Source organism: Gymnoscopelus braueri, assembly GCF_963280865.1.
Source record: "Gymnoscopelus braueri genome assembly, chromosome: 8".
NCBI classification, from domain to species: domain Eukaryota; kingdom Metazoa; phylum Chordata; class Actinopteri; order Myctophiformes; family Myctophidae; genus Gymnoscopelus; species Gymnoscopelus braueri.
In genome coordinates this window covers 4,239,450-4,527,807 of record NC_137609.1, presented here as the reverse complement: position 1 = coordinate 4,527,807, position 288,358 = coordinate 4,239,450, and the positions used below count along the sequence as shown (strand labels likewise).

General features: G+C 52.9%; 1 protein-coding gene and 1 long non-coding RNA gene across 2 annotated transcripts; one reads left to right on the top strand and one right to left on the bottom strand.

The window, feature by feature from the left end:
- Window positions 1-214,194: 214,194 nt before the first annotated feature.
- Window positions 214,195-218,806, bottom strand: LOC308090595 (uncharacterized protein). The gene is made up of 6 exons (XM_080435829.1): window positions 218,681-218,806; window positions 218,079-218,191; window positions 217,078-217,206; window positions 216,521-216,603; window positions 215,782-215,982; window positions 214,195-214,636 (listed from the first exon to the last, which is right to left on the bottom strand). The coding sequence occupies exons 3-5, from the start codon at window positions 217,145-217,147 to the stop codon at window positions 215,800-215,802; spliced, it is 336 nt and encodes a 111-aa protein (XP_080291955.1). The 5' UTR covers window positions 217,148-217,206; window positions 218,079-218,191; window positions 218,681-218,806; the 3' UTR covers window positions 214,195-214,636; window positions 215,782-215,799.
- A 43,624-nt stretch (window positions 218,807-262,430) lies between these two features.
- Window positions 262,431-264,044, top strand: LOC308089665. The gene is made up of 3 exons (XR_013933529.1): window positions 262,431-262,696; window positions 262,952-263,074; window positions 263,910-264,044. It is a non-coding gene; the product is annotated as an uncharacterized lncRNA (long non-coding RNA).
- Window positions 264,045-288,358: the final 24,314 nt, after the last annotated feature.

Genomic DNA, 288,358 nt, shown 5'->3' with positions numbered 1-288,358 from the left:
TGCAGTTTACAGACAACGGTGGACACTGGACCGGCGCCGGCGGACACTGCCGACACTTCTGACATACGCACGCGTGCGGGGACACCTCCCCTACAACGCCTAACTCTCGGATAAGCCCGAGAGATGTAAAAAAAAGTGTGGCGGACCGTCCAGTGAGGTCAGAGGTCAGAAAAGTGCAGTTTTCAGACAACGGTGGACACTGGACCGGCGCCGGCGGACACTGCCGACACTTCTGACATACGCACGCGTGCGGGGACACCTCCCCTACAACGCCACACTCTCGGATAAGCCCGAGAGGTGTAAAAAAAAGTGTGGCGGACCGTCCAGTGAGGTCAGAGGTCAGAAAAGTGCAGTTTTCAGACAACAGTGGACACTGGACCGGCGCCGGCGGTCTCTGCCGACACTTCTGACATACGCACGCGTGCGGGGTAACCTCCCCTACAACGCCAGACTCTCGGATAAGCCCGAGAGGTGTAAAGAAAAGTGTGGCGGACCGTCCAGTGAGGTCAGAGGTCAGAAAAGTGCAGTTTTCAGACAACGGTGGACACTGGACCGGCGCCGGCGGACACTGCCGACACTTCTGACATACGCACGCGTGCGGGGACACCTCCCCTACAACGCCACACTCTCGGATAAGCCCGAGAGGTGTAAAGAAAAGTGTGGCGGACCGTCCAGTGGTTTTCAGACAACGGTGGACACTGGACCGGCGCCGGCGGACACTGCCGACACTTCTGACATACGCACGCGTGCGGGGACACCTCCCCTACAACGCCAGACTCTCGGATAAGCCCGAGAGGTGTAAAGAAAAGTGTGGCGGACCGTCCAGTGAGGTCAGAGGTCAGAAAAGTGCAGTTTTCAGACAACGGTGGACACTGGACCGGCGCCGGCGGACACTGCCGACACTTCTGACATACGCACGCGTGCGGGGACACCACCCCTACAACGCCACACTCTCGGATAAGCCCGAGAGATGTAAAAAAAAGTGTGGCGGACCGTCCAGTGAGGTCAGAGGTCAGAAAAGTGCAGTTTTCAGACAACGGTGGACACTGGACCGGCGCCGGCGGACACTGCCGACACTTCTGACATACGCACGCGTGCGGGGACACCTCCCCTACAACGCCACACTCTCGGATAAGCCCGAGAGGTGTAAAAAAAAGTGTGGCGGACCGTCCAGTGAGGTCAGAGGTCAGAAAAGTGCCGTTTTCAGACAACAGTGGACACTGGACAGGCACCGGTGGACACTGCCGACACTTCTGACATACGCACGCGTGCGGGGACACCTCCCCTACAACGCCACACTCTCGGATAAGCCCGAGAGGTGTAAAGAAAAGTGTGGCGGACCGTCCAGTGAGGTCAGAGGTCAGAAAAGTGCAGTTTTCAGACAACGGTGGACACTGGACCGGCGCCGGCGGACACTGCCGACACTTCTGACATACGCACGCGTGCGGGGACACCTCCCCTACAACGCCAGACTCTCGGATAAGCCCGAGAGGTGTAAAGAAAAGTGTGGCGGACCGTCCAGTGAGGTCAGAGGTCAGAAAAGTGCAGTTTTCAGACAACGGTGGACACTGGACCGGCGCCGGCGGACACTGCCGACACTTCTGACATACGCACGCGTGCGGGGACACCTCCCCTACAACGCCACACTCTCGGATAAGCCTGAGAGATGTAAAAAAAAGTGTGGCGGACCGTCCAGTGAGGTCAGAGGTCAGAAAAGTGCAGTTTTCAGACAACGGTGGACACTGGACCGGCGCCGGCGGACACTGCCGACACTTCTGACATACGCACGCGTGCGGGGACACCTCCCCTACAACGCCACACTCTCGGATAAGCCTGAGAGATGTAAAAAAAAGTGTGGCGGACCGTCCAGTGAGGTCAGAGGTCAGAAAAGTGCAGTTTTCAGACAACGGTGGACACTGGACCGGCGCCGGCGGACACTGCCGACACTTCTGACATACGCACGCGTGCGGGGACACCTCCCCTACAACGCCAGACTCTCGGATAAGCCCGAGAGGTGTAAAGAAAAGTGTGGCGGACCGTCCAGTGAGGTCAGAGGTCAGAAAAGTGCAGTTTTCAGACAACGGTGGACACTGGACCGGCGTCGGCGGACACTGCCGACACTTCTGACATACGCACGCGTGCGGGGACACCTCCCCTACAACGCCACACTCTCGGATAAGCCCGAGAGATGTAAAAAAAAGTGTGGCGGACCGTCCAGTGAGGTCAGAGGTCAGAAAAGTGCAGTTTTCAGACAACGGTGGACACTGGACCGGCGCCGGCGGACACTGCCGACAATTTCTGACATACGCACGCGTGCGGGGACACCTCCCCTACAACGCCACACTCTCGGATAAGCCCGAGAGGTGTAAAGAAAAGTGTGGCGGACCGTCCAGTGAGGTCAGAGGTCAGAAAAGTGCAGTTTTCAGACAACGGTGGACACTGGACCGGCGCCGGCGGACACTGCCGACACTTCTGACATACGCACGCGTGCGGGGACACCTCCCCTACAACGCCACACTCTCGGATAAGCCCGAGAGGTGTAAAAAAAAGTGTGGCGGACCGTCGAGTGAGGTCAGAGGTCAGAAAAGTGCAGTTTTCAGACAACGGTGGACACTGGACCGGCGCCGGCGGACACTGCCGACACTTCTGACATACGCACGCGTGCGGGGACACCTCCCCTACAACGCCACACTCTCGGATAAGCCCGAGAGGTGTAAAGAAAAGTGTGGCGGACCGTCCAGTGAGGTCAGAGGTCAGAAAAGTGCAGTTTTCAGACAACGGTGGACACTGGACCGGCGCCGGCGGACTCTGCCGACACTTCTGACATACGCACGCGTGCGGGGACACCTCCCCTACAACGCCAGACTCTCGGATAAGCCCGAGAGGTGTAAAGAAAAGTGTGGCGGACCGTCCAGTGAGGTCAGAGGTCAGAAAAGTGCAGTTTTCAGACAACGGTGGACACTGGACCGGCGCCGGCGGACACTGCCGACACTTCTGACATACGCACGCGTGCGGGGACACCTCCCCTACAACGCCACACTCTCGGATAAGCCCGAGAGGTGTAAAGAAAAGTGTGGCGGACCGTCCAGTGAGGTCAGAGGTCAGAAAAGTGCAGTTTTCAGACAACGGTGGACACTGGACCGGCGCCGGCGGACACTGCCGACACTTCTGACATACGCACGCGTGCGGGGACACCTCCCCTACAACGCCAGACTCTCGGATAAGCCCGAGACGTGTAAAGAAAAGTGTGGCGGACCGTCCAGTGAGGTCAGAGGTCAGAAAAGTGCAGTTTACAGACAACGGTGGACACTGGACCGGCGCCGGCGGACACTGCCGACACTTCTGACATACGCACGCGTGCGGGGACACCTCCCCTACAACGCCACACTCTCGGATAAGCCCGAGAGATGTAAAAAAAAGTGTGGCGGACCGTCCAGTGAGGTCAGAGGTCAGAAAAGTGCAGTTTTCAGACAACGGTGGACACTGGACCGGCGCCGGCGGACACTGCCGACACTTCTGACATACGCACGCGTGCGGGGACACCTCCCCTACAACGCCACACTCTCGGATAAGCCCGAGAGGTGTAAAAAAAAGTGTGGCGGACCGTCCAGTGAGGTCAGAGGTCAGAAAAGTGCAGTTTTCAGACAACAGTGGACACTGGACCGGCGCCGGCGGTCTCTGCCGACACTTCTGACATACGCACGCGTGCGGGGTAACCTCCCCTACAACGCCAGACTCTCGGATAAGCCCGAGAGGTGTAAAGAAAAGTGTGGCGGACCGTCCAGTGAGGTCAGAGGTCAGAAAAGTGCAGTTTTCAGACAACGGTGGACACTGGACCGGCGCCGGCGGACACTGCCGACACTTCTGACATACGCACGCGTGCGGGGACACCTCCCCTACAACGCCACACTCTCGGATAAGCCCGAGAGGTGTAAAGAAAAGTGTGGCGGACCGTCCAGTGGTTTTCAGACAACGGTGGACACTGGACCGGCGCCGGCGGACACTGCCGACACTTCTGACATACGCACGCGTGCGGGGACACCTCCCCTACAACGCCAGACTCTCGGATAAGCCCGAGAGGTGTAAAGAAAAGTGTGGCGGACCGTCCAGTGAGGTCAGAGGTCAGAAAAGTGCAGTTTACAGACAACGGTGGACACTGGACCGGCGCCGGCGGACACTGCCGACACTTCTGACATACGCACGCGTGCGGGGACACCTCCCCTACAACGCCACACTCTCGGATAAGCCCGAGAGATGTAAAAAAAAGTGTGGCGGACCGTCCAGTGAGGTCAGAGGTCAGAAAAGTGCAGTTTTCAGACAACGGTGGACACTGGACCGGCGCCGGCGGACACTGCCGACACTTCTGACATACGCACGCGTGCGGGGACACCTCCCCTACAACGCCACACTCTCGGATAAGCCCGAGAGGTGTAAAAAAAAGTGTGGCGGACCGTCCAGTGAGGTCAGAGGTCAGAAAAGTGCAGTTTTCAGACAACAGTGGACACTGGACCGGCGCCGGCGGTCTCTGCCGACACTTCTGACATACGCACGCGTGCGGGGTAACCTCCCCTACAACGCCAGACTCTCGGATAAGCCCGAGAGGTGTAAAGAAAAGTGTGGCGGACCGTCCAGTGAGGTCAGAGGTCAGAAAAGTGCAGTTTTCAGACAACGGTGGACACTGGACCGGCGCCGGCGGACACTGCCGACACTTCTGACATACGCACGCGTGCGGGGACACCTCCCCTACAACGCCACACTCTCGGATAAGCCCGAGAGGTGTAAAGAAAAGTGTGGCGGACCGTCCAGTGGTTTTCAGACAACGGTGGACACTGGACCGGCGCCGGCGGACACTGCCGACACTTCTGACATACGCACGCGTGCGGGGACACCTCCCCTACAACGCCAGACTCTCGGATAAGCCCGAGAGGTGTAAAGAAAAGTGTGGCGGACCGTCCAGTGAGGTCAGAGGTCAGAAAAGTGCAGTTTTCAGACAACGGTGGACACTGGACCGGCGCCGGCGGACACTGCCGACACTTCTGACATACGCACGCGTGCGGGGACACCACCCCTACAACGCCACACTCTCGGATAAGCCCGAGAGATGTAAAAAAAAGTGTGGCGGACCGTCCAGTGAGGTCAGAGGTCAGAAAAGTGCAGTTTTCAGACAACGGTGGACACTGGACCGGCGCCGGCGGACACTGCCGACACTTCTGACATACGCACGCGTGCGGGGACACCTCCCCTACAACGCCACACTCTCGGATAAGCCCGAGAGGTGTAACAAAAAGTGTGGCGGACCGTCCAGTGAGGTCAGAGGTCAGAAAAGTGCCGTTTTCAGACAACAGTGGACACTGGACAGGCACCGGTGGACACTGCCGACACTTCTGACATACGCACGCGTGCGGGGACACCTCCCCTACAACGCCACACTCTCGGATAAGCCCGAGAGGTGTAAAGAAAAGTGTGGCGGACCGTCCAGTGAGGTCAGAGGTCAGAAAAGTGCAGTTTTCAGACAACGGTGGACACTGGACCGGCGCCGGCGGACACTGCCGACACTTCTGACATACGCACGCGTGCGGGGACACCTCCCCTACAACGCCACACTCTCGGATAAGCCCGAGAGGTGTAAAGAAAAGTGTGGCGGACCGTCCAGTGAGGTCAGAGGTCAGAAAAGTGCAGTTTTCAGACAACGGTGGACACTGGACCGGCGCCGGCGGACTCTGCCGACACTTCTGACATACGCACGCGTGCGGGGACACCTCCCCTACAACGCCAGACTCTCGGATAAGCCCGAGATGTGTAAAGAAAAGTGTGGCGGACCGTCCAGTGAGGTCAGAGGTCAGAAAAGTGCAGTTTTCAGACAACGGTGGACACTGGACCGGCGCCGGCGGACACTGCCGACACTTCTGACATACGCACGCATGCGGGGACACCTCCCCTACAACGCCACACTCTCGGATAAGCCCGAGAGATGTAAAAAAAAGTGTGGCGGACCGTCGAGTGAGGTCAGAGGTCAGAAAAGTGCAGTTTTCAGACAACGGTGGACACTGGACCGGCGCCGGCGGACACTGCCGACACTTCTGACATACGCACGCGTGCGGGGACACCTCCCCTACAACGCCACACTCTCGGATAAGCCCGAGAGGTGTAAAAAAAAGTGTGGCGGACCGTCCAGTGAGGTCAGAGGTCAGAAAAGTGCCGTTTTCAGACAACAGTGGACACTGGACAGGCACCGGTGGACACTGCCGACACTTCTGACATACGCACGCGTGCGGGGACACCTCCCCTACAACGCCACACTCTCGGATAAGCCCGAGAGGTGTAAAGAAAAGTGTGGCGGACCGTCCAGTGAGGTCAGAGGTCAGAAAAGTGCAGTTTTCAGACAACGGTGGACACTGGACAGGCGCCGGCGGACTCTGCCGACACTTCTGACATACGCACGCGTGCGGGGACACCTCCCCTACAACGCCAGACTCTCGGATAAGCCCGAGATGTGTAAAGAAAAGTGTGGCGGACCGTCCAGTGAGGTCAGAGGTCAGAAAAGTGCAGTTTTCAGACAACGGTGGACACTGGACCGGCGCCGGCGGACACTGCCGACACTTCTGACATACGCACGCATGCGGGGACACCTCCCCTACAACGCCACACTCTCGGATAAGCCCGAGAGATGTAAAAAAAAGTGTGGCGGACCGTCGAGTGAGGTCAGAGGTCAGAAAAGTGCAGTTTTCAGACAACGGTGGACACTGGACCGGCGCCGGCGGACACTGCCGACACTTCTGACATACGCACGCGTGCGGGGACACCTCCCCTACAACGCCAGACTCTCGGATAAGCCCGAGACGTGTAAAGAAAAGTGTGGCGGACCGTCCAGTGAGGTCAGAGGTCAGAAAAGTGCAGTTTACAGACAACGGTGGACACTGGACCGGCGCCGGCGGACACTGCCGACACTTCTGACATACGCACGCGTGCGGGGACACCTCCCCTACAACGCCACACTCTCGGATAAGCCCGAGAGATGTAAAAAAAAGTGTGGCGGACCGTCCAGTGAGGTCAGAGGTCAGAAAAGTGCAGTTTTCAGACAACGGTGGACACTGGACCGGCGCCGGCGGACACTGCCGACACTTCTGACATACGCACGCGTGCGGGGACACCTCCCCTACAACGCCACACTCTCGGATAAGCCCGAGAGGTGTAAAAAAAAGTGTGGCGGACCGTCCAGTGAGGTCAGAGGTCAGAAAAGTGCAGTTTTCAGACAACAGTGGACACTGGACCGGCGCCGGCGGTCTCTGCCGACACTTCTGACATACGCACGCGTGCGGGGTAACCTCCCCTACAACGCCAGACTCTCGGATAAGCCCGAGAGGTGTAAAGAAAAGTGTGGCGGACCGTCCAGTGAGGTCAGAGGTCAGAAAAGTGCAGTTTTCAGACAACGGTGGACACTGGACCGGCGCCGGCGGACACTGCCGACACTTCTGACATACGCACGCGTGCGGGGACACCTCCCCTACAACGCCACACTCTCGGATAAGCCCGAGAGGTGTAAAGAAAAGTGTGGCGGACCGTCCAGTGGTTTTCAGACAACGGTGGACACTGGACCGGCGCCGGCGGACACTGCCGACACTTCTGACATACGCACGCGTGCGGGGACACCTCCCCTACAACGCCAGACTCTCGGATAAGCCCGAGAGGTGTAAAGAAAAGTGTGGCGGACCGTCCAGTGAGGTCAGAGGTCAGAAAAGTGCAGTTTACAGACAACGGTGGACACTGGACCGGCGCCGGCGGACACTGCCGACACTTCTGACATACGCACGCGTGCGGGGACACCTCCCCTACAACGCCACACTCTCGGATAAGCCCGAGAGGTGTAAAGAAAAGTGTGGCGGACCGTCCAGTGGTTTTCAGACAACGGTGGACACTGGACCGGCGCCGGCGGACACTGCCGACACTTCTGACATACGCACGCGTGCGGGGACACCTCCCCTACAACGCCAGACTCTCGGATAAGCCCGAGAGGTGTAAAGAAAAGTGTGGCGGACCGTCCAGTGAGGTCAGAGGTCAGAAAAGTGCAGTTTTCAGACAACGGTGGACACTGGACCGGCGCCGGCGGACACTGCCGACACTTCTGACATACGCACGCGTGCGGGGACACCACCCCTACAACGCCACACTCTCGGATAAGCCCGAGAGATGTAAAAAAAAGTGTGGCGGACCGTCCAGTGAGGTCAGAGGTCAGAAAAGTGCAGTTTTCAGACAACGGTGGACACTGGACCGGCGCCGGCGGACACTGCCGACACTTCTGACATACGCACGCGTGCGGGGACACCTCCCCTACAACGCCACACTCTCGGATAAGCCCGAGAGGTGTAACAAAAAGTGTGGCGGACCGTCCAGTGAGGTCAGAGGTCAGAAAAGTGCCGTTTTCAGACAACAGTGGACACTGGACAGGCACCGGTGGACACTGCCGACACTTCTGACATACGCACGCGTGCGGGGACACCTCCCCTACAACGCCACACTCTCGGATAAGCCCGAGAGGTGTAAAGAAAAGTGTGGCGGACCGTCCAGTGAGGTCAGAGGTCAGAAAAGTGCAGTTTTCAGACAACGGTGGACACTGGACCGGCGCCGGCGGACACTGCCGACACTTCTGACATACGCACGCGTGCGGGGACACCTCCCCTACAACGCCACACTCTCGGATAAGCCCGAGAGGTGTAAAGAAAAGTGTGGCGGACCGTCCAGTGAGGTCAGAGGTCAGAAAAGTGCAGTTTTCAGACAACGGTGGACACTGGACCGGCGCCGGCGGACTCTGCCGACACTTCTGACATACGCACGCGTGCGGGGACACCTCCCCTACAACGCCAGACTCTCGGATAAGCCCGAGATGTGTAAAGAAAAGTGTGGCGGACCGTCCAGTGAGGTCAGAGGTCAGAAAAGTGCAGTTTTCAGACAACGGTGGACACTGGACCGGCGCCGGCGGACACTGCCGACACTTCTGACATACGCACGCATGCGGGGACACCTCCCCTACAACGCCACACTCTCGGATAAGCCCGAGAGATGTAAAAAAAAGTGTGGCGGACCGTCGAGTGAGGTCAGAGGTCAGAAAAGTGCAGTTTTCAGACAACGGTGGACACTGGACCGGCGCCGGCGGACACTGCCGACACTTCTGACATACGCACGCGTGCGGGGACACCTCCCCTACAACGCCACACTCTCGGATAAGCCCGAGAGGTGTAAAAAAAAGTGTGGCGGACCGTCCAGTGAGGTCAGAGGTCAGAAAAGTGCCGTTTTCAGACAACAGTGGACACTGGACAGGCACCGGTGGACACTGCCGACACTTCTGACATACGCACGCGTGCGGGGACACCTCCCCTACAACGCCACACTCTCGGATAAGCCCGAGAGGTGTAAAGAAAAGTGTGGCGGACCGTCCAGTGAGGTCAGAGGTCAGAAAAGTGCAGTTTTCAGACAACGGTGGACACTGGACAGGCGCCGGCGGACTCTGCCGACACTTCTGACATACGCACGCGTGCGGGGACACCTCCCCTACAACGCCAGACTCTCGGATAAGCCCGAGATGTGTAAAGAAAAGTGTGGCGGACCGTCCAGTGAGGTCAGAGGTCAGAAAAGTGCAGTTTTCAGACAACGGTGGACACTGGACCGGCGCCGGCGGACACTGCCGACACTTCTGACATACGCACGCATGCGGGGACACCTCCCCTACAACGCCACACTCTCGGATAAGCCCGAGAGATGTAAAAAAAAGTGTGGCGGACCGTCGAGTGAGGTCAGAGGTCAGAAAAGTGCAGTTTTCAGACAACGGTGGACACTGGACCGGCGCCGGCGGACACTGCCGACACTTCTGACATACGCACGCGTGCGGGGACACCTCCCCTACAACGCCACACTCTCGGATAAGCCCGAGAGGTGTAAAAAAAAGTGTGGCGGACCGTCCAGTGAGGTCAGAGGTCAGAAAAGTGCCGTTTTCAGACAACAGTGGACACTGGACAGGCACCGGTGGACACTGCCGACACTTCTGACATACGCACGCGTGCGGGGACACCTCCCCTACAACGCCACACTCTCGGATAAGCCCGAGAGGTGTAAAGAAAAGTGTGGCGGACCGTCCAGTGAGGTCAGAGGTCAGAAAAGTGCAGTTTTCAGACAACGGTGGACACTGGACCGGCGCCGGCGGACTCTGCCGACACTTCTGACATACGCACGCGTGCGGGGACACCTCCCCTACAACGCCAGACTCTCGGATAAGCCCGAGAGGTGTAAAGAAAAGTGTGGCGGACTGTCCAGTGAGGTCAGAGGTCAGAAAAGTGCAGTTTTCAGACAACGGTGGACACTGGACCGGCGCCGGTGGACACCGCCGACACTTCTGACAAACGCACGCGTGCGGGGACACCTCCCCTACAACGCCACACTCTCGGATAAGCCAGAGAGATGTAAAAAAAAGTGTGGCGGACCGTCCAGTGAGGTCAGAGGTCAGAAAAGTGCAGTTTTCAGACAACGGTGGACACTGGACCGGCGCCGGCGGACACTGCCGACACTTCTGACATACGCACGCGTGCGGGGACACCTCCCCTACAACGCCAGACTCTCGGATAAGCCCGAGAGGTGTAAAGAAAAGTGTGGCGGACCGTCCAGTGAGGTCAGAGGTCAGAAAAGTGCAGTTTTCAGACAACGGTGGACACTGGACCGGCGCCGGCGGACACTGCCGACACTTCTGACATACGCACGCGTGCGGGGACACCTCCCCTACAACGCCACACTCTCGGATAAGCCCGAGAGATGTAAAGGAAAGTGTGGCGGACCGTCCAGTGAGGTCAGAGGTCAGAAAAGTGCAGTTTTCAGACAACGGTGGACACTGGACCGGCGCCGGCGGACACTGCCGACACTTCTGACATACGCACGCGTGCGGGGACACCTCCCCTACAACGCCAAACTCTCGGATAAGCCCGAGAGGTGTAAAAAAAAGTGTGGCGGACCGTCCAGTGAGGTCAGAGGTCAGAAAAGTGCCGTTTTCAGACAACAGTGGACACTGGACAGGCACCGGTGGACACTGCCGACACTTCTGACATACGCACGCGTGCGGGGACACCTCCCCTACAACGCCACACTCTCGGATAAGCCCGAGAGGTGTAAATAAAAGTGTGGCGGACCGTCCAGTGAGGTCAGAGGTCAGAAAAGTGCAGTTTTCAGACAACGGTGGACACTGGACCGGCGCCGGCGGACACTGCCGACACTTCTGACATACGCACGCGTGCGGGGACACCTCCCCTACAACGCCACACTCTCGGATAAGCCCGATAGGTGTAAAAAAAAGTGTGGCGGACCGTCCAGTGAGGTCAGAGGTCAGAAAACTGCCGTTTTCAGACAACAGTGGACACTGGACAGGCACCGGTGGACACTGCCGACACTTCTGACATACGCACGCGTGCGGGGACACCTCCCCTACAACGCCACACTCTCGGATAAGCCCGAGAGGTGTAAAGAAAAGTGTGGCGGACCGTCCAGTGAGGTCAGAGGTCAGAAAAGTGCAGTTTTCAGACAACGGTGGACACTGGACCGGCGCCGGCGGACTCTGCCGACACTTCTGACATACGCACGCGTGCGGGGACACCTCCCCTACAACGCCAGACTCTCGGATAAGCCCGAGATGTGTAAAGAAAAGTGTGGCGGACCGTCCAGTGAGGTCAGAGGTCAGAAAAGTGCAGTTTTCAGACAACGGTGGACACTGGACCGGCGCCGGCGGACACTGCCGACACTTCTGACATACGCACGCATGCGGGGACACCTCCCCTACAACGCCACACTCTCGGATAAGCCCGAGAGATGTAAAAAAAAGTGTGGCGGACCGTCGAGTGAGGTCAGAGGTCAGAAAAGTGCAGTTTTCAGACAACGGTGGACACTGGACCGGCGCCGGCGGACACTGCCGACACTTCTGACATACGCACGCGTGCGGGGACACCTCCCCTACAACGCCACACTCTCGGATAAGCCCGAGAGGTGTAAAAAAAAGTGTGGCGGACCGTCCAGTGAGGTCAGAGGTCAGAAAAGTGCCGTTTTCAGACAACAGTGGACACTGGACAGGCACCGGTGGACACTGCCGACACTTCTGACATACGCACGCGTGCGGGGACACCTCCCCTACAACGCCACACTCTCGGATAAGCCCGAGAGGTGTAAAGAAAAGTGTGGCGGACCGTCCAGTGAGGTCAGAGGTCAGAAAAGTGCAGTTTTCAGACAACGGTGGACACTGGACCGGCGCCGGCGGACTCTGCCGACACTTCTGACATACGCACGCGTGCGGGGACACCTCCCCTACAACGCCAGACTCTCGGATAAGCCCGAGAGGTGTAAAGAAAAGTGTGGCGGACTGTCCAGTGAGGTCAGAGGTCAGAAAAGTGCAGTTTTCAGACAACGGTGGACACTGGACCGGCGCCGGTGGACACCGCCGACACTTCTGACAAACGCACGCGTGCGGGGACACCTCCCCTACAACGCCACACTCTCGGATAAGCCAGAGAGATGTAAAAAAAAGTGTGGCGGACCGTCCAGTGAGGTCAGAGGTCAGAAAAGTGCAGTTTTCAGACAACGGTGGACACTGGACCGGCGCCGGCGGACACTGCCGACACTTCTGACATACGCACGCGTGCGGGGACACCTCCCCTACAACGCCAGACTCTCGGATAAGCCCGAGAGGTGTAAAGAAAAGTGTGGCGGACCGTCCAGTGAGGTCAGAGGTCAGAAAAGTGCAGTTTTCAGACAACGGTGGACACTGGACCGGCGCCGGCGGACACTGCCGACACTTCTGACATACGCACGCGTGCGGGGACACCTCCCCTACAACGCCACACTCTCGGATAAGCCCGAGAGATGTAAAGGAAAGTGTGGCGGACCGTCCAGTGAGGTCAGAGGTCAGAAAAGTGCAGTTTTCAGACAACGGTGGACACTGGACCGGCGCCGGCGGACACTGCCGACACTTCTGACATACGCACGCGTGCGGGGACACCTCCCCTACAACGCCAAACTCTCGGATAAGCCCGAGAGGTGTAAAAAAAAGTGTGGCGGACCGTCCAGTGAGGTCAGAGGTCAGAAAAGTGCCGTTTTCAGACAACAGTGGACACTGGACAGGCACCGGTGGACACTGCCGACACTTCTGACATACGCACGCGTGCGGGGACACCTCCCCTACAACGCCACACTCTCGGATAAGCCCGAGAGGTGTAAATAAAAGTGTGGCGGACCGTCCAGTGAGGTCAGAGGTCAGAAAAGTGCAGTTTTCAGACAACGGTGGACACTGGACCGGCGCCGGCGGACACTGCCGACACTTCTGACATACGCACGCGTGCGGGGACACCTCCCCTACAACGCCAGACTCTCGGATAAGCCCGAGAGGTGTAAAGAAAAGTGTGGCGGACCGTCCAGTGAGGTCAGAGGTCAGAAAAGTGCAGTTTTCAGACAACGGTGGACACTGGACCGGCGTCGGCGGACACTGCCGACACTTCTGACATACGCACGCGTGCGGGGACACCTCCCCTACAACGCCACACTCTCGGATAAGCCCGAGAGATGTAAAAAAAAGTGTGGCGGACCGTCCAGTGAGGTCAGAGGTCAGAAAAGTGCAGTTTTCAGACAACGGTGGACACTGGACCGGCGCCGGCGGACACTGCCGACAATTTCTGACATACGCACGCGTGCGGGGACACCTCCCCTACAACGCCACACTCTCGGATAAGCCCGAGAGGTGTAAAGAAAAGTGTGGCGGACCGTCCAGTGAGGTCAGAGGTCAGAAAAGTGCAGTTTTCAGACAACGGTGGACACTGGACCGGCGCCGGCGGACACTGCCGACACTTCTGACATACGCACGCGTGCGGGGACACCTCCCCTACAACGCCACACTCTCGGATAAGCCTGAGAGATGTAAAAAAAAGTGTGGCGGACCGTCCAGTGAGGTCAGAGGTCAGAAAAGTGCAGTTTTCAGACAACGGTGGACACTGGACCGGCGCCGGCGGACACTGCCGACACTTCTGACATACGCACGCGTGCGGGGACACCTCCCCTACAACGCCACACTCTCGGATAAGCCCGATAGGTGTAAAAAAAAGTGTGGCGGACCGTCCAGTGAGGTCAGAGGTCAGAAAACTGCCGTTTTCAGACAACAGTGGACACTGGACAGGCACCGGTGGACACTGCCGACACTTCTGACATACGCACGCGTGCGGGGACACCTCCCCTACAACGCCACACTCTCGGATAAGCCCGAGAGGTGTAAAGAAAAGTGTGGCGGACCGTCCAGTGAGGTCAGAGGTCAGAAAAGTGCAGTTTTCAGACAACGGTGGACACTGGACCGGCGCCGGCGGACACTGCCGACACTTCTGACATACGCACGCGTGCGGGGACACCTCCCCTACAACGCCAAACTCTCGGATAAGCCCGAGAGGTGTAAAAAAAAGTGTGGCGGACCGTCCAGTGAGGTCAGAGGTCAGAAAAGTGCCGTTTTCAGACAACAGTGGACACTGGACAGGCACCGGTGGACACTGCCGACACTTCTGACATACGCACGCGTGCGGGGACACCTCCCCTACAACGCAAAACTCTCGGATAAGCCCGAGAGGTGTAAATAAAAGTGTGGCGGACCGTCCAGTGAGGTCAGAGGTCAGAAAAGTGCAGTTTTCAGACAACGGTGGACACTGGACCGGCGCCGGCGGACACTGCCGACACTTCTGACATACGCACGCGTGCGGGGACACCTCCCCTACAACGCCAGACTCTCGGATAAGCCCGAGAGGTGTAAAGAAAAGTGTGGCGGACCGTCCAGTGAGGTCAGAGGTCAGAAAAGTGCAGTTTTCAGACAACGGTGGACACTGGACCGGCGTCGGCGGACACTGCCGGCACTTCTGACATACGCACGCGTGCGGGGACACCTCCCCTACAACGCCACACTCTCGGATAAGCCCGAGAGATGTAAAAAAAAGTGTGGCGGACCGTCCAGTGAGGTCAGAGGTCAGAAAAGTGCAGTTTTCAGACAACGGTGGACACTGGACCGGCGCCGGCGGACACTGCCGACAATTTCTGACATACGCACGCGTGCGGGGACACCTCCCCTACAACGCCACACTCTCGGATAAGCCCGAGAGGTGTAAAGAAAAGTGTGGCGGACCGTCCAGTGAGGTCAGAGGTCAGAAAAGTGCAGTTTTCAGACAACGGTGGACACTGGACCGGCGCCGGCGGACACTGCCGACACTTCTGACATACGCACGCGTGCGGGGACACCTCCCCTACAACGCCACACTCTCGGATAAGCCTGAGAGATGTAAAAAAAAGTGTGGCGGACCGTCCAGTGAGGTCAGAGGTCAGAAAAGTGCAGTTTTCAGACAACGGTGGACACTGGACCGGCGCCGGCGGACACTGCCGACACTTCTGACATACGCACGCGTGCGGGGACACCTCCCCTACAACGCCAGACTCTCGGATAAGCCCGAGAGGTGTAAAGAAAAGTGTGGCGGACCGTCCAGTGAGGTCAGAGGTCAGAAAAGTGCAGTTTTCAGACAACGGTGGACACTGGACCGGCGTCGGCGGACACTGCCGACACTTCTGACATACGCACGCGTGCGGGGACACCTCCCCTACAACGCCACACTCTCGGATAAGCCCGAGAGGTGTAAAAAAAAGTGTGGCGGACCGTCCAGTGAGGTCAGAGGTCAGAAAAGTGCCGTTTTCAGACAACAGTGGACACTGGACAGGCACCGGTGGACACTGCCGACACTTCTGACATACGCACGCGTGCGGGGACACCTCCCCTACAACGCCACACTCTCGGATAAGCCCGAGAGGTGTAAAGAAAAGTGTGGCGGACCGTCCAGTGAGGTCAGAGGTCAGAAAAGTGCAGTTTTCAGACAACGGTGGACACTGGACCGGCGCCGGCGGACTCTGCCGACACTTCTGACATACGCACGCGTGCGGGGACACCTCCCCTACAACGCCAGACTCTCGGATAAGCCCGAGAGGTGTAAAGAAAAGTGTGGCGGACCGTCCAGTGAGGTCAGAGGTCAGAAAAGTGCAGTTTTCAGACAACGGTGGACACTGGACCGGCGCCGGCGGACACTGCCGACACTTCTGACATACGCACGCGTGCGGGGACACCTCCCCTACAACGCCACACTCTCGGATAAGCCCGAGAGGTGTAAAAAAAAGTGTGGCGGACCGTCGAGTGAGGTCAGAGGTCAGAAAAGTGCAGTTTTCAGACAACGGTGGACACTGGACCGGCGCCGGCGGACACTGCCGACACTTCTGACATACGCACGCGTGCGGGGACACCTCCCCTACAACGCCACACTCTCGGATAAGCCCGAGAGGTGTAAAAAAAAGTGTGGCGGACCGTCCAGTGAGGTCAGAGGTCAGAAAAGTGCCGTTTTCAGACAACAGTGGACACTGGACAGGCACCGGTGGACACTGCCGACACTTCTGACATACGCACGCGTGCGGGGACACCTCCCCTACAACGCCACACTCTCGGATAAGCCCGAGAGGTGTAAAGAAAAGTGTGGCGGACCGTCCAGTGAGGTCAGAGGTCAGAAAAGTGCAGTTTTCAGACAACGGTGGACACTGGACCGGCGCCGGCGGACTCTGCCGACACTTCTGACATACGCACGCGTGCGGGGACACCTCCCCTACAACGCCAGACTCTCGGATAAGCCCGAGAGGTGTAAAGAAAAGTGTGGCGGACCGTCCAGTGAGGTCAGAGGTCAGAAAAGTGCAGTTTTCAGACAACGGTGGACACTGGACCGGCGCCGGCGGACACTGCCGACACTTCTGACATACGCACGCGTGCGGGGACACCTCCCCTACAACGCCACACTCTCGGATAAGCCCGAGAGGTGTAAAGAAAAGTGTGGCGGACCGTCCAGTGAGGTCAGAGGTCAGAAAAGTGCAGTTTTCAGACAACGGTGGACACTGGACCGGCGCCGGCGGACACTGCCGACACTTCTGACATACGCACGCGTGCGGGGACACCTCCCCTACAACGCCAGACTCTCGGATAAGCCCGAGAGGTGTAAAGAAAAGTGTGGCGGACCGTCCAGTGAGGTCAGAGGTCAGAAAAGTGCAGTTTACAGACAACGGTGGACACTGGACCGGCGCCGGCGGACACTGCCGACACTTCTGACATACGCACGCGTGCGGGGACACCTCCCCTACAACGCCACACTCTCGGATAAGCCCGAGAGATGTAAAAAAAAGTGTGGCGGACCGTCCAGTGAGGTCAGAGGTCAGAAAAGTGCAGTTTTCAGACAACGGTGGACACTGGACCGGCGCCGGCGGACACTGCCGACACTTCTGACATACGCACGCGTGCGGGGACACCTCCCCTACAACGCCACACTCTCGGATAAGCCCGAGAGGTGTAAAAAAAAGTGTGGCGGACCGTCCAGTGAGGTCAGAGGTCAGAAAAGTGCAGTTTTCAGACAACAGTGGACACTGGACCGGCGCCGGCGGTCTCTGCCGACACTTCTGACATACGCACGCGTGCGGGGTAACCTCCCCTACAACGCCAGACTCTCGGATAAGCCCGAGAGGTGTAAAGAAAAGTGTGGCGGACCGTCCAGTGAGGTCAGAGGTCAGAAAAGTGCAGTTTTCAGACAACGGTGGACACTGGACCGGCGCCGGCGGACACTGCCGACACTTCTGACATACGCACGCGTGCGGGGACACCTCCCCTACAACGCCACACTCTCGGATAAGCCCGAGAGGTGTAAAGAAAAGTGTGGCGGACCGTCCAGTGGTTTTCAGACAACGGTGGACACTGGACCGGCGCCGGCGGACACTGCCGACACTTCTGACATACGCACGCGTGCGGGGACACCTCCCCTACAACGCCATACTCTCGGATAAGCCCGAGAGGTGTAAAGAAAAGTGTGGCGGACCGTCCAGTGAGGTCAGAGGTCAGAAAAGTGCAGTTTTCAGACAACGGTGGACACTGGACCGGCGCCGGCGGACACTGCCGACACTTCTGACATACGCACGCGTGCGGGGACACCTCCCCTACAACGCCAGACTCTCGGATAAGCCCGAGAGGTGTAAAGAAAAGTGTGGCGGACCGTCCAGTGAGGTCAGAGGTCAGAAAAGTGCAGTTTACAGACAACGGTGGACACTGGACCGGCGCCGGCGGACACTGCCGACACTTCTGACATACGCACGCGTGCGGGGACACCTCCCCTACAACGCCTAACTCTCGGATAAGCCCGAGAGATGTAAAAAAAAGTGTGGCGGACCGTCCAGTGAGGTCAGAGGTCAGAAAAGTGCAGTTTTCAGACAACGGTGGACACTGGACCGGCGCCGGCGGACACTGCCGACACTTCTGACATACGCACGCGTGCGGGGACACCTCCCCTACAACGCCACACTCTCGGATAAGCCCGAGAGGTGTAAAAAAAAGTGTGGCGGACCGTCCAGTGAGGTCAGAGGTCAGAAAAGTGCAGTTTTCAGACAACAGTGGACACTGGACCGGCGCCGGCGGTCTCTGCCGACACTTCTGACATACGCACGCGTGCGGGGTAACCTCCCCTACAACGCCAGACTCTCGGATAAGCCCGAGAGGTGTAAAGAAAAGTGTGGCGGACCGTCCAGTGAGGTCAGAGGTCAGAAAAGTGCAGTTTTCAGACAACGGTGGACACTGGACCGGCGCCGGCGGACACTGCCGACACTTCTGACATACGCACGCGTGCGGGGACACCTCCCCTACAACGCCATACTCTCGGATAAGCCCGAGAGGTGTAAAGAAAAGTGTGGCGGACCGTCCAGTGAGGTCAGAGGTCAGAAAAGTGCAGTTTTCAGACAACGGTGGACACTGGACCGGCGCCGGCGGACACTGCCGACACTTCTGACATACGCACGCGTGCGGGGACACCTCCCCTACAACGCCAGACTCTCGGATAAGCCCGAGAGGTGTAAAGAAAAGTGTGGCGGACCGTCCAGTGAGGTCAGAGGTCAGAAAAGTGCAGTTTACAGACAACGGTGGACACTGGACCGGCGCCGGCGGACACTGCCGACACTTCTGACATACGCACGCGTGCGGGGACACCTCCCCTACAACGCCTAACTCTCGGATAAGCCCGAGAGATGTAAAAAAAAGTGTGGCGGACCGTCCAGTGAGGTCAGAGGTCAGAAAAGTGCAGTTTTCAGACAACGGTGGACACTGGACCGGCGCCGGCGGACACTGCCGACACTTCTGACATACGCACGCGTGCGGGGACACCTCCCCTACAACGCCACACTCTCGGATAAGCCCGAGAGGTGTAAAAAAAAGTGTGGCGGACCGTCCAGTGAGGTCAGAGGTCAGAAAAGTGCAGTTTTCAGACAACAGTGGACACTGGACCGGCGCCGGCGGTCTCTGCCGACACTTCTGACATACGCACGCGTGCGGGGTAACCTCCCCTACAACGCCAGACTCTCGGATAAGCCCGAGAGGTGTAAAGAAAAGTGTGGCGGACCGTCCAGTGAGGTCAGAGGTCAGAAAAGTGCAGTTTTCAGACAACGGTGGACACTGGACCGGCGCCGGCGGACACTGCCGACACTTCTGACATACGCACGCGTGCGGGGACACCTCCCCTACAACGCCACACTCTCGGATAAGCCCGAGAGGTGTAAAGAAAAGTGTGGCGGACCGTCCAGTGGTTTTCAGACAACGGTGGACACTGGACCGGCGCCGGCGGACACTGCCGACACTTCTGACATACGCACGCGTGCGGGGACACCTCCCCTACAACGCCAGACTCTCGGATAAGCCCGAGAGGTGTAAAGAAAAGTGTGGCGGACCGTCCAGTGAGGTCAGAGGTCAGAAAAGTGCAGTTTTCAGACAACGGTGGACACTGGACCGGCGCCGGCGGACACTGCCGACACTTCTGACATACGCACGCGTGCGGGGACACCACCCCTACAACGCCACACTCTCGGATAAGCCCGAGAGATGTAAAAAAAAGTGTGGCGGACCGTCCAGTGAGGTCAGAGGTCAGAAAAGTGCAGTTTTCAGACAACGGTGGACACTGGACCGGCGCCGGCGGACACTGCCGACACTTCTGACATACGCACGCGTGCGGGGACACCTCCCCTACAACGCCACACTCTCGGATAAGCCCGAGAGGTGTAAAAAAAAGTGTGGCGGACCGTCCAGTGAGGTCAGAGGTCAGAAAAGTGCAGTTTTCAGACAACAGTGGACACTGGACAGGCACCGGTGGACACTGCCGACACTTCTGACATACGCACGCGTGCGGGGACACCTCCCCTACAACGCCACACTCTCGGATAAGCCCGAGAGGTGTAAAGAAAAGTGTGGCGGACCGTCCAGTGAGGTCAGAGGTCAGAAAAGTGCAGTTTTCAGACAACGGTGGACACTGGACCGGCGCCGGCGGACACTGCCGACACTTCTGACATACGCACGCGTGCGGGGACACCTCCCCTACAACGCCAGACTCTCGGATAAGCCCGAGAGGTGTAAAGAAAAGTGTGGCGGACCGTCCAGTGAGGTCAGAGGTCAGAAAAGTGCAGTTTACAGACAACGGTGGACACTGGACCGGCGCCGGCGGACACTGCCGACACTTCTGACATACGCACGCGTGCGGGGACACCTCCCCTACAACGCCTAACTCTCGGATAAGCCCGAGAGATGTAAAAAAAAGTGTGGCGGACCGTCCAGTGAGGTCAGAGGTCAGAAAAGTGCAGTTTTCAGACAACGGTGGACACTGGACCGGCGCCGGCGGACACTGCCGACACTTCTGACATACGCACGCGTGCGGGGACACCTCCCCTACAACGCCACACTCTCGGATAAGCCCGAGAGGTGTAAAAAAAAGTGTGGCGGACCGTCCAGTGAGGTCAGAGGTCAGAAAAGTGCAGTTTTCAGACAACAGTGGACACTGGACCGGCGCCGGCGGTCTCTGCCGACACTTCTGACATACGCACGCGTGCGGGGTAACCTCCCCTACAACGCCAGACTCTCGGATAAGCCCGAGAGGTGTAAAGAAAAGTGTGGCGGACCGTCCAGTGAGGTCAGAGGTCAGAAAAGTGCAGTTTTCAGACAACGGTGGACACTGGACCGGCGCCGGCGGACACTGCCGACACTTCTGACATACGCACGCGTGCGGGGACACCTCCCCTACAACGCCACACTCTCGGATAAGCCCGAGAGGTGTAAAGAAAAGTGTGGCGGACCGTCCAGTGGTTTTCAGACAACGGTGGACACTGGACCGGCGCCGGCGGACACTGCCGACACTTCTGACATACGCACGCGTGCGGGGACACCTCCCCTACAACGCCAGACTCTCGGATAAGCCCGAGAGGTGTAAAGAAAAGTGTGGCGGACCGTCCAGTGAGGTCAGAGGTCAGAAAAGTGCAGTTTTCAGACAACGGTGGACACTGGACCGGCGCCGGCGGACACTGCCGACACTTCTGACATACGCACGCGTGCGGGGACACCACCCCTACAACGCCACACTCTCGGATAAGCCCGAGAGATGTAAAAAAAAGTGTGGCGGACCGTCCAGTGAGGTCAGAGGTCAGAAAAGTGCAGTTTTCAGACAACGGTGGACACTGGACCGGCGCCGGCGGACACTGCCGACACTTCTGACATACGCACGCGTGCGGGGACACCTCCCCTACAACGCCACACTCTCGGATAAGCCCGAGAGGTGTAAAAAAAAGTGTGGCGGACCGTCCAGTGAGGTCAGAGGTCAGAAAAGTGCCGTTTTCAGACAACAGTGGACACTGGACAGGCACCGGTGGACACTGCCGACACTTCTGACATACGCACGCGTGCGGGGACACCTCCCCTACAACGCCACACTCTCGGATAAGCCCGAGAGGTGTAAAGAAAAGTGTGGCGGACCGTCCAGTGAGGTCAGAGGTCAGAAAAGTGCAGTTTTCAGACAACGGTGGACACTGGACCGGCGCCGGCGGACACTGCCGACACTTCTGACATACGCACGCGTGCGGGGACACCTCCCCTACAACGCCAGACTCTCGGATAAGCCCGAGAGGTGTAAAGAAAAGTGTGGCGGACCGTCCAGTGAGGTCAGAGGTCAGAAAAGTGCAGTTTTCAGACAACGGTGGACACTGGACCGGTGCCGGCGGACACTGCCGACACTTCTGACATACGCACGCGTGCGGGGACACCTCCCCTACAACGCCACACTCTCGGATAAGCCTGAGAGATGTAAAAAAAAGTGTGGCGGACCGTCCAGTGAGGTCAGAGGTCAGAAAAGTGCAGTTTTCAGACAACGGTGGACACTGGACCGGCGCCGGCGGACACTGCCGACACTTCTGACATACGCACGCGTGCGGGGACACCTCCCCTACAACGCCACACTCTCGGATAAGCCCGAGAGATGTAAAAAAAAGTGTGGCGGACCGTCCAGTGAGGTCAGAGGTCAGAAAAGTGCAGTTTTCAGACAACGGTGGACACTGGACCGGCGCCGGCGGACACTGCCGACACTTCTGACATACGCACGCGTGCGGGGACACCTCCCCTACAACGCCACACTCTCGGATAAGCCCGAGAGGTGTAAAAAAAAGTGTGGCGGACCGTCCAGTGAGGTCAGAGGTCAGAAAAGTGCCGTTTTCAGACAACAGTGGACACTGGACAGGCACCGGTGGACACTGCCGACACTTCTGACATACGCACGCGTGCGGGGACACCTCCCCTACAACGCCACACTCTCGGATAAGCCCGAGAGGTGTAAAGAAAAGTGTGGCGGACCGTCCAGTGAGGTCAGAGGTCAGAAAAGTGCAGTTTTCAGACAACGGTGGACACTGGACCGGCGCCGGCGGACACTGCCGACACTTCTGACATACGCACGCGTGCGGGGACACCTCCCCTACAACGCCAGACTCTCGGATAAGCCCGAGAGGTGTAAAGAAAAGTGTGGCGGACCGTCCAGTGAGGTCAGAGGTCAGAAAAGTGCAGTTTTCAGACAACGGTGGACACTGGACCGGCGCCGGCGGACACTGCCGACACTTCTGACATACGCACGCGTGCGGGGACACCTCCCCTACAACGCCACACTCTCGGATAAGCCTGAGAGATGTAAAAAAAAGTGTGGCGGACCGTCCAGTGAGGTCAGAGGTCAGAAAAGTGCAGTTTTCAGACAACGGTGGACACTGGACCGGCGCCGGCGGACACTGCCGACACTTCTGACATACGCACGCGTGCGGGGACACCTCCCCTACAACGCCACACTCTCGGATAAGCCTGAGAGATGTAAAAAAAAGTGTGGCGGACCGTCCAGTGAGGTCAGAGGTCAGAAAAGTGCAGTTTTCAGACAACGGTGGACACTGGACCGGCGCCGGCGGACACTGCCGACACTTCTGACATACGCACGCGTGCGGGGACACCTCCCCTACAACGCCAGACTCTCGGATAAGCCCGAGAGGTGTAAAGAAAAGTGTGGCGGACCGTCCAGTGAGGTCAGAGGTCAGAAAAGTGCAGTTTTCAGACAACGGTGGACACTGGACCGGCGTCGGCGGACACTGCCGACACTTCTGACATACGCACGCGTGCGGGGAGGGGACACCTCCCCTACAACGCCACACTCTCGGATAAGCCCGAGAGATGTAAAAAAAAGTGTGGCGGACCGTCCAGTGAGGTCAGAGGTCAGAAAAGTGCAGTTTTCAGACAACGGTGGACACTGGACCGGCGCCGGCGGACACTGCCGACAATTTCTGACATACGCACGCGTGCGGGGACACCTCCCCTACAACGCCACACTCTCGGATAAGCCCGAGAGGTGTAAAGAAAAGTGTGGCGGACCGTCCAGTGAGGTCAGAGGTCAGAAAAGTGCAGTTTTCAGACAACGGTGGACACTGGACCGGCGCCGGCGGACACTGCCGACACTTCTGACATACGCACGCGTGCGGGGACACCACCCCTACAACGCCACACTCTCGGATAAGCCCGAGAGATGTAAAAAAAAGTGTGGCGGACCGTCCAGTGAGGTCAGAGGTCAGAAAAGTGCAGTTTTCAGACAACGGTGGACACTGGACCGGCGCCGGCGGACACTGCCGACACTTCTGACATACGCACGCGTGCGGGGACACCTCCCCTACAACGCCACACTCTCGGATAAGCCCGAGAGGTGTAAAAAAAAGTGTGGCGGACCGTCCAGTGAGGTCAGAGGTCAGAAAAGTGCCGTTTTCAGACAACAGTGGACACTGGACAGGCACCGGTGGACACTGCCGACACTTCTGACATACGCACGCGTGCGGGGACACCTCCCCTACAACGCCACACTCTCGGATAAGCCCGAGAGGTGTAAAGAAAAGTGTGGCGGACCGTCCAGTGAGGTCAGAGGTCAGAAAAGTGCAGTTTTCAGACAACGGTGGACACTGGACCGGCGCCGGCGGACACTGCCGACACTTCTGACATACGCACGCGTGCGGGGACACCTCCCCTACAACGCCAGACTCTCGGATAAGCCCGAGAGGTGTAAAGAAAAGTGTGGCGGACCGTCCAGTGAGGTCAGAGGTCAGAAAAGTGCAGTTTTCAGACAACGGTGGACACTGGACCGGTGCCGGCGGACACTGCCGACACTTCTGACATACGCACGCGTGCGGGGACACCTCCCCTACAACGCCACACTCTCGGATAAGCCTGAGAGATGTAAAAAAAAGTGTGGCGGACCGTCCAGTGAGGTCAGAGGTCAGAAAAGTGCAGTTTTCAGACAACGGTGGACACTGGACCGGCGCCGGCGGACACTGCCGACACTTCTGACATACGCACGCGTGCGGGGACACCTCCCCTACAACGCCACACTCTCGGATAAGCCCGAGAGATGTAAAAAAAAGTGTGGCGGACCGTCCAGTGAGGTCAGAGGTCAGAAAAGTGCAGTTTTCAGACAACGGTGGACACTGGACCGGCGCCGGCGGACACTGCCGACACTTCTGACATACGCACGCGTGCGGGGACACCTCCCCTACAACGCCACACTCTCGGATAAGCCCGAGAGGTGTAAAAAAAAGTGTGGCGGACCGTCCAGTGAGGTCAGAGGTCAGAAAAGTGCAGTTTTCAGACAACGGTGGACACTGGACCGGCGCCGGCGGACACTGCCGACACTTCTGACATACGCACGCGTGCGGGGACACCTCCCCTACAACGCCAGACTCTCGGATAAGCCCGAGAGGTGTAAAGAAAAGTGTGGCGGACCGTCCAGTGAGGTCAGAGGTCAGAAAAGTGCAGTTTTCAGACAACGGTGGACACTGGACCGGCGCCGGCGGACACTGCCGACACTTCTGACATACGCACGCGTGCGGGGACACCTCCCCTACAACGCCACACTCTCGGATAAGCCTGAGAGATGTAAAAAAAAGTGTGGCGGACCGTCCAGTGAGGTCAGAGGTCAGAAAAGTGCAGTTTTCAGACAACGGTGGACACTGGACCGGCGCCGGCGGACACTGCCGACACTTCTGACATACGCACGCGTGCGGGGACACCTCCCCTACAACGCCACACTCTCGGATAAGCCTGAGAGATGTAAAAAAAAGTGTGGCGGACCGTCCAGTGAGGTCAGAGGTCAGAAAAGTGCAGTTTTCAGACAACGGTGGACACTGGACCGGCGCCGGCGGACACTGCCGACACTTCTGACATACGCACGCGTGCGGGGACACCTCCCCTACAACGCCAGACTCTCGGATAAGCCCGAGAGGTGTAAAGAAAAGTGTGGCGGACCGTCCAGTGAGGTCAGAGGTCAGAAAAGTGCAGTTTTCAGACAACGGTGGACACTGGACCGGCGTCGGCGGACACTGCCGACACTTCTGACATACGCACGCGTGCGGGGAGGGGACACCTCCCCTACAACGCCACACTCTCGGATAAGCCCGAGAGATGTAAAAAAAAGTGTGGCGGACCGTCCAGTGAGGTCAGAGGTCAGAAAAGTGCAGTTTTCAGACAACGGTGGACACTGGACCGGCGCCGGCGGACACTGCCGACAATTTCTGACATACGCACGCGTGCGGGGACACCTCCCCTACAACGCCACACTCTCGGATAAGCCCGAGAGGTGTAAAGAAAAGTGTGGCGGACCGTCCAGTGAGGTCAGAGGTCAGAAAAGTGCAGTTTTCAGACAACGGTGGACACTGGACCGGCGCCGGCGGACACTGCCGACACTTCTGACATACGCACGCGTGCGGGGACACCTCCCCTACAACGCCACACTCTCGGATAAGCCCGAGAGGTGTAAAAAAAAGTGTGGCGGACCGTCGAGTGAGGTCAGAGGTCAGAAAAGTGCAGTTTTCAGACAACGGTGGACACTGGACCGGCGCCGGCGGACACTGCCGACACTTCTGACATACGCACGCGTGCGGGGACACCTCCCCTACAACGCCAAACTCTCGGATAAGCCCGAGAGGTGTAAAAAAAAGTGTGGCGGACCGTCCAGTGAGGTCAGAGGTCAGAAAAGTGCCGTTTTCAGACAACAGTGGACACTGGACAGGCACCGGTGGACACTGCCGACACTTCTGACATACGCACGCGTGCGGGGACACCTCCCCTACAACGCCACACTCTCGGATAAGCCCGAGAGGTGTAAAGAAAAGTGTGGCGGACCGTCCAGTGAGGTCAGAGGTCAGAAAAGTGCAGTTTTCAGACAACGGTGGACACTGGACCGGCGCCGGCGGACTCTGCCGACACTTCTGACATACGCACGCGTGCGGGGACACCTCCCCTACAACGCCAGACTCTCGGATAAGCCCGAGAGGTGTAAAGAAAAGTGTGGCGGACCGTCCAGTGAGGTCAGAGGTCAGAAAAGTGCAGTTTTCAGACAACGGTGGACACTGGACCGGCGCCGGCGGACACTGCCGACACTTCTGACATACGCACGCGTGCGGGGACACCTCCCCTACAACGCCACACTCTCGGATAAGCCCGAGAGGTGTAAAGAAAAGTGTGGCGGACCGTCCAGTGAGGTCAGAGGTCAGAAAAGTGCAGTTTTCAGACAACGGTGGACACTGGACCGGCGCCGGCGGACACTGCCGACACTTCTGACATACGCACGCGTGCGGGGACACCTCCCCTACAACGCCAGACTCTCGGATAAGCCCGAGAGGTGTAAAGAAAAGTGTGGCGGACCGTCCAGTGAGGTCAGAGGTCAGAAAAGTGCAGTTTACAGACAACGGTGGACACTGGACCGGCGCCGGCGGACACTGCCGACACTTCTGACATACGCACGCGTGCGGGGACACCTCCCCTACAACGCCACACTCTCGGATAAGCCCGAGAGATGTAAAAAAAAGTGTGGCGGACCGTCCAGTGAGGTCAGAGGTCAGAAAAGTGCAGTTTTCAGACAACGGTGGACACTGGACCGGCGCCGGCGGACACTGCCGACACTTCTGACATACGCACGCGTGCGGGGACACCTCCCCTACAACGCCACACTCTCGGATAAGCCCGAGAGGTGTAAAAAAAAGTGTGGCGGACCGTCCAGTGAGGTCAGAGGTCAGAAAAGTGCAGTTTTCAGACAACAGTGGACACTGGACCGGCGCCGGCGGTCTCTGCCGACACTTCTGACATACGCACGCGTGCGGGGTAACCTCCCCTACAACGCCAGACTCTCGGATAAGCCCGAGAGGTGTAAAGAAAAGTGTGGCGGACCGTCCAGTGAGGTCAGAGGTCAGAAAAGTGCAGTTTTCAGACAACGGTGGACACTGGACCGGCGCCGGCGGACACTGACGACACTTCTGACATACGCACGCGTGCGGGGACACCTCCCCTACAACGCCACACTCTCGGATAAGCCCGAGAGGTGTAAAGAAAAGTGTGGCGGACCGTCCAGTGGTTTTCAGACAACGGTGGACACTGGACCGGCGCCGGCGGACACTGCCGACACTTCTGACATACGCACGCGTGCGGGGACACCTCCCCTACAACGCCAGACTCTCGGATAAGCCCGAGAGGTGTAAAGAAAAGTGTGGCGGACCGTCCAGTGAGGTCAGAGGTCAGAAAAGTGCAGTTTACAGACAACGGTGGACACTGGACCGGCGCCGGCGGACACTGCCGACACTTCTGACATACGCACGCGTGCGGGGACACCTCCCCTACAACGCCACACTCTCGGATAAGCCCGAGAGATGTAAAAAAAAGTGTGGCGGACCGTCCAGTGAGGTCAGAGGTCAGAAAAGTGCAGTTTTCAGACAACGGTGGACACTGGACCGGCGCCGGCGGACACTGCCGACACTTCTGACATACGCACGCGTGCGGGGACACCTCCCCTACAACGCCACACTCTCGGATAAGCCCGAGAGGTGTAAAAAAAAGTGTGGCGGACCGTCCAGTGAGGTCAGAGGTCAGAAAAGTGCAGTTTTCAGACAACAGTGGACACTGGACCGGCGCCGGCGGTCTCTGCCGACACTTCTGACATACGCACGCGTGCGGGGTAACCTCCCCTACAACGCCAGACTCTCGGATAAGCCCGAGAGGTGTAAAGAAAAGTGTGGCGGACCGTCCAGTGAGGTCAGAGGTCAGAAAAGTGCAGTTTTCAGACAACGGTGGACACTGGACCGGCGCCGGCGGACACTGCCGACACTTCTGACATACGCACGCGTGCGGGGACACCTCCCCTACAACGCCACACTCTCGGATAAGCCCGAGAGGTGTAAAGAAAAGTGTGGCGGACCGTCCAGTGGTTTTCAGACAACGGTGGACACTGGACCGGCGCCGGCGGACACTGCCGACACTTCTGACATACGCACGCGTGCGGGGACACCTCCCCTACAACGCCAGACTCTCGGATAAGCCCGAGAGGTGTAAAGAAAAGTGTGGCGGACCGTCCAGTGAGGTCAGAGGTCAGAAAAGTGCAGTTTTCAGACAACGGTGGACACTGGACCGGCGCCGGCGGACACTGCCGACACTTCTGACATACGCACGCGTGCGGGGACACCACCCCTACAACGCCACACTCTCGGATAAGCCCGAGAGATGTAAAAAAAAGTGTGGCGGACCGTCCAGTGAGGTCAGAGGTCAGAAAAGTGCAGTTTTCAGACAACGGTGGACACTGGACCGGCGCCGGCGGACACTGCCGACACTTCTGACATACGCACGCGTGCGGGGACACCTCCCCTACAACGCCACACTCTCGGATAAGCCCGAGAGGTGTAAAAAAAAGTGTGGCGGACCGTCCAGTGAGGTCAGAGGTCAGAAAAGTGCCGTTTTCAGACAACAGTGGACACTGGACAGGCACCGGTGGACACTGCCGACACTTCTGACATACGCACGCGTGCGGGGACACCTCCCCTACAACGCCACACTCTCGGATAAGCCCGAGAGGTGTAAAGAAAAGTGTGGCGGACCGTCCAGTGAGGTCAGAGGTCAGAAAAGTGCAGTTTTCAGACAACGGTGGACACTGGACCGGCGCCGGCGGACACTGCCGACACTTCTGACATACGCACGCGTGCGGGGACACCTCCCCTACAACGCCAGACTCTCGGATAAGCCCGAGAGGTGTAAAGAAAAGTGTGGCGGACCGTCCAGTGAGGTCAGAGGTCAGAAAAGTGCAGTTTTCAGACAACGGTGGACACTGGACCGGCGCCGGCGGACACTGCCGACACTTCTGACATACGCACGCGTGCGGGGACACCTCCCCTACAACGCCACACTCTCGGATAAGCCTGAGAGATGTAAAAAAAAGTGTGGCGGACCGTCCAGTGAGGTCAGAGGTCAGAAAAGTGCAGTTTTCAGACAACGGTGGACACTGGACCGGCGCCGGCGGACACTGCCGACACTTCTGACATACGCACGCGTGCGGGGACACCTCCCCTACAACGCCACACTCTCGGATAAGCCCGAGAGGTGTAAAAAAAAGTGTGGCGGACCGTCCAGTGAGGTCAGAGGTCAGAAAAGTGCCGTTTTCAGACAACAGTGGACATTGGACAGGCACCGGTGGACACTGCCGACACTTCTGACATACGCACGCGTGCGGGGACACCTCCCCTACAACGCCACACTCTCGGATAAGCCCGAGAGATGTAAAAAAAAGTGTGGCGGACCGTCCAGTGAGGTCAGAGGTCAGAAAAGTGCAGTTTTCAGACAACGGTGGACACTGGACCGGCGCCGGCGGACACTGCCGACAATTTCTGACATACGCACGCGTGCGGGGACACCTCCCCTACAACGCCACACTCTCGGATAAGCCCGAGAGGTGTAAAGAAAAGTGTGGCGGACCGTCCAGTGAGGTCAGAGGTCAGAAAAGTGCAGTTTTCAGACAACGGTGGACACTGGACCGGCGCCGGCGGACACTGCCGACACTTCTGACATACGCACGCGTGCGGGGACACCTCCCCTACAACGCCACACTCTCGGATAAGCCTGAGAGATGTAAAAAAAAGTGTGGCGGACCGTCCAGTGAGGTCAGAGGTCAGAAAAGTGCAGTTTTCAGACAACGGTGGACACTGGACCGGCGCCGGCGGACACTGCCGACACTTCTGACATACGCACGCGTGCGGGGACACCTCCCCTACAACGCCACACTCTCGGATAAGCCCGAGAGGTGTAAAGAAAAGTGTGGCGGACCGTCCAGTGAGGTCAGAGGTCAGAAAAGTGCAGTTTTCAGACAACGGTGGACACTGGACCGGCGCCGGCGGACACTGCCGACACTTCTGACATACGCACGCGTGCGGGGACACCTCCCCTACAACGCCACACTCTCGGATAAGCCCGAGAGATGTAAAAAAAAGTGTGGCGGACCGTCCAGTGAGGTCAGAGGTCAGAAAAGTGCAGTTTTCAGACAACGGTGGACACTGGACCGGCGCCGGCGGACACTGCCGACACTTCTGACATACGCACGCGTGCGGGGACACCTCCCCTACAACGCCACACTCTCGGATAAGCCCGATAGGTGTAAAAAAAAGTGTGGCGGACCGTCCAGTGAGGTCAGAGGTCAGAAAACTGCCGTTTTCAGACAACAGTGGACACTGGACAGGCACCGGTGGACACTGCCGACACTTCTGACATACGCACGCGTGCGGGGACACCTCCCCTACAACGCCACACTCTCGGATAAGCCCGAGAGGTGTAAAGAAAAGTGTGGCGGACCGTCCAGTGAGGTCAGAGGTCAGAAAAGTGCAGTTTTCAGACAACGGTGGACACTGGACCGGCGCCGGCGGACACTGCCGACACTTCTGACATACGCACGCGTGCGGGGACACCTCCCCTACAACGCCACACTCTCGGATAAGCCCGAGAGGTGTAAAGAAAAGTGTGGCGGACCGTCCAGTGAGGTCAGAGGTCAGAAAAGTGCAGTTTTCAGACAACGGTGGACACTGGACCGGCGCCGGCGGACTCTGCCGACACTTCTGACATACGCACGCGTGCGGGGACACCTCCCCTACAACGCCAGACTCTCGGATAAGCCCGAGATGTGTAAAGAAAAGTGTGGCGGACCGTCCAGTGAGGTCAGAGGTCAGAAAAGTGCAGTTTTCAGACAACGGTGGACACTGGACCGGCGCCGGCGGACACTGCCGACACTTCTGACATACGCACGCATGCGGGGACACCTCCCCTACAACGCCACACTCTCGGATAAGCCCGAGAGATGTAAAAAAAAGTGTGGCGGACCGTCGAGTGAGGTCAGAGGTCAGAAAAGTGCAGTTTTCAGACAACGGTGGACACTGGACCGGCGCCGGCGGACACTGCCGACACTTCTGACATACGCACGCGTGCGGGGACACCTCCCCTACAACGCCACACTCTCGGATAAGCCCGATAGGTGTAAAAAAAAGTGTGGCGGACCGTCCAGTGAGGTCAGAGGTCAGAAAACTGCCGTTTTCAGACAACAGTGGACACTGGACAGGCACCGGTGGACACTGCCGACACTTCTGACATACGCACGCGTGCGGGGACACCTCCCCTACAACGCCACACTCTCGGATAAGCCCGAGAGGTGTAAAGAAAAGTGTGGCGGACCGTCCAGTGAGGTCAGAGGTCAGAAAAGTGCAGTTTTCAGACAACGGTGGACACTGGACCGGCGCCGGCGGACACTGCCGACACTTCTGACATACGCACGCGTGCGGGGACACCTCCCCTACAACGCCACACTCTCGGATAAGCCCGAGAGGTGTAAAGAAAAGTGTGGCGGACCGTCCAGTGAGGTCAGAGGTCAGAAAAGTGCAGTTTTCAGACAACGGTGGACACTGGACCGGCGCCGGCGGACTCTGCCGACACTTCTGACATACGCACGCGTGCGGGGACACCTCCCCTACAACGCCAGACTCTCGGATAAGCCCGAGATGTGTAAAGAAAAGTGTGGCGGACCGTCCAGTGAGGTCAGAGGTCAGAAAAGTGCAGTTTTCAGACAACGGTGGACACTGGACCGGCGCCGGCGGACACTGCCGACACTTCTGACATACGCACGCGTGCGGGGACACCTCCCCTACAACGCCACACTCTCGGATAAGCCCGAGAGATGTAAAAAAAAGTGTGGCGGACCGTCGAGTGAGGTCAGAGGTCAGAAAAGTGCAGTTTTCAGACAACGGTGGACACTGGACCGGCGCCGGCGGACACTGCCGACACTTCTGACATACGCACGCGTGCGGGGACACCTCCCCTACAACGCCACACTCTCGGATAAGCCCGAGAGGTGTAAAAAAAAGTTGGCGGACCGTCCAGTGAGGTCAGAGGTCAGAAAAGTGCCGTTTTCAGACAACAGTGGACACTGGACAGGCACCGGTGGACACTGCCGACACTTCTGACATACGCACGCGTGCGGGGACACCTCCCCTACAACGCCACACTCTCGGATAAGCCCGAGAGGTGTAAAGAAAAGTGTGGCGGACCGTCCAGTGAGGTCAGAGGTCAGAAAAGTGCAGTTTTCAGACAACGGTGGACACTGGACCGGCGCCGGCGGACTCTGCCGACACTTCTGACATACGCACGCGTGCGGGGACACCTCCCCTACAACGCCAGACTCTCGGATAAGCCCGAGAGGTGTAAAGAAAAGTGTGGCGGACTGTCCAGTGAGGTCAGAGGTCAGAAAAGTGCAGTTTTCAGACAACGGTGGACACTGGACCGGCGCCGGTGGACACCGCCGACACTTCTGACAAACGCACGCGTGCGGGGACACCTCCCCTACAACGCCACACTCTCGGATAAGCCAGAGAGATGTAAAAAAAAGTGTGGCGGACCGTCCAGTGAGGTCAGAGGTCAGAAAAGTGCAGTTTTCAGACAACGGTGGACACTGGACCGGCGCCGGCGGACACTGCCGACACTTCTGACATACGCACGCGTGCGGGGACACCTCCCCTACAACGCCAGACTCTCGGATAAGCCCGAGAGGTGTAAAGAAAAGTGTGGCGGACCGTCCAGTGAGGTCAGAGGTCAGAAAAGTGCAGTTTTCAGACAACGGTGGACACTGGACCGGCGCCGGCGGACACTGCCGACACTTCTGACATACGCACGCGTGCGGGGACACCTCCCCTACCACGCCACACTCTCGGATAAGCCCGAGAGATGTAAAGGAAAGTGTGGCGGACCGTCCAGTGAGGTCAGAGGTCAGAAAAGTGCAGTTTTCAGACAACGGTGGACACTGGACCGGCGCCGGCGGACACTGCCGACACTTCTGACATACGCACGCGTGCGGGGACACCTCCCCTACAACGCCAAACTCTCGGATAAGCCCGAGAGGTGTAAAAAAAAGTGTGGCGGACCGTCCAGTGAGGTCAGAGGTCAGAAAAGTGCCGTTTTCAGACAACAGTGGACACTGGACAGGCACCGGTGGACACTGCCGACACTTCTGACATACGCACGCGTGCGGGGACACCTCCCCTACAACGCCACACTCTCGGATAAGCCCGAGAGGTGTAAATAAAAGTGTGGCGGACCGTCCAGTGAGGTCAGAGGTCAGAAAAGTGCAGTTTTCAGACAACGGTGGACACTGGACCGGCGCCGGCGGACACTGCCGACACTTCTGACATACGCACGCGTGCGGGGACACCTCCCCTACAACGCCAGACTCTCGGATAAGCCCGAGAGGTGTAAAGAAAAGTGTGGCGGACCGTCCAGTGAGGTCAGAGGTCAGAAAAGTGCAGTTTTCAGACAACGGTGGACACTGGACCGGCGTCGGCGGACACTGCCGACACTTCTGACATACGCACGCGTGCGGGGACACCTCCCCTACAACGCCACACTCTCGGATAAGCCCGAGAGATGTAAAAAAAAGTGTGGCGGACCGTCCAGTGAGGTCAGAGGTCAGAAAAGTGCAGTTTTCAGACAACGGTGGACACTGGACCGGCGCCGGCGGACACTGCCGACAATTTCTGACATACGCACGCGTGCGGGGACACCTCCCCTACAACGCCACACTCTCGGATAAGCCCGAGAGGTGTAAAGAAAAGTGTGGCGGACCGTCCAGTGAGGTCAGAGGTCAGAAAAGTGCAGTTTTCAGACAACGGAGGACACTGGACCGGCGCCGGCGCACTCTGCCGACACTTCTGACATACGCACGCGTGCGGGGACACCTCCCCTACAACGCCAGACTCTCGGATAAGCCCGAGATGTGTAAAGAAAAGTGTGGCGGACCGTCCAGTGAGGTCAGAGGTCAGAAAAGTGCAGTTTTCAGACAACGGTGGACACTGGACCGGCGCCGGCGGACACTGCCGACACTTCTGACATACGCACGCATGCGGGGACACCTTCCCTACAACGCCACACTCTCGGATAAGCCCGAGAGATGTAAAAAAAAGTGTGGCGGACCGTCGAGTGAGGTCAGAGGTCAGAAAAGTGCAGTTTTCAGACAACGGTGGACACTGGACCGGCGCCGGCGGACACTGCCGACACTTCTGACATACGCACGCGTGCGGGGACACCTCCCCTACAACGCCACACTCTCGGATAAGCCCGAGAGGTGTAAAAAAAAGTGTGGCGGACCGTCCAGTGAGGTCAGAGGTCAGAAAAGTGCCGTTTTCAGACAACAGTGGACACTGGACCGGCACCGGTGGACACTGCCGACACTTCTGACATACGCACGCGTGCGGGGACACCTCCCCTACAACGCCACACTCTCGGATAAGCCCGAGAGGTGTAAAGAAAAGTGTGGCGGACCGTCCAGTGAGGTCAGAGGTCAGAAAAGTGCAGTTTTCAGACAACGGTGGACACTGGACCGGCGCCGGCGGACTCTGCCAACACTTCTGACATACGCACGCGTGCGGGGACACCTCCCCTACAACGCCAGACTCTCGGATAAGCCCGAGAGGTGTAAAGAAAAGTGTGGCGGACCGTCCAGTGAGGTCAGAGGTCAGAAAAGTGCAGTTTTCAGACAACGGTGGACACTGGACCGGCGCCGGCGGACACTGCCGACACTTCTGACATACGCACGCGTGCGGGGACACCTCCCCTACAACGCCACACTCTCGGATAAGCCCGAGAGGTGTAAAAAAAAGTGTGGCGGACCGTCCAGTGAGGTCAGAGGTCAGAAAAGTGCAGTTTTCAGACAACAGTGGACACTGGACCGGCGCCGGCGGTCTCTGCCGACACTTCTGACATACGCACGCGTGCGGGGTAACCTCCCCTACAACGCCAGACTCTCGGATAAGCCCGAGAGGTGTAAAGAAAAGTGTGGCGGACCGTCCAGTGAGGTCAGAGGTCAGAAAAGTGCAGTTTTCAGACAACGGTGGACACTGGACCGGCGCCGGCGGACACTGCCGACACTTCTGACATACGCACGCGTGCGGGGACACCTCCCCTACAACGCCACACTCTCGGATAAGCCCGAGAGGTGTAACAAAAAGTGTGGCGGACCGTCCAGTGAGGTCAGAGGTCAGAAAAGTGCCGTTTTCAGACAACAGTGGACACTGGACAGGCACCGGTGGACACTGCCGACACTTCTGACATACGCACGCGTGCGGGGACACCTCCCCTACAACGCCACACTCTCGGATAAGCCCGAGAGGTGTAAAGAAAAGTGTGGCGGACCGTCCAGTGAGGTCAGAGGTCAGAAAAGTGCAGTTTTCAGACAACGGTGGACACTGGACCGGCGCCGGCGGACACTGCCGACACTTCTGACATACGCACGCGTGCGGGGACACCTCCCCTACAACGCCAGACTCTCGGATAAGCCCGAGAGGTGTAAAGAAAAGTGTGGCGGACCGTCCAGTGAGGTCAGAGGTCAGAAAAGTGCAGTTTTCAGACAACGGTGGACACTGGACCGGCGCCGGCGGACACTGCCGACACTTCTGACATACGCACGCGTGCGGGGACACCTCCCCTACAACGCCACACTCTCGGATAAGCCTGAGAGATGTAAAAAAAAGTGTGGCGGACCGTCCAGTGAGGTCAGAGGTCAGAAAAGTGCAGTTTTCAGACAACGGTGGACACTGGACCGGCGCCGGCGGACACTGCCGACACTTCTGACATACGCACGCGTGCGGGGACACCTCCCCTACAACGCCACACTCTCGGATAAGCCCGAGAGGTGTAAAAAAAAGTGTGGCGGACCGTCCAGTGAGGTCAGAGGTCAGAAAAGTGCCGTTTTCAGACAACAGTGGACATTGGACAGGCACCGGTGGACACTGCCGACACTTCTGACATACGCACGCGTGCGGGGACACCTCCCCTACAACGCCACACTCTCGGATAAGCCCGAGAGATGTAAAAAAAAGTGTGGCGGACCGTCCAGTGAGGTCAGAGGTCAGAAAAGTGCAGTTTTCAGACAACGGTGGACACTGGACCGGCGCCGGCGGACACTGCCGACAATTTCTGACATACGCACGCGTGCGGGGACACCTCCCCTACAACGCCACACTCTCGGATAAGCCCGAGAGGTGTAAAGAAAAGTGTGGCGGACCGTCCAGTGAGGTCAAAGGTCAGAAAAGTGCAGTTTTCAGACAACGGTGGACACTGGACCGGCGCCGGCGGACACTGCCGACACTTCTGACATACGCACGCGTGCGGGGACACCTCCCCTACAACGCCACACTCTCGGATAAGCCTGAGAGATGTAAAAAAAAGTGTGGCGGACCGTCCAGTGAGGTCAGAGGTCAGAAAAGTGCAGTTTTCAGACAACGGTGGACACTGGACCGGCGCCGGCGGACACTGCCGACACTTCTGACATACGCACGCGTGCGGGGACACCTCCCCTACAACGCCACACTCTCGGATAAGCCCGAGAGGTGTAAAGAAAAGTGTGGCGGACCGTCCAGTGAGGTCAGAGGTCAGAAAAGTGCAGTTTTCAGACAACGGTGGACACTGGACCGGCGCCGGCGGACACTGCCGACACTTCTGACATACGCACGCGTGCGGGGACACCTCCCCTACAACGCCACACTCTCGGATAAGCCTGAGAGATGTAAAAAAAAGTGTGGCGGACCGTCCAGTGAGGTCAGAGGTCAGAAAAGTGCAGTTTTCAGACAACGGTGGACACTGGACCGGCGCCGGCGGACACTGCCGACACTTCTGACATACGCACGCGTGCGGGGACACCTCCCCTACAACGCCACACTCTCGGATAAGCCCGATAGGTGTAAAAAAAAGTGTGGCGGACCGTCCAGTGAGGTCAGAGGTCAGAAAACTGCCGTTTTCAGACAACAGTGGACACTGGACAGGCACCGGTGGACACTGCCGACACTTCTGACATACGCACGCGTGCGGGGACACCTCCCCTACAACGCCACACTCTCGGATAAGCCCGAGAGGTGTAAAGAAAAGTGTGGCGGACCGTCCAGTGAGGTCAGAGGTCAGAAAAGTGCAGTTTTCAGACAACGGTGGACACTGGACCGGCGCCGGCGGACACTGCCGACACTTCTGACATACGCACGCGTGCGGGGACACCTCCCCTACAACGCCACACTCTCGGATAAGCCCGAGAGGTGTAAAGAAAAGTGTGGCGGACCGTCCAGTGAGGTCAGAGGTCAGAAAAGTGCAGTTTTCAGACAACGGTGGACACTGGACCGGCGCCGGCGGACTCTGCCGACACTTCTGACATACGCACGCGTGCGGGGACACCTCCCCTACAACGCCAGACTCTCGGATAAGCCCGAGATGTGTAAAGAAAAGTGTGGCGGACCGTCCAGTGAGGTCAGAGGTCAGAAAAGTGCAGTTTTCAGACAACGGTGGACACTGGACCGGCGCCGGCGGACACTGCCGACACTTCTGACATACGCACGCATGCGGGGACACCTCCCCTACAACGCCACACTCTCGGATAAGCCCGAGAGATGTAAAAAAAAGTGTGGCGGACCGTCGAGTGAGGTCAGAGGTCAGAAAAGTGCAGTTTTCAGACAACGGTGGACACTGGACCGGCGCCGGCGGACACTGCCGACACTTCTGACATACGCACGCGTGCGGGGACACCTCCCCTACAACGCCACACTCTCGGATAAGCCCGAGAGGTGTAAAAAAAAGTTGGCGGACCGTCCAGTGAGGTCAGAGGTCAGAAAAGTGCCGTTTTCAGACAACAGTGGACACTGGACAGGCACCGGTGGACACTGCCGACACTTCTGACATACGCACGCGTGCGGGGACACCTCCCCTACAACGCCACACTCTCGGATAAGCCCGAGAGGTGTAAAGAAAAGTGTGGCGGACCGTCCAGTGAGGTCAGAGGTCAGAAAAGTGCAGTTTTCAGACAACGGTGGACACTGGACCGGCGCCGGCGGACTCTGCCGACACTTCTGACATACGCACGCGTGCGGGGACACCTCCCCTACAACGCCAGACTCTCGGATAAGCCCGAGAGGTGTAAAGAAAAGTGTGGCGGACTGTCCAGTGAGGTCAGAGGTCAGAAAAGTGCAGTTTTCAGACAACGGTGGACACTGGACCGGCGCCGGTGGACACCGCCGACACTTCTGACAAACGCACGCGTGCGGGGACACCTCCCCTACAACGCCACACTCTCGGATAAGCCAGAGAGATGTAAAAAAAAGTGTGGCGGACCGTCCAGTGAGGTCAGAGGTCAGAAAAGTGCAGTTTTCAGACAACGGTGGACACTGGACCGGCGCCGGCGGACACTGCCGACACTTCTGACATACGCACGCGTGCGGGGACACCTCCCCTACAACGCCAGACTCTCGGATAAGCCCGAGAGGTGTAAAGAAAAGTGTGGCGGACCGTCCAGTGAGGTCAGAGGTCAGAAAAGTGCAGTTTTCAGACAACGGTGGACACTGGACCGGCGCCGGCGGACACTGCCGACACTTCTGACATACGCACGCGTGCGGGGACACCTCCCCTACAACGCCACACTCTCGGATAAGCCCGAGAGATGTAAAGGAAAGTGTGGCGGACCGTCCAGTGAGGTCAGAGGTCAGAAAAGTGCAGTTTTCAGACAACGGTGGACACTGGACCGGCGCCGGCGGACACTGCCGACACTTCTGACATACGCACGCGTGCGGGGACACCTCCCCTACAACGCCAAACTCTCGGATAAGCCCGAGAGGTGTAAAAAAAAGTGTGGCGGACCGTCCAGTGAGGTCAGAGGTCAGAAAAGTGCCGTTTTCAGACAACAGTGGACACTGGACAGGCACCGGTGGACACTGCCGACACTTCTGACATACGCACGCGTGCGGGGACACCTCCCCTACAACGCCACACTCTCGGATAAGCCCGAGAGGTGTAAATAAAAGTGTGGCGGACCGTCCAGTGAGGTCAGAGGTCAGAAAAGTGCAGTTTTCAGACAACGGTGGACACTGGACCGGCGCCGGCGGACACTGCCGACACTTCTGACATACGCACGCGTGCGGGGACACCTCCCCTACAACGCCAGACTCTCGGATAAGCCCGAGAGGTGTAAAGAAAAGTGTGGCGGACCGTCCAGTGAGGTCAGAGGTCAGAAAAGTGCAGTTTTCAGACAACGGTGGACACTGGACCGGCGTCGGCGGACACTGCCGACACTTCTGACATACGCACGCGTGCGGGGACACCTCCCCTACAACGCCACACTCTCGGATAAGCCCGAGAGATGTAAAAAAAAGTGTGGCGGACCGTCCAGTGAGGTCAGAGGTCAGAAAAGTGCAGTTTTCAGACAACGGTGGACACTGGACCGGCGCCGGCGGACACTGCCGACAATTTCTGACATACGCACGCGTGCGGGGACACCTCCCCTACAACGCCACACTCTCGGATAAGCCCGAGAGGTGTAAAGAAAAGTGTGGCGGACCGTCCAGTGAGGTCAGAGGTCAGAAAAGTGCAGTTTTCAGACAACGGAGGACACTGGACCGGCGCCGGCGCACTCTGCCGACACTTCTGACATACGCACGCGTGCGGGGACACCTCCCCTACAACGCCAGACTCTCGGATAAGCCCGAGATGTGTAAAGAAAAGTGTGGCGGACCGTCCAGTGAGGTCAGAGGTCAGAAAAGTGCAGTTTTCAGACAACGGTGGACACTGGACCGGCGCCGGCGGACACTGCCGACACTTCTGACATACGCACGCATGCGGGGACACCTTCCCTACAACGCCACACTCTCGGATAAGCCCGAGAGATGTAAAAAAAAGTGTGGCGGACCGTCGAGTGAGGTCAGAGGTCAGAAAAGTGCAGTTTTCAGACAACGGTGGACACTGGACCGGCGCCGGCGGACACTGCCGACACTTCTGACATACGCACGCGTGCGGGGACACCTCCCCTACAACGCCACACTCTCGGATAAGCCCGAGAGGTGTAAAAAAAAGTGTGGCGGACCGTCCAGTGAGGTCAGAGGTCAGAAAAGTGCCGTTTTCAGACAACAGTGGACACTGGACCGGCACCGGTGGACACTGCCGACACTTCTGACATACGCACGCGTGCGGGGACACCTCCCCTACAACGCCACACTCTCGGATAAGCCCGAGAGGTGTAAAGAAAAGTGTGGCGGACCGTCCAGTGAGGTCAGAGGTCAGAAAAGTGCAGTTTTCAGACAACGGTGGACACTGGACCGGCGCCGGCGGACTCTGCCAACACTTCTGACATACGCACGCGTGCGGGGACACCTCCCCTACAACGCCAGACTCTCGGATAAGCCCGAGAGGTGTAAAGAAAAGTGTGGCGGACCGTCCAGTGAGGTCAGAGGTCAGAAAAGTGCAGTTTTCAGACAACGGTGGACACTGGACCGGCGCCGGCGGACACTGCCGACACTTCTGACATACGCACGCGTGCGGGGACACCTCCCCTACAACGCCACACTCTCGGATAAGCCCGAGAGGTGTAAAGAAAAGTGTGGCGGACCGTCCAGTGAGGTCAGAGGTTAGAAAAGTGCAGTTTTCAGACAACGGTGGACACTGGACCGGCGCCGGCGGACACTGCCGACACTTCTGACATACGCACGCGTGCGGGGACACCTCCCCTACAACGCCAGACTCTCGGATAAGCCCGAGAGGTGTAAAGAAAAGTGTGGCGGACCGTCCAGTGAGGTCAGAGGTCAGAAAAGTGCAGTTTACAGACAACGGTGGACACTGGACCGGCGCCGGCGGACACTGCCGACACTTCTGACATACGCACGCGTGCGGGGACACCTCCCCTACAACGCCACACTCTCGGATAAGCCCGAGAGATATAAAAAAAAGTGTGGCGGACCGTCCAGTGAGGTCAGAGGTCAGAAAAGTGCAGTTTTCAGACAACGGTGGACACTGGACCGGCGCCGGCGGACACTGCCGACACTTCTGACATACGCACGCGTGCGGGGACACCTCCCCTACAACGCCACACTCTCGGATAAGCCCGAGAGGTGTAAAAAAAAGTGTGGCGGACCGTCCAGTGAGGTCAGAGGTCAGAAAAGTGCAGTTTTCAGACAACAGTGGACACTGGACCGGCGCCGGCGGTCTCTGCCGACACTTCTGACATACGCACGCGTGCGGGGTAACCTCCCCTACAACGCCAGACTCTCGGATAAGCCCGAGAGGTGTAAAGAAAAGTGTGGCGGACCGTCCAGTGAGGTCAGAGGTCAGAAAAGTGCAGTTTTCAGACAACGGTGGACACTGGACCGGCGCCGGCGGACACTGCCGACACTTCTGACATACGCACGCGTGCGGGGACACCTCCCCTACAACGCCACACTCTCGGATAAGCCCGAGAGGTGTAAAGAAAAGTGTGGCGGACCGTCCAGTGGTTTTCAGACAACGGTGGACACTGGACCGGCGCCGGCGGACACTGCCGACACTTCTGACATACGCACGCGTGCGGGGACACCTCCCCTACAACGCCAGACTCTCGGATAAGCCCGAGAGGTGTAAAGAAAAGTGTGGCGGACCGTCCAGTGAGGTCAGAGGTCAGAAAAGTGCAGTTTTCAGACAACGGTGGACACTGGACCGGCGCCGGCGGACACTGCCGACACTTCTGACATACGCACGCGTGCGGGGACACCACCCCTACAACGCCACACTCTCGGATAAGCCCGAGAGATGTAAAAAAAAGTGTGGCGGACCGTCCAGTGAGGTCAGAGGTCAGAAAAGTGCAGTTTTCAGACAACGGTGGACACTGGACCGGCGCCGGCGGACACTGCCGACACTTCTGACATACGCACGCGTGCGGGGACACCTCCCCTACAACGCCACACTCTCGGATAAGCCCGAGAGGTGTAACAAAAAGTGTGGCGGACCGTCCAGTGAGGTCAGAGGTCAGAAAAGTGCCGTTTTCAGACAACAGTGGACACTGGACAGGCACCGGTGGACACTGCCGACACTTCTGACATACGCACGCGTGCGGGGACACCTCCCCTACAACGCCACACTCTCGGATAAGCCCGAGAGGTGTAAAGAAAAGTGTGGCGGACCGTCCAGTGAGGTCAGAGGTCAGAAAAGTGCAGTTTTCAGACAACGGTGGACACTGGACCGGCGCCGGCGGACACTGCCGACACTTCTGACATACGCACGCGTGCGGGGACACCTCCCCTACAACGCCAGACTCTCGGATAAGCCCGAGAGGTGTAAAGAAAAGTGTGGCGGACCGTCCAGTGAGGTCAGAGGTCAGAAAAGTGCAGTTTTCAGACAACGGTGGACACTGGACCGGCGCCGGCGGACACTGCCGACACTTCTGACATACGCACGCGTGCGGGGACACCTCCCCTACAACGCCACACTCTCGGATAAGCCTGAGAGATGTAAAAAAAAGTGTGGCGGACCGTCCAGTGAGGTCAGAGGTCAGAAAAGTGCAGTTTTCAGACAACGGTGGACACTGGACCGGCGCCGGCGGACACTGCCGACACTTCTGACATACGCACGCGTGCGGGGACACCTCCCCTACAACGCCAGACTCTCGGATAAGCCCGAGAGGTGTAAAGAAAAGTGTGGCGGACCGTCCAGTGAGGTCAGAGGTCAGAAAAGTGCAGTTTACAGACAACGGTGGACACTGGACCGGCGCCGGCGGACACTGCCGACACTTCTGACATACGCACGCGTGCGGGGACACCTCCCCTACAACGCCACACTCTCGGATAAGCCCGAGAGATATAAAAAAAAGTGTGGCGGACCGTCCAGTGAGGTCAGAGGTCAGAAAAGTGCAGTTTTCAGACAACGGTGGACACTGGACCGGCGCCGGCGGACACTGCCGACACTTCTGACATACGCACGCGTGCGGGGACACCTCCCCTACAACGCCACACTCTCGGATAAGCCCGAGAGGTGTAAAAAAAAGTGTGGCGGACCGTCCAGTGAGGTCAGAGGTCAGAAAAGTGCAGTTTTCAGACAACAGTGGACACTGGACCGGCGCCGGCGGTCTCTGCCGACACTTCTGACATACGCACGCGTGCGGGGTAACCTCCCCTACAACGCCAGACTCTCGGATAAGCCCGAGAGGTGTAAAGAAAAGTGTGGCGGACCGTCCAGTGAGGTCAGAGGTCAGAAAAGTGCAGTTTTCAGACAACGGTGGACACTGGACCGGCGCCGGCGGACACTGCCGACACTTCTGACATACGCACGCGTGCGGGGACACCTCCCCTACAACGCCACACTCTCGGATAAGCCCGAGAGGTGTAAAGAAAAGTGTGGCGGACCGTCCAGTGGTTTTCAGACAACGGTGGACACTGGACCGGCGCCGGCGGACACTGCCGACACTTCTGACATACGCACGCGTGCGGGGACACCTCCCCTACAACGCCAGACTCTCGGATAAGCCCGAGAGGTGTAAAGAAAAGTGTGGCGGACCGTCCAGTGAGGTCAGAGGTCAGAAAAGTGCAGTTTTCAGACAACGGTGGACACTGGACCGGCGCCGGCGGACACTGCCGACACTTCTGACATACGCACGCGTGCGGGGACACCACCCCTACAACGCCACACTCTCGGATAAGCCCGAGAGATGTAAAAAAAAGTGTGGCGGACCGTCCAGTGAGGTCAGAGGTCAGAAAAGTGCAGTTTTCAGACAACGGTGGACACTGGACCGGCGCCGGCGGACACTGCCGACACTTCTGACATACGCACGCGTGCGGGGACACCTCCCCTACAACGCCACACTCTCGGATAAGCCCGAGAGGTGTAACAAAAAGTGTGGCGGACCGTCCAGTGAGGTCAGAGGTCAGAAAAGTGCCGTTTTCAGACAACAGTGGACACTGGACAGGCACCGGTGGACACTGCCGACACTTCTGACATACGCACGCGTGCGGGGACACCTCCCCTACAACGCCACACTCTCGGATAAGCCCGAGAGGTGTAAAGAAAAGTGTGGCGGACCGTCCAGTGAGGTCAGAGGTCAGAAAAGTGCAGTTTTCAGACAACGGTGGACACTGGACCGGCGCCGGCGGACACTGCCGACACTTCTGACATACGCACGCGTGCGGGGACACCTCCCCTACAACGCCAGACTCTCGGATAAGCCCGAGAGGTGTAAAGAAAAGTGTGGCGGACCGTCCAGTGAGGTCAGAGGTCAGAAAAGTGCAGTTTTCAGACAACGGTGGACACTGGACCGGCGCCGGCGGACACTGCCGACACTTCTGACATACGCACGCGTGCGGGGACACCTCCCCTACAACGCCACACTCTCGGATAAGCCTGAGAGATGTAAAAAAAAGTGTGGCGGACCGTCCAGTGAGGTCAGAGGTCAGAAAAGTGCAGTTTTCAGACAACGGTGGACACTGGACCGGCGCCGGCGGACACTGCCGACACTTCTGACATACGCACGCGTGCGGGGACACCTCCCCTACAACGCCAAACTCTCGGATAAGCCCGAGAGGTGTAAAAAAAAGTGTGGCGGACCGTCCAGTGAGGTCAGAGGTCAGAAAAGTGCCGTTTTCAGACAACAGTGGACATTGGACAGGCACCGGTGGACACTGCCGACACTTCTGACATACGCACGCGTGCGGGGACACCTCCCCTACAACGCCACACTCTCGGATAAGCCCGAGAGATGTAAAAAAAAGTGTGGCGGACCGTCCAGTGAGGTCAGAGGTCAGAAAAGTGCAGTTTTCAGACAACGGTGGACACTGGACCGGCGCCGGCGGACACTGCCGACACTTCTGACATACGCACGCGTGCGGGGACACCTCCCGTACAACGCCACACTCTCGGATAAGCCTGAGAGATGTAAAAAAAAGTGTGGCGGACCGTCCTGTGAGGTCAGAGGTCAGAAAAGTGCAGTTTTCAGACAACGGTGGACACTGGACCGGCGCCGGCGGACACTGCCGACACTTCTGACATACGCACGCGTGCGGGGACACCTCCCCTACAACGCCACACTCTCGGATAAGCCCGAGAGGTGTAAAAAAAAGTGTGGCGGACCGTCCAGTGAGGTCAGAGGTCAGAAAACTGCCGTTTTCAGACAACAGTGGACACTGGACAGGCACCGGTGGACACTGCCGACACTTCTGACATACGCACGCGTGCGGGGACACCTCCCCTACAACGCCACACTCTCGGATAAGCCCGAGAGGTGTAAAGAAAAGTGTGGCGGACCGTCCAGTGAGGTCAGAGGTCAGAAAAGTGCAGTTTTCAGACAACGGTGGACACTGGACCGGCGCCGGCGGACACTGCCGACACTTCTGACATACGCACGCGTGCGGGGACACCTCCCCTACAACGCCACACTCTCGGATAAGCCCGAGAGATGTAAAAAAAAGTGTGGCGGACCGTCCAGTGAGGTCAGAGGTCAGAAAAGTGCAGTTTTCAGACAACGGTGGACACTGGACCGGCGCCGGCGGACACTGCCGACACTTCTGACATACGCACGCGTGCGGGGACACCTCCCCTACAACGCCACACTCTCGGATAAGCCCGAGAGGTGTAAAAAAAAGTGTGGCGGACCGTCCAGTGAGGTCAGAGGTCAGAAAAGTGCCGTTTTCAGACAACAGTGGACACTGGACAGGCACCGGTGGACACTGCCGACACTTCTGACATACGCACGCGTGCGGGGACACCTCCCCTACAACGCCACACTCTCGGATAAGCCCGAGAGGTGTAAAGAAAAGTGTGGCGGACCGTCCAGTGAGGTCAGAGGTCAGAAAAGTGCAGTTTTCAGACAACGGTGGACACTGGACCGGCGCCGGTGGACTCTGCCGACACTTCTGACATACGCACGCGTGCGGGGACACCTCCCCTACAACGCCAGACTCTCGGATAAGCCCGAGATGTGTAAAGAAAAGTGTGGCGGACCGTCCAGTGAGGTCAGAGGTCAGAAAAGTGCAGTTTTCAGACAACGGTGGACACTGGACCGGCGCCGGCGGACACTGCCGACACTTCTGACATACGCACGCATGCGGGGACACCTTCCCTACAACGCCACACTCTCGGATAAGCCCGAGAGATGTAAAAAAAAGTGTGGCGGACCGTCGAGTGAGGTCAGAGGTCAGAAAAGTGCAGTTTTCAGACAACGGTGGACACTGGACCGGCGCCGGCGGACACTGCCGACACTTCTGACATACGCACGCGTGCGGGGACACCTCCCCTACAACGCCACACTCTCGGATAAGCCCGAGAGGTGTAAAAAAAAGTGTGGCGGACCGTCCAGTGAGGTCAGAGGTCAGAAAAGTGCCGTTTTCAGACAACAGTGGACACTGGACAGGCACCGGTGGACACTGCCGACACTTCTGACATACGCACGCGTGCGGGGACACCTCCCCTACAACGCCACACTCTCGGATAAGCCCGAGAGGTGTAAAGAAAAGTGTGGCGGACCGTCCAGTGAGGTCAGAGGTCAGAAAAGTGCAGTTTTCAGACAACGGTGGACACTGGACCGGCGCCGGCGGACTCTGCCGACACTTCTGACATACGCACGCGTGCGGGGACACCTCCCCTACAACGCCAGACTCTCGGATAAGCCCGAGAGGTGTAAAGAAAAATGTGGCGGACCGTCCAGTGAGGTCAGAGGTCAGAAAAGTGCAGTTTTCAGACAACGGCGGACACTGGACCGGCGCCGGCGGACACTGCCGACACTTCTGACATACGCACGCGTGCGGGGACACCTCCCCTACAACGCCACACTCTCGGATAAGCCCGAGAGGTGTAAAGAAAAGTGTGGCGGACCGTCCAGTGAGGTCAGAGGTCAGAAAAGTGCAGTTTTCAGACAACGGTGGACACTGGACCGGCGCCGGCGGACACTGCCGACACTTCTGACATACGCACGCGTGCGGGGACACCTCCCCTACAACGCCAGACTCTCGGATAAGCCCGAGAGGTGTAAAGAAAAGTGTGGCGGACCGTCCAGTGAGGTCAGAGGTCAGAAAAGTGCAGTTTACAGACAACGGTGGACACTGGACCGGCGCCGGCGGACACTGCCGACACTTCTGACATACGCACGCGTGCGGGGACACCTCCCCTACAACGCCACACTCTCGGATAAGCCCGAGAGATGTAAAAAAAAGTGTGGCGGACCGTCCAGTGAGGTCAGAGGTCAGAAAAGTGCAGTTTTCAGACAACGGTGGACACTGGACCGGCGCCGGCGGACACTGCCGACACTTCTGACATACGCACGCGTGCGGGGACACCTCCCCTACAACGCCACACTCTCGGATAAGCCCGAGAGGTGTAAAAAAAAGTGTGGCGGACCGTCCAGTGAGGTCAGAGGTCAGAAAAGTGCAGTTTTCAGACAACAGTGGACACTGGACCGGCGCCGGCGGTCTCTGCCGACACTTCTGACATACGCACGCGTGCGGGGTAACCTCCCCTACAACGCCAGACTCTCGGATAAGCCCGAGAGGTGTAAAGAAAAGTGTGGCGGACCGTCCAGTGAGGTCAGAGGTCAGAAAAGTGCAGTTTTCAGACAACGGTGGACACTGGACCGGCGCCGGCGGACACTGCCGACACTTCTGACATACGCACGCGTGCGGGGACACCTCCCCTACAACGCCACACTCTCGGATAAGCCCGAGAGGTGTAAAGAAAAGTGTGGCGGACCGTCCAGTGGTTTTCAGACAACGGTGGACACTGGACCGGCGCCGGCGGACACTGCCGACACTTCTGACATACGCACGCGTGCGGGGACACCTCCCCTACAACGCCAGACTCTCGGATAAGCCCGAGAGGTGTAAAGAAAAGTGTGGCGGACCGTCCAGTGAGGTCAGAGGTCAGAAAAGTGCAGTTTTCAGACAACGGTGGACACTGGACCGGCGCCGGCGGACACTGCCGACACTTCTGACATACGCACGCGTGCGGGGACACCACCCCTACAACGCCACACTCTCGGATAAGCCCGAGAGATGTAAAAAAAAGTGTGGCGGACCGTCCAGTGAGGTCAGAGGTCAGAAAAGTGCAGTTTTCAGACAACGGTGGACACTGGACCGGCGCCGGCGGACACTGCCGACACTTCTGACATACGCACGCGTGCGGGGACACCTCCCCTACAACGCCACACTCTCGGATAAGCCCGAGAGGTGTAACAAAAAGTGTGGCGGACCGTCCAGTGAGGTCAGAGGTCAGAAAACTGCCGTTTTCAGACAACAGTGGACACTGGACAGGCACCGGTGGACACTGCCGACACTTCTGACATACGCACGCGTGCGGGGACACCTCCCCTACAACGCCACACTCTCGGATAAGCCCGAGAGGTGTAAAGAAAAGTGTGGCGGACCGTCCAGTGAGGTCAGAGGTCAGAAAAGTGCAGTTTTCAGACAACGGTGGACACTGGACCGGCGCCGGCGGACACTGCCGACACTTCTGACATACGCACGCGTGCGGGGACACCTCCCCTACAACGCCAGACTCTCGGATAAGCCCGAAAGGTGTAAAGAAAAGTGTGGCGGACCGTCCAGTGAGGTCAGAGGTCAGAAAAGTGCAGTTTTCAGACAACGGTGGACACTGGACCGGCGCCGGCGGACACTGCCGACACTTCTGACATACGCACGCGTGCGGGGACACCTCCCCTACAACGCCACACTCTCGGATAAGCCTGAGAGATGTAAAAAAAAGTGTGGCGGACCGTCCAGTGAGGTCAGAGGTCAGAAAAGTGCAGTTTTCAGACAACGGTGGACACTGGACCGGCGCCGGCGGACACTGCCGACACTTCTGACATACGCACGCGTGCGGGGACACCTCCCCTACAACGCCACACTCTCGGATAAGCCCGAGAGGTGTAAAAAAAAGTGTGGCGGACCGTCCAGTGAGGTCAGAGGTCAGAAAAGTGCCGTTTTCAGACAACAGTGGACATTGGACAGGCACCGGTGGACACTGCCGACACTTCTGACATACGCACGCGTGCGGGGACACCTCCCCTACAACGCCACACTCTCGGATAAGCCCGAGAGGTGTAAAGAAAAGTGTGGCGGACCGTCCAGTGAGGTCAGAGGTCAGAAAAGTGCAGTTTTCAGACAACGGTGGACACTGGACCGGCGCCGGCGGACACTGCCGACACTTCTGACATACGCACGCGTGCGGGGACACCTCCCCTACAACGCCAGACTCTCGGATAAGCCCGAGAGGTGTAAAGAAAAGTGTGGCGGACCGTCCAGTGAGGTCAGAGGTCAGAAAAGTGCAGTTTACAGACAACGGTGGACACTGGACCGGCGCCGGCGGACACTGCCGACACTTCTGACATACGCACGCGTGCGGGGACACCTCCCCTACAACGCCACACTCTCGGATAAGCCCGAGAGATGTAAAAAAAAGTGTGGCGGACCGTCCAGTGAGGTCAGAGGTCAGAAAAGTGCAGTTTTCAGACAACGGTGGACACTGGACCGGCGCCGGCGGACACTGCCGACACTTCTGACATACGCACGCGTGCGGGGACACCTCCCCTACAACGCCACACTCTCGGATAAGCCCGAGAGATGTAAAAAAAAGTGTGGCGGACCGTCCAGTGAGGTCAGAGGTCAGAAAAGTGCAGTTTTCAGACAACGGTGGACACTGGACCGGCGCCGGCGGACACTGCCGACACTTCTGACATACGCACGCGTGCGGGGACACCTCCCCTACAACGCCAGACTCTCGGATAAGCCCGAGAGGTGTAAAGAAAAGTGTGGCGGACCGTCCAGTGAGGTCAGAGGTCAGAAAAGTGCAGTTTTCAGACAACGGTGGACACTGGACCGGCGCCGGCGGACACTGCCGACACTTCTGACATACGCACGCGTGCGGGGACACCTCCCCTACAACGCCACACTCTCGGATAAGCCCGAGAGGTGTAAAGAAAAGTGTGGCGGACCGTCCAGTGGTTTTCAGACAACGGTGGACACTGGACCGGCGCCGGCGGACACTGCCGACACTTCTGACATACGCACGCGTGCGGGGACACCTCCCCTACAACGCCACACTCTCGGATAAGCCCGAGAGGTGTAAAAAAAAGTGTGGCGGACCGTCCAGTGAGGTCAGAGGTCAGAAAAGTGCCGTTTTCAGACAACAGTGGACATTGGACAGGCACCGGTGGACACTGCCGACACTTCTGACATACGCACGCGTGCGGGGACACCTCCCCTACAACGCCACACTCTCGGATAAGCCCGAGAGATGTAAAAAAAAGTGTGGCGGACCGTCCAGTGAGGTCAGAGGTCAGAAAAGTGCAGTTTTCAGACAACGGTGGACACTGGACCGGCGCCGGCGGACACTGCCGACAATTTCTGACATACGCACGCGTGCGGGGACACCTCCCCTACAACGCCACACTCTCGGATAAGCCCGAGAGGTGTAAAGAAAAGTGTGGCGGACCGTCCAGTGAGGTCAGAGGTCAGAAAAGTGCAGTTTTCAGACAACGGTGGACACTGGACCGGCGCCGGCGGACACTGCCGACACTTCTGACATACGCACGCGTGCGGGGACACCTCCCCTACAACGCCACACTCTCGGATAAGCCTGAGAGATGTAAAAAAAAGTGTGGCGGACCGTCCAGTGAGGTCAGAGGTCAGAAAAGTGCAGTTTTCAGACAACGGTGGACACTGGACCGGCGCCGGCGGACACTGCCGACACTTCTGACATACGCACGCGTGCGGGGACACCTCCCCTACAACGCCAAACTCTCGGATAAGCCCGAGAGGTGTAAAGAAAAGTGTGGCGGACCGTCCAGTGAGGTCAGAGGTCAGAAAAGTGCAGTTTTCAGACAACGGTGGACACTGGACCGGCGCCGGCGGACACTGCCGACACTTCTGACATACGCACGCGTGCGGGGACACCTCCCCTACAACGCCACACTCTCGGATAAGCCTGAGAGATGTAAAAAAAAGTGTGGCGGACCGTCCAGTGAGGTCAGAGGTCAGAAAAGTGCAGTTTTCAGACAACGGTGGACACTGGACCGGCGCCGGCGGACACTGCCGACACTTCTGACATACGCACGCGTGCGGGGACACCTCCCCTACAACGCCACACTCTCGGATAAGCCCGAGAGGTGTAAAAAAAAGTGTGGCGGACCGTCCAGTGAGGTCAGAGGTCAGAAAAGTGCCGTTTTCAGACAACAGTGGACATTGGACAGGCACCGGTGGACACTGCCGACACTTCTGACATACGCACGCGTGCGGGGACACCTCCCCTACAACGCCACACTCTCGGATAAGCCCGAGAGATGTAAAAAAAAGTGTGGCGGACCGTCCAGTGAGGTCAGAGGTCAGAAAAGTGCAGTTTTCAGACAACGGTGGACACTGGACCGGCGCCGGCGGACACTGCCGACAATTTCTGACATACGCACGCGTGCGGGGACACCTCCCCTACAACGCCACACTCTCGGATAAGCCCGAGAGGTGTAAAGAAAATAGTGGCGGACCGTCCAGTGAGGTCAGAGGTCAGAAAAGTGCAGTTTTCAGACAACGGTGGACACTGGACCGGCGCCGGCGGACACTGCCGACACTTCTGACATACGCACGCGTGCGGGGACACCTCCCCTACAACGCCACACTCTCGGATAAGCCTGAGAGATGTAAAAAAAAGTGTGGCGGACCGTCCAGTGAGGTCAGAGGTCAGAAAAGTGCAGTTTTCAGACAACGGTGGACACTGGACCGGCGCCGGCGGACACTGCCGACACTTCTGACATACGCACGCGTGCGGGGACACCTCCCCTACAACGCCACACTCTCGGATAAGCCCGATAGGTGTAAAAAAAAGTGTGGCGGACCGTCCAGTGAGGTCAGAGGTCAGAAAACTGCCGTTTTCAGACAACAGTGGACACTGGACAGGCACCGGTGGACACTGCCGACACTTCTGACATACGCACGCGTGCGGGGACACCTTTCCTACAACGCCACACTCTCGGATAAGCCCGAGAGGTGTAAAGAAAAGTGTGGCGGACCGTCCAGTGAGGTCAGAGGTCAGAAAAGTGCAGTTTTCAGACAACGGTGGACACTGGACCGGCGCCGGCGGACACTGCCGACACTTCTGACATACGCACGCGTGCGGGGACACCTCCCCTACAACGCCACACTCTCGGATAAGCCCGAGAGATGTAAAAAAAAGTGTGGCGGACCGTCCAGTGAGGTCAGAGGTCAGAAAAGTGCAGTTTTCAGACAACGGTGGACACTGGACCGGCGCCGGCGGACACTGCCGACACTTCTGACATACGCACGCGTGCGGGGACACCTCCCCTACAACGCCACACTCTCGGATAAGCCCGAGAGGTGTAAAAAAAAGTGTGGCGGACCGTCCAGTGAGGTCAGAGGTCAGAAAAGTGCCGTTTTCAGACAACAGTGGACACTGGACAGGCACCGGTGGACACTGCCGACACTTCTGACATACGCACGCGTGCGGGGACACCTCCCCTACAACGCCACACTCTCGGATAAGCCCGAGAGGTGTAAAGAAAAGTGTGGCGGACCGTCCAGTGAGGTCAGAGGTCAGAAAAGTGCAGTTTTCAGACAACGGTGGACACTGGACCGGCGCCGGCGGACTCTGCCGACACTTCTGACATACGCACGCGTGCGGGGACACCTCCCCTACAACGCCAGACTCTCGGATAAGCCCGAGATGTGTAAAGAAAAGTGTGGCGGACCGTCCAGTGAGGTCAGAGGTCAGAAAAGTGCAGTTTTCAGACAACGGTGGACACTGGACCGGCGCCGGCGGACACTGCCGACACTTCTGACATACGCACGCATGCGGGGACACCTCCCCTACAACGCCACACTCTCGGATAAGCCCGAGAGATGTAAAAAAAAGTGTGGCGGACCGTCGAGTGAGGTCAGAGGTCAGAAAAGTGCAGTTTTCCGACAACGGTGGACACTGGACCGGCGCCGGCGGACACTGCCGACACTTCTGACATACGCACGCGTGCGGGGACACCTCCCCTACAACGCCACACTCTCGGATAAGCCTGAGAGATGTAAAAAAAAGTGTGGCGGACCGTCCAGTGAGGTCAGAGGTCAGAAAAGTGCAGTTTTCAGACAACGGTGGACACTGGACCGGCGCCGGCGGACACTGCCGACACTTCTGACATACGCACGCGTGCGGGGACACCTCCCCTACAACGCCACACTCTCGGATAAGCCCGAGAGGTGTAAAAAAAAGTGTGGCGGACCGTCCAGTGAGGTCAGAGGTCAGAAAAGTGCCGTTTTCAGACAACAGTGGACATTGGACAGGCACCGGTGGACACTGCCGACACTTCTGACATACGCACGCGTGCGGGGACACCTCCCCTACAACGCCACACTCTCGGATAAGCCCGAGAGATGTAAAAAAAAGTGTGGCGGACCGTCCAGTGAGGTCAGAGGTCAGAAAAGTGCAGTTTTCAGACAACGGTGGACACTGGACCGGCGCCGGCGGACACTGCCGACAATTTCTGACATACGCACGCGTGCGGGGACACCTCCCCTACAACGCCACACTCTCGGATAAGCCCGAGAGGTGTAAAGAAAAGTGTGGCGGACCGTCCAGTGAGGTCAGAGGTCAGAAAAGTGCAGTTTTCAGACAACGGTGGACACTGGACCGGCGCCGGCGGACACTGCCGACACTTCTGACATACGCACGCGTGCGGGGACACCTCCCCTACAACGCCACACTCTCGGATAAGCCTGAGAGATGTAAAAAAAAGTGTGGCGGACCGTCCAGTGAGGTCAGAGGTCAGAAAAGTGCAGTTTTCAGACAACGGTGGACACTGGACCGGCGCCGGCGGACACTGCCGACACTTCTGACATACGCACGCGTGCGGGGACACCTCCCCTACAACGCCACACTCTCGGATAAGCCCGATAGGTGTAAAAAAAAGTGTGGCGGACCGTCCAGTGAGGTCAGAGGTCAGAAAACTGCCGTTTTCAGACAACAGTGGACACTGGACAGGCACCGGTGGACACTGCCGACACTTCTGACATACGCACGCGTGCGGGGACACCTTTCCTACAACGCCACACTCTCGGATAAGCCCGAGAGGTGTAAAGAAAAGTGTGGCGGACCGTCCAGTGAGGTCAGAGGTCAGAAAAGTGCAGTTTTCAGACAACGGTGGACACTGGACCGGCGCCGGCGGACACTGCCGACACTTCTGACATACGCACGCGTGCGGGGACACCTCCCCTACAACGCCACACTCTCGGATAAGCCCGAGAGATGTAAAAAAAAGTGTGGCGGACCGTCCAGTGAGGTCAGAGGTCAGAAAAGTGCAGTTTTCAGACAACGGTGGACACTGGACCGGCGCCGGCGGACACTGCCGACACTTCTGACATACGCACGCGTGCGGGGACACCTCCCCTACAACGCCACACTCTCGGATAAGCCCGAGAGGTGTAAAAAAAAGTGTGGCGGACCGTCCAGTGAGGTCAGAGGTCAGAAAAGTGCCGTTTTCAGACAACAGTGGACATTGGACAGGCACCGGTGGACACTGCCGACACTTCTGACATACGCACGCGTGCGGGGACACCTCCCCTACAACGCCACACTCTCGGATAAGCCCGAGAGGTGTAAAGAAAAGTGTGGCGGACCGTCCAGTGAGGTCAGAGGTCAGAAAAGTGCAGTTTTCAGACAACGGTGGACACTGGACCGGCGCCGGCGGACACTGCCGACAATTTCTGACATACGCACGCGTGCGGGGACACCTCCCCTACAACGCCACACTCTCGGATAAGCCCGAGAGGTGTAAAGAAAAGTGTGGCGGACCGTCCAGTGAGGTCAGAGGTCAGAAAAGTGCAGTTTTCAGACAACGGTGGACACTGGACCGGCGCCGGCGGACACTGCCGACACTTCTGACATACGCACGCGTGCGGGGACACCTCCCCTACAACGCCACACTCTCGGATAAGCCTGAGAGATGTAAAAAAAAGTGTGGCGGACCGTCCAGTGAGGTCAGAGGTCAGAAAAGTGCAGTTTTCAGACAACGGTGGACACTGGACCGGCGCCGGCGGACACTGCCGACACTTCTGACATACGCACGCGTGCGGGGACACCTCCCCTACAACGCCACACTCTCGGATAAGCCCGAGAGGTGTAAAGAAAAGTGTGGCGGACCGTCCAGTGAGGTCAGAGGTCAGAAAAGTGCAGTTTTCAGACAACGGTGGACACTGGACCGGCGCCGGCGGACACTGCCGACACTTCTGACATACGCACGCGTGCGGGGACACCTCCCCTACAACGCCACACTCTCGGATAAGCCTGAGAGATGTAAAAAAAAGTGTGGCGGACCGTCCAGTGAGGTCAGAGGTCAGAAAAGTGCAGTTTTCAGACAACGGTGGACACTGGACCGGCGCCGGCGGACACTGCCGACACTTCTGACATACGCACGCGTGCGGGGACACCTCCCCTACAACGCCACACTCTCGGATAAGCCCGAGAGGTGTAAAAAAAAGTGTGGCGGACCGTCCAGTGAGGTCAGAGGTCAGAAAAGTGCCGTTTTCAGACAACAGTGGACATTGGACAGGCACCGGTGGACACTGCCGACACTTCTGACATACGCACGCGTGCGGGGACACCTCCCCTACAACGCCACACTCTCGGATAAGCCCGAGAGATGTAAAAAAAAGTGTGGCGGACCGTCCAGTGAGGTCAGAGGTCAGAAAAGTGCAGTTTTCAGACAACGGTGGACACTGGACCGGCGCCGGCGGACACTGCCGACAATTTCTGACATACGCACGCGTGCGGGGACACCTCCCCTACAACGCCACACTCTCGGATAAGCCCGAGAGGTGTAAAGAAAATAGTGGCGGACCGTCCAGTGAGGTCAGAGGTCAGAAAAGTGCAGTTTTCAGACAACGGTGGACACTGGACCGGCGCCGGCGGACACTGCCGACACTTCTGACATACGCACGCGTGCGGGGACACCTCCCCTACAACGCCACACTCTCGGATAAGCCTGAGAGATGTAAAAAAAAGTGTGGCGGACCGTCCAGTGAGGTCAGAGGTCAGAAAAGTGCAGTTTTCAGACAACGGTGGACACTGGACCGGCGCCGGCGGACACTGCCGACACTTCTGACATACGCACGCGTGCGGGGACACCTCCCCTACAACGCCACACTCTCGGATAAGCCCGATAGGTGTAAAAAAAAGTGTGGCGGACCGTCCAGTGAGGTCAGAGGTCAGAAAACTGCCGTTTTCAGACAACAGTGGACACTGGACAGGCACCGGTGGACACTGCCGACACTTCTGACATACGCACGCGTGCGGGGACACCTTTCCTACAACGCCACACTCTCGGATAAGCCCGAGAGGTGTAAAGAAAAGTGTGGCGGACCGTCCAGTGAGGTCAGAGGTCAGAAAAGTGCAGTTTTCAGACAACGGTGGACACTGGACCGGCGCCGGCGGACACTGCCGACACTTCTGACATACGCACGCGTGCGGGGACACCTCCCCTACAACGCCACACTCTCGGATAAGCCCGAGAGATGTAAAAAAAAGTGTGGCGGACCGTCCAGTGAGGTCAGAGGTCAGAAAAGTGCAGTTTTCAGACAACGGTGGACACTGGACCGGCGCCGGCGGACACTGCCGACACTTCTGACATACGCACGCGTGCGGGGACACCTCCCCTACAACGCCACACTCTCGGATAAGCCCGAGAGGTGTAAAAAAAAGTGTGGCGGACCGTCCAGTGAGGTCAGAGGTCAGAAAAGTGCCGTTTTCAGACAACAGTGGACACTGGACAGGCACCGGTGGACACTGCCGACACTTCTGACATACGCACGCGTGCGGGGACACCTCCCCTACAACGCCACACTCTCGGATAAGCCCGAGAGGTGTAAAGAAAAGTGTGGCGGACCGTCCAGTGAGGTCAGAGGTCAGAAAAGTGCAGTTTTCAGACAACGGTGGACACTGGACCGGCGCCGGCGGACTCTGCCGACACTTCTGACATACGCACGCGTGCGGGGACACCTCCCCTACAACGCCAGACTCTCGGATAAGCCCGAGATGTGTAAAGAAAAGTGTGGCGGACCGTCCAGTGAGGTCAGAGGTCAGAAAAGTGCAGTTTTCAGACAACGGTGGACACTGGACCGGCGCCGGCGGACACTGCCGACACTTCTGACATACGCACGCATGCGGGGACACCTCCCCTACAACGCCACACTCTCGGATAAGCCCGAGAGATGTAAAAAAAAGTGTGGCGGACCGTCGAGTGAGGTCAGAGGTCAGAAAAGTGCAGTTTTCAGACAACGGTGGACACTGGACCGGCGCCGGCGGACACTGCCGACACTTCTGACATACGCACGCGTGCGGGGACACCTCCCCTACAACGCCACACTCTCGGATAAGCCTGAGAGATGTAAAAAAAAGTGTGGCGGACCGTCCAGTGAGGTCAGAGGTCAGAAAAGTGCAGTTTTCAGACAACGGTGGACACTGGACCGGCGCCGGCGGACACTGCCGACACTTCTGACATACGCACGCGTGCGGGGACACCTCCCCTACAACGCCACACTCTCGGATAAGCCCGAGAGGTGTAAAAAAAAGTGTGGCGGACCGTCCAGTGAGGTCAGAGGTCAGAAAAGTGCCGTTTTCAGACAACAGTGGACATTGGACAGGCACCGGTGGACACTGCCGACACTTCTGACATACGCACGCGTGCGGGGACACCTCCCCTACAACGCCACACTCTCGGATAAGCCCGAGAGATGTAAAAAAAAGTGTGGCGGACCGTCCAGTGAGGTCAGAGGTCAGAAAAGTGCAGTTTTCAGACAACGGTGGACACTGGACCGGCGCCGGCGGACACTGCCGACAATTTCTGACATACGCACGCGTGCGGGGACACCTCCCCTACAACGCCACACTCTCGGATAAGCCCGAGAGGTGTAAAGAAAAGTGTGGCGGACCGTCCAGTGAGGTCAGAGGTCAGAAAAGTGCAGTTTTCAGACAACGGTGGACACTGGACCGGCGCCGGCGGACACTGCCGACACTTCTGACATACGCACGCGTGCGGGGACACCTCCCCTACAACGCCACACTCTCGGATAAGCCTGAGAGATGTAAAAAAAAGTGTGGCGGACCGTCCAGTGAGGTCAGAGGTCAGAAAAGTGCAGTTTTCAGACAACGGTGGACACTGGACCGGCGCCGGCGGACACTGCCGACACTTCTGACATACGCACGCGTGCGGGGACACCTCCCCTACAATGCCACACTCTCGGATAAGCCCGAGAGGTGTAAAGAAAAGTGTGGCGGACCGTCCAGTGAGGTCAGAGGTCAGAAAAGTGCAGTTTTCAGACAACGGTGGACACTGGACCGGCGCCGGCGGACACTGCCGACACTTCTGACATACGCACGCGTGCGGGGACACCTCCCCTACAACGCCACACTCTCGGATAAGCCTGAGAGATGTAAAAAAAAGTGTGGCGGACCGTCCAGTGAGGTCAGAGGTCAGAAAAGTGCAGTTTTCAGACAACGGTGGACACTGGACCGGCGCCGGCGGACACTGCCGACACTTCTGACATACGCACGCGTGCGGGGACACCTCCCCTACAACGCCACACTCTCGGATAAGCCCGAGAGGTGTAAAAAAAAGTGTGGCGGACCGTCCAGTGAGGTCAGAGGTCAGAAAAGTGCCGTTTTCAGACAACAGTGGACATTGGACAGGCACCGGTGGACACTGCCGACACTTCTGACATACGCACGCGTGCGGGGACACCTCCCCTACAACGCCACACTCTCGGATAAGCCCGAGAGATGTAAAAAAAAGTGTGGCGGACCGTCCAGTGAGGTCAGAGGTCAGAAAAGTGCAGTTTTCAGACAACGGTGGACACTGGACCGGCGCCGGCGGACACTGCCGACAATTTCTGACATACGCACGCGTGCGGGGACACCTCCCCTACAACGCCACACTCTCGGATAAGCCCGAGAGGTGTAAAGAAAATAGTGGCGGACCGTCCAGTGAGGTCAGAGGTCAGAAAAGTGCAGTTTTCAGACAACGGTGGACACTGGACCGGCGCCGGCGGACACTGCCGACACTTCTGACATACGCACGCGTGCGGGGACACCTCCCCTACAACGCCACACTCTCGGATAAGCCTGAGAGATGTAAAAAAAAGTGTGGCGGACCGTCCAGTGAGGTCAGAGGTCAGAAAAGTGCAGTTTTCAGACAACGGTGGACACTGGACCGGCGCCGGCGGACACTGCCGACACTTCTGACATACGCACGCGTGCGGGGACACCTCCCCTACAACGCCACACTCTCGGATAAGCCCGATAGGTGTAAAAAAAAGTGTGGCGGACCGTCCAGTGAGGTCAGAGGTCAGAAAACTGCCGTTTTCAGACAACAGTGGACACTGGACAGGCACCGGTGGACACTGCCGACACTTCTGACATACGCACGCGTGCGGGGACACCTTTCCTACAACGCCACACTCTCGGATAAGCCCGAGAGGTGTAAAGAAAAGTGTGGCGGACCGTCCAGTGAGGTCAGAGGTCAGAAAAGTGCAGTTTTCAGACAACGGTGGACACTGGACCGGCGCCGGCGGACACTGCCGACACTTCTGACATACGCACGCGTGCGGGGACACCTCCCCTACAACGCCACACTCTCGGATAAGCCCGAGAGATGTAAAAAAAAGTGTGGCGGACCGTCCAGTGAGGTCAGAGGTCAGAAAAGTGCAGTTTTCAGACAACGGTGGACACTGGACCGGCGCCGGCGGACACTGCCGACACTTCTGACATACGCACGCGTGCGGGGACACCTCCCCTACAACGCCACACTCTCGGATAAGCCCGAGAGGTGTAAAAAAAAGTGTGGCGGACCGTCCAGTGAGGTCAGAGGTCAGAAAAGTGCCGTTTTCAGACAACAGTGGACACTGGACAGGCACCGGTGGACACTGCCGACACTTCTGACATACGCACGCGTGCGGGGACACCTCCCCTACAACGCCACACTCTCGGATAAGCCCGAGAGGTGTAAAGAAAAGTGTGGCGGACCGTCCAGTGAGGTCAGAGGTCAGAAAAGTGCAGTTTTCAGACAACGGTGGACACTGGACCGGCGCCGGCGGACTCTGCCGACACTTCTGACATACGCACGCGTGCGGGGACACCTCCCCTACAACGCCAGACTCTCGGATAAGCCCGAGATGTGTAAAGAAAAGTGTGGCGGACCGTCCAGTGAGGTCAGAGGTCAGAAAAGTGCAGTTTTCAGACAACGGTGGACACTGGACCGGCGCCGGCGGACACTGCCGACACTTCTGACATACGCACGCATGCGGGGACACCTCCCCTACAACGCCACACTCTCGGATAAGCCCGAGAGATGTAAAAAAAAGTGTGGCGGACCGTCGAGTGAGGTCAGAGGTCAGAAAAGTGCAGTTTTCAGACAACGGTGGACACTGGACCGGCGCCGGCGGACACTGCCGACACTTCTGACATACGCACGCGTGCGGGGACACCTCCCCTACAACGCCACACTCTCGGATAAGCCTGAGAGATGTAAAAAAAAGTGTGGCGGACCGTCCAGTGAGGTCAGAGGTCAGAAAAGTGCAGTTTTCAGACAACGGTGGACACTGGACCGGCGCCGGCGGACACTGCCGACACTTCTGACATACGCACGCGTGCGGGGACACCTCCCCTACAACGCCACACTCTCGGATAAGCCCGAGAGGTGTAAAAAAAAGTGTGGCGGACCGTCCAGTGAGGTCAGAGGTCAGAAAAGTGCCGTTTTCAGACAACAGTGGACATTGGACAGGCACCGGTGGACACTGCCGACACTTCTGACATACGCACGCGTGCGGGGACACCTCCCCTACAACGCCACACTCTCGGATAAGCCCGAGAGATGTAAAAAAAAGTGTGGCGGACCGTCCAGTGAGGTCAGAGGTCAGAAAAGTGCAGTTTTCAGACAACGGTGGACACTGGACCGGCGCCGGCGGACACTGCCGACAATTTCTGACATACGCACGCGTGCGGGGACACCTCCCCTACAACGCCACACTCTCGGATAAGCCCGAGAGGTGTAAAGAAAAGTGTGGCGGACCGTCCAGTGAGGTCAGAGGTCAGAAAAGTGCAGTTTTCAGACAACGGTGGACACTGGACCGGCGCCGGCGGACACTGCCGACACTTCTGACATACGCACGCGTGCGGGGACACCTCCCCTACAACGCCACACTCTCGGATAAGCCTGAGAGATGTAAAAAAAAGTGTGGCGGACCGTCCAGTGAGGTCAGAGGTCAGAAAAGTGCAGTTTTCAGACAACGGTGGACACTGGACCGGCGCCGGCGGACACTGCCGACACTTCTGACATACGCACGCGTGCGGGGACACCTCCCCTACAACGCCACACTCTCGGATAAGCCCGATAGGTGTAAAAAAAAGTGTGGCGGACCGTCCAGTGAGGTCAGAGGTCAGAAAACTGCCGTTTTCAGACAACAGTGGACACTGGACAGGCACCGGTGGACACTGCCGACACTTCTGACATACGCACGCGTGCGGGGACACCTTTCCTACAACGCCACACTCTCGGATAAGCCCGAGAGGTGTAAAGAAAAGTGTGGCGGACCGTCCAGTGAGGTCAGAGGTCAGAAAAGTGCAGTTTTCAGACAACGGTGGACACTGGACCGGCGCCGGCGGACACTGCCGACACTTCTGACATACGCACGCGTGCGGGGACACCTCCCCTACAACGCCACACTCTCGGATAAGCCCGAGAGATGTAAAAAAAAGTGTGGCGGACCGTCCAGTGAGGTCAGAGGTCAGAAAAGTGCAGTTTTCAGACAACGGTGGACACTGGACCGGCGCCGGCGGACACTGCCGACACTTCTGACATACGCACGCGTGCGGGGACACCTCCCCTACAACGCCACACTCTCGGATAAGCCCGAGAGGTGTAAAAAAAAGTGTGGCGGACCGTCCAGTGAGGTCAGAGGTCAGAAAAGTGCCGTTTTCAGACAACAGTGGACACTGGACAGGCACCGGTGGACACTGCCGACACTTCTGACATACGCACGCGTGCGGGGACACCTCCCCTACAACGCCACACTCTCGGATAAGCCCGAGAGGTGTAAAGAAAAGTGTGGCGGACCGTCCAGTGAGGTCAGAGGTCAGAAAAGTGCAGTTTTCAGACAACGGTGGACACTGGACCGGCGCCGGCGGACTCTGCCGACACTTCTGACATACGCACGCGTGCGGGGACACCTCCCCTACAACGCCAGACTCTCGGATAAGCCCGAGATGTGTAAAGAAAAGTGTGGCGGACCGTCCAGTGAGGTCAGAGGTCAGAAAAGTGCAGTTTTCAGACAACGGTGGACACTGGACCGGCGCCGGCGGACACTGCCGACACTTCTGACATACGCACGCATGCGGGGACACCTCCCCTACAACGCCACACTCTCGGATAAGCCCGAGAGATGTAAAAAAAAGTGTGGCGGACCGTCGAGTGAGGTCAGAGGTCAGAAAAGTGCAGTTTTCAGACAACGGTGGACACTGGACCGGCGCCGGCGGACACTGCCGACACTTCTGACATACGCACGCGTGCGGGGACACCTCCCCTACAACGCCACACTCTCGGATAAGCCCGAGAGATGTAAAAAAAAGTGTGGCGGACCGTCCAGTGAGGTCAGAGGTCAGAAAAGTGCAGTTTTCAGACAACGGTGGACACTGGACCGGCTCCGGCGGACACTGCCGACACTTCTGACATACGCACGCGTGCGGGGACACCTCCCCTACAACGCCACACTCTCGGATAAGCCCGAGAGGTGTAAAAAAAAGTGTGGCGGACCGTCCAGTGAGGTCAGAGGTCAGAAAAGTGCCGTTTTCAGACAACAGTGGACATTGGACAGGCACCGGTGGACACTGCCGACACTTCTGACATACGCACGCGTGCGGGGACACCTCCCCTACAACGCCACACTCTCGGATAAGCCCGAGAGATGTAAAAAAAAGTGTGGCGGACCGTCCAGTGAGGTCAGAGGTCAGAAAAGTGCAGTTTTCAGACAACGGTGGACACTGGACCGGCGCCGGCGGACACTGCCGACAATTTCTGACATACGCACGCGTGCGGGGACACCTCCCCTACAACGCCACACTCTCGGATAAGCCCGAGAGGTGTAAAGAAAAGTGTGGCGGACCGTCCAGTGAGGTCAGAGGTCAGAAAAGTGCAGTTTTCAGACAACGGTGGACACTGGACCGGCGCCGGCGGACACTGCCGACACTTCTGACATACGCACGCGTGCGGGGACACCTCCCCTACAACGCCACACTCTCGGATAAGCCTGAGAGATGTAAAAAAAAGTGTGGCGGACCGTCCAGTGAGGTCAGAGGTCAGAAAAGTGCAGTTTTCAGACAACGGTGGACACTGGACCGGCGCCGGCGGACACTGCCGACACTTCTGACATACGCACGCGTGCGGGGACACCTCCCCTACAACGCCACACTCTCGGATAAGCCCGATAGGTGTAAAAAAAAGTGTGGCGGACCGTCCAGTGAGGTCAGAGGTCAGAAAACTGCCGTTTTCAGACAACAGTGGACACTGGACAGGCACCGGTGGACACTGCCGACACTTCTGACATACGCACGCGTGCGGGGACACCTTTCCTACAACGCCACACTCTCGGATAAGCCCGAGAGGTGTAAAGAAAAGTGTGGCGGACCGTCCAGTGAGGTCAGAGGTCAGAAAAGTGCAGTTTTCAGACAACGGTGGACACTGGACCGGCGCCGGCGGACACTGCCGACACTTCTGACATACGCACGCGTGCGGGGACACCTCCCCTACAATGCCACACTCTCGGATAAGCCCGAGAGATGTAAAGAAAAGTGTGGCGGACCGTCCAGTGAGGTCAGAGGTCAGAAAAGTGCAGTTTTCAGACAACGGTGGACACTGGACCGGCGCCGGCGGACACTGCCGACACTTCTGACATACGCACGCATGCGGGGACACCTCCCCTACAACGCCACACTCTCGGATAAGCCCGAGAGATGTAAAAAAAAGTGTGGCGGACCGTCGAGTGAGGTCAGAGGTCAGAAAAGTGCAGTTTTCAGACAACGGTGGACACTGGACCGGCGCCGGCGGACACTGCCGACACTTCTGACATACGCACGCGTGCGGGGACACCTCCCCTACAACGCCACACTCTCGGATAAGCCCGAGAGGTGTAAAAAAAAGTGTGGCGGACCGTCCAGTGAGGTCAGAGGTCAGAAAAGTGCCGTTTTCAGACAACAGTGGACACTGGACAGGCACCGGTGGACACTGCCGACACTTCTGACATACGCACGCGTGCGGGGACACCTCCCCTACAACGCCACACTCTCGGATAAGCCCGAGAGGTGTAAAGAAAAGTGTGGCGGACCGTCCAGTGAGGTCAGAGGTCAGAAAAGTGCAGTTTTCAGACAACGGTGGACACTGGACCGGCGCCGGCGGACTCTGCCGACACTTCTGACATACGCACGCGTGCGGGGACACCTCCCCTACAACGCCAGACTCTCGGATAAGCCCGAGAGGTGTAAAGAAAAGTGTGGCGGACCGTCCAGTGAGGTCAGAGGTCAGAAAAGTGCAGTTTTCAGACAACGGTGGACACTGGACCGGCGCCGGCGGACACTGCCGACACTTCTGACATACGCACGCGTGCGGGGACACCTCCCCTACAACGCCACACTCTCGGATAAGCCCGAGAGGTGTAAAGAAAAGTGTGGCGGACCGTCCAGTGAGGTCAGAGGTCAGAAAAGTGCAGTTTTCAGACAACGGTGGACACTGGACCGGCGCCGGCGGACACTGCCGACACTTCTGACATACGCACGCGTGCGGGGACACCTCCCCTACAACGCCACACTCTCGGATAAGCCCGAGAGGTGTAAAAAAAAGTGTGGCGGACCGTCCAGTGAGGTCAGAGGTCAGAAAAGTGCAGTTTTCAGACAACAGTGGACACTGGACCGGCGCCGGCGGTCTCTGCCGACACTTCTGACATACCCACGCGTGCGGGGTAACCTCCCCTACAACGCCAGACTCTCGGATAAGCCCGAGAGGTGTAAAGAAAAGTGTGGCGGACCGTCCAGTGAGGTCAGAGGTCAGAAAAGTGCAGTTTTCAGACAACGGTGGACACTGGACCGGCGCCGGCGGACACTGCCGACACTTCTGACATACGCACGCGTGCGGGGACACCTCCCCTACAACGCCACACTCTCGGATAAGCCCGAGAGGTGTAAAGAAAATTGTGGCGGACCGTCCAGTTGTTTTCAGACAACGGTGGACACTGGACCGGCGCCGGCGGACACTGCCGACACTTCTGACATACGCACGCGTGCGGGGACACCTCCCCTACAACGCCAGACTCTCGGATAAGCCCGAGAGGTGTAAAGAAAAGTGTGGCGGACCGTCCAGTGAGGTCAGAGGTCAGAAAAGTGCAGTTTTCAGACAACGGTGGACACTGGACCGGCGCCGGCGGACACTGCCGACACTTCTGACATACGCACGCGTGCGGGGACACCACCCCTACAACGCCACACTCTCGGATAAGCCCGAGAGATGTAAAAAAAAGTGTGGCGGACCGTCCAGTGAGGTCAGAGGTCAGAAAAGTGCAGTTTTCAGACAACGGTGGACACTGGACCGGCGCCGGCGGACACTGCCGACACTTCTGACATACGCACGCGTGCGGGGACACCTCCCCTACAACGCCACACTCTCGGATAAGCCCGAGAGGTGTAAAAAAAAGTGTGGCGGACCGTCCAGTGAGGTCAGAGGTCAGAAAAGTGCCGTTTTCAGACAACAGTGGACACTGGACAGGCACCGGTGGACACTGCCGACACTTCTGACATACGCACGCGTGCGGGGACACCTCCCCTACAACGCCACACTCTCGGATAAGCCCGAGAGGTGTAAAGAAAAGTGTGGCGGACCGTCCAGTGAGGTCAGAGGTCAGAAAAGTGCAGTTTTCAGACAACGGTGGACACTGGACCGGCGCCGGCGGACTCTGCCGACACTTCTGACATACGCACGCGTGCGGGGACACCTCCCCTACAACGCCAGACTCTCGGATAAGCCCGAGATGTGTAAAGAAAAGTGTGGCGGACCGTCCAGTGAGGTCAGAGGTCAGAAAAGTGCAGTTTTCAGACAACGGTGGACACTGGACCGGCGCCGGCGGACACTGCCGACACTTCTGACATACGCACGCATGCGGGGACACCTCCCCTACAACGCCACACTCTCGGATAAGCCCGAGAGATGTAAAAAAAAGTGTGGCGGACCGTCGAGTGAGGTCAGAGGTCAGAAAAGTGCAGTTTTCAGACAACGGTGGACACTGGACCGGCGCCGGCGGACACTGCCGACACTTCTGACATACGCACGCGTGCGGGGACACCTCCCCTACAACGCCACACTCTCGGATAAGCCCGAGAGGTGTAAAAAAAAGTGTGGCGGACCGTCCAGTGAGGTCAGAGGTCAGAAAAGTGCCGTTTTCAGACAACAGTGGACACTGGACAGGCACCGGTGGACACTGCCGACACTTCTGACATACGCACGCGTGCGGGGACACCTCCCCTACAACGCCACACTCTCGGATAAGCCCGAGAGGTGTAAAGAAAAGTGTGGCGGACCGTCCAGTGAGGTCAGAGGTCAGAAAAGTGCAGTTTTCAGACAACGGTGGACACTGGACCGGCGCCGGCGGACTCTGCCGACACTTCTGACATACGCACGCGTGCGGGGACACCTCCCCTACAACGCCAGACTCTCGGATAAGCCCGAGAGGTGTAAAGAAAAGTGTGGCGGACCGTCCAGTGAGGTCAGAGGTCAGAAAAGTGCAGTTTTCAGACAACGGTGGACACTGGACCGGCGCCGGCGGACACTGCCGACACTTCTGACATACGCACGCGTGCGGGGACACCTCCCCTACAACGCCACACTCTCGGATAAGCCCGAGAGGTGTAAAGAAAAGTGTGGCGGACCGTCCAGTGAGGTCAGAGGTCAGAAAAGTGCAGTTTTCAGACAACGGTGGACACTGGACCGGCGCCGGCGGACACTGCCGACACTTCTGACATACGCACGCGTGCGGGGACACCTCCCCTACAACGCCAGACTCTCGGATAAGCCCGAGAGGTGTAAAGAAAAGTGTGGCGGACCGTCCAGTGAGGTCAGAGGTCAGAAAAGTGCAGTTTACAGACAACGGTGGACACTGGACCGGCGCCGGCGGACACTGCCGACACTTCTGACATACGCACGCGTGCGGGGACACCTCCCCTACAACGCCAAACTCTCGGATAAGCCCGAGAGATGGAAAAAAAAGTGTGGCGGACCGTCCAGTGAGGTCAGAGGTCAGAAAAGTGCAGTTTTCAGACAACGGTGGACACTGGACCGGCGCCGGCGGACACTGCCGACACTTCTGACATACGCACGCGTGCGGGGACACCTCCCCTACAACGCCACACTCTCGGATAAGCCCGAGAGGTGTAAAAAAAAGTGTGGCGGACCGTCCAGTGAGGTCAGAGGTCAGAAAAGTGCAGTTTTCAGACAACAGTGGACACTGGACCGGCGCCGGCGGTCTCTGCCGACACTTCTGACATACCCACGCGTGCGGGGTAACCTCCCCTACAACGCCAGACTCTCGGATAAGCCCGAGAGGTGTAAAGAAAAGTGTGGCGGACCGTCCAGTGAGGTCAGAGGTCAGAAAAGTGCAGTTTTCAGACAACGGTGGACACTGGACCGGCGCCGGCGGACACTGCCGACACTTCTGACATACGCACGCGTGCGGGGACACCTCCCCTACAACGCCACACTCTCGGATAAGCCCGAGAGGTGTAAAGAAAATTGTGGCGGACCGTCCAGTTGTTTTCAGACAACGGTGGACACTGGACCGGCGCCGGCGGACACTGCCGACACTTCTGACATACGCACGCGTGCGGGGACACCTCCCCTACAACGCCAGACTCTCGGATAAGCCCGAGAGGTGTAAAGAAAAGTGTGGCGGACCGTCCAGTGAGGTCAGAGGTCAGAAAAGTGCAGTTTTCAGACAACGGTGGACACTGGACCGGCGCCGGCGGACACTGCCGACACTTCTGACATACGCACGCGTGCGGGGACACCACCCCTACAACGCCACACTCTCGGATAAGCCCGAGAGATGTAAAAAAAAGTGTGGCGGACCGTCCAGTGAGGTCAGAGGTCAGAAAAGTGCAGTTTTCAGACAACGGTGGACACTGGACCGGCGCCGGCGGACACTGCCGACACTTCTGACATACGCACGCGTGCGGGGACACCTCCCCTACAACGCCACACTCTCGGATAAGCCCGAGAGGTGTAAAAAAAAGTGTGGCGGACCGTCCAGTGAGGTCAGAGGTCAGAAAAGTGCCGTTTTCAGACAACAGTGGACACTGGACAGGCACCGGTGGACACTGCCGACACTTCTGACATACGCACGCGTGCGGGGACACCTCCCCTACAACGCCACACTCTCGGATAAGCCCGAGAGGTGTAAAGAAAAGTGTGGCGGACCGTCCAGTGAGGTCAGAGGTCAGAAAAGTGCAGTTTTCAGACAACGGTGGACACTGGACCGGCGCCGGCGGACACTGCCGACACTTCTGACATACGCACGCGTGCGGGGACACCTCCCCTACAACGCCACACTCTCGGATAAGCCCGAGAGGTGTAAAGAAAAGTGTGGCGGACCGTCCAGTGAGGTCAGAGGTCAGAAAAGTGCAGTTTTCAGACAACGGTGGACACTGGACCGGCGCCGGCGGACACTGCCGACACTTCTGACATACGCACGCGTGCGGGGACACCTCCCCTACAACGCCAGACTCTCGGATAAGCCCGAGAGGTGTAAAGAAAAGTGTGGCGGACCGTCCAGTGAGGTCAGAGGTCAGAAAAGTGCAGTTTACAGACAACGGTGGACACTGGACCGGCGCCGGCGGACACTGCCGACACTTCTGACATACGCACGCGTGCGGGGACACCTCCCCTACAACGCCAAACTCTCGGATAAGCCCGAGAGATGGAAAAAAAAGTGTGGCGGACCGTCCAGTGAGGTCAGAGGTCAGAAAAGTGCAGTTTTCAGACAACGGTGGACACTGGACCGGCGCCGGCGGACACTGCCGACACTTCTGACATACGCACGCGTGCGGGGACACCTCCCCTACAACGCCACACTCTCGGATAAGCCCGAGAGGTGTAAAAAAAAGTGTGGCGGACCGTCCAGTGAGGTCAGAGGTCAGAAAAGTGCAGTTTTCAGACAACAGTGGACACTGGACCGGCGCCGGCGGTCTCTGCCGACACTTCTGACATACCCACGCGTGCGGGGTAACCTCCCCTACAACGCCAGACTCTCGGATAAGCCCGAGAGGTGTAAAGAAAAGTGTGGCGGACCGTCCAGTGAGGTCAGAGGTCAGAAAAGTGCAGTTTTCAGACAACGGTGGACACTGGACCGGCGCCGGCGGACACTGCCGACACTTCTGACATACGCACGCGTGCGGGGACACCTCCCCTACAACGCCACACTCTCGGATAAGCCCGAGAGGTGTAAAGAAAATTGTGGCGGACCGTCCAGTTGTTTTCAGACAACGGTGGACACTGGACCGGCGCCGGCGGACACTGCCGACACTTCTGACATACGCACGCGTGCGGGGACACCTCCCCTACAACGCCAGACTCTCGGATAAGCCCGAGAGGTGTAAAGAAAAGTGTGGCGGACCGTCCAGTGAGGTCAGAGGTCAGAAAAGTGCAGTTTTCAGACAACGGTGGACACTGGACCGGCGCCGGCGGACACTGCCGACACTTCTGACATACGCACGCGTGCGGGGACACCACCCCTACAACGCCACACTCTCGATGTAAAAAAAAGTGTGGCGGACCGTCCAGTGAGGTCAGAGGTCAGAAAAGTGCAGTTTTCAGACAACGGTGGACACTGGACCGGCGCCGGCGGACACTGCCGACACTTCTGACATACGCACGCGTGCGGGGACACCTCCCCTACAACGCCACACTCTCGGATAAGCCCGAGAGGTGTAAAAAAAAGTGTGGCGGACCGTCCAGTGAGGTCAGAGGTCAGAAAAGTGCCGTTTTCAGACAACAGTGGACACTGGACAGGCACCGGTGGACACTGCCGACACTTCTGACATACGCACGCGTGCGGGGACACCTCCCCTACAACGCCACACTCTCGGATAAGCCCGAGAGGTGTAAAGAAAAGTGTGGCGGACCGTCCAGTGAGGTCAGAGGTCAGAAAAGTGCAGTTTTCAGACAACGGTGGACACTGGACCGGCGCCGGCGGACACTGCCGACACTTCTGACATACGCACGCGTGCGGGGACACCTCCCCTACAACGCCAGACTCTCGGATAAGCCCGAGAGGTGTAAAGAAAAGTGTGGCGGACCGTCCAGTGAGGTCAGAGGTCAGAAAAGTGCAGTTTTCAGACAACGGTGGACACTGGACCGGCGCCGGCGGACACTGCCGACACTTCTGACATACGCACGCGTGCGGGGACACCTCCCCTACAACGCCACACTCTCGGATAAGCCTGAGAGATGTAAAAAAAAGTGTGGCGGACCGTCCAGTGAGGTCAGAGGTCAGAAAAGTGCAGTTTTCAGACAACGGTGGACACTGGACCGGCGCCGGCGGACACTGCCGACACTTCTGACATACGCACGCGTGCGGGGACACCTCCCCTACAACGCCACACTCTCGGATAAGCCCGAGAGGTGTAAAAAAAAAGTGTGGCGGACCGTCCAGTGAGGTCAGAGGTCAGAAAAGTGCCGTTTTCAGACAACAGTGGACATTGGACAGGCACCGGTGGACACTGCCGACACTTCTGACATACGCACGCGTGAGGGGACACCTCCCCTACAACGCCACACTCTCGGATAAGCCCGAGAGGTGTAAAGAAAAGTGTGGCGGACCGTCCAGTGAGGTCAGAGGTCAGAAAAGTGCAGTTTTCAGACAACGGTGGACACTGGACCGGCGGCGGCGGACACTGCCGACACTTCTGACATACGCACGCGTGCGGGGACACCTCCCCTACAACGCCAGACTCTCGGATAAGCCCGAGAGGTGTAAAGAAAAGTGTGGCGGACCGTCCAGTGAGGTCAGAGGTCAGAAAAGTGCAGTTTTCAGACAACGGTGGACACTGGACCGGCGCCGGCGGACACTGCCGACACTTCTGACATACGCACGCGTGCGGGGACACCTCCCCTACAACGCCACACTCTTGGATAAGCCCGAGAGGTGTAAAGAAAAGTGTGGCGGACCGTCCAGTGAGGTCAGAGGTCAGAAAAGTGCAGTTTTCAGACGACGGTGGACACTGGACCGGCGCCGGCGGACACTGCCGACACTTCTGACATACGCACGCGTGCGGGGACACCTCCCCTACAACGCCACACTCTCGGATAAGCCCGAGAGATGTAAAAAAAAGTGTGGCGGACCGTCCAGTGAGGTCAGAGGTCAGAAAAGTGCAGTTTTCAGACAACGGTGGACACTGGACCGGCGCCGGCGGACACTGCCGACACTTCTGACATACGCACGCGTGCGGGGACACCTCCCCTACAACGCCACACTCTCGGATAAGCCCGAGAGGTGTAAAAAAAAGTGTGGCGGACCGTCCAGTGAGGTCAGAGGTCAGAAAAGTGCCGTTTTCAGACAACAGTGGACACTGGACAGGCACCGGTGGACACTGCCGACACTTCTGACATACGCACGCGTGCGGGGACACCTCCCCTACAACGCCACACTCTCGGATAAGCCCGAGAGGTGTAAAGAAAAGTGTGGCGGACCGTCCAGTGAGGTCAGAGGTCAGAAAAGTGCAGTTTTCAGACAACGGTGGACACTGGACCGGCGCCGGCGGACTCTGCCGACACTTCTGACATACGCACGCGTGCGGGGACACCTCCCCTACAACGCCAGACTCTCGGATAAGCCCGAGAGGTGTAAAGAAAAGTGTGGCGGACCGTCCAGTGAGGTCAGAGGTCAGAAAAGTGCAGTTTTCAGACAACGGTGGACACTGGACCGGCGCCGGCGGACACTGCCGACACTTCTGACATACGCACGCGTGCGGGGACACCTCCCCTACAACGCCACACTCTCGGATAAGCCCGAGAGGTGTAAAGAAAAGTGTGGCGGACCGTCCAGTGAGGTCAGAGGTCAGAAAAGTGCAGTTTTCAGACAACGGTGGACACTGGACCGGCGCCGGCGGACACTGCCGACACTTCTGACATACGCACGCGTGCGGGGACACCTCCCCTACAACGCCAGACTCTCGGATAAGCCCGAGAGGTGTAAAGAAAAGTGTGGCGGACCGTCCAGTGAGGTCAGAGGTCAGAAAAGTGCAGTTTACAGACAACGGTGGACACTGGACCGGCGCCGGCGGACACTGCCGACACTTCTGACATACGCACGCGTGCGGGGACACCTCCCCTACAACGCCAAACTCTCGGATAAGCCCGAGAGATGGAAAAAAAAGTGTGGCGGACCGTCCAGTGAGGTCAGAGGTCAGAAAAGTGCAGTTTTCAGACAACGGTGGACACTGGACCGGCGCCGGCGGACACTGCCGACACTTCTGACATACGCACGCGTGCGGGGACACCTCCCCTACAACGCCACACTCTCGGATAAGCCCGAGAGGTGTAAAAAAAAGTGTGGCGGACCGTCCAGTGAGGTCAGAGGTCAGAAAAGTGCAGTTTTCAGACAACAGTGGACACTGGACCGGCGCCGGCGGTCTCTGCCGACACTTCTGACATACCCACGCGTGCGGGGTAACCTCCCCTACAACGCCAGACTCTCGGATAAGCCCGAGAGGTGTAAAGAAAAGTGTGGCGGACCGTCCAGTGAGGTCAGAGGTCAGAAAAGTGCAGTTTTCAGACAACGGTGGACACTGGACCGGCGCCGGCGGACACTGCCGACACTTCTGACATACGCACGCGTGCGGGGACACCTCCCCTACAACGCCACACTCTCGGATAAGCCCGAGAGGTGTAAAGAAAATTGTGGCGGACCGTCCAGTTGTTTTCAGACAACGGTGGACACTGGACCGGCGCCGGCGGACACTGCCGACACTTCTGACATACGCACGCGTGCGGGGACACCTCCCCTACAACGCCAGACTCTCGGATAAGCCCGAGAGGTGTAAAGAAAAGTGTGGCGGACCGTCCAGTGAGGTCAGAGGTCAGAAAAGTGCAGTTTTCAGACAACGGTGGACACTGGACCGGCGCCGGCGGACACTGCCGACACTTCTGACATACGCACGCGTGCGGGGACACCACCCCTACAACGCCACACTCTCGGATAAGCCCGAGAGATGTAAAAAAAAGTGTGGCGGACCGTCCAGTGAGGTCAGAGGTCAGAAAAGTGCAGTTTTCAGACAACGGTGGACACTGGACCGGCGCCGGCGGACACTGCCGACACTTCTGACATACGCACGCGTGCGGGGACACCTCCCCTACAACGCCACACTCTCGGATAAGCCCGAGAGGTGTAAAAAAAAGTGTGGCGGACCGTCCAGTGAGGTCAGAGGTCAGAAAAGTGCCGTTTTCAGACAACAGTGGACACTGGACAGGCACCGGTGGACACTGCCGACACTTCTGACATACGCACGCGTGCGGGGACACCTCCCCTACAACGCCACACTCTCGGATAAGCCCGAGAGGTGTAAAGAAAAGTGTGGCGGACCGTCCAGTGAGGTCAGAGGTCAGAAAAGTGCAGTTTTCAGACAACGGTGGACACTGGACCGGCGCCGGCGGACACTGCCGACACTTCTGACATACGCACGCGTGCGGGGACACCTCCCCTACAACGCCACACTCTCGGATAAGCCCGAGAGGTGTAAAAAAAAGTGTGGCGGACCGTCCAGTGAGGTCAGAGGTCAGAAAAGTGCCGTTTTCAGACAACAGTGGACACTGGACAGGCACCGGTGGACACTGCCGACACTTCTGACATACGCACGCGTGCGGGGACACCTCCCCTACAACGCCACACTCTCGGATAAGCCCGAGAGGTGTAAAGAAAAGTGTGGCGGACCGTCCAGTGAGGTCAGAGGTCAGAAAAGTGCAGTTTTCAGACAACGGTGGACACTGGACCGGCGCCGGCGGACACTGCCGACACTTCTGACATACGCACGCGTGCGGGGACACCTCCCCTACAACGCCACACTCTCGGATAAGCCCGAGAGGTGTAAAGAAAAGTGTGGCGGACCGTCCAGTGAGGTCAGAGGTCAGAAAAGTGCAGTTTTCAGACAACGGTGGACACTGGACCGGCGCCGGCGGACACTGCCGACACTTCTGACATACGCACGCGTGCGGGGACACCTCCCCTACAACGCCAGACTCTCGGATAAGCCCGAGAGGTGTAAAGAAAAGTGTGGCGGACCGTCCAGTGAGGTCAGAGGTCAGAAAAGTGCAGTTTACAGACAACGGTGGACACTGGACCGGCGCCGGCGGACACTGCCGACACTTCTGACATACGCACGCGTGCGGGGACACCTCCCCTACAACGCCAAACTCTCGGATAAGCCCGAGAGATGGAAAAAAAAGTGTGGCGGACCGTCCAGTGAGGTCAGAGGTCAGAAAAGTGCAGTTTTCAGACAACGGTGGACACTGGACCGGCGCCGGCGGACACTGCCGACACTTCTGACATACGCACGCGTGCGGGGACACCTCCCCTACAACGCCACACTCTCGGATAAGCCCGAGAGGTGTAAAAAAAAGTGTGGCGGACCGTCCAGTGAGGTCAGAGGTCAGAAAAGTGCAGTTTTCAGACAACAGTGGACACTGGACCGGCGCCGGCGGTCTCTGCCGACACTTCTGACATACCCACGCGTGCGGGGTAACCTCCCCTACAACGCCAGACTCTCGGATAAGCCCGAGAGGTGTAAAGAAAAGTGTGGCGGACCGTCCAGTGAGGTCAGAGGTCAGAAAAGTGCAGTTTTCAGACAACGGTGGACACTGGACCGGCGCCGGCGGACACTGCCGACACTTCTGACATACGCACGCGTGCGGGGACACCTCCCCTACAACGCCACACTCTCGGATAAGCCCGAGAGGTGTAAAGAAAATTGTGGCGGACCGTCCAGTTGTTTTCAGACAACGGTGGACACTGGACCGGCGCCGGCGGACACTGCCGACACTTCTGACATACGCACGCGTGCGGGGACACCTCCCCTACAACGCCAGACTCTCGGATAAGCCCGAGAGGTGTAAAGAAAAGTGTGGCGGACCGTCCAGTGAGGTCAGAGGTCAGAAAAGTGCAGTTTTCAGACAACGGTGGACACTGGACCGGCGCCGGCGGACACTGCCGACACTTCTGACATACGCACGCGTGCGGGGACACCACCCCTACAACGCCACACTCTCGATGTAAAAAAAAGTGTGGCGGACCGTCCAGTGAGGTCAGAGGTCAGAAAAGTGCAGTTTTCAGACAACGGTGGACACTGGACCGGCGCCGGCGGACACTGCCGACACTTCTGACATACGCACGCGTGCGGGGACACCTCCCCTACAACGCCACACTCTCGGATAAGCCCGAGAGGTGTAAAAAAAAGTGTGGCGGACCGTCCAGTGAGGTCAGAGGTCAGAAAAGTGCCGTTTTCAGACAACAGTGGACACTGGACAGGCACCGGTGGACACTGCCGACACTTCTGACATACGCACGCGTGCGGGGACACCTCCCCTACAACGCCACACTCTCGGATAAGCCCGAGAGGTGTAAAGAAAAGTGTGGCGGACCGTCCAGTGAGGTCAGAGGTCAGAAAAGTGCAGTTTTCAGACAACGGTGGACACTGGACCGGCGCCGGCGGACACTGCCGACACTTCTGACATACGCACGCGTGCGGGGACACCTCCCCTACAACGCCAGACTCTCGGATAAGCCCGAGAGGTGTAAAGAAAAGTGTGGCGGACCGTCCAGTGAGGTCAGAGGTCAGAAAAGTGCAGTTTTCAGACAACGGTGGACACTGGACCGGCGCCGGCGGACACTGCCGACACTTCTGACATACGCACGCGTGCGGGGACACCTCCCCTACAACGCCACACTCTCGGATAAGCCTGAGAGATGTAAAAAAAAGTGTGGCGGACCGTCCAGTGAGGTCAGAGGTCAGAAAAGTGCAGTTTTCAGACAACGGTGGACACTGGACCGGCGCCGGCGGACACTGCCGACACTTCTGACATACGCACGCGTGCGGGGACACCTCCCCTACAACGCCACACTCTCGGATAAGCCCGAGAGGTGTAAAAAAAAGTGTGGCGGACCGTCCAGTGAGGTCAGAGGTCAGAAAAGTGCCGTTTTCAGACAACAGTGGACATTGGACAGGCACCGGTGGACACTGCCGACACTTCTGACATACGCACGCGTGAGGGGACACCTCCCCTACAACGCCACACTCTCGGATAAGCCCGAGAGGTGTAAAGAAAAGTGTGGCGGACCGTCCAGTGAGGTCAGAGGTCAGAAAAGTGCAGTTTTCAGACAACGGTGGACACTGGACCGGCGGCGGCGGACACTGCCGACACTTCTGACATACGCACGCGTGCGGGGACACCTCCCCTACAACGCCAGACTCTCGGATAAGCCCGAGAGGTGTAAAGAAAAGTGTGGCGGACCGTCCAGTGAGGTCAGAGGTCAGAAAAGTGCAGTTTTCAGACAACGGTGGACACTGGACCGGCGCCGGCGGACACTGCCGACACTTCTGACATACGCACGCGTGCGGGGACACCTCCCCTACAACGCCACACTCTTGGATAAGCCCGAGAGGTGTAAAGAAAAGTGTGGCGGACCGTCCAGTGAGGTCAGAGGTCAGAAAAGTGCAGTTTTCAGACGACGGTGGACACTGGACCGGCGCCGGCGGACACTGCCGACACTTCTGACATACGCACGCGTGCGGGGACACCTCCCCTACAACGCCACACTCTCGGATAAGCCCGAGAGATGTAAAAAAAAGTGTGGCGGACCGTCCAGTGAGGTCAGAGGTCAGAAAAGTGCAGTTTTCAGACAACGGTGGACACTGGACCGGCGCCGGCGGACACTGCCGACACTTCTGACATACGCACGCGTGCGGGGACACCTCCCCTACAACGCCACACTCTCGGATAAGCCCGAGAGGTGTAAAAAAAAGTGTGGCGGACCGTCCAGTGAGGTCAGAGGTCAGAAAAGTGCCGTTTTCAGACAACAGTGGACTCTGGACAGGCACCGGTGGACACTGCCGACACTTCTGACATACGCACGCGTGCGGGGACACCTCCCCTACAACGCCACACTCTCGGATAAGCCCGAGAGATGTAAAAAAAAGTGTGGCGGACCGTCCAGTGAGGTCAGAGGTCAGAAAAGTGCAGTTTTCAGACAACGGTGGACACTGGACCGGCGCCGGCGGACACTGCCGACACTTCTGACATACGCACGCGTGCGGGGACACCTCCCCTACAACGCCACACTCTCGGATAAGCCCGAGAGGTGTAAAGAAAATTGTGGCGGACCGTCCAGTTGTTTTCAGACAACGGTGGACACTGGACCGGCGCCGGCGGACACTGCCGACACTTCTGACATACGCACGCGTGCGGGGACACCTCCCCTACAACGCCAGACTCTCGGATAAGCCCGAGAGGTGTAAAGAAAAGTGTGGCGGACCGTCCAGTGAGGTCAGAGGTCAGAAAAGTGCAGTTTTCAGACAACGGTGGACACTGGACCGGCGCCGGCGGACACTGCCGACACTTCTGACATACGCACGCGTGCGGGGACACCACCCCTACAACGCCACACTCTCGATGTAAAAAAAAGTGTGGCGGACCGTCCAGTGAGGTCAGAGGTCAGAAAAGTGCAGTTTTCAGACAACGGTGGACACTGGACCGGCGCCGGCGGACACTGCCGACACTTCTGACATACGCACGCGTGCGGGGACACCTCCCCTACAACGCCACACTCTCGGATAAGCCCGAGAGGTGTAAAAAAAAGTGTGGCGGACCGTCCAGTGAGGTCAGAGGTCAGAAAAGTGCCGTTTTCAGACAACAGTGGACACTGGACAGGCACCGGTGGACACTGCCGACACTTCTGACATACGCACGCGTGCGGGGACACCTCCCCTACAACGCCACACTCTCGGATAAGCCCGAGAGGTGTAAAGAAAAGTGTGGCGGACCGTCCAGTGAGGTCAGAGGTCAGAAAAGTGCAGTTTTCAGACAACGGTGGACACTGGACCGGCGCCGGCGGACACTGCCGACACTTCTGACATACGCACGCGTGCGGGGACACCTCCCCTACAACGCCAGACTCTCGGATAAGCCCGAGAGGTGTAAAGAAAAGTGTGGCGGACCGTCCAGTGAGGTCAGAGGTCAGAAAAGTGCAGTTTTCAGACAACGGTGGACACTGGACCGGCGCCGGCGGACACTGCCGACACTTCTGACATACGCACGCGTGCGGGGACACCTCCCCTACAACGCCACACTCTCGGATAAGCCTGAGAGATGTAAAAAAAAGTGTGGCGGACCGTCCAGTGAGGTCAGAGGTCAGAAAAGTGCAGTTTTCAGACAACGGTGGACACTGGACCGGCGCCGGCGGACACTGCCGACACTTCTGACATACGCACGCGTGCGGGGACACCTCCCCTACAACGCCACACTCTCGGATAAGCCCGAGAGGTGTAAAAAAAAGTGTGGCGGACCGTCCAGTGAGGTCAGAGGTCAGAAAAGTGCCGTTTTCAGACAACAGTGGACATTGGACAGGCACCGGTGGACACTGCCGACACTTCTGACATACGCACGCGTGAGGGGACACCTCCCCTACAACGCCACACTCTCGGATAAGCCCGAGAGGTGTAAAGAAAAGTGTGGCGGACCGTCCAGTGAGGTCAGAGGTCAGAAAAGTGCAGTTTTCAGACAACGGTGGACACTGGACCGGCGCCGGCGGACACTGCCGACACTTCTGACATACGCACGCGTGCGGGGACACCTCCCCTACAACGCCACACTCTTGGATAAGCCCGAGAGGTGTAAAGAAAAGTGTGGCGGACCGTCCAGTGAGGTCAGAGGTCAGAAAAGTGCAGTTTTCAGACGACGGTGGACACTGGACCGGCGCCGGCGGACACTGCCGACACTTCTGACATACGCACGCGTGCGGGGACACCTCCCCTACAACGCCACACTCTCGGATAAGCCCGAGAGATGTAAAAAAAAGTGTGGCGGACCGTCCAGTGAGGTCAGAGGTCAGAAAAGTGCAGTTTTCAGACAACGGTGGACACTGGACCGGCGCCGGCGGACACTGCCGACACTTCTGACATACGCACGCGTGCGGGGACACCTCCCCTACAACGCCACACTCTCGGATAAGCCCGAGAGGTGTAAAAAAAAGTGTGGCGGACCGTCCAGTGAGGTCAGAGGTCAGAAAAGTGCCGTTTTCAGACAACAGTGGACTCTGGACAGGCACCGGTGGACACTGCCGACACTTCTGACATACGCACGCGTGCGGGGACACCTCCCCTACAACGCCACACTCTCGGATAAGCCCGAGAGATGTAAAAAAAAGTGTGGCGGACCGTCCAGTGAGGTCAGAGGTCAGAAAAGTGCAGTTTTCAGACAACGGTGGACACTGGACCGGCGCCGGCGGACACTGCCGACACTTCTGACATACGCACGCGTGCGGGGACACCTCCCCTACAACGCCAGACTCTCGGATAAGCGCGAGAGGTGTAAAGAAAAGTGTGGCGGACCGTCCAGTGAGGTCAGAGGTCAGAAAAGTGCAGTTTTCAGACAACGGTGGACACTGGACCGGCGCCGGCGGACACTGCCGACACTTCTGACATAAGCACGCGTGCGGGGACACCTCCCCTACAACGCCACACTCTCGGATAAGCCCGAGAGATGTAAAAAAAAGTGTGGCGGACCGTCCAGTGAGGTCAGAGGTCAGAAAAGTGCAGTTTTCAGACAACGGTGGACACTGGACCGGCGCCGGCGGACACTGCCGACACTTCTGACATACGCACGCGTGCGGGGACACCTCCCCTACAACGCCACACTCTCGGATAAGCCCGAGAGGTGTAAAAAAAAGTGTGGCGGACCGTCCAGTGAGGTCAGAGGTCAGAAAAGTGCAGTTTTCAGACAACGGTGGACACTGGACCGGCGCCGGCGGACACTGCCGACACTTCTGACATACGCACGCGTGCGGGGACACCTCCCCTACAACGCCACACTCTCGGATAAGCCCGAGAGGTGTAAAAAAAAGTGTGGCGGACCGTCCAGTGAGGTCAGAGGTCAGAAAAGTGCCGTTTTCAGACAACAGTGGACATTGGACAGGCACCGGTGGACACTGCCGACACTTCTGACATACGCACGCGTGCGGGGACACCTCCCCTACAACGCCACACTCTCGGATAAGCCCGAGAGGTGTAAAGAAAAGTGTGGCGGACCGTCCAGTGAGGTCAGAGGTCAGAAAAGTGCAGTTTTCAGACAACGGTGGACACTGGACCGGCGGCGGCGGACACTGCCGACACTTCTGACATACGCACGCGTGCGGGGACACCTCCCCTACAACGCCAGACTCTCGGATAAGCCCGAGAGGTGTAAAGAAAAGTGTGGCGGACCGTCCAGTGAGGTCAGAGGTCAGAAAAGTGCAGTTTTCAGACAACGGTGGACACTGGACCGGCGCCGGCGGACACTGCCGACACTTCTGACATACGCACGCGTGCGGGGACACCTCCCCTACAACGCCACACTCTCGGATAAGCCCGAGAGATGTAAAAAAAAGTGTGGCGGACCGTCCAGTGAGGTCAGAGGTCAGAAAAGTGCAGTTTTCAGACAACGGTGGACACTGGACCGGCGCCGGCGGACACTGCCGACACTTCTGACATACGCACGCGTGCGGGGACACCTCCCCTACAACGCCACACTCTCGGATAAGCCCGAGAGGTGTAAAAAAAAGTGTGGCGGACCGTCCAGTGAGGTCAGAGGTCAGAAAAGTGCCGTTTTCAGACAACGGTGGACACTGGACCGGCGCCGGCGGACACTGCCGACACTTCTGACATACGCACGCATGCGGGGACACCTCCCCTACAATGCCAGACTCTCGGATAAGCCCGAGAGGTGTAAAGAAAAGTGTGGCGGACCGTCCAGTGAGGTCAGAGGTCAGAAAAGTGCAGTTTTCAGACAACGGTGGACACTGGACCGGCGCCGGCGGACACTGCCGACACTTCTGACATACGCACGCATGCGGGGACACCTCCCCTACAATGCCAGACTCTCGGATAAGCCCGAGAGGTGTAAAGAAAAGTGTGGCGGACCGTCCAGTGAGGTCAGAGGTCAGAAAAGTGCAGTTTTCAGACAACGGTGGACACTGGACCGGCGCCGGCGGACACTGCCGACACTTCTGACATACGCACGCGTGCGGGGACACCTCCCCTACAACGCCACACTCTCGGATAAGCCCGAGAGATGTAAAAAAAAGTGTGGCGGACCGCCAGTGAGGTCAGAGGTCAGAAAAGTGCAGTTTTCAAACAACGGTGGACACTGGACCGGCGCCGGCGGACACTGCCGACACTTCTGACATACGCACGCGTGCAGGGACACCTCCCCTACAACGCCACACTCTCGGATAAGCCCGAGAGATGTAAAAAAAAGTGTGGCGGACCGTCCAGTGAGGTCAGAGGTCAGAAAAGTGCAGTTTTCAGACAACGGTGGACACTGGACCGGCGCCGGCGGACACTGCCGACACTTCTGACATACGCACGCGTGCGGGGACACCTCCCCTACAACGCCAGACTCTCGGATAAGCCCGAGAGGTGTAAAGAAAAGTGTGGCGGACCGTCCAGTGAGGTCAGAGGTCAGAAAAGTGCAGTTTTCAGACAACGGTGGACACTGGACCGGCGCCGGCGGACACTGCCGACACTTCTGACATACGCACGCGTGCGGGGACACCTCCCCTACAACGCCACACTCTCGGATAAGCCTGAGAGATGTAAAAAAAAGTGTGGCGGACCGTCCAGTGAGGTCAGAGGTCAGAAAAGTGCAGTTTTCAGACAACGGTGGACACTGGACCGGCGCCGGCGGACACTGCCGACACTTCTGACATACGCACGCGTGCGGGGACACCTCCCCTACAACGCCACACTCTCGGATAAGCCCGAGAGGTGTAAAGAAAAGTGTGGCGGACCGTCCAGTGAGGTCAGAGGTCAGAAAAGTGCAGTTTTCAGACAACGGTGGACACTGGACCGGCGCCGGCGGACACTGCCGACACTTCTGACATACGCACGCGTGCGGGGACACCTCCCCTACAACGCCAGACTCTCGGATAAGCCCGAGAGGTGTAAAGAAAAGTGTGGCGGACCGTCCAGTGAGGTCAGAGGTCAGAAAAGTGCAGTTTTCAGACAACGGTGGACACTGGACCGGCGCCGGCGGACACTGCCGACACTTCTGACATACGCACGCGTGCGGGGACACCTCCCCTACAACGCCACACTCTTGGATAAGCCCGAGAGGTGTAAAGAAAAGTGTGGCGGACCGTCCAGTGAGGTCAGAGGTCAGAAAAGTGCAGTTTTCAGACAACGGTGGACACTGGACCGGCGCCGGCGGACACTGCCGACACTTCTGACATACGCACGCGTGCGGGGACACCTCCCCTACAACGCCACACTCTCGGATAAGCCCGAGAGATGTAAAAAAAAGTGTGGCGGACCGTCCAGTGAGGTCAGAGGTCAGAAAAGTGCAGTTTTCAGACAACGGTGGACACTGGACCGGCGCCGGCGGACACTGCCGACACTTCTGACATACGCACGCGTGCGGGGACACCTCCCCTACAACGCCACACTCTCGGATAAGCCCGATAGGTGTAAAAAAAAGTGTGGCGGACTGTCCAGTGAGGTCAGAGGTCAGAAAACTGCCGTTTTCAGACAACAGTGGACACTGGACAGGCACCGGTGGACACTGCCGACACTTCTGACATACGCACGCGTGCGGGGACACCTCCCCTACAACGCCACACTCTCGGATAAGCCCGAGAGGTGTAAAGAAAAGTGTGGCGGACCGTCCAGTGAGGTCAGAGGTCAGAATAGTGCAGTTTTCAGACAACGGTGGACACTGGACCGGCGCCGGCGGACACTGCCGACACTTCTGACATACGCACGCGTGCGGGGACACCTCCCCTACAACGCCACACTCTCGGATAAGCCCGAGAGATGTAAAAAAAAGTGTGGCGGACCGTCCAGTGAGGTCAGAGGTCAGAAAAGTGCAGTTTTCAGACAACGGTGGACACTGGACCGGCGCCGGCGGACTCTGCCGACACTTCTGACATACGCACGCGTGCGGGGACACCTCCCCTACAACGCCAGACTCTCGGATAAGCCCGAGATGTGTAAAGAAAAGTGTGGCGGACCGTCCAGTGAGGTCAGAGGTCAGAAAAGTGCAGTTTTCAGACAACGGTGGACACTGGACCGGCGCCGGCGGACACTGCCGACACTTCTGACATACGCACGCATGCGGGGACACCTCCCCTACAACGCCACACTCTCGGATAAGCCCGAGAGATGTAAAAAAAAGTGTGGCGGACCGTCGAGTGAGGTCAGAGGTCAGAAAAGTGCAGTTTTCAGACAACGGTGGACACTGGACCGGCGCCGGCGGACACTGCCGACACTTCTGACATACGCACGCGTGCGGGGACACCTCCCCTACAACGCCACACTCTCGGATAAGCCCGAGAGGTGTAAAAAAAAGTGTGGCGGACCGTCCAGTGAGGTCAGAGGTCAGAAAAGTGCCGTTTTCAGACAACAGTGGACACTGGACAGGCACCGGTGGACACTGCCGACACTTCTGACATACGCACGCGTGCGGGGACACCTCCCCTACAACGCCACACTCTCGGATAAGCCCGAGAGGTGTAAAGAAAAGTGTGGCGGACCGTCCAGTGAGGTCAGAGGTCAGAAAAGTGCAGTTTTCAGACAACGGTGGACACTGGACCGGCGCCGGCGGACTCTGCCGACACTTCTGACATACGCACGCGTGCGGGGACACCTCCCCTACAACGCCAGACTCTCGGATAAGCCCGAGAGGTGTAAAGAAAAGTGTGGCGGACCGTCCAGTGAGGTCAGAGGTCAGAAAAGTGCAGTTTTCAGACAACGGTGGACACTGGACCGGCGCCGGCGGACACTGCCGACACTTCTGACATACGCACGCGTGCGGGGACACCTCCCCTACAACGCCACACTCTCGGATAAGCCCGAGAGGTGTAAAGAAAAGTGTGGCGGACCGTCCAGTGAGGTCAGAGGTCAGAAAAGTGCAGTTTTCAGACAACGGTGGACACTGGACCGGCGCCGGCGGACACTGCCGACACTTCTGACATACGCACGCGTGCGGGGACACCTCCCCTACAACGCCAGACTCTCGGATAAGCCCGAGAGGTGTAAAGAAAAGTGTGGCGGACCGTCCAGTGAGGTCAGAGGTCAGAAAAGTGCAGTTTACAGACAACGGTGGACACTGGACCGGCGCCGGCGGACACTGCCGACACTTCTGACATACGCACGCGTGCGGGGACACCTCCCCTACAACGCCACACTCTCGGATAAGCCCGAGAGATGTAAAAAAAAGTGTGGCGGACCGTCCAGTGAGGTCAGAGGTCAGAAAAGTGCAGTTTTCAGACAACGGTGGACACTGGACCGGCGCCGGCGGACACTGCCGACACTTCTGACATACGCACGCGTGCGGGGACACCTCCCCTACAACGCCACACTCTCGGATAAGCCCGAGAGGTGTAAAAAAAAGTGTGGCGGACCGTCCAGTGAGGTCAAAGGTCAGAAAAGTGCAGTTTTCAGACAACAGTGGACACTGGACCGGCGCCGGCGGTCTCTGCCGACACTTCTGACATACGCACGCGTGCGGGGTAACCTTCCCTACAACGCCAGACTCTCGGATAAGCCCGAGAGGTGTAAAGAAAAGTGTGGCGGACCGTCCAGTGAGGTCAGAGGTCAGAAAAGTGCAGTTTTCAGACAACGGTGGACACTGGACCGGCGCCGGCGGACACTGCCGACACTTCTGACATACGCACGCGTGCGGGGACACCTCCCCTACAACGCCACACTCTCGGATAAGCCCGAGAGGTGTAAAGAAAAGTGTGGCGGACCGTCCAGTGGTTTTCAGACAACGGTGGACACTGGACCGGCGCCGGCGGACACTGCCGACACTTCTGACATACGCACGCGTGCGGGGACACCTCCCCTACAACGCCACACTCTCGGATAAGCCCGAGAGGTGTAAAAAAAAGTGTGGCGGACCGTCCAGTGAGGTCAAAGGTCAGAAAAGTGCAGTTTTCAGACAACGGTGGACACTGGACCGGCGCCGGCGGACACTGCCGACACTTCTGACATACGCACGCGTGCGGGGACACCACCCCTACAACGCCACACTCTCGGATAAGCCCGAGAGATGTAAAAAAAAGTGTGGCGGACCGTCCAGTGAGGTCAGAGGTCAGAAAAGTGCAGTTTTCAGACAACGGTGGACACTGGACCGGCGCCGGCGGACACTGCCGACACTTCTGACATACGCACGCGTGCGGGGACACCTCCCCTACAACGCCACACTCTCGGATAAGCCCGAGAGGTGTAAAGAAAAGTGTGGCGGACCGTCCAGTGAGGTCAGAGGTCAGAAAAGTGCAGTTTTCAGACAACGGTGGACACTGGACCGGCGCCGGCGGACACTGCCGACACTTCTGACATACGCACGCGTGCGGGGACACCTCCCCTACAACGCCACACTCTCGGATAAGCCCGAGAGGTGTAAAAAAAAGTGTGGCGGACCGTCCAGTGAGGTCAGAGGTCAGAAAAGTGCCGTTTTCAGACAACAGTGGACACTGGACAGGCACCGGTGGACACTGCCGACACTTCTGACATACGCACGCGTGCGGGGACACCTCCCCTACAACGCCACACTCTCGGATAAGCCCGAGAGGTGTAAAGAAAAGTGTGGCGGACCGTCCAGTGAGGTCAGAGGTCAGAAAAGTGCAGTTTTCAGACAACGGTGGACACTGGACCGGCGCCGGCGGACACTGCCGACACTTCTGACATACGCACGCGTGCGGGGACACCTCCCCTACAACGCCACACTCTCGGATAAGCCCGAGAGATGTAAAAAAAAGTGTGGCGGACCGTCCAGTGAGGTCAGAGGTCAGAAAAGTGCAGTTTTCAGACAACGGTGGACACTGGACCGGCGCCGGCGGACACTGCCGACACTTCTGACATACGCACGCGTGCGGGGACACCTCCCCTACAACGCCACACTCTCGGATAAGCCCGAGAGGTGTAAAAAAAAGTGTGGCGGACCGTCCAGTGAGGTCAAAGGTCAGAAAAGTGCAGTTTTCAGACAACAGTGGACACTGGACCGGCGCCGGCGGTCTCTGCCGACACTTCTGACATACGCACGCGTGCGGGGTAACCTTCCCTACAACGCCAGACTCTCGGATAAGCCCGAGAGGTGTAAAGAAAAGTGTGGCGGACCGTCCAGTGAGGTCAGAGGTCAGAAAAGTGCAGTTTTCAGACAACGGTGGACACTGGACCGGCGCCGGCGGACACTGCCGACACTTCTGACATACGCACGCGTGCGGGGACACCTCCCCTACAACGCCACACTCTCGGATAAGCCCGAGAGGTGTAAAGAAAAGTGTGGCGGACCGTCCAGTGGTTTTCAGACAACGGTGGACACTGGACCGGCGCCGGCGGACACTGCCGACACTTCTGACATACGCACGCGTGCGGGGACACCTCCCCTACAACGCCAGACTCTCGGATAAGCCCGAGAGGTGTAAAGAAAAGTGTGGCGGACCGTCCAGTGAGGTCAGAGGTCAGAAAAGTGCAGTTTTCAGACAACGGTGGACACTGGACCGGCGCCGGCGGACACTGCCGACACTTCTGACATACGCACGCGTGCGGGGACACCACCCCTACAACGCCACACTCTCGGATAAGCCCGAGAGATGTAAAAAAAAGTGTGGCGGACCGTCCAGTGAGGTCAGAGGTCAGAAAAGTGCAGTTTTCAGACAACGGTGGACACTGGACCGGCGCCGGCGGACACTGCCGACACTTCTGACATACGCACGCGTGCGGGGACACCTCCCCTACAACGCCACACTCTCGGATAAGCCCGAGAGGTGTAAAAAAAAGTGTGGCGGACCGTCCAGTGAGGTCAGAGGTCAGAAAAGTGCCGTTTTCAGACAACAGTGGACACTGGACAGGCACCGGTGGACACTGCCGACACTTCTGACATACGCACGCGTGCGGGGACACCTCCCCTACAACGCCACACTCTCGGATAAGCCCGAGAGGTGTAAAGAAAAGTGTGGCGGACCGTCCAGTGAGGTCAGAGGTCAGAAAAGTGCAGTTTTCAGACAACGGTGGACACTGGACCGGCGCCGGCGGACACTGCCGACACTTCTGACATACGCACGCGTGCGGGGACACCTCCCCTACAACGCCAGACTCTCGGATAAGCCCGAGAGGTGTAAAGAAAAGTGTGGCGGACCGTCCAGTGAGGTCAGAGGTCAGAAAAGTGCAGTTTTCAGACAACGGTGGACACTGGACCGGCGCCGGCGGACACTGCCGACACTTCTGACATACGCACGCGTGCGGGGACACCTCCCCTACAACGCCACACTCTCGGATAAGCCTGAGAGATGTAAAAAAAAGTGTGGCGGACCGTCCAGTGAGGTCAGAGGTCAGAAAAGTGCAGTTTTCAGACAACGGTGGACACTGGACCGGCGCCGGCGGACACTGCCGACACTTCTGACATACGCACGCGTGCGGGGACACCTCCCCTACAACGCCACACTCTCGGATAAGCCCGAGAGGTGTAAAAAAAAGTGTGGCGGACCGTCCAGTGAGGTCAGAGGTCAGAAAAGTGCCGTTTTCAGACAACAGTGGACATTGGACAGGCACCGGTGGACACTGCCGACACTTCTGACATACGCACGCGTGCGGGGACACCTCCCCTACAACGCCACACTCTCGGATAAGCCCGAGAGGTGTAAAGAAAAGTGTGGCGGACCGTCCAGTGAGGTCAGAGGTCAGAAAAGTGCAGTTTTCAGACAACGGTGGACACTGGACCGGCGGCGGCGGACACTGCCGACACTTCTGACATACGCACGCGTGCGGGGACACCTCCCCTACAACGCCAGACTCTCGGATAAGCCCGAGAGGTGTAAAGAAAAGTGTGGCGGACCGTCCAGTGAGGTCAGAGGTCAGAAAAGTGCAGTTTTCAGACAACGGTGGACACTGGACCGGCGCCGGCGGACACTGCCGACACTTCTGACATACGCACGCGTGCGGGGACACCTCCCCTACAACGCCACACTCTTGGATAAGCCCGAGAGGTGTAAAGAAAAGTGTGGCGGACCGTCCAGTGAGGTCAGAGGTCAGAAAAGTGCAGTTTTCAGACAACGGTGGACACTGGACCGGCGCCGGCGGACACTGCCGACACTTCTGACATACGCACGCGTGCGGGGACACCTCCCCTACAACGCCACACTCTCGGATAAGCCCGAGAGATGTAAAAAAAAGTGTGGCGGACCGTCCAGTGAGGTCAGAGGTCAGAAAAGTGCAGTTTTCAGACAACGGTGGACACTGGACCGGCGCCGGCGGACACTGCCGACACTTCTGACATACGCACGCGTGCGGGGACACCTCCCCTACAACGCCACACTCTCGGATAAGCCCGAGAGGTGTAAAAAAAAGTGTGGCGGACCGTCCAGTGAGGTCAGAGGTCAGAAAAGTGCCGTTTTCAGACAACAGTGGACTCTGGACAGGCACCGGTGGACACTGCCGACACTTCTGACATACGCACGCGTGCGGGGACACCTCCCCTACAACGCCACACTCTCGGATAAGCCCGAGAGATGTAAAAAAAAGTGTGGCGGACCGTCCAGTGAGGTCAGAGGTCAGAAAAGTGCAGTTTTCAGACAACGGTGGACACTGGACCGGCGCCGGCGGACACTGCCGACACTTCTGACATACGCACGCGTGCGGGGACACCTCCCCTACAACGCCACACTCTCGGATAAGCCCGAGAGGTGTAAAAAAAAGTGTGGCGGACCGTCCAGTGAGGTCAGAGGTCAGAAAAGTGCCGTTTTCAGACAACAGTGGACATTGGACAGGCACCGGTGGACACTGCCGACACTTCTGACATACGCACGCGTGCGGGGACACCTCCCCTACAACGCCACACTCTCGGATAAGCCCGAGAGGTGTAAAGAAAAGTGTGGCGGACCGTCCAGTGAGGTCAGAGGTCAGAAAAGTGCAGTTTTCAGACAACGGTGGACACTGGACCGGCGGCGGCGGACACTGCCGACACTTCTGACATACGCACGCGTGCGGGGACACCTCCCCTACAACGCCAGACTCTCGGATAAGCCCGAGAGGTGTAAAGAAAAGTGTGGCGGACCGTCCAGTGAGGTCAGAGGTCAGAAAAGTGCAGTTTTCAGACAACGGTGGACACTGGACCGGCGCCGGCGGACACTGCCGACACTTCTGACATACGCACGCGTGCGGGGACACCTCCCCTACAACGCCACACTCTTGGATAAGCCCGAGAGGTGTAAAGAAAAGTGTGGCGGACCGTCCAGTGAGGTCAGAGGTCAGAAAAGTGCAGTTTTCAGACAACGGTGGACACTGGACCGGCGCCGGCGGACACTGCCGACACTTCTGACATACGCACGCGTGCGGGGACACCTCCCCTACAACGCCACACTCTCGGATAAGCCCGAGAGATGTAAAAAAAAGTGTGGCGGACCGTCCAGTGAGGTCAGAGGTCAGAAAAGTGCAGTTTTCAGACAACGGTGGACACTGGACCGGCGCCGGCGGACACTGCCGACACTTCTGACATACGCACGCGTGCGGGGACACCTCCCCTACAACGCCACACTCTCGGATAAGCCCGAGAGGTGTAAAAAAAAGTGTGGCGGACCGTCCAGTGAGGTCAGAGGTCAGAAAAGTGCCGTTTTCAGACAACAGTGGACTCTGGACAGGCACCGGTGGACACTGCCGACACTTCTGACATACGCACGCGTGCGGGGACACCTCCCCTACAACGCCACACTCTCGGATAAGCCCGAGAGATGTAAAAAAAAGTGTGGCGGACCGTCCAGTGAGGTCAGAGGTCAGAAAAGTGCAGTTTTCAGACAACGGTGGACACTGGACCGGCGCCGGCGGACACTGCCGACACTTCTGACATACGCACGCGTGCGGGGACACCTCCCCTACAACGCCAGACTCTCGGATAAGCGCGAGAGGTGTAAAGAAAAGTGTGGCGGACCGTCCAGTGAGGTCAGAGGTCAGAAAAGTGCAGTTTTCAGACAACGGTGGACACTGGACCGGCGCCGGCGGACACTGCCGACACTTCTGACATAAGCACGCGTGCGGGGACACCTCCCCTACAACGCCACACTCTCGGATAAGCCCGAGAGATGTAAAAAAAAGTGTGGCGGACCGTCCAGTGAGGTCAGAGGTCAGAAAAGTGCAGTTTTCAGACAACGGTGGACACTGGACCGGCGCCGGCGGACACTGCCGACACTTCTGACATACGCACGCGTGCGGGGACACCTCCCCTACAACGCCACACTCTCGGATAAGCCCGAGAGGTGTAAAAAAAGAGTGTGGCGGACCGTCCAGTGAGGTCAGAGGTCAGAAAAGTGCCGTTTTCAGACAACAGTGGACACTGGACAGGCACCGGTGGACACTGCCGACACTTCTGACATACGCACGCGTGCGGGGACACCTCCCCTACAACGCCACACTCTCGGATAAGCCCGAGAGGTGTAAAGAAAAGTGTGGCGGACCGTCCAGTGAGGTCAGAGGTCAGAAAAGTGCAGTTTTCAGACAACGGTGGACACTGGACCGGCGCCGGCGGACACTGCCGACACTTCTGACATACGCACGCGTGCGGGGACACCTCCCCTACAATGCCAGACTCTCGGATAAGCCCGAGAGGTGTAAAGAAAAGTGTGGCGGACCGTCCAGTGAGGTCAGAGGTCAGAAAAGTGCAGTTTTCAGACAACGGTGGACACTGGACCGGCGCCGGCGGACACTGCCGACACTTCTGACATACGCACGCGTGCGGGGACACCTCCCCTACAACGCCACACTCTCGGATAAGCCTGAGAGATGTAAAAAAAAGTGTGGCGGACCGTCCAGTGAGGTCAGAGGTCAGAAAAGTGCAGTTTTCAGACAACGGTGGACACTGGACCGGCGCCGGCGGACACTGCCGACACTTCTGACATACGCACGCGTGCGGGGACACCTCCCCTACAACGCCACACTCTCGGATAAGCCCGAGAGGTGTAAAAAAAAGTGTGGCGGACCGTCCAGTGAGGTCAGAGGTCAGAAAAGTGCAGTTTTCAGACAACGGTGGACACTGGACCGGCGCCGGCGGACACTGTCGACACTTCTGACATAAGCACGCGTGCGGGGACACCTCCCCTACAACGCCACACTCTCGGATAAGCCCGAGAGATGTAAAAAAAAGTGTGGCGGACCGTCCAGTGAGGTCAGAGGTCAGAAAAGTGCAGTTTTCAGACAACGGTGGACACTGGACCGGCGCCGGCGGACACTGCCGACACTTCTGACATACGCACGCGTGCGGGGACACCTCCCCTACAACGCCAGACTCTCGGATAAGCGCGAGAGGTGTAAAGAAAAGTGTGGCGGACCGTCCAGTGAGGTCAGAGGTCAGAAAAGTGCAGTTTTCAGACAACGGTGGACACTGGACCGGCGCCGGCGGACACTGCCGACACTTCTGACATAAGCACGCGTGCGGGGACACCTCCCCTACAACGCCACACTCTCGGATAAGCCCGAGAGATGTAAAAAAAAGTGTGGCGGACCGTCCAGTGAGGTCAGAGGTCAGAAAAGTGCAGTTTTCAGACAACGGTGGACACTGGACCGGCGCCGGCGGACACTGCCGACACTTCTGACATACGCACGCGTGCGGGGACACCTCCCCTACAACGCCACACTCTCGGATAAGCCCGAGAGGTGTAAAAAAAAGTGTGGCGGACCGTCCAGTGAGGTCAGAGGTCAGAAAAGTGCCGTTTTCAGACAACAGTGGACACTGGACAGGCACCGGTGGACACTGCCGACACTTCTGACATACGCACGCGTGCGGGGACACCTCCCCTACAACGCCACACTCTCGGATAAGCCCGAGAGGTGTAAAGAAAAGTGTGGCGGACCGTCCAGTGAGGTCAGAGGTCAGAAAAGTGCAGTTTTCAGACAACGGTGGACACTGGACCGGCGCCGGCGGACACTGCCGACACTTCTGACATACGCACGCGTGCGGGGACACCTCCCCTACAATGCCAGACTCTCGGATAAGCCCGAGAGGTGTAAAGAAAAGTGTGGCGGACCGTCCAGTGAGGTCAGAGGTCAGAAAAGTGCAGTTTTCAGACAACGGTGGACACTGGACCGGCGCCGGCGGACACTGCCGACACTTCTGACATACGCACGCGTGCGGGGACACCTCCCCTACAACGCCACACTCTCGGATAAGCCCGAGAGATGTAAAAAAAAGTGTGGCGGACCGCCAGTGAGGTCAGAGGTCAGAAAAGTGCAGTTTTCAAACAACGGTGGACACTGGACCGGCGCCGGCGGACACTGCCGACACTTCTGACATACGCACGCGTGCGGGGACACCACCCCTACAACGCCACACTCTCGGATAAGCCCGAGAGATGTAAAAAAAAGTGTGGCGGACCGTCCAGTGAGGTCAGAGGTCAGAAAAGTGCAGTTTTCAGACAACGGTGGACACTGGACCGGCGCCGGCGGACACTGCCGACACTTCTGACATACGCACGCGTGCGGGGACACCTCCCCTACAACGCCAGACTCTCGGATAAGCCCGAGAGGTGTAAAGAAAAGTGTGGCGGACCGTCCAGTGAGGTCAGAGGTCAGAAAAGTGCAGTTTTCAGACAACGGTGGACACTGGACCGGCGCCGGCGGACACTGCCGACACTTCTGACATACGCACGCGTGCGGGGACACCTCCCCTACAACGCCACACTCTCGGATAAGCCTGAGAGATGTAAAAAAAAGTGTGGCGGACCGTCCAGTGAGGTCAGAGGTCAGAAAAGTGCAGTTTTCAGACAACGGTGGACACTGGACCGGCGCCGGCGGACACTGCCGACACTTCTGACATACGCACGCGTGCGGGGACACCTCCCCTACAACGCCACACTCTCGGATAAGCCCGAGAGGTGTAAAAAAAAGTGTGGCGGACCGTCCAGTGAGGTCAGAGGTCAGAAAAGTGCAGTTTTCAGACAACGGTGGACACTGGACCGGCGCCGGCGGACACTGTCGACACTTCTGACATAAGCACGCGTGCGGGGACACCTCCCCTACAACGCCACACTCTCGGATAAGCCCGAGAGATGTAAAAAAAAGTGTGGCGGACCGTCCAGTGAGGTCAGAGGTCAGAAAAGTGCAGTTTTCAGACAACGGTGGACACTGGACCGGCGCCGGCGGACACTGCCGACACTTCTGACATACGCACGCGTGCGGGGACACCTCCCCTACAACGCCACACTCTCGGATAAGCCCGAGAGGTGTAAAAAAAAGTGTGGCGGACCGTCCAGTGAGGTCAGAGGTCAGAAAAGTGCCGTTTTCAGACAACAGTGGACACTGGACAGGCACCGGTGGACACTGCCGACACTTCTGACATACGCACGCGTGCGGGGACACCTCCCCTACAACGCCACACTCTCGGATAAGCCCGAGAGGTGTAAAGAAAAGTGTGGCGGACCGTCCAGTGAGGTCAGAGGTCAGAAAAGTGCAGTTTTCAGACAACGGTGGACACTGGACCGGCGCCGGCGGACACTGCCGACACTTCTGACATACGCACGCGTGCGGGGACACCTCCCCTACAATGCCAGACTCTCGGATAAGCCCGAGAGGTGTAAAGAAAAGTGTGGCGGACCGTCCAGTGAGGTCAGAGGTCAGAAAAGTGCAGTTTTCAGACAACGGTGGACACTGGACCGGCGCCGGCGGACACTGCCGACACTTCTGACATACGCACGCGTGCGGGGACACCTCCCCTACAACGCCACACTCTCGGATAAGCCCGAGAGATGTAAAAAAAAGTGTGGCGGACCGCCAGTGAGGTCAGAGGTCAGAAAAGTGCAGTTTTCAAACAACGGTGGACACTGGACCGGCGCCGGCGGACACTGCCGACACTTCTGACATACGCACGCGTGCGGGGACACCTCCCCTACAACGCCACACTCTCGGATAAGCCCGAGAGATGTAAAAAAAAGTGTGGCGGACCGTCCAGTGAGGTCAGAGGTCAGAAAAGTGCAGTTTTCAGACAACGGTGGACACTGGACCGGCGCCGGCGGACACTGCCGACACTTCTGACATACGCACGCGTGCGGGGACACCTCCCCTACAACGCCAGACTCTCGGATAAGCCCGAGAGGTGTAAAGAAAAGTGTGGCGGACCGTCCAGTGAGGTCAGAGGTCAGAAAAGTGCAGTTTTCAGACAACGGTGGACACTGGACCGGCGCCGGCGGACACTGCCGACACTTCTGACATACGCACGCGTGCGGGGACACCTCCCCTACAACGCCAGACTCTCGGATAAGCCCGAGAGGTGTAAAGAAAAGTGTGGCGGACCGTCCAGTGAGGTCAGAGGTCAGAAAAGTGCAGTTTTCAGACAACGGTGGACACTGGACCGGCGCCGGCGGACACTGCCGACACTTCTGACATACGCACGCGTGCGGGGACACCTCCCCTACAACGCCACACTCTCGGATAAGCCCGAGAGATGTAAAAAAAAGTGTGGCGGACCGTCCAGTGAGGTCAGAGGTCAGAAAAGTGCAGTTTTCAGACAACGGTGGACACTGGACCGGCGCCGGCGGACACTGCCGACACTTCTGACATACGCACGCGTGCGGGGACACCTCCCCTACAACGCCACACTCTCGGATAAGCCCGAGAGGTGTAAAGAAAAGTGTGGCGGACCGTCCAGTGAGGTCAGAGGTCAGAAAAGTGCAGTTTTCAGACAACGGTGGACACTGGACAGGCACCGGTGGACACTGCCGACACTTCTGACATACGCACGCGTGCGGGGACACCTCCCCTACAACGCCACACTCTCGGATAAGCCCGAGAGGTGTAAAGAAAAGTGTGGCGGACCGTCCAGTGAGGTCAGAGGTCAGAAAAGTGCAGTTTTCAGACAACGGCGGACACTGGACCGGCGCCGGCGGACACTGCCGACACTTCTGACATACGCACGCGTGCGGGGACACCTCCCCTACAACGCCACACTCTCGGATAAGCCCGAGAGATGTAAAAAAAAGTGTGGCGGACCGTCCAGTGAGGTCAGAGGTCAGAAAAGTGCAGTTTTCAGACAACGGTGGACACTGGACCGGCGCCGGCGGACACTGCCGACACTTCTGACATACGCACGCGTGCGGGGACACCTCCCCTACAACGCCACACTCTCGGATAAGCCCGAGAGATGTAAAAAAAAGTGTGGCGGACCGTCCAGTGAGGTCAGAGGTCAGAAAAGTGCAGTTTTCAGACAACGGTGGACACTGGACCGGCGCCGGCGGACACTGCCGACACTTCTGACATACGCACGCGTGCGGGGACACCTCCCCTACAACGCCACACTCTCGGATAAGCCCGAGAGATGTAAAAAAAAGTGTGGCGGACCGTCCAGTGAGGTCAGAGGTCAGAAAAGTGCAGTTTTCAGACAACGGTGGACACTGGACCGGCGCCGGCGGACACTGCCGACACTTCTGACATACGCACGCGTGCGGGGACACCTCCCCTACAACGCCACACTCTCGGATAAGCCCGAGAGATGTAAAAAAAAGTGTGGCGGACCGTCCAGTGAGGTCAGAGGTCAGAAAAGTGCAGTTTTCAGACAACGGTGGACACTGGACCGGCGCCGGCGGACACTGCCGACACTTCTGACATACGCACGCGTGCGGGGACACCTCCCCTACAACGCCACACTCTCGGATAAGCCCGAGAGGTGTAAAGAAAAGTGTGGCGGACCGTCCAGTGAGGTCAGAGGTCAGAAAAGTGCAGTTTTCAGACAACGGTGGACACTGGACAGGCACCGGTGGACACTGCCGACACTTCTGACATACGCACGCGTGCGGGGACACCTCCCCTACAACGCCACACTCTCGGATAAGCCCGAGAGGTGTAAAGAAAAGTGTGGCGGACCGTCCAGTGAGGTCAGAGGTCAGAAAAGTGCAGTTTTCAGACAACGGCGGACACTGGACCGGCGCCGGCGGACACTGCCGACACTTCTGACATACGCACGCGTGCGGGGACACCTCCCCTACAACGCCACACTCTCGGATAAGCCCGAGAGATGTAAAAAAAAGTGTGGCGGACCGTCCAGTGAGGTCAGAGGTCAGAAAAGTGCAGTTTTCAGACAACGGTGGACACTGGACCGGCGCCGGCGGACACTGCCGACACTTCTGACATACGCACGCGTGCGGGGACACCTCCCCTACAACGCCACACTCTCGGATAAGCCCGAGAGATGTAAAAAAAAGTGTGGCGGACCGTCCAGTGAGGTCAGAGGTCAGAAAAGTGCAGTTTTCAGACAACGGTGGACACTGGACCGGCGCCGGCGGACACTGCCGACACTTCTGACATACGCACGCGTGCGGGGACACCTCCCCTACAACGCCACACTCTCGGATAAGCCCGAGAGATGTAAAAAAAAGTGTGGCGGACCGTCCAGTGAGGTCAGAGGTCAGAAAAGTGCAGTTTTCAGACAACGGTGGACACTGGACCGGCGCCGGCGGACACTGCCGACACTTCTGACATACGCACGCGTGCGGGGACACCTCCCCTACAACGCCACACTCTCGGATAAGCCCGAGAGATGTAAAAGAAAGTGTGGCGGACCGTCCAGTGAGGTCAGAGGTCAGAAAAGTGCAGTTTTCAGACAAAAGGTGTAAAAAAAAGTGTGGCGGACCGTCCAGTGAGGTCAGAGGTCAGAAAAGTGCCGTTTTCAGACAACAGTGGACACTGGACACGCGTGCGGGGACACCTCCCCTACAACGCCACACTCTCGGATAAGCCCGAGAGATGTAAAAAAAAGTGTGGCGGACCGTCCAGTGAGGTCAGAGGTCAGAAAAGTGCAGTTTTCAGACAACGGTGGACACTGGACCGGCGCCGGCGGACACTGCCGACACTTCTGACATACGCACGCGTGCGGGGACACCTCCCCTACAACGCCACACTCTCGGATAAGCCCGAGAGATGTAAAAAAAAGTGTGGCGGACCGTCCAGTGAGGTCAGAGGTCAGAAAAGTGCAGTTTTCAGACAACGGTGGACACTGGACCGGCGCCGGCGGACACTGCCGACACTTCTGACATACGCACGCGTGCGGGGACACCTCCCCTACAACGCCACACTCTCGGATAAGCCCGAGAGATGTAAAAGAAAGTGTGGCGGACCGTCCAGTGAGGTCAGAGGTCAGAAAAGTGCAGTTTTCAGACAAAAGGTGTAAAAAAAAGTGTGGCGGACCGTCCAGTGAGGTCAGAGGTCAGAAAAGTGCCGTTTTCAGACAACAGTGGACACTGGACACGCGTGCGGGGACACCTCCCCTACAACGCCACACTCTCGGATAAGCCCGAGAGATGTAAAAAAAAGTGTGGCGGACCGTCCAGTGAGGTCAGAGGTCAGAAAAGTGCAGTTTTCAGACAACGGTGGACACTGGACCGGCGCCGGCGGACACTGCCGACACTTCTGACATACGCACGCGTGCGGGGACACCTCCCCTACAACGCCACACTCTCGGATAAGCCTGAGAGATGTAAAAAAAAGTGTGGCGGACCGTCCAGTGAGGTCAGAGGTCAGAAAAGTGCAGTTTTCAGACAACGGTGGACACTGGACCGGCGCCGGCGGACACTGCCGACACTTCTGACATACGCACGCGTGCGGGGACACCTCCCCTACAACGCCACACTCTCGGATAAGCCCGAGAGGTGTAAAAAAAAGTGTGGCGGACCGTCCAGTGAGGTCAGAGGTCAGAAAAGTGCCGTTTTCAGACAACAGTGGACATTGGACAGGCACCGGTGGACACTGCCGACACTTCTGACATACGCACGCGTGCGGGGACACCTCCCCTACAACGCCAGACTCTCGGATAAGCCCGAGAGGTGTAAAGAAAAGTGTGGCGGACCGTCCAGTGAGGTCAGAGGTCAGAAAAGTGCAGTTTTCAGACAACGGTGGACACTGGACCGGCGCCGGCGGACACTGCCGACACTTCTGACATACGCACGCGTGCGGGGACACCTCCCCTACAACGCCACACTCTTGGATAAGCCCGAGAGGTGTAAAGAAAAGTGTGGCGGACCGTCCAGTGAGGTCAGAGGTCAGAAAAGTGCAGTTTTCAGACAACGGTGGACACTGGACCGGCGCCGGCGGACACTGCCGACACTTCTGACATACGCACGCGTGCGGAGACACCTCCCCTACAACGCCACACTCTCGGATAAGCCCGAGAGATGTAAAAAAAAGTGTGGCGGACCGTCCAGTGAGGTCAGAGGTCAGAAAAGTGCAGTTTTCAGACAACGGTGGACACTGGACCGGCGCCGGCGGACACTGCCGACACTTCTGACATACGCACGCGTGCGGGGACACCTCCCCTACAACGCCACACTCTCGGATAAGCCCGAGAGGTGTAAAAAAAAGTGTGGCGGACCGTCCAGTGAGGTCAGAGGTCAGAAAAGTGCCGTTTTCAGACAACAGTGGACATTGGACAGGCACCGGTGGACACTGCCGACACTTCTGACATACGCACGCGTGCGGGGACACCTCCCCTACAACGCCAGACTCTCGGATAAGCCCGAGAGGTGTAAAGAAAAGTGTGGCGGACCGTCCAGTGAGGTCAGAGGTCAGAAAAGTGCAGTTTTCAGACAACGGTGGACACTGGACCGGCGCCGGCGGACACTGCCGACACTTCTGACATACGCACGCGTGCGGGGACACCTCCCCGCAAAACGCCACACTCTTGGATAAGCCCGAGAGGTGTAAAGAAAAGTGTGGCGGACCGTCCAGTGAGGTCAGAGGTCAGAAAAGTGCAGTTTTCAGACAACGGTGGACACTGGACCGGCGCCGGCGGACACTGCCGACACTTCTGACATACGCACGCGTGCGGGGACACCTCCCCTACAACGCCACACTCTCGGATAAGCCCGAGAGATGTAAAAAAAAGTGTGGCGGACCGTCCAGTGAGGTCAGAGGTCAGAAAAGTGCAGTTTTCAGACAACGGTGGACACTGGACCGGCGCCGGCGGACACTGCCGACACTTCTGACATACGCACGCGTGCGGGGACACCTCCCCTACAACGCCACACTCTCGGATAAGCCCGAGAGGTGTAAAAAAAAGTGTGGCGGACCGTCCAGTGAGGTCAGAGGTCAGAAAAGTGCCGTTTTCAGAAAACAGTGGACTCTGGACAGGCACCGGTGGACACTGCCGACACTTCTGACATACGCACGCGTGCGGGGACACCTCCCCTACAACGCCACACTCTCGGATAAGCCCGAGAGGTGTAAAGAAAAGTGTGGCGGACCGTCCAGTGAGGTCAGAGGTCAGAAAAGTGCAGTTTTCAGACAACGGTGGACACTGGACCGGCGCCGGAAGACACTGCCGACACTTCTGACATACGCACGCGTGCGGGGACACCTCCCCTACAACGCCAGACTCTCGGATAAGCGCGAGAGGTGTAAAGAAAAGTGTGGCGGACCGTCCAGTGAGGTCAGAGGTCAGAAAAGTGCAGTTTTCAGACAACGGTGGACACTGGACCGGCGCCGGCGGACACTGCCGACACTTCTGACATACGCACGCGTGCGGGGACACCTCCCCTACAACGCCAGACTCTCGGATAAGCCCGAGAGGTGTAAAGAAAAGTGTGGCGGACCGTCCAGTGAGGTCAGAGGTCAGAAAAGTGCAGTTTTCAGACAACGGTGGACACTGGACCGGCGCCGGCGGACACTGCCGACACTTCTGACATACGCACGCGTGCGGGGACACCTCCCCTACAACGCCACACTCTCGGATAAGCCCGAGAGATGTAAAAAAAAGTGTGGCGGACCGTCCAGTGAGGTCAGAAAAGTGCAGTTTTCAGACAACGGTGGACACTGGACCGGCGCCGGCGGACACTGCCGACACTTCTGACATACGCACGCGTGCGGGGACACCTCCCCTACAACGCCACACTCTCGGATAAGCCCGAGAGGTGTAAAGAAAAGTGTGGCGGACCGTCCAGTGAGGTCAGAGGTCAGAAAAGTGCAGTTTTCAGACAACGGTGGACACTGGACAGGCACCGGTGGACACTGCCGACACTTCTGACATACGCACGCGTGCGGGGACACCTCCCCTACAACGCCACACTCTCGGATAAGCCCGAGAGGTGTAAAGAAAAGTGTGGCGGACCGTCCAGTGAGGTCAGAGGTCAGAAAAGTGCAGTTTTCAGACAACGGCGGACACTGGACCGGCGCCGGCGGACACTGCCGACACTTCTGACATACGCACGCGTGCGGGGACACCTCCCCTACAACGCCACACTCTCGGATAAGCCCGAGAGGTGTAAAGAAAAGTGTGGCGGACCGTCCAGTGAGGTCAGAGGTCAGAAAAGTGCAGTTTTCAGACAACGGTGGACACTGGACAGGCACCGGTGGACACTGCCGACACTTCTGACATACGCACGCGTGCGGGGACACCTCCCCTACAACGCCACACTCTCGGATAAGCCCGAGAGGTGTAAAGAAAAGTGTGGCGGACCGTCCAGTGAGGTCAGAGGTCAGAAAAGTGCAGTTTTCAGACAACGGCGGACACTGGACCGGCGCCGGCGGACACTGCCGACACTTCTGACATACGCACGCGTGCGGGGACACCTCCCCTACAACGCCACACTCTCGGATAAGCCCGAGAGATGTAAAAAAAAGTGTGGCGGACCGTCCAGTGAGGTCAGAGGTCAGAAAAGTGCAGTTTTCAGACAACGGTGGACACTGGACCGGCGCCGGCGGACACTGCCGACACTTCTGACATACGCACGCGTGCGGGGACACCTCCCCTACAACGCCACACTCTCGGATAAGCCCGAGAGATGTAAAAAAAAGTGTGGCGGACCGTCCAGTGAGGTCAGAGGTCAGAAAAGTGCAGTTTTCAGACAACGGTGGACACTGGACCGGCGCCGGCGGACACTGCCGACACTTCTGACATACGCACGCGTGCGGGGACACCTCCCCTACAACGCCACACTCTCGGATAAGCCCGAGAGATGTAAAGAAAAGTGTGGCGGACCGTCCAGTGAGGTCAGAGGTCAGAAAAGTGCAGTTTTCAGACAACGGTGGACACTGGACCGGCGCCGGCGGACACTGCCGACACTTCTGACATACGCACGCGTGCGGGGACACCTCCCCTACAACGCCACACTCTCGGATAAGCCCGAGAGATGTAAAAAAAAGTGTGGCGGACCGTCCAGTGAGGTCAGAGGTCAGAAAAGTGCAGTTTTCAGACAACGGTGGACACTGGACCGGCGCCGGCGGACACTGCCGACACTTCTGACATACGCACGCGTGCGGGGACACCTCCCCTACAACGCCACACTCTCGGATAAGCCCGAGAGGTGTAAAAAAAAGTGTGGCGGACCGTCCAGTGAGGTCAGAGGTCAGAAAAGTGCCGTTTTCAGACAACAGTGGACATTGGACAGGCACCGGTGGACACTGCCGACACTTCTGACATACGCACGCGTGCGGGGACACCTCCCCTACAACGCCAGACTCTCGGATAAGCCCGAGAGGTGTAAAGAAAAGTGTGGCGGACCGTCCAGTGAGGTCAGAGGTCAGAAAAGTGCAGTTTTCAGACAACGGTGGACACTGGACCGGCGCCGGCGGACACTGCCGACACTTCTGACATACGCACGCGTGCGGGGACACCTCCCCTACAACGCCACACTCTTGGATAAGCCCGAGAGGTGTAAAGAAAAGTGTGGCGGACCGTCCAGTGAGGTCAGAGGTCAGAAAAGTGCAGTTTTCAGACAACGGTGGACACTGGACCGGCGCCGGCGGACACTGCCGACACTTCTGACATACGCACGCGTGCGGGGACACCTCCCCTACAACGCCACACTCTCGGATAAGCCCGAGAGATGTAAAAAAAAGTGTGGCGGACCGTCCAGTGAGGTCAGAGGTCAGAAAAGTGCAGTTTTCAGACAACGGTGGACACTGGACCGGCGCCGGCGGACACTGCCGACACTTCTGACATACGCACGCGTGCGGGGACACCTCCCCTACAACGCCACACTCTCGGATAAGCCCGAGAGGTGTAAAAAAAAGTGTGGCGGACCGTCCAGTGAGGTCAGAGGTCAGAAAAGTGCCGTTTTCAGAAAACAGTGGACTCTGGACAGGCACCGGTGGACACTGCCGACACTTCTGACATACGCACGCGTGCGGGGACACCTCCCCTACAACGCCACACTCTCGGATAAGCCCGAGAGGTGTAAAGAAAAGTGTGGCGGACCGTCCAGTGAGGTCAGAGGTCAGAAAAGTGCAGTTTTCAGACAACGGTGGACACTGGACCGGCGCCGGAAGACACTGCCGACACTTCTGACATACGCACGCGTGCGGGGACACCTCCCCTACAACGCCAGACTCTCGGATAAGCGCGAGAGGTGTAAAGAAAAGTGTGGCGGACCGTCCAGTGAGGTCAGAGGTCAGAAAAGTGCAGTTTTCAGACAACGGTGGACACTGGACCGGCGCCGGCGGACACTGCCGACACTTCTGACATACGCACGCGTGCGGGGACACCTCCCCTACAACGCCAGACTCTCGGATAAGCCCGAGAGGTGTAAAGAAAAGTGTGGCGGACCGTCCAGTGAGGTCAGAGGTCAGAAAAGTGCAGTTTTCAGACAACGGTGGACACTGGACCGGCGCCGGCGGACACTGCCGACACTTCTGACATACGCACGCGTGCGGGGACACCTCCCCTACAACGCCACACTCTCGGATAAGCCCGAGAGATGTAAAAAAAAGTGTGGCGGACCGTCCAGTGAGGTCAGAAAAGTGCAGTTTTCAGACAACGGTGGACACTGGACCGGCGCCGGCGGACACTGCCGACACTTCTGACATACGCACGCGTGCGGGGACACCTCCCCTACAACGCCACACTCTCGGATAAGCCCGAGAGGTGTAAAGAAAAGTGTGGCGGACCGTCCAGTGAGGTCAGAGGTCAGAAAAGTGCAGTTTTCAGACAACGGTGGACACTGGACAGGCACCGGTGGACACTGCCGACACTTCTGACATACGCACGCGTGCGGGGACACCTCCCCTACAACGCCACACTCTCGGATAAGCCCGAGAGGTGTAAAGAAAAGTGTGGCGGACCGTCCAGTGAGGTCAGAGGTCAGAAAAGTGCAGTTTTCAGACAACGGCGGACACTGGACCGGCGCCGGCGGACACTGCCGACACTTCTGACATACGCACGCGTGCGGGGACACCTCCCCTACAACGCCACACTCTCGGATAAGCCCGAGAGGTGTAAAGAAAAGTGTGGCGGACCGTCCAGTGAGGTCAGAGGTCAGAAAAGTGCAGTTTTCAGACAACGGTGGACACTGGACAGGCACCGGTGGACACTGCCGACACTTCTGACATACGCACGCGTGCGGGGACACCTCCCCTACAACGCCACACTCTCGGATAAGCCCGAGAGGTGTAAAGAAAAGTGTGGCGGACCGTCCAGTGAGGTCAGAGGTCAGAAAAGTGCAGTTTTCAGACAACGGCGGACACTGGACCGGCGCCGGCGGACACTGCCGACACTTCTGACATACGCACGCGTGCGGGGACACCTCCCCTACAACGCCACACTCTCGGATAAGCCCGAGAGATGTAAAAAAAAGTGTGGCGGACCGTCCAGTGAGGTCAGAGGTCAGAAAAGTGCAGTTTTCAGACAACGGTGGACACTGGACCGGCGCCGGCGGACACTGCCGACACTTCTGACATACGCACGCGTGCGGGGACACCTCCCCTACAACGCCACACTCTCGGATAAGCCCGAGAGATGTAAAAAAAAGTGTGGCGGACCGTCCAGTGAGGTCAGAGGTCAGAAAAGTGCAGTTTTCAGACAACGGTGGACACTGGACCGGCGCCGGCGGACACTGCCGACACTTCTGACATACGCACGCGTGCGGGGACACCTCCCCTACAACGCCACACTCTCGGATAAGCCCGAGAGATGTAAAAAAAAGTGTGGCGGACCGTCCAGTGAGGTCAGAGGTCAGAAAAGTGCAGTTTTCAGACAAAAGGTGTAAAAAAAAGTGTGGCGGACCGTCCAGTGAGGTCAGAGGTCAGAAAAGTGCCGTTTTCAGACAACAGTGGACACTGGACACGCGTGCGGGGACACCTCCCCTACAACGCCACACTCTCGGATAAGCCCGAGAGATGTAAAAAAAAGTGTGGCGGACCGTCCAGTGAGGTCAGAGGTCAGAAAAGTGCAGTTTTCAGACAACGGTGGACACTGGACCGGCGCCGGCGGACACTGCCGACACTTCTGACATACGCACGCGTGCGGGGACACCTCCCCTACAACGCCAGACTCTCGGATAAGCCCGAGAGGTGTAAAGAAAAGTGTGGCGGACCGTCCAGTGAGGTCAGAGGTCAGAAAAGTGCAGTTTTCAGACAACGGTGGACACTGGACCGGCGCCGGCGGACACTGCCGACACTTCTGACATACGCACGCGTGCGGGGACACCTCCCCTACAACGCCACACTCTCGGATAAGCCCGAGAGGTGTAAAAAAAAGTGTGGCGGACCGTCCAGTGAGGTCAGAGGTCAGAAAAGTGCCGTTTTCAGACAACAGTGGACACTGGACAGGCACCGGTGGACACTGCCGACACTTCTGACATACGCACGCGTGCGGGGACACCTCCCCTACAACGCCAGACTCTCGGATAAGCCCGAGAGGTGTAAAGAAAAGTGTGGCGGACCGTCCAGTGAGGTCAGAGGTCAGAAAAGTGCAGTTTTCAGACAACGGTGGACACTGGTCAGGCACCGGTGGACACTGCCGACACTTCTGACATACGCACGCGTGCGGGGACACCTCCCCTACAACGCCAGACTCTCGGATAAGCCCGAGAGGTGTAAAGAAAAGTGTGGCGGACCGTCCAGTGAGGTCAGAGGTCAGAAAAGTGCAGTTTTCAGACAACGGTGGACACTGGACCGGCGCCGGCGGACACTGCCGACACTTCTGACATACGCACGCGTGCGGGGACACCTCCCCTACAACGCCACACTCTCGGATAAGCCCGAGAGATGTAAAAAAAAGTGTGGCGGACCGTCCAGTGAGGTCAGAGGTCAGAAAAGTGCAGTTTTCAGACAACGGTGGACACTGGACCGGCGCCGGCGGACACTGCCGTCACTTCTGACATACGCACGCGTGCGGGGACACCTCCCCTACAACGCCACACTCTCGGATAAGCCCGAGAGGTGTAAAGAAAAGTGTGGCGGACCGTCCAGTGAGGTCAGAGGTCAGAAAAGTGCAGTTTTCAGACAACGGTGGACACTGGACCGGCGCCGGCGGACACTGCCGACACTTCTGACATACGCACGCGTGCGGGGACACCTCCCCTACAACGCCACACTCTCGGATAAGCCCGAGAGATGTAAAAAAAAGTGTGGCGGACCGTCCAGTGAGGTCAGAGGTCAGAAAAGTGCAGTTTTCAGACAACGGTGGACACTGGACCGGCGCCGGCGGACACTGCCGACACTTCTGACATACGCACGCGTGCGGGGACACCTCCCCTACAACGCCAGACTCTCGGATAAGCCCGAGAGGTGTAAAGAAAAGTGTGGCGGACCGTCCAGTGAGGTCAGAGGTCAGAAAAGTGCAGTTTTCAGACAACGGTGGACACTGGACCGGCGCCGGCGGACACTGCCGACACTTCTGACATACGCACGCGTGCGGGGACACCTCCCCTACAACGCCACACTCTTGGATAAGCCCGAGAGGTGTAAAGAAAAGTGTGGCGGACCGTCCAGTGAGGTCAGAGGTCAGAAAAGTGCAGTTTTCAGACAACGGTGGACACTGGACCGGCGCCGGCGGACACTGCCGACACTTCTGACATACGCACGCGTGCGGGGACACCTCCCCTACAACGCCACACTCTCGGATAAGCCCGAGAGATGTAAAAAAAAGTGTGGCGGACCGTCCAGTGAGGTCAGAGGTCAGAAAAGTGCAGTTTTCAGACAACGGTGGACACTGGACCGGCGCCGGCGGACACTGCCGACACTTCTGACATACGCACGCGTGCGGGGACACCTCCCCTACAACGCCACACTCTCGGATAAGCCCGAGAGGTGTAAAAAAAAGTGTGGCGGACCGTCCAGTGAGGTCAGAGGTCAGAAAAGTGCCGTTTTGAGACAACAGTGGACTCTGGACAGGCACCGGTGGACACTGCCGACACTTCTGACATACGCACGCGTGCGGGGACACCTCCCCTACAACGCCACACTCTCGGATAAGCCCGAGAGGTGTAAAGAAAAGTGTGGCGGACCGTCCAGTGAGGTCAGAGGTCAGAAAAGTGCAGTTTTCAGACAACGGTGGACACTGGACCGGCGCCGGCGGACACTGCCGACACTTCTGACATACGCACGCGTGCGGGGACACCTCCCCTACAACGCCAGACTCTCGGATAAGCGCGAGAGGTGTAAAGAAAAGTGTGGCGGACCGTCCAGTGAGGTCAGAGGTCAGAAAAGTGCAGTTTTCAGACAACGGTGGACACTGGACCGGCGCCGGCGGACACTGCCGACACTTCTGACATACGCACGCGTGCGGGGACACCTCCCCTACAACGCCACACTCTTGGATAAGCCCGAGAGGTGTAAAGAAAAGTGTGGCGGACCGTCCAGTGAGGTCAGAGGTCAGAAAAGTGCAGTTTTCAGACAACGGTGGACACTGGACCGGCGCCGGCGGACACTGCCGACACTTCTGACATACGCACGCGTGCGGGGACACCTCCCCTACAACGCCAGACTCTCGGATAAGCCCGAGAGGTGTAAAGAAAAGTGTGGCGGACCGTCCAGTGAGGTCAGAGGTCAGAAAAGTGCAGTTTTCAGACAACGGTGGACACTGGACCGGCGCCGGCGGACACTGCCGACACTTCTGACATACGCACGCGTGCGGGGACACCTCCCCTACAACGCCACACTCTCGGATAAGCCCGAGAGATGTAAAAAAAAGTGTGGCGGACCGTCCAGTGAGGTCAGAGGTCAGAAAAGTGCAGTTTTCAGACAACGGTGGACACTGGACCGGCGCCGGCGGACACTGCCGACACTTCTGACATACGCACGCGTGCGGGGACACCTCCCCTACAACGCCAGACTCTCGGATAAGCCCGAGAGGTGTAAAGAAAAGTGTGGCGGACCGTCCAGTGAGGTCAGAGGTCAGAAAAGTGCAGTTTTCAGACAACGGTGGACACTGGACAGGCACCGGTGGACACTGCCGACACTTCTGACATACGCACGCGTGCGGGGACACCTCCCCTACAACGCCACACTCTCGGATAAGCCCGAGAGGTGTAAAGAAAAGTGTGGCGGACCGTCCAGTGAGGTCAGAGGTCAGAAAAGTGCAGTTTTCAGACAACGGCGGACACTGGACCGGCGCCGGCGGACACTGCCGACACTTCTGACATACGCACGCGTGCGGGGACACCTCCCCTACAACGCCAGACTCTCGGATAAGCCCGAGAGATGTAAAAAAAAGTGTGGCGGACCGTCCAGTGAGGTCAGAGGTCAGAAAAGTGCAGTTTTCAGACAAAAGGTGTAAAAAAAAGTGTGGCGGACCGTCCAGTGAGGTCAGAGGTCAGAAAAGTGCCGTTTTCAGACAACAGTGGACACTGGACACGCGTGCGGGGACACCTCCCCTACAACGCCACACTCTCGGATAAGCCCGAGAGATGTAAAAAAAAGTGTGGCGGACCGTCCAGTGAGGTCAGAGGTCAGAAAAGTGCAGTTTTCAGACAACGGTGGACACTGGACCGGCGCCGGCGGACACTGCCGACACTTCTGACATACGCACGCGTGCGGGGACACCTCCCCTACAACGCCAGACTCTCGGATAAGCCCGAGAGGTGTAAAGAAAAGTGTGGCGGACCGTCCAGTGAGGTCAGAGGTCAGAAAAGTGCAGTTTTCAGACAACGGTGGACACTGGACCGGCGCCGGCGGACACTGCCGACACTTCTGACATACGCACGCGTGCGGGGACACCTCCCCTACAACGCCACACTCTCGGATAAGCCCGAGAGGTGTAAAAAAAAGTGTGGCGGACCGTCCAGTGAGGTCAGAGGTCAGAAAAGTGCCGTTTTCAGACAACAGTGGACACTGGACAGGCACCGGTGGACACTGCCGACACTTCTGACATACGCACGCGTGCGGGGACACCTCCCCTACAACGCCAGACTCTCGGATAAGCCCGAGAGGTGTAAAGAAAAGTGTGGCGGACCGTCCAGTGAGGTCAGAGGTCAGAAAAGTGCAGTTTTCAGACAACGGTGGACACTGGTCAGGCACCGGTGGACACTGCCGACACTTCTGACATACGCACGCGTGCGGGGACACCTCCCCTACAACGCCAGACTCTCGGATAAGCCCGAGAGGTGTAAAGAAAAGTGTGGCGGACCGTCCAGTGAGGTCAGAGGTCAGAAAAGTGCAGTTTTCAGACAACGGTGGACACTGGACCGGCGCCGGCGGACACTGCCGTCACTTCTGACATACGCACGCGTGCGGGGACACCTCCCCTACAACGCCACACTCTCGGATAAGCCCGAGAGGTGTAAAGAAAAGTGTGGCGGACCGTCCAGTGAGGTCAGAGGTCAGAAAAGTGCAGTTTTCAGACAACGGTGGACACTGGACCGGCGCCGGCGGACACTGCCGACACTTCTGACATACGCACGCGTGCGGGGACACCTCCCCTACAACGCCACACTCTCGGATAAGCCCGAGAGATGTAAAAAAAAGTGTGGCGGACCGTCCAGTGAGGTCAGAGGTCAGAAAAGTGCAGTTTTCAGACAACGGTGGACACTGGACCGGCGCCGGCGGACACTGCCGACACTTCTGACATACGCACGCGTGCGGGGACACCTCCCCTACAACGCCAGACTCTCGGATAAGCCCGAGAGGTGTAAAGAAAAGTGTGGCGGACCGTCCAGTGAGGTCAGAGGTCAGAAAAGTGCAGTTTTCAGACAACGGTGGACACTGGACCGGCGCCGGCGGACACTGCCGACACTTCTGACATACGCACGCGTGCGGGGACACCTCCCCTACAACGCCACACTCTCGGATAAGCCCGAGAGGTGTAAAAAAAAGTGTGGCGGACCGTCCAGTGAGGTCAGAGGTCAGAAAAGTGCCGTTTTCAGACAACAGTGGACACTGGACAGGCACCGGTGGACACTGCCGACACTTCTGACATACGCACGCGTGCGGGGACACCTCCCCTACAACGCCAGACTCTCGGATAAGCCCGAGAGGTGTAAAGAAAAGTGTGGCGGACCGTCCAGTGAGGTCAGAGGTCAGAAAAGTGCAGTTTTCAGACAACGGTGGACACTGGTCAGGCACCGGTGGACACTGCCGACACTTCTGACATACGCACGCGTGCGGGGACACCTCCCCTACAACGCCAGACTCTCGGATAAGCCCGAGAGGTGTAAAGAAAAGTGTGGCGGACCGTCCAGTGAGGTCAGAGGTCAGAAAAGTGCAGTTTTCAGACAACGGTGGACACTGGACCGGCGCCGGCGGACACTGCCGTCACTTCTGACATACGCACGCGTGCGGGGACACCTCCCCTACAACGCCACACTCTCGGATAAGCCCGAGAGGTGTAAAGAAAAGTGTGGCGGACCGTCCAGTGAGGTCAGAGGTCAGAAAAGTGCAGTTTTCAGACAACGGTGGACACTGGACCGGCGCCGGCGGACACTGCCGACACTTCTGACATACGCACGCGTGCGGGGACACCTCCCCTACAACGCCACACTCTCGGATAAGCCCGAGAGATGTAAAAAAAAGTGTGGCGGACCGTCCAGTGAGGTCAGAGGTCAGAAAAGTGCAGTTTTCAGACAACGGTGGACACTGGACCGGCGCCGGCGGACACTGCCGACACTTCTGACATACGCACGCGTGCGGGGACACCTCCCCTACAACGCCAGACTCTCGGATAAGCCCGAGAGGTGTAAAGAAAAGTGTGGCGGACCGTCCAGTGAGGTCAGAGGTCAGAAAAGTGCAGTTTTCAGACAACGGTGGACACTGGACCGGCGCCGGCGGACACTGCCGACACTTCTGACATACGCACGCGTGCGGGGACACCTCCCCTACAACGCCACACTCTTGGATAAGCCCGAGAGGTGTAAAGAAAAGTGTGGCGGACCGTCCAGTGAGGTCAGAGGTCAGAAAAGTGCAGTTTTCAGACAACGGTGGACACTGGACCGGCGCCGGCGGACACTGCCGACACTTCTGACATACGCACGCGTGCGGGGACACCTCCCCTACAACGCCACACTCTCGGATAAGCCCGAGAGATGTAAAAAAAAGTGTGGCGGACCGTCCAGTGAGGTCAGAGGTCAGAAAAGTGCAGTTTTCAGACAACGGTGGACACTGGACCGGCGCCGGCGGACACTGCCGACACTTCTGACATACGCACGCGTGCGGGGACACCTCCCCTACAACGCCACACTCTCGGATAAGCCCGAGAGGTGTAAAAAAAAGTGTGGCGGACCGTCCAGTGAGGTCAGAGGTCAGAAAAGTGCCGTTTTCAGACAACAGTGGACTCTGGACAGGCACCGGTGGACACTGCCGACACTTCTGACATACGCACGCGTGCGGGGACACCTCCCCTACAACGCCACACTCTCGGATAAGCCCGAGAGGTGTAAAGAAAAGTGTGGCGGACCGTCCAGTGAGGTCAGAGGTCAGAAAAGTGCAGTTTTCAGACAACGGTGGACACTGGACCGGCGCCGGCGGACACTGCCGACACTTCTGACATACGCACGCGTGCGGGGACACCTCCCCTACAACGCCAGACTCTCGGATAAGCGCGAGAGGTGTAAAGAAAAGTGTGGCGGACCGTCCAGTGAGGTCAGAGGTCAGAAAAGTGCAGTTTTCAGACAACGGTGGACACTGGACCGGCGCCGGCGGACACTGCCGACACTTCTGACATACGCACGCGTGCGGGGACACCTCCCCTACAACGCCACACTCTTGGATAAGCCCGAGAGGTGTAAAGAAAAGTGTGGCGGACCGTCCAGTGAGGTCAGAGGTCAGAAAAGTGCAGTTTTCAGACAACGGTGGACACTGGACCGGCGCCGGCGGACACTGCCGACACTTCTGACATACGCACGCGTGCGGGGACACCTCCCCTACAACGCCAGACTCTCGGATAAGCCCGAGAGGTGTAAAGAAAAGTGTGGCGGACCGTCCAGTGAGGTCAGAGGTCAGAAAAGTGCAGTTTTCAGACAACGGTGGACACTGGACCGGCGCCGGCGGACACTGCCGACACTTCTGACATACGCACGCGTGCGGGGACACCTCCCCTACAACGCCACACTCTCGGATAAGCCCGAGAGATGTAAAAAAAAGTGTGGCGGACCGTCCAGTGAGGTCAGAGGTCAGAAAAGTGCAGTTTTCAGACAACGGTGGACACTGGACCGGCGCCGGCGGACACTGCCGACACTTCTGACATACGCACGCGTGCGGGGACACCTCCCCTACAACGCCAGACTCTCGGATAAGCCCGAGAGGTGTAAAGAAAAGTGTGGCGGACCGTCCAGTGAGGTCAGAGGTCAGAAAAGTGCAGTTTTCAGACAACGGTGGACACTGGACAGGCACCGGTGGACACTGCCGACACTTCTGACATACGCACGCGTGCGGGGACACCTCCCCTACAACGCCACACTCTCGGATAAGCCCGAGAGGTGTAAAGAAAAGTGTGGCGGACCGTCCAGTGAGGTCAGAGGTCAGAAAAGTGCAGTTTTCAGACAACGGCGGACACTGGACCGGCGCCGGCGGACACTGCCGACACTTCTGACATACGCACGCGTGCGGGGACACCTCCCCTACAACGCCAGACTCTCGGATAAGCCCGAGAGGTGTAAAGAAAAGTGTGGCGGACCGTCCAGTGAGGTCAGAGGTCAGAAAAGTGCAGTTTTCAGACAACGGTGGACACTGGACAGGCACCGGTGGACACTGCCGACACTTCTGACATACGCACGCGTGCGGGGACACCTCCCCTACAACGCCACACTCTCGGATAAGCCCGAGAGGTGTAAAGAAAAGTGTGGCGGACCGTCCAGTGAGGTCAGAGGTCAGAAAAGTGCAGTTTTCAGACAACGGCGGACACTGGACCGGCGCCGGCGGACACTGCCGACACTTCTGACATACGCACGCGTGCGGGGACACCTCCCCTACAACGCCAGACTCTCGGATAAGCCCGAGAGGTGTAAAGAAAAGTGTGGCGGACCGTCCAGTGAGGTCAGAGGTCAGAAAAGTGCAGTTTTCAGACAACGGTGGACACTGGACCGGCGCCGGCGGACACTGCCGACACTTCTGACATACGCACGCGTGCGGGGACACCTCCCCTACAACGCCACACTCTCGGATAAGCCCGAGAGATGTAAAAAAAAGTGTGGCGGACCGTCCAGTGAGGTCAGAGGTCAGAAAAGTGCAGTTTTCAGACAACGGTGGACACTGGACCGGCGCCGGCGGACACTGCCGACACTTCTGACATACGCACGCGTGCGGGGACACCTCCCCTACAACGCCACACTCTCGGATAAGCCCGAGAGGTGTAAAGAAAAGTGTGGCGGACCGTCCAGTGAGGTCAGAGGTCAGAAAAGTGCAGTTTTCAGACAACGGTGGACACTGGACCGGCGCCGGCGGACACTGCCGACACTTCTGACATACGCACGCGTGCGGTGGACACTGGACCGGCGCCGGCGGACACTGCCGACACTTCTGACATACGCACGCGTGCGGGGACACCTCCCCTACAACGCCAGACTCTCTGATAAGCCCGAGAGGTGTAAAAAAAAGTGTGGCGGACCGTCCAGTGAGGTCAGAGGTCAGAAAAGTGCAGTTTTCAGACAACGGTGGACACTGGACCGGCGCCGGCGGACACTGCCGACACTTCTGACATACGCACGCGTGCGGGGACACCTCCCCTACAACGCCACACTCTCGGATAAGCCCGAGAGATGTAAAAAAAAGTGTGGCGGACCGTCCAGTGAGGTCAGAGGTCAGAAAAGTGCAGTTTTCAGACAACGGTGGACACTGGACCGGCGCCGGCGGACACTGCCGACACTTCTGACATAAGCACGCGTGCGGGGACACCTCCCCTACAACGCCACACTCTCGGATAAGCCCGAGAGATGTAAAAAAAAGTGTGGCGGACCGTCCAGTGAGGTCAGAGGTCAGAAAAGTGCAGTTTTCAGACAACGGTGGACACTGGACCGGCGCCGGCGGACACTGCCGACACTTCTGACATACGCACGCGTGCGGGGACACCTCCCCTACAACGCCACACTCTCGGATAAGCCCGAGAGGTGTAAAAAAAAGTGTGGCGGACCGTCCAGTGAGGTCAGAGGTCAGAAAAGTGCCGTTTTCAGACAACAGTGGACACTGGACAGGCACCGGTGGACACTGCCGACACTTCTGACATACGCACGCGTGCGGGGACACCTCCCCTACAACGCCACACTCTCGGATAAGCCCGAGAGGTGTAAAGAAAAGTGTGGCGGACCGTCCAGTGAGGTCAGAGGTCAGAAAAGTGCAGTTTTCAGACAACGGTGGACACTGGACCGGCGCCGGCGGACACTGCCGACACTTCTGACATACGCACGCGTGCGGGGACACCTCCCCTACAATGCCAGACTCTCGGATAAGCCCGAGAGGTGTAAAGAAAAGTGTGGCGGACCGTCCAGTGAGGTCAGAGGTCAGAAAAGTGCAGTTTTCAGACAACGGTGGACACTGGACCGGCGCCGGCGGACACTGCCGACACTTCTGACATACGCACGCGTGCGGGGACACCTCCCCTACAACGCCACACTCTCGGATAAGCCCGAGAGGTGTAAAAAAAAGTGTGGCGGACCGTCCAGTGAGGTCAGAGGTCAGAAAAGTGCCGTTTTCAGACAACAGTGGACTCTGGACAGGCACCGGTGGACACTGCCGACACTTCTGACATACGCACGCGTGCGGGGACACCTCCCCTACAACGCCACACTCTCGGATAAGCCCGAGAGGTGTAAAGAAAAGTGTGGCGGACCGTCCAGTGAGGTCAGAGGTCAGAAAAGTGCAGTTTTCAGACAACGGTGGACACTGGACCGGCGCCGGCGGACACTGCCGACACTTCTGACATACGCACGCGTGCGGGGACACCTCCCCTACAACGCCAGACTCTCGGATAAGCGCGAGAGGTGTAAAGAAAAGTGTGGCGGACCGTCCAGTGAGGTCAGAGGTCAGAAAAGTGCAGTTTTCAGACAACGGTGGACACTGGACCGGCGCCGGCGGACACTGCCGACACTTCTGACATACGCACGCGTGCGGGGACACCTCCCCTACAACGCCACACTCTTGGATAAGCCCGAGAGGTGTAAAGAAAAGTGTGGCGGACCGTCCAGTGAGGTCAGAGGTCAGAAAAGTGCAGTTTTCAGACAACGGTGGACACTGGACCGGCGCCGGCGGACACTGCCGACACTTCTGACATACGCACGCGTGCGGGGACACCTCCCCTACAACGCCAGACTCTCGGATAAGCCCGAGAGGTGTAAAGAAAAGTGTGGCGGACCGTCCAGTGAGGTCAGAGGTCAGAAAAGTGCAGTTTTCAGACAACGGTGGACACTGGACCGGCGCCGGCGGACACTGCCGACACTTCTGACATACGCACGCGTGCGGGGACACCTCCCCTACAACGCCACACTCTCGGATAAGCCCGAGAGATGTAAAAAAAAGTGTGGCGGACCGTCCAGTGAGGTCAGAGGTCAGAAAAGTGCAGTTTTCAGACAACGGTGGACACTGGACCGGCGCCGGCGGACACTGCCGACACTTCTGACATACGCACGCGTGCGGGGACACCTCCCCTACAACGCCAGACTCTCGGATAAGCCCGAGAGGTGTAAAGAAAAGTGTGGCGGACCGTCCAGTGAGGTCAGAGGTCAGAAAAGTGCAGTTTTCAGACAACGGTGGACACTGGACAGGCACCGGTGGACACTGCCGACACTTCTGACATACGCACGCGTGCGGGGACACCTCCCCTACAACGCCACACTCTCGGATAAGCCCGAGAGGTGTAAAGAAAAGTGTGGCGGACCGTCCAGTGAGGTCAGAGGTCAGAAAAGTGCAGTTTTCAGACAACGGCGGACACTGGACCGGCGCCGGCGGACACTGCCGACACTTCTGACATACGCACGCGTGCGGGGACACCTCCCCTACAACGCCAGACTCTCGGATAAGCCCGAGAGGTGTAAAGAAAAGTGTGGCGGACCGTCCAGTGAGGTCAGAGGTCAGAAAAGTGCAGTTTTCAGACAACGGTGGACACTGGACCGGCGCCGGCGGACACTGCCGACACTTCTGACATACGCACGCGTGCGGTGGACACTGGACCGGCGCCGGCGGACACTGCCGACACTTCTGACATACGCACGCGTGCGGGGACACCTCCCCTACAACGCCAGACTCTCTGATAAGCCCGAGAGGTGTAAAAAAAAGTGTGGCGGACCGTCCAGTGAGGTCAGAGGTCAGAAAAGTGCAGTTTTCAGACAACGGTGGACACTGGACCGGCGCCGGCGGACACTGCCGACACTTCTGACATACGCACGCGTGCGGGGACACCTCCCCTACAACGCCAAACTCTCGGATAAGCCCGAGAGATGTAAAAAAAAGTGTGGCGGACCGTCCAGTGAGGTCAGAGGTCAGAAAAGTGCAGTTTTCAGACAACGGTGGACACTGGACCGGCGCCGGCGGACACTGCCGACACTTCTGACATACGCACGCGTGCGGGGACACCTCCCCTACAACGCCAGACTCTCGGATAAGCCCGAGAGGTGTAAAGAAAAGTGTGGCGGACCGTCCAGTGAGGTCAGAGGTCAGAAAAGTGCAGTTTTCAGACAACGGTGGACACTGGACCGGCGCCGGCGGACACTGCCGACACTTCTGACATACGCACGCGTGCGGGGACACCTCCCCTACAACGCCACACTCTCGGATAAGCCCGAGAGATGTAAAAAAAAGTGTGGCGGACCGTCCAGTGAGGTCAGAGGTCAGAAAAGTGCAGTTTTCAGACAACGGTGGACACTGGACCGGCGCCGGCGGACACTGCCGACACTTCTGACATACGCACGCGTGCGGGGACACCTCCCCTACAACGCCACACTCTCGGATAAGCCCAAGAGGTGTAAAGAAAAGTGTGGCGGACCGTCCAGTGAGGTCAGAGGTCAGAAAAGTGCAGTTTTCAGACAACGGTGGACACTGGACCGGCGCCGGCGGACACTGCCGACACTTCTGACATACGCACGCGTGCGGTGGACACTGGACCGGCGCCGGCGGACACTGCCGACACTTCTGACATACGCACGCGTGCGGGGACACCTCCCCTACAACGCCAGACTCTCTGATAAGCCCGAGAGGTGTAAAAAAAAGTGTGGCGGACCGTCCAGTGAGGTCAGAGGTCAGAAAAGTGCAGTTTTCAGACAACGGTGGACACTGGACCGGCGCCGGCGGACACTGCCGACACTTCTGACATACGCACGCGTGCGGGGACACCTCCCCTACAACGCCACACTCTCGGATAAGCCCGAGAGATGTAAAAAAAAGTGTGGCGGACCGTCCAGTGAGGTCAGAGGTCAGAAAAGTGCAGTTTTCAGACAACGGTGGACACTGGACCGGCGCCGGCGGACACTGCCGACACTTCTGACATACGCACGCGTGCGGGGACACCTCCCCTACAACGCCACACTCTCGGATAAGCCCGAGAGGTGTAAAGAAAAGTGTGGCGGACCGTCCAGTGAGGTCAGAGGTCAGAAAAGTGCAGTTTTCAGACAACGGTGGACACTGGACCGGCGCCGGCGGACACTGCCGACACTTCTGACATACGCACGCGTGCGGGGACACCTCCCCTACAACGCCAGACTCTCGGATAAGCGCGAGAGGTGTAAAGAAAAGTGTGGCGGACCGTCCAGTGAGGTCAGAGGTCAGAAAAGTGCAGTTTTCAGACAACGGTGGACACTGGACCGGCGCCGGCGGACACTGCCGACACTTCTGACATACGCACGCGTGCGGGGACACCTCCCCTACAACGCCAGACTCTCGGATAAGCCCGAGAGGTGTAAAGAAAAGTGTGGCGGACCGTCCAGTGAGGTCAGAGGTCAGAAAAGTGCAGTTTTCAGACAACGGTGGACACTGGACCGGCGCCGGCGGACATTGCCGACACTTCTGACATACGCACGTGTGCGGGGACACCTCCCCTACAACGCCACACTCTCGGATAAGCCCGAGAGATGTAAAAAAAAGTGTGGCGGACCGTCCAGTGAGGTCAGAGGTCAGAAAAGTGCAGTTTTCAGACAACGGTGGACACTGGACCGGCGCCGGCGGACACTGCCGACACTTCTGACATACGCACGCGTGCGGGGACACCTCCCCTACAACGCCAGACTCTCGGATAAGCCCGAGAGGTGTAAAGAAAAGTGTGGCGGACCGTCCAGTGAGGTCAGAGGTCAGAAAAGTGCAGTTTTCAGACAACGGTGGACACTGGACAGGCACCGGTGGACACTGCCGACACTTCTGACATACGCACGCGTGCGGGGACACCTCCCCTACAACGCCACACTCTCGGATAAGCCCGAGAGGTGTAAAGAAAAGTGTGGCGGACCGTCCAGTGAGGTCAGAGGTCAGAAAAGTGCAGTTTTCAGACAACGGCGGACACTGGACCGGCGCCGGCGGACACTGCCGACACTTCTGACATACGCACGCGTGCGGGGACACCTCCCCTACAACGCCAGACTCTCGGATAAGCCCGAGAGGTGTAAAGAAAAGTGTGGCGGACCGTCCAGTGAGGTCAGAGGTCAGAAAAGTGCAGTTTTCAGACAACGGTGGACACTGGACCGGCGCCGGCGGACACTGCCGACACTTCTGACATACGCACGCGTGCGGGGACACCTCCCCTACAACGCCACACTCTCGGATAAGCCCGAGAGATGTAAAAAAAAGTGTGGCGGACCGTCCAGTGAGGTCAGAGGTCAGAAAAGTGCAGTTTTCAGACAACGGTGGACACTGGACCGGCGCCGGCGGACACTGCCGACACTTCTGACATACGCACGCGTGCGGGGACACCTCCCCTACAACGCCACACTCTCGGATAAGCCCGAGAGGTGTAAAGAAAAGTGTGGCGGACCGTCCAGTGAGGTCAGAGGTCAGAAAAGTGCAGTTTTCAGACAACGGTGGACACTGGACCGGCGCCGGCGGACACTGCCGACACTTCTGACATACGCACGCGTGCGGTGGACACTGGACCGGCGCCGGCGGACACTGCCGACACTTCTGACATACGCACGCGTGCGGGGACACCTCCCCTACAACGCCAGACTCTCTGATAAGCCCGAGAGGTGTAAAAAAAAGTGTGGCGGACCGTCCAGTGAGGTCAGAGGTCAGAAAAGTGCAGTTTTCAGACAACGGTGGACACTGGACCGGCGCCGGCGGACACTGCCGACACTTCTGACATACGCACGCGTGCGGGGACACCTCCCCTACAACGCCACACTCTCGGATAAGCCCGAGAGATGTAAAAAAAAGTGTGGCGGACCGTCCAGTGAGGTCAGAGGTCAGAAAAGTGCAGTTTTCAGACAACGGTGGACACTGGACCGGCGCCGGCGGACACTGCCGACACTTCTGACATAAGCACGCGTGCGGGGACACCTCCCCTACAACGCCACACTCTCGGATAAGCCCGAGAGATGTAAAAAAAAGTGTGGCGGACCGTCCAGTGAGGTCAGAGGTCAGAAAAGTGCAGTTTTCAGACAACGGTGGACACTGGACCGGCGCCGGCGGACACTGCCGACACTTCTGACATACGCACGCGTGCGGGGACACCTCCCCTACAACGCCACACTCTCGGATAAGCCCGAGAGGTGTAAAAAAAAGTGTGGCGGACCGTCCAGTGAGGTCAGAGGTCAGAAAAGTGCCGTTTTCAGACAACAGTGGACACTGGACAGGCACCGGTGGACACTGCCGACACTTCTGACATACGCACGCGTGCGGGGACACCTCCCCTACAACGCCACACTCTCGGATAAGCCCGAGAGGTGTAAAGAAAAGTGTGGCGGACCGTCCAGTGAGGTCAGAGGTCAGAAAAGTGCAGTTTTCAGACAACGGTGGACACTGGACCGGCGCCGGCGGACACTGCCGACACTTCTGACATACGCACGCGTGCGGGGACACCTCCCCTACAATGCCAGACTCTCGGATAAGCCCGAGAGGTGTAAAGAAAAGTGTGGCGGACCGTCCAGTGAGGTCAGAGGTCAGAAAAGTGCAGTTTTCAGACAACGGTGGACACTGGACCGGCGCCGGCGGACACTGCCGACACTTCTGACATACGCACGCGTGCGGGGACACCTCCCCTACAACGCCACACTCTCGGATAAGCCCGAGAGATGTAAAAAAAAGTGTGGCGGACCGCCAGTGAGGTCAGAGGTCAGAAAAGTGCAGTTTTCAAACAACGGTGGACACTGGACCGGCGCCGGCGGACACTGCCGACACTTCTGACATACGCACGCGTGCGGGGACACCTCCCCTACAACGCCACACTCTCGGATAAGCCCGAGAGATGTAAAAAAAAGTGTGGCGGACCGTCCAGTGAGGTCAGAGGTCAGAAAAGTGCAGTTTTCAGACAACGGTGGACACTGGACCGGCGCCGGCGGACACTGCCGACACTTCTGACATACGCACGCGTGCGGGGACACCTCCCCTACAACGCCAGACTCTCGGATAAGCCCGAGAGGTGTAAAGAAAAGTGTGGCGGACCGTCCAGTGAGGTCAGAGGTCAGAAAAGTGCAGTTTTCAGACAACGGTGGACACTGGACCGGCGCCGGCGGACACTGCCGACACTTCTGACATACGCACGCGTGCGGGGACACCTCCCCTACAACGCCACACTCTCGGATAAGCCTGAGAGATGTAAAAAAAAGTGTGGCGGACCGTCCAGTGAGGTCAGAGGTCAGAAAAGTGCAGTTTTCAGACAACGGTGGACACTGGACCGGCGCCGGCGGACACTGCCGACACTTCTGACATACGCACGCGTGCGGGGACACCTCCCCTACAACGCCACACTCTCGGATAAGCCCGAGAGGTGTAAAAAAAAGTGTGGCGGACCGTCCAGTGAGGTCAGAGGTCAGAAAAGTGCCGTTTTCAGACAACAGTGGACATTGGACAGGCACCGGTGGACACTGCCGACACTTCTGACATACGCACGCGTGCGGGGACACCTCCCCTACAACGCCACACTCTCGGATAAGCCCGAGAGGTGTAAAGAAAAGTGTGGCGGACCGTCCAGTGAGGTCAGAGGTCAGAAAAGTGCAGTTTTCAGACAACGGTGGACACTGGACCGGCGCCGGCGGACACTGCCGACACTTCTGACATACGCACGCGTGCGGGGACACCTCCCCTACAACGCCAGACTCTCGGATAAGCCCGAGAGGTGTAAAGAAAAGTGTGGCGGACCGTCCAGTGAGGTCAGAGGTCAGAAAAGTGCAGTTTTCAGACAACGGTGGACACTGGACCGGCGCCGGCGGACACTGCCGACACTTCTGACATACGCACGCGTGCGGGGACACCTCCCCTACAACGCCAGACTCTCGGATAAGCCCGAGAGGTGTAAAGAAAAGTGTGGCGGACCGTCCAGTGAGGTCAGAGGTCAGAAAAGTGCAGTTTTCAGACAACGGTGGACACTGGACCGGCGCCGGCGGACACTGCCGACACTTCTGACATACGCACGCGTGCGGGGACACCTCCCCTACAACGCCACACTCTCGGATAAGCCCGAGAGATGTAAAAAAAAGTGTGGCGGACCGTCCAGTGAGGTCAGAGGTCAGAAAAGTGCAGTTTTCAGACAACGGTGGACACTGGACCGGCGCCGGCGGACACTGCCGACACTTCTGACATACGCACGCGTGCGGGGACACCTCCCCTACAACGCCACACTCTCGGATAAGCCCGAGAGGTGTCAAAAAAAGTGTGGCGGACCGTCCAGTGAGGTCAGAGGTCAGAAAAGTGCCGTTTTCAGACAACAGTGGACTCTGGACAGGCACCGGTGGACACTGCCGACACTTCTGACATACGCACGCGTGCGGGGACACCTCCCCTACAACGCCACACTCTCGGATAAGCCCGAGAGGTGTAAAGAAAAGTGTGGCGGACCGTCCAGTGAGGTCAGAGGTCAGAAAAGTGCCGTTTTCAGACAACAGTGGACTCTGGACAGGCACCGGTGGACACTGCCGACACTTCTGACATACGCACGCGTGCGGGGACACCTCCCCTACAACGCCACACTCTCGGATAAGCCCGAGAGGTGTAAAGAAAAGTGTGGCGGACCGTCCAGTGAGGTCAGAGGTCAGAAAAGTGCAGTTTTCAGACAACGGTGGACACTGGACCGGCGCCGGCGGACACTGCCGACACTTCTGACATACGCACGCGTGCGGGGACACCTCCCCTACAACGCCACACTCTTGGATAAGCCCGAGAGGTGTAAAGAAAAGTGTGGCGGACCGTCCAGTGAGGTCAGAGGTCAGAAAAGTGCAGTTTTCAGACAACGGTGGACACTGGACCGGCGCCGGCGGACACTGCCGACACTTCTGACATACGCACGCGTGCGGGGACACCTCCCCTACAACGCCACACTCTCGGATAAGCCCGAGAGGTGTAAAGAAAAGTGTGGCGGACCGTCCAGTGAGGTCAGAGGTCAGAAAAGTGCAGTTTTCAGACAACGGTGGACACTGGACCGGCGCCGGCGGACACTGCCGACACTTCTGACATACGCAAGCGTGCGGGGACACCTCCCCTACAACGCCACACTCTCGGATAAGCCCGAGAGGTGTAAAGAAAAGTGTGGCGGACCGTCCAGTGAGGTCAGAGGTCAGAAAAGTGCAGTTTTCAGACAACGGTGGACACTGGACCGGCGCCGGCGGACACTGCCGACACTTCTGACATACGCACGCGTGCGGGGACACCTCCCCTACAACGCCAGACTCTCGGATAAGCCCGAGAGGTGTAAAGAAAAGTGTGGCGGACCGTCCAGTGAGGTCAGAGGTCAGAAAAGTGCAGTTTTCAGACAACGGTGGACACTGGACCGGCGCCGGCGGACACTGCCGACACTTCTGACATACGCACGCGTGCGGGGACACCTCCCCTACAACGCCACACTCTCGGATAAGCCCGAGAGATGTAAAAAAAAGTGTGGCGGACCGTCCAGTGAGGTCAGAGGTCAGAAAAGTGCAGTTTTCAGACAACGGTGGACACTGGACCGGCGCCGGCGGACACTGCCGACACTTCTGACATACGCACGCGTGCGGGGACACCTCCCCTACAACGCCACACTCTTGGATAAGCCCGAGAGGTGTAAAGAAAAGTGTGGCGGACCGTCCAGTGAGGTCAGAGGTCAGAAAAGTGCAGTTTTCAGACAACGGTGGACACTGGACCGGCGCCGGCGGACACTGCCGACACTTCTGACATACGCACGCGTGCGGGGACACCTCCCCTACAACGCCACACTCTCGGATAAGCCCGAGAGATGTAAAAAAAAGTGTGGCGGACCGTCCAGTGAGGTCAGAGGTCAGAAAAGTGCAGTTTTCAGACAACGGTGGACACTGGACCGGCGCCGGCGGACACTGCCGACACTTCTGACATACGCACGCGTGCGGGGACACCTCCCCTACAACGCCAAACTCTCGGATAAGCCCGAGAGGTGTAAAAAAAAGTGTGGCGGACCGTCCAGTGAGGTCAGAGGTCAGAAAAGTGCCGTTTTCAGACAACAGTGGACTCTGGACAGAAACCGGTGGACACTGCCGACACTTCTGACATACGCACGCGTGCGGGGACACCTCCCCTACAACGCCACACTCTCGGATAAGCCCGAGAGGTGTAAAGAAAAGTGTGGCGGACCGTCCAGTGAGGTCAGAGGTCAGAAAAGTGCAGTTTTCAGACAACGGTGGACACTGGACCGGCGCCGGCGGACACTGCCGACACTTCTGACATACGCACGCGTGCGGGGACACCTCCCCTACAACGCCAGACTCTCGGATAAGCGCGAGAGGTGTAAAGAAAAGTGTGGCGGACCGTCCAGTGAGGTCAGAGGTCAGAAAAGTGCAGTTTTCAGACAACGGTGGACACTGGACCGGCGCCGGCGGACACTGCCGACACTTCTGACATACGCAAGCGTGCGGGGACACCTCCCCTACAACGCCACACTCTTGGATAAGCCCGAGAGGTGTAAAGAAAAGTGTGGCGGACCGTCCAGTGAGGTCAGAGGTCAGAAAAGTGCAGTTTTCAGACAACGGTGGACACTGGACCGGCGCCGGCGGACACTGCCGACACTTCTGACATACGCACGCGTGCGGGGACACCTCCCCTACAACGCCAGACTCTCGGATAAGCCCGAGAGGTGTAAAGAAAAGTGTGGCGGACCGTCCAGTGAGGTCAGAGGTCAGAAAAGTGCAGTTTTCAGACAACGGTGGACACTGGACCGGCGCCGGCGGACACTGCCGACACTTCTGACATACGCACGCGTGCGGGGACACCTCCCCTACAACGCCACACTCTCGGATAAGCCCGAGAGATGTAAAAAAAAGTGTGGCGGACCGTCCAGTGAGGTCAGAGGTCAGAAAAGTGCAGTTTTCAGACAACGGTGGACACTGGACCGGCGCCGGCGGACACTGCCGACACTTCTGACATACGCACGCGTGCGGGGACACCTCCCCTACAACGCCAGACTCTCGGATAAGCCCGAGAGGTGTAAAGAAAAGTGTGGCGGACCGTCCAGTGAGGTCAGAGGTCAGAAAAGTGCAGTTTTCAGACAACGGTGGACACTGGACCGGCGCCGGCGGACACTGCCGACACTTCTGACATACGCACGCGTGCGGGGACACCTCCCCTACAACGCCACACTCTCGGATAAGCCCGAGAGATGTAAAAAAAAGTGTGGCGGACCGTCCAGTGAGGTCAGAGGTCAGAAAAGTGCAGTTTTCAGACAACGGTGGACACTGGACCGGCGCCGGCGGACACTGCCGACACTTCTGACATACGCACGCGTGCGGGGACACCTCCCCTACAACGCCACACTCTCGGATAAGCCCGAGAGATGTAAAAAAAAGTGTGGCGGACCGTCCAGTGAGGTCAGAGGTCAGAAAAGTGCAGTTTTCAGACAACGGTGGACACTGGACCGGCGCCGGCGGACACTGCCGACACTTCTGACATACGCACGCGTGCGGGGACACCTCCCCTACAACGCCAAACTCTCGGATAAGCCCGAGAGGTGTAAAAAAAAGTGTGGCGGACCGTCCAGTGAGGTCAGAGGTCAGAAAAGTGCCGTTTTCAGACAACAGTGGACTCTGGACAGAAACCGGTGGACACTGCCGACACTTCTGACATACGCACGCGTGCGGGGACACCTCCCCTACAACGCCACACTCTCGGATAAGCCCGAGAGGTGTAAAGAAAAGTGTGGCGGACCGTCCAGTGAGGTCAGAGGTCAGAAAAGTGCAGTTTTCAGACAACGGTGGACACTGGACCGGCGCCGGCGGACACTGCCGACACTTCTGACATACGCACGCGTGCGGGGACACCTCCCCTACAACGCCAGACTCTCGGATAAGCGCGAGAGGTGTAAAGAAAAGTGTGGCGGACCGTCCAGTGAGGTCAGAGGTCAGAAAAGTGCAGTTTTCAGACAACGGTGGACACTGGACCGGCGCCGGCGGACACTGCCGACACTTCTGACATACGCAAGCGTGCGGGGACACCTCCCCTACAACGCCACACTCTTGGATAAGCCCGAGAGGTGTAAAGAAAAGTGTGGCGGACCGTCCAGTGAGGTCAGAGGTCAGAAAAGTGCAGTTTTCAGACAACGGTGGACACTGGACCGGCGCCGGCGGACACTGCCGACACTTCTGACATACGCACGCGTGCGGGGACACCTCCCCTACAACGCCAGACTCTCGGATAAGCCCGAGAGGTGTAAAGAAAAGTGTGGCGGACCGTCCAGTGAGGTCAGAGGTCAGAAAAGTGCAGTTTTCAGACAACGGTGGACACTGGACCGGCGCCGGCGGACACTGCCGACACTTCTGACATACGCACGCGTGCGGGGACACCTCCCCTACAACGCCACACTCTCGGATAAGCCCGAGAGATGTAAAAAAAAGTGTGGCGGACCGTCCAGTGAGGTCAGAGGTCAGAAAAGTGCAGTTTTCAGACAACGGTGGACACTGGACCGGCGCCGGCGGACACTGCCGACACTTCTGACATACGCACGCGTGCGGGGACACCTCCCCTACAACGCCAGACTCTCGGATAAGCCCGAGAGGTGTAAAGAAAAGTGTGGCGGACCGTCCAGTGAGGTCAGAGGTCAGAAAAGTGCAGTTTTCAGACAACGGTGGACACTGGACCGGCGCCGGCGGACACTGCCGACACTTCTGACATACGCACGCGTGCGGGGACACCTCCCCTACAACGCCACACTCTCGGATAAGCCCGAGAGATGTAAAAAAAAGTGTGGCGGACCGTCCAGTGAGGTCAGAGGTCAGAAAAGTGCAGTTTTCAGACAACGGTGGACACTGGACCGGCGCCGGCGGACACTGCCGACACTTCTGACATACGCACGCGTGCGGGGACACCTCCCCTACAACGCCACACTCTCGGATAAGCCCGAGAGATGTAAAAAAAAGTGTGGCGGACCGTCCAGTGAGGTCAGAGGTCAGAAAAGTGCAGTTTTCAGACAACGGTGGACACTGGACCGGCGCCGGCGGACACTGCCGACACTTCTGACATACGCACGCGTGCGGGGACACCTCCCCTACAACGCCACACTCTCGGATAAGCCCGAGAGGTGTAAAAAAAAGTGTGGCGGACCGTCCAGTGAGGTCAGAGGTCAGAAAAGTGCAGTTTTCAGACAACGGTGGACACTGGACCGGCGCCGGCGGACACTGCCGACACTTCTGACATACGCACGCGTGCGGGGACACCTCCCCTACAACGCCACACTCTCGGATAAGCCCGAGAGATGTAAGAAAAAGTGTGGCGGACCGTCCAGTGAGGTCAGAGGTCAGAAAAGTGCAGTTTTCAGACAAAAGGTGTAAAAAAAAGTGTGGCGGACCGTCCAGTGAGGTCAGAGGTCAGAAAAGTGCCGTTTTCAGACAACAGTGGACACTGGACACGCGTGCGGGGACACCTCCCCTACAACGCCACACTCTCGGATAAGCCCGAGAGATGTAAAAAAAAGTGTGGCGGACCGTCCAGTGAGGTCAGAGGTCAGAAAAGTGCAGTTTTCAGACAAAAGGTGTAAAAAAAAGTGTGGCGGACCGTCCAGTGAGGTCAGAGGTCAGAAAAGTGCAGTTTTCAGACAACGGTGGACACTGGACCGGCGCCGGCGGACACTGCCGACACTTCTGACATACGCACGCGTGCGGGGACACCTCCCCTACAACGCCACACTCTCGGATAAGCCCGAGAGGTGTAAAAAAAAGTGTGGCGGACCGTCCAGTGAGGTCAGAGGTCAGAAAAGTGCCGTTTTCAGACAACAGTGGACACTGGACAGGCACCGGTGGACACTGCCGACACTTCTGACATACGCACGCGTGCGGAGACACCTCCCCTACAACGCCACACTCTCGGATAAGCCCGAGAGGTGTAAAGAAAAGTGTGGCGGACCGTCCAGTGAGGTCAGAGGTCAGAAAAGTGCAGTTTTCAGACAACGGTGGACACTGGACCGGCGCCGGCGGACACTGCCGACACTTCTGACATACGCACGCGTGCGGGGATACCTCCCCTACAACGCCACACTCTCGGATAAGCCCGAGAGGTGTAAAGAAAAGTGTGGCGGACCGTCCAGTGAGGTCAGAGGTCAGAAAAGTGCAGTTTTCAGACAACGGTGGACACTGGACCGGCGCCGGCGGACACTGCCGACACTTCTGACATACGCACGCGTGCGGGGACACCTCCCCTACAACGCCACACTCTCGGATAAGCCCGAGAGATGTAAAAAAAAGTGTGGCGGACCGTCCAGTGAGGTCAGAGGTCAGAAAAGTGCAGTTTTCAGACAACGGTGGACACTGGACCGGCGCCGGCGGACACTGCCGACACTTCTGACATACGCACGCGTGCGGGGACACCTCCCCTACAACGCCAGACTCTCGGATAAGCCCGAGAGGTGTAAAGAAAAGTGTGGCGGACCGTCCAGTGAGGTCAGAGGTCAGAAAAGTGCAGTTTTCAGACAACGGTGGACACTGGACCGGCGCCGGCGGACACTGCCGACACTTCTGACATACGCACGCGTGCGGGGACACCTCCCCTACAACGCCAGACTCTCGGATAAGCCCGAGAGGTGTAAAGAAAAGTGTGGCGGACCGTCCAGTGAGGTCAGAGGTCAGAAAAGTGCAGTTTTCAGACAACGGTGGACACTGGTCAGGCACCGGTGGACACTGCCGACACTTCTGACATACGCACGCGTGCGGGGACACCTCCCCTACAACGCCAGACTCTCGGATAAGCCCGAGAGGTGTAAAGAAAAGTGTGGCGGACCGTCCAGTGAGGTCAGAGGTCAGAAAAGTGCAGTTTTCAGACAACGGTGGACACTGGACCGGCGCCGGCGGACACTGCCGACACTTCTGACATACGCACGCGTGCGGGGACACCTCCCCTACAACGCCACACTCTCGGATAAGCCCGAGAGATGTAAAAAAAAGTGTGGCGGACCGTCCAGTGAGGTCAGAGGTCAGAAAAGTGCAGTTTTCAGACAACGGTGGACACTGGACCGGCGCCGGCGGACACTGCCGACACTTCTGACATACGCACGCGTGCGGGGACACCTCCCCTACAACGCCACACTCTCGGATAAGCCCGAGAGGTGTAAAGAAAAGTGTGGCGGACCGTCCAGTGAGGTCAGAGGTCAGAAAAGTGCAGTTTTCAGACAACGGTGGACACTGGACCGGCGCCGGCGGACACTGCCGACACTTCTGACATACGCACGCGTGCGGGGACACCTCCCCTACAACGCCACACTCTCGGATAAGCCCGAGAGATGTAAAAAAAAGTGTGGCGGACCGTCCAGTGAGGTCAGAGGTCAGAAAAGTGCAGTTTTCAGACAACGGTGGACACTGGACCGGCGCCGGCGGACACTGCCGACACTTCTGACATACGCACGCGTGCGGGGACACCTCCCCTTCAACGCCAGACTCTCTGATAAGCCCGAGAGGTGTAAAAAAAAGTGTGGCGGACCGTCCAGTGAGGTCAGAGGTCAGAAAAGTGCAGTTTTCAGACAACGGTGGACACTGGACCGGCGCCGGCGGACACTGCCGACACTTCTGACATACGCACGCGTGCGGGGACACCTCCCCTACAACGCCACACTCTCGGATAAGCCCGAGAGGTGTAAAGAAAAGTGTGGCGGACCGTCCAGTGGTTTTCAGACAACGGTGGACACTGGACCGGCGCCGGCGGACACTGCCGACACTTCTGACATACGCACGCGTGCGGGGACACCTCCCCTACAACGCCAGACTCTCGGATAAGCCCGAGAGGTGTAAAGAAAAGTGTGGCGGACCGTCCAGTGAGGTCAGAGGTCAGAAAAGTGCAGTTTTCAGACAACGGTGGACACTGGACCGGCGCCGGCGGACACTGCCGACACTTCTGACATACGCACGCGTGCGGGGACACCTCCCCTACAACGCCAAACTCTCGGATAAGCCCGAGAGGTGTAAAAAAAAGTGTGGCGGACCGTCCAGTGAGGTCAGAGGTCAGAAAAGTGCCGTTTTCAGACAACAGTGGACACTGGACAGGCACCGGTGGACACTGCCGACACTTCTGACATACGCACGCGTGCGGGGACACCTCCCCTACAACGCCACACTCTCGGATAAGCCCGAGAGGTGTAAATAAAAGTGTGGCGGACCGTCCAGTGAGGTCAGAGGTCAGAAAAGTGCAGTTTTCAGACAACGGTGGACACTGGACCGGCGCCGGCGGACACTGCCGACACTTCTGACATACGCACGCGTGCGGGGACACCTCCCCTACAACGCCAGACTCTCGGATAAGCCCGAGAGGTGTAAAGAAAAGTGTGGCGGACCGTCCAGTGAGGTCAGAGGTCAGAAAAGTGCAGTTTTCAGACAACGGTGGACACTGGACCGGCGTCGGCGGACACTGCCGACACTTCTGACATACGCACGCGTGCGGGGACACCTCCCCTACAACGCCACACTCTCGGATAAGCCCGAGAGATGTAAAAAAAAGTGTGGCGGACCGTCCAGTGAGGTCAGAGGTCAGAAAAGTGCAGTTTTCAGACAACGGTGGACACTGGACCGGCGCCGGCGGACACTGCCGACAATTTCTGACATACGCACGCGTGCGGGGACACCTCCCCTACAACGCCACACTCTCGGATAAGCCCGAGAGGTGTAAAGAAAAGTGTGGCGGACCGTCCAGTGAGGTCAGAGGTCAGAAAAGTGCAGTTTTCAGACAACGGTGGACACTGGACCGGCGCCGGCGGACACTGCCGACACTTCTGACATACGCACGCGTGCGGGGACACCTCCCCTACAACGCCACACTCTCGGATAAGCCTGAGAGATGTAAAAAAAAGTGTGGCGGACCGTCCAGTGAGGTCAGAGGTCAGAAAAGTGCAGTTTTCAGACAACGGTGGACACTGGACCGGCGCCGGCGGACACTGCCGACACTTCTGACATACGCACGCGTGCGGGGACACCTCCCCTACAACGCCACACTCTCGGATAAGCCCGAGAGATGTAAAAAAAAGTGTGGCGGACCGTCCAGTGAGGTCAGAGGTCAGAAAAGTGCAGTTTTCAGACAACGGTGGACACTGGACCGGCGCCGGCGGACACTGCCGACACTTCTGACATAAGCACGCGTGCGGGGACACCTCCCCTACAACGCCACACTCTCGGATAAGCCCGAGAGATGTAAAAAAAAGTGTGGCGGACCGTCCAGTGAGGTCAGAGGTCAGAAAAGTGCAGTTTTCAGACAACGGTGGACACTGGACCGGCGCCGGCGGACACTGCCGACACTTCTGACATACGCACGCGTGCGGGGACACCTCCCCTACAACGCCACACTCTCGGATAAGCCCGAGAGGTGTAAAAAAAAGTGTGGCGGACCGTCCAGTGAGGTCAGAGGTCAGAAAAGTGCCGTTTTCAGACAACAGTGGACACTGGACAGGCACCGGTGGACACTGCCGACACTTCTGACATACGCACGCGTGCGGGGACACCTCCCCTACAACGCCACACTCTCGGATAAGCCCGAGAGGTGTAAAGAAAAGTGTGGCGGACCGTCCAGTGAGGTCAGAGGTCAGAAAAGTGCAGTTTTCAGACAACGGTGGACACTGGACCGGCGCCGGCGGACACTGCCGACACTTCTGACATACGCACGCGTGCGGGGACACCTCCCCTACAATGCCAGACTCTCGGATAAGCCCGAGAGGTGTAAAGAAAAGTGTGGCGGACCGTCCAGTGAGGTCAGAGGTCAGAAAAGTGCAGTTTTCAGACAACGGTGGACACTGGACCGGCGCCGGCGGACACTGCCGACACTTCTGACATACGCACGCGTGCGGGGACACCTCCCCTACAACGCCACACTCTCGGATAAGCCCGAGAGATGTAAAAAAAAGTGTGGCGGACCGCCAGTGAGGTCAGAGGTCAGAAAAGTGCAGTTTTCAAACAACGGTGGACACTGGACCGGCGCCGGCGGACACTGCCGACACTTCTGACATACGCACGCGTGCGGGGACACCTCCCCTACAACGCCACACTCTCGGATAAGCCCGAGAGATGTAAAAAAAAATGTGTCGGACCGTCCAGTGAGGTCAGAGGTCAGAAAAGTGCAGTTTTCAGACAACGGTGGACACTGGACCGGCACCGGCGGACACTGCCGACACTTCTGACATACGCACGCGTGCGGGGACACCTCCCCTACAACGCCAGACTCTCGGATAAGCCCGAGAGGTGTAAAGAAAAGTGTGGCGGACCGTCCAGTGAGGTCAGAGGTCAGAAAAGTGCAGTTTTCAGACAACGGTGGACACTGGACCGGCGCCGGCGGACACTGCCGACACTTCTGACATACGCACGCGTGCGGGGACACCTCCCCTACAACGCCACACTCTCGGATAAGCCTGAAAGATGTAAAAAAAAGTGTGGTGGACCGTCCAGTGAGGTCAGAGGTCAGAAAAGTGCAGTTTTCAGACAACGGTGGACACTGGACCGGCGCCGGCGGACACTGCCGACACTTCTGACATACGCACGCGTGCGGGGACACCTCCCCTACAACGCCACACTCTCGGATAAGCCCGAGAGGTGTAAAAAAAAGTGTGGCGGACCGTCCAGTGAGGTCAGAGGTCAGAAAAGTGCCGTTTTCAGACAACAGTGGACATTGGACAGGCACCGGTGGACACTGCCGACACTTCTGACATACGCACGCGTGCGGGGACACCTCCCCTACAACGCCACACTCTCGGATAAGCCCGAGAGGTGTAAAGAAAAGTGTGGCGGACCGTCCAGTGAGGTCAGAGGTCAGAAAAGTGCAGTTTTCAGACAACGGTGGACACTGGACCGGCGCCGGCGGACACTGCCGACACTTCTGACATACGCACGCGTGCGGGGACACCTCCCCTACAACGCCAGACTCTCGGATAAGCCCGAGAGGTGTAAAGAAAAGTGTGGCGGACCGTCCAGTGAGGTCAGAGGTCAGAAAAGTGCAGTTTTCAGACAACGGTGGACACTGGACCGGCGCCGGCGGACACTGCCGACACTTCTGACATACGCACGCGTGCGGGGACACCTCCCCTACAACGCCACACTCTTGGATAAGCCCGAGAGGTGTAAAGAAAAGTGTGGCAGACCGTCCAGTGAGGTCAGAGGTCAGAAAAGTGCAGTTTTCAGACAACGGTGGACACTGGACCGGCGCCGGCGGACACTGCCGACACTTCTGACATACGCACGCGTGCGGGGACACCTCCCCTACAACGCCACACTCTCGGATAAGCCCGAGAGATGTAAAAAAAAGTGTGGCGGACCGTCCAGTGAGGTCAGAGGTCAGAAAAGTGCAGTTTTCAGACAACGGTGGACACTGGACCGGCGCCGGCGGACACTGCCGACACTTCTGACATACGCACGCGTGCGGGGACACCTCCCCTACAACGCCACACTCTCGGATAAGCCCGAGAGGTGTAAAAAAAAGTGTGGCGGACCGTCCAGTGAGGTCAGAGGTCAGAAAAGTGCCGTTTTCAGACAACAGTGGACTCTGGACAGGCACCGGTGGACACTGCCGACACTTCTGACATACGCACGCGTGCGGGGACACCTCCCCTACAACGCCACACTCTCGGATAAGCCCGAGAGGTGTAAAGAAAAGTGTGGCGGACCGTCCAGTGAGGTCAGAGGTCAGAAAAGTGCAGTTTTCAGACAACGGTGGACACTGGACCGGCGCCGGCGGACACTGCCGACACTTCTGACATACGCACGCGTGCGGGGACACCTCCCCTACAACGCTAGACTCTCGGATAAGCGCGAGAGGTGTAAAGAAAAGTGTGGCGGACCGTCCAGTGAGGTCAGAGGTCAGAAAAGTGCAGTTTTCAGACAACGGTGGACACTGGACCGGCGCCGGCGGACACTGCCGACACTTCTGACATACGCAAGCGTGCGGGGACACCTCCCCTACAACGCCACACTCTTGGATAAGCCCGAGAGGTGTAAAGAAAAGTGTGGCGGACCGTCCAGTGAGGTCAGAGGTCAGAAAAGTGCAGTTTTCAGACAACGGTGGACACTGGACCGGCGCCGGCGGACACTGCCGACACTTCTGACATACGCACGCGTGCGGGGACACCTCCCCTACAACGCCAGACTCTCGGATAAGCCCGAGAGGTGTAAAGAAAAGTGTGGCGGACCGTCCAGTGAGGTCAGAGGTCAGAAAAGTGCAGTTTTCAGACAACGGTGGACACTGGACCGGCGCCGGCGGACACTGCCGACACTTCTGACATACGCACGCGTGCGGGGACACCTCCCCTACAACGCCACACTCTCGGATAAGCCCGAGAGATGTAAAAGAAAGTGTGGCGGACCGTCCAGTGAGGTCAGAGGTCAGAAAAGTGCAGTTTTCAGACAACGGTGGACACTGGACCGGCGCCGGCGGACACTGCCGACACTTCTGACATACGCACGCGTGCGGGGACACCTCCCCTACAACGCCACACTCTCGGATAAGCCCGAGAGATGTAAAAAAAAGTGTGGCGGACCGTCCAGTGAGGTCAGAGGTCAGAAAAGTGCAGTTTTCAGACAACGGTGGACACTGGACCGGCGCCGGCGGACACTGCCGACACTTCTGACATACGCACGCGTGCGGGGACACCTCCCCTACAACGCCACACTCTCGGATAAGCCCGAGAGGTGTAAAAAAAAGTGTGGCGGACCGTCCAGTGAGGTCAGAAAAGTGCCGTTTTCAGACAACAGTGGACACTGGACAGGCACCGGTGGACACTGCCGACACTTCTGACATACGCACGCGTGCGGGGACACCTCCCCTACAACGCCAGACTCTCGGATAAGCCCGAGAGGTGTAAAGAAAAGTGTGGCGGACCGTCCAGTGAGGTCAGAGGTCAGAAAAGTGCAGTTTTCAGACAACGGTGGACACTGGACAGGCACCGGTGGACACTGCCGACACTTCTGACATACGCACGCGTGCGGGGACACCTCCCCTACAACGCCACACTCTCGGATAAGCCCGAGAGGTGTAAAGAAAAGTGTGGCAAACCGTCCAGTGAGGTCAGAGGTCAGAAAAGTGCAGTTTTCAGACAACGGCGGACACTGGACCGGCGCCGGCGGACACTGCCGACACTTCTGACATACGCACGCGTGCGGGGACACCTCCCCTACAACGCCACACTCTCGGATAAGCCCGAGAGATGTAAAAAAAAGTGTGGCGGACCGTCCAGTGAGGTCAGAGGTCAGAAAAGTGCAGTTTTCAGACAACGGTGGACACTGGACCGGCGCCGGCGGACACTGCCGACACTTCTGACATACGCACGCGTGCGGGGACACCTCCCCTACAACGCCACACTCTCGGATAAGCCCGAGAGATGTAAAAAAAAGTGTGGCGGACCGTCCAGTGAGGTCAGAGGTCAGAAAAGTGCAGTTTTCAGACAACGGTGGACACTGGACCGGCGCCGGCGGACACTGCCGACACTTCTGACATACGCACGCGTGCGGGGACACCTCCCCTACAACGCCACACTCTCGGATAAGCCCGAGAGATGTAAAAAAAAGTGTGGCGGACCGTCCAGTGAGGTCAGAGGTCAGAAAAGTGCAGTTTTCAGACAACGGTGGACACTGGACCGGCGCCGGCGGACACTGCCGACACTTCTGACATACGCACGCGTGCGGGGACACCTCCCCTACAACGCCACACTCTCGGATAAGCCCGAGAGATGTAAAAAAAAGTGTGGCGGACCGTCCAGTGAGGTCAGAGGTCAGAAAAGTGCAGTTTTCAGACAAAAGGTGTAAAAAAAAGTGTGGCGGACCGTCCAGTGAGGTCAAAGGTCAGAAAAGTGCCGTTTTCAGACAACAGTGGACACTGGACACGCGTGCGGGGACACCTCCCCTACAACGCCACACTCTCGGATAAGCCCGAGAGATGTAAAAAAAAGTGTGGCGGACCGTCCAGTGAGGTCAGAGGTCAAAAAAGTGCAGTTTTCAGACAAAAGGTGTAAAAAAAAGTGTGGCGGACCGTCCAGTGAGGTCAGAGGTCAGAAAAGTGCAGTTTTCAGACAACGGTGGACACTGGACCGGCGCCGGCGGACACTGCCGACACTTCTGACATACGCACGCGTGCGGGGACACCTCCCCTACAACGCCACACTCTCGGATAAGCCCGAGAGGTGTAAAGAAAAGTGTGGCGGACCGTCCAGTGAGGTCAGAGGTCAGAAAAGTGCAGTTTTCAGACAACGGTGGACACTGGACCGGCGCCGGCGGACACTGCCGACACTTCTGACATACGCACGCGTGCGGGGACACCTCCCCTACAACGCCACACTCTCGGATAAGCCCGAGAGGTGTAAAGAAAAGTGTGGCGGACCGTCCAGTGAGGTCAGAGGTCAGAAAAGTGCAGTTTTCAGACAACGGTGGACACTGGACCGGCGCCGGCGGACACTGCCGACACTTCTGACATACGCACGCGTGCGGGGACACCTCCCCTACAACGCCACACTCTCGGATAAGCCCGAGAGATGTAAAAAAAAGTGTGGCGGACCGTCCAGTGAGGTCAGAGGTCAGAAAAGTGCAGTTTTCAGACAACGGTGGACACTGGACCGGCGCCGGCGGACACTGCCGACACTTCTGACATACGCACGCGTGCGGGGACACCTCCCCTACAACGCCAGACTCTCGGATAAGCCCGAGAGGTGTAAAGAAAAGTGTGGCGGACCGTCCAGTGAGGTCAGAGGTCAGAAAAGTGCAGTTTTCAGACAACGGTGGACACTGGACCGGCGCCGGCGGACACTGCCGACACTTCTGACATACGCACGCGTGCGGGGACACCTCCCCTACAACGCCACACTCTCGGATAAGCCCGAGAGGTGTAAAAAAAAGTGTGGCGGACCGTCCAGTGAGGTCAGAGGTCAGAAAAGTGCCGTTTTCAGACAACAGTGGACACTGGACAGGCACCGGTGGACACTGCCGACACTTCTGACATACGCACGCGTGCGGGGACACCTCCCCTACAACGCCAGACTCTCGGATAAGCCCGAGAGGTGTAAAGAAAAGTGTGGCGGACCGTCCAGTGAGGTCAGAGGTCAGAAAAGTGCAGTTTTCAGACAACGGTGGACACTGGTCAGGCACCGGTGGACACTGCCGACACTTCTGACATACGCACGCGTGCGGGGACACCTCCCCTACAACGCCAGACTCTCGGATAAGCCCGAGAGGTGTAAAGAAAAGTGTGGCGGACCGTCCAGTGAGGTCAGAGGTCAGAAAAGTGCAGTTTTCAGACAACGGTGGACACTGGACCGGCGCCGGCGGACACTGCCGACACTTCTGACATACGCACGCGTGCGGGGACACCTCCCCTACAACGCCACACTCTCGGATAAGCCCGAGAGATGTAAAAAAAAGTGTGGCGGACCGTCCAGTGAGGTCAGAGGTCAGAAAAGTGCAGTTTTCAGACAACGGTGGACACTGGACCGGCGCCGGCGGACACTGCCGACACTTCTGACATACGCACGCGTGCGGGGACACCTCCCCTACAACGCCACACTCTCGGATAAGCCCGAGAGGTGTAAAGAAAAGTGTGGCGGACCGTCCAGTGAGGTCAGAGGTCAGAAAAGTGCAGTTTTCAGACAACGGTGGACACTGGACCGGCGCCGGCGGACACTGTCGACACTTCTGACATACGCACGCGTGCGGGGACACCTCCCCTACAACGCCACACTCTCGGATAAGCCCGAGAGATGTAAAAAAAAGTGTGGCGGACCGTCCAGTGAGGTCAGAGGTCAGAAAAGTGCAGTTTTCAGACAACGGTGGACACTGGACCGGCGCCGGCGGACACTGCCGACACTTCTGACATACGCACGCGTGCGGGGACACCTCCCCTACAACGCCACACTCTCGGATAAGCCCGAGAGGTGTAAAGAAAAGTGTGGCGGACCGTCCAGTGGTTTTCAGACAACGGTGGACACTGGACCGGCGCCGGCGGACACTGCCGACACTTCTGACATACGCACGCGTGCGGGGACACCTCCCCTACAACGCCAGACTCTCGGATAAGCCCGAGAGGTGTAAAGAAAAGTGTGGCGGACCGTCCAGTGAGGTCAGAGGTCAGAAAAGTGCAGTTTTCAGACAACGGTGGACACTGGACCGGCGCCGGCGGACACTGCCGACACTTCTGACATACGCACGCGTGCGGGGACACCTCCCCTACAACGCCAAACTCTCGGATAAGCCCGAGAGGTGTAAAAAAATGTGTGGCGGACCGTCCAGTGAGGTCAGAGGTCAGAAAAGTGCCGTTTTCAGACAACAGTGGACACTGGACAGGCACCGGTGGACACTGCCGACACTTCTGACATACGCACGCGTGCGGGGACACCTCCCCTACAACGCCACACTCTCGGATAAGCCCGAGAGGTGTAAATAAAAGTGTGGCGGACCGTCCAGTGAGGTCAGAGGTCAGAAAAGTGCAGTTTTCAGACAACGGTGGACACTGGACCGGCGCCGGCGGACACTGCCGACACTTCTGACATACGCACACGTGCGGGGACACCTCCCCTACAACGCCAGACTCTCGGATAAGCCCGAGAGGTGTAAAGAAAAGTGTGGCGGACCGTCCAGTGAGGTCAGAGGTCAGAAAAGTGCAGTTTTCAGACAACGGTGGACACTGGACCGGCGTCGGCGGACACTGCCGACACTTCTGACATACGCACGCGTGCGGGGACACCTCCCCTACAACGCCACACTCTCGGATAAGCCCGAGAGATGTAAAAAAAAGTGTGGCGGACCGTCCAGTGAGGTCAGAGGTCAGAAAAGTGCAGTTTTCAGACAACGGTGGACACTGGACCGGCGCCGGCGGACACTGCCGACACTTCTGACATACGCACGCGTGCGGGGACACCTCCCCTACAACGCCACACTCTCGGATAAGCCCGATAGGTGTAAAAAAAAGTGTGGCGGACCGTCCAGTGAGGTCAGAGGTCAGAAAACTGCCGTTTTCAGACAACAGTGGACACTGGACAGGCACCGGTGGACACTGCCGACACTTCTGACATACGCACGCGTGCGGGGACACCTCCCCTACAACGCCACACTCTCGGATAAGCCCGAGAGGTGTAAAGAAAAGTGTGGCGGACCGTCCAGTGAGGTCAGAGGTCAGAAAAGTGCAGTTTTCAGACAACGGTGGACACTGGACCGGCGCCGGCGGACACTGCCGACACTTCTGACATACGCACGCGTGCGGGGACACCTCCCCTACAACGCCACACTCTCGGATAAGCCCGAGAGATGTAAAAAAAAGTGTGGCGGACCGTCCAGTGAGGTCAGAGGTCAGAAAAGTGCAGTTTTCAGACAACGGTGGACACTGGACCGGCGCCGGCGGACACTGCCGACACTTCTGACATACGCACGCGTGCGGGGACACCTCCCCTACAACGCCACACTCTCGGATAAGCCCGAGAGGTGTAAAAAAAAGTGTGGCGGACCGTCCAGTGAGGTCAGAGGTCAGAAAAGTGCCGTTTTCAGACAACAGTGGACACTGGACAGGCACCGGTGGACACTGCCGACACTTCTGACATACGCACGCGTGCGGGGACACCTCCCCTACAACGCCACACTCTCGGATAAGCCCGAGAGGTGTAAAGAAAAGTGTGGCGGACCGTCCAGTGAGGTCAGAGGTCAGAAAAGTGCAGTTTTCAGACAACGGTGGACACTGGACCGGCGCCGGCGGACACTGCCGACACTTCTGACATACGCACGCGTGCGGGGACACCTCCCCTACAACGCCAGACTCTCGGATAAGCCCGAGAGGTGTAAAGAAAAGTGTGGCGGACCGTCCAGTGAGGTCAGAGGTCAGAAAAGTGCAGTTTTCAGACAACGGTGGACACTGGACCGGCGCCGGCGGACACTGCCGACACTTCTGACATACGCACGCGTGCGGGGACACCTCCCCTACAACGCCACACTCTCGGATAAGCCCGAGAGATGTAAAAAAAAGTGTGGCGGACCGTCCAGTGAGAACCAGAGGTCAGAAAAGTGCAGTTTTCAGACAACGGTGGACACTGGACCGGCGCCGGCGGACACTGCCGACACTTCTGACATACGCACGCGTGCGGGGACACCTCCCCTACAACGCCACACTCTCGGATAAGCCCGAGAGATGTAAAAAAAAGTGTGGCGGACCGTCCAGTGAGGTCAGAGGTCAGAAAAGTGCAGTTTTCAGACAACGGTGGACACTGGACCGGCGCCGGCGGACACTGCCGACAATTTCTGACATACGCACGCGTGCGGGGACACCTCCCCTACAACGCCACACTCTCGGATAAGCCCGAGAGGTGTAAAGAAAAGTGTGGCGGACCGTCCAGTGAGGTCAGAGGTCAGAAAAGTGCAGTTTTCAGACAACGGTGGACACTGGACCGGCGCCGGCGGACACTGCCGACACTTCTGACATACGCACGCGTGCGGGGACACCTCCCCTACAACGCCAGACTCTCGGATAAGCCTGAGAGATGTAAAAAAAAGTGTGGCGGACCGTCCAGTGAGGTCAGAGGTCAGAAAAGTGCAGTTTTCAGACAACGGTGGACACTGGACCGGCGCCGGCGGACACTGCCGACACTTCTGACATACGCACGCGTGCGGGGACACCTCCCCTACAACGCCACACTCTCGGATAAGCCCGATAGGTGTAAAAAAAAGTGTGGCGGACCGTCCAGTGAGGTCAGAGGTCAGAAAACTGCCGTTTTCAGACAACAGTGGACACTGGACAGGCACCGGTGGACACTGCCGACACTTCTGACATACGCACGCGTGCGGGGACACCTCCCCTACAACGCCACACTCTCGGATAAGCCCGAGAGGTGTAAAGAAAAGTGTGGTGGACCGTCCAGTGAGGTCAGAGGTCAGAAAAGTGCAGTTTTCAGACAACGGTGGACACTGGACCGGCGCCGGCGGACACTGCCGACACTTCTGACATACGCAAGCGTGCGGGGACACCTCCCCTACAACGCCACACTTTTGGATAAGCCCGAGAGGTGTAAAGAAAAGTGTGGCGGACCGTCCAGTGAGGTCAGAGGTCAGAAAAGTGCAGTTTTCAGACAACGGTGGACACTGGACCGGCGCCGGCGGACACTGCCGACACTTCTGACATACGCACGCGTGCGGGGACACCTCCCCTACAACGCCAGACTCTCGGATAAGCCCGAGAGGTGTAAAGAAAAGTGTGGCGGACCGTCCAGTGAGGTCAGAGGTCAGAAAAGTGCAGTTTTCAGACAACGGTGGACACTGGACCGGCGCCGGCGGACACTGCCGACACTTCTGACATACGCACGCGTGCGGGGACACCTCCCCTACAACGCCACACTCTCGGATAAGCCCGAGAGATGTAAAAGAAAGTGTGGCGGACCGTCCAGTGAGGTCAGAGGTCAGAAAAGTGCAGTTTTCAGACAACGGTGGACACTGGACCGGCGCCGGCGGACACTGCCGACACTTCTGACATACGCACGCGTGCGGGGACACCTCCCCTACAACGCCACACTCTCGGATAAGCCCGAGAGATGTAAAAAAAAGTGTGGCGGACCGTCCAGTGAGGTCAGAGGTCAGAAAAGTGCAGTTTTCAGACAACGGTGGACACTGGACCGGCGCCGGCGGACACTGCCGACACTTCTGACATACGCACGCGTGCGGGGACCCCTCCCCTACAACGCCACACTCTCGGATAAGCCCGAGAGGTGTAAAAAAAAGTGTGGCGGACCGTCCAGTGAGGTCAGAAAAGTGCCGTTTTCAGACAACAGTGGACACTGGACAGGCACCGGTGGACACTGCCGACACTTCTGACATACGCACGCGTGCGGGGACACCTCCCCTACAACGCCAGACTCTCGGATAAGCCCGAGAGGTGTAAAGAAAAGTGTGGCGGACCGTCCAGTGAGGTCAGAGGTCAGAAAAGTGCAGTTTTCAGACAACGGTGGACACTGGACCGGCGCCGGCGGACACTGCCGACACTTTTGACATACGCACGCGTGCGGGGACACCTCCCCTACAACGCCACACTCTCGGATAAGCCCGAGAGATGTAAAAAAAAGTGTGGCGGACCGTCCAGTGAGGTCAGAGGTCAGAAAAGTGCAGTTTTCAGACAACGGTGGACACTGGACCGGCGCCGGCGGACACTGCCGACACTTCTGACATACGCACGCGTGCGGGGACACCTCCCCTACAACGCCACACTCTCGGATAAGCCCGAGAGGTGTAAAAAAAAGTGTGGCGGACCGTCCAGTGAGGTCAGAGGTCAGAAAAGTGCCGTTTTCAGACAACAGTGGACACTGGACAGGCACCGGTGGACACTGCCGACACTTCTGACATACGCACGCGTGCGGGGACACCTCCCCTACAACGCCACACTCTCGGATAAGCCCGAGAGGTGTAAAGAAAAGTGTGGCGGACCGTCCAGTGAGGTCAGAGGTCAGAAAAGTGCAGTTTTCAGACAACGGTGGACACTGGACCGGCGCCGGCGGACACTGCCGACACTTCTGACATACGCACGCGTGCGGGGACACCTCCCCTACAACGCCACACTCTCGGATAAGCCCGAGAGATGTAAAAAAAAGTGTGGCGGACCGTCCAGTGAGGTCAGAGGTCAGAAAAGTGCAGTTTTCAGACAACGGTGGACACTGGACCGGCGCCGGCGGACACTGCCGACACTTCTGACATACGCACGCGTGCGGGGACACCTCCCCTACAACGCCACACTCTCGGATAAGCCCGAGAGGTGTAAAAAAAAGTGTGGCGGACCGTCCAGTGAGGTCAGAGGTCAGAAAAGTGCCGTTTTCAGACAACAGTGGACACTGGACAGGCACCGGTGGACACTGCCGACACTTCTGACATACGCACGCGTGCGGGGACACCTCCCCTACAACGCCACACTCTCGGATAAGCCCGAGAGGTGTAAAGAAAAGTGTGGCGGACCGTCCAGTGAGGTCAGAGGTCAGAAAAGTCTAGTTTTCAGACAACGGTGGACACTGGACCGGCGCCGGCGGACTCTGCCGACACTTCTGACATACGCACGCGTGCGGGGACACCTCCCATACAACGCCAGACTCTCGGATAAGCCCGAGAGGTGTAAAGAAAAGTGTGGCGGACCGTCCAGTGAGGTCAGAGGTCAGAAAAGTGCAGTTTTCAGACAACAGTGGACACTGGACCGGCGCCGGCGGACACTGCCGACACTTCTGACATACGCACGCGTGCGGGGACACCTCCCCTACAACGCCATACTCTCGGATAAGCCCGAGAGGTGTAAAGAAAAGTGTGGCGGACCGTCCAGTGAGGTCAGAGGTCAGAAAAGTGCAGTTTTCAGACAACGGTGGACACTGGACCGGCACCGGCGGACACTGCCGACACTTCTGACATACGCACGCGTGCGGGGACACCTCCCCTACAACGCCACACTCTCGGATAAGCCCGAGAGGTGTAAAGAAAAGTGTGGCGAACCGTCCAGTGAGGTCAGAGGTCAGAAAAGTGCAGTTTTCAGACAACGGTGGACACTGGACCGGCGCCGGCGGACACTGCCGACACTTCTGACATACGCACGCGTGCGGGGACACCTCCCCTACAATGCCAGACTCTCGGATAAGCCCGAGAGGTGTAAAGAAAAGTGTGGCGGACCGTCCAGTGAGGTCAGAGGTCAGAAAAGTGCAGTTTTCAGACAACGGTGGACACTGGACCGGCGCCGGCGGACACTGCCGACACTTCTGACATACGCACGCGTGCGGGGACACCTCCCCTACAACGCCACACTCTCGGATAAGCCCGAGAGATGTAAAAAAAAGTGTGGCGGACCGCCAGTGAGGTCAGAGGTCAGAAAAGTGCAGTTTTCAAACAACGGTGGACACTGGACCGGCGCCGGCGGACACTGCCGACACTTCTGACATACGCACGCGTGCGGGGACACCTCCCCTACAACGCCACACTCTCGGATAAGCCCGAGAGATGTAAAAAAAAGTGTGGCGGACCGTCCAGTGAGGTCAGAGGTCAGAAAAGTGCAGTTTTCAGACAACGGTGGACACTGGACCGGCGCCGGCGGACACTGCCGACACTTCTGACATACGCACGCGTGCGGGGACACCTCCCCTACAACGCCAGACTCTCGGATAAGCCCGAGAGGTGTAAAGAAAAGTGTGGCGGACCGTCCAGTGAGGTCAGAGGTCAGAAAAGTGCAGTTTTCAGACAACGGTGGACACTGGACCGGCGCCGGCGGACACTGCCGACACTTCTGACATACGCACGCGTGCGGGGACACCTCCCCTACAACGCCAAACTCTCGGATAAGCCCGAGAGATGTAAAAAAAAGTGTGGCGGACCGTCCAGTGAGGTCAGAGGTCAGAAAAGTGCAGTTTTCAGACAACGGTGGACACTGGACCGGCGCCGGCGGACACTGCCGACACTTCTGACATACGCACGCGTGCGGGGACACCTCCCCTACAACGCCACACTCTCGGATAAGCCCGAGAGATGTAAAAGAAAGTGTGGCGGACCGTCCAGTGAGGTCAGAGGTCAGAAAAGTGCAGTTTTCAGACAACGGTGGACACTGGACCGGCGCCGGCGGACACTGCCGACACTTCTGACATACGCACGCGTGCGGGGACACCTCCCCTACAACGCCACACTCTCGGATAAGCCCGAGAGATGTAAAAAAAAGTGTGGCGGACCGTCCAGTGAGGTCAGAGGTCAGAAAAGTGCAGTTTTCAGACAACGGTGGACACTGGACCGGCGCCGGCGGACACTGCCGACACTTCTGACATACGCACGCGTGCGGGGACCCCTCCCCTACAACGCCACACTCTCGGATAAGCCCGAGAGGTGTAAAAAAAAGTGTGGCGGACCGTCCAGTGAGGTCAGAAAAGTGCCGTTTTCAGACAACAGTGGACACTGGACAGGCACCGGTGGACACTGCCGACACTTCTGACATACGCACGCGTGCGGGGACACCTCCCCTACAACGCCAGACTCTCGGATAAGCCCGAGAGGTGTAAAGAAAAGTGTGGCGGACCGTCCAGTGAGGTCAGAGGTCAGAAAAGTGCAGTTTTCAGACAACGGTGGACACTGGACCGGCGCCGGCGGACACTGCCGACACTTTTGACATACGCACGCGTGCGGGGACACCTCCCCTACAACGCCACACTCTCGGATAAGCCCGAGAGATGTAAAAAAAAGTGTGGCGGACCGTCCAGTGAGGTCAGAGGTCAGAAAAGTGCAGTTTTCAGACAACGGTGGACACTGGACCGGCGCCGGCGGACACTGCCGACACTTCTGACATACGCACGCGTGCGGGGACACCTCCCCTACAACGCCACACTCTCGGATAAGCCCGAGAGGTGTAAAAAAAAGTGTGGCGGACCGTCCAGTGAGGTCAGAGGTCAGAAAAGTGCCGTTTTCACACAACAGTGGACACTGGACAGGCACCGGTGGACACTGCCGACACTTCTGACATACGCACGCGTGCGGGGACACCTCCCCTACAACGCCACACTCTCGGATAAGCCCGAGAGGTGTAAAGAAAAGTGTGGCGGACCGTCCAGTGAGGTCAGAGGTCAGAAAAGTGCAGTTTTCAGACAACGGTGGACACTGGACCGGCGCCGGCGGACACTGCCGACACTTCTGACATACGCACGCGTGCGGGGACACCTCCCCTACAACGCCACACTCTCGGATAAGCCCGAGAGATGTAAAAAAAAGTGTGGCGGACCGTCCAGTGAGGTCAGAGGTCAGAAAAGTGCAGTTTTCAGACAACGGTGGACACTGGACCGGCGCCGGCGGACACTGCCGACACTTCTGACATACGCACGCGTGCGGGGACACCTCCCCTACAACGCCACACTCTCGGATAAGCCCGAGAGGTGTAAAAAAAAGTGTGGCGGACCGTCCAGTGAGGTCAGAGGTCAGAAAAGTGCCGTTTTCAGACAACAGTGGACACTGGACAGGCACCGGTGGACACTGCCGACACTTCTGACATACGCACGCGTGCGGGGACACCTCCCCTACAACGCCACACTCTCGGATAAGCCCGAGAGGTGTAAAGAAAAGTGTGGCGGACCGTCCAGTGAGGTCAGAGGTCAGAAAAGTCTAGTTTTCAGACAACGGTGGACACTGGACCGGCGCCGGCGGACTCTGCCGACACTTCTGACATACGCACGCGTGCGGGGACACCTCCCATACAACGCCAGACTCTCGGATAAGCCCGAGAGGTGTAAAGAAAAGTGTGGCGGACCGTCCAGTGAGGTCAGAGGTCAGAAAAGTGCAGTTTTCAGACAACAGTGGACACTGGACCGGCGCCGGCGGACACTGCCGACACTTCTGACATACGCACGCGTGCGGGGACACCTCCCCTACAACGCCATACTCTCGGATAAGCCCGAGAGGTGTAAAGAAAAGTGTGGCGGACCGTCCAGTGAGGTCAGAGGTCAGAAAAGTGCAGTTTTCAGACAACGGTGGACACTGGACCGGCACCGGCGGACACTGCCGACACTTCTGACATACGCACGCGTGCGGGGACACCTCCCCTACAACGCCACACTCTCGGATAAGCCCGAGAGGTGTAAAGAAAAGTGTGGCGAACCGTCCAGTGAGGTCAGAGGTCAGAAAAGTGCAGTTTTCAGACAACGGTGGACACTGGACCGGCGCCGGCGGACACTGCCGACACTTCTGACATACGCACGCGTGCGGGGACACCTCCCCTACAATGCCAGACTCTCGGATAAGCCCGAGAGGTGTAAAGAAAAGTGTGGCGGACCGTCCAGTGAGGTCAGAGGTCAGAAAAGTGCAGTTTTCAGACAACGGTGGACACTGGACCGGCGCCGGCGGACACTGCCGACACTTCTGACATACGCACGCGTGCGGGGACACCTCCCCTACAACGCCACACTCTCGGATAAGCCCGAGAGATGTAAAAAAAAGTGTGGCGGACCGCCAGTGAGGTCAGAGGTCAGAAAAGTGCAGTTTTCAAACAACGGTGGACACTGGACCGGCGCCGGCGGACACTGCCGACACTTCTGACATACGCACGCGTGCGGGGACACCTCCCCTACAACGCCACACTCTCGGATAAGCCCGAGAGATGTAAAAAAAAGTGTGGCGGACCGTCCAGTGAGGTCAGAGGTCAGAAAAGTGCAGTTTTCAGACAACGGTGGACACTGGACCGGCGCCGGCGGACACTGCCGACACTTCTGACATACGCACGCGTGCGGGGACACCTCCCCTACAACGCCAGACTCTCGGATAAGCCCGAGAGGTGTAAAGAAAAGTGTGGCGGACCGTCCAGTGAGGTCAGAGGTCAGAAAAGTGCAGTTTTCAGACAACGGTGGACACTGGACCGGCGCCGGCGGACACTGCCGACACTTCTGACATACGCACGCGTGCGGGGACACCTCCCCTACAACGCCAAACTCTCGGATAAGCCCGAGAGATGTAAAAAAAAGTGTGGCGGACCGTCCAGTGAGGTCAGAGGTCAGAAAAGTGCAGTTTTCAGACAACGGTGGACACTGGACCGGCGCCGGCGGACACTGCCGACACTTCTGACATACGCACGCGTGCGGGGACACCTCCCCTACAACGCCACACTCTCGGATAAGCCCGAGAGATGTAAAAAAAAGTGTGGCGGACCGTCCAGTGAGAACCAGAGGTCAGAAAAGTGCAGTTTTCAGACAACGGTGGACACTGGACCGGCGCCGGCGGACACTGCCGACACTTCTGACATACGCACGCGTGCGGGGACACCTCCCCTACAACGCCACACTCTCGGATAAGCCCGAGAGATGTAAAAAAAAGTGTGGCGGACCGTCCAGTGAGGTCAGAGGTCAGAAAAGTGCAGTTTTCAGACAACGGTGGACACTGGACCGGCGCCGGCGGACACTGCCGACACTTCTGACATACGCACGCGTGCGGGGACACCTCCCCTACAACGCCAGACTCTCGGATAAGCCCGAGAGGTGTAAAGAAAAGTGTGGCGGACCGTCCAGTGAGGTCAGAGGTCAGAAAAGTGCAGTTTTCAGACAACGGTGGACACTGGACCGGCGCCGGCGGACACTGCCGACACTTCTGACATACGCACGCGTGCGGGGACACCTCCCCTACAACGCCACACTCTCGGATAAGCCAGAGAGATGTAAAAAAAAGTGTGGCGGCCCGTCCAGTGAGGTCAGAGGTCAGAAAAGTGCAGTTTTCAGACAACGGTGGACACTGGACCGGCGCCGGCGGACACTGCCGACACTTCTGACATACGCACGCGTGCGGGGACACCTCCCCTACAACGCCACACTCTCGGATAAGCCCGAGAGATGTAAAAAAAAGTGTGGCGGACCGTCCAGTGAGGTCAGAGGTCAGAAAAGTGCAGTTTTCAGACAACGGTGGACACTGGACCGGCGCCGGCGGACACTGCCGACACTTCTGACATACGCACGCGTGCGGGGACACCTCCCCTACAACGCCACACTCTCGGATAAGCCCGAGAGGTGTAAAAAAAAGTGTGGCGGACCGTCCAGTGAGGTCAGAGGTCAGAAAAGTGCCGTTTTCAGACAACAGTGGACACTGGACAGGCACCGGCGGACCATGCCGACACTTCTGACATACGCACGCGTGCGGGGACACCTCCCCTACAACGCCAGACTCTCGGATAAGCCCGAGAGGTGTAAAAAAAAGTGTGGCGGACCGTCCAGTGAGGTCAGAGGTCAGAAAAGTGCAGTTTTCAGACAACAGTGGACACTGGACAGGCACCGGTGGACACTGCCGACACTTCTGACATACGCACGCGTGCGGGGACACCTCCCCTACAACGCCAGACTCTCGGATAAGCCCGAGAGGTGTAAAGAAAAGTGTGGCGGACCGTCCAGTGAGGTCAGAGGTCAGAAAAGTGCAGTTTTCAGACAACGGTGGACACTGGACCGGAGCCGGCGGACACTGCCGATACTTCTGACATACGCACGCGTGCGGGGACACCTCCCCTACAACGCCACACTCTCGGATAAGCCCGAGAGGTGTAAAGAAAAGTGTGGCGGACCGTCCAGTGAGGTCAGAGGTCAGAAAAGTGCAGTTTTCAGACAACGGTGGACACTGGACCGGCGCCGGCGGACACTGCCGACACTTTTGACATACGCACGCGTGCGGGGACACCTCCCCTACAACGCCACACTCTCGGATAAGCCCGAGAGATGTAAAAAAAAGTGTGGCGGACCGTCCAGTGAGGTCAGAGGTCAGAAAAGTGCAGTTTTCAGACAACGGTGGACACTGGACCGGCGCCGGCGGACACTGCCGACACTTCTGACATACGCACGCGTGCGGGGACACCTCCCCTACAACGCCACACTCTCGGATAAGCCCGAGAGGTGTAAAAAAAAGTGTGGCGGACCGTCCAGTGAGGTCAGAGGTCAGAAAAGTGCCGTTTTCAGACAACAGTGGACACTGGACAGGCACCGGTGGACACTGCCGACACTTCTGACATACGCACGCGTGCGGGGACACCTCCCCTACAACGCCACACTCTCGGATAAGCCCGAGAGGTGTAAAGAAAAGTGTGGCGGACCGTCCAGTGAGGTCAGAGGTCAGAAAAGTGCAGTTTTCAGACAACGGTGGACACTGGACCGGCGCCGGCGGACACTGCCGACACTTCTGACATACGCACGCGTGCGGGGACACCTCCCCTACAACGCCACACTCTCGGATAAGCCCGAGAGGTGTAAAAAAAAGTGTGGCGGACCGTCCAGTGAGGTCAGAGGTCAGAAAAGTGCCGTTTTCAGACAACAGTGGACACTGGACAGGCACCGGTGGACACTGCCGACACTTCTGACATACGCACGCGTGCGGGGACACCTCCCCTACAACGCCACCACTCTCGGATAAGCCCGAGAGGTGTAAAGAAAAGTGTGGCGGACCGTCCAGTGAGGTCAGAGGTCAGAAAAGTCTAGTTTTCAGACAACGGTGGACACTGGACCGGCGCCGGCGGACTCTGCCGACACTTCTGACATACGCACGCGTGCGGGGACACCTCCCATACAACGCCAGACTCTCGGATAAGCCCGAGAGGTGTAAAGAAAAGTGTGGCGGACCGTCCAGTGAGGTCAGAGGTCAGAAAAGTGCAGTTTTCAGACAACAGTGGACACTGGACCGGCGCCGGCGGACACTGCCGACACTTCTGACATACGCACGCGTGCGGGGACACCTCCCCTACAACGCCATACTCTCGGATAAGCCCGAGAGGTGTAAAGAAAAGTGTGGCGGACCGTCCAGTGAGGTCAGAGGTCAGAAAAGTGCAGTTTTCAGACAACGGTGGACACTGGACCGGCACCGGCGGACACTGCCGACACTTCTGACATACGCACGCGTGCGGGGACACCTCCCCTACAACGCCAGACTCTCGGATAAGCCCGAGAGGTGTAAAGAAAAGTGTGGCGGACCGTCCAGTGAGGTCAGAGGTCAGAAAAGTGCAGTTTTCAGACAACGGTGGACACTGGACAGGCACCGGTGGACACTGCCGACACTTCTGACATACGCACGCGTGCGGGGACACCTCCCCTACAACGCCACACTCTCGGATAAGCCCGAGAGATGTAAAAAAAAGTGTGGCGGACCGCCAGTGAGGTCAGAGGTCAGAAAAGTGCAGTTTTCAAACAACGGTGGACACTGGACCGGCGCCGGCGGACACTGCCGACACTTCTGACATACGCACGCGTGCGGGGACACCTCCCCTACAACGCCACACTCTCGGATAAGCCCGAGAGATGTAAAAAAAAGTGTGGCGGACCGTCCAGTGAGGTCAGAGGTCAGAAAAGTGCAGTTTTCAGACAACGGTGGACACTGGACCGGCGCCGGCGGACACTGCCGACACTTCTGACATACGCACGCGTGCGGGGACACCTCCCCTACAACGCCAGACTCTCGGATAAGCCCGAGAGGTGTAAAGAAAAGTGTGGCGGACCGTCCAGTGAGGTCAGAGGTCAGAAAAGTGCAGTTTTCAGACACCGGTGGACACTGGACCGGCGCCGGCGGACACTGCCGACACTTCTGACATACGCACGCGTGCGGGGACACCTCCCCTACAACGCCACACTCTCGGATAAGCCAGAGAGATGTAAAAAAAAGTGTGGCGGACCGTCCAGTGAGGTCAGAGGTCAGAAAAGTGCAGTTTTCAGACAACGGTGGACACTGGACCGGCGCCGGCGGACACTGCCGACACTTCTGACATACGCACGCGTGCGGGGACACCTCCCCTACAACGCCACACTCTCGGATAAGCCCGAGAGATGTAAAAAAAAGTGTGGCGGACCGTCCAGTGAGGTCAGAGGTCATAAAAGTGCAGTTTTCAGACAACGGTGGACACTGGACAGGCACCGGTGGACACTGCCGACACTTCTGACATACGCACGCGTGCGGGGACACCTCCCCTACAACGCCACACTCTCGGATAAGCCCGAGAGGTGTAAAGAAAAGTGTGGCGGACCGTCCAGTGAGGTCAGAGGTCAGAAAAGTGCAGTTTTCAGACAACGGCGGACACTGGACCGGCGCCGGCGGACACTGCCGACACTTCTGACATACGCACGCGTGCGGGGACACCTCCCCTACAACGCCACACTCTCGGATAAGCCCGAGAGATGTAAAAAAAAGTGTGGCGGACCGTCCAGTGAGGTCAGAGGTCAGAAAAGTGCAGTTTTCAGACAACGGTGGACACTGGACCGGCGCCGGCGGACACTGCCGACACTTCTGACATACGCACGCGTGCGGGGACACCTCCCCTACAACGCCAGACTCTCGGATAAGCCCGAGAGGTGTAAAGAAAAGTGTGGCGGACCGTCCAGTGAGGTCAGAGGTCAGAAAAGTGCAGTTTTCAGACAACGGTGGACACTGGACCGGCGCCGGCGGACACTGCCGACACTTCTGACATACGCACGCGTGCGGGGACACCTCCCCTACAACGCCAAACTCTCGGATAAGCCAGAGAGATGTAAAAAAAAGTGTGGCGGACCGTCCAGTGAGGTCAGAGGTCAGAAAAGTGCAGTTTTCAGACAACGGTGGACACTGGACCGGCGCCGGCGGACACTGCCGACACTTCTGACATACGCACGCGTGCGGGGACACCTCCCCTACAACGCCACACTCTCGGATAAGCCCGAGAGATGTAAAAAAAAGTGTGGCGGACCGTCCAGTGAGGTCAGAGGTCAGAAAAGTGCAGTTTTCAGACAACGGTGGACACTGGACCGGCGCCGGCGGACACTGCCGACACTTCTGACATACGCACGCGTGCGGGGACACCTCCCCTACAACGCCACACTCTCGGATAAGCCCGAGAGATGTAAAAAAAAGTGTGGCGGACCGTCCAGTGAGGTCAGAGGTCAGAAAAGTGCAGTTTTCAGACAACGGTGGACACTGGACCGGCGCCGGCGGACACTGCCGACACTTCTGACATACGCACGCGTGCGGGGACACCTCCCCTACAACGCCAGACTCTCGGATAAGCCCGAGAGGTGTAAAGAAAAGTGTGGCGGACCGTCCAGTGAGGTCAGAGGTCAGAAAAGTGCAGTTTTCAGACAACGGTGGACACTGGACCGGCGCCGGCGGACACTGCCGACAAATCTGACATACGCACGCGTGCGGGGACACCTCCCCTACAACGCCACACTCTCGGATAAGCCAGAGAGATGTAAAAAAAAGTGTGGCGGACCGTCCAGTGAGGTCAGAGGTCAGAAAAGTGCAGTTTTCAGACAACGGTGGACACTGGACCGGCGCCGGCGGACACTGCCGACACTTCTGACATACGCACGCGTGCGGGGACACCTCCCCTACAACGCCACACTCTCGGATAAGCCCGAGAGATGTAAAAAAAAGTGTGGCGGACCGTCCAGTGAGGTCAGAGGTCAGAAAAGTGCAGTTTTCAGACAACGGTGGACACTGGACCGGCGCCGGCGGACACTGCCGACACTTCTGACATACGCACGCGTGCGGGGACACCTCCCCTACAACGCCACACTCTCGGATAAGCCCGAGAGATGTAAAAAAAAGTGTGGCGGACCGTCCAGTGAGGTCAGAGGTCAGAAAAGTGCAGTTTTCAGACAACGGTGGACACTGGACCGGCGCCGGCGGACACTGCCGACACTTCTGACATACGCACGCGTGCGGGGACACCTCCCCTACAACGCCAGACTCTCGGATAAGCCCGAGAGGTGTAAAGAAAAGTGTGGCGGACCGTCCAGTGAGGTCAGAGGTCAGAAAAGTGCAGTTTTCAGACAACGGTGGACACTGGACCGGCGCCGGCGGACACTGCCGACACTTCTGACATACGCACGCGTGCGGGGACACCTCCCCTACAACGCCAGACTCTCGGATAAGCCCGAGAGGTGTAAAGAAAAGTGTGGCGGACCGTCCAGTGAGGTCAGAGGTCAGAAAAGTGCAGTTTTCAGACAACGGTGGACACTGGACCGGCGCCGGCGGACACTGCCGACACTTCTGACATACGCACGCGTGCGGGGACACCTCCCCTACAACGCCACACTCTCGGATAAGCCCGAGAGATGTAAAAAAAAGTGTGGCGGACCGTCCAGTGAGGTCAGAGGTCAGAAAAGTGCAGTTTTCAGACAACGGTGGACACTGGACCGGCGCCGGCGGACACTGCCGACACTTCTGACATACGCACGCGTGCGGGGACACCTCCCCTACAACGCCACACTCTCGGATAAGCCCGAGAGATGTAAAAAAAAGTGTGGCGGACCGTCCAGTGAGGTCAGAGGTCAGAAAAGTGCAGTTTTCAGACAACGGTGGACACTGGACCGGCGCCGGCGGACACTGCCGACACTTCTGACATACGCACGCGTGCGGGGACACCTCCCCTACAACGCCACACTCTCGGATAAGCCCGAGAGATGTAAAAAAAAGTGTGGCGGACCGTCCAGTGAGGTCAGAGGTCAGAAAAGTGCAGTTTTCAGACAACGGTGGACACTGGACCGGCGCCGGCGGACACTGCCGACACTTCTGACATACGCACGCGTGCGGGGACACCTCCCCTACAACGCCAGACTCTCGGATAAGCCCGAGAGGTGTAAAGAAAAGTGTGGCGGACCGTCCAGTGAGGTCAGAGGTCAGAAAAGTGCAGTTTTCAGACAACGGTGGACACTGGACCGGCGCCGGCGGACACTGCCGACACTTCTGACATACGCACGCGTGCGGGGACACCTCCCCTACAACGCCACACTCTCGGATAAGCCAGAGAGATGTAAAAAAAAGTGTGGCGGACCGTCCAGTGAGGTCAGAGGTCAGAAAAGTGCAGTTTTCAGACAACGGTGGACACTGGACCGGCGCCGGCGGACACTGCCGACACTTCTGACATACGCACGCGTGCGGGGACACCTCCCCTACAACGCCAAACTCTCGGATAAGCCCGAGAGATGTAAAAAAAAGTGTGGCGGACCGTCCAGTGAGGTCAGAGGTCAGAAAAGTGCAGTTTTCAGACAACGGTGGACACTGGACCGGCGCCGGCGGACACTGCCGACACTTCTGACATACGCACGCGTGCGGGGACACCTCCCCTACAACGCCACACTCTCGGATAAGCCCGAGAGATGTAAAAAAAAGTGTGGCGGACCGTCCAGTGAGGTCAGAGGTCAGAAAAGTGCAGTTTTCAGACAACGGTGGACACTGGACCGGCGCCGGCGGACACTGCCGACACTTCTGACATACGCACGCGTGCGGGGACACCTCCCCTACAACGCCAGACTCTCGGATAAGCCCGAGAGGTGTAAAGAAAAGTGTGGCGGACCGTCCAGTGAGGTCAGAGGTCAGAAAAGTGCAGTTTTCAGACAACGGTGGACACTGGACCGGCGCCGGCGGACACTGCCGACACTTCTGACATACGCACGCGTGCGGGGACACCTCCCCTACAACGCCACACTCTCGGATAAGCCAGAGAGATGTAAAAAAAGTGTGGCGGACCGTCCAGTGAGGTCAGAGGTCAGAAAAGTGCAGTTTTCAGACAACGGTGGACACTGGACCGGCGCCGGCGGACACTGCCGACACTTCTGACATACGCACGCGTGCGGGGACACCTCCCCTACAACGCCACACTCTCGGATAAGCCCGAGAGATGTAAAAAAAAGTGTGGCGGACCGTCCAGTGAGGTCAGAGGTCAGAAAAGTGCAGTTTTCAGACAACGGTGGACACTGGACCGGCGCCGGCGGACACTGCCGACACTTCTGACATACGCACGCGTGCGGGGACACCTCCCCTACAACGCCACACTCTCGGATAAGCCCGAGAGGTGTAAAAAAAAGTGTGGCGGACCGTCCAGTGAGGTCAGAGGTCAGAAAAGTGCCGTTTTCAGACAACAGTGGACACTGGACAGGCACCGGCGGACACTGCCGACACTTCTGACATACGCACGCGTGCGGGGACACCTCCCCTACAACGCCAGACTCTCGGATAAGCCCGAGAGGTGTAAAAAAAAGTGTGGCGGACCGTCCAGTGAGGTCAGAGGTCAGAAAAGTGCAGTTTTCAGACAACAGTGGACACTGGACAGGCACCGGTGGACACTGCCGACACTTCTGACATACGCACGCGTGCGGGGACACCTCCCCTACAACGCCAGACTCTCGGATAAGCCCGAGAGGTGTAAAGAAAAGTGTGGCGGACCGTCCAGTGAGGTCAGAGGTCAGAAAAGTGCAGTTTTCAGACAACGGTGGACACTGGACCGGCGCCGGCGGACACTGCCGACACTTCTGACATACGCACGCGTGCGGGGACACCTCCCCTATATCGCCACACTCTCGGATAAGCCCGAGAGATGTAAAAAAAAGTGTGGCGGACCGTCCAGTGAGGTCAGAGGTCAGAAAAGTGCAGTTTTCAGACAACGGTGGACACTGGACCGGCGCTGGCGGACTCTGCCGACACTTCTGACATACGCACGCGTGCGGGGACACCTCCCCTACAACGCCAGACTCTCGGATAAGCCCGAGAGGTGTAAAGAAAAGTGTGGCGGACCGTCCAGTGAGGTCAGAGGTCAGAAAAGTGCCGTTTTCAGACAACAGTGGACACTGGACAGGCACCGGTGGACACTGCCGACACTTCTGACATACGCACGCGTGCGGGGACACCTCCCCTACAACGCCACACTCTCGGATAAGCCCGAGAGGTGTAAAAAAAAGTGTGGCGGACCGTCCAGTGAGGTCAGAGGTCAGAAAAGTGCAGTTTTCAGACAACAGTGGACACTGGACAGGCACCGGTGGACACTGCCGACACTTCTGACATACGCACGCGTGCGGGGACACCTCCCCTACAACGCCAGACTCTCGGATAAGCCCGAGAGGTGTAAAGAAAAGTGTGGCGGACCGTCCAGTGAGGTCAGAGGTCAGAAAAGTGCAGTTTTCAGACAACGGTGGACACTGGACCGGCGCCGGCGGACACTGCCGACACTTCTGACATACGCACGCGTGCGGGGACACCTCCCCTATATCGCCACACTCTCGGATAAGCCCGAGAGATGTAAAAAAAAGTGTGGCGGACCGTCCAGTGAGGTCAGAGGTCAGAAAAGTGCAGTTTTCAGACAACGGTGGACACTGGACCGGCGCTGGCGGACTCTGCCGACACTTCTGACATACGCACGCGTGCGGGGACACCTCCCCTACAACGCCAGACTCTCGGATAAGCCCGAGAGGTGTAAAGAAAAGTGTGGCGGACCGTCCAGTGAGGTCAGAGGTCAGAAAAGTGCCGTTTTCAGACAACAGTGGACACTGGACAGGCACCGGTGGACACTGCCGACACTTCTGACATACGCACGCGTGCGGGGACACCTCCCCTACAACGCCACACTCTCGGATAAGCCCGAGAGGTGTAAAGAAAAGTGTGGCGGACCGTCCAGTGAGGTCAGAGGTCAGAAAAGTGCAGTTTTCAGACAACGGTGGACACTGGACCGGCGCCGGCGGACACTGCCGACACTTCTGACATACGCACGCGTGCGGGGACACCTCCCCTACAACGCCACACTCTCGGATAAGCCCGAGAGATGTAAAAAAAAGTGTGGCGGACCGTCCAGTGAGGTCAGAGGTCAGAAAAGTGCAGTTTTCAGACAACGGTGGACACTGGACCGGCGCCGGCGGACACTGCCGACACTTCTGACATACGCACGCGTGCGGGGACACCTCCCCTACAACGCCACACTCTCGGATAAGCCCGAGAGGTGTAAAAAAAAGTGTGGCGGACCGTCCAGTGAGGTCAGAGGTCAGAAAAGTGCCGTTTTCAGACAACAGTGGACACTGGACAGGCACCGGTGGACACTGCCGACACTTCTGACATACGCACGCGTGCGGGGACACCTCCCCTACAACGCCACACTCTCGGATAAGCCCGAGAGGTGTAAAGAAAAGTGTGGCGGACCGTCCAGTGAGGTCAGAGGTCAGAAAAGTGCAGTTTTCAGACAACGGTGGACACTGGACCGGCACCGGCGGACACTGCCGACACTTCTGACATACGCACGCGTGCGGGGACACCTCCCCTACAACGCCAGACTCTCGGATAAGCCCGAGAGGTGTAAAGAAAAGTGTGGCGGACCGTCCAGTGAGGTCAGAGGTCAGAAAAGTGCAGTTTTCAGACAACGGTGGACACTGGACAGGCACCGGTGGACACTGCCGACACTTCTGACATACGCACGCGTGCGGGGACACCTCCCCTACAACGCCACACTCTCGGATAAGCCCGAGAGATGTAAAAAAAAGTGTGGCGGACCGCCAGTGAGGTCAGAGGTCAGAAAAGTGCAGTTTTCAAACAACGGTGGACACTGGACCGGCGCCGGCGGACACTGCCGACACTTCTGACATACGCACGCGTGCGGGGACACCTCCCCTACAACGCCACACTCTCGGATAAGCCCGAGAGATGTAAAAAAAAGTGTGGCGGACCGTCCAGTGAGGTCAGAGGTCAGAAAAGTGCAGTTTTCAGACAACGGTGGACACTGGACCGGCGCCGGCGGACACTGCCGACACTTCTGACATACGCACGCGTGCGGGGACACCTCCCCTACAACGCCAGACTCTCGGATAAGCCCGAGAGGTGTAAAAAAAAGTGTGGCGGACCGTCCAGTGAGGTCAGAGGTCAGAAAAGTGCAGTTTTCAGACAACAGTGGACACTGGACAGGCACCGGTGGACACTGCCGACACTTCTGACATACGCACGCGTGCGGGGACACCTCCCCTACAACGCCAGACTCTCGGATAAGCCCGAGAGGTGTAAAGAAAAGTGTGGCGGACCGTCCAGTGAGGTCAGAGGTCAGAAAAGTGCAGTTTTCAGACAACGGTGGACACTGGACCGGCGCCGGCGGACACTGCCGACACTTCTGACATACGCACGCGTGCGGGGACACCTCCCCTATAACGCCACACTCTCGGATAAGCCCGAGAGATGTAAAAAAAAGTGTGGCGGACCGTCCAGTGAGGTCAGAGGTCAGAAAAGTGCAGTTTTCAGACAACGGTGGACACTGGACCGGCGCTGGCGGACTCTGCCGACACTTCTGACATACGCACGCGTGCGGGGACACCTCCCCTACAACGCCAGACTCTCGGATAAGCCCGAGAGGTGTAAAGAAAAGTGTGTCGGACCGTCCAGTGAGGTCAGAGGTCAGAAAAGTGCCGTTTTCAGACAACAGTGGACACTGGACAGGCACCGGTGGACACTGCCGACACTTCTGACATACGCACGCGTGCGGGGACACCTCCCCTACAACGCCACACTCTCGGATAAGCCCGAGAGGTGTAAAGAAAAGTGTGGCGGACCGTCCAGTGAGGTCAGAGGTCAGAAAAGTGCAGTTTTCAGACAACGGTGGACACTGGACCGGCGCCGGCGGACAATGCCGACACTTTTGACATACGCACGCGTGCGGGGACACCTCCCCTACAACGCCACACTCTCGGATAAGCCCGAGAGGTGTAAAAAAAAGTGTGGCGGACCGTCCAGTGAGGTCAGAGGTCAGAAAAGTGCCGTTTTCAGACAACAGTGGACACTGGACAGGCACCGGTGGACACTGCCGACACTTCTGACATACGCACGCGTGCGGGGACACCTCCCCTACAACGCCACACTCTCGGATAAGCCCGAGAGGTGTAAAGAAAAGTGTGGCGGACCGTCCAGTGAGGTCAGAGGTCAGAAAAGTGCAGTTTTCAGACAACGGTGGACACTGGACCGGCGCCGGCGGACACTGCCGACACTTCTGACATACGCACGCGTGCGGGGACACCTCCCCTACAACGCCACACTCTCGGATAAGCCCGAGAGATGTAAAAAAAAGTGTGGCGGACCGTCCAGTGAGGTCAGAGGTCAGAAAAGTGCAGTTTTCAGACAACGGTGGACACTGGACCGGCGCCGGCGGACACTGCCGACACTTCTGACATACGCACGCGTGCGGGGACACCTCCCCTACAACGCCACACTCTCGGATAAGCCCGAGAGGTGTAAAAAAAAGTGTGGCGGACCGTCCAGTGAGGTCAGAGGTCAGAAAAGTGCCGTTTTCAGACAACAGTGGACACTGGACAGGCACCGGTGGACACTGCCGACACTTCTGACATACGCACGCGTGCGGGGACACCTCCCCTACGACGCCACACTCTCGGATAAGCCCGAGAGGTGTAAAGAAAAGTGTGGCGGACCGTCCAGTGAGGTCAGAGGTCAGAAAAGTGCAGTTTTCAGACAACAGTGGACACTGGACCGGCGCCGGCGGACACTGCCGACACTTCTGACATACGCACGCGTGCGGGGACACCTGCCCTACAACGCCATACTCTCGGATAAGCCCGAGAGGTGTAAAGAAAAGTGTGGCGGACCGTCCAGTGAGGTCAGAGGTCAGAAAAGTGCAGTTTTCAGACAACGGTGGACACTGGACCGGCACCGGCGGACACTGCCGACACTTCTGACATACGCACGCGTGCGGGGACACCTCCCCTACAACGCCAGACTCTCGGATAAGCCCGAGAGGTGTAAAGAAAAGTGTGGCGGACCGTCCAGTGAGGTCAGAGGTCAGAAAAGTGCAGTTTTCAGACAACGGTGGACACTGGACCGGCGCCGGCGGACACTGCCGACACTTCTGACATACGCACGCGTGCGGGGACACCTCCCCTACAACGCCACACTCTCGGATAAGCCCGAGAGATGTAAAAAAAAGTGTGGCGGACCGTCCAGTGAGGTCAGAGGTCAGAAAAGTGCAGTTTTCAGACAACGGTGGACACTGGACCGGCGCCGGCGGACACTGCCGACACTTCTGACATACGCACGCGTGCGGGGACACCTCCCCTACAACGCCACACTCTCGGATAAGCCCGAGAGGTGTAAAAAAAAGTGTGGCGGACCGTCCAGTGAGGTCAGAGGTCAGAAAAGTGCAGTTTTCAGACAACGGTGGACACTGGACCGGCGCCGGCGGACACTGCCGACACTTCTGACATACGCACGCGTGCGGGGACACCTCCCCTATAACGCCACACTCTCGGATAAGCCCGAGAGATGTAAAAAAAAGTGTGGCGGACCGTCCAGTGAGGTCAGAGGTCAGAAAAGTGCAGTTTTCAGACAACGGTGGACACTGGACCGGCGCTGGCGGACTCTGCCGACACTTCTGACATACGCACGCGTGCGGGGACACCTCCCCTACAACGCCAGACTCTCGGATAAGCCCGAGAGGTGTAAAGAAAAGTGTGGCGGACCGTCCAGTGAGGTCAGAGGTCAGAAAAGTGCCGTTTTCAGACAACAGTGGACACTGGACAGGCACCGGTGGACACTGCCGACACTTCTGACATACGCACGCGTGCGGGGACACCTCCCCTACAACGCCACACTCTCGGATAAGCCCGAGAGATGTAAAAAAAAGTGTGGCGGACCGTCCAGTGAGGTCAGAGGTCAGAAAAGTGCAGTTTTCAGACAACGGTGGACACTGGACCGGCGCCGGCGGACACTGCCGACACTTCTGACATACGCACGCGTGCGGGGACACCTCCCCTACAACGCCACACTCTCGGATAAGCCCGAGAGGTGTAAAAAAAAGTGTGGCGGACCGTCCAGTGAGGTCAGAGGTCAGAAAAGTGCCGTTTTCAGACAACAGTGGACACTGGACAGGCACCGGCGGACACTGCCGACACTTCTGACATACGCACGCGTGCGGGGACACCTCCCCTACAATGCCACACTCTCGGATAAGCCCGAGAGGTGTAAAAAAAAGTGTGGCGGACCGTCCAGTGAGGTCAGAGGTCAGAAAAGTGCAGTTTTCAGACAACAGTGGACACTGGACAGGCACCGGTGGACACTGCCGACACTTCTGACATACGCACGCGTGCGGGGACACCTCCCCTACAACGCCAGACTCTCGGATAAGCCCGAGAGGTGTAAAGAAAAGTGTGGCGGACCGTCCAGTGAGGTCAGAGGTCAGAAAAGTGCAGTTTTCAGACAACGGTGGACACTGGACCGGCGCCGGCGGACACTGCCGACACTTCTGACATACGCACGCGTGCGGGGACACCTCCCCTACAACGCCACACTCTCGGATAAGCCCGAGAGGTGTAAAAAAAAGTGTGGCGGACCGTCCAGTGAGGTCAGAGGTCAGAAAAGTGCCGTTTTCAGACAACAGTGGACACTGGACAGGCACCGGTGGACACTGCCGACACTTCTGACATACGCACGCGTGCGGGGACACCTCCCCTACAACGCCACACTCTCGGAAAAGCCCGAGAGGTGTAAAGAAAAGTGTGGCGGACCGTCCAGTGAGGTCAGAGGTCAGAAAAGTGCAGTTTTCAGACAACGGTGGACACTGGACCGGCGCCGGCGGACACTGCCGACACTTCTGACATACGCACGCGTGCGGGGACACCTCCCCTACAACGCCACACTCTCGGATAAGCCCGAGAGATGTAAAAAAAAGTGTGGCGGACCGTCCAGTGAGGTCAGAGGTCAGAAAAGTGCAGTTTTCAGACAACGGTGGACACTGGACCGGCGCCGGCGGACACTGCCGACACTTCTGACATACGCACGCGTGCGGGGACACCTCCCCTACAACGCCACACTCTCGGATAAGCCCGAGAGGTGTAAAAAAAAGTGTGGCGGACCGTCCAGTGAGGTCAGAGGTCAGAAAAGTGCCGTTTTCAGACAACAGTGGACACTGGACAGGCACCGGTGGACACTGCCGACACTTCTGACATACGCACGCGTGCGGGGACACCTCCCCTACAACGCCACACTCTCGGATAAGCCCGAGAGGTGTAAAGAAAAGTGTGGCGGACCGTCCAGTGAGGTCAGAGGTCAGAAAAGTCTAGTTTTCAGACAACGGTGGACACTGGACCGGCGCCGGCGGACTCTGCCGACACTTCTGACATACGCACGCGTGCGGGGACACCTCCCATACAACGCCAGACTCTCGGATAAGCCCGAGAGGTGTAAAGAAAAGTGTGGCGGACCGTCCAGTGAGGTCAGAGGTCAGAAAAGTGCAGTTTTCAGACAACAGTGGACACTGGACCGGCGCCGGCGGACACTGCCGACACTTCTGACATACGCACGCGTGCGGGGACACCTCCCCTACAACGCCATACTCTCGGATAAGCCCGAGAGGTGTAAAGAAAAGTGTGGCGGACCGTCCAGTGAGGTCAGAGGTCAGAAAAGTGCAGTTTTCAGACAACGGTGGACACTGGACCGGCACCGGCGGACACTGCCGACACTTCTGACATACGCACGCGTGCGGGGACACCTCCCCTACAACGCCAGACTCTCGGATAAGCCCGAGAGGTGTAAAGAAAAGTGTGGCGGACCGTCCAGTGAGGTCAGAGGTCAGAAAAGTGCAGTTTTCAGACAACGGTGGACACTGGACCGGCGCCGGCGGACACTGCCGACACTTCTGACATACGCACGCGTGCGGGGACACCTCCCCTACAACGCCACACTCTCGGATAAGCCCGAGAGATGTAAAAAAAAGTGTGGCGGACCGTCCAGTGAGGTCAGAGGTCAGAAAAGTGCAGTTTTCAGACAACGGTGGACACTGGACCGGCGCCGGCGGACACTGCCGACACTTCTGACATACGCACGCGTGCGGGGACACCTCCCCTACAACGCCACACTCTCGGATAAGCCCGAGAGGTGTAAAAAAAAGTGTGGCGGACCGTCCAGTGAGGTCAGAGGTCAGAAAAGTGCAGTTTTCAGACAACGGTGGACACTGGACCGGCACCGGCGGACACTGCCGACACTTCTGACATACGCACGCGTGCGGGGACACCTCCCCTATAACGCCACATTCTCGGATAAGCCCGAGAGATGTAAAAAAAAGTCTGGCGGACCGTCCAGTGAGGTCAGAGGTCAGAAAAGTGCAGTTTTCAGACAACGGTGGACACTGGACCGGCGCTGGCGGACTCTGCCGACACTTCTGACATACGCACGCGTGCGGGGACACCTCCCCTACAACGCCAGACTCTCGGATAAGCCCGAGAGGTGTAAAGAAAAGTGTGGCGGACCGTCCAGTGAGGTCAGAGGTCAGAAAAGTGCCGTTTTCAGACAACAGTGGACACTGGACAGGCACCGGTGGACACTGCCGACACTTCTGACATACGCACGCGTGCGGGGACACCTCCCCTACAACGCCACACTCTCGGATAAGCCCGAGAGGTGTAAAGAAAAGTGTGGCGGACCGTCCAGTGAGGTCAGAGGTCAGAAAAGTGCAGTTTTCAGACAACGGTGGACACTGGACCGGCGCCGGCGGACACTGCCGACACTTCTGACATACGCACGCGTGCGGGGACACCTCCCCTACAACGCCACACTCTCGGATAAGCCCGAGAGATGTAAAAAAAAGTGTGGCGGACCGTCCAGTGAGGTCAGAGGTCAGAAAAGTGCAGTTTTCAGACAACGGTGGACACTGGACCGGCGCCGGCGGACACTGCCGACACTTCTGACATACGCACGCGTGCGGGGACACCTCCCCTACAACGCCACACTCTCGGATAAGCCCGAGAGGTGTAAAAAAAAGTGTGGCGGACCGTCCAGTGAGGTCAGAGGTCAGAAAAGTGCCGTTTTCAGACAACAGTGGACACTGGACAGGCACCGGTGGACACTGCCGACACTTCTGACATACGCACGCGTGCGGGGACACCTCCCCTACAACGCCACACTCTCGGATAAGCCCGAGAGGTGTAAAGAAAAGTGTGGCGGACCGTCCAGTGAGGTCAGAGGTCAGAAAAGTGCAGTTTTCAGACAACGGTGGACACTGGACCGGCGCCGGCGGACACTGCCGACACTTTTGACATACGCACGCGTGCGGGGACACCTCCCCTACAACGCCACACTCTCGGATAAGCCCGAGAGATGTAAAAAAAAGTGTGGCGGACCGTCCAGTGAGGTCAGAGGTCAGAAAAGTGCAGTTTTCAGACAACGGTGGACACTGGACCGGCGCCGGCGGACACTGCCGACACTTCTGACATACGCACGCGTGCGGGGACACCTCCCCTACAACGCCACACTCTCGGATAAGCCCGAGAGGTGTAAAAAAAAGTGTGGCGGACCGTCCAGTGAGGTCAGAGGTCAGAAAAGTGCCGTTTTCAGACAACAGTGGACACTGGACAGGCACCGGTGGACACTGCCGACACTTCTGACATACGCACGCGTGCGGGGACACCTCCCCTACAACGCCACACTCTCGGATAAGCCCGGGAGATGTAAAAAAAAGTGTGGCGGACCGTCCAGTGAGGTCAGAGGTCAGAAAAGTGCAGTTTTCAGACAACGGTGGACACTGGACCGGCGCCGGCGGACACTGCCGACACTTCTGACATACGCACGCGTGCGGGGACACCTCCCCTACAACGCCACACTCTCGGATAAGCCCGAGAGGTGTAAAAAAAAGTGTGGCGGACCGTCCAGTGAGGTCAGAGGTCAGAAAAGTGCCGTTTTCAGACAACAGTGGACACTGGACAGGCACCGGCGGACACTGCCGACACTTCTGACATACGCACGCGTGCGGGGACACCTCCCCTACAACGCCACACTCTCGGATAAGCCCGAGAGGTGTAAAAAAAAGTGTGGCGGACCGTCCAGTGAGGTCAGAGGTCAGAAAAGTGCAGTTTTCAGACAACAGTGGACACTGGACAGGCACCGGTGGACACTGCCGACACTTCTGACATACGCACGCGTGCGGGGACACCTCCCCTACAACGCCAGACTCTCGGATAAGCCCGAGAGGTGTAAAGAAAAGTGTGGCGGACCGTCCAGTGAGGTCAGAGGTCAGAAAAGTGCAGTTTTCAGACAACGGTGGACACTGGACCGGCGCCGGCGGACACTGCCGACACTTCTGACATACGCACGCGTGCGGGGACACCTCCCCTACAACGCCACACTCTCGGATAAGCCCGAGAGGTGTAAAGAAAAGTGTGGCGGACCGTCCAGTGAGGTCAGAGGTCAGAAAAGTCTAGTTTTCAGACAACGGTGGACACTGGACACTGGACCGGCGCCGGCGGACACTGCCGACACTTCTGACATACGCACGCGTGCGGGGACACCTCCCCTACAACGCCATACTCTCGGATAAGCCCGAGAGGTGTAAAGAAAAGTGTGGCGGACCGTCCAGTGAGGTCAGAGGTCAGAAAAGTGCAGTTTTCAGACAACGGTGGACACTGGACCGGCACCGGCGGACACTGCCGACACTTCTGACATACGCACGCGTGCGGGGACACCTCCCCTACAACGCCAGACTCTCGGATAAGCCCGAGAGGTGTAAATAAAAGTGTGGCGGACCGTCCAGTGAGGTCAGAGGTCAGAAAAGTGCAGTTTTCAGACAACGGTGGACACTGGACCGGCGCCGGCGGACACTGCCGACACTTCTGACATACGCACGCGTGCGGGGACACCTCCCCTACAACGCCACACTCTCGGATAAGCCCGAGAGATGTAAAAAAAAGTGTGGCGGACCGTCCAGTGAGGTCAGAGGTCAGAAAAGTGCAGTTTTCAGACAACGGTGGACACTGGACCGGCGCCGGCGGACACTGCCGACACTTCTGACATACGCACGCGTGCGGGGACACCTCCCCTACAACGCCACACTCTCGGATAAGCCCGAGAGGTGTAAAAAAAAGTGTGGCGGACCGTCCAGTGAGGTCAGAGGTCAGAAAAGTGCAGTTTTCAGACAACGGTGGACACTGGACCGGCACCGGCGGACACTGCCGACACTTCTGACATACGCACGCGTGCGGGGACACCTCCCCTATAACGCCACACTCTCGGATAAGCCCGAGAGATGTAAAAAAAAGTGTGGCGGACCGTCCAGTGAGGTCAGAGGTCAGAAAAGTGCAGTTTTCAGACAACGGTGGACACTGGACCGGCGCTGGCGGACTCTGCCGACACTTCTGACATACGCACGCGTGCGGGGACACCTCCCCTACAACGCCAGACTCTCGGATAAGCCCGAGAGGTGTAAAGAAAAGTGTGGCGGACCGTCCAGTGAGGTCAGAGGTCAGAAAAGTGCCGTTTTCAGACAACAGTGGACACTGGACAGGCACCGGTGGACACTGCCGACACTTCTGACATACGCACGCGTGCGGGGACACCTCCCCTACAACGCCAAACTCTCGGATAAGCCCGAGAGGTGTAAAGAAAAGTGTGGCGGACCGTCCAGTGAGGTCAGAGGTCAGAAAAGTGCAGTTTTCAGACAACGGTGGACACTGGACCGGCGCCGGCGGACACTGCCGACACTTCTGACATACGCACGCGTGCGGGGACACCTCCCCTACAACGCCACACTCTCGGATAAGCCCGAGAGATGTAAAAAAAAGTGTGGCGGACCGTCCAGTGAGGTCAGAGGTCAGAAAAGTGCAGTTTTCAGACAACAGTGGACACTGGACCGGCGCCGGCGGACACTGCCGACACTTCTGACATACGCACGCGTGCGGGGACACCTCCCCTACAACGCCACACTCTCGGATAAGCCCGAGAGGTGTAAAAAAAAGTGTGGCGGACCGTCCAGTGAGGTCAGAGGTCAGAAAAGTGCCGTTTTCAGACAACAGTGGACACTGGACAGGCACCGGTGGACACTGCCGACACTTCTGACATACGCACGCGTGCGGGGACACCTCCCCTACAACGCCACACTCTCGGATAAGCCCGAGAGGTGTAAAGAAAAGTGTGGCGGACCGTCCAGTGAGGTCAGAGGTCAGAAAAGTCTAGTTTTCAGACAACGGTGGACACTGGACCGGCGCCGGCGGACTCTGCCGACACTTCTGACATACGCACGCGTGCGGGGACACCTCCCATACAACGCCAGACTCTCGGATAAGCCCGAGAGGTGTAAAGAAAAGTGTGGCGGACCGTCCAGTGAGGTCAGAGGTCAGAAAAGTGCAGTTTTCAGACAACGGTGGACACTGGACCGGCGCCGGCGGACACTGCCGACACTTCTGACATACGCACGCGTGCGGGGACACCTCCCCTACAACGCCACACTCTCGGATAAGCCCGAGAGGTGTAAAAAAAAGTGTGGCGGACCGTCCAGTGAGGTCAGAGGTCAGAAAAGTGCCGTTTTCAGACAACAGTGGACACTGGACAGGCACCGGTGGACACTGCCGACACTTCTGACATACGCACGCGTGCGGGGACACCTCCCCTACAACGCCACACTCTCGGATAAGCCCGAGAGGTGTAAAGAAAAGTGTGGCGGACCGTCCAGTGAGGTCAGAGGTCAGAAAAGTGCAGTTTTCAGACAACGGTGGACACTGGACCGGCGCCGGCGGACACTGCCGACACTTCTGACATACGCACGCGTGCGGGGACACCTCCCCTACAACGCCACACTCTCGGATAAGCCCGAGAGATGTAAACAAAAGTGTGGCGGACCGTCCAGTGAGGTCAGAGGTCAGAAAAGTGCAGTTTTCAGACAACGGTGGACACTGGACCGGCGCCGGCGGACACTGCCGACACTTCTGACATACGCACGCGTGCGGGGACACCTCCCCTACAACGCCACACTCTCGGATAAGCCCGAGAGGTGTAAAAAAAAGTGTGGCGGACCGTCCAGTGAGGTCAGAGGTCAGAAAAGTGCCGTTTTCAGACAACAGTGGACACTGGACAGGCACCGGTGGACACTGCCGACACTTCTGACATACGCACGCGTGCGGGGACACCTCCCCTACAACGCCACACTCTCGGATAAGCCCGAGAGGTGTAAAGAAAAGTGTGGCGGACCGTCCAGTGAGGTCAGAGGTCAGAAAAGTCTAGTTTTCAGACAACGGTGGACACTGGACCGGCGCCGGCGGACTCTGCCGACACTTCTGACATACGCACGCGTGCGGGGACACCTCCCATACAACGCCAGACTCTCGGATAAGCCCGAGAGGTGTAAAGAAAAGTGTGGCGGACCGTCCAGTGAGGTCAGAGGTCAGAAAAGTGCAGTTTTCAGACAACAGTGGACACTGGACCGGCGCCGGCGGACACTGCCGACACTTCTGACATACGCACGCGTGCGGGGACACCTCCCCTACAACGCCATACTCTCGGATAAGCCCGAGAGGTGTAAAGAAAAGTGTGGCGGACCGTCCAGTGAGGTCAGAGGTCAGAAAAGTGCAGTTTTCAGACAACGGTGGACACTGGACCGGCACCGGCGGACACTGCCGACACTTCTGACATACGCACGCGTGCGGGGACACCTCCCCTACAACGCCAGACTCTCGGATAAGCCCGAGAGGTGTAAAGAAAAGTGTGGCGGACCGTCCAGTGAGGTCAGAGGTCAGAAAAGTGCAGTTTTCAGACAACGGTGGACACTGGACCGGCGCCGGCGGACACTGCCGACACTTCTGACATACGCACGCGTGCGGGGACACCTCCCCTACAACGCCACACTCTCGGATAAGCCCGAGAGGTGTAAAAAAAAGTGTGGCGGACCGTCCAGTGAGGTCAGAGGTCAGAAAAGTGCCGTTTTCAGACAACAGTGGACACTGGACAGGCACCGGTGGACACTGCCGACACTTCTGACATACGCACGCGTGCGGGGACACCTCCCCTACAACGCCACACTCTCGGATAAGCCCGAGAGGTGTAAAGAAAAGTGTGGCGGACCGTCCAGTGAGGTCAGAGGTCAGAAAAGTCTAGTTTTCAGACAACGGTGGACACTGGACCGGCGCCGGCGGACTCTGCCGACACTTCTGACATACGCACGCGTGCGGGGACACCTCCCCTACAACGCCAGACTCTCGGATAAGCCCGAGAGGTGTAAAGAAAAGTGTGGCGGACCGTCCAGTGAGGTCAGAGGTCAGAAAAGTGCAGTTTTCAGACAACAGTGGACACTGGACCGGCGCCGGCGGACTCTGCCGACACTTCTGACATACGCACGCGTGCGGGGACACCTCCCCTACAACGACAGACTCTCGGATAAGCCCGAGAGGTGTAAAGAAAAGTGTGGCGGACCGTCCAGTGAGGTCAGAGGTCAGAAAAGTGCAGTTTTCAGACAACGGTGGACACTGGACCGGCGCCGGCGGACACTGCCGACACTTCTGACATACGCACGCGTGCGGGGACACCTCCCCTACAACGCCATACTCTCGGATAAGCCCTAGAGGTGTAAAGAAAAGTGTGGCGGACCGTCCAGTGAGGTAAGAGGTCAGAAAAGTGCAGTTTTCAGACAACGGTGGACACTGGACCGGCGCCGGCGGACACTGCCGACACTTCTGACATACGCACGCGTGCGGGGACACCTCCCCTACAACGCCAGACTCTCGGATAAGCCCGAGAGGTGTAAAGAAAAGTGTGGCGGACCGTCCAGTGAGGTCAGAGGTCAGAAAAGTGCAGTTTTCAGACAACGGTGGACACTGGACCGGCGCCAGCGGACACTGCCGACACTTCTGACATACGCACGCGTGCGGGGACACCTCCCCTACAACGCCACACTCTCGGATAAGCCCGAGAGATGTAAAAAAAAGTGTGGCGGACCGTCCAGTGAGGTCAGAGGTCAGAAAAGTGCAGTTTTCAGACAACGGTGGACACTGGACCGGCGCCGGCGGACACTGCCGACACTTCTGACATACGCACGCGTGCGGGGACACCTCCCCTACAACGCCACACTCTCGGATAAGCCCGAGAGATGTAAAAAAAAGTGTGGCGGACCGTCCAGTGAGGTCAGAGGTCAGAAAAGTGCAGTTTTCAGACAACGGTGGACACTGGACCGGCGCCGGCGGACACTGCCGACACTTCTGACATACGCACGCGTGCGGGGACACCTCCCCTACAACGCCACACTCTCGGATAAGCCCGAGAGGTGTAAAAAAAAGTGTGGCGGACCGTCCAGTGAGGTCAGAGGTCAGAAAAGTGCCGTTTTCAGACAACAGTGGACACTGGACAGGCACCGGCGGACACTGCCGACACTTCTGACATACGCACGCGTGCGGGGACACCTCCCCTACAATGCCACACTCTCGGATAAGCCCGAGAGGTGTAAAAAAAAGTGTGGCGGACCGTCCAGTGAGGTCAGAGGTCAGAAAAGTGCAGTTTTCAGACAACAGTGGACACTGGACAGGCACCGGTGGACACTGCCGACACTTCTGACATACGCACGCGTGCGGGGACACCTCCCCTACAACGCCAGACTCTCGGATAAGCCCGAGAGGTGTAAAGAAAAGTGTGGCGGACCGTCCAGTGAGGTCAGAGGTCAGAAAAGTGCAGTTTTCAGACAACGGTGGACACTGGACCGGCGCCGGCGGACACTGCCGACACTTCTGACATACGCACGCGTGCGGGGACACCTCCCCTACAACGCCACACTCTCGGATAAGCCCGAGAGGTGTAAAAAAAAGTGTGGCGGACCGTCCAGTGAGGTCAGAGGTCAGAAAAGTGCCGTTTTCAGACAACAGTGGACACTGGACAGGCACCGGTGGACACTGCCGACACTTCTGACATACGCACGCGTGCGGGGACACCTCCCCTACAACGCCACACTCTCGGAAAAGCCCGAGAGGTGTAAAGAAAAGTGTGGCGGACCGTCCAGTGAGGTCAGAGGTCAGAAAAGTGCAGTTTTCAGACAACGGTGGACACTGGACCGGCGCCGGCGGACACTGCCGACACTTCTGACATACGCACGCGTGCGGGGACACCTCCCCTACAACGCCACACTCTCGGATAAGCCCGAGAGATGTAAAAAAAAGTGTGGCGGACCGTCCAGTGAGGTCAGAGGTCAGAAAAGTGCAGTTTTCAGACAACGGTGGACACTGGACCGGCGCCGGCGGACACTGCCGACACTTCTGACATACGCACGCGTGCGGGGACACCTCCCCTACAACGCCACACTCTCGGATAAGCCCGAGAGGTGTAAAAAAAAGTGTGGCGGACCGTCCAGTGAGGTCAGAGGTCAGAAAAGTGCCGTTTTCAGACAACAGTGGACACTGGACAGGCACCGGTGGACACTGCCGACACTTCTGACATACGCACGCGTGCGGGGACACCTCCCCTACAACGCCACACTCTCGGATAAGCCCGAGAGGTGTAAAGAAAAGTGTGGCGGACCGTCCAGTGAGGTCAGAGGTCAGAAAAGTCTAGTTTTCAGACAACGGTGGACACTGGACCGGCGCCGGCGGACTCTGCCGACACTTCTGACATACGCACGCGTGCGGGGACACCTCCCATACAACGCCAGACTCTCGGATAAGCCCGAGAGGTGTAAAGAAAAGTGTGGCGGACCGTCCAGTGAGGTCAGAGGTCAGAAAAGTGCAGTTTTCAGACAACAGTGGACACTGGACCGGCGCCGGCGGACACTGCCGACACTTCTGACATACGCACGCGTGCGGGGACACCTCCCCTACAACGCCATACTCTCGGATAAGCCCGAGAGGTGTAAAGAAAAGTGTGGCGGACCGTCCAGTGAGGTCAGAGGTCAGAAAAGTGCAGTTTTCAGACAACGGTGGACACTGGACCGGCACCGGCGGACACTGCCGACACTTCTGACATACGCACGCGTGCGGGGACACCTCCCCTACAACGCCAGACTCTCGGATAAGCCCGAGAGGTGTAAAGAAAAGTGTGGCGGACCGTCCAGTGAGGTCAGAGGTCAGAAAAGTGCAGTTTTCAGACAACGGTGGACACTGGACCGGCGCCGGCGGACACTGCCGACACTTCTGACATACGCACGCGTGCGGGGACACCTCCCCTACAACGCCACACTCTCGGATAAGCCCGAGAGATGTAAAAAAAAGTGTGGCGGACCGTCCAGTGAGGTCAGAGGTCAGAAAAGTGCAGTTTTCAGACAACGGTGGACACTGGACCGGCGCCGGCGGACACTGCCGACACTTCTGACATACGCACGCGTGCGGGGACACCTCCCCTACAACGCCACACTCTCGGATAAGCCCGAGAGGTGTAAAAAAAAGTGTGGCGGACCGTCCAGTGAGGTCAGAGGTCAGAAAAGTGCAGTTTTCAGACAACGGTGGACACTGGACCGGCACCGGCGGACACTGCCGACACTTCTGACATACGCACGCGTGCGGGGACACCTCCCCTATAACGCCACATTCTCGGATAAGCCCGAGAGATGTAAAAAAAAGTCTGGCGGACCGTCCAGTGAGGTCAGAGGTCAGAAAAGTGCAGTTTTCAGACAACGGTGGACACTGGACCGGCGCTGGCGGACTCTGCCGACACTTCTGACATACGCACGCGTGCGGGGACACCTCCCCTACAACGCCAGACTCTCGGATAAGCCCGAGAGGTGTAAAGAAAAGTGTGGCGGACCGTCCAGTGAGGTCAGAGGTCAGAAAAGTGCCGTTTTCAGACAACAGTGGACACTGGACAGGCACCGGTGGACACTGCCGACACTTCTGACATACGCACGCGTGCGGGGACACCTCCCCTACAACGCCACACTCTCGGATAAGCCCGAGAGGTGTAAAGAAAAGTGTGGCGGACCGTCCAGTGAGGTCAGAGGTCAGAAAAGTGCAGTTTTCAGACAACGGTGGACACTGGACCGGCGCCGGCGGACACTGCCGACACTTCTGACATACGCACGCGTGCGGGGACACCTCCCCTACAACGCCACACTCTCGGATAAGCCCGAGAGATGTAAAAAAAAGTGTGGCGGACCGTCCAGTGAGGTCAGAGGTCAGAAAAGTGCAGTTTTCAGACAACGGTGGACACTGGACCGGCGCCGGCGGACACTGCCGACACTTCTGACATACGCACGCGTGCGGGGACACCTCCCCTACAACGCCACACTCTCGGATAAGCCCGAGAGGTGTAAAAAAAAGTGTGGCGGACCGTCCAGTGAGGTCAGAGGTCAGAAAAGTGCCGTTTTCAGACAACAGTGGACACTGGACAGGCACCGGTGGACACTGCCGACACTTCTGACATACGCACGCGTGCGGGGACACCTCCCCTACAACGCCACACTCTCGGATAAGCCCGAGAGGTGTAAAGAAAAGTGTGGCGGACCGTCCAGTGAGGTCAGAGGTCAGAAAAGTGCAGTTTTCAGACAACGGTGGACACTGGACCGGCGCCGGCGGACACTGCCGACACTTTTGACATACGCACGCGTGCGGGGACACCTCCCCTACAACGCCACACTCTCGGATAAGCCCGAGAGATGTAAAAAAAAGTGTGGCGGACCGTCCAGTGAGGTCAGAGGTCAGAAAAGTGCAGTTTTCAGACAACGGTGGACACTGGACCGGCGCCGGCGGACACTGCCGACACTTCTGACATACGCACGCGTGCGGGGACACCTCCCCTACAACGCCACACTCTCGGATAAGCCCGAGAGGTGTAAAAAAAAGTGTGGCGGACCGTCCAGTGAGGTCAGAGGTCAGAAAAGTGCCGTTTTCAGACAACAGTGGACACTGGACAGGCACCGGTGGACACTGCCGACACTTCTGACATACGCACGCGTGCGGGGACACCTCCCCTACAACGCCACACTCTCGGATAAGCCCGGGAGATGTAAAAAAAAGTGTGGCGGACCGTCCAGTGAGGTCAGAGGTCAGAAAAGTGCAGTTTTCAGACAACGGTGGACACTGGACCGGCGCCGGCGGACACTGCCGACACTTCTGACATACGCACGCGTGCGGGGACACCTCCCCTACAACGCCACACTCTCGGATAAGCCCGAGAGGTGTAAAAAAAAGTGTGGCGGACCGTCCAGTGAGGTCAGAGGTCAGAAAAGTGCCGTTTTCAGACAACAGTGGACACTGGACAGGCACCGGCGGACACTGCCGACACTTCTGACATACGCACGCGTGCGGGGACACCTCCCCTACAACGCCACACTCTCGGATAAGCCCGAGAGGTGTAAAAAAAAGTGTGGCGGACCGTCCAGTGAGGTCAGAGGTCAGAAAAGTGCAGTTTTCAGACAACAGTGGACACTGGACAGGCACCGGTGGACACTGCCGACACTTCTGACATACGCACGCGTGCGGGGACACCTCCCCTACAACGCCAGACTCTCGGATAAGCCCGAGAGGTGTAAAGAAAAGTGTGGCGGACCGTCCAGTGAGGTCAGAGGTCAGAAAAGTGCAGTTTTCAGACAACGGTGGACACTGGACCGGCGCCGGCGGACACTGCCGACACTTCTGACATACGCACGCGTGCGGGGACACCTCCCCTACAACGCCACACTCTCGGATAAGCCCGAGAGGTGTAAAGAAAAGTGTGGCGGACCGTCCAGTGAGGTCAGAGGTCAGAAAAGTCTAGTTTTCAGACAACGGTGGACACTGGACACTGGACCGGCGCCGGCGGACACTGCCGACACTTCTGACATACGCACGCGTGCGGGGACACCTCCCCTACAACGCCATACTCTCGGATAAGCCCGAGAGGTGTAAAGAAAAGTGTGGCGGACCGTCCAGTGAGGTCAGAGGTCAGAAAAGTGCAGTTTTCAGACAACGGTGGACACTGGACCGGCACCGGCGGACACTGCCGACACTTCTGACATACGCACGCGTGCGGGGACACCTCCCCTACAACGCCAGACTCTCGGATAAGCCCGAGAGGTGTAAATAAAAGTGTGGCGGACCGTCCAGTGAGGTCAGAGGTCAGAAAAGTGCAGTTTTCAGACAACGGTGGACACTGGACCGGCGCCGGCGGACACTGCCGACACTTCTGACATACGCACGCGTGCGGGGACACCTCCCCTACAACGCCACACTCTCGGATAAGCCCGAGAGATGTAAAAAAAAGTGTGGCGGACCGTCCAGTGAGGTCAGAGGTCAGAAAAGTGCAGTTTTCAGACAACGGTGGACACTGGACCGGCGCCGGCGGACACTGCCGACACTTCTGACATACGCACGCGTGCGGGGACACCTCCCCTACAACGCCACACTCTCGGATAAGCCCGAGAGGTGTAAAAAAAAGTGTGGCGGACCGTCCAGTGAGGTCAGAGGTCAGAAAAGTGCAGTTTTCAGACAACGGTGGACACTGGACCGGCACCGGCGGACACTGCCGACACTTCTGACATACGCACGCGTGCGGGGACACCTCCCCTATAACGCCACACTCTCGGATAAGCCCGAGAGATGTAAAAAAAAGTGTGGCGGACCGTCCAGTGAGGTCAGAGGTCAGAAAAGTGCAGTTTTCAGACAACGGTGGACACTGGACCGGCGCTGGCGGACTCTGCCGACACTTCTGACATACGCACGCGTGCGGGGACACCTCCCCTACAACGCCAGACTCTCGGATAAGCCCGAGAGGTGTAAAGAAAAGTGTGGCGGACCGTCCAGTGAGGTCAGAGGTCAGAAAAGTGCCGTTTTCAGACAACAGTGGACACTGGACAGGCACCGGTGGACACTGCCGACACTTCTGACATACGCACGCGTGCGGGGACACCTCCCCTACAACGCCAAACTCTCGGATAAGCCCGAGAGGTGTAAAGAAAAGTGTGGCGGACCGTCCAGTGAGGTCAGAGGTCAGAAAAGTGCAGTTTTCAGACAACGGTGGACACTGGACCGGCGCCGGCGGACACTGCCGACACTTCTGACATACGCACGCGTGCGGGGACACCTCCCCTACAACGCCACACTCTCGGATAAGCCCGAGAGATGTAAAAAAAAGTGTGGCGGACCGTCCAGTGAGGTCAGAGGTCAGAAAAGTGCAGTTTTCAGACAACAGTGGACACTGGACCGGCGCCGGCGGACACTGCCGACACTTCTGACATACGCACGCGTGCGGGGACACCTCCCCTACAACGCCACACTCTCGGATAAGCCCGAGAGGTGTAAAAAAAAGTGTGGCGGACCGTCCAGTGAGGTCAGAGGTCAGAAAAGTGCCGTTTTCAGACAACAGTGGACACTGGACAGGCACCGGTGGACACTGCCGACACTTCTGACATACGCACGCGTGCGGGGACACCTCCCCTACAACGCCACACTCTCGGATAAGCCCGAGAGGTGTAAAGAAAAGTGTGGCGGACCGTCCAGTGAGGTCAGAGGTCAGAAAAGTCTAGTTTTCAGACAACGGTGGACACTGGACCGGCGCCGGCGGACTCTGCCGACACTTCTGACATACGCACGCGTGCGGGGACACCTCCCATACAACGCCAGACTCTCGGATAAGCCCGAGAGGTGTAAAGAAAAGTGTGGCGGACCGTCCAGTGAGGTCAGAGGTCAGAAAAGTGCAGTTTTCAGACAACGGTGGACACTGGACCGGCGCCGGCGGACACTGCCGACACTTCTGACATACGCACGCGTGCGGGGACACCTCCCCTACAACGCCACACTCTCGGATAAGCCCGAGAGGTGTAAAAAAAAGTGTGGCGGACCGTCCAGTGAGGTCAGAGGTCAGAAAAGTGCCGTTTTCAGACAACAGTGGACACTGGACAGGCACCGGTGGACACTGCCGACACTTCTGACATACGCACGCGTGCGGGGACACCTCCCCTACAACGCCACACTCTCGGATAAGCCCGAGAGGTGTAAAGAAAAGTGTGGCGGACCGTCCAGTGAGGTCAGAGGTCAGAAAAGTGCAGTTTTCAGACAACGGTGGACACTGGACCGGCGCCGGCGGACACTGCCGACACTTCTGACATACGCACGCGTGCGGGGACACCTCCCCTACAACGCCACACTCTCGGATAAGCCCGAGAGATGTAAACAAAAGTGTGGCGGACCGTCCAGTGAGGTCAGAGGTCAGAAAAGTGCAGTTTTCAGACAACGGTGGACACTGGACCGGCGCCGGCGGACACTGCCGACACTTCTGACATACGCACGCGTGCGGGGACACCTCCCCTACAACGCCACACTCTCGGATAAGCCCGAGAGGTGTAAAAAAAAGTGTGGCGGACCGTCCAGTGAGGTCAGAGGTCAGAAAAGTGCCGTTTTCAGACAACAGTGGACACTGGACAGGCACCGGTGGACACTGCCGACACTTCTGACATACGCACGCGTGCGGGGACACCTCCCCTACAACGCCACACTCTCGGATAAGCCCGAGAGGTGTAAAGAAAAGTGTGGCGGACCGTCCAGTGAGGTCAGAGGTCAGAAAAGTCTAGTTTTCAGACAACGGTGGACACTGGACCGGCGCCGGCGGACTCTGCCGACACTTCTGACATACGCACGCGTGCGGGGACACCTCCCATACAACGCCAGACTCTCGGATAAGCCCGAGAGGTGTAAAGAAAAGTGTGGCGGACCGTCCAGTGAGGTCAGAGGTCAGAAAAGTGCAGTTTTCAGACAACAGTGGACACTGGACCGGCGCCGGCGGACACTGCCGACACTTCTGACATACGCACGCGTGCGGGGACACCTCCCCTACAACGCCATACTCTCGGATAAGCCCGAGAGGTGTAAAGAAAAGTGTGGCGGACCGTCCAGTGAGGTCAGAGGTCAGAAAAGTGCAGTTTTCAGACAACGGTGGACACTGGACCGGCACCGGCGGACACTGCCGACACTTCTGACATACGCACGCGTGCGGGGACACCTCCCCTACAACGCCAGACTCTCGGATAAGCCCGAGAGGTGTAAAGAAAAGTGTGGCGGACCGTCCAGTGAGGTCAGAGGTCAGAAAAGTGCAGTTTTCAGACAACGGTGGACACTGGACCGGCGCCGGCGGACACTGCCGACACTTCTGACATACGCACGCGTGCGGGGACACCTCCCCTACAACGCCACACTCTCGGATAAGCCCGAGAGGTGTAAAAAAAAGTGTGGCGGACCGTCCAGTGAGGTCAGAGGTCAGAAAAGTGCCGTTTTCAGACAACAGTGGACACTGGACAGGCACCGGTGGACACTGCCGACACTTCTGACATACGCACGCGTGCGGGGACACCTCCCCTACAACGCCACACTCTCGGATAAGCCCGAGAGGTGTAAAGAAAAGTGTGGCGGACCGTCCAGTGAGGTCAGAGGTCAGAAAAGTCTAGTTTTCAGACAACGGTGGACACTGGACCGGCGCCGGCGGACTCTGCCGACACTTCTGACATACGCACGCGTGCGGGGACACCTCCCCTACAACGCCAGACTCTCGGATAAGCCCGAGAGGTGTAAAGAAAAGTGTGGCGGACCGTCCAGTGAGGTCAGAGGTCAGAAAAGTGCAGTTTTCAGACAACAGTGGACACTGGACCGGCGCCGGCGGACTCTGCCGACACTTCTGACATACGCACGCGTGCGGGGACACCTCCCCTACAACGACAGACTCTCGGATAAGCCCGAGAGGTGTAAAGAAAAGTGTGGCGGACCGTCCAGTGAGGTCAGAGGTCAGAAAAGTGCAGTTTTCAGACAACGGTGGACACTGGACCGGCGCCGGCGGACACTGCCGACACTTCTGACATACGCACGCGTGCGGGGACACCTCCCCTACAACGCCATACTCTCGGATAAGCCCTAGAGGTGTAAAGAAAAGTGTGGCGGACCGTCCAGTGAGGTAAGAGGTCAGAAAAGTGCAGTTTTCAGACAACGGTGGACACTGGACCGGCGCCGGCGGACACTGCCGACACTTCTGACATACGCACGCGTGCGGGGACACCTCCCCTACAACGCCAGACTCTCGGATAAGCCCGAGAGGTGTAAAGAAAAGTGTGGCGGACCGTCCAGTGAGGTCAGAGGTCAGAAAAGTGCAGTTTTCAGACAACGGTGGACACTGGACCGGCGCCAGCGGACACTGCCGACACTTCTGACATACGCACGCGTGCGGGGACACCTCCCCTACAACGCCACACTCTCGGATAAGCCCGAGAGATGTAAAAAAAAGTGTGGCGGACCGTCCAGTGAGGTCAGAGGTCAGAAAAGTGCAGTTTTCAGACAACGGTGGACACTGGACCGGCGCCGGCGGACACTGCCGACACTTCTGACATACGCACGCGTGCGGGGACACCTCCCCTACAACGCCACACTCTCGGATAAGCCCGAGAGATGTAAAAAAAAGTGTGGCGGACCGTCCAGTGAAGTCAGAGGTCAGAAAAGTGCAGTTTTCAGACAACGGTGGACACTGGACCGGCGCCGGCGGACACTGCCGACACTTCTGACATACGCACGCGTGCGGGGACACCTCCCCTACAACGCCAAACTCTCGGATAAGCCCGAGAGATGTAAAAAAAAGTGTGGCGGACCGTCCAGTGAGGTCAGAGGTCAGAAAAGTGCAGTTTTCAGACAACGGTGGACACTGGACCGGCGCCGGCGGACACTGCCGACACTTCTGACATACTCACGCGTGCGGGGACACCTCCCCTACAACGCCACACTCTCGGATAAGCCCGAGAGGTGTAAAAAAAAGTGTGGCGGACCGTCCAGTGAGGTCAGAGGTCAGAAAAGTGCCGTTTTCAGACAACAGTGGACACTGGACAGGCACCGGTGGACACTGCCGACACTTCTGACATACGCACGCACGCGTGCGGGGACACCTCCCCTACAACGCCACACTCTCGGATAAGCCCGAGAGGTGTAAAGAAAAGTGTGGCGGACCGTCCAGTGAGGTCAGAGGTCAGAAAAGTGCCGTTTTCAGACAACAGTGGACACTGGACAGGCACCGGTGGACACTGCCGACACTTCTGACATACGCACGCGTGCGGGGACACCTCCCCTACAACGCCACACTCTCGGATAAGCCCGAGAGGTGTAAAGAAAAGTGTGGCGGACCGTCCAGTGAGGTCAGAGGTCAGAAAAGTGCAGTTTTCAGACAACGGTGGACACTGGACCGGCGCCGGCGGACTCTGCCGACACTTCTGACATACGCACGCGTGCGGGGACACCTCCCCTACAACGCCAGACTCTCGGATAAGCCCGAGAGGTGTAAAGAAAAGTGTGGCGGACCGTCCAGTGAGGTCAGAGGTCAGAAAAGTGCAGTTTTCAGACAACGGTGGACACTGGACCGGCGCCGGCGGACACTGCCGACACTTCTGACATACGCACGCGTGCGGGGACACCTCCCCTACAACGCCATACTCTCGGATAAGCCCGAGAGGTGTAAAGAAAAGTGTGGCGGACCGTCCAGTGAGGTCAGAGGTCAGAAAAGTGCAGTTTTCAGACAACGGTGGACACTGGACCGGCGCCGGCGGACACTGCCGACACTTCTGACATACGCACGCGTGCGGGGACACCTCCCCTACAACGCCAGACTCTCGGATAAGCCCGAGAGGTGTAAAGAAAAGTGTGGCGGACCGTCCAGTGAGGTCAGAGGTCAGAAAAGTGCAGTTTTCACACAACGGTGGACACTGGACCGGCGCCGGCGGACACTGCCGACACTTCTGACATACGCACGCGTGCGGGGACACCTCCCCTACAACGCCACACTCTCGGATAAGCCCGAGAGATGTAAAAAAAAGTGTGGCGGACCGTCCAGTGAGGTCAGAGGTCAGAAAAGTGCCGTTTTCAGACAACAGTGGACACTGGACAGGCACCGGTGGACACTGCCGACACTTCTGACATACGCATGCGTGCGGGGACACCTCCCCTACAACGCCACACTCTCGGATAAGCCCGAGAGGTGTAAAGAAAAGTGTGGCGGACCGTCCAGTGAGATCAGAGGTCAGAAAAGTGCAGTTTTCAGACAACGGTGGACACTGGACCGGCGCCGGCGGACACTGCCGACACTTCTGACATACGCACGCGTGCGGGGACACCTCCCCTACAACGCCACACTCTCGGATAAGCCCGAGAGATGTAAAAAAAAGTGTGGCGGACCGTCCAGTGAGGTCAGAGGTCAGAAAAGTGCAGTTTTCAGACAACGGTGGACACTGGACCGGCGCCGGCGGACACTGCCGACACTTCTGACATACGCACGCGTGCGGGGACACCTCCCCTACAACGCCACACTCTCGGATAAGCCCGAGAGGTGTAAAAAAAAGTGTGGCGGACCGTCCAGTGAGGTCAGAGGTCAGAAAAGTGCCGTTTTCAGACAACAGTGGACACTGGACAGGCACCGGTGGACACTGCCGACACTTCTGACATACGCACGCGTGCGGGGACACCTCCCCTACAACGCCACACTCTCGGATAAGCCCGAGAGGTGTAAAGAAAAGTGTGGCGGACCGTCCAGTGAGGTCAGAGGTCAGAAAAGTGCAGTTTTCAGACAACGGTGGACACTGGACCGGCGCCGGCGGACACTGCCGATGTCAAGGATATTTGAATATAAAATTTAAAATGAACTAATGTGATAAAATGTTCTTCTGCTTGACCCCACCCTGCTTCTATGAGACAAGCTGGCACCTATGCAACATTTAAATTATTTTGTTTTGTCATCATGTTTGTTGACTAAATTAACATCTCTATGTGAAAACTGTCTGTGTTTAGGTGTTGAGGGGGTGTGTCTGAAACAGGCCTATTTAACCAGAGGTAGAATATGACCTCAGGAAGCCAAACTGGATTTCCATTGCATGATGCTATTGTGTAAAGTTTGCTCCTTTTACTCGAGTAAAATCTCTCATACTTGGAATTCTGAATTGTTGTCTTTGCCTCATTATGTATTTATGTTTTTGAGCACCCAGTACAGATTCCCCTTTGACATTTGAAGGTAGTCCGCTGAGATCTTTGAACGATTTGGACGGGTGCTGGCTGAGTGGGGAGGAGTGGTCGTGGCCTGGCAGTCTTCGCTGCTCAGCCAGCCATCCGGGGTGAGTACTGAGGTCTCTGTTTGGGTGTTCTGTACATGAGGAATTACTTTTTTTTCAGGATTCTAATGTATCAGTGATGAATTGTGATCACCATAGGCATTATGGCCTATATGTAGGGAGACTGAAATGTCTCGCCTTCATGCGCATGACACAGATTGGAGGGACTTTGCTGGATTTTTTTTTGAATACATAGGATACAATATATGGAAAAATGGAGGCTGTGGACGTGTTTTAATCTTTTAAATTTGTATTCTTGGTGGAATGTTTTTTAGTGTTGCCGATTAACGTCAGTCGAGGAAACGCAGTAATCATAAGCCGACACACTCAAACCGTTAGGAGGTCATGTTTAGTAAGGTTGTGTAAATGCGTTCAGTGACTCTTTTAGTTTTTAGTTTTTGCATGTATTTGTATAGAAGTTATTCAATCAATCAATCAAACGGTCGCCGGCTGTCTGTTCAGGGGGACTTTAGTCCGGCCTGAGGGTCCTGTTGTACAGAGTTACAACAAAGCTAGCACAGAATGAATGGTTTGTATGAGTGTGTGTGTGTGTGTGTGCGAGTGTTGTTTATTGTAATGTTGTGTGTACAAGACAACACAATTATCTTTTGATCAAGGTTAAGGTGCAGCATCTGTAAGTACATGGATTTTTTTAAAGGCCTGTCGGGACTGACCGAGGCCTCGAGAAAACCATTATTCTGCTGTCTTGAAAAGGAGGGGTAGAAGCGAGAGAGGAGTGAGTATTAACTAATATAACTAATAATAGATAGGAATTTTTAGATGATAAGAGTGAATTTGTGTTCACAAAATTAGGAGGCATTATCTCTGGTTGTGTGGAGAGAATATATTGAAACAAAAAGCCTGTGAAGCACATACTGCCACCTATCTTAGATCAACTGGCACCTGTAGTTTTTCTTTGAAAGGACTGGGCTTAGACCTGTATAGATATTCAAATCAGCCCATTGATACACCAGTCGCCAGTCTGAGTTTTGTGGTCTGTCGACAAGTTACTGCCAGGTACTCAAGGAAAGTGAGACAACATGTTTGCTCAAATAGAGTGTGTGAACTACTTCATTACTTTCAAAAAATAATACATTTGTGGTTCATTTTAGGAGATTGTGAATCTGGTATTGCTACCAGTAAAACCTACTGATTGTAAGATACTTATGTAGTGTGTAAGAGCACAGAGATCTACGAGTGTTTCAGTTTCTTTCCCTCACAGCAGGTGGTCGACACTTGGAATTAGGTGTTGTTGGATTAAACCCTGAACTTTTGGCTACTATGGTGATTTGATTAACCATTCCTTTTGACACTACAATGGAAGTGCCATTATTTTTAGGGATGAGTGATTGAAAATGTGGGGTCAGGGTCTGGGTTGAGGATTTCTGCTCCATTGGGACGCCATGGCAAGCAGGAATCCGACAATACCAGTATGGGTTTTGGGCTTGTGGGAAAGTTACTCTCGATAATGTGACGATTTGTTGTCTAAATGTTCCTTCCCAATTTCTTTTAGGATCGGTGTCGTTCTATGGGAGGCTAACATAATGTTTTGATGTGATTTCATGTTGTTGTATAATGAGTGTGTTTTATCCCACGTGTATTTTGTGACTAATAGCACGACTAACAAACTAATTGATAACTGACCTATTGAGACGTGCGTCGTCGAATGTATTACTTTCAATTTTCTGGTAGCCGGGAACACTGGACTTTCCAACACGGGGGGTAATGTATGGTGTTTATTCTGATTTTGATTGTTACAATTGTTTATTCTGATCTGAAGTATCCTAGTGCTTTTCCTACTGAATAATTGAGCATAAGGGCTGTGTAAACATATGACATGGTTTCTGTGTGTGCTTAGATTTGTATTGAATGATGCTAATTCATGTCATGTTTTATTTTGTTTCCTTTTAAGATGTTTTTGTAGTAAATGATTGCTTCTCTCTTAGTGACACAGACACAGGACTGCAGGACCACATCACTAAAAAGCAATATTAATCTAGTGAATTTTATGGTAATTGGTAACTAGTATAATTGGTTTGAGAATGGATTTCTAAACATGAAGTAAGATTAGTTTACTATAGCCAGTGGTGTGCCTCTAAAGGCCATAAATGACTAAATGCCATACATGTGGTTTAGTTAGGGTGTGTTAAACAATGTTGTTGTGAGTGTTTATTCTCAGGTCCACTTATGAACTACAGTGGAACTGTTTTGAGAGAGGAGGAATAAGAAATGATGACAACGTGCTAAATATCTCTACGGCTTGTGTGGTATTAAGTATCGTGGTCCCTATATTTGTTTTTCCATATGCAGAGTCAAATATCATATGATATATAAATATATATATATAGGTACATTATGTGTATAGCTACACTGTTTGAAAAGATTTCATCTAATCCTATATATCCCTGTATAGATGTTGGCTACATTTTGAAAGTATGCCGGCTCTGGCTCTGTATGTGATTTTAATGCATTTTGTGATTTTACATTTTGTTTCAAGAATGGCGTATGATGGTGTTGCTAAGGATCCTATGGAGTCTTCAGCCCTGGTGTTCACAACGGGGGATGGACTGGCTGAGAGAACCGGCTTCTGGACTAGGAACGACCTGGAACCATGCTTCACATTGCAGGACGGGGCAAACGCCACGGGAGGATGGAAAAACGAGGAGCTACGCAGGTTTCTGAGAGAACACCGCAGGACATTCGCCGTCCGGATCCTGGCGTTGTCAATGATTAGTTTTGCTACAGTTGACGGCATCACTCTTTTTGTGGATGCCCATTCCATTAACGGCAAGAGAATGACATTGCTATCACTTTGGTGAAACAAGATTTAGTGGAAAAATGGACTATGATACTTTGAGGCCATGAAGAAGGACCTTTTCGGAGCTTTATTTCTTTTATGATCTGTACCTGTATTTTGTAACTGTATTTTTCTGTACATGAATGGACTTTCTCCCTGTGCATTTTTGTTTTGTTGAACTTCTACATGTCGTTGGCCGGAAGGGTGGTCGTGGCTAATTGAGCTGGGCTGGATAGGAATTTTCCTGTGAAATTGAATATGGGTTTTTCGCCTATTCCTGCAATATGCTATGAGTATTGTTGTGTAAAGGTTTTTTAAATGTTAAAATGGGGGAAATGTCAAGGATATTTGAATATAAACATTTAAAATGAACTAATGTGATAAAATGTTCTTCTGCTTGACCCCACCCTGCTTCTATGAGACAAGCTGGCACCTATGCAACATTTAAATTATTTTGTTTTGTCATCATGTTTGTTGACTAAATTAACATCTCTATGTGAAAACTGTCTGTGTTTAGGTGTTGAGGGGGTGTGTCTGAAACAGGCCTATTTAACCAGAGGTAGAATATGACCTCAGGAAGCCAAACTGGATTTCCATTGCATGATGCTATTGTGTAAAGTTTGCTCCTTTTACTCGAGTAAAATCTCTCATACTTGGAATTCTGAATTGTTGTCTTTGCCTCATTATGTATTTATGTTTTTGAGCACCCAGTACAGATTCCCCTTTGACACCGACACTTCTGACATACGCACGCGTGCGGGGACACCTCCCCTACAACGCCAGACTCTCGGATAAGCCCGAGAGGTGTAAAGAAAAGTGTGGCGGACCGTCCAGTGAGGTCAGAGGTCAGAAAAGTGCAGTTTTCAGACAACGGTGGACACTGGACCGGCGCCGGCGGACACTGCCGACACTTCTGACATACGCACGCGTGCGGGGACACCTCCCCTACAACGCCACACTCTCGGATAAGCCCGAGAGATGTAAAAAAAAGTGTGGCGGACCGTCCAGTGAGGTCAGAGGTCAGAAAAGTGCAGTTTTCAGACAACGGTGGACACTGGACCGGCGCCGGCGGACACTGCCGACACTTCTGACATACGCACGCGTGCGGGGACACCTCCCCTACAACACCACACTCTCGGATAAGCCCGAGAGATGTAAAAAAAAGTGTGGCGGACCGTCCAGTGAGGTCAGAGGTCAGAAAAGTGCAGTTTTCAGACAACGGTGGACACTGGACCGGCGCCGGCGGACACTGCCGACACTTCTGACATACGCACGCGTGCGGGAACACCTCCCCTACAACGCCAGACTCTCGGATAAGCCCGAGAGGTGTAAAAAAAAGTGTGGCGGACCGTCCAGTGAGGTCAGAGGTCAGAAAAGTGCCGTTTTCAGACAACAGTGGACACTGGACAGGCACCGGTGGACACTGCCGACACTTCTGACATACGCACGCGTGCGGGGACACCTCCCCTACAACGCCACACTCTCGGATAAGCCCGAGAGGTGTAAAGAAAAGTGTGGCGGACCGTCCAGTGAGGTCAGAGGTCAGAAAAGTGCAGTTTTCAGACAACGGTGGACACTGGACCGGCGCCGGCGGACACTGCCGACACTTCTGACATACGCACGCGTGCGGGGACACCTCCCCTACAACGCCAGACTCTCGGATAAGCCCGAGAGGTGTAAAGAAAAGTGTGGCGGACCGTCCAGTGAGGTCAGAGGTCAGAAAAGTGCAGTTTTCAGACAACGGTGGACACTGGACCGGCGCCGGCGGACTCTGCCGACACTTCTGACATACGCACGCGTGCGGGGACACCTCCCCTACAACGCCAGACTCTCGGATAAGCCCGAGAGGTGTAAAGAAAAGTGTGGCGGACCGTCCAGTGAGGTCAGAGGTCAGAAAAGTGCAGTTTTCAGACAACGGTGGACACTGGACCGGCGCCGGCGGACACTGCCGACACTTCTGACATACGCACGCGTGCGGGGACACCTCCCCTACAACGCCACACTCTCGGATAAGCCCGAGAGGTGTAAAGAAAAGTGTGGCGGACCGTCCAGTGAGGTCAGAGGTCAGAAAAGTGTAGTTTTCAGACAACGGTGGACACTGGACCGGCGCCGGCGGACACTGCCGACACTTCTGACATACGCACGCGTGCGGGGACACCTCCCCTACAACGCCAGACTCTCGGCTAAGCCCGAGAGGTGTAAAGAAAAGTGTGGCGGACCGTCCAGTGAGGTCAGAGGTCAGAAAAGTGCAGTTTTCAGACAACGGTGGACACTGGACCGGCGCCGGCGGACACTGCCGACACTTCTGACATACGCACGCGTGCGGGGACACCTCCCCTACAACGCCAGACTCTCGGATAAGCCCGAGAGGTGTAAAGAAAAGTGTGGCGGACCGTCCAGTGAGGTCAGAGGTCAGAAAAGTGCAGTTTTCAGACAACGGTGGACACTGGACCGGCGCCGGCGGACACTGCCGACACTTCTGACATACGCACGCGTGCGGGGACACCTCCCCTACAACGCCACACTCTCGGATAAGCCCGAGAGATGTAAAAAAAAGTGTGGCGGACCGTCCAGTGAGGTCAGAGGTCAGAAAAGTGCAGTTTTCAGACAACGGTGGACACTGGACCGGCGCCGGCGGACACTGCCGACACTTCTGACATACGCACGTGTGCGGGGACACCTCCCCTACAACGCCAGACTCTCGGATAAGCCCGAGAGGTGTAAAGAAAAGTGAGGTGGACCGTCCAGTGAGGTCAGAGGTCAGAAAAGTGCAGTTTTCAGACAACGGTGGACACTGGACCGGCGCCGGCGGACACTGCCGACACTTCTGACATACGCACGCGTGCGGGGACACCTCCCCTACAACGCCACACTCTCGGATAAGCCCGAGAGGTGTAAAGAAAAGTGTGGCGGACCGTCCAGTGAGGTCAGAGGTCAGAAAAGTGCAGTTTTCAGACAACGGTGGACACTGGACCGGCGCCGGCGGACACTGCCGACACTTCTGACATACGCACGCGTGCGGGGACACCTCCCCTACAACGCCACACTCTCGGATAAGCCCGAGAGATGTAAAAAAAAGTGTGGCGGACCGTCCAGTGAGGTCAGAGGTCAGAAAAGTGCAGTTTTCAGACAACGGTGGACACTGGACCGGCGCCGGCGGACACTGCCGACACTTCTGACATACGCACGCGTGCGGGGACACCTCCCCTACAACGCCACACTCTCGGATAAGCCCGAGAGATGTAAAAAAAAGTGTGGCGGACCGTCCAGTGAGGTCAGAGGTCAGAAAAGTGCAGTTTTCAGACAACGGTGGACACTGGACCGGCGCCGGCGGACACTGCCGACACTTCTGACATACGCACGCGTGCGGGGACACCTCCCCTACAACGCCACACTCTCGGATAAGCCCGAGAGGTGTAAAAAAAAGTGTGGCGGACCGTCCAGTGAGGTCAGAGGTCAGAAAAGTGCCGTTTTCAGACAACAGTGGACACTGGACAGGCACCGGTGGACACTGCCGACACTTCTGACATACGCACGCGTGCGGGGACACCTCCCCTACAACGCCACACTCTCGGATAAGCCCGAGAGGTGTAAAGAAAAGTGTGGCGGACCGTCCAGTGAGGTCAGAGGTCAGAAAAGTGCAGTTTTCAGACAACGGTGGACACTGGACCGGCGCCGGCGGACACTGCCGACACTTCTGACATACGCACGCGTGCGGGGACACCTCCCCTACAACGCCAGACTCTCGGATAAGCCCGAGAGGTGTAAAGAAAAGTGTGGCGGACCGTCCAGTGAGGTCAGAGGTCAGAAAAGTGCAGTTTTCAGACAACGGTGGACACTGGACCGGCGCCGGCGGACACTGCCGACACTTCTGACATACGCACGCGTGCGGGGACACCTCCCCTACAACGCCACACTCTCGGATAAGCCCGAGAGGTGTAAAAAAAAGTGTGGCGGACCGTCCAGTGAGGTCAGAGGTCAGAAAAGTGCCGTTTTCAGACAACAGTGGACACTGGACAGGCACCGGTGGACACTGCCGACACTTCTGACATACGCACGCGTGCGGGGACACCTCCCCTACAACGCCACACTCTCGGATAAGCCCGAGAGGTGTAAAGAAAAGTGTGGCGGACCGTCCAGTGAGGTCAGAGGTCAGAAAAGTGCAGTTTTCAGACAACGGTGGACACTGGACCGGCGCCGGCGGACACTGCCGACACTTCTGACATACGCACGCGTGCGGGGACACCTCCCCTACAACGCCAGACTCTCGGATAAGCCCGAGAGGTGTAAAGAAAAGTGTGGCGGACCGTCCAGTGAGGTCAGAGGTCAGAAAAGTGCAGTTTTCAGACAACGGTGGACACTGGACCGGCGCCGGCGGACACTGCCGACACTTCTGACATACGCACGCGTGCGGGGACACCTCCCCTATAACGCCACACTCTCGGATAAGCCCGAGAGATGTAAAAAAAAGTGTGGCGGACCGTCCAGTGAGGTCAGAGGTCAGAAAAGTGCAGTTTTCAGACAACGGTGGACACTGGACCGGCGCCGGCGGACACTGCCGACACTTCTGACATACGCACGCGTGCGGGGACACCTCCCCTACAACGCCACACTCTCGGATAAGCCCGAGAGATGTAAAAAAAAGTGTGGCGGACCGTCCAGTGAGGTCAGAGGTCAGAAAAGTGCAGTTTTCAGACAACGGTGGACACTGGACCGGCGCCGGCGGACACTGCCGACACTTCTGACATACGCACGCGTGCGGGGACACCTCCCCTACAACGCCACACTCTCGGATAAGCCCGAGAGGTGTAAAAAAAAGTGTGGCGGACCGTCCAGTGAGGTCAGAGGTCAGAAAAGTGCCGTTTTCAGACAACAGTGGACACTGGACAGGCACCGGTGAACACTGCCGACACTTCTGACATACGCACGCGTGCGGGGACACCTCCCCTACAACGCCACACTCTCGGATAAGCCCGAGAGGTGTAAAGAAAAGTGTGGCGGACCGTCCAGTGAGGTCAGAGGTCAGAAAAGTGCAGTTTTCAGACAACGGTGGACACTGGACCGGCGCCGGCGGACACTGCCGACACTTCTGACATACGCACGCGTGCGGGGACACCTCCCCTACAACGCCAGACTCTCGGATAAGCCCGAGAGGTGTAAAGAAAAGTGTGGCGGACCGTCCAGTGAGGTCAGAGGTCAGAAAAGTGCAGTTTTCAGACAACGGTGGACACTGGACCGGCGCCGGCGGACTCTGCCGACACTTCTGACATACGCACGCGTGCGGGGACACCTCCCCTACAACGCCAGACTCTCGGATAAGCCCGAGAGGTGTAAAGAAAAGTGTGGCGGACCGTCCAGTGAGGTCAGAGGTCAGAAAAGTGCAGTTTTCAGACAACGGTGGACACTGGACCGGCGCCGGCGGACACTGCCGACACTTCTGACATACGCACGCGTGCGGGGACACCTCCCCTACAACGCCACACTCTCGGATAAGCCCGAGAGGTGTAAAGAAAAGTGTGGCGGACCGTCCAGTGAGGTCAGAGGTCAGAAAAGTGTAGTTTTCAGACAACGGTGGACACTGGACCGGCGCCGGCGGACACTGCCGACACTTCTGACATACGCACGCGTGCGGGGACACCTCCCCTACAACGCCAGACTCTCGGCTAAGCCCGAGAGGTGTAAAGAAAAGTGTGGCGGACCGTCCAGTGAGGTCAGAGGTCAGAAAAGTGCAGTTTTCAGACAACGGTGGACACTGGACCGGCGCCGGCGGACACTGCCGACACTTCTGACATACGCACGCATGCGGGGACACCTCCCCTACAACGCCAGACTCTCGGATAAGCCCGAGAGGTGTAAAGAAAAGTGTGGCGGACCGTCCAGTGAGGTCAGAGGTCAGAAAAGTGCAGTTTTCAGACAACGGTGGACACTGGACCGGCGCCGGCGGACTCTGCCGACACTTCTGACATACGCACGCGTGCGGGGACACCTCCCCTACAACGCCAGACTCTCGGATAAGCCCGAGAGGTGTAAAGAAAAGTGTGGCGGACCGTCCAGTGAGGTCAGAGGTCAGAAAAGTGCAGTTTTCAGACAACGGTGGACACTGGACCGGCGCCGGCGGACACTGCCGACACTTCTGACATACGCACGCGTGCGGGGACACCTCCCCTACAACGCCACACTCTCGGATAAGCCCGAGAGGTGTAAAGAAAAGTGTGGCGGACCGTCCAGTGAGGTCAGAGGTCAGAAAAGTGTAGTTTTCAGACAACGGTGGACACTGGACCGGCGCCGGCGGACACTGCCGACACTTCTGACATACGCACGCGTGCGGGGACACCTCCCCTACAACGCCACACTCTCGGATAAGCCCGAGAGGTGTAAAAAAAAGTGTGGCGGACCGTCCAGTGTGGTCAGAGGTCAGAAAAGTGCCGTTTTCAGACAACAGTGGACACTGGACAGGCACCGGTGGACACTGCCGACACTTCTGACATACGCACGCGTGCGGGGACACCTCCCCTACAACGCCACACTCTCGGATAAGCCCGAGAGGTGTAAAGAAAAGTGTGGCGGACCGTCCAGTGAGGTCAGAGGTCAGAAAAGTGCAGTTTTCAGACAACGGTGGACACTGGACCGGCGCCGGCGGACACTGCCGACACTTCTGACATACGCACGCGTGCGGGGACACCTCCCCTACAACGCCACACTCTCGGATAAGCCCGAGAGATGTAAAAAAAAGTGTGGCGGACCGTCCAGTGAGGTCAGAGGTCAGAAAAGTGCAGTTTTCAGACAACGGTGGACACTGGACCGGCGCCGGCGGACACTGCCGACACTTCTGACATACGCACGCGTGCGGGGACACCTCCCCTACAACGCCACACTCTCGGATAAGCCCGAGAGATGTAAAAAAAAGTGTGGCGGACCGTCCAGTGAGGTCAGAGGTCAGAAAAGTGCAGTTTTCAGACAACGGTGGACACTGGACCGGCGCCGGCGGACACTGCCGACACTTCTGACATACGCACGCGTGCGGGGACACCTCCCCTACAACGCCACACTCTCGGATAAGCCCGAGAGGTGTAAAAAAAAGTGTGGCGGACCGTCCAGTGAGGTCAGAGGTCAGAAAAGTGCCGTTTTCAGACAACAGTGGACACTGGACAGGCACCGGTGGACACTGCCGACACTTCTGACATACGCACGCGTGCGGGGACACCTCCCCTACAACGCCACACTCTCGGATAAGCCCGAGAGGTGTAAAGAAAAGTGTGGCGGATCGTCCAGTGAGGTCAGAGGTCAGAAAAGTGCAGTTTTCAGACAACGGTGGACACTGGACCGGCGCCGGCGGACACTGCCGACACTTCTGACATACGCACGCGTGCGGGGACACCTCCCCTACAACGCCAGACTCTCGGATAAGCCCGAGAGGTGTAAAGAAAAGTGTGGCGGACCGTCCAGTGAGGTCAGAGGTCAGAAAAGTGCAGTTTTCAGACAACGGTGGACACTGGACCGGCGCCGGCGGACACTGCCGACACTTCTGACATACGCACGCGTGCGGGGACACCTCCCCTACAACGCCACACTCTCGGATAAGCCCGAGAGGTGTAAAAAAAAGTGTGGCGGACCGTCCAGTGAGGTCAGAGGTCAGAAAAGTGCCGTTTTCAGACAACAGTGGACACTGGACAGGCACCGGTGGACACTGCCGACACTTCTGACATACGCACGCGTGCGGGGACACCTCCCCTACAACGCCACACTCTCGGATAAGCCCGAGAGATGTAAAAAAAAGTGTGGCGGACCGTCCAGTGAGGTCAGAGGTCAGAAAAGTGCAGTTTTCAGACAACGGTGGACACTGGACCGGCGCCGGCGGACACTGCCGACACTTCTGACATACGCACGCGTGCGGGGACACCTCCCCTACAACGCCACACTCTCGGATAAGCCCGAGAGATGTAAAAAAAAGTGTGGCGGACCGTCCAGTGAGGTCAGAGGTCAGAAAAGTGCAGTTTTCAGACAACGGTGGACACTGGACCGGCGCCGGCGGACACTGCCGACACTTCTGACATACGCACGCGTGCGGGGACACCTCCCCTACAACGCCACACTCTCGGATAAGCCCGAGAGATGTAAAAAAAAGTGTGGCGGACCGTCCAGTGAGGTCAGAGGTCAGAAAAGTGCAGTTTTCAGACAACGGTGGACACTGGACCGGCGCCGGCGGACACTGCCGACACTTCTGACATACGCACGCGTGCGGGGACACCTCCCCTACAACGCCACACTCTCGGATAAGCCCGAGAGGTGTAAAAAAAAGTGTGGCGGACCGTCCAGTGAGGTCAGAGGTCAGAAAAGTGCCGTTTTCAGACAACAGTGGACACTGGACAGGCACCGGTGGACACTGCCGACACTTCTGACATACGCACGCGTGCGGGGACACCTCCCCTACAACGCCACACTCTCGGATAAGCCCGAGAGGTGTAAAGAAAAGTGTGGCGGATCGTCCAGTGAGGTCAGAGGTCAGAAAAGTGCAGTTTTCAGACAACGGTGGACACTGGACCGGCGCCGGCGGACACTGCCGACACTTCTGACATACGCACGCGTGCGGGGACACCTCCCCTACAACGCCAGACTCTCGGATAAGCCCGAGAGGTGTAAAGAAAAGTGTGGCGGACCGTCCAGTGAGGTCAGAGGTCAGAAAAGTGCAGTTTTCAGACAACGGTGGACACTGGACCGGCGCCGGCGGACACTGCCGACACTTCTGACATACGCACGCGTGCGGGGACACCTCCCCTACAACGCCACACTCTCGGATAAGCCCGAGAGGTGTAAAAAAAAGTGTGGCGGACCGTCCAGTGAGGTCAGAGGTCAGAAAAGTGCCGTTTTCAGACAACAGTGGACACTGGACAGGCACCGGTGGACACTGCCGACACTTCTGACATACGCACGCGTGCGGGGACACCTCCCCTACAACGCCACACTCTCGGATAAGCCCGAGAGATGTAAAAAAAAGTGTGGCGGACCGTCCAGTGAGGTCAGAGGTCAGAAAAGTGCAGTTTTCAGACAACGGTGGACACTGGACCGGCGCCGGCGGACACTGCCGACACTTCTGACATACGCACGCGTGCGGGGACACCTCCCCTACAACGCCACACTCTCGGATAAGCCCGAGAGATGTAAAAAAAAGTGTGGCGGACCGTCCAGTGAGGTCAGAGGTCAGAAAAGTGCAGTTTTCAGACAACGGTGGACACTGGACCGGCGCCGGCGGACACTGCCGACACTTCTGACATACGCACGCGTGCGGGGACACCTCCCCTACAACGCCACACTCTCGGATAAGCCCGAGAGGTGTAAAAAAAAGTGTGGCGGACCGTCCAGTGAGGTCAGAGGTCAGAAAAGTGCCGTTTTCAGACAACAGTGGACACTGGACAGGCACCGGTGGACACTGCCGACACTTCTGACATACGCACGCGTGCGGGGACACCTCCCCTACAACGCCACACTCTCGGATAAGCCCGAGAGGTGTAAAGAAAAGTGTGGCGGACCGTCCAGTGAGGTCAGAGGTCAGAAAAGTGCAGTTTTCAGACAACGGTGGACACTGGACCGGCGCCGGCGGACACTGCCGACACTTCTGACATACGCACGCGTGCGGGGACACCTCCCCTACAACGCCAGACTCTCGGATAAGCCCGAGAGGTGTAAAGAAAAGTGTGGCGGACCGTCCAGTGAGGTCAGAGGTCAGAAAAGTGCAGTTTTCAGACAACGGTGGACACTGGACCGGCGCCGGCGGACACTGCCGACACTTCTGACATACGCACGCGTGCGGGGACACCTCCCCTACAACGCCACACTCTCGGATAAGCCCGAGAGGTGTAAAAAAAAGTGTGGCGGACCGTCCAGTGAGGTCAGAGGTCAGAAAAGTGCCGTTTTCAGACAACAGTGGACACTGGACAGGCACCGGTGGACACTGCCGACACTTCTGACATACGCACGCGTGCGGGGACACCTCCCCTACAACGCCACACTCTCGGATAAGCCCGAGAGGTGTAAAGAAAAGTGTGGCGGACCGTCCAGTGAGGTCAGAGGTCAGAAAAGTGCAGTTTTCAGACAACGGTGGACACTGGACCGGCGCCGGCGGACACTGCCGACACTTCTGACATACGCACGCGTGCGGGGACACCTCCCCTACAACGCCAGACTCTCGGATAAGCCCGAGAGGTGTAAAGAAAAGTGTGGCGGACCGTCCAGTGAGGTCAGAGGTCAGAAAAGTGCAGTTTTCAGACAACGGTGGACACTGGACCGGCGCCGGCGGACACTGCCGACACTTCTGACATACGCACGCGTGCGGGGACACCTCCCCTATAACGCCACACTCTCGGATAAGCCCGAGAGATGTAAAAAAAAGTGTGGCGGACCGTCCAGTGAGGTCAGAGGTCAGAAAAGTGCAGTTTTCAGACAACGGTGGACACTGGACCGGCGCCGGCGGACACTGCCGACACTTCTGACATACGCACGCGTGCGGGGACACCTCCCCTACAACGCCACACTCTCGGATAAGCCCGAGAGATGTAAAAATAAGTGTGGCGGACCGTCCAGTGAGGTCAGAGGTCAGAAAAGTGCAGTTTTCAGACAACGGTGGACACTGGACCGGCGCCGGCGGACACTGCCGACACTTCTGACATACGCACGCGTGCGGGGACACCTCCCCTACAACGCCACACTCTCGGATAAGCCCGAGAGGTGTAAAAAAAAGTGTGGCGGACCGTCCAGTGAGGTCAGAGGTCAGAAAAGTGCCGTTTTCAGACAACAGTGGACACTGGACAGGCACCGGTGGACACTGCCGACACTTCTGACATACGCACGCGTGCGGGGACACCTCCCCTACAACGCCACACTCTCGGATAAGCCCGAGAGGTGTAAAGAAAAGTGTGGCGGACCGTCCAGTGAGGTCAGAGGTCAGAAAAGTGCAGTTTTCAGACAACGGTGGACACTGGACCGGCGCCGGCGGACACTGCCGACACTTCTGACATACGCACGCGTGCGGGGACACCTCCCCTACAACGCCAGACTCTCGGATAAGCCCGAGAGGTGTAAAGAAAAGTGTGGCGGACCGTCCAGTGAGGTCAGAGGTCAGAAAAGTGCAGTTTTCAGACAACGGTGGACACTGGACCGGCGCCGGTGGACACTGCCGACACTTCTGACATACGCACGCGTGCGGGGACACCTCCCCTACAACGCCACACTCTCGGATAAGCCCGAGAGGTGTAAAAAAAAGTGTGGCGGACCGTCCAGTGAGGTCAGAGGTCAGAAAAGTGCCGTTTTCAGACAACAGTGGACACTGGACAGGCACCGGTGGACACTGCCGACACTTCTGACATACGCACGCGTGCGGGGACACCTCCCCTACAACGCCACACTCTCGGATAAGCCCGAGAGGTGTAAAAAAAAGTGTGGCGGACCGTCCAGTGAGGTCAGAGGTCAGAAAAGTGCCGTTTTCAGACAACAGTGGACACTGGACAGGCACCGGTGGACACTGCCGACACTTCTGACATACGCACGCGTGCGGGGACACCTCCCCTACAACGCCACACTCTCGGATAAGCCCGAGAGGTGTAAAGAAAAGTGTGGCGGACCGTCCAGTGGAGAGAGTTGTCATGTCCTCCGTTTGGTGAGATCTGGACTTGGGGCTCTCCAGATAGTTCCAGGAGTCCATGACGTAGTTTGCGTAACGGTTGTAGTTGAACTTCTCTTTCTGAGGGACCAGTCCCACAGTCTCTGTATCTTTGGTCATGTCTTCAGTCGGGGTAACGGTGGAGATGTTTTCCTTTAAGTTGTATTCTCTTTAACCAGGTGTGTGTTCCTCTCTCAGTATATGTCAGTCTAACAAACAACAGAGATGATCAGACATGTCTAGGTGAGTCAAGAGTTGTGATTCCTCCTCATTGGGGGCCCAGGTTTATTTAAGGCCAGCAGGTAGTTTCTCCCACTCTTCCTCTGATTGGTCGAGAGCCTGCAAACAGGTTTCTGAAGGGACAGGTGTAGAGGGATTGACCCTTCCTGGGCTGGGGAGAAACTAAAAGCTGCATGTGTATGAATGAGCATGTTGTGATACTAGGGACCACTTTGCAGGACAATCCAAAGGAAGGGGATCATGCATCTCATTATCACGTTAAACAAAAGAGTGAGATTGGATCGACAAGGTGTTAAGTGCTCGGCAATAAGTCTGAGAGTGAGAGAGGAGATGTAAGGAACTGAGCTTTAAGATGTTAATAGTTTGTCAGAATAATTTTTCAATTTAATTTCCAAGGCAGATATGGACGTTTTGGTCAGGGATTGTTTTTCTCACAACATTTAAAATAAATGTACAAAAATAGCTAATATTCAAGATTAGCACATAGCTACAAATAGAGCTTAAGTGGTAAAGCTGTTGACAGTGGAAAGGACTATTATATATTTATAAATTAAACTGTAAAGGTTAAAGGAAAAAACAAAACTTACATAAATGAAAATAGAAACAAATCACTGGTCATTTAATCTAGTAGCCAATACCATATATGTTATTATTTAAAAGTGTTTCTGTGCTTCATTATTTATTTACAAATTATCTTAAAGTATTTTTGTTCACCAATATGGTGCTTTATTAAACAATACAATTAAACAACAATATCAATTTATAAACTGCTGTCTGCTGCTCTCATCTTTAAATATCTATGGATTTTATTATTTTTTTGATAGGAAAAATGCTTTAATAACCTGCATCCACTTTAAATGCATTCATTTGATGCCATCAATGCATTCCATTCATTCATAATTTAAAGAGATAATTAATTCTTCATTCTTTTTCAGGTATCAAATAAAAAGAAGCTAAAGCAATGAGCAATACAACAACATATTTTAAAATATAGTAAACTGACCAGATGACTAGATTACATTTATGTCTGTAATAGTTTTCAATGAATCAACAACTTATCATCAACAGTGTGAACTTTACTTGGAAATGGGCTTCATTTCAAAACACAGGGCCAAGTCATGCAAATCAAAAGAGAATGTTAACTTTTGTACTGACTTTGGCAAACAAATCTTTGGTAAAATAAAAGATACATAAACATCCCAGCAACCGTTAAAGGCCCCTAAATGCTACCAAATGAGGTGATAGGGCGATTTGATACTAGGCCATACATGGGCAACAGGTGGCCCCCACCTTCACTTAATGCGGCCCGCGGGTTAATCAGCTGTTTCAATTGCAAACATGAAAACATGACCCACTTTAATTACTTTAGTCTATATTACTAGCTTAATGACTAGTATAAATTTTATATTGTCTTTTTTATGTCCAATGTATTTGTATTTAAGTTCATAAAGTTCATAAGTATAACTAAATGCATTTGAAATTAAATAAAAATGTTACTTTTCAGCATTCCAATTGAAAAATAGCAAAAAATATATAATCAGCATTCCAATTCAAAAGTAGCAAAAATAGCAGATCTACAAGCTCAAAACGTGTCGTACTTTTATTTTTATTTTTTGTACTTTTGTGTGACGAGGTACGGCATTCATTTACAAAAAAAGTTACAATAAGGAGGTAAGAGGTGTCTGCCCAACAGTATATGCAATGTGGCCCTCTGTAGTGAGTGTGGAAATATAGTGTCCCTCTCCATCATCAAAGTTGCCCACCCCTGTACCAGGCGCTCTTAGGGTGATCACCCTCTCACCTAAAAAGGTGAGAGGGTGATCACCTCATTTGGTAGCATGCAGGGGCCTTTACTAGCCTGGTAAACCCTCCCTCCGGAAATCTCAATTCCATTTCACTCCTGAAATGAAATGGAATTGAGATTTCCGGAGGGAGGGTTTACCAGGCTAGGCCTTTACTGCCTCTGCTCCCGGATCTGGCTGGCAGAAAAACCCCAGCAAGCCGGGCGGCCTCTCCCGCTGACTTTGGGTCACGTTCGGGGTTTCTCCCCGATGTATGTCCAGTGACCGAAACCTTCTTCCTGTGATCTCATATGTAGCTAGAATAACTTACTTTACTTAAAACCCTACCACATGTATATGCACCCTCAATACCTATTTACAGTTACCACTGAGCCTACTAAATATACACACCCAACATACATGATTAAATTCATTACAGTTGACACCAATCTCCCCTCTATCCACTTCCCACTTGGTATCACCCTCCCGGAACTAATAACAGGGTGCGTGTTCCCGGAGGGAACTCTTTGGCCTCAACACACCCTGGGAAGAAGGCGTGATTATGAACGTTATAGGATAGACCCACCTTACCTGTGTCTGATTGGCTCCCTGGCAGGCATATTCAATTTCAATTCAATTCAATTCAATTAAAACTTTATTCCAGACACAGGGGGTCCATACATACCAATATCACACAATAAACAACAATACAATACAAAAAACATAACATCATACATAGAGGCCGACTCTGGAAGGACACCATGAACCAACATAGGCCTACCTGTAAAACACATGGCAGATTTTATTGCTCGCATATTTGAGGTGTTCTGCTGTGATGTGATCCATGCCACATGCCTTGTTGTTATCTAGCATCCTAATGGCATCAACCACATCATCAGACCTGATCAGTACATTTTCAGATGGGTCAACATGATCTACTGCCACAGTGCCACCTTTTACACAGTTGAATAAGTTGTAATAGTGTTTTCGCCACACCTCAGCTATCTCAACCGGGCCACATTCTTACTGTTCAGTTTAGTTTATTTTGATCCACATCAACAGTATCACAAAACATAACACACTGTAATCCAATAATTTGTTCTGGTTGATCGAAAAGGCATAGGCTGAAGCTCAATATGTATGCCTAATCCTTCATACATTTTGATTTAAGTTAGTTACATCATTTATAAAGTTCATAATGAATGAACACTCAACCTCTATGTTAGAGGGTAGGGTTGTTTTACTGTTGTTCATTACTTTGACCCCCTTCCAAAAGTCATAAAGGTCTTTGCTTTGCAGCTTACTAGCAAGTGAGTCTGCTCTCAAAGTGTTCTCCTGTCTTTTAACAGATCGAACAGCACATTAACATTTTGCGTTGGTGAGTTTCTTCTCCTCAAACAATGAACCTTGTCTAGGCCTACCAGAGTCATTCCAGTGTTTGAATGATGATGCTCAACCACAACAACATGCCAACCAGGATTAATGTTGTGCACCTTTTTTTCACTTGTTTACAGAACTGCCTACCAGAGGCATTAAGAACATCAACAATGTTGTCAAACATGGCACAGAGTTTGATCCCATGATGCGGGTTTGTACTGTTCAAATGATCACAGTGCAGTGCATCCTTTGGCAGGACAATATTATCGAACAGGTTATCAGTAATAGAGGAGTAACAGTCAATATCCTCACTGGTTAATTTTGACCAGTCTACCTTCCCTGGATTATTACCAATATCAATGTTGATAGAGGTGGGCACATTGACAACATTAAGATTCATTACTATAGGCATATGATCCGAGGTGGCCAGCCCATAACACACCTCTATGTTGTCTATACAGGCATGAGCATCAGCAGATTATGTTTGAATCTTTACAGAACTGAGACAGGTGCTTAGCAAACATAGAATTGTTATCTGATATATCAGCATTAAAAGGAGGAGGAGGAGAACAGACAGAGGTAAGTTTAGACATCAAAGATTTACATTCCCTTCACGATCCTCTTCACCAGTCTAACCATTATCCTTGTAAATTAAAAAGTATGCTACTACTGTGTGGAGACTAATGTGCCTTTTCTGTTCATTCGTAGGTGTATGAAGAGATCGGCTCCTCCGCACCTTAAGAGTGACATACACGGACAGTTCAGCGTCCCTGCTGCATCACCCCCCCCCCCCCAATAACTTCAATACATTTTTACAATTGGTGTGTTTATTTACCTCTCCAATTCCTATGCAGAGCTGTGTTTGAATTTGAATTAGTCTAGTAACGGTGACCCGTCGTTATACTGCGTATGAATCTATGTATATTTGGACCAAAGCGTTTGTCACAAACTGCAGCTAAAGGTTTTCCCCCCCTCTATGAGTCCTCATATGTCTTTTTAGATCACCGTTGTCACGAAAACCTTTGCTACAAACTGTACAAGTGAATGGCTTTTCCCCTGAATGAGTCCTCATATGTCTTATTACATCACCGTTGTAACAAAAGCCTTTGCTACAAACAGTGCAAATGAATGGCTTTTCCCCTGTATGGGTCATCTTGTGTATTTTTATATGACCAAATTGACTAAATCCTTTGCTACAAACATTACAACAAAATGGCTTTTCCCCTGTATGAGACCTCATGTGTCTTTTTAGATCACCGTTGTAACGAAAGCCTTTGCTACAAACTTCACAAGTAAAGGGTATTTCCCCTGTATGAGTCCTCGTGTGCGTCTTTAGCTTGTATGGCTTTTCCCCTGGATGGGTCACCATGTGTATTTTTAGATGACAAAATTGACTAAATCCTTTGCTACAAACATGACAAGTAAAGGGCTTTTCCCCTGTATGAGTCCTCATGTGTCTTTTTAGATCACCGTTGTCACGAAAGCCTTTACTACAAACTTCACAAGTAGAGGGCATTTCCCCTGTATGAGTCCTCATGTGAGTCTTTAGATACTTATGATTAAACATTTTGCAACACACTGTACAACTAAAACTTTTCTTCCCTGTGTGAATGGAGTGAGTTTCTTTCGATGATTTCAGGTCCTGGGACATCTTGTTGCTCAAAGACAATCTCTGTCCTTCCACATGTTGTGTCTTGTGTGACTTCAGTGTGTTTAAAGGTGACTGATCTACACTGGGCTCCCACTCATCACTGTTTTCAGTGATTTCAGATTCAGAACAGTGTGAAAAGAGGAGCTGGTCATCACTAGTTGGATGTGATGTTCCACAGTCCTCTACATCAGCTTGTGTTTTCATGTGTTCAGTTGAGGTGCTGGCAACAGGCTCTGTGTCTCTGTCCTCACCATCATCATCTTCACTTTTCACTGCTAGTAATGTCAGCATTGGCCTATCAACCTCTTCTGGTCTTTGAAGTAGCTCCTCCTGCTCCTCTTTAATGTGTGGAGGCTCTGGTTCCTCCTGGACCAGACTGGGGCTCCTCTCCTCTTCAGAGGAAACCTCCTCTGTACACACAGGGAGGTGCAGGACGTCTGGGGAAAATAATGAAATATTTTAACATTTTTTTCTTCATAGGTGTGATAGTTGGAGTAACTATAGGTTACTGTACGTAACCCCGGTTTTATGAGTAATATGAGCAAGATGTCTCGCTATGGGAGAGCGCCCACTGGCGTGATCACAGGAGCATTACCTTATACCTTCCAGACAATCCTATTGGCTGGATTCTGATCGCCCTCTGACAGGAGGACCCGCCCTCCATCCTTTAATAGTCAGAGGCGGTTCCTCTAATTGAAGATAACATTTTTCTTCTCATTCGTAAAAAGAAGGGTGTCTTTTGAGACATCTCGCTCATATTGCTCATAAAACCGGGGTTACGTACAGTAACCTATAGTTTTATATCCTAATATTTGCTTCAATGTCTCGCTATGGGAGATATAGTAAACTCCCTGATTGTTTTCTCAAGACCAGAACACCCAGCCTAGGGGCCTGACCCCAGTCTGGAGGCTACACTGAGGACTGCATTGTGGCGGTCCGCCCCCTGAGTTTTATTTTCACGTCACGTTCATTCACTAGTTCCACTCCCCATTCACAAAACCGGTCAGCCTATCACCTTCCTTCTGTCTCCGCACGCTCTCCACCCCGCTCCCTTTGAAGTGCACTCCAGGAAATCATCTCGCTGGCTCTGTCACTGTGTTTGTTTTAGCGTCTCACAACAGAAGAGGCTGGGACCGTTCTGTTTGTGTTAAAATAGCCTAAACTATTTATAGTGGCTCTAGCGTGTTACAGTCCGCGTCGGGAGGACACCCGTTGGATCCGCGAAAACCACACAACAACAAACAACAACTGGACATCGGCGACGGCGAGGCGACAGCAACGGCGGATCCGGACCCGGCCATTACTCTGGGATTCCATGCCATGGTACCGAAGGTTGCTGGAGCTTAAGCTTTCTTGTGGAGATTTGGAGCCTATTAACAGGCGGAGCACGGAGGTTGGAGGAGTTTTGAAGGGGGGTTATTTTGTTTATTTTGGGCGTGGATCTGTTTCCTAAACAGCATTTATTTTGGATTTTTTTTTTTAGAAGAGCGCTAATAAACTGTGGGTATTTTTGTGCTTGGAAGTGGAACTGAACTATGAACTGAGGAATGAATAAAATCCTAAAAAGGTACTTTTTGATTTAAACAAGGACTGCGTGTTATTTTCTTTAATGTGAACTGTTTAAAAATATATGGTGTTGAATTGAGTCTATTCCTCTGTGACCAATTGTGACTGAAAACGGTTTGGTGTGGAAAATATGGGTTCATGTCGTACATGCAGGTTGCATGGCTGATAAAATATGTATCCTTGTGGTAGGTTCTCTTTAAAGTATTCACTCTAAAAAATTGTCGGTTGAAAAGCCGGCTGGCACCCCAAACAAATGTGAATTTAAAGGGTAATCCCCTACAGTATGCGCCACAAGGGCCGCAGTGACGTCCAAACTGTAGAACCTGGCGAATGTCAAGGGCGAAGCCCAATTCGCCACATTGCAGACATCCTGAATCCTGAAAAGAGACACCTTTGAAAAGGGCCCATGATGGGTTGCCATACCGCTTGTGGAATGTGCCCTCAGTCCCACTGGGGTCAGCATCCCAGCACTGGAATAAGCCGACTGAACGCCTTCCACAATCAAGTGGGAAAGCGTTTGCTTTGTAATAGGTTTACCCACCACACGCAGGGGCCGGGCCCATGACACAAACAACTGATCCGACTCCCCAGAAGTTTCGGATCTATCAATGAACATTTCAAGGTCCGAACCGGACAAAGACAATGCAACCCTTCATCCTCCTGCGAGACAAAAGGAGCCGAGTGAAAAGGCCTCCAAGGTCACAGGGACACTCGGAACCAGGTGGTTCTTTGGCACAAAATCGGGTCTGGGTTTGACCACCACCCTCGTAGCCCCCTCATTGAACTGTGTACACTCCTTGTGTACTGACAGTGCATGAAGGTTACTGACCCTTTCAGCGGTCACAAAGCCATCAGCAGCGCAGTCTTAAGAGACGATGCTTTATGTCAATCTGACTCAGTGGCTCGAAAGGAGGCCTGGTCAGGGAGTCTTAGACTTTTAACGTGGACATGGCCCTGCCTGCGTCCAGTAGGTCTTGTAGAAAAGACAGGATCACCACCACAGGAAACTGAAATGGTATGCTGTGAGATTTCTCACACCATTTCTCAATGTTGTGCCATTTGCTGCCATACTGCTTCCTTGTAGATGGAGCCCTTGCACATTGTATAGTCGAAATGACGTTGTGGGGTAGTCCCTCAGTAACCATATTCAACCTTTGACGGGCCAGGCCCAGAGAGCCAGATGCTCCCCGTCCACATGCACAGTACTGCTCCTGTAAGATTGTATTGGGAAAGCATGCCACAGGCTGACTAAAAAAAGCGATATAAACGCTTGTTTCAACCCGTCGGTTAGATTTCCTTGAGCGCTAAAAATGTAAACATCTAAGAATAGGGTGGTCGACCTTTACTTTTTGGATACGATGTGCCCCCCCCCCACTCTACAGGCACCTAGTAATGTAGAACCTCATCTCGGAGCTATACAGCGGAGGTAGCCATGATTCACATAGCCTCGGAAACCCATGCCTTTTTTTTTTGTTACAAAAGAAAAAGAAGTCTGGGGGAACCATGCAGGAACGGTGGTTTCGGAGTGGAAGTGAACCTTGTTATCTCCTAACCAATCAGAGTGCAGAGGGGCGTCGCTCTAAATTTGGTGACGTCAGCGTGTTCCGTGCACAGGCCGGGGGGGGGGAGGGGAGGGAGGGGGGGAGGGGAGGCGGGGACATAGATTGGTGAAGCAATAGTAAGCGGCGCTCGAATCCAACCGCCTGGGTTTGGATCCGCCCTTCAAGACCATCGATAGGGCTCGCTCTTTCAGACTATGATTCACATGACGCTCGTCTGTCACAAGCGTCGTGGCGCTACTTGTTCCAGGTTTTTGAAATCTCAATTGATTGATTGATGTACTTTATTTAGTAAGACATGAGAACAACAGTACATGGAAGTACAAATTCACAATACAAGGTCTACTAAACTGGGAGGCTCATTAAGCACTGAGCTTGTTTAAAATGAGATCCCCATGCACACAAATCATGATGACATATACATCCACACGGTGTAGTGTCATCAGTGGGTTGTACCTAGGGGGGCGGAGTTGTACTCGGGGGGAAAACACAGATTTCCCCCAGCTGGTATAGACGGTGGGATGCGGGGTTTTCAAACTCATATGCTGTAAAAGTATACTGATCTAAAAGCAGGCGTCATGGCTTGCCAGATCACAGGCACAGAACCTTGTTGCCACTCGACAAGGAATGCTACATTAGCAAATTAAACAAGAGTCCGACTGGAATGTTGTCCTGACTGGACAAAGGATCCAACACAACACAATGGCCCGAGGTTATCGGATTTAATCACCTGGTAAGAGACACTATTACATTTTCTATAGATATGATCAATTAAACTCATCATAATATCAAAAAGCAAAAGCCATTCATTCATCAATGATGTTTATAGAACACGTTTTAGTGAATTCCAAGTACAGGAGACATCGCCATTACAGTTTGGAAACGCAGTCAACATGCAGCGATTTACACACAAAACAAGCCAAACCCTAGACTATCCTCGTTTAAAAACCTACAGTAAACACAATTGTTAATCTGGCAATGAACACGGAGCTAAAGCAGTGTGTAAATCCTGCATGATATTAAATGACGCACTTTGCCAAATCGTAATGGCGTCGGTACGTGCTGTTCACAAAACAGTCTCTAAACTGTACTTCAAATTCACTATAAACATTATTGATGACTTAATGGCTGTTGGGTTTTGATATTATGGTAAGTTTAATTGATCATATCTTGTAATAGTGTCTCTACCAGGCGATTAAACACTGTGCATATGTAAACATGTTTGGTAACAAAGAGGACAAAGGAGGTAACCAGAAAACTCGCCCCAAAACACCCTTGCCCCCATTTTTTTTACCGACCAGCGGTTCTTGTATTCTTGTATTTGTTTTACAGAGGATAAGGTTTGAAATAAGTTCAGGGTTAGGCATAGTTTTACTGAGGTTCAGTTTAGTAATAAGGTTATGTTTTGGCACAGTTTTACTGAGGTTACGTTTAGGAACACCAGGTGAATCCCGGCGGGTTTGCCCTGGGGCGACTTTGTTTTGGGGCGAGTGTTTTGGTATTCAGACGGAGATGGAAATTTGGGAAACAGATCTCCGGTCTCAGTGGTGCTTGTGCTGAAACTTGACTCATGCAATAAGATATAAAGATAATCTGATAAACCACATGAACCCCAGCTTACGTATTCTGGGGGGAACATAAACTAGAGATGCGCGGATGGGTTTTTTTGTCACCCAAATCCGCGTTAACAAGTTCATTATCCATCCGCCATCCACCCGCGGTAATTATATCATCCTATTTATAGATCCGCACCAACCGCACCAAATAATTGTTATTTTCCTGACGTTAGTTTTCTTATAAACAATGTCACTCACCACTGTCGCGATGCAGTGACTGTATACAATCCACAACCATGGTAACTACAAGCGCACGTCTTCATTCAGTTCATTGAGTTACTTTCGCTTTCAACCACTTTGTTGCCATGTCGGCTTTTTATAAGCTTTTTATAAGCGACTTTTGTTTGGCACTTGTTGTGGGCTTGTTTTCATAGACCTGGCTGCTTATTTCTCTCGCAAGTTGTCGCAACCTGGCAACACTGGCCGGCTGCAAAGCAACATGTAGTGAGCGGCTATTTTGTGCCTGGTGTAAAATGACGTAATATTAAAATACTACAAACGCACACAGTGAAATTTAGTGCTTTTTAAAAGCTATTATAGGTCTATAGATTGATATCATTAATTTAATTCCCCCATTATTTCACCCGCGGTTTATCCAATATTAATTAATCATTATATTTGATTGACCCAAATCCACCCAAACTGCGGTTAACTGCGGCAACCGCGATCCGCGCATCTCTAACATAAACCAAACATTGCCAATCTAGCTCACAGTTACAACGCGTCGCGTTCCGACGTGCTGTGAGCTCATAGATTGTCAATGTTTGGTCTTTTTAGTCACATATATCTTAATAATAAGTCAACTTTTCCGAGGGCGAGTGGACGATTGTGTTCCAGCTGTCCTTCTGATGGATTTTTCTTAGCTGACAATGTTTCTATCGTCCATAAAATAGCTCTGAAAGTTATCCAAACGATCGTGTATGATGTAACTCTATGAGGCAGATCGTTCTGTTTTCCCCCGGGACAAAATCGAATGGGCATTCCAGGGCGTTCCCGTCTATCTCCGTGTGTATGTATAAGAGACAGACAGATATACACACTACTATACAGAACGTCATACAATCAGCTTACAGGTTACTGGTATGAAGAGTGAAAAATATGTACAAGATCATCTACATAAATGTTCAGATTTCAAATATAAAGTGCTGAACCCACGGCCATGGATGTATTAAGTTAAAACGCCCGGGTTTAAGTACCCGTATTTTCCGTATTGTTCAATAAAAAGCATTTCAATCCGATCGGTGGCCATTTTCTCATTAATTTTCCATATGCTTTCAACTACGTGACCCTATCGGTTAGGAGGTGTACTGCACTCTGATACATTAACTCTTTGAAAAAATGGCCGATGATCGAAGTAAAATGCTTTTTATTTAACAATACGGAAGATATGGGTACTTGAGCCCCTACGTTTTAACTTGTTACATCCGTGGCTGTGGGGTCAGTACTTTATATTTGAAATCGTAAGTTACGTATGTAACTATGGTTCTATGAATCCTGGATGACTGCCAGAGGCAGTGCTTAACACTGGATGATATCCGTCTCACGCACGTGCAGTCGAGTAATTAATATCAACAAAGTCACAGCTGTGACATAATGACGGTGGGCGTGGAACGCAGTCGTCAGCGTACATAAGCCCACAGCCGTCATTAATGACTTCGCTGCTGAATCTTCTCGCGAGATTCCGAGGGACAGGGAACTCTGGCAGTCATCCGGGATTCATAGAACCATAGTTACATACATAACTTACGTTCTATTTCATCCTTCCTGACTGCCAGAGGCAGTGCTTAACACTGGATGACTAGTATCAACAAAGTCACGAGGAATCTTACCTTGCCGGGAACGGCCTAAGGGACCCCCAGAACAGCAGTCGCAACCGCTTTGGTTGCAGCTACATTGACCCTATAGAACCGGGCAAAGGTGCATGGTGCAGCCCACGTGGCTGCCGCACACATTTCGCTCAGAGGAACCCCTCGTAGGGCCGCCCAGGAAGTGGAAACGCTTCTGGTGGAGTGGCCTCTGATATTATGAGGCGGTGGCAGGCCTCTTGATCTGTATGCCTCCTCTATCGCCATGACCACCCATTAAGAGAGTCTCTGCTTGGACAGGGTGTGCCCCTTTCTATGCCCACCATAACAGACGAACAGGCTATCAGAGCGACGGAACCCAGCAGTCACCTGTATGTAATGCCTCAAAGCCCTTACCGGGCAGAGCTGCCTTGCCAAAGCAGCATCACCCTGCAGACCTGAGGGGTCATAAGCTGCCAGTCTTATGACCTGGTTAGTGTGGTCTGGAGCCAACCTCTTCGGCAAGAATGAGGGGTTAGGCCAAAGTGCCACCCCCGTGCCATCCGAGTTCCAGCGCATACACGCTGATACTCGTTGATAGGGCATGAAGCTCACTCACACGCTTCGCCGATGCCATTGCCAGAAGAAAGGCCAATTTGGCTGAAGCCCACTTCAGCCCTGATTGCTCTAGGGGCTCGAAGGGGGGGAGACGAAGAGCCTCCAGGACGGGTTAAGTCCCATGAGGGGTGTTTCACGGCCCGCGGGGAGTTCCGCCGCTGGGCTCCATGAAGAAACCGGGTCACAGGAGTGTGAGACCCCACAGTCTGGTTGACCACACTGCTATGGCTGGCCGAGATTGCAGCCACATAGACCTTCAGTGTCGACGCTGACAGCTTCTTTTCCAATAGTGATTGTAAAAAACGCAATATTATTGGCACCGAGCAACTCTCAGGGACCTCTTTGTTAACACCACACCATTGCGAGAATATTTTCCACCTGTTGGCATAGATTGGGTCCGGCCCCTCAGGGGCCACACACACAGCTGCAGGTGTTCCGGGCACGGATGCCAAATGCGGCCATCCAGTTGGGACAGGAGATCCTTCCTGTTGGGGAGGTGCCATGGAGAGCTGCAGCAGAGATTGTGCAGCATCGAGAACCACGTCCTCCCCGGCCATGCCGGAGCAACCAGCAGGAGTCTGTGGTTGTCTTTCTGAACCCTGTGTAGCGTTAGTGCTATCAGCGGGAAAGGTGGGAAAGCATAGAGGAGGTGATCTGGCCATGGGTGTGCTAGAGCATCCTGTCCCAATGGACTCGATGTCTCCATCAGGGAGAACTAAAGATGGCAGTGTGTTGTGGACTCTGAGGCAAATAGGTCCACCTCTGCAGCGCCGTATCTGTGCCAAATCTCCTCCACTACCTCCGGGTGGAGTCTCCACTCCCCCGAAGAAGGTTTCTGGCGTGACAGATAATCCGCCACCACAGATACATACACTGGCAGATACATAGCCCTCAGGCTGGGAAAATGAGGGAAAGCCCACATGAGGACTCGCCGTGCCACCTGTAACAACAGGGTCGATCTGGTGCCCCCCTGCCAATTTACGTGGTAGACAGCTGACCTGCTGTCGGACCGCACGAGCACATGCTGGCCCTCCAACTGCGGTACAAAGTGCTGTAGTACTAGAAATATAGCACAAAGCTCGAGCACATTTATGTGCTCTGTCATCTCTTGTCTCGTCCAGAGCCCCCTCACAGCCCTGTGTTGCCATACTGCTCCCCACCCGGAGGGCGAGGCATCTGTCACCACCACCTCGCGACGCGAGGGGATCGAACAGAAATGCCCCGTCCGGACAGAAATGCCCCGTCTCTCCAGGGCTGTAGTGTGAGGAGGCAGCTGCCGGATACCCTGACTCTCCTGGACCTGTGGAATTTTGGGTCTAGATGTAGGCCATTGACCCAGATCTGGAATGGCCGCAAGCCAAGGAGACCCAGTGGCACTACTGCTGTCACTGATGTCAGCATTCGTAACAGCCTGAGAAAAAGGCCTCAACTTCTTGTTCCCCCGAAACCAGAGAAGAAGCTGTAGGATGGCTTCCACCCGTTGAGGAGTGGGAGAGGCCAGCATTCGGCAGGAGTCAAGGGCCAAGCCGATAAATACAAATCTCTGGCTGGGAACAAGGCAGCTTTTTTTGTAGTTGACCATGAGGCCTAGTCGTGTCACATGATGTATTAGGGCCGCCGTATCCCGCCCCACCTGTTCCCTGGTTGGAGCGCAGACTAGCCAGTCGTCCAGGTATGGGAGGATTTGCATGCCCCGGGCCTGCATTGGGGCCAGCGCAGCCCACATGCACCTTGTAAATATCCGAGGGGCCAGGGAAATCCCGAACGGGAGCACCCTGAATTGGTAGGCCCTGCCTTCGAATGCGAAGCGCAGGTACTGCCTGTGATGCAGAGCTATAGGGACGTGAAAATATGCGTCTTTTAAATCTATTGAGGTGAACCAACTGTGCATTTTGACCGTTTGGAGCACATCCGCTGTCCTCAACATGTGGAAGGGCAACACCTTCAGGTAGGCGTTGAGCCCTCGTAAGTCCAGTATAGGGCGAAAACCTCCGTCTTTTTTTGTAACCAGAAAATACATGGAGTAGAACCCACCTTGCTGTGTGTGTAGATCTAGTTCCTCGATGGCATTCTTCTCCAGGAGAGTGCCCACCTCCTGCCTGAGTGCCTCGCATTTTGTGGGATCGTTGACGATGGTCATCCTGATCCCGCTGTAAGTGGGGGGCCGGCGGCGGAACTGGATATTGTACCCTTGGGAGAGCGTGGCCACCACCCATGGGTCTGAAGCGCAGCTTTCCCAGTAGCTGAGTTGCTGCTGGGAGAAGCGTCCCACCACCGGCCCCATGCGTTCATTGCCTACCCCTCTGGCCCCTTGAGGGGCGAAACCCAGACCCCCGAGCCCTCTGCGTTTGAGGTGCCGGACGTGGGGGGCCTGGGCGAGTAGGGGGCGCGGCGACGCTGGTAGGGCTGCTCGAAATTCGAAGACCTTGGGTAGCTGTCCTGCCGCGGCTGTGGCCGGGGGCGACCGGTGCCATAACCTGGCGCAGGCCGTTGTCTCAATGCAGGGGAAGGCCCCTGAAGGCTGGCGTACTGCTGCCGTGTCTGATTAGCCTGTGACTACGCTCCAAGGCCTGCTGTCCTGCAGGGCCAAACAGCTGCTCCGGAATCACGGGGAGTGCACGGAGGACCCTCCGGCATGGCTCCGACAGTGGGGACTGAGCCAGCCATACCTGTCGGCGAGTGAGAGTCAATGTCGACAGTAGTCTGCCAAGCTCCGTTGTCATATACGTGAAAGCTTCCAGAGAAGCGTCGCTCAGGCTGTGGACGGAAGCATCCATGCCTGGGTTTACATCTGCAGCAGACGCAGCATCCGCACCTGAGGGAGCCGCCGCGCCCAGGGGCTGCAGGGACTGGGACAAGGCCAACAGGATATGCGACAAAGAGTTGCCTATGCGGCCGACACGGGCCGCTGCGTCATAGCTTTTGACCAGCAGGTCATCTGGGATACGGCACTGGGGCCTGGGGCAACGGGAAACCGGCCGCAGGACCTCATCGGGTGAGCAGATCATGGTGGCGATGGATGGCTCCACCGATGGCATGCTGCCCAACCCATACCTGTCAGCATCCCGCATAGACGCCAAGGCCCTAGCGTCGGAGACCCGATGGGTCTGGGACTTGGGGTCTTCCCAGCACTTGTGGAGCTCCTGGATGTACTGCTCAGCGGGAGGCACAGTGAAAGCAGCCTGAGGTTGAGCGCGTCTAAAAAGACGTTTGTAGGCCTTGCTGCTGCCGGGGCCTCGTCGTGGCCCAGGCGTGCCAGCGCCATCCGAATCACAGGCTTAATCGAAGCCGAGGCAGGCCCCGAGCCCGCTCTGGACTCACTTCCCGACCGTTGAGAGCCGGGGTATGAAGTGTGGGTGGCCTCTTCTGCCTCCTCTGGACCATCATGGAAGTCGGTACAGGAAGCCATTGTCGACAGCGAATCAACATCCCATACTGGGGCAGGGGCGGCTGCCGGTGGACTGTCGGCCTGGGGAATAGGCCTGTCCGGTCGGATGTTAAGGAGCAGCTCCTTCAACTCCGCGAACTGGGATGCCAAGGTGTCTACCTTAAAAGCCAGAGGGTCATTCTTCTTATCTTTGCTGTGCGGGGCATTCCGGTGCGGAGACCCTTTCCGCCGCCTGCCTGCCTGTGGAGGGACACCAGAGGGGGGCATCTGGTCTTCTGGCTGCTGCTCCACTTCAGCCAGTCTGGCCAGCTTCAGGTCATGTGGCATGTAACTGCAGTTTGCGCACTGCTCCTCCGTCAGCCCCTGCCTTAGGTGTGCCACACCCAGGCACCTGTGGCATTCATCATGGCCATCGTCGGGCAACAAAGGCACCGCGCAGGCACGGCACGCATGTGCCATGGCCAGTGTGTAATGGAGCGAAAGCACTCCGCAAGAAAAAACTAAACACCCACTCAGCGAGCACGCTTTACCTGGGAAACTCAATACAGTTACTGTGGAGCGAAAACACCCCTAGTAACAAACAGAAAATCGCCCAAAATTGGGAAACAGCTATAAAGCTAAAATAAGTATATAAGATACGAGAAAAATCACCCACCAACGTACACGCTGTACTGGGGAACAGTAATACAGTAACTAAGGGGCAAAGGCACCCCCAGTGATAAAAAGAAAATCACCCACTATTGGGAAACAGTTATAATATCAACTCAAATAAGCACCTTAAAGAGCGGAAACACTCAGCAGGCAATCAAAATTGGATAACTTAGGTTGTTCAGTTTACTAGAACAGGCCATTTAAAAAAAAAAGCAAAATAAATATATATATGGTGTCTTTCCACAACTTATAAAGAGACAGAGACCGAAAACAGACTCTGATAACCCACACCAAACTGTGAGTCTCCCACAGCGTGGCCGAGCAAACACTGCTCTGCTGGGGAGCTATGTTGGTCTTCGGAAAAACACAATAGTGAGTCTTAATCGCAGCCCTTGGAGGACGCGAGACGCGAAACTCCAACCTACTGTAGGTTACAGGGCTCCCTGCGAAAAAGACGATAGTTTAGTTTGTTTCTTTAGAACCTCAAACCTGCAACGCGTAGCCTGCGAGAAGATCAAAAGGGAAGTCATTAATGACGGCTGTGGGCTTATGTACGCTGACTACTGCGTTCCACGCCCACCGTCATTATGTCACAGCTGTGACTTTGTTGATATTAATTACTCGACTGCACGTGCGTGAGACGGATATCATCCAGTGTTAAGCACTGCCTCTGTGAGTTTGTTGATATGAAATAGAAGGATGAAATAGAACTGAACGTTTATGTAGATGTAGAGGTTGTAAATGTGACTGTCACGATGTGACAGTTATGTTTCAGGGCTGCAGCGGAGGGAGAGGTTCCAAATGGGGCTAGAACCAACCTGCTCTGTGTAGTTTGATGTGTGGCTGTAGCATCACGTCCAGCAGTTTGTTTTGTGTCTCCAGCAGAGTTTCTAGTGTCTCTATCTCTCTCTGGAAGAGGTTGCACATGCACTCTGCAGCCGCACTGAGGCGCTCGTTGACAACACCCGATATCTCCTCTCCCACCGACGTCATGTGTTCCTTTATCTTCAGCCGTACAGACTCCATTTGGGTGCATTTCTCCTTTCCGACATGTCGCCTTTCCGACGTTGACGAACCCTATACCTAACCCTAACCCTAACCATAACCGCACGCGGAAGCCACTAGTCGGAGTGGTGAGATGTCGGAATGGAAGGAGCACCCCACTCCATTTGGCTCATTTTACCTCCTTTTTCTTTATTAGACATGTTATCCACGCTCTTCTTCCTACTGCAATATACTTATATAATGTGTAAAGCTCTCTGTTCCTACGACGAGGATCCTATTTTGATTTGTAGTGATTCTACAAATAGGGGTTCAACAAAAAGTTCAACAATTTCACCATTACGCTGAAAATAAACAACACGCATTTACTTCCGGGTCAACGTGCTACAAGCATGAGCAGCAACCCTGCTGAAAAAAACAGCTTAGACCAGCCTAAGCTGGACCAGCTGGTTTTAGCTGGTCTTGGTGGTTGACCACCTTAAGGTGTGTTTTGGACGTCCAAAACACACCTTAAGCTGGTCTTGGTGGTTGACCAGCTTAAGGTGGTAGGTTTTGCTGGTTTAAACTGGTAGCTGGTTTAAGCTGGTAGCTGGTATTTTTGATGGTTTAGCTGGTTTAAGCTGGTAGCTGGTATTTATGATGGTTTAGCTGGTTTAAGCTGGTAGCTGGTATTTTTGATGGTTTAGCTGGTTTAAGCTGGTAGCTGGTATTTTTGATGGTTTAGCTGGTTTAAGCTGGTAGCTGGTATTTATGATGGTTTAGCTGGTTTAAGCTGGTAGCTGGTATTTATGATGGTTTAGCTGGTAGCTGGTTTAAGCTGGTTTAAGCTGCTATCTGGTATTTATGTGTATTCAGGTGTATTCTGGATATGCAGTGACCAACTTTGCTGGAGAGGATGCATGATCATGGTGAATTTCAGCCAGGTGCCCACAGCACGTGGTATATTTAAAAAACAGTAGCCTACAGTAGCCTATATAAAAGTGAGCAAAATCCACAAAGTCATAAATAATCATGTATCAATTTCATACATAACAATAATTTATTAAACACTTATAAAAAACCCTCAAAAACAACATTTAAATAACAAATAAATGTATAAATAAACACATAAATACATGAACTTCAACCTGAGGAACACACTAACACACACACAGTGTTCAAATGACTGGAAAAGAGTGAGAGAATATGAAAAATCGGACAGATCCGTCTTGATTACATGACTATGGAGATACTGTATACCGATGTGTGTGATGTTTGGAAAACATCTGTAAAGTTGCAGCCAAAAATGTGTCTTGCAAAAATCGGCCTGCTGGTGGCGCTATAAAGCATTACCCCCATATCAACCCCCCCCTACACAGACACACAATTTCTTGTCCTTTCTATTGATGTCCTGGCCATGGTCCATGGCCTTCCTCTTTGTGAGAATGTTCTGCCCATGCAGCCACCAATGGAAACAGTCTGAAAGAAAACAAACAAGAACCCCCAACAATAAAACAAATATAATTAGCAATATACTGCATGGGGTGAGTTAAATGAATTGTGATGTTTTGAGAAAAACTTAAAGTAACTTAAACTTCACCCATTTTCAACCTTATCTTCATATAACTAACTGATCCTCGCTAATGTTCATTATACAATGGCACCATTTCTGTCTACTCGTTCTGCCACTCATTGGTGGAATGTGGACAGTTCAGAAACCTGCCTACCAGTGACATCACCAATGGAGATTCCAAGCTAATAGAAACTACAGTGTGTCTCTACCTGGAAAGTTTGCATGCAGAAGTAGAAGCCATTGTTCTTGCATTAATAATGAACAAATAAAGTTGTTCTAAATGACCAAACCTGCCTACCGATGATGTCAAAGGTAGGCAGGTTTCTAAACTGTCCACGACCTATCAACGAAACACAGAGTGAGTAGACATAAATGGTGCCATCTTAAAATGTGTATTAGTGAGGACCAATTATATGAAGATGAGTTGAAAATGGGGTGAAGTGTTTTTTTAACCCCGTGTTTCAGTTCAGTTAGAAAACATGCATTTGAATGAAAAAGGTGGGTGGACAGTGGGCAGGCAATAAGTCAGATGGCTACAATGGACAACAACAATTTGGGGGAAAAAGCTACCCCTGCCACACATGCATGTAGGGCTGCCACTACCAATTATTCTACTTGCGATTATTCTATTGATTACTTTTTTGATCTACAAGCTCACAACACGTCCAACGAGTTGCAAGCTTGTAGATCGGCATTTCTTTCAGCCATAAAATCGATTTTATTACAATAGAGTCTTTTCTTTTATGATTGATTAATAAGCTTAATATAATCTCTTTTCCAGAAGGTGACATTCCCGTTTCCCGATCAGTTTTTCATAGCTTCATTTGATTGGCTCGGCAGCAGATATAAATTGGAAACAACCAACATCTCCATATGTGTTTCTGGTTGAAACAGTATGCTGCTGAGACAACCAAATGAAGGTATGAAAAACTGAACAGGTAACGCTAACGGGAATTCCACCTTCTGGAAAAGAGAACTACAGTCATGCACAGAGCAGATTGAATTATGAGATGAAGTCATAATGAACCCCCCCACCCCTCAGTAAACATACCTCTTCTGAGTCCTGCGGTCAGGGGGGTTTGGCCTCCCCCTTGCTAGTGGGGCATTCTTTGTAAGGCTCCTGCATGGTCTTCAGGGTTGTTGTCCCCCAAATGGCAACAGCAAGCTCCTTCATGAACAGGGAGTCCTTGGTGTTTGCTGCCACCATCTTCCAGATCTCCTTTTCGAGCCACACACCAGAGCCAATGTGGACCTAAAACAGAAGAAAACAACACATGTTTTAGAAATTAAAAAACATTTTACCATGACATTTCAGACTCATTTTTGACAAAAGCAGGCCCACTTCAAACAGAATTTACTGTAAAGAAATTACATTTTCAAGGACCCCCAAATGTGGACCCATTTAGAAAAGAGTTGGTGCCATGGACCTCCAATAGAGAAGATGTTAATTGTTGGATTACATTTAGTACAGAATTCTACAACTGTCTATACTGTAGGTGGGGAGAGTTGAAGTAATTCTTATACAGTACATTGTCATTGGATTACATTCTAGCTGGTAAAATAGTAGTGAAATTAACCTTTTCCACCCGGCATCCCTATTTTGTTCATGCCATAGGCAAAACTGTTCAAAAATAGTTCAAAAATAGCAAAACATAGCTGATCTACAAGCTCACGATGCATCATGACACGTTGCCTATTTTTGAAATGATAACTGTTTCTTATTTAGCTGGGGACACTGTGGAACCCCACTTTTAAGAACCACTGTCCTACACAGTATGTTTCTTCAATACCTTGTCACCGTTGCCGTCAAACATCCCAGGTGTCGATGCCAAATCGTCTGACTCGGGGGAAGAGGAAACGGAGGAAGTTGCAACTGAAAATGTAGAGAATCATATTTAAGCTCCTTTTGGCAGTATCACAGTACTTATATTGTACACATTGTCACCATTTTCCGTAGAACAGTATCACTGTCTAAACACACCTATGCTGTCACTGGTTTGCTTATCTGCAGCAGGGATGTCAGGCTTTGCTGCAGAGCTATATTGGGGCCCTTCCTCCAGTTTCTGTTTTGCAATCTCTAATTTGTTGCATCTTAAAGCATGAACAGGGTACGGAAAAATAAAAAATAAAAACTGAATTGATGTATGCCTTAGTAGGATACCAGTTTAATAATGAGCCTAGCATCTGTCCACTCCATTTAACATGCTTTCTATATAATGTTTTTTAACATTTGTGGTCAAGATCTAAGTAAAAAAGAACATGAGAACAAATAACCAACATATCGATATATACAAAAAGAGAAGAGCAAACTCATGCAACTGTTTCGTTAACATTAGTCATTGCTTACTTAGTTTTAAGATGCTGTAGGTCCAGCTCCAACTCTTTGGCCTTCTTCTGGGTATGACTGTACTTGACATTTCGTCGTGGATAGCTTGGGGAACAACAGCATCTCCACCGTATTCAGACGAGTCAGAGTCTAAAGGTAGTGCAAGTAATATATTTTGGATAAAACAAGATGTTTTTTGTTAGAAAGTTAAAGTGGAATAAAATGTAATTTTATGCAACCTGTATCGTAGAGTATATTAATACAATATAACTTATACAATCTGTATGTTAGAGTATGTTAATACAAATAATACAATATAACTTATATAATTGGGGTGGTTGTATTTAGTCTCCCTGCTCTTCTATTGAGACATTTAGATAGTGTCAAAGGTCATGTCTCACCTAGACACAGGATCTGACATGAATTTTGATCTGATGGTCAAGATTCAATGTATCACCTGAGCAAGCAGGCAGGCTCTATTAGCTCAATGGTAAAAGGTTACAGCACTTGCTCAGGAAACCGGGTTCAAATCCGGGGTAGAAGAGGAAAGTTACATAGTGCAGCTTTAACCCATTAAGACCTGGGGCCGATTCTAAAAATGCTCTCTAAATCCTAAAAGTTTTTTGAACATAAAAGGAAAAAGATTTGAGGTACAAATGTTCACTTTAAAACATATATATTCAAAGATTTTCAAAAATAGCAGATCTACATGCTCATAGCGCGCCACTCGGTGTCGCGCTATGAGCTTGTAGATCTGCTATTTTTGAAGCCAAAGAAATCAAAACAATTACACAGATGCGTTCCTGGTCTAAATGGGTTCAAATTTTGTATGCCCACTTCTTTGTGTCATCACTTCCAATTGTAACTTATTTATCCTGTATCCTGTATGAGTTCTGATTGGTTAAATTTGGTATTCCTGGAAATGCATTTTCGGCTTACTAAAGAGGTGGAGAGTCTGGGAGACCCCTGTTACTGAACAAGCAATGATTACTTTAACATTTAACAAAACAATATCACTTTACCTTCAAACTGTTTTCTTCTCTTTGTGGGAGGGGGGGGGGGGCATAACACATAATGGTTCTCTCTGGGTTCCTTTTTCTCTTTTAGTAGGGCTGCAAACCATTCATTTTGGCCACTGCAGCCAAAGAAATGTGTAATAATAACACACACACACACACACACAGACAGACAGACAGACAGACAGACAGTCTGAGACAGACAAGGGAATCATTAATGTTCAGAGTTCACGGGATATTAAAACACTCTGTAGCTTCATCACTGAAAGCGTGTGTCCACACACACACACACACACACACACACACACACACACACACACACACACACAGACGTCATATTCTGAATTTAGTTTTGAGCGGCACACAGGCAAGCAGTAGTGGCCTATAGTATAAATTATATTGTATATTCCCACTATAATTTATTGTAATTATTGTCATAATCCCTTTATCAAGACAAATTAAATAACTAAACAATGTGTAGAGTTGGGTCATGACATGAGTCACTTGTGATTGACTTCGAACACAGCAGCCTACGCACTTAATTATCAATACAGTAATAGTAGGCTAAAACGCCTACATAAATAGTATTTCTGTGTGTCAACACTCACCTAAAATGTCCGCCGCTTCTTCTTCTTTCTTTTATCTTCTCTGAAGCCGGTTTATAATTATTTTTGATGAATCCAAAGCAACGCAATAAACTTTCTATTGAAGTGAGAGCTGCAGCCTGCTCAGACAGCATTCATTCTCCCCGCGTATCGCGAGCGGTCGCGAGCATAGAGTTCAAGGGTCACGAGCCTGCTGAGACAGTGTTGCCAGATTTTGTGAGAGAAATAAGCAGCCAGGTCTGTGAAAAAAATTAAGCCCAAAAGAAGCGACATTTAAACCTATTTGAAAATAGCCGATCTACAAGCTCACAGTGCGTCGCATTTGCAACACATTGTGAGCTTGTAGATCTGCTATTTTCAAAAATAATAAGTGAAATATTTCACTAATATTTACAAGCAACTTTACAAAATACAATGCAATACAATACAATACAATACAATACAATACAATACAATACAATACAATACAATACAATACAATAAAATATACTGTATATACTGGGGGGGGGGGCAATTGTAACAGAAGAAAATCTTCACAGTCTAATGGCAGGTAAGATGTCTCCCCGGGATCCAAACTAGTTAAAATAGCAGATCTGCAAGCTCACAACGCTTGTAGATCTGCTATTTTCACTGCATGCTTTTTTGTATTAATTGATGGAATTTCTTAGATTTTGTATTTATTTGTTTTTTTATTGATGAAGATTTTAGATTTTTGGGTGGGAAATGTTTTGAAATAATATAGTAATATATTTTTGTAGGAAACAAAAAAAGGGATCTTTCCTCGTGATGTGTACATGACCCACAAATGGGCCCCGACCCACTGTTTTGGGAAACACACACGTGATCTAACCCAGTGGTCCTCAACCCTTTCAGGCCGCGACGTCCCAAAATAATCATATTTGAACTGGGGACCCCCCACCCTTAAAGCACTTGGAATGTAGGAGTTGATGCATTACGTTTAGTTTGACTCTATTGTGAAAATAGCAGATCTTCAAGCTCACAACGCCTCGCAAGGAAGGTGTTGTGAGCTTGTAGATCTGCTATTTTCAAAATGTTTTCTTATATTATTATTATTGTTAGACAATTTGGCCAATGTTTGACATTTTTTTATAGTATAGTTTGTTGATTACTTTTGATGCAGTAATGGTGGGTTTTTTTTAGGTACTAAAAAGGTCTTAAAGGTCCTTAAATTATCACTTCACTGTCATCTGGGTGGGGACCACCCCCAAATCACGTGGGGACCCCCCTGGGAGTCCCGATCCACATGTTGGATCGGGATCTAACCAAACTTGACCAGCTGCTAAGCTGGTCTTTGCTGGTCTGTCCAGTGTCCAGCCATCTGACCAGCTAAGTCTAGCTGGTAAGCTGGTCTTTGCTGGGCAGTCCACCCATTTGACCAGCAAAGACCAGCTACCAGCTTGGCTTTGCTGGTCAGTCCAGCCAGCCAGCTGGCTGACCAGCAAAGACCAGCAGAATCCAGCTTAGTGACCAGCTAACCAACTACACTGGCAAACCAGCCTGACCAGCCTGACCAGCTTGTCCAGCCTGGTATGCCATCTAAACCAGCTTAAGACCAGCTAAGACCAGCTAAGACCAGCTAATACCAGCTAAAACCAGCTAAAACCAGCAACCACCATAAGCTGGTCTGTGCTGGTTTTTTCAGCAGGGAAAGGATCCAAGCACTGTTGCTTTGCGCCTCCTTGTGGAGGAGGTGTGTAACTGAATAAAGGATAGAGAGAGAGATGCATCTTTTATTTTCTAGTGTGGGGTGACAGGGAGGGGGAGAGAGAAAGGGAGAAATAAATGCATCCTTCCTCAATCTCTGTTTAGGCCCTTATTTCAGAATAGGGTCAATTCAGCGCATTATCGTTTTCTCTTTAGCAATAATGGCAGGCTTTTTTCTTATAGAGATTAAATCTCTTCTTTAGTTAGGTTTTTTTTTCTTCCTTTTTTGTTATTGTGTTATCTTTGCTCACTCCACAGTCCGTTGAACTGATAATCACATCCCATTCTTGAGAATTGGGACAAAACACGTCCTACGTAGAAAAGTGATCTTTATGTTAAAAATCATGAAATGTATAATAAATAATATATATACACATTTAAATCTATGGGATCTGTGTATACCCATAGTAGTATTTGTATATATGTATTTACTGTTTCTGTTGAATTTACTTGAATACATGATCTATACATAGAGATTACATGTTAATTTACCTGTCCTCGGCAAGAGGTCACAATATCACACTGTTCCAAAAACCTATTAAAAACACCACCAATTTGAAAATATATGTTTCAAATGAAAAAGAATAGTTAAAGACACATTAAACAAGAAATAACACAATTCTAAAAAAATATTTTATACAGAAATCTGCCTATCAAAGTTGTGTCCTCAGTTTCTTACAACTCCGGACTATTTAAAAAAAAAACTGTTCTAATCAGGAAATAGAGTGGTCAGCTATAAGCCTGAGGACCCCTTTCCCACCACCTGTGCATGAAGGATGCAGCAGTACATGATGTGCTCAGGTAAGTTTTAATTTTTTTGATATTTTAGACAAACAATGTTGATATCACTGATGTCACAGCTAATGCAGTACAACTCCTCCCCCTTAATATTGATAATATTAGGTATGAGCTGTGGATTGAATTTATATATGTTAGTTTTGTTCTTGTAGCAGCTAGCAACTGTGCTAACAACAAAGAGCTAGCATGTACAATATTTACTTGATGTAGGGAAGAGGGCACATTTTACAACTCCGGCAGACTACAACTCCGGACGATTTTCCATTGGCTGGAGTTGTAATGTCAATGGCTGGAGTTGTAAAATCTTCCTATAACATCCTACTGTGGACATATAATATTACTTATGCTCATGATTACATATTCCAATGTTATTTGACTGTTTTATGGATACATAAATTATAACTGGTTATCAAATGCTTCTGACTGTCTGAAGGACATATGTGATAATCTAAATCTAGTCCAACTGATTACTGAACCTACCAGACCTAATCTAAATAACATGTCACGATCAACCTTAATTGATTTAATTTTAGTAAATAAGCCTGATAAGATTACTGCTTCTGGTGTCTTTGATCTAGGAGTAAGTGACCACTGCCCAATAGCCTGTATTAGAGATACACATGTAAATAAATCTCACTCAGAAATTGTAATAAGGAGAAATTTTAAACATTTTAACGAGATGGCCTTCTTATCTGACCTCCAAAATAGTAGCATTTCTAGTATTCTAGACATCATGGATGTAAATGTAGCACTGGATCATTTTATACAAGTTTTTAACTCTATTGTAAATATGCATGCCCCGTTCAAAAAGCAAAGAATACAAGCTAGGACTAATCCTTGGTTCACTTCAGAATTATCATCTCTGCTTCAGGCGAAAAATAAGACCTGGGTTTTAGCCAAGAAGTCAGGAAACCCCTCTCATTGGCTTGCCTTTAGGCAACTGAGAAATGCCTTCACATCAGCTGTAAGGAAAGCGAAATTGGATTATTATCTAGATGCTATACTTCGATGTGATTCTAACCCAGCTAAATTCTGGAAAATTGTAAATTCAGTCAGAGATAAAAAAAAAGGTACCTCACTACCTACACATGTAAACGTCGGTCAGTGTGTCTTTTCTGACCTAAGCGATATATGCACAGTTTTTAATGAACATTTTGCTACTGCAGGTCACCTTTTTGAGAACGAGGTCATAGCAAATGAAAATTCTGGAAGCACACATGTGGACGTTGTGAGCCATGTCTCTCACACTGAGAGACATGACTCTCATTTCTCTCTGAAGCCTTTTACTTATAATGATATTTTTACTGCCTTGCTCTGCATTGATTCAAAAAAGTCAACTGGGGAAGACTGTTTGGATCCATTTTTCCTTAAATTAGCTGCTCCATTAATTTCAGAGCATATAACACATATTTTTAATCTCTCTGTGTCTACATGTATTGTTCCAAATATTTGGAAAATGGCCCATATCTCACCACTACACAAAGGTGGAGTTGGAAGTGACCCAAATAATTATCGGCCAATTTCCAAGCTTTCCTGCTTAGCGAAAACTCTGGAGTCATTGGTAAATAAGCAGCTTAAAATATTTGTATCAAACAATTCTGTATTAACCCCACTTCAGTCGGGTTTTAGAGCCAAGCACAGTACAATCACTGCCACTACCCTAATTATAAATGATATTGCTTCTGCTGTAGATAAAAGAAAACATTGTGCTGCACTATTCATAGATTTATCTAAAGCCTTTGACACAGTTGATCATTCACTACTCTTAAATATACTACACAGCACTGGGTTTGATGGAGATACCTGCACTTGGTTTCAGAGCTATCTGACTGAGAGATCCCAGTGCGTGAAAGCTGGGAGAGCCCAATCAGGGTTCTTGCCAATCTCCAAAGGCGTCCCTCAAGGGTCAATTCTGGGCCCTGTTTTATTTACTTTATATATAAACAACATAGCTTTGTCTCTTGGTGGCTGCCAAGCCCATTTTTATGCAGACGACACCATTCTTTATTGCATTGCTGAGTCTGTCCAACTGGCAACTGAAAAATTGCAGTTGTCATTTAATGTGTTTCAGGATTCCCTTAAAGAGCTGAAACTTGTACTTAATGAAGGAAAAACGAAATACATTGTATTCTCTAGGGCCAGGGAAATAGATTATAATAGCCTACATATTACTACCTCAAATGGAACCATCATAGAAAGGGTTACTGAATATAAATATCTTGGAATTTGGCTTGACGAAAAATTAACTTTTAAATATCATTTAGACAATCTTGCCTGCAAGCTCAGACAAAAGATTGGCTTCTTCTACAGGAATAAAGCTAGTTTCCCAATGACCTGTAGAAAAAGAGTAATTGAAGCTGTTGTTCTCCCTGTTTTGGATTATGGTGATGTCATTTATAGGAATGCTTCCCCTTCTACCCTCAAGGTTTTAGATTCAGTTTACCACTCTGCCCTGCGCTTCATTTCTGGTGAACATTTTAGGACCCATCACTGCATCCTATATGACAGAGTAGGTTGGCCATCCTTGGCTGACAGGCGAAACAAACATTGGTACCTATTTATTTTTAAGGCAATTGATGGGACTTTGCCATTATATATTAATTCATTGATAGAATGGAATCCTGGAGCGCATGGGACACGCTCAAATGACTGGCTGACGCTGAAAGTCCCTAGGGTAAGGACTGAACTTGGGAAAACAGCCTTTTGCGTTAATGCCCCAACTACGTGGAATGACCTGCAGCTGAAATTTAAGATCAGTTCGCCCATAACATATGGTCAATTTAAATCTTTGATTGCAGATCTACCCACAAATGTCTGTAACTGTTTTTAATTTTGTTTTTGTTCTGAATGTCATTGATATGAATATTGATGTTGTATTGATGTTGTACTATGCTGTATCTCGACGACACTGCAAATGAGGGCAACCTCAATGTCTTTCGAATTGCTAGTCCTGTCGCCACGGAAACACTCTATGCCGACTCCATGCACTCGGAGCGCGGCCCACTGCTCAAACTCCGCTAGCCTCCAAAGACACGGCTCCGGCCGCTACTTCTTAGCAGCTGCAGGCGCAGGGGTAGATGCCATGGCCTCCCCGCCTTCACCACCCTCAACAGGGTCAGTCCAGCGAGGGAGGTTGTCCATGTTCCCACCTGCCCTTAGCCACCACCGCGCCAAGTTATCTGCCCCGATCACCGTGCAAGCTACTTTCCGGATAACCCTGTCCTGAGACATCCCGAGTCGGAAAGCCCGTCAAGCCTGGGTAGCAGACACAACCGATCGTAGACGCAGCAAGCCTATGCCACCATCGGCGTTGTGCGAGTACAAGACCCCATTACACCCCGAAGGATGCATGTGAAGCCACGACCTCACTAAGGTTCGGATGTACGTGTCCGCATCGTTCAAGGGTGAGGGACTGATGCCAGTATGTTCCGCACCGAAAAGAACCCTCGGAAGGGCAAAACGATTCAAAAGCTCAAGTCTGACTCGAGGGTCAAGAGGGGCTCTGCCGATCCTGTCACACCATAGGGCGATCGAGGCTTTTAGGTCCGGGGAAGTCAAGCCGCCTAGTGGACTCACCCTGAGGCCGAGATACTTCTCATAACCTGCAGGTTCGATCAGGTGCAACCTCTCACCATCCAGGCTCCACTCGACGTTCTGGTTGTAGGTGAGGAAACCTTCTTCCTTCTTCTCGATAAAGAACCCATGGCACATACCGGTGTTAACTTGCATGCCGGTAAGTTGGCAGAATGCCCCCAAAATGAGCAGATTTTGTCGCATACCCGCCCTTGAGTCGCTCAGCAGCGTGATGACATCGGCGAAAGCCATTGTAACCAAGGAGCATTCCCCGGAGGAGGAGAAACCCCTCCCTTTGCGTTCGAGAGCGTGGATTAGTGGATCCACCGCTAGGTTGAACAGTAGAAGAGACGGGGAATCACCCTGTTTCACACCCACTTTCATTTTAACGTCAGGTGTTGTCCCTTCCCCGCACCTGACCCTCGTGACACATCCCTCGTAGCCCGCGAAGATTACATTGATCATGTGCCGGTCGAGGCCCCGCCCTTCCAGTGCCGCCCTCAGGTGTTCATGGGAGACAGTGTCAAACGCCTTAGAGAAATCTATGAAGACCACGCCCAGCGGTTTGCTTTGCCCCTTGCTAATCTTCATCGCTGCGTCGAGCAGCATCAGATTTTCAGAGCAGCCAGAAGAGGGTATGAACCCCCACTGGCGGTGATGTATGGGGCAGGCTTCTCTCAACCTCCTGTCTAGGATACGAGAGAAAATTCCAACGACTAAACAGCCGATGGTAATGGGGCGCCAGTTCCCTGGTAGGTCTAATTTGGCCGGATCATCAGATTTCGGTATAAGGGTTATACGGCACTGCTTCATGCACTGGGGTACGTGACCCGCGACCAGCCAAGACGAGTAGATGTGCGCGAGTTGCGAGCCGTCAGGGTCCCAGAGCTTCAACTCAGAAAGAGTAATGCCATCGGGACCGGCCGCTTTGCCTTTTTCCATACGCCGGAGGTGGGAGACTACTTCTTCACCCGAAACCAACCGACCCAGGGCAGTGTTGTCTGCCCCGGCGAAGGAGTGAAAGCGACCCAATCCAATGAACGGCCTGGCGAGCCCCCACGCATCAGAGTAGATTTGAAACACTCTGCACGGGAATCGGACACTCGGCACCACCCTGTTCGTCCAGGACTATGCCCGCCAGTCGCTCCCTATCCGTGCGGTAAAGTCGCATCAGGAACGCCTTACGACGCTTCCGATGAGGTCGACCACCACACCTTCTGGGCCGCTTTTCATCATCCACCGCCGGGTGTCGCGACCTCCCCGGCTCAGGAGTTCCCAGGCTACTGATTAGACCCAGGGCCCTAGCCTCAATTTGCTCCGGAGAACAATCCTCCACCTTCAATGAGAGGTTGTATCCCCCTCCCAGCTTAACCCCATCGGCTCCACCAGCTTCTACAATATCCCGAAGGTACTGCTTCATTAGCGACGGTGGGGATGGGACTGCGTCCAGGCTTTTTAGCTCTAGGATGAGTGTTTCATCATCCGACGCTGCCGGCAGGTTGAGACCGCCTCTCGCACGATCGATCTTATCAAGGCTCTGCGCCTTACCCTTCGCCTGTTCCGCCGTTCGGCCGCGCCCCCAGGTCTTTAGCAATGGACTTCCAAGACCAGGTGTCTCTAGGACGCCGGCGCAGAACTAGCAGTTTGTTGACCTCCTCCTCAGACCAGCGACATTTCCTCATCCGCCCGACTGCCTGCTTCTGCCTCACTTCCGGGTTCTCTCTTGGCATGTTTAACTATCTAGTTAGAATTAGTTAGATAGTGATCTATAGCCTGAATGGCGATTATATTTTTATGTGTTTTGTTTTTGTTGGGGCAGGCACCGGGATGTTCTCTCCCTGCGCTGAGGAATGTTTGACCAATATGTGGGCGGTTTTCAGAATATAGTTGTTTTTTATTCAATCTACTTTATATATAGAAGTTCTTGGTATTTTTTCAATAAAAGCAGATAGCCTATGGCACACAGCGTGTTGGATATAAATGTTGTTTTTATTGAATTGGGTTAAAGTATTCTTAAACTGAGTTTTTTTTTAACTCCAACAGATTTACAACTCCGGCAGAGAGATACTGTACACAACTCCGGCACAAATTTACAACTCCGGCCTATGTATGTTTTTCTTAATTTTCAAAAGCTTTGTTAACTGAATGTCCAAATTATAGTCTTTATCTATTAAGGTTATTAGTGATATACATCTGATTGATTGATTTATTCAAATAAACATTTTTTTATTGTCTTAATATTAAAATCAAAGGTAAGAAATTAAGGGATTTCAGAGTTGGGTTTTTCAGACTAGTGTGAAATTTGTATTGAAGTGTATATATTGAATGTTCTTACACATTAAGGCAACTGAACATTAGTATTACCTGTCTGAGAACTTATAATCCTTGCTGGAGTGGAAAAAATACTATTAACATTTTTTTTTGTATTTCGGCCGGAGTTGTAAAAAATGAAGTTATGATGTGAATAATGTGTATTTTAAGAAAATGTGTTTTTATGAATTACCTGCACCTTTACATGGATTGATAGCTTAGACCCTTCTCTACAAATATATCAATTTGAAAATAGGGTAGAACAAAGATTATAAAGTTCAACTTTCAAACCTGTTTTGTCCCAATTCTCAAGAATGGGTGACCAATACAATGTGTTTAGACGATCAAGTCCTTGTAAAAGCGATTAACATCAAATTGAAGTAAGATCGAAGTGAATGTAGAATCGTAGCTAGCCACCTTATTTAAAGGAACTACACCATGAATTTTAACTTTTTCTTCTTTTTTGTGTGTTTTTGGTCTCCCCTACCTCTCTTCTATCCCCAAAAATACCCCAGTTTGAACACTCAGGCTTTCACAGCAAATCTGGGGTTTTCTGTAAATTGGTCTCAAAACAGGCCAAACTGATTTGGTCCCTGACGTGACGTCACGTCAGGGTACCATACCTCCCGTTTTTCAGTTCCAGCCAGAAAGAAGAAAATCTTTTTCTTTTTAACTTTTTCCACACAGAACCAGGAGATAACGTGCATACAAACTGGCTCAATAGCGCACGTGCCAAACAGGACAATGTGGTATTGCAGGTGAAAGTGCTTTATAAGCCAGAGAGAAGTTAGTTGGAATGAGTATATCTGAGGCTTGATTTAGGCTCAAACCTTTTGAAAAACGTTTCAGGGACATAAACAATATGATATTAAATATTATTATAATTTTTTTAATTCATGGTGTAGTTTAAACCTTTTCTTTCTTTTTTAATGACCAAACATTACCTGCGTTGGCAGTAGTACCCGTGTTCGGGGGAGGGAAACCGGGCAGGATGAGTGATAATTGTCAATGCACGTAAGCCAATAGGGCTTTCAGCAGGGAGTGTGGGGCGGGAGTAGGATGAAGATTCTATATCCTCCCGGTTGGGGCTCCTCACAGGCAGGTGAGTCAGTAGGATACAACAGCGGTGACAACACACACGTGTGTGGGGAGAAATCAATTGGCATAACAACTAAGTTGGGGAGAAAAAAGGATAATAAAGAAAAAAAAGAAAAACTCCAAGCTCTCTGTTCCTACGTTAGTTATTTACTCCGGTCCATTTAACAGAACAGATATATACTTACATAAAGTTTAAAGTCTACTATTGTTAGTGGCCCCGAAAAGGTGTAGGCTGAAGCAGGGGCTTATTTTGCCTACCCTATTTGAAAAGTAACAAGTTTCAAAACCAAACAAAATAACAGTTTTAAACATTGGTTTATTTAAACTGAAAACATTGGATACATTAACACATCTATAAGCAAGAGACTGTCCAAGAACAGAGAGCAAAAGGAAATTGGATAAGTTTCACTAAATACAATTTGTTTCTATGCTTCACCCATACTCTATGGCTTAATGACCGCAGAATATGGTTCTATTGTACATACATACACATGTCGAGGAGACAGATGTGCCATGGTGCCATGGTGCCATCTTATAACGAGCATTAGTGAGAACCAATTATATAAAGATAGGTTGAAAAATGGTAAAGTGTTCCTTTAACCCCTTAACTCTGTATTATACTTTGTTGTACAATGATAGTGTACAAAAATGCATCACGGCTTATTGTGAGCTTGTAGATCTTCTACTTTGACTATTTCGTTTAGCTTTTTAAATAATCGTTCATTAATCATAAATAATCGAGACAAAAGTTATAAATAATCAATCAATCAATCAATCAAAGTTTATTTATATAGCACATTTCATACATCAAGTGCAGTTCAATGTGCTTCACAGAATAGGTTTAAAAATAACGATAAAAAAAAAACCCGGAGGATAACAGCAAAAGAGGAAAAGAAAACATTTAGAATAAGACTAGGAAAACAAGAAAATAATAAACAATAATAATAATAAAGCAAAGCAAAACCAATATATATGTGTGTATATATATATATATATATATATATATATATATATATATATATATATATATATATATATATATATATATATATATATATATATATATGTATGTGTGTATAGAAAACTGGATTAATGCAAACACCTAGGTAAAAGCAATACTAAAGAGGTGTGTCTTAAGATTTCTTTTAAAAATGTCAACTGATTCGGTGACCCGCAGAGCCTCCGGCAGGCTGTTCCAGAGGCTAGGACCATAGTAGCAAAAAGCTGCTTCCCCATGCCTTTTTGAGCTGGCCTCCGGAACATCTAGGAGACCAGTGCCAGAGGACCTAAGGGTTCTGCTGGGAACATACCAGGAAATCATTGCAGACAGGTAGGCCGGAGCACCTCCATGTAATGATTTAAAAACCAATAAAAGGATCTTAAAATCAATCCTAAAACTTACAGGCAGCCAGTGGAGGGATTTTAAAATAGGTGTAATGTGTGCTCTCCGTCTGGTCTTTGTCAGCACACGCGCAGCTGCGTTCTGAACGAGCTGCAACCGACTGACTGCTTTTTTGGGGAGACCAGACAGGAGAGCATTGCAATAGTCAAGCCTGCTAGTAATAAAACAGTGCATTAATTGTTCTGTATCAGCCTGAGATAGAAATGGTTGAACTCTGGCGATGTTTCTCAGGTGATAAAATGATAATTTTGTGACGTTTCTGATATGGGCCTCCATGTTTAGCTCAGAATCAAATATGACCCCAAGGTTTCTGACCTGTTCCTTGATGTTGGGTGTCACTGATTGGAGTTGAGCTGACAAATTTTCTCTGAGAGTCTTTTTCCCAATGACTAGTATTTCAGTTTTTTCTTTGTTGAGTTGAAGGAAGTTTTCTGCCATCCAGGTATTTATGTCGGAGATGCAGTTTACTAGGATGTTAACTCTTACCCTGCCAGAGTTTTTTCAGAACAGTCTGTAGCCTCTGCCAGGGTTTTGACCGATTTTGGTACCTTTTCGCATAGCCACAAAATATTTTTCTCAAGTATGATTGATCCCCAGAAAATTTCTAATCACAGATGAGATTCAGGTGTGGTTTCACAAATGTCAACGAGGTCAATTTGACCTTGTTGTCATGTGTTGTTTGATGTTTGAAAATAGCTCAAAACCAGTAGTTTCTTGGAAAAAACTTTGCCAGAGATTTTGGGTAAAGACAAACTCCCTAAGCTGACAATACAATATGCACATCGACTTGGAGCAAAACGAGATGGGGACGAAAGACCAAGAAGCATGATTGCCAGATTTCTCTACCTCAGAGAAAAAGAGACAACCCTACGTTTAGCCATTCAAGCGAGCAAATCCAGCTCCTTATTCTACAAAGAGGATAAAATCTTTATCTCAGCGGATTGGCCTACAGAAACCTACCAGAAGCGCAAGAAGTTTGTCTCAATAAAAAAACAGCTCTGGGAGAAACGTATTCCATTTACTTTTCGTTCACCAGCTGTATTATGTGTGACATGGAAAGGAAAGGACATCACTTTTGTCTCTCCAGAAGAAGCAACAACATTTATGAAGACACTTGAATAACCATGGATTCTACCGCATCCCCAATGGACCCTGAGAAGAGCCAAAAGCATTAATCCAGGTTTTTTCTATTTTTTTCCATTTTAATATAGATATATTTCTTTCTTTCTTTTTTAAAACCTTTCACAATTTTTCGTTACATTTTTTTAACAAGAAGATTGGGACCTAAAGTGGAAAGAGACATTAAGTTTATTTTTATAACCGGACAGATTTAGATAGTTATTATTTATTTTTCCCCCCTCCTTATTTTCACAGATTTGGACATTATTTTCTTTATTTAGTTTGATTTTAGGAGGGGAGGAGAAGAACAGAGGACGGTGGGGTGGGTGGAGAAGGGAGAGGAGGAAAAAAAAGGACAGGAAAAGAACGCAATGTTTGGAACTCTTTTCACCGCACCAGGCCGCTGCAAATCAACTCATCAAACTATCTAGACATTATCTTTTCTACTTGGTTCGAATAAAGGGAGGGAGGAGAAGAGCGGAGGACAGTGGGATGGGTGGGTGGGAAAGGGAGAAAAAAAAAAAGAGAGGCCAGAAAAAAAACAATGTTGGGAATTTGTTTTACCACCAACACCAGGCCGTTGCAAACCAACGCATCAGACTGTGAGTATTATTGCGGCCAGTTAACGTGACCCTGTAACAAGAGGACAAATCTTTTTGATTAATAATGACTTTGATGGTAAACACCTGGTTGCAACCCCCCTTGATTGACTTTTAGCGGAGGATTTTGTTATGGGATCTGTGAACTGAAAATACTACATAGGCCTAGTGTATTATTATTATTATTTTAATTATCTATAATTAGTCATAAAGTTTTTGTTTTATTTTTCAAACCTTTTTATTATAATTGATTTAGATATACTGGACTTTAGAACTTTGACAGGAGTGTTTTTCCTATTTCCTATTTTACTTTTTTCTCTTTTTTCGTTTTTTAAAGGAGTCTAACAAACTGATTTAAATTGAGAATATTTACACATAGGTCTGTAAGAGGTACTCATTGAAAAGAAAAATGTTCTGTTTGTGTTTCTTTCCCCTCCCTCCACCCTATAGACCTCCCTCTCTCCCTCCCTCAACCACTCTGTAATTTATTTTGCATAGTAAGAAGGCATGATGTAAGGCATTATAGGTATATTTAGTCTTGGGCATTTTCGTTTCTATTTACATCATAGCCTACTAATAATTCGTGTCAAGTAGACCTGGTGATTAAATCAGACATAATTTTTTTCTACTGTTCGATTTAAGAAAGGGAGGAAAGGAACGGAAGGCGGTGGGATGGGTGGGAAGGGGAGAAAGAATGAAAGAAAAGGAATGACCCTTTTTGATCAATAATGACTTTGATGGTAAACATTATTATTATTATTATTTTTTTGCAACCCCCTTTGATGGGAAAGACTTTTAGTGGAGGATTTTACTAAGAGACCTGTGAACTTAAAATATTACATAGGCCTAGTGTAAAATATTTGTTTGTCTTTTGTATTATTTGTAATTATTTATTGTGAAGAGTTTTCTTTTTATTACAATTAATTTAGATATACTGGGCTTTAGAACTTTGATAGGAGTGTTTCCCCTATTTTATATTCTACTGTTTTCTCTTCCTTTTTTCATTTCGTATTTTACAGAAGCCTAACAAACTGATTTAAATTGAAAATATTTACACATAGGTCTAGACTCATTGAAAAGAAAGGCATTATGTTTGTTGTATTTTTCCCTCTCTCCCTCCCTCAACCACTCTGTAATTTATTTTGTACAGTAAGGCATGACTTTTCGTTTTGTTTTTCACAGAAGCCTAACAAACTGATTTAAATGTAAATAGATAAAATCGGAAGATATGCATACATATGTATGTATGATTTAGTTTTTTTATTATTATTATTATTATCATTATGTTCATATGTATTTCTTTTCTTTTCTTTTTCTTTTTTCTTTTTTGTTGCCATTATTATGTTAGCTATTATTGAATCTGTATCATCATTCTTATTATTACCTGAGGATTACAAGTTTAAGGTAAAAGTAAAAAAATGACTTAATTATGAAAGGCCACGGGCACAGTAGATAGCTCCCACCTGTACAAAGGTACAGGTGTTTTCTTTTTCATGCGGGAAATATTAAAAGGGTTAAAGGGATGGGGGTGGGTGGGTATATGTTATGTGTTAAGTGTTATGTGTTTTGCTAGGCTCAACTGCAGTTTGCTAAAACTAACCACATCCAGAGTCCTGTCTCTCTTAAAATATGTAGTTTCTAAGAGAGTTTTTGTTACATTTAAGAATCCCCCTTTTTTTTCGGCCATTCCTTGTAATGCGCCATTATGTTCACCATTCGATCCTGGCAGGATTAAAACGATTTAATGACGAATATTAAATTTGCAACATGGAATGTTCGAGGGATTAATCAGCAAGTAAAAAGAAATCGTGTTTTATCACATGCAAACGAACATAAAATAGATATTTTGTTTTTGCAGGAGACACATCTTTCAATAACTGAGAGCAACAAATTCAAGCGCAAATGGGAAGGGATGTTTTTTTCCTCTACTTTCAATTCTAGATCCAGAGGGGTAGCAATCTTAATGAAAAAAGGGGTAAACTTTCAATTAGTAGAAAGTGTGATCGACCCATGTGGTCGGTATGTTTTGGTTAAAGGCTTTCTCGATTATGTAGAAATTGTTCTCCTAAATTGTTACTGTCCTAATTATGACGACCCCAAATTTATAAATGATTTGACCTTGAAATTGTCTTCTTATCGAGAACCTATTATTTGGGGTGGGGACTTTAATTGTATTTTTCATCAGTTTGATACTACATCCTGTCGGAGACAGCCTGTCTCCAACGTGTCCAAAGTGCTAAGTGAGAATTTAAAAGATATAGGTTTATGCGAAATATGGAGAACATTATATCCTACCAAGAAAGAATATTCGTATTATTCTCAAGTACATGATTCATACTCAAGAATCGATTTTTTTATGATAAGTAACACTCTTATAAATTGTACTTCAGAATGTAAGTATCTATCTAGAATTATATCTGACCATTCTCCCTTGCTGATTAATATTCAACTCAATACTGCAATAAAACCAACTAGAACATGGCGTTTCAATATTACATTACTAACAGATACAAATTTTATAGAATTCATGAATAATCAAATAGATATTTTTATGGAAGCTAACCAGATACAGGACACTTGTCCCATATTAATCTGGGAAACTTTTAAGGCTTTTTGTCGGGGCTGTACCATTTCTTACTCCTCCTCCTTAAAAAAGAAAATTAAAAAAGAGACGCTTGTCTTAGAAAAAGAAATTAAAGAATTGGAAATAAGACATAGTAATGATAAGAATGAAACCACCTTACAACAATTAAATCAAGCAAAATTAAAATTTTGTACTTTAGACACTACAGCAGCTGAAATATCTATTTTAAAAGCCAAACAGAACCATGTTGAACATGGGGAAAGCGCAGGCAAATTACTTGCATGGCAAATTAAAAAAGCAGAGGAGGAAAGAGCTATTTATAGTATAACCTGCCCCGATGGAAGCATTACAAGAGATCCTTTGATTATAAATGGAACATTTAGATCTTTCTATCAAGAACTCTATAGGTCTGAAAATAATGGTTCTGTGGAGGACATACAGTGCTTCCTGGATGGAATGGTTTCCCCTACTATATCTACAATAGAAAAGACAGAATTAGATAAAAATATTTCTCAGGTTGAGATTACAAAAGCAATTGATAAAATGAAAAATGGAAAATCTCCCGGAAGTGACGGTTTGCCTGTTGAGTTTTACAGATGCTTTCAGACAAAGATCTTGAATCCACTCTTGAATATGATAGAAACAGCGTTAAAAAAAAAAGAATTACCTGAGTCTCTGAAGCTAGCTATTATTACTCTTTTAAAGAAAAAGGATAAAGATCCACTCCTTTGTTCATCTATGAGACCTGTGTCATTACTAAATGTTGACTATAAGATAATCACTATGATGTTGGCTATACGTCTGGAGACAGTCATACAAAGTCTTATCCATCCGGATCAGACAGGTTTTATGAGAGGTAGATTTTCATCAGATAATATTCGAAGATTTTGTAACGTGATATCTCATACTCGTAAGGATAAATCCCCCATGGTGGTAGTATCGATAGACGCAGAAAAAGCGTATGATAGAGTAGAGTGGAGGTACTTAGTGGAGGTATTAAAATATTTTAATTTTGGCCCAGTTTTTATATCTTGGATTAAATTACTTTATCAGTCACCGAAGGCATCTGTAAAGACCAACAGTCAGATTTCTGAACCATTCTATCTAGGAAGAGGAACAAGACAAGGGTGTCCGATTTCGGGCTACCTATATGCGCTCGCTGTCGAACCATTAGCAATTAAGATCAGGTCTCACAACAGGATAGTAGGAATAGGTATTGGAGCAGAATACCACGTCATGTCTTCATACGCAGATGATATCCTATTATATATATCGAAACCAGAACAATCATTACCAGCTTTATTAGAATTGTTAGAAAATTATGGAATAGTATCTGGCTTCAAAGTCAACTGGGAAAAGACGGAAATAATGCCCATTTCCAATTTTGATAGTAGCTCCTTACAGAACCGGTTTCAGTGGAAATGGACTCAGAACCATATAAAGTATTTGGGGGTAAAGATTATAGATAACTTGGAAGAATTGTTCAAAATAAATTATGTCCCAATACTTGAATCCATAGAGGCAGACCTGAAACGATGGCAGACGCTTCCAATATCTATTTTAGGCCGTGTAAATGTTCTAAAAATGAATGTCTTACCTAGACTATTATACTTATTTCAAATGCTCCCTATAATGGTCCCAGAATATGTGTTTAAGAAAATTCAATCTTTATTTTCGTCTTTTATTTGGAGTGGTAAAGTTTCTAGAGTTCGTTTAAATGTATTGTACCTCCCTTTGGAGTTGGGTGGACTCGGGGTTCCAAATATGAAATTGTATTATTGGGCAGCACAACTAAAGCCATTAAAACAATGGTTTAGTGAACCATGTGCATGGGTCAGAATAGAAAATCATGATATGTTACCGCTGGATTTAAATTATGCTTTGTATTGTGGAATGAAAAATCTAAAGAAAATAACAAATAACCCGTGTATACTCCACTCTGTGAACATATGGGATTCTGTCCATAAGTTTTTGAACTGGAGAAGACCTCTATCACCCTATGCTCCCATTTGGAAAAACCCCACATTACCTTTTATCTTCAATGGTAGTATATTTAAGCAACTGGTGGACAAAGGTATTTCAACTTTTATAAATGTATACAAAAACGGAATTTTACTTTCTTTTAGAGAAATCCAAGAAAAATTTGGTATACCTAATTCACATTTTTTTTGTTTTTTACAAATAAGAAGTTTTATTCAGTCCACACAACATACACTTGACGAACCAGAACCCTCTACAATGGAGAGGATCCTGAGACAAACAGAAAAACCAGTAAAATTATTGTCTAAATTATACCATGGGCTGATAGAGGCTTTTCCAGCTAATACTTTGGCTACAAAAACAAAATGGGAGACAGATGTGAGAGAGGGCATCAGTGAGGAAGAGTGGGTACAGATGTGGTCAAGCATACATTCCGAATCATATAATTGGAGACATAAACTTTTACAATTTAAGATCGCACATAGAACATATTATACTCCAGTGAAATTGAACGCTATGCATCCAGAAATGTCCTTTCTATGCTGGAGATGTAAGAAAAAAAAAGGTTCTTTTCTACATATGTTATGGTCCTGCCAAAAACTTGTCCCGTTTTGGGAAGATATATGTTCCTTTATGTCCTCTTGTCTTGACCTTAGGCTGATGCCCTCCCCTCACCTCTGCTTGATAGGTAATTTCAAACAGGGTGACAGTTTCCAAAGAAAATTGAGCAACCTGGCATTCATTGCTGCCAAAAAATGTATTGCTGTAAATTGGAAAGCCCCTTCCCCCCCAACACTAGCCCAATGGAAGACAGAAATATCAAGTTATATACCGCTAGATTACTTACACTACAAAATTAAAGGAAAGTTGGACATATATGATAAAATATGGACCCCATTCATATTCTCAGATGGGCTGATGTAAGAACTAGACCCTGGAGGATGTCTGGAAAGACAGCTGCATCAGCAAACCTAGCAATGTGTTTTTGTTTGTTTTGTTTTTTTTCGTTTATTGTAATATTTTATTTTGTTATTTTTCGAGGTGTTTTTTGTTTTGTCTAACACTGTATTGTCTTCAAAAATGAAATAAAAACATTTAAAAAAAAAAAAAAAAAAAAAACCAGTAGTTTCAAACCAAAAAACATTGTGAATTGTTTGTCCGTTTCAATTTTAACATTGAAGTGGATGGAGCAGCAAATCTTTGGAAATTGTTTTCTCCTTATTCGTTTGGAATATCGAAAAGGTGTCAATACTTAATAATTAGAGAATCTTTTTAGATTTTTTTTTTTTTTTTTTTTTTTTTTTTTTTTTTTCAGGACGTTTTTAAACGTCTTTGGCAGGCAACAGCTAATTTCTCAAAGACGTTTATAAACGTCTTTGGCAGTTATAGAGGGATTTAGGTCATCAGGGGATACAGAAATATATAATTGGGTGTCATCAGCGTAACTGTGAAAATCTATATTATGTCGTCTGATGACAGAGCCAAGTGGTAGCATATAAAGGTTAAAAAGAATGGGACCCAAAATTGAGCCTTGAGGGACTCCACAGGTCATCTTTTCAGTATCAGAGGAGTAATCACCCAGAGACACTAGAGACTCACGACCGGTAAGGTAAGACCTCAACCACTTGAGAACCGTGCCGGAAAAGCCAACATAGTTCTCAAGTCTGTCCAGGAGGATGTCATGATCTACTGTGTCGAACGCAGCACTGAGGTCCAGCAGGACGAGGACAGAGAGGTTGTTTTCGTTTGCATTTACTCTTAGGTCATTTAAAACTTTAACTAAGGCGGTCTCAGTGCTATGGTTTGCTCTAAAGCCTGATTGAAATACCTCGAGCACATTATTTTTATTTAGAAATTCAATTATCTGATTAAAAAACAACTTTTCTAAAATTTTGCTTGAAAAAAAAAAATAATAATAATAACAATGACAATGATTTTAAGTCATAAGACCCAGCCCTAGATCATAAGTTTGTCTGATGTCATTTATCAACTCAGATGCTCCTTTGAAAAAAGCATTTGTTTCCATTTAACAACAGCTTCTCTGCGTATGAATCTATGTATATTTGGACCAAAGTGTTTGTCACAAACTGCAGCTAAAGGTCTTCCTCCTCTGTATGAGTCCTCATGTGTCTTTTTAGACTACTCGATTGACAAAAGCTTTTGCTACAAACGTCACAGGAAAGGGGCTTTTCTCCTGTATGGGTTCTCATGTGTATTTTTAGATGATCGTTGTCATGAAAGCCTTTGTTACAAAATGTACAAGTCATTGGCTTTTCCCCTGTATGGGTCCTCATGTGTCTTTTTAGATGAGCCTTTTGAATATAGCCTTGGCCACAAACTGTACAAGTAAATCTTTCCCCTGTATGAGTCATCATGTGTGATTTTAGACGTGCGTTACGATTAAACTTATAATTAAACATTTTGCAACACACTGTACAACTAACACTTTTCTTCCCTGTGTGACTCTGCATGGAGTGAGTTTCTTTCGATGATTTTAGGTCCTGGCACATCTTGTTGCTCAAAGACAATGTCTGTCCTTCCACATGTTGTGTCTTGTGTGACTTCAGTGTGTTTAAAGGTGACTGATCTACACTGGGCTCCCACTCATCACTGTCTTCAGTGATGTCAGACTCAGAACAGTGTGAAGAGAGGAGCTGGTCATCACTAGTTGGATGTGATGTTCCACAGTCCTCTACATCAGCTTGTGTTTTCATGTGTTCAGTTGAGGTGCTGGCAACAGGCTCTGTGTCTCTGTCCTCACAATCATCATCTTCACTTTTCACTGCTAGTAATGTCAGCATTGGCCTATCAACCTCTTCTGGTCTTTGAAGTAGCTCCTCCTGCTCCTCTTTAATGTGTGGAGGCTCTGGTTCCTCCTGGACCAGACTGGGGCTCCTCTCCTCTTCAGAGGAAACCTCCTCTGTACACACAGGGAGGTGCAGGACGTCTGGGGAAAATAATGAAATATTTTAACTTATAGGTGTGATAGTTGGAGTAACTATAGGTTACTGTACGTAAACCCGGTTTTATGAGTAATATGAGCGAGGTGTCTCGCTATAGGAGAGCACCCACTGGCGTGATCACAGGAGCATTACCTTATACCTTCCAGACAATCCTATTGGCTGGATTCTGATCGCCCTCTGACAGGAGGACCCGCCCTCCATCCTTTAATAGTAGTAACATTTTTCTTCTCGTTCGTAAAAAGAAGGGTGTCTTTTGAGACATCTCGCTCATATTACTCATAAAACCGGGGTTACGTACAGTAACCTATAGTTTTATATCCTAATATTTGCTTCAATGTCTCGCTATGGGAGATATAGTAAACTCCCTGATTGTTTTCTCAAGACCAGAACACCCAGCCTAGGGGCCTGACCCCAGTCTGGAGGCTACACTGAGGACCGTATGCGCCACAGGGGCCGCAGTGATGTCCAAACTGTAGAACCTGGCGAATGTCAAGGGCAAAGCCCAATTCGCCACATTGCAGACATCCTGAATCCTGAAAAGAGACACGTTTGAAAACGGCCCATGATGTGTTGCCATACCGCTTGTGGAATGTGCCCTCAGTCCCACTGGGGTCAGCATCCCAGCACTGGAATAAGCCGACTGAACGGCTTCCACAATCCAGTGGGAAAGCGTTTGCTTTGTAATAGGTTTACCCACCCATGACACAAACAACTGATCCGACTCCCTAGAAGTTTCGGATCGATCAATGTACATTTCAAGGTCCGAACCGGACAAAGACAATGCAACCGTTCATCCTCCTGCGAGACAAAAGGAGGCGAGTGAAAAAGCCTCCACGGTCACAGGGACACTCGGAACACTTTGGCACAAAACCGGGTCTGGGTTTGACCACCACCCTCGCAGCCCCCTCATTGAACTGTGTACACTCCTTGTGTACTGACAGTGCATGAAGGTCACTGACCCTTTCAGCGGTCACTAAAGCCATCAGCAGCGCAGTCTTAAGAGACAGATGCTTTATGTCAATCTGACTCAGGGAGTCAGATTGGGAGTCTTAGACTTTTAATGTGGAGATGGCCCTGCCTGCGTCCAGTAGGTCTTGTAGAAAAGACAGGATCACCACCACAGGGAACTGAAATGGTATGCTGCGACATTTCTCACACCATTTCTTAATGTGTGCCATTTGCTGCCATACTGCTTCCTTGTAGATGGAGCCCTTGCACATTGTATAGTCGAAATGACGTTGTGGCGTAGTCCCTCAGTAACCACATTCAACCTTTGACGGGCCAGGCCCAGAGAGCCAGATGCTCCGGATGAGGACAGAATATCTCGCCCCCTGCCTGTGTCAGCATGTCCCTGCGTAACGGCAATAGCCACACCGGAGAGTTAGTTTTAAAGAAACTACATGTAGTTGACACTTGAGTTATGCTCATATTTTGGTATATTGCAGAGCCATGTCGCATGTCACAACAGACATTCATTAAAATGTCCTTAAATTAGGTACCTGTTATTTAAGGAGGCACTAGCATACGTTTGCGTCCAATACAACCATCTTGAAACTTTACTTTGTTTCTGAATCTACACCCATCTGACCTAGCAGTCTATATGGGCTGATTGTACTGCTTTTAGCCTTATTAAATTAGTAAGCATAGTTTTCTTTTTGCTTTGTTTGTTTACCTGAGAGATCGTCGCACCTGGTCTTACTATGTAGTAATGTCCATGTTGACACATCAGCCTCTTCCTGTTCCTGTTTAATCAGTGGAGGTTGTGGTTTCTCCTGGACCAGACAGGGACTCCTCTTCTGCTCATGTTCAGATGAAACCTCTTAACACACACACAGACGGAGGACAGAAGAGGTAGAATCAGCACCACAAATCAAAGTATAGTTAAAGGAGAATTTTGTCCTAAGCGTTTTCCTACCTTTATTTGAGGTTGTTAAGTCATGATGATAGTGGTCCGGGACATTGGAAGTCTCGTCTCACGATACTTCCACCCTCCAGGCTCCAGAATGGCGGGCGGAAGTATCGCGGGACGAGATTTCGAACGCGATTTCACTATATCAGATCTGTAAACAACAATGGCTGCGGCCATGTAGCAATAGCTTTTTTTTTTGAGGGACGGAAATACGTGGATTTAGCCTAGATCTAAAGACGGCTGTTCTGAGCTACGGCTGTACCCCCCCTGCTCTCAGATGTTAACAATTTTAGCGCTCAAGGAAATCGTAGTGACGGGTTGAAACAAGCGTTTAAATAGCTTTTGTATTCAGCCTGTGGCCAGTGAACCCCCGTACACATGCACAGTACTGCTCCTCTAAGATTGCATTGGGAAAACATGCCACAGGCTTACTAAAAAAGCGATATAAACGCTTGTTTCAACCCGTCGGTTAGATTTCCTTGAGCGCTAAAAAATTAAACATCTAAGAATAGGGGGGTCGACCTTTACTTTTTGGATACGATGTGCCCCCCCGCCCCCAGGCACAGGCAGCTAGTAATGTAGAACCTCATCTCGGAGCTATACAGCGGAGGTAGCCATGATTCACATGACGCTCGTCTGTCACAAGCGTCATGGCGCTACTTGTTTCTGGTTTCTGGTACATCTACATTAACGTTCAGATTTCAAATATAAAGTGCTGAACACACGGCCATGGATGTATTAAAGGATCTACACCATGAATTTAAAAAAGTTATTTAATATATTGTTTATGTCCCTCAAACGTTTTTCAAAAGGTTTGAGCCTAAATGAAGCCTCAGATATACTCATTCCAACTAACTACTCTCTGGCTTATAAAGCACTTTCACCTGCAATACCACATTGTCCTGTTTGGCACGGGGCGCTATTGAGCCAGTTATTATTATTTTTTTGTTGGAACTGAAAAAACGGGAGGGATTGTATCGAACATGACGTCACGTTCGGGTGAAACTCAGTTTGGTCTGTTTTGAGACCAATTTACAGAAAACCCCAGATTATGCTGTGAAAACCTGAGAGTTCGAACTGGGGTATTTTTTGGGATAGAAGATAGGGTAGGGGAGACACAAAAAACACAAAAAAAGGAAAAGTCTAAATTCATGGTGTAGACCCTTTAAGTTAAAACGCCCGGGTTTAAGTACCCATATCTTCCATATTGTTCAATAAAAAGCATTTTAATCCGATCGGTGGCCATTTTCTCATTAGTTTTCCAGATGCTTTCAACTACGTGACCCTATCGGTTGGGAGGTGTATTGCACTCTGATACATTATAACTCTTTGAAAAAATGGCCGCTGATCGAAGTAAAATGCTTTTTATTGAACAATACGGAAGATATGGGTACTTGGGCCCCCACGTTTTAACTTGTTACATCCGTGGCTGTGGGGTCCGTACTTTATATTTGAAATCTGAACGTTTATGTAGATGTAGAGGTTGTAAATGTGACTGTCACGATATGACAGTTATGTTTCAGGGCTGCAGCGGAGGTAGAGGTTCCAAATGGGGCTAGAACCAACCTGCTCTGTGTAGTTTGATGTGTGGCTGTAGCATCACGTCCAGCAGTTTGTTTTGTGTCTCCAGCAGAGTTTCTAGAGTCTCTATCTCTCTCTGGAAGAGGTTGCACATGAACTCTGCAGCCGCACTGAGGCGCTCGTTGACAACACCCGATATCTCCTCTCCCACTGACGTCATGTGTTCCTTTATCGACAGCCGTACAGACTCCATTTGGCTCATTTTACCTCCTTTATCTTTATTAGACATGTTATCCACGCTCTTCTTCCTACTGAATTATACTTATATAATGTGTAAAGCTCTCTGTTCCTACGACGAGGATCCTATTTTGATTTGTAGAAGTGATTCTACGAATGGGGGAAGTTCAATAATTCCAGCAGTGTTCAGTCAGCAAATATAACGGAGCAAATATAAGACTTCCGGTGGACGATCTCTTCAGAATAAGAGTACCCTCTAGAGTAAAAAGAAACCATTGAAAACCATTGAAAAACGGTTCATTTGCACATTAAAACTATAAATTAAGCATTTAAACGAAGCTATATATCACATATTATGTTTCTGTGTAACAAAAACGGATTTAAAACATTAATTATTTATCTAAATTGATAGATGCTGTTCAAAGGAGTGCATAGCCTATACAAATTGGACACTGGACAGGAGACGGTGCTTAGTGCCGGAACTTCTGAGGTACGCACGCGTTCGGGGAGACCCCCTCTACACCGCCACACTCTCCGCTAAGCGGCACTAAGGTGTAGAAAAAAGTGGCGGGCCGTCCAGTGAGGTCAGGGGTCAGAAAAGGGCCGTTTTCAGTGCATAGCCTATACAAATTGGACACTGGACAGGAGACGGTGCTTAGTGCCGGAACTTCTGAGGTACGCACGCGTTCGGGGAGACCCCCTCTACACCGCCACACTCTCCGCTAAGCGGCACTAAGGTGTAGAAAAAAGTGGCGGGCCGTCCAGTGAGGTCAGGGGTCAGAAAAGGGCCGTTTTCAGTGCATAGCCTATACAAATTGGACACTGGACAGGAGACGGTGCTTAGTGCCGGAACTTCTGAGGTACGCACGCGTTCGGGGAGACCCCCTCTACACAGCCACACTCTCCGCTAAGCGGCACTAAGGTGTAGAAAAAAGTGGCGGGCCGTCCAGTGAGGTCAGGGGTCAGAAAAGGGCCGTTTTCAGTGCATAGCCTATACAAATTGGACACTGGACAGGAGACGGTGCTTAGTGCCGGAACTTCTGAGGTACGCACGCGTTCGGGGAAACCCCCTCTACACAGCCACACTCTCCGCTAAGCGGCACTAAGGTGTAGAAAAAAGTGGCGGGCCGTCCAGTGAGGTCAGGGGTCAGAAAAGGGACGTTTTCAGTGCATAGCCTATACAAATTGGACACTGGACAGGAGACGGTGCTTAGTGCCGGAACTTCTGAGGTACGCACGCGTTCGGGGAGACCCCCTCTACACCGCCACACTCTCCGCTAAGCGGCACTAAGGTGTAGAAAAAAGTGGCGGGCCGTCCAGTGAGGTCAGGGGTCAGAAAAGGGCCGTTTTCAGTGCATAGCCTATACAAATTGGACACTGGACAGGAGACGGTGCTTAGTGCCGGAACTTCTGAGGTACGCACGCGTTCGGGGAGACCCCCTCTACACAGCCACACTCTCCGCTAAGCGGCACTAAGGTGTAGAAAAAAGTGGCGGGCCGTCCAGTGAGGTCAGGGGTCAGAAAAGGGCCCTTTTCAGACAATAGTGTATACAAGTGGCCATACCCTAACCCAATAGTGTATACAAGTGGCCACACAACCCCACACCATAAAAGAATACAGACACAACAGAGCCTTTTAGGTAGTTTGTCCAAGATACAGTAAATCACAGTACATGCTTTAACTTTGTACTCAGATAAATATATTTTTGCCTGACAACTCATGCATAACACAATCTCGCTTTTCACGGTGGCTTTTGAAAGTGTTGAGGCTCACATCAAACAGAACAGCTTTGGAAAACAAACAAGTGAAAATACCACAGCTGCTGCCGTCAGTTTGTTCTATGAAATTGGGACAACTGTGATAACACTCATATCTAAATGTAATACCCATACCTCTACCATACAATGCAAAGTACTGTAATGCTAAGTACCTTTGCAGTGGAAAAAATGCCTTAACCAGGTCTTGCTCATGCACACGTAGTGAATCCATTATCACAACATCTAATACTATAACATCACCATTCACTGTCTTTTTGGTGAAATCTACCGCGATGGCTCCCCAATAGGACTTATTTGCGTTGACGGGCAATATCACCAACTCGTAGTTCCACCAATTGCGTGATGCTCGTGGTACATCTGGGAGGACACTGATGTCATCACACCAAAAACTCTGTAACTGTTGGCTTACAAAAGTGCTGGGACAAATAAATGCATTTTTTTTTTTTCAACACTCGAAAGCAAGAGCTTATGGTACTCATCGATCATCTTATCACTCAGCCACTCGTTATTCTCCACAGCTGCCTTTGGAATGGATCTCCTTTTTCTAGCCCTCTATCTGTCTGTGCATTTATGTTTTTGTTCGACCTGCTGAAAGTTGATTAGTTTCACACTATTAGTTTTCTCGTATGACACGACAAAGCAACTAGCTGTGGTCAGTATTTTTAGCATCAGCTCAAAGGTATAGCCTGCTGTGTCATTGGATGCTTTTGTCATGATATGCCATTGCTGGTCTTTACACGTGTACAATGACACATATGGTGACTTGTCAAAAAATGCACAAATGCTGGACACAGCATAATCATTTTGGTGGTACAGACAGGAGAGAGTGAACGTTTTGGAAATTTCTGCACCAGATCTTAGCAGGAGAAGTAAAGTCTGTGGGCTGTGAATTACTTGATAGGTTGATAAGCTTAAGTCCTGCTTACATGTTTCACATTGGTCAAGTTGAGCAGAACATATTTTTGCAACTGTGTCCAAGATGCCTTTTTGTGACACTTCAAGTGGCTGCACTATGAGTTCTGACATGTTCTTTCTAGATGGTACGGCCTGGTCACCACATTGAGTACAAATATAGCGACCAAGACTTTTAAGGCAAAGCAGGTCATTTCAAAGGAAAGGAGCCCCAAGTGTGTCATTCACAAAGCTGTTTAATATGTGGTACACGTCTGTCATAGAAAATTGCCCAGACACTAATGACACCACCTGAGTGTTGGCAAGTTTCTCAAGCGCTCTTTTAAACAATGCTGGGGACTGCGCTGCTGCTGCTGCTGCTGCAAGCCGTGTGTGACATTTTTGGAAAGCAGATGTCTGTTTTAGAAATGTTAGTATTGGTAATGGTATGGCTTCACACATATTGTGATTTGGTCTTTCATTGCACACACACACACACACACACACACACACACACACACACACACACACACACACACACACACACACACACACACACACACACACACACACACACACACATATATATATATATATATATATATATATATATATATATATATATATATATATATATATATATATATACTTTACAACCTTCTAATCAGCTGTGACCTGCTCAAATCCCCTGCTCATTATAATCACAGACACGATACCGGCAGCATAATTAGAAATAACAGATTTTTTGTATATACATTTCAACAAAACATTTTAACATACTGTACAACAAGATCATTGATGCACTAACCTAACAATCAAATATTCACAACCTCTGTAGAAAATATAGGTTTAGTGTGTGGACTACAGTGGCTGGATTCAGACAAAACTGTTTTTTAACTACTGTAGTTGTTGCATTGACACACACACACACACACACACACACACACACACACACACACACACACACACACACACACACACACACACACACACACACACACACATACATATACATATACATATACGTGTATATATATATATATACATATATATTATATTCAATGGTATTTGGGCTTTGTGCTCTAAAGAAATTGAGGTAAAAAAACACCATGCCATGAGAAACACACACACACACACACACACACACACACACACACACACACACACACACACACACACACACACACACACACACACACACACACACACACACACACACACACACACACACACTGTATTGTATTGTTAAATATGTTATAAACCCCCCACATGTTACACCTGTACAAGCTACTATTATTATTTATAGAAAGGGGATTGCCATCTTTGGCATTCCAATTTAAATCTGAAACCTGGTTACAGTCTAATCACAGTGGTTAAACATGGGTGTATGGAAAATGTGCTAAGTGCCCATTGAATGTGGATCAAAGGCCAATTTCAATAACGACCTGTTAGGGCGTAGGCTAATTCTTATAAATACATCCATCAATGCAGTGGTGGAAAAAGTACTAAAATGTTTTACTTAAGTAAAAGTATCAATACTGCAATGTAGAAATACTCTGCAAAAGTAAAAGTCCTGAATTCCAAATGTAATTAAGTAAAAGTACTGGTATCAAAATGTAATTAAATATACAAATATTTTGCTTGTAGATCGGCTATTTTCAAATTGCCAAAGTTTAAATAGGGCTGAAGTGGTCTTGTATAAATATAAAAATATTTTGCTTGTAGATCGGCTATTTTCAAATTTCCAAAGTTTAAATAGGGCTGAAGTGGTCTTGTAATTATAATCAAAAATATACAAAGTAACAAGTAACTAGTATAATATCTGCCTCTGAAATGTAGTGGAGTAGTACTTAGTTACTTTCCACCACTGTATACGTGTATTTTTCAAAATGCATAGTACAGTAATTGATTACATGTACTTAGTTACTTTCCACCACTGTATAAATGTCTTTTTCGAAATGCATGTATGTCTTTCATAAAACATTAAATGCGATGCTCTTACTTTGAAGGCAACCGGAAACCTTATATTTGCTAGCTCAAAAACCGGATGTGTTATATTTGCTACCGGAACGGAGCTAATAATTCCACCATTACGCTGAACATAAACAACACGCATTTACTTCCGGGTCAACGTGCTAAAAGCGTGAGCAGCAAAGGATCCAGGCACTGTTGCTTTGCGCCTCCTTGTGGAGGAGGTGTGTAACTGAATAAAGGGTAGAGAGAGAGTAGCCTGGTAAACCCTCCCTCCGGAAATCTCAATTCCATTTCAATTGAGATTTCCGGAGGGAGGGTTTACCAGGCTAGAGAGAGAGATGCATCTTTTATTTTCTAGTGTGGGGTGACAGGGAGGGGGAGAGAGAAAGGGAGAAATAAATGCATCCTTCCTCAATCTCTGTTTAGGCCCTTATTTCAGAATAGGGTCAATTCAGCGCATTATCGTTTTCTCTTTTAGCAATAATGGCAGGCTTTTTTCTTATAGAGATTAAATCTCTTTTTTAGTTAGTTTTTTTTCTTTCTTCCTTTTTTGTTATTGTGTTATCTTTGCTCACTCCACAGTCCGTTGAGCTGATAATCACATAAGATCATAAGTACAATAGAATGTGTTTAGACGATCAAGTCCTTGTAAAAGCGATAAACATCAAATTGAAGTAAGATCGAAGTGAATGTAGAACCGTAGCTAGCCACCTTATTTAATCCCCAATTCAACATCAATTACACTCTTAAATCAACTACTTTATTGTTCATCTTTTATTATTTATCTTTGGGACAGCAGTATTTTAAAAAAATAAATAAATATTTTCTTTCTTTTTTAATGACCAAACATTACCTGCGTTGGCAGTAGTACCCGTGTTCGGGGGAGGGAAGCCGGGCAGGATGAGTGATAATTGTCAATGCACGTAAGCCAATAGGGCTGTCAGCAGGGAGTGTGGGGCGGGAGTAGGATGAAGACTCTATATCCTCCCGGTGGGGGCTCCTCACAGGCAGGTGAGTCAGTAGGATACAACAGCGGTGACAACACACACGTGTGTGGGGAGAAATCAATTGGCATAACAACTAAGTTGGGGAGAAAAAAGGATAATAAAGCAAAAAAAGAGAAACTCCAAGCTCTCTGTTCCTACGTTAGTTATTTACTCCGGTCCATTTAACAGAACAGATATATACTTACATACAGTTTAAAGTCTACTATTGTTAGTGGCCCCGAAAAGGTGTAGGCTGAAGCAGGGGCTTATTTTGCCTACCCTATTTGAAAAGTAACAAATGTTTCAAAACCAAACAAAATAAGTTTTACAACATTGGTTTATTTAAACTGAAAACATTGGATACATTAACACATCTCGAGCAAGAGACTGTCCAAGAACAGAGAGCAAAAGGAAATTAGATAAGTTTCACTAAATACAATTTGTTTCTATGCTTCACCATACTCTGTGGCTTAATGACCGCAGAATATGGTTCTAGTTCTACACACAGACAAACACATACTGTACATACATACACACATCGAGGAGACAGATGTGCCATGGTGCCACCTTATAACGAGCATTAGTGAGAACCAATTATATGAAAATAGGTTGAAAAATGGTAGTGTTCCTTTAACCCCTTAACTCTGTATTATACTTTGTTGTACAATGGTAGTGTACAAAAATGCATCACGGCTTATTGTGAGCTTGTAGATCTTCTACTTTGACTATTTCGTTTAGCTTTTTAAATAATCGTTCATTAATCATAAATAATCGAGACAAAAGTTATAAATAATGATATTGATTTGAAGTCATAAGGCCCAGCCCTAGATCATACTTTTGTCTGATGTCATTTAGAAGGCTCCTTTGAAAAAAGCATTTGTTTCCATTTAACTAACAGCTTCACTGCGTATGAATATATGTGCATTTGGACCAAAGTGTTTGTCACAAACTGCAGCTAAAGGTCTTCCTCCTCTTTATGAGTCCTCATGTGTCTTTTTAGATTACTCGATTGACAAAAGCTTTTTCTACAAACGTCACAAGAAAGGGGCTTTTCTCCTGTATGAGTTCTCATGTGTATTTTTAGATGATCGTTGCCACGAAAGCCTTTGTTACAAACTGTACAAGTTAATGGCTTTTCTCTTGTATGAGTCATCATGTGTTTTTTCAGAGCACTCCTTTGAGTAAAGCCTTGGTCACAAACTGTACAAGTAAATGGCCTTTCCCCCGTATGAGTCATCATGTGTATTTTTAGATGGCCCTTGTGAATACAGCCGTGGCCACAAACTGAACAAATAAAGGACTTTTCCCCTGTATGGGTCTTCATGTGTGGTTTTAGTTGACACAATTGCCTAAAGCCTTTGTTACAAACTTCACAAGTAAAGGGCTTTTCCCCTGTATGAGTCATGTGTACTTTTAGATCATATTTTTGAATACAACCGTGGCCACAAACTGTACAAGTAAATGGCTTTTCGCCTGTATGGGTCTTCCAGTGTGTTTTTAGATTCCACAAGTATCTAAAGCCTTTATTACACACTTCACAAGCAAAGGGCATTTCCTCTGTGTGAGTCTTCATGTGTTTGTTCAGATTTCCCTTACGACTATACGTTTTAAAACACACTGCACAACTTAACCTTTTCTTCCCTGTGTGAGTCTGCATGGAGTGAGTTTCTTGTGTTTTCATGTGTTCAGTTGAGCTGCTGGCTACAGGCTCTGTGTCTCTGTTTTCACCATCATCATCTTCACTTTCCCCTGCTACTAATGTCAGCTTTGGCCTATCAACCTCTTCTGGTCTTTGAAGTAGCTCCTCCTGCTCCTCTTTAATGTGTGGAGGCTCTGGTTCCTCCTGGACCAGACTGGGGCTCCTCTCCTCTTCAGAGGAAACCTCTTTACACACAGGGAGGTGCAGGGAGTCTAGGGAAAAGATACAATGAAAGCAACCATGAAATATTTTAACTTAACTTTTTTTCATAATGCGGTTGATTGACAGCAACCAATCAACATAGTATAATTGCAAAACTTCTGTTATAATCATAATCATAACCATTTCATTTTTTGTTTTGTCTGTGTGTTAAGTGATTCCCACCACAGTTAAGCTAAAAATGCTCCCAAGCTCACGTTTTGGTTCACTCAACACCCTGCTATGTACAAGGTTTAATACATACATAAATAACTTCACAACAAGGCAGGCACAGTCTGAGCTGAGCTTGTAGTGAGGCTATTTTCTGTGAATATTCCCTGACCATAGCTGAATGGTTAGAGAGCCCGCCTGGAAAGCCAGAGGTCCCAAGTTCGATTCCAGCCATCAGCAATGTGTCGAAGTGATAACATTTTTTATTGAGCGTTAATTATAAACATCCCCGGCCACAGTGGCCGACTGGGAAAATGCTGTTATTAGGCTATTTTTATCATTTAATATTATTATTTGGATAAAGTAACACAACATTGCAATACGTAGTTTACAACCATCATAATCATTTAAAACGTTTTTTATCATGATCTTAATGTCAGTGTGGTTTCATTCCTGCTGAGCGCTGCAGTTATCTAATCAGCTTATTCTTCGTATGATGGTGTTGCACGTCGAAAATATCATACGTACAAGCTCGCAACGCGCCGCGCTGTGAGCTTGTATGTCTGCTATTTTCGATGTGCACACAGTCATGCGGGGAAGCACAAATCAAGCTTTACACAGCTGCGTTTGTTATGATAAACAGACCCAGGGTGCCGAGGTAATAGAATCTGAACCAACCCAATAAACTGTTGTCACCCATTACTTGATAAATAAGTTCATACCACAACCATCTATATATACAATCCGCAAACCTGCGCATGCGCCGTTGACAGTGGTGGAAAGTAACATTTACTTAAGTACTGTACTTAAGTACAATTTTAAGGCATTTGTACTTTACTTGAGTATTCCCAATTTCCAATACTTTTACTTCTACTCCACTACATCTCAGAGGCAAATATTGTACTTTTACTCCACTACAATTATTTAAAAACTTTAGTTACTAGTTACTTTTCAGATATAAATGATCACATTATAAAACATAACATTAACCACTTTAGCCCTAATTCATACCTAGGTTATTTGAAAATAGCCGATCTACAAGCTCACAACGTGTCGCATCGCGACACGTTGTGAGCTTGTAGATCTGCTATTTTCAAACATTTTAGTACTTTTACTTTTGGTACTTGAAGTACATTTTGATGACAATACTTTTGTACTTTTACTCAAGTAAATTTTGAATTCTGGACTTTTACTTGTAACAGAGTATTTATATATTGCAGTATTGGTACTTTTACTTAAGTAAAGAATTTGAGTACTTTTTCCACCACTGGCCGTTGACAATTTGGCTGACAATTGTGGTTGTGTCTGTGCCTGCCTGGATGTGCGCGCACGAGCAACCCCAACTACCCCACAGCGCAGCGCAATCCAACACCTTACTTGCCACATCCGTGAAACGGGCGAGAAACAAGCGCTGACGTGGTCTATGCAAACGAGCCCTAAAAGCGCGCCCAAATACGCCCAAAAGCACGCCAATCATGTGTGCGAGATCTACAAGCTATGGGGCAGAGACGCTTTGTGCCATACACTGTATCTTAGCAACAACCTAAGCGCTAACTCTCATTGGTCGTGTCATGCTTAGGGCAGTCTCCAGCCAGCAGCAGCAAGTACTGCCTCACATAGCTCGCTGCCGCCATTACAGTCGGACGCACCGAGCCCAGCTGGATAGCACAATCACCGTCATGTCTCTAATAAATCGCCCTGTCATACATATTGTCAACACATAACATGAGCCTTTAGCATGCGGCTAACGCTAACGCACTTTCAGCGTTAGCATGTAGCTAACGCTAACGTGGTTGTCATGGCTGAACCGACTGTGCAAACACTTTGTCAACAATGAACGTTAGTGTGGTGAATGTTGTGTGTGGTGCTGATGTTTGTTGTGTGAAGGTTAATGTCTGTGTTGGAGCGCCTCAGTGCGGCTGCAGAGTTCATGTGCAACATCTTGCATGCGTGGCTGTGGCTTTACAGTTTTCCTTCGCCGTGACCACGAAGGAAACTCAGGGGGTCGCGGACCCCTGAGTTTTTTTTTTTTTTTGGCCCAGGAGTTTTTTTTTTTTTTGCTCAGGACTTTGCCCAGCTATACGTGGCACGCAGGGGCATCACTAACCGGGCCATGGCCCCACTGGCCCTCATGACGCTACGCCAGTGATCTGCGCTGCCAAGTGGGCGCTGCGTGGGCACTAGACGTTTGGCCTGCAAGTAGCTGAATGTGTAGAGAGGTCGCCTGGGAAACAGAAGGTCCCAGGTTCAAATAAGACAAGACACTTAACCTCTAAGCTTAGAGCAGGGGTCTTCAACAGGGGGTCCGGGACCCCTAGGGGGTCCTCAGAGTTACTACAGGGGGTCCGCCAAATCTTTGTGACATAAGTTTCTTTTTTGCATATACCACTTGAACCCTAGCATCCCTTTTCTGAGGAGAACTTTAGCCAAAAGTAGCAGATCTACAAGCTCCCAACGCGCTGCGAGGCGTTGTGAGCTTGTAGATCGGCTATTTTTTGGCAAAGAGGTATTTAGTGTAGAGGGAAAAAAAGAGCAGCAGAAGTTTAACTGAAACACACTTTTATACAATATAGAGGGGGTCCCTGCTTCATCTCTCTCTCAGCTAGGGGGTCCTTGGCCTGAAAAGGTTGAAGACAGCTGGCTTAGAGGTTAAGTTTCACCTGCAGGATCAAACAGGTCTAAATTATTATCCTTAAGGTGACGTGGTCTTCTGTACCCAGTAGGAGGTCGTCGTTGCTGTCGCTCTCAGAGCTGGACGTGCTGTGGGGGCTGCAAGGCCTCTTCCTCTGCCCGGGAGGGGACAACGGGGGCAGCTGTGGGGGGCCTATGGGACTGGGACTCACGCCCGTCCCCACGTGGGCCAGGTCCCGGTTCTTAGGGGGCCGCCCAGGCCGCTTGGGTGGTCCGGCCGTTTTAGGGGTTTTCTTGGAGAAGAGGACAGAGGTCCGACGCCCCACCTCCGGTGCCAACGCTGAAGACGACGTGCTCAGATCTGTGGTGAGAGATGGTGGAGAGCATCACAGTAACATCATGGCTTTCCTAACATTAACAGATACAAGCGGTGAAGTGGTGTCTGAAGAAGTGGGTATAGTCTAGATAAAAGACAGGGATAAAAGTCGGTGTAAGAGAAACAAAATCATAAATTAATAACATGGCGCACGCCAAGTTCCCAACTGCCTTCACTGTGAATGTGTGTGTGCCAATCCATGTTTCATTTTATCGAAGCAGCTTCTGAAGTTCCGTTGTGTTCTAATGCTAGTCTGGCCAATTCAAATACTCATATCTTAAAATTACTACTGTAGGGATTGACTTTACAGCCACATGGTGCATAGCAGCAAAAGTTAAAAGTAAACAAAAAAACAGTAGGAAGACACTTATACCCACGTAGCCTTCAGTAGTCATTTTCACTATTATGCACCTTGCATGAGGGAATAGGAAAGGTTGCAAGTGAGAACAAAAGTCAATTACAAGAGAGACAGTTAAAGGAGAATTCCGGACATTTTAAGTGTTATCTTTGATGTGTCGTTACTCACCTACCGACGTAAAAAGTGGCATTGTTTTTTTCCAGAGATTCCCCTGTCGTAATTTTTTCAACCCCCTCCGTTGTCATAATGGGAGCGCGTGGCTTAGGGAAATTCGTCTATTATAACCGATGCAAAGTTATTTTTTTCTCTACTACTACTCATTGTAGAGTCTCATGATAGTCAAACATGCGCTGAAAGTTCCTGAGAGGCTACCGCTAACGCCGAACGATTTAACACTGGTTGCTTGTTTCTCTACCTGGCAACACCAAGTTGCCAGGTTCTGGAAAGAAACAAGAAAAAATTACGACAGGGGAATCTCTGGAAAAAAACAATGCCACTTTTTACGTCGGTAGGTGAGTAACGACACATCAAAGATAACACTTAAAATGTCCGGAATTCTCCTTTAACACTCTCCTTTAACACTCGCATGACTCGTTTCATTCTCCTCCACCAAGCCTGAAAAAAGATCATTTTAATCCCCAAATCAGGCTATCCTATTGGCCACCGTCTCCCCTCTCTGCTCCAGACTAGTTCACACTTTCTCCCCCAAACAGTGGGGGGTTCCATTGTCTTCTAAAAAGCTGAGAGTTGAAAATGGGTTGCCAAATTTTGAGAGAGAAGCTACATCGATGTGGAGAACAAAACACAATGCTTGATTTTATCCTAAGGCAAGCAATGTGGGAAAAACACAACAACTTGAAGAGACACAAGCGTTCACCACAAAGAGATCGAGTTATAAGTTAAAAAAGGTTTGGTGGTGGTTGTTTACAACGTAACATTAAACGTGGTGTTGCGTGTCGGCTTAATGTTCCAACAAAAACACTAATCCGACCCCAAAGTGCCCAAACTAATGCTGACGAACTTACATTAGCTTCTTAGCATGTAGCGATAAACTTACACCTGGTGTTTGCACTTTCTCCATTTACAGCCCGTACATCTACACAAACGTTCAGATTTCAAATATAAAGTGCTTACCTCATGGCCAGGGATGTTACAATTATATTCGGGTAACCCATAAGTACCCATATTTTCCGTATTGTCCAATAAAAAACATTTTAATCCGATCGGTGGCCATTTTCTCCGTATTTTCTCCATGCTTTCAACTACGTGACCCTATCGGTTGGGAGGTGTAATTGCACTCTGATACACTATAACTCTATGAGAAAATGACCGCCAATCGGATTAAAATGCTTTTTATTGAACAATACAGAAGTTACGGTTACTTATACCCACCCGAAGTCAATTGTAACATCCGTGGCCACGGAATAAAAACTTTATATTTGAAATCCGAACGTTTATGTAGATGTACGGGCTGTAAATGGAGAAAGTGCAAAAAACAGGTTGAAGTTTCGTCATGACTGTCATAATATGACCGTCATGTGATGCTGCTTTAAATTTAGTAGCAGCAAGCGAACTATAGTAACTTGTAAACAACCCAGTGACAAACGTATATTATTATTATTCATAATAATAATATTCACATTATTGTCTGAGCGTAAAGCTCTCATTCTATCAGCTGTCCACGTCGCTGACAAACGCGTCTCCTCTCCTCCTCCCTCAGTGCAACAAGTGAACACAATGCTATGTTCCACAAATGTGCTCAATCCTGCGCAAAATATCTGATCTTCAAGCATAAAACAGTTGCTGCGTGACAAGCTGTATGCTTGTAGATCCTATCTTTTTCCACCGCTTTGCAGTGAAAGGGAAAGTGGAAAATGGGTCGCCAAATTTTGCGAGAGAAATAAGCAGGTCTATGAAAATGTTACTGCATACTGCATGCCGAGGCTAATTTGCAACACCAGTCCCTGGTTAGACCTTCCTATATAAATATATACCTAATGAAAATGCATGAAGCTCTAATCTAAAAAAGTATGAAAATATATTTATATCTGCAAAGTAACTAGTAACTAAAGTTTTCAAATAATTGTAGTGAAGTAAAAGTACAAGATTTGCCTCTGAGCTGTAGTGGAGTAGAAAAGTATTACCATTATAATGTAATTATATATATAATTATAATATTAATAATAATAGAAAGACGTGAAAAACAAGCCCAAAGTCGCTTATAATAAGCAGACATGGCAACATCGACTCGCATAGACTCGCTTCGCAGCTCGTCTACGGGCCGCTCTGCGGGGGGTCTAGAGGTGTCAACTGCTCTTGCCTGGGGGAGAGAGGGGGAGAGCGGTCAATTTAGCCGAAATATAACGGTTGGGATGGTATATATGGTATATATTTCATATTTATAATACGTTTCAGAAGAGAAAAAAAACGGAGATGATTTGAAACAAATATTTAGGAAAAGTCATGAAAGGGGAACTTTCTCAGAGCTTCATGAGAGAAGATAATCCACTTTAAATTCTCAAAATCGGTCATATTGATAGCTTAGTCATGCAAGTGTTAAGACCCATTGGTTTGGCAGCTAAAATTTAAAAATGTGGAGAAACCTTTTAGTGGTGAACGTTTTAGTGGTCTACCCCAGGGGGACCCCTTGGGGGTCCTCAAAGTTGCTACAGGGGGGCCGCCAAATGTTTGCGTGATAGGAACCTTTTTTACATTAACTATTTGAGCCCTAGCATCCCCACATTTGCCAAAAATAGCAGATCTATAAGCTCACAATTAGCTTGTAGATCTGCTATTTTTGGCATAGAGATTTGGTGTAGAGTGGAACAAGAGCAGACCAAGTACAGAGCCAAAGGTCAAGTTTACTAAGCAATGTGTAGCTATGTAGCTATCACCAGTAATAAATCTCAGAGCTGAGTGGTAAACTGTGTCCAGAGGCTTGAGTGTGGAGGCGGCTGCATGACGGTAGATTATATCTCCGTAGTCCAGTACCGATAGAAATGTGGCTTCAATAATCCTTTTCCTACAGAGCATGGGGAAGCTGGCTTTATTCCTATATAGGCAGCCAATCTTTTGACGGAGTTTTACAACGAGGTTATTTATGTGATGTTTGAAATTAATCTTGTCGTCCAGCCATATACCAAGGTATTTGTATTCTGTGACTTTTTCTATTGATGATCCATTGGTGGTGGTGATAAGGAGATTGGAGTGGTCTATGTGTTTGGATTTGGAGAAGACCATGAATTTGGTTTTATTGTCGTTAAGTGTTAGTTTAAGACTGGTAAAGGAGTGTTGTAGGGAGTTAAAGGAGAGTTGTAATTGTTCTATGGCCAATACAGGGGAGTCAGCGGTACAGTATAAAATCGTGTCGTCAGCATAGAGATGGATTTGACAGCCACATAGTGAGGAAACAATATCATTAATATATATAGTGAACAGGACAGGGCCTAGAATGGATCCCTGTGGTACGCCGGATTTAACCGGCAGGAAATCAGACTGCCCACCTCCCAACTTCACACATTGACGTCTGCCACACAGATAATTTGCGAACCAACTGCAGGCGTTCTTATCAAAGCCTGAGACGAGTAGTCTATCTAAGAGTAGGGAGTGGTGTACAGTGTCAAATGCTTTGGCAAGGTCAATAAAAATAGCTGCAGCATGTTTGTTTTTGTCTAAACCAGTAATTAAATGATCCAGGACTAGGGTAACAGCTGATGTAGTGCTATGATTTGCTCTAAAGCCAGATTGATGTGGACTGTTGTGTGAGGAATGGTTTTAGTTGGTTATTTACAATGGATTCCAGGATTTTTGAGAGACAGGGCAGTTTTGAAATTGGCCGATAGTTATTGGGATCATTACAGTCACCACCTTTGTGGAGTGGGACTACATAAGCTGTTTTCCAGACACTGGGCACTACTCCTGATGACATAGATAAATTAAATATAAAAGCAATATGATCCGCAATAAAAGGTGCAGCTAATCTTAAAAAAAAGGGATCCAATTTATCCTCACCAACAGAGGATTTGATGTCAATGGCCTGCAGAGCTTCCAGGACAACATTAGTGGAGACAGGCTGAATAGAGAACTGTGACCCAGGGCTAACTGCATGTATACTGTCATTGTTCGTGGGGACGGTTCCTGTGTGTCTGTCCTCGAAAAGGTGAGCAGTAGCAGCAAAATGTTGATTGAATGCTTTACAGATTTCATTTGGTCCAGAAACCATAGAACCATCAATTTTCACACTTGGGGGGAGAGGGGTGGTGGACTTTTTTATTTCCAACAGCCTTCCAGAATTTGGTTGGATCTGAGTAGGAGTCTGTAATTAAGTCCAGGTAGTAAGTAGATTTGGCCGCTCTTACTGCAGCTATACATTTATTTCTTAAGCATCTAAATGATGTCCAATGTGTCTGGTCCCCAGTACGCCTGGCTAATAACTAGGCTTTATTCCTGTCCTTAAAGAGAGCTGACAGGTCTGGGGAGAACCAAGGGCTTAGCCTATTTTTTATTCTGACCTTTTTTAAGGGTGCATGTTTGTTGACAATGGGGAGAAAGGATTTCTGGAAATGTTCCAGAGCTAATTCAGTGTATGGGATAGCTAAGGTGTAGTGGATATCACTATAAAATAAATCATTAAAAAATGCTTGTTCATTAAAAGATTTAAAATTTCTCTTGGTGATTATTCGTGACTGTGTTCTTTTTTGTTTAGTGCTTCTGACACATGCTATTGGGCAGTGATCGCTGATGCCCTGTTCAAAAACACCAGCAGCAGTGATTTTATCCTCTCTGTTACAGAGAATCAAATCAATCAAAGTTGATCTGGTGATATCTTTCTTATTTGGTCTTGTACAGTCTTTAATTAATTGTGTTAAGTTAAGGTTATTGCATATATCTTTTAATTTGTCAGATAGGCTACTGGAGCTTGCCAGTTCCAATTAAGATCACCTAAAACTAGAAGTTCTGTGTTAGAGAATTTAGCCATTAATTGAGCTAATTTATCTAGGGCAGAGGGGTCTGCAGAGGGAGGTCTGTACACACCTATTACTGTAATAGAGTCATTAGATCCTATATTTATTTTTAAAGCAAGAGTTTCAAGGCAAGAGGGGATAGCAGTATGCAATACTATGACAGGGAATTGGGTTTTTACATAAATGGCGACTCCACCTGCCCTTCCAGATCTGTCTTTCCTGAATAAGTTAAAACCACTCAGAGCTATACCTCAGAGTCATTGGTAGACTTCTTCAACCAGGTTTCAGTTAGCACTAAAATGTCAGGGTCAGCCTGCTGAACTAATATTTTCAGGTGGTCTAACCTATCTGGGCAAAGTAAGCTTCTGATATTTAAGTGAAGAACCCCAAGCCCATTTCTGGATTTAAATGAGTGGGGGTTGTTAATAATATTTGGCATGGGCAGGGAATCAGGATGTTCAAGAGAGGTGTCATTTTAAGATTTCTTTGGCTATTCAAAAATTGCAGATCTACAAGCTCATAGTGCGGCACCGAGTGCCGTGCTTTGAGCTTGTAGATCTGCTATTTTTTAAAGAAAGAAATCGTGAAAATGTGTGAAAATCTTTGAATAGAGTGGCACCTATCAGTCGGGGGCGAGTGTGTTTTGGGGCGAGAGTTCCGGTTACCATGTAGATGACGCAAAGAAATTGGCAAGATTTTGTTTTATGATTGCATTTTGTTTTGTTTAAAATCTGCCAATACAAGCAACATAATAAGGACATGCGTTTTAATATCCACAATCCCTCAGAACTGCTCAGCTGTTTCCAATGCTTATTTGTTAATTGCAGGGTCCTCTTTCTCTTAAGTTCAGTCTATTCTGCTTCAATAGCTTGTTGCGCATATTGCATATTGTTTTTTGCATATTAAATTGCTTGGCCCCGTATTGCTGCTAGCACCTATATTTATTTTTATTATCATCATCATCATCATTTTTTTTTTACCTTGTGGTTCCTCCTGGACCAGACTGGGGCTCCTCTTCTCCTCATGTTCAGATGAAACCTCTTTACACACAGACAGAAGGAGGACAGAAGAGGTAGAATCAGCACCACAACTCAAAGTGTAGTTAAGCTAGCAGCTTAGCTACTAGTAGCTATTATGCTTGTGTTGAAAGTATGTAAACATGTGTTTGACATGAAGCATGAACCAACCTCCTCTGTGTAGTTTGATGTGTGGCTGTAGCATCACGTCCAGCAGTTTGTTTTGTGTCTCCAGCAGAGTTTCTAGTGTCTCTATCTCTCTCTGGAAGAGGTTGCACATGAACTCTGCAGCCGCACTGAGGCGCTCCAACACAAACACTCTGACATTAAGCTTCACACTACAAACATCAACACCACTCTGTTTTTCCAAAACACACAATATCTCCTCTCCCACCGACGTCATGTGTTCATTTATCTTCAGCCGTACAGACTCCATTTGACTCATTTTACCTCCTTTATCTTTATGATACATTGTATCCACGCTCACTGTTCCTACTGCAATATACTTATATACTTATATCTTGTTTATATATATATATTGTATAATGTGTAAAAGGCACAAAAGATCAACAATTCCACCAGCACACATTTACTTCCGGGTCAGTGTATTGCGAGCACGCGCAAGTCGCGCAGCAAAGGATCAGGCACTGTTGCCTCTCACCGCCTGGTGAGGAGGTGTGTAACTGAATAAAGGATGGATAGATAGACAGACAGACTGCCTTCCACTTTCTTTTGAATAACAATAACATGAATGTTAAATTATTAATTTAATTTTACACGTTTGTTGGCCAGAAACCTTGTATCCAGGACTCTGAGCTGACAGAAGATATCATGATTGTTTACAGACTTATTGATTTATTTATTGGACCGTTGTTATGGATACCAGAGTGAAACAGGAGTGATGTAGTTTCACCTTGAGGCCACAAGAGGGCAGCTGAAGTCTTTCTAAATAAAGTATTCAATCAATCAATCACTCAACCATGACCCAACACTGTAGAATGTGAAAACATGATGTTAATGTTTCCTGTTGACCTTTGAACAGTGGTGGACAGTTTGACAAAAATATGGACATTATATTCTTAATTAAAATTTTAAATTGTGATATTATCAAACATAACTATCAAACATATCTACCCGTATACACTTTAGAAACCAGCCCCAAAATAACGCTTATAATAAGCGGACAATTTGCAACACTGATTTAACGCAGAAAATCTAGACTGGGATCAAGTGTCTGCTCGAGGTTGATCCGGTCTGGGTCTAAAGCGGATACGGAAACGGTTCCTATTATGTGGGTGCAAATAACCGGATTGAAGGCGGGCTTTAGACGAGATCACACTGGTTCATTCCACTGAGTTCATTCGGAACACCGTGTCGTGTGTATAGCATGGTTAACAGCGACATCTACTGGCACACAATCTGATAGTTCTGATGAATCCACGGATGAAATCGATAAACTTGATCGAATCTGTGACGGCGGATCACTCGGTCTCATATCTGTCCTTCCAATTCAGTGTTTATTTCAACATTCGCCTGGTAATAGGACCAGCTACAACACACATCTGTGACAGGTAAGGTTAAGTTATAATGTTACATAATAATACAACTTATAACAGTTGTAACTGTGGAGTTACGCATAGGGAGGGGCTGCTAAAGTTTGGTAGCAAATAATGTACTGACGTTTTATATTTGTGTAATTAAACAGAAATGCAAACAGTACAGTCATACACAGCTTGGTCAAAAAGGATAACACAAAAAAGTCCTGAGGACTTGTTTCCATTAACGTGTGTTCAATTCATAGAGACATTATGTACATGTACATATACATATACATATATATATATATATATATATATATATATATATATATATGCTTACAGTATATAATTATACAGTATATAATTATACAGTATATAATTATATATATATATATATATATATATATATATATATATATATATATATATATATATATATATATATATATATATATATATCACGTTATGTGATGATGAAACATCTGAAATGAAAAATCTAAAAACATTGTCTGGTGTAAGGGTCCCATGAGTGAGCTTTTATTTTTCCTTACATGATAACAGAAGCTTTCACTCTGAAGAGACACCAGTCCTCCAAAATGAGGGCCGTTCTACTCCAGCTGCTGTTTGTACTGAGTATGAGATGTGGTTGGTGTGAGGAGGACGCAGTTTTCACTTTTGATGGAGACGTCTGCGACTTTGCTGTTGGCAATGATTCCGTTTACGTTGTCACCAAGGAGCGACTGTACCATCTGAGCCACTCGTTGTCCCCGCTACAGAGTCGATCTCAAAGAGGACACCTGACACCTGACGACATTTTTCAGAGGGTTCCAGAGGGTGACCATGGCGACGCAATTTTCATTGTGAATACAATGGTGCCGTTCATTGAGAACGGTACTTTGATCACCTGCGGTCTGACGTTACGTGGATGTGACTACTGTGAGTTACTGGACTTACAGAATATCTCAAAATCATTGCACATGGAGAAGATTAGTTTGGGTTCTGGACCCAACGACACATTCACTGGAGGCCTGGTTGAGGTGGAGGTGGAGGCAGGGAAGACTGAGGTGTACATTTTAGATGCTAAACGAAAGTGTCAAAGTTGTGGCATCTTGGAAGACAGAGGGATTTACCTGCTTAATACAAATGACCAACAGCCAGGGGATGGGGGCATATTTTCAGTTACGGGTCAAACTGGCAGGCCTCAAATCTGGACAAGATCTGACATAAACTTTGAGTTTGTGGATGGCTTTCAGATCAATTCAACCATTTACATATTCTCCAAAACTCCTTCAGATAAATATGAAGATAGAATTCGCCTTATTTGGCTCAAAAGCAAAACTCATAAGACGGATACTTTAAAGTCCCTGCGAGGTGCAACACTTGAGTGTTGTGCTGACAGAAAGCGCACCAGTCTCCGCTCTTCCTCAGTGGTTCCAGGCGGCGGTCCACAGGTTCTGTGGGCAGGTGTGTTTGAGGCCAGTGGGCAGTGGCAGCGACTCGCAGGATGGCGCAAATACAGCTCTTGCCATCTTTGACATCAGCCCAGCCTATTATGGAGCGACCGATGACGATCCAGACTTCTGCAGCGTTTGTAACGACAGGTCCAGGTGGTGGTATAAGGTAGGCCTACAGCAATAATAAGATCATTTAGGCCTAAATTATAGATCCAATCCTAGACAAAAGGGTTGCTTTTAAATTTGCAGAGCTCTAATCTTAAGAATGTTGCACAACTGGTGCATTCAAATATGCTATATATATTTTTTTTTTAAGGTTTCATGAAATTTTGTGTGTGTGTGTGTGCGTGTGCGTGTGCGTGTGCGTGTGCGTGTGCATGTGCGTGTGTGTGTGTGTGTGTGTTAGTTACAGGGCAATAAGCCCAGGTTGCTGACACCAGAGACAGTGTTGTTTAAACACAACTCCATGACCTCAGTGCTGGCAGTGAGACAGAAGTCCTGGCTGGTGTTCTTCATTGGAACAGGAGATGGGCAACTCATTAAGGTCTGTGACTGTCATATGCATTCAGTTTACAACATATGGATTATTATTACAAATGTGTTTATTAATATAACACACCACTCTCCTACAGTAGGCTATTTCAAGTTGCTTGCACGCAACAAGGAAATCAAATGTTACGTATTCATGCAGTGCACACAGACCAAAATGCACATGGTTCCATCTCCCATTTGGAAAACAGAACAGTATTATTCATTTTTAATTGGCCAATTTGGAAAACAGTAATGTTTAAAAAAAATAATAATAGGCCTTTAAAAAATAGGCCTTTATTTTTTTTTTACTTTTAGAGTCGACTGGAGCATGAGCCGACATTGAGTCGACATAATATTGTCACATCACATGCCTAAAGTGGTTATTCTAGCCCTGAAAAGGAGACTCTGAACCACTCCTATAGGAAACAGGGTTATTGTTGGACAAATGATAGGGAGAATAAGTGCATTTTGAGCTTTGATTTAAAGTAATCAACAGTAACTTCCCTGATTACAGTAGGGAGACACCAGATTCCAGAGAAAATGGGCTGATTTCTTTAACTCTAGGATTGTTAAGAGGCCACACAGTTACGTATATCTGAGACACCCAGAACCCAGCCGTTAGCTGCAATCATGACCCCAGTCTGTACCGGGAATGCAACACTACTTCTACAAAGGTACACAGTCATTGAATGTGGTGCAATATTTTGCTTCCTTTATTTCATCTATACTTTGCGTGTTACAATGCCATCCTCTATGCAGAACTTCTGACAGTCACAACAACAATAAACTATTAGATATTATTATATCTAATATATCATATACTGCATTTGTTGATTTCCTCATGTCAGATTGCTGTAGACAAGGCCTATCAGAGTGTCTGTCCCAGGGTGCTGTACCAGACCGATGATGACCGCAAAGTGTTTCACAAAATACATCTGGACCCGGTGGACAGGAAACATGTATATGTGGCATTAAAAAAACAGGTTGGTCGTTTAAGTGTACATGGATATGTACGTAACATACTGACCGTACTGTATGACTTTATAACTATGCCATCATATGTGATCCATGCATAATGTAGTGTGTGTGTGTGTGTGTGTGTGTGTGTGTGTGTGTGTGTGTGTGTGTGTGTGTGTGTGTGTGTGTGTGTGTGTGTGTGTGTGTGTGTGTGTGCGCGCGTGCGTGCGTGCGTGCGTGTGTGGTAGATGAAGCGTGTGCCTGTATCTCAGTGTGAAATATATACAGATCTGGAAGCCTGTTGGTCTGCACAGGATCCCTACTGTGGCTGGTGTGACACTAAGAATAGGTGAGACATACTGTGCAGTATTTGTACTGGTTCCTCATACTTATCATCTGTGATTGTTCTCACGTTATCTTATTCCTTATTCCCCGCACACTTCATAATTTCTTTTGACCCCTTGACAGCTGCACATTTGAGGATGAATGCCCAGGTTCAGTTTGGCTGTCCATTCCGGATGACTCCAGTGAACGGAAAATTGTGTCTCATCGAGTAGAGATGAACAATGGTCAGGTACAGATACACAGAAATCTGTGGAACATCGGTTGAGTCCATTTCACAATTCAATATGCAGTTTATTATTTGGGGTTCACCTTTTATTTACTTCTTTCACTTTCACGGCTTGTGAAAAAAAAACAGGAAAAAACTGGAAAGTGCTATGCAAATAAAGTTAATCTTGTAGTATTATTATTATTAGTAGCTATTATTATTACATTCTCAGCCTTTATTTTCCCTGGGTGGGGGGTCATAAAAGGACATAGAGGACGATATTAGCTAGGGTTGATATGGCATTGGCAGCTGACCAATCAGTGCTATCTGAATTGCAACCACATGCTTAAGGTTGAGCGACCTTGCTGCTGAAGGAACTCACCGTGTCAAACATGGTCGCTGTGGAAGATGTGGTAGAATTCTTGGCTGAAGAGACACTGGAGTTTATCCTGTCACAAAAGAAGCAAAACACAGAGTAACACAGAATAGTGACATTCAGCGGGTAATAGAACCTGCTGTGCTCTCAGCCAACTCCCTCCCCACACTGTTGAAAATCCAAGCAGGACTATATATGTAAATATATATGTTACAGGTAAATTGGCATTCCAGGTAAATTGGAAAAGTGGCGCTTGTTTTCACCCCCCAGGCAATTCTGTAGAATCAACGCTAGAGAGGGCAATGCAAGCCAGACATGAGCCCCACACCACACACGCACGCATGCACACGCGCACGTGCGTGCGCACACACACACACACACACACACACACACACACACACACACACACACACACACACACACACACACACACACACACACACACACACACACACATCCGTATTCCATGCAGTTGAAGCACAAGGGAGCGAGGGGGCGGTGCTGGCGGGCTATGTTAGTGCAGTGAGTGGCAGTTGGGGCAAACGCAGTCCCCACAACATCATTTACGATTCTGTGCCTATCGGTACATAACTCGGACGGCGCTTACGTCGACTAGCAGACCATCGGCCGGTCGTCGCGGGCACTCGCGCCTGGAGGCGCTCGGGCGCGACTCCTCGGCCTCAAGGTCTGCTGAGTCGGCGCGCCTCCGTCATGGTCCAAAACTATACTTTATCGGCGAAAAAAAGTAGTCCGCGGTTGTTTGAAAAAGTAATGTCCCAAGCGGGAGTCAAACCCAGACTCCTAATGGTAGTGGATGGAGGGTCCAATGATTATCGAAGTGCACCACTGAGGCCAGTGCTTGCATGTCCTGGTTGCTGTCTTGTTGTTGCCGCCTCGCAGCCCGCGCCTAAAAACAAGCGCTCCACTTCCAATTTACCTGGAATGCCAATTTACCTGTGACATATATATATATATATATATATATATATATATATATATATATATATATATATATATATATATATACATATATATTTGTTTATGTCCAGCTGATATTCAATATTTATTATTTTCATTATTGTTTCAGATATATTTATTTTCCTTTCCCAGATCCATGTAATCATCCAGAGCCATCTGAGCATTAGTGGGGATGTAATCTCTCAAGAACAGCTTCTGCACTGCGTTGGAATCTGTCGGGGAGGTTCGTCATAACGAGTGCGCATTCAGATCAGGAAGTAGGCCGCGCTTTACCCAATCACATGTAGTGGGCGGGATTCACATGTCCGTCGATCTTTCCCCCTCGAAACAAACCGAAACTAATTTAACAATAGCGTCCGCGGAGCAGACAAAACCACGGAAATATATTCACATTTTAACTTACTCTTTCATCATAGAAACAAGTGGGCTTATAACCAAAACGATCCATGTTCTCTGGGAGAAGTGGTGTTAGTGTTCCGTGTAGAAATATTGTTAGTGGGAATGAAAACATAGTCGCACCAACCGGAAGTGATGCGCTGAAGGCGCATCACAAACACCGGTTTCCTTGTGCTCTGGTGTTACGTTATCGTCCGCCCAGAGCCAACAGACATAGAACAAACAGCAGAGGGCGCTGTTTTTCATTTTCAGTTGGCGATGGGTTCCCAGATTGGTGGGGATGTAGCACTGACTAATTTTGCCTGTGGGTTCCTCACCGAAGAGAATGTGTGTGGCCCGGGTCGAGCCCCGCAGTTTCCACTGTGCTCCTGTAGTTTTCCTAGTAGCAGGCTCCCTGCTGAAGGTCAGTGATCTTTGAACACTGAAAAACTCTTGATATCAAAGAAACTGTGGGAAAACCAGCATCTCAGACCTACATTGCGTTGTGTTGTATTTACAGGGCTGCCTCTCACAGTGAGGGTGAGACTGCAGAGCCGGCAGACACAGCTGAGGAAGCAACTGACGCTGAGCAATTGTTCTGATATCACTGGACCGCCTACTTTAGTCCTGTGAGTAATTATTTGTCATGGTAATATGTGAGTAATTTTTTATATTGTATACTTTACATTGACTTTTGTATGTGTTCTATTCAGGTGTCATCAGTGCATCATGGCTGGATGTGGATGGAGAAACAACACATGCTCCTGGACAAACCTGGGCGCTAATGTAATGATGCATGCTGTCATTGTCTTAGATTCACACTCACATGTTAATACCAGATGTGCCAGGTCTCGGAGAGTCTGTCATAATTTAGATTATTACAATAATCTATTGGACTCCTCATATCGATTGATTGATTGATTGATTGATTGATTGATTGATTGATTGATTGATTGATTGAATACTTTATTAACACGATTATTAACAGTACAGGATTATAGCACAACAGGGCTTGTTTCCATTGTGGTCCATTGTACTCAATAATCAAAAAAGGATATATTTATTATATTCTATATTCAGCTTTTTAAATTCCACTGTTAGAGTGTGGTTTGTTCCTTGACTAGCATCTTCATTTCACCTTTCACTTCCATCCACAGAACAGTGTTTGTCAAACGGCTGAGTCAGACATGAACTACCCAGTAAGTTCTCTGCAGTTTTCTTTATAACTTTTTTTGTTTAACTGTGAAATGTAATTTATTTCAGCCCTTACCCCTTTCTGTCAAGATGCTTTACCCTTTGCCAGGCCAACATTGTAAATAGAAATTTGTTCTTTAATGACTTGCCCGGTTAAATAAAAAATGAAATCAAATAAAAGTTCACCATTTGCATCGGCCATTGACTTTCCTCTTTAACCAAATGTTATGTATTACTAAAATTCTCGGGAAGAGTTACAGAAAAAGCTGAAAGAATATTCATATCACTCGTCAGGGTGATGGGTTAGATTCTAATAGTTTCTAACCGTTAGAATAAGATCATAAAAAAGACAAGTACCCTCACACTCATATGCGCCAATGACACATTATTTCACAACGTGTGTGTGTGTGTGTGTGTGTGTGTGTGTGTGTGTGTGTGTGTGTGTGTGTGTGTGTGTGCACGCACGCGTTAGAAACCAGAGATCTCCTCCATCACTCCCAGTGTCGTGTCCTTCCATGGCAGAAACCATGCCCTGATGACTGGGAGTAACCTCAACCATGTGACCAGGGTACGGATCCAGGAAGACATGAACTGCAGTCCAAAAGAGTGAGTGGATATTCTGTTCCCCATGCATTGATAGGGACAGTAGAGATAGACCAGCTATAGACCAGGGGAGTGACATGTACTGCAGCAAATGGTCTGTCAGGCATTAATATTTGACCATTTAAGTAAAATATATTTTAAACAATACAGTAACAGTATAAAACAGTGGTATAACAGCAACTTAAAAACAAACAAAAATCGAGCAATAAGTCATTCCTTTAATAAATTGTTAAATTGCGGCCACAATACAACACTGGCATTACGTGCCTTGGTGAACTCATTGTGCTCTTTCGTGTGATGCGTCTTCAAATGCTTTATAACAATTAAATGGTTCCCAAACGTTTTAGCTCGAGACACAAAAGAGAAAGTCTCCGATCTACAAGCTCACAATGCGTCGCAATGGGACGTATTGTGAGCTTGTAGATCGGCTATTTTCACTTCTTCATTTTTTTTTCTTTTACATTTATGGAATTTCTTAAATAAATTTTATTTTGAAAAATTATGGAAATGTTTTTTTAAATATTTTTTTATAATAACTTTTTTTTTTTTAATTCCTTGCATACTGTAACTAGGGGAGTAACGGTACACAAACAATTCAGCTTTTGACCGCTTTTTTTCTTTTTTGGTACAGTAAGGGGGAAAAAACGCATAGCCTACCATAAAATGACTTGTTGTTTTTTATGAACTATTATGAAAAAGATGATCCAGATACAGGGTTTTCGCTAGACACTTTTTTTGGCCCGGCTACCATGACCAGCAAGATTGTTTTGGGTCCGGATTGGTTCCGATTCTATTACCTCGGAACCCTAGCCTGATTATCAGCCTGAAGCTGCGTGGAGCTTCATTCTGAAATTGGCTCCCGTGTCGGCGATTACAAGGGGGAGGGGATTCGAATTTCCCTAAACCAATCATAAGAGATCCACGGATATTTTTCCATATATTCGGCCGTACACCAACGTCGAAGTCACATTTATCAAAGGATCCTATACAGCCGATCCTAGCGTTTATCAGGTCGGAGCGTTGATAAATCTCACGTCTGAAAACGAGCGTCATTTAAATAACACAGCCTTAAATATTCTCAAAACGCCCCGATTATACGACATGAAGATTGAAGAACCAGAATACAACCAAAGACATCATCATGAAAAGCCAATAAGAAAGAGTTTCCCCCGTTCGCCTCGCCACACACGCACACACACACGCCCCTCTCTCTCTCTCTCTCACACACACACACACACACACACACACACACACACACACACACACACACACACACACACACACACACACGCGCGCCCGCCCAGCTGTGTTTTTCATGTAATCCGTACCGTAGCGGTACAATCTTTGTCACGTAGGCTTGTAGCCTACATGAATGACATATTATGATACCAATCACATCGCCATGAATGGAATACGTTTGTATATTAATTTATTTAACCCATACCGAGCAGTGCACAAGCAGTCATGACTCATGTGGGATATTCCCCGTGAGACTCGGACGGGCGGCAGTGATTCCGTCCCGCCACATTAATAAGAGATTGGAGCGTCGGGTTTATATCCTTAATTAACCCAGCCAGGTTGTAGTCTTCAAAACTCTCTATGACATAACTCCATAACATAGGACAAGCTACTGTAAGTTTGTACACCTCACTGTCCATGAAAAGATCGTCGGGAGTCCCGAAAATGCGCTCGCAGAAGCGCTGTATATTTTGAAAATAGCAGATCTACAAGCTCACAACGCGTCGCGATGCGACCCGTTTTTGAGCTTGCAGATCTGCTATTTTAAAATTAGCCTGGTAAACCCTCCCTCCGGAAATCTCAATTCCATTCCTGAAATGAAATGGAATTGAGATTTCCGGAGGGAGGGTTTACCAGGCTATTTTAAAATAGCCAATGCAACTGAATGACTGTTAAAGCAGTTTGTTTAAATTACTTTATAAAATGTTATATTTTCACAGGGATTATCTATTAGTGTAGATATACATTTAGGAGTGGATTATGTGTCTAGATGCCTGTCAGACAGTCAGACAATGCTGCTCCGCAGGTCTAGAATGGAATAAACGGGCGCAGCCAACGTCAACAACTGGTCTCGACCAGACGTGAGATCTCAGCGTATGGTAGGATGAAGCCCACGTCAGGATATATTGATAAATGCCGAAAGGTGCGGTGATCTCGCCGTACGCCCATTATTTGGGCTGCACCGCGTTGATAAATGAGGGCCAGTGTGTGACTGCCTCCACAAACACACAGACTACATTGTGCACACACATACACAGTATGTTTTAGAATATGTGAGATGTTATGAGAAAAGTGACCATGTAAAGAGGTAGACTCCAAAACTGTTAAGGTGTCCTTTTTATCCTACTGTTGTGACCTGACCCGCGCCTGCATGAAAACGTGGCCCTCTCATCACTCTCCACCTCCTAACCCATCAGAAAAACCCATTAGAGGCAAGGGAAATGTGCCATGCACGCACCCACAAACACATCTGATACCACATACTGTGCGACGTCTGTGTCTCGCTGAGTGGGTCAACACGAAGAGACCACTTATCTCACAAAAGGATCCCTGGCTAATAAGCCTTATATGCTAATATATTATATTATAAATACATTATAATTTCCCTCTATAACAACATTTTTAAATTAAAAAGCACCTGAAATATTGTTTCTATTTCGTCCCTGCTAACCGCCAGAGGCGGTGCTTAAAAGCACTGAATAGTTCCCTTCGCGCATGCGCAGTTCGAGTACGTATACCAACGACGTCACTTGTGACCCCAGGATGAACCGGAAGAGGCTATATCTTCCGGCGTCACCAGGGGGTCAGTCCCTTTTTTCTTCTCGCGCGCAGGTTGTAAAAGATCTGCACAAGCCATATTATTATTATTACAAACCTACCTTATCATTTGTTTAAAAGAGGTCGCTGGTAGTTCTGTGACCACATAGGTCGGAGTAGCGTTATTTCGCCCTCTAAGAATTGCGACTTCTCTCCCCCTGAGCGGGGTTAAGCTCACACGGACGCTGTGGGCGTCCGTTGCTCCACAGGCGGGGACGTTCCCTCGGTCCCCACAAGGTAGGTTGCTGCTGCTAAACTGGGATTTAAGTTTTTCCATTATAAATCAGCCTCTGTTGGTGCAGGTTGCGTGCGCGCCTCCTCCCTCCTGCATTGGTTGCACGTTGCTAACGGTAGCGTGAGCGCTCCGGTTAGCATCCGTTAGCATATGAACGGCTAGCTGTTGATAGTCTACGCTGCTCGACTAATAGCTTGTTTGTTTTGATTAGCATCTGCTCGTGACGGCAAGCGTCAGCGCTGCCTGCTACAGCCAGGCACGGTGTAATTTAGCGGTGTAAGTTTAACGCTTTTGTTTACACCAGTATCCTATGTTTGTGATAAGCTAATTAAGCGAGCTGCTCGACGATAACTTTGTTTTGATTAGCCTTAGCGACGGCAAGCTCGACGCTGCCTGCCCACGGCGGCATAATTTAACACTATTCTTTTATACTAGTGTTCTCTTCTTTTGCGGCTTCTTTTTTTGTTTTGTTAGCCCCCGTTATATAGCAGTCAACCCTCTCCCAGCATAGCAGCCCAGCCATTAGTAGCCTCCGCTGGTACAGGCAGCGTAAGCGCTCCCTCCCCCCAGCCTACGGCTCCTATAAACCGAGCAACCCGTAGCGTCCGCGCTATGGATAGCTCCCATTATTGCGCCTCCTGTGAGGCTCCTCTCCAGCCAGATGACGGATACGACCTCTGCCCTGTGTGCCTGGGCTATGAACATTTGAGTGAGGCACTGGATGGCAACTCCTGCACGAACTGCAGTTACATGTATCGGGCAGTGAGGGCGGCCAGACTGGCAGAGGTGGAACCGCCACAGGGTGCAGGCGACCTACCCCCATCAGGCGAGTTGGCTACAACCAGAACCAGACACTCGAAACGTCGGGCTGGGGTGGCTGCTGCCCCCCCCTCCCAAGAGAAGGTCTGACCGCAGTCTGTCGTCTGAGGTGGAGAAGCTGTCTGCCGAGCTGGCCCACATGAAGTCCATGCTCATGGCCCGCCGGCCCGATCCCCCTTCGGAGGAGGCAGAGGCGCCTACGCCTCCAATGCCACACCTGACCCCAGAGGATGACGCACTCTCTCTGGCGGCGTCAGCCACTCATTTCCGTGAGTTTGATGGGGAGGATAGGGGAGACGGTGTCTCCCAGGCCTCGGAGCCGGGCTCCCACTCTTCGGCTCGGTCCTCACTGGGCGAGACGGAGGACAGTTCCATGCGGACCGTTTTGCGCATGGCTCTAAAGCAGCAACGGCTGCAGCCCCTGCAAGCGCCTTCTTCAGGCGCACGCCAGCCTCCACGTTCGCTGTTCCTCACTCAGGGGACTACATAAGTGAGCTACAAGCCTGCTGGAGAGACGCGAGTGCCCGCTCCCGTCTCTCGGCTGACGGGCGTACTCTGTCGGCCATGCTTGACACTGCAGCAGTGGGCCTGGACCGTATGCCGGCTATTGAACCTGGCATCGCATCCCTCGTCGTCTCCCCCGATGAGGCTCTGCGGCGGGACATTAGATGCCCCAGTGCACAGTGCAGGATCACTGATGACCTGCTAACGAGGGCTTACGACACGGTCGCGCGCCGGTAGACTGGGCAACTCCCTGTCGCACCTACTGCTGGCCCTCTCAGCATCTCTGCAGGAGGGCAGTGCTAGCGCGGACGCAGACTCCATCGCTTTCTGTGACGCGTCGCTGGAGGCGTTTGGCCTCATGTCACGGGAGCTCGGGAGGATGATGTCCACCCTGGTCCAGACTCTGCGCCAGGTCTGGCTCTCTCAGTCAAATCTCACTGAGGCAGCTAGAAGAACCCTCCGTAGTCTCCCGGTGGAGCCGGGAGCGGTGTTTGGCCCAGCCGCACAGGAGGCGCTGGAGCGTACCATTCAGGCCGGGCAGACCAGGCAGCAACTGGCAGGTCTGGGGCGCAGGCCTCCCCCCGACAGGCCTCCCTCTGACAGGGACAGGGGCCTCTCGGCTGCCCCCCGAGCTCGCCTACCACCTGCCCATGCTAGGAGCCAGCGTTTCCCTCAGTGTCCTACGCGGAGGCAGGGCCGTGATTCCCGGGACGCTGGCCGCTCGCCGACATTTCGAGCCCCTGGACGATTGGCTGGTATGCGCACCATCCCGGGCGCAGGCAGCCGAAGATACAGCACGGCTCCTGTCCCACGTGGCCTGCCTGGGTCTAAAGGTAAATACAGAAAAGATCTGCCTAACGCCATCCCAGACCACCACATTCATTGGGCTTGCCCTGAATACTATAAACATGACAGCATGTCCCCCCCCCCCGCCGGGCGGACGACATCCTGAAACTCTTGCCCGCGTTCCTGAGAGGCAGACGGCTGCCGCTCCTCATGTTCCTCAGCCTCTTGGGCAGACTAACTTCCGTCGCAGCCGTCGTTCCGCTGGGTCTGCTGTCACTGTGCCCCCTGCAGAGGTGGCTGAACAGCTTTCACTTAGACCCCGAGCGTCACAGACACAGGAAAATAAGGGTGTCGAAACAGTGTCTCCTCGCCCTACTCCCATGGAGGGACAGGGCCTACATATCAAGAGGTGTCCCTATGGGGTCTGTCCCATCCCGCAGGGAGACTGTGGCCACCGACGCCTGCCTCTCGGGCTGGGGCGCGGTGTGGCAGGGCAGGACGGCTCAAGGACAGTGGTTCCCGGAAGACCGTGCCGACCACATAAACGTGCTGGAGCTGCGAGCGGTGCACCTGGCCCTACAGCATTTTCTGCCGTTTCTGGAGGGCAGGCACATCCTGGTACGGTCGGACAACACCTCGACCGTGTACCACATCAACCACCAGGGCGGCACCAAATCCGCTCGGCTGCTACGGGTGTCCACGGACCTCCTTACGTGGGCAGCCCCCCGTATGACGAGCCTACGGGCAATATACTTACCGGGAGAGCGAAACCACGTGGCAGACTTCCTCTCCCGCCAAAAGCCCCCACCTGGGGAGTGGCGCCTCCATCCGGAGGTGGTGCACACCATCTGGGGCCGCTTCGGCAGGGCAGGGGTGGACCTCTTTGCCTCAGAGGCGTCGACCCACTGCCCGCGCTGGTTCTCCCTGGCGGAGACAACCAGCCCTCTGGGTCAGGATGCGCTGGCGCACCCTTGGCCGGAGGCGCTCTCCTTCAGAGAGTCATGCTGGAGGGTCACACCATACTGCTGGTGGCCCCCTTCTGGCCAGGGAGGACGTGGTTCTCCCTGCTCCACAAGCTTTGTCGCGGGGCGCCATGGCGCCTCCCCGACAGGAGAGACCTGCTCTCACAACTAGGAGGTCGGATCCTGCATCCCGAGCCTCGACGGCTTCAACTGGGTGTCTGGCTCCTGGAGGGCCCGAACCGCTGTTGAGCAGCTGTGTGGGGCCGGTCAGGCACACCATCTTAAACTCAAGAGCGGCATCCACCAGGCTGAAATATGACAACAGGTGGAAGCTGTTTCCGACTGGTGTAGGGGTCGGAACAAAGACCCAGTGCACTGCTCCGTGCCTACCATCTTGGAGTTCCTACAGTCCCTCCTGGGTAAGAGCCGATCTCCCTCGACCCTAAAGGTTTATGTGGCAGCCATTTCGAGCCGACACGCTAAAATGGATAATGCCACTGTAGGGAGCCACAGTCTGGTGTCCCTTTAGCGAGTCCTGTCTGAGGTGGAACTCAGACGGGTCAGGTGTCACCCTATGGCCGAACGCAGCCTTCCTCCCTAAAGTGCTGTCGACTGCGCACCTCAACCAGCCCATAAGGCTGGTTGAGGTGGTCGTATTCAGTGCTTTTAAGCACCGCCTCTGGCGGTCATTCAGGACTCATAGAACCGTAGTTACATACGTAACTATCGATTTATTTTACTCAAGGTGGACAACACCTGTCACAAGTTGATGATGTCATTTGTCCATGTGTGGTCCAGCCCTATGGACTGTATGGAATGCATGTGTTAATAAAAATGTATAATATTGTTCAAATTATGCTCAAATTAACCTTAGGAAGTGTCTAGTTGTTTTTGGGCGGTGTAGCCGCCCCTATAAGTGGGGTTGGGACACCTCATTAGCTGTATTGTGATTGGCTCATTAGTACACCCCTAGCTGTTCTGTGATTGACTGACTCTATTGGCTGACTCTATTCAGCACTGTGATTGGCTAGCGAGACACATGATGACATTAATAACCTATAAATAGGATTATGCACTTCAGAAAAAACATTTTTTTTAAGTGAGCTTCCATCACTATGATGACCACTGTGATGACCACACCGCCCACTTCACACTGGGTGTGATTTTTTTGCCAGACCCAAGGGGTCGGCCTACATGAGGCTTTGTACCTGTTTTCTCCATACATGGGCATGCCCCCATTGCCCTTAGGCCCCAGACATAAAAGTCTGTCCCCCTTTCGTCCATACATGGGCATATTTGTACCTGTTTTCTCCATACATGGGCATGCCCCCTTTGCCCTTAGGCCCCAGCCATAAAAGTCTGTCCCCCTTTCGTCCATATATGGGCATACACAGGCTGACACGTCATGTGAAGTCCGGCTTATAAAAGTCTGTGCCCCTTTCGTCCATACATGGGCATAGACACAGGCTGACACGTCATGTGAAGTCCGGCTTAGCCGTGACGTAGTGCTCTGATCTTAGTACTTATTCCGGGTCTGGCAGAACCAGGTCTCCTGGTCTTGTTTTATTTGCAAATGCGTTCCATAGGGCTGGACCACACATGGACAAATGACATCATCAACTTGCGACCGGTGTTGATGAACTATTTCTAAAATAAATAAATAAAATACAGAATTTAAGGTTTTAAATTAGATTTTTGTTATAGAGGGCAATTATAATGTATTAAGGCATATAATGCTTATTAGTCAGGGATGCTTTTGGCAGGCTGTCTGTGTTAAATAAATCAGCATTTGCGTGGGAGGTTCACTTCCTGGGTAGTTGATAAAACGTTTAATCTGCTCCCATCTGAAGGTCTGAGGAAGAGCCCGGTGGCTCGAAACGTTACCAATTAAATTGCTGTAATACTGGTGTGCAGATTTTTATTTTTGGCACTTTTTGATCCAGCACCCACCCTAGTAGGTCTGGGATGTGCGTGTCTTTTAGCTTTATATTTATGTGTAACCAATGTCACAGACGAACGTACATGGAACGTAGCTGACAGATTATGGAAATAAAACAATGTCACAAGTGCGTGTCAGATTAATCACACCCGACGCTGTACGTCGGTTGGACTGTAAAGGCAAAACGTTTTAGTGAAAAGAACGATAATTCCCATTCCCATCACTTCTGCGGTATATATATATATATATATATATATATAAACACAGTATATGAAGTTTCCATGTGTACCATTACAGAGCTATCAGGATCCAATGAGAAGACCAACATGAGAGACATGTCAGGAGGAGAGGAGGAGCTGAAAGCTGTCACACCAAAACCACGGAAATGGCACTCAGTCAGTAAAAGATGGAACCAACAGTTAGAGAAGCTTGCAAACATTGATGACTGTAAAGTTACCAAAGTTGGGAGTCTTGTGTTTGTGAAAGATGAAGAATTCTGCATCGCAATGGGAAGTGAAGGAACTGAGGTCTTCTTGGGGTTAAGAGATGATGGCTCTGAAGTCGCGATCAAGAGAATGTCTAGATTCAACCTCAAAGCGCTGGAGAAGGAAGAACAGTTTTTACGTCTACCAGAGCTTGATCATCCTTCAATTGTACGATATGTTGACATTGCAGAGGATGAGACCTTTGGTTACCTTGCTCTTCAGTTATGTGAATACTCCCTGGCAGAATACATCACTGAACACAGCCTTTCTGAACTGATGAGGAAACAGCTTGCAAACCAGTTTCTCGTGAGCTTAAGTGTTCTTCATTGTCAAAATCCTACTATTCTTCACCGGGATATCAAACCCCAGAATGTCTTGATTGGTAAGCTACAAAATAAATAGAAAACAAGCAGCTAATATGAGAAATATAAGAAACTTATACTGAATGTGTAAAGAAATTATGTATTTCTAAAACCCTTTATTATGTTGATACACCCAATTTTCCCTGCAGATATTCAAAGCAAGGCACGATTGTCAGATTTTGTGGACAGTTCAGAAACCAGCCTACTGTTGATGTCGCTGGTAGGCGGAAAATAGTAGAAGTATAAAACAGGGCTCGAGTGGTTAAAGAGATATTTCAATTTCAAACATGTTTGGGGTCATTGTAACATCTACTCAGGCTTTTGTGTTTCACCCAGACAGGAAAACAAGCCCAAAGTCGCTTATAATAAGCACACCTGGCAACACTGGCCAGCTCTGCTCTAACGCATATTGAAAAACATTTTTCTTTTTAATTTCAGCTTGTATTTTACCAACATGATTGGCTCAGAGACTGACCATGCTGCAGTGGGCAGTACACATCATCATAATCCCCACTTTGATTGGTCCTCTGGTCTGAAGCTGAGCCCCGATTGGTTCCCGGAGACTGGACAGGTCTGCAATTAAAATATTTTTATTTAGGCCTATCAGAAATGAATTAGAAAATGAGATGTAATCTGCTGCTGTCAGGTTGATGATTGGACAGAGATCACTACTGTACTTACCTGACATAATCCGGATCTGTAAAAAAGAAAAAGAAAAGAAAAGGAAGCGTTGTCAACAGATAGAAGAGCACACACATGAAAAAAATAAGTGAAAAAGTGAAAAAAACTGAGTCCGTACACTGGTATATGCTCCAAACGATGAAAGGTTTGTACACATCATGGTAATAAACCTTTTGATTGTTTCGAGCATATTCCAGTGTTTTTCACAAATATTATGGGTTGTACCATGAAATTATTGAGCAGTAGGTGACACACAAGGATAGAGTAGAATTTAGAAATTTATATTCTAGAACGGTAGGAAGTGATCAACAATGTATAATGTTGGTGAAAATTACCCTCACTGTTTTTTAAGTCGGGGATCAAAATAAATACAAGGGCCAAATCAAATGACATGAGATTAGATATCAGATTGGGTCTTCAAAAAGTCTATATATATATATATATTTTACCATTTTCATAGTCGTCATGGTGAGTGATTCTTCCATAGATGCTTGTGTTGCCTAAAGGTAAACAAATCAGCATCATTTGGTGCTTAATTGTATTTTTCAATTTCTTTTTCAATTTTGTTAATTATTCTGTTATTTAGAAGATGAAAAAACAACTCAAAACAAACTGACAAACTTAAAAAGCACATTCACTGTTTATTGAATGAAGAATTATTTGAAGTTATGGATTCATTTTATTGTTGTCAAGTGTCATTAAAGGACAACTTCACCCATTTTCATCCTATCTTCATATAAATGGTCCTCACTAATACTTATTATAATCTGGTACTACTTTTTGTCTACTCACTCTCAGAGGAGGGCTGTGGACAGTTCAGAAACCCTCCTACCAGTGACATCATTGATGGGGAATTCAGGCTAATAGAAACTGCAGGATTTATATTCTTAGCATTATTAGTATGTTATAATGGAAGCCATTGTTCTCGCGTTAATACAAATAAAAACTTTGAAATCTCCTGCCTAACGATGATGTCACTGGTAGGGGAGTTTCTGAATGTCCACAGCCCTCCTCTGAGACACAGGCCAACTAGAATAAAATTGTATAATTTTATCCTGAGCATTAATGAGGACCAATTATATGAAGACAGGTTGAAAATGGGTGAAGTCGTCCTTCAACCAACATGATTGGTTCAAATACTGACCATGCTGCAGTGGGAGGTACACATCATCAGGAGTCCTGTGGTCTGCAGCTGAGTCTTGATTAGTTCCCTGAGACTGAACGGGTCTGCAATTCAAAAATAAATTATATAATAGTATATGGATTTGTATCCGTGTAGATGGATTTCTAATCTGTGGGTACGGATCATTATTTTTTTATTCTTTCAATGGCCACTAAGGTGCTCCGTATGTATGTAACAGAACTGAATTATAAAAAAGAAATGTGATCTACATGGATCAATACTGTACTTACCTGACATAACCTGGATCTGTGAAAAACAACAACATCGATTTAATAACGTCTTTCTATTCAAACACTGGCACCATTTTAAAAGTCTTGTGTCTGTGCTTGTTTTATGTTTTTTAGCTTATTAGCAGTAAACACAACAGAACAGCTACACACCGTTTTGAAGGCATGCTGTCAGTCAATTCAATTGAGTTAAAACTTTACTAGACTATTGATGTTTTTTTTTGCATCAGTGATTTAATTTTAAATGATACGGCTTTCATCTCATGAGGCGTTACGTTACATGACCTGCATAAATGATCTATTATCACGTGATAAATGATATGGTTTCGGATCAGTGCATAGAATCATGTACTCACCGATACCAGCATTTTAGGCCGTATCGGAGGCATTTGTAATACTGGTATCGGCAGTGGAACGACTGTAGTTGATGTTAATTTCGAGTGGACGCTCCAACTCTGACACTATAGCCTACTATTGCTAAAAATGAAATGACTAAGCAGTAGTTGACACAAGAGGAAAGAGTAGGATTTTGATTCTAGAATGGTAGGAAGCGACCAACAACATATAATTTCAGTGAAAATTACCCTCTCTGTTTGGGGATAAAAATAAAAACATGAAAGGCCAGTTTTTCCACTTGAAATCAAATGAAATGAGATTGAAATCATTGGATTATATGTATAAACAGCATACTGTACCATTTTCACAGTCATCAGGGTAAGAGATTCTGCCATAGATGCTTGTGTTGCCTAAAGGTAAACAAATCAACATCATTTGGTACTTATTATTATTTTCATTTCAAACAAGTTTTCAAATGTGTTTATTATTCTGTTGTTTAGAAAATAAATACCACAAAACAAATCGACAGACTTTAGTACAATTTAAAAAATGACACATGAAGATTGTTTTGAACTTATTTATTTATTTTTTATTTATTTATATTAGAACCCGTTGTCCTTGTCAGAAGTGTCCTTACCCAACATGATTGGTTCACATACTAACCGTGCTGCAGTGGGAGGTACACATCATCAGGAGCTCCACTTTGATTGGTCCTCTGGTCCGTAGCTGAGCTTTGAGTGGTGCCCCGAGACTGAATGGGTCTGCGATAAAGTAATAATAATAATTATGTATATATATTCATCAGAGATGAAATAGAAATAATTTTTTTTTAATGAAAACCACCTGTTTTCAACGGGCCATAGCTCCAAAATGGCAGCTCACGGTAGAAATGTTATTGTTCCAGTGGATACATGGATCCCTCCCCCAACCCACGGAGACTTTTTTTTAAACATTTTTGTACACAACGTGGCTTCCACAGCGTTTCAAAGATAGTCTATTTAAGGTAATAAACGCTGGCAAGGGGATAAAAAACTATGTTTAATATCTTAGCGGGTAATGTGTTAATAGACAGAAATCAATACTGCACTTACCGGACATATCCTGGATCTGTAAAAAAAAAAAAAAGGGAGAAAAAAAGTTTATATTGTGTTGTAACCAGATGCCAAAGGTGAAACATTAAACCCATCAATTTGATATCAATCTCTCCTCTATTCAAACAACGACTCCATTTTAAAAGTCTGTGACTGTGCTTGTTTTAGGCTACACTCAGTGGCTTAGCTTTTTAGCTTATCAGCAGTTAGCACAAAAAAACAACTACGCACCGTTTTAAAGGCAGTTGTCAGTCAATTCAATTGAGGTAAAACTGTATTAGACAGTTGATGCTTGTGCACCAGTGATTTAATTTTAAATGATAAGGCTCTTATCTCTAAGACATAACGTTAGAGGACTCAGGACCGCAAGTCTTGATAAATTAACTATTATCACGTGATAAATGATATGGTATCAGATCAGTGCATAGAAACATGTACTCACCGATACCAGCATTTGAGGCAGTATCGGAGGCATTTCTAATACTGGTATTGGTATCGTTAGTTGATGTTCATTTTGAGTGGATGCTCTAACTGACTATTAATGAAATGACTAAGCTGTAGGTGACACAAGAAGATAGAGTAGAATTTATATTCTAGACCGATAGGAAGCGATCAACAACGTATAATGTTGGTCAAAATGACCGCCTCTGTTGTCTTACATGGTCTGGCAAGTCTGGGAATCAAAATAATAACAAAGGACAGTTTTTCACTTTAACCCTTCCATTGTGTTAGGGTCATTTTTGACCTTTTTTATAGGTAATAAGTACCCTTTACATTTCTTTATTGGAACAAGGCTTCATGACATCCTCACAAAATGAATTACCACCATTCTAGTTAATTCTGATGGTCTCAAAAAAAAAAGTGACATCTGTGGTGTTAAGGGTCAAATTAGACCCGGCAGAGAAGTGTGGCTCAATTCCCCCCAAATTGTCAAAATTCAATGTTTACATGTTTGAGAGTGAGAGAAACTTGTCCTCAATAAGCATTTGCTACTACGAGTAAAATAAAGTTTGGGTTTATGAAAAATGTATTGGTATTGCTCACTGGTATAGGCAGGATTAACATTTAGGATGGCAACATGTCTTTGCTTATGGGGATTCAACTTTTCAATTTTTTTTTAAACTTTTGTTGCTAATAATATCAGTGGTTCTCAAACCTTTTTCATGGCAAGGACCCGGAAAATGATATGACCCACCATCTCAAAATATTTTGTTCCAGGGACCCCCAGAAGTTGTAACATAGTTAAAAATGTTCGCTTAAAAATTAATATATATATTCAAATATTTGCACAAATGTCGAAGATTTTTCAAAAATAGCAGATCTACAAGCTCATAGCGTGGCACTCGGTGCCGTGCACTCGGCACAAGTTGGCAGCTTTTGTAAGCGTTGGTAAAAGGTGCAAATGGGGCAGCCAATGTATCTGTAGCAGTTTTTTATTTCTCATCTCCGTCTCCATCTTTCAGCAAATAGGCGGGGCAAGAGCTCAATTGGCGGGTCCATTGCCCGAGTTGCCTGGCCAGCGCTACGCTTCTGGTATTACTCACCTTCGGATGTTCTGTATCGACACAGCAGGACCAGAACGATGGTGAGTAGAATCCCAACAAGAAGTCCCACAATCAGACGCACTAGGGGATCCCTGGTAGTTAAAGAACTGTGTTCCACAGATTCGGGCACTGCTAGCAAAGATAGGTTATTATAAAAGGATTGAGTTAAGAAATACACTGCTGTTTATGCCCTAAACATTATAGTTTTTGTGTAAACGAGGCCAAAAGTAGAAGATCATTTTTAAATTAGTTATTGCTCATTAAACAAAAAGGCAGTTGCAGAGTTAAAATATACAGAGACAAATTAACACATTTTCCAGTAAAAAAGTGTATTGTATTTCAGGACAAAAACAGACCCTACCCAAATGTATGTAGTAAAAAGAGAAGATGTGATCTGAACCTCTTCGTTTGTTTGCAGTTTTTGTCCCGTAATAGCAGTGTGCTGCTGACTTGCAGCAATGACCCCCCCCTACCGCCGCCAACCATACTGTACCTCTCCTCTCACACAAGTGCACAACGAGTCTAGCCAGATTATCAGACTGAAGCTGCGTGGAGCTTCAGTCTGACATTGGCTCCAGTGTGGAGGGGGGAGGGGATTAGAATTTCCCTAAAGCAATTTGAATTGGTTTAGAATTTTCCTAAACCAGTCACAAGGGATCCCCACCTCATTGGACGGTACTTTTTGTACCGAATAAATCCTAGGTTCACATTACAACACCAGACCAAGAGGGGCAGTCCACTCAGAGAGTGGGTGAGGTCTATGGTATGGAACCAGGCTACAACGAGTCCCCTAAACACCAAACGTAGATGTGTGCAAAGTTCATGCCGATCGGACTCTATGTTCATGATTTGTGGGCCACTCCCGCAAACTTTGAAAGCCAATCGTTGCCAATTTGAATGGAGATGAGAACAAATATCTCACTTATTACGAATCTAAAAAAGGAAAGATTTTTCTGCTGAGTCTGATTTTATGTGGACTTCATCGATGGAGCTGCAGTGGAAAGGGTCAGCGAGTTTAAATTCCTTGGAGTACACATCGAGGAGGAGCTCAAATGGGAAACACACATCACACACCTGAGGAAAAAGGCCCAGCAGTGACTGTACTGGTTTCGCCGCCTGAAGAAGTACGGAGTTAGCCCCTGCATCCTCAGATTGTACTACAACAAGCCTGATTGTCAGACCGAAGCTGCGTGGGGCTTCAGTCTGACATTGGCTCCATGGTAGGTGATTAAAAGGGGAAGGGGATTTGAATTTCCCTAAAGCAATCACAAGAGATCCACGGATCCGCATACATCTGTCGTCATCGCACAGCTTGTTTTAGCAGATATTTGCTGATTGGCTTGTCATTAGACCCACCCCCACCCAGCGGCGGACTGGCCATTTGGCGTACCGGGCAAATGCCCGGTGGGCCACTAGGCCAGTGGGCCACTGGACCCAATTTTATTTTTTATTTTTTATTTTAATATTTTCGCTCCCGTTTTAGGATTATTACGGTCATTTCCGGGTCGCGCGGCCCAATTATTAGTTACGTTAATGTTTGGGCTGGGATGCCTTCCAGCAGGGGCCTCAGTGCGGCTGCAGAGTTCATGTGCAGGGCTGAAACAGTGAAACGCCCCCCCCCCCCCCCCCCCCCGTTGACAAAACGAACCCCCCCCCCCCCCGTTGACAAAACGGCCCGGGGGGTGGTGGGCCGGTTCGGACCAACATGCCAGGGCTGAATTTTGGTCCCAGTCCGGCCCTGCCCCCACCTCCGACTCTCAATGGACAATACATTTTGTACCGAATAAATCCTAGGTTCACATTACAACACCAGACCAAGAGGGGCGGTCCACTCAGAGAGTGGGCGGGGTCTATGGTCTGGAACCAGGCTATACTACAACAGCTCCATTGAAAGCGTCCTGTCAGCCTGTGCTACAGCCTGGTATGGAAACTGTACTGGCCAAGAAAAGAAAAACCCACAGCGGGAGGTCCGGTCAGCAGAACGCATAATGAGAGGCGAGCTCCCCTCGCTCCTGGAACGGTTCAGCACATCATCAAAGACAGGCACCATCCCAGCCACAAACTGTTCAAACCCCTATAATGGCCGTGGCCGGGCAAGGCAGCCTACCGCAGTTTCAAGGGCCAGACCACCAGGTTTATGAACAGCTTCCACCCGGCTACCATCAGACTGTTGAACAAGGTATGACCATCGCCTGTCATCAGATTGGCCTTGGACAAAAACAATCCATGAATTCAAGGCTTCATGGGGTGTGTAATTCTTAGAAAAACTGTACTTTTTTGGGTGAACTACTCCTATAATCTTCATGTACATGCACTGACACTCTTCTTGCTCTAATGTCTAGGAACAGCTGCTATGCTCATGCACCTTATTTCAAAATCTCATGCACATACATGTTTGGATGGATATGCTATGTGTAAATGTGTAGATAGGTTGTCTCTTTTTCTATTCCTTCATTTTTTCTCCTTCCCTTGCCCCGCCCGCCCCCTTCTCTCTCTTCGTTCACTTTTCTGGAAACAATCAAAAACGATGGAGCTTGTTGCACAAAAACACATTTCACCAACTGTTTTACACTGTAAACCTGTGATGTGACAATAAAGATGATTCTGATTCTGACTTTGGAGCTGTACCTTTAATTTGAAAGATGCTGTTCTGCAAGGCGTCCTTGATGCCATTAAGTGCTTGAAAGTTGGTCACTCGAAACACATGCTTTGATGGATCGGTAGCAATGGTGTCCAACTAAAATTTTGCGTAATAATCGTTAAAAGCACTTCCAACCTTAGGGTACCAAAATACAGTGTTTAAACTTTACAATGTTGTGAATGACAATGTTTCTATATAAATCACAAGTAATTGGTGTAATTCTTCACTCATCTCAACATTGATACTCTTATTGTAGTTTCAAAACTGAGCATATTTTGAAACTAGATAGTCATGGTTATTAATCCTAAAGGTCGAAGTCGACGTGTATTTGTTACATTTTGCGTACAATTACGTAAGAGTAAAATTATCTTGTTCTGGTTCATCATACATTGTAGCAGCATTAAACATATGGTGGCTCATTGCTGCCATGTATGATTTGTATTTATTTGTTTTCTGCCGGGGTATGTCCTTAGAACCACATCTTGTGTTGTTAAAATAACATGCTAATTAATTTATGGTTAAAAATGTTCCTTGAAGTATATTTTAAAAGGATGAGTGAGTCTTAACAACTTACCCCAATGGCAAATCGAACAATGCCTTCCCTTGCAGCAAGGGAAGCAGCATTAGATAAGTCCTCCCTGTCATTAGATGCTCCATCAGTAATGACTATCAGGAACTTGTTCACGTTTGGTCTTGATCCTCTATTTCCTGAAAAAACACCCTGACTGTTGGAATACAAGGAAAAAAGAGAAAAAAACAAATGTGTGTGACGTGTATGTATGTATGTATATATGTATGTATGTATGTATGTACGTATGTACGTACATATATATATATGTATATATATATATATATATACACATACATATACATATAGATATACACACACGCACGCACACGCGCGCGCGCACGCACACACACACACACAACTCTCAATGCAAGAAGAAGTCCAAAGTACTAAAGTAGACCGCACACACTTTATGATGCAGTATGCACAACACCTTTGGCTTAATGTTTCCTTATATATCCGGGAGCAGTATGGGTTAGCGCCCCAGCCTGTGTCTTCCGTGAGGAAGAAGCCCAACAAACCCACGGTGAGGCCTTTAAGGAGGGCCATTCAAGCAAGCCGCAAGTGGAGCCTGCAGTACCACCACGGCCCAAGAAACCATCACGCCAGAATGAAATGTTTGGAACGGGGGAGTCTGGTGCAACACTCAGGTCCTGGACCTGGTGAGACGGAGGAGGAGCCCGGCCAGGAGGCCATCCACAGAGCCTAGTCCTTCCACGTGCCAGAGCCTCTCCTCTCCCCCAGTCCCGGCAGAGTAGTTCCGGAGAAGCGGATTGAGTGGCCCTGTCTTGCCCTAAAAGGACTGACCATATAGCTACTGGGACGTAAGTCGGGGCCGGGGGCTTGATCAACCCTGGCTGGGTCACCTGGGCGAGGATGTATGTTGCGAGACCCGAAACACCCGTTGACCCCAGGCTACAACACTGATGATATGTCCCAGTTGCATCCATGTGATATTTTTCTTTTTTATATATACTCGTCAGTGTCCAGCCGGGACCAGCTAACTCCTTTTTCATTTTTTTTTTTTTTTTTCATAAATCAACGCTATTGAACCCCCTCTACATCTGTGTAATTTTTTTTTTAAATATAACATATGAAAAGTATTAAAAGGCGCCTCTGACGAAAACTCCTAACTCCATTGGACCCTCAAACTGTCCGTCAAAAACAAACAACTCCCCCCTCCTCTCAGGCTCTCGAGAAGCTCTGCTCTGTATGAGGCAGACAGGGTGAAGATTTTTCAATGCTTTTGGGAGAACATAAACTGGGAAGAGAAGAGAATGTATGTGCAAGGTTTGATAGATGTCACCCCAGTAAAGAGGAGAAGGGTGTCTTCACAAAGGTCATCTGCTCTTGTTTTCTTTTTAAATGTTAATGGACAGAGAATGAGTGTGTGCAGGAGTTTGTTTCAAACATCTCCAAGAGCTCAAGGAGATCATGCCAAAAGACTTTCACAGCTTTTATGACAATCTAAAGCACTAAGAAACACCCACCACACACACGCAACACACAACACACAACAGTGTGATAATAAAATGTTGATAGGTATATGATAGGTAAATTCAACTGTGGTTGTTATTGTAAGTGCAGTAGGCTACAGATTTGATAGGCTAAAGATTCTATTTTTCATGAATGAATTTTGTATTTATATGCCATTTTTTTTATTGTTGGTGTGCCATGATCGCTTTTGTTAAATACATGATTGAGTATTGAGGCAGAATTGTTTGTTGCACTCAACTGTAGAAGAACAACAGTGGTAACAGTTAGATCCATGGTTGTTTACAATGCATGTTAAAATAAAAGTTGTTTAAGTACAGAATTCAGCTTGATCTATAGTATATGAGGATGGCGCTCACCATAAATAGCTGATCTCCAAGCTCACAATGCGTTGTGATGTGTTGTGAGCTTTGAGATCCATTGCCAGCTGTTCTTATCAATGATGGACAAAACCTCTTAACTCCACTAGCACTGGATTTGGGTAAAGTGGTGATAATATAATGACACATGCAAGTATCTGATAATATATAAAGTCACAATACCAAGTTCGATGAGGCAGTATTGCTTTGTTTTAAAAATATAAGGTTTTCTTCATTTTCTGAAAAATTTATATTTTGTTTTTCATTTCCTGAACAATTACCATTTTGGATTTAGCTGGTTCCGGCCGAACAGCAGATATATATATATATATATATATATATATATATATATATATATATATATATATATATATATATATATATATATATATATATATATATATATATATATATATATATATATATGTTTACTTGCAAACTCTTGTCATGAAATCTTTGACATGTGTGGTATGTTGTCAATATAAAGGCACTTACACAACATGTCGAATTGCTTTAGCTGTAAAAGTCCATCCTTTTTGTTGTTCAATACCATCAATTTGAGATTCCCAAGATCCTGAGGTGTTCAAAGTACCGAAATGAAAATGGATGAAGGGGTCGGTTGAGTACTGGGCAACTGCAAACTGCAAAAACAAAGACAAACATTGAACTCACTGAAATATACAATATTCTGGCTACTGTATAATTGGCTACTCTAAATAAAAATATATAATAATACTAAAATAATGACCACCTCACTGTTCATTACCTCTTATGTAGTTGTGTCTTATGTAGTCCCTTATGCATAAAAACTAAACAATTTCTCGCTACCCTCCCCTGGTCTCTTTATAACAGTATGTGCAGCTCTACAGCAGAAAAATGATTGACATGTTTTCAGCAGCATAGAAAATATGTCTCAGTTTTGAAGAAAACAGTCTCATCCTTAAAGTTAGAATTTGACTTGACCATTTATTTATGCCAAAACCCACCGACCTGTGTATCTCTTTCCACTAGTGAGCGGATCAGACTTTTAACAAAAGTCTTCATTGTGATGAAATCAGAGGAGGAAACACTGCCTGAGCCGTCCAGTAAGAATGCAATATCTGCTGCTGCAGGACGCTCTGCTAAAAGATGGATGAGAAGAAAAGAATAAGAGCATGTACATTTATTGTATTCTGCTGTTTCTCTGCAACGTTTACACAATTTACACAAGATG

Coding starts and splice junctions, on each gene's coding strand:
- LOC308090595 (XM_080435829.1), bottom strand. CDS start 217,147: ATGTCAAGTACAGTCATACCCAGAAGAAGGCCAAAGAGTTGGAGCTGG. Junction 216,604..217,077: donor CTACAGCATCTTAAAACTAA/GTAAGCAATGAC, acceptor CTACATTTTCAG/TTGCAACTTCCTCCGTTTCC. Junction 215,983..216,520: donor TTGACGGCAACGGTGACAAG/GTATTGAAGAAA, acceptor CTTCTGTTTTAG/GTCCACATTGGCTCTGGTGT.